At 42.0% G+C, this 265,871-nt stretch overlaps 15 protein-coding genes and 1 long non-coding RNA gene across 23 annotated transcripts; 10 read left to right on the top strand and 6 right to left on the bottom strand.

The window, feature by feature from the left end:
- Positions 1–25,090: 25,090 nt before the first annotated feature.
- Positions 25,091–54,579, bottom strand: tbc1d4 (TBC1 domain family, member 4). 3 transcript variants are annotated; one of them, XM_070837708.1, is made up of 23 exons: positions 53,510–54,579; positions 47,152–47,280; positions 46,829–47,066; positions 45,580–45,824; positions 44,605–44,694; positions 44,063–44,167; positions 43,777–43,909; positions 43,562–43,653; positions 43,289–43,399; positions 42,257–42,379; positions 41,622–41,681; positions 38,224–38,441; positions 37,616–37,768; positions 35,050–35,207; positions 34,459–34,671; positions 32,730–32,891; positions 32,436–32,594; positions 32,055–32,155; positions 31,796–31,939; positions 30,396–30,555; positions 30,059–30,228; positions 28,492–28,668; positions 25,091–27,771 (listed from the first exon to the last, which is right to left on the bottom strand). In XM_070837708.1, exons 1-23 carry the CDS (start codon positions 53,906–53,908, stop codon positions 27,541–27,543), a joined length of 3,771 nt encoding a protein of 1,256 aa, XP_070693809.1. In that variant the 5' UTR covers positions 53,909–54,579; the 3' UTR covers positions 25,091–27,540. The 3 variants fall into 3 exon arrangements, with proteins under 3 accessions (XP_070693809.1, XP_070693810.1, XP_070693811.1); XM_070837709.1 differs by having other exon boundaries at positions 38,224–38,438; XM_070837710.1 differs by lacking the exon at positions 37,616–37,768.
- A 1,040-nt stretch (positions 54,580–55,619) lies between these two features.
- Positions 55,620–59,956, bottom strand: commd6 (COMM domain containing 6). The gene is made up of 7 exons (XM_070838183.1): positions 59,924–59,956; positions 58,556–58,614; positions 57,690–57,755; positions 57,509–57,585; positions 57,054–57,222; positions 56,783–56,935; positions 55,620–56,690 (listed from the first exon to the last, which is right to left on the bottom strand). Exons 1-7 carry the CDS (start codon positions 59,946–59,948, stop codon positions 56,640–56,642), a joined length of 600 nt encoding a protein of 199 aa, XP_070694284.1. The 5' UTR covers positions 59,949–59,956; the 3' UTR covers positions 55,620–56,639.
- Positions 59,957–63,020: 3,064 nt separating this feature from the next.
- uchl3 (ubiquitin carboxyl-terminal esterase L3 (ubiquitin thiolesterase)) lies at positions 63,021–66,283 on the top strand. Its single transcript, XM_070838011.1, has 9 exons — positions 63,021–63,140; positions 63,328–63,339; positions 64,130–64,258; positions 64,408–64,564; positions 64,907–64,992; positions 65,571–65,618; positions 65,706–65,781; positions 65,941–65,999; positions 66,098–66,283. The coding sequence occupies exons 1-9, from the start codon at positions 63,099–63,101 to the stop codon at positions 66,179–66,181; spliced, it is 693 nt and encodes a 230-aa protein (XP_070694112.1). The 5' UTR covers positions 63,021–63,098; the 3' UTR covers positions 66,182–66,283.
- Positions 66,284–87,034: 20,751 nt separating this feature from the next.
- LOC139208005 (uncharacterized) lies at positions 87,035–93,261 on the top strand. Its single transcript, XR_011585176.1, has 3 exons — positions 87,035–87,291; positions 90,941–90,971; positions 93,205–93,261. It is a non-coding gene; the product is annotated as an uncharacterized lncRNA (long non-coding RNA).
- A 1,124-nt stretch (positions 93,262–94,385) lies between these two features.
- Positions 94,386–115,947, top strand: lmo7a (LIM domain 7a). 6 transcript variants are annotated; one of them, XM_070837539.1, is made up of 23 exons: positions 94,386–94,514; positions 95,342–95,591; positions 101,014–101,128; positions 101,950–102,089; positions 102,627–103,296; positions 103,791–104,072; positions 104,452–104,566; positions 105,563–105,724; positions 106,711–106,811; positions 106,905–106,965; positions 107,312–107,368; positions 108,599–108,624; positions 108,844–108,951; positions 110,150–110,236; positions 110,682–111,070; positions 111,310–111,366; positions 112,273–112,328; positions 112,550–112,708; positions 113,004–113,187; positions 113,437–113,763; positions 114,508–114,616; positions 115,040–115,142; positions 115,230–115,947. In XM_070837539.1, exons 2-23 carry the CDS (start codon positions 95,380–95,382, stop codon positions 115,250–115,252), a joined length of 3,543 nt encoding a protein of 1,180 aa, XP_070693640.1. In that variant the 5' UTR covers positions 94,386–94,514; positions 95,342–95,379; the 3' UTR covers positions 115,253–115,947. The 6 variants fall into 6 exon arrangements, with proteins under 6 accessions (XP_070693640.1, XP_070693638.1, XP_070693636.1 ...); XM_070837537.1 differs by having other exon boundaries at positions 106,627–106,811; positions 110,682–111,067; XM_070837535.1 differs by having other exon boundaries at positions 106,627–106,811.
- Positions 95,988–99,433, top strand: LOC139208567 (LIM domain only protein 7-like). The gene is made up of 4 exons (XM_070838286.1): positions 95,988–96,223; positions 96,613–96,978; positions 97,314–97,460; positions 97,927–99,433. The coding sequence occupies exons 1-4, from the start codon at positions 95,988–95,990 to the stop codon at positions 98,711–98,713; spliced, it is 1,536 nt and encodes a 511-aa protein (XP_070694387.1). The 3' UTR covers positions 98,714–99,433.
- Positions 115,948–140,970: 25,023 nt separating the features above from the next.
- Positions 140,971–142,413, bottom strand: kctd12.1 (potassium channel tetramerisation domain containing 12.1). Its single transcript, XM_070838173.1, has one exon. The coding sequence runs from the start codon at positions 142,386–142,388 to the stop codon at positions 141,522–141,524; it is 867 nt and encodes a 288-aa protein (XP_070694274.1). The 5' UTR covers positions 142,389–142,413; the 3' UTR covers positions 140,971–141,521.
- Positions 142,414–144,964: 2,551 nt separating this feature from the next.
- acod1 (aconitate decarboxylase 1) lies at positions 144,965–147,538 on the top strand. The gene is made up of 5 exons (XM_070838408.1): positions 144,965–144,976; positions 145,177–145,338; positions 145,818–145,907; positions 146,006–146,205; positions 146,572–147,538. Exons 1-5 carry the CDS (start codon positions 144,965–144,967, stop codon positions 147,536–147,538), a joined length of 1,431 nt encoding a protein of 476 aa, XP_070694509.1.
- A 376-nt stretch (positions 147,539–147,914) lies between these two features.
- Positions 147,915–151,925, bottom strand: LOC139208386 (glutamine amidotransferase-like class 1 domain-containing protein 3, mitochondrial). The gene is made up of 4 exons (XM_070838052.1): positions 151,713–151,925; positions 149,266–149,437; positions 148,967–149,165; positions 147,915–148,392 (listed from the first exon to the last, which is right to left on the bottom strand). The coding sequence occupies exons 1-4, from the start codon at positions 151,905–151,907 to the stop codon at positions 148,197–148,199; spliced, it is 762 nt and encodes a 253-aa protein (XP_070694153.1). The 5' UTR covers positions 151,908–151,925; the 3' UTR covers positions 147,915–148,196.
- Positions 151,926–153,068: 1,143 nt separating this feature from the next.
- cln5 (CLN5 intracellular trafficking protein) lies at positions 153,069–157,499 on the top strand. The gene is made up of 4 exons (XM_070837766.1): positions 153,069–153,228; positions 154,852–155,026; positions 155,239–155,464; positions 156,391–157,499. Exons 1-4 carry the CDS (start codon positions 153,125–153,127, stop codon positions 156,876–156,878), a joined length of 993 nt encoding a protein of 330 aa, XP_070693867.1. The 5' UTR covers positions 153,069–153,124; the 3' UTR covers positions 156,879–157,499.
- Positions 157,500–157,983: 484 nt separating this feature from the next.
- fbxl3a (F-box and leucine-rich repeat protein 3a) lies at positions 157,984–165,847 on the bottom strand. The gene is made up of 5 exons (XM_070837765.1): positions 165,615–165,847; positions 164,114–164,495; positions 163,840–163,962; positions 162,349–162,520; positions 157,984–161,832 (listed from the first exon to the last, which is right to left on the bottom strand). Exons 2-5 carry the CDS (start codon positions 164,492–164,494, stop codon positions 161,192–161,194), a joined length of 1,317 nt encoding a protein of 438 aa, XP_070693866.1. The 5' UTR covers position 164,495; positions 165,615–165,847; the 3' UTR covers positions 157,984–161,191.
- A 3,000-nt stretch (positions 165,848–168,847) lies between these two features.
- mycbp2 (MYC binding protein 2) lies at positions 168,848–231,488 on the bottom strand. The gene is made up of 81 exons (XM_070838266.1): positions 230,809–231,488; positions 228,517–228,592; positions 220,840–221,055; positions 218,850–219,003; positions 218,433–218,629; positions 216,969–217,211; positions 216,333–216,404; positions 215,862–215,958; positions 215,679–215,752; positions 213,397–213,535; positions 213,111–213,187; positions 211,431–211,635; positions 211,147–211,311; positions 210,805–210,963; positions 210,496–210,700; positions 210,134–210,279; positions 209,506–209,592; positions 209,077–209,181; positions 206,714–206,833; positions 206,493–206,574; positions 206,118–206,235; positions 205,648–206,006; positions 205,322–205,494; positions 204,718–204,843; positions 204,357–204,484; positions 203,980–204,071; positions 203,743–203,877; positions 203,531–203,614; positions 203,338–203,434; positions 203,031–203,223; positions 202,210–202,484; positions 201,491–201,712; positions 201,137–201,328; positions 199,856–200,062; positions 199,589–199,726; positions 199,275–199,453; positions 199,053–199,195; positions 198,835–198,935; positions 198,515–198,733; positions 198,182–198,404; positions 197,513–197,631; positions 197,250–197,337; positions 197,068–197,117; positions 196,788–196,960; positions 196,491–196,635; positions 196,151–196,357; positions 195,576–195,631; positions 195,385–195,500; positions 195,097–195,194; positions 193,770–193,886; positions 192,965–193,105; positions 188,370–188,502; positions 188,159–188,284; positions 179,700–181,337; positions 179,417–179,586; positions 179,072–179,319; positions 178,802–178,969; positions 178,122–178,279; positions 177,829–178,028; positions 177,457–177,606; positions 177,170–177,330; positions 176,825–176,981; positions 176,495–176,719; positions 176,258–176,323; positions 175,823–176,062; positions 175,616–175,705; positions 175,436–175,516; positions 175,089–175,355; positions 174,203–174,486; positions 173,964–174,060; positions 173,686–173,805; positions 173,486–173,587; positions 173,268–173,396; positions 173,024–173,156; positions 172,815–172,918; positions 171,978–172,166; positions 171,764–171,871; positions 171,318–171,527; positions 171,103–171,210; positions 170,302–170,467; positions 168,848–170,217 (listed from the first exon to the last, which is right to left on the bottom strand). Exons 1-81 carry the CDS (start codon positions 231,078–231,080, stop codon positions 170,102–170,104), a joined length of 13,749 nt encoding a protein of 4,582 aa, XP_070694367.1. The 5' UTR covers positions 231,081–231,488; the 3' UTR covers positions 168,848–170,101.
- Positions 231,489–234,938: 3,450 nt separating this feature from the next.
- On the top strand, positions 234,939–245,370 carry scel (sciellin). Its single transcript, XM_070838273.1, has 27 exons — positions 234,939–235,142; positions 236,490–236,521; positions 237,188–237,257; positions 237,407–237,469; positions 237,584–237,655; positions 237,754–237,786; positions 237,946–237,987; positions 238,076–238,111; positions 238,192–238,236; positions 238,323–238,394; positions 238,480–238,548; positions 239,264–239,335; positions 239,431–239,499; positions 239,600–239,656; positions 240,138–240,200; positions 240,632–240,685; positions 240,768–240,809; positions 240,899–240,967; positions 241,058–241,108; positions 241,196–241,246; positions 241,838–241,903; positions 242,023–242,076; positions 242,706–242,768; positions 242,855–242,929; positions 243,789–243,897; positions 244,609–244,711; positions 244,862–245,370. The coding sequence occupies exons 2-27, from the start codon at positions 236,503–236,505 to the stop codon at positions 244,876–244,878; spliced, it is 1,536 nt and encodes a 511-aa protein (XP_070694374.1). The 5' UTR covers positions 234,939–235,142; positions 236,490–236,502; the 3' UTR covers positions 244,879–245,370.
- A 1,613-nt stretch (positions 245,371–246,983) lies between these two features.
- slain1a (SLAIN motif family, member 1a) lies at positions 246,984–256,523 on the top strand. Its single transcript, XM_070838509.1, has 9 exons — positions 246,984–247,487; positions 249,087–249,223; positions 251,881–252,000; positions 252,996–253,106; positions 253,245–253,394; positions 253,925–254,260; positions 254,975–255,163; positions 255,334–255,667; positions 256,292–256,523. Exons 1-9 carry the CDS (start codon positions 247,057–247,059, stop codon positions 256,365–256,367), a joined length of 1,884 nt encoding a protein of 627 aa, XP_070694610.1. The 5' UTR covers positions 246,984–247,056; the 3' UTR covers positions 256,368–256,523.
- A 2,247-nt stretch (positions 256,524–258,770) lies between these two features.
- Positions 258,771–260,013, top strand: LOC139208091 (uncharacterized). The gene is made up of 4 exons (XM_070837653.1): positions 258,771–258,848; positions 258,943–259,013; positions 259,091–259,254; positions 259,701–260,013. The coding sequence occupies exons 2-4, from the start codon at positions 258,993–258,995 to the stop codon at positions 259,939–259,941; spliced, it is 426 nt and encodes a 141-aa protein (XP_070693754.1). The 5' UTR covers positions 258,771–258,848; positions 258,943–258,992; the 3' UTR covers positions 259,942–260,013.
- A 621-nt stretch (positions 260,014–260,634) lies between these two features.
- kbtbd7 (kelch repeat and BTB (POZ) domain containing 7) lies at positions 260,635–262,898 on the top strand. The gene has a single exon (XM_070837644.1). The coding sequence runs from the start codon at positions 260,952–260,954 to the stop codon at positions 262,821–262,823; it is 1,872 nt and encodes a 623-aa protein (XP_070693745.1). The 5' UTR covers positions 260,635–260,951; the 3' UTR covers positions 262,824–262,898.
- Positions 262,899–265,871: the final 2,973 nt, after the last annotated feature.

Genomic DNA, 265,871 nt, shown 5'->3' with positions numbered 1-265,871 from the left:
ATCATTTATTCATTTATACAGTTGAGAAATTTTGCCCCCAAATGTGACACTTCCAGCTTCCTAAACAGAGGATTTGCTGGCTCCCTCTTCATATTATGGTAAATTTAACATGTCACACAAACAAAGCATCACAAATGGGTTCTTGAAAAATGTGATGGGCATTTTCACCTGTTTTATAGACCAAACAATGAATCGATTAATCAATACAACAATTTGATGATTAAGCACTAATGAAAATATGAATACCCTCATTTTCATACTTCAGCTAATCACCTACACATATATGAAAAAAGTCATTTTAATATCACTCTATAAAGTATTTAGTTGATTATTGAAAGTTATTTTCTTGATTACTTGATTAATCACTTGCTCTATAAAACGTCAGCAAAATAGTACAAATAGTACTTCAGAGTTTGTATTTTCAATTAGCTTGTTTTGTTTGACCACAGTTCGACCAAAACCCAAAGATATTCAATTAAATTGTATAGTAGCCTAAGAAAAACAGCAAATACTCACATTAGAGAGTATTGTAGCCAGAAAATTTGGGGAATTTTCCTGAAAAATATTAATAATTAATCGATAATTGAAATTGATGCTGATAAATTTGAATCAACTTGGCTAATTGTTTGTATGAAATATGCATAAGTTTGTATCTTTTTTTTTTCTCTCTTGTCAGTTGGATTTTAGTTTTTCCTCCTACAGTTAAATGCCACATTTCTGCCTGCTGTTTAATATCCAGCCTTGAATAACACAGTGGAACATTTCCCCATAATGACATAATGCTTTTAAATTCTTTTCTGTATAGTGCCTGAGCCACCGAACCCACGTCAGTTTTCATCCTGGTGTTCTCTGGCTTGGTGAGAGGTATCTCTGTGGTATGGGAGGCTGCTGCTGATGCTGCTCGGCGCCCACAGTTTGTCCCCTGGGAGCTCTAATTAAGGTAAAGGAAGCAGGACTCATCTGCATGGCTGATGGAGCTCTTACTACTCTTTATCATGCCGCTAAGGAAGCATGATTGAGAGAGCCAGAGCTGACAGACAGAGAGGAAAAAAGGCGATTTACAGTAGTACAGTGAACCTGGTCCAAGTGCTACCCACTTAATATTCATTCTGTTTCACTCCGATACTGTATGTCTTCTGTTTGCAATGAATGGAGGATAAAATGGTTGGGTGGAGACGAGAGGATGGAACAGAAGGGATGGAGGACGAGATAGCCTGGATAAAGGAATGGTTGGGTGATTGTGTGCGGGTGAATTAAGAAGTGTATTTTATGGCTGCTTGGAAAGGCGGTGCTCTAGGTGTCCAATAGGGAGAGGGGTTGGTTGAATGAATGGATGAATGGATGGACAGAATAATGCAGAGGAGGAATGATCTGACCGAAGTGTGAATTCTAATGGAATATAATAGCTTACAACACCGTTGAGCTATAGAGGGGCTCCTAATGCTTTAAAAGCATTTTGATAAAGAGCTTAATAAGTACATCTTGAGTTTTATGATGGGCAATGATTTTACATATCATTATTAAAAGATTACATGTTTTAATATATTACATTAATAAAAACTATATTGTAGCTGTCACTGATACAATTGATAGTTTTACATCTGCTTCATCCCAGTATCATTGAAAAGGGGTGAAATAAGGCCCTGTTACACAATTTCTATTGTTGGTAATCCTCCAAAAAAGCTTTTTTGTGTGTGGTTTCCATGACACCTACTACAATACCCATAAGCGCAGCCACCTACCAACCGTAAGAACAGCTCTTTGGGTGGAAATAAAAACAGAACTGAACTGGAACAAAATTGAACTGCTGCTGAACAGCCAGTTAAATGATCACTGATTTCTTTTTTTGTCTGTTTTATAAGGACTACCGGAATGGTTAGTGCACAAATCCTTTCATAACAAGATCACAGGCAAACTTGTGTCTTCTTAGAAATGAGAAAAGGAACATGTTGCAAACAGAATAAGTCACGCATCAACGTGGTGAAAGAGATGCACTTATAGTGGAAAAAAAGTCAATAACGTGAAGTACTGCCGACCAACAAAAGGTGATGTGCAACTGAAGCTGTGTGAGAACATCAAGTCTGTGCACATTGTGGCAGTTGAAGCCGATGCAACATGTTGTATTGGTTGCGAAATTTCCTCCACTGTGAGTCTCTTCTCAGCATAATCGCACATACCTGCTTTCCTTAAGTGAACTTTAGTGTAAAGAAATCAGTGAATTTGTGCAGTGCGGTACACGTGCATGAGAGCTTCAGATATTTCAAATCATGAACATGTGGTTCATTTCATGGACTCAAGTGTGTTCATACACTCCATTGGTCAATTACAGATTAACATGACATTACTTAAGCTCAGAGAAAAATTCTGATTTGCGTGATGAGGGGCTGGCTAGTTAATAGGCGCTTCGAAGGCCCTGTATGTGATGGAACACTAATGTAACATCAGCCATGAGGCCCGTTGATGATCTTTATAATGACGTCCTGAGGAGCTCTTTCAAATGAAATCCTTGCTGTGTGACTGGTGCCCCAGGAGTCCTGGCATGTGTTGAAGGAAGGCAGGCAGAGTGGAGCGCAAACAGGCGCTTCGAGGGAGGTGGAGGAGGGAGGACTGTGGACGGAAAAGGGGGGGGGTGAGCTTCAAAGATCTGTTGAGGGGTGTATGAAGAGGAGGAAGAATGAGGGAGGATGATGGGAGATGGTCTGAGGGACATTGGGGAGGGGCCATGGGAGGGATGCTTGCGTCCGAGCTCCCAGCTTCATCCCAGCTTTAAGTGAGGCTTATTAAACACCTGAGACACAAGCACCTCTCCCAAGGCTACGCCAACTCAAGATAGGTTGCTAATGCGTCACCCCGAGGTGGGAGCAGTTCAAAGATGGTGTGGGTGTCTGGGGGGATCATTTGTGGAGTGGCATAATAAGATGTAAGACATCAAGAAGAGCATTATCATTACACACTTCTCCCTTGCATCATCTGACCCAATCTCATCAAATTATTGTAACACCATTCATCATTTAGTCACACACTACCAAATTTCGACACTGAGGGGGCGAGCATTCTTTGTGGAAAGGAAGCCTGTATTTGTCTTAGAAAAAATGCAACAAAAAAAAAAAAAACTGTGTGAGTGTTGTGAAATGCTGCAAGTGAGCGATGTGATGCTCGCTTCCTGTTGTCTCTGGCTGAACTTTACACTCTGGACTAAAAGAACAGACACACCAGTGCGAGGAAGAAGGGAGCAGAGACACTAAACACAACCTGTTACTGCACAGTCACGTGGGAGGGATTGAGTGGGAACAGGGGGAGAAAAAAAACAGAAACAAAAATGGAGGAGTTAGAGGATATCGTTATAATCGATATGTATGATAAAGCATATTAGAAACAGAGGAAATACTGTGAAATATACTTTCAAATGAGCATTGAAAGGATAAAAAACTCCTGATGTGACAAAAACACAACAAGTTATGTGGCTGTAAGAAAACTGCGAGTGAAGAATCAGCTTGAAACCTTGAATGTAGGATGGCCAAGTATTCATACTATTGGACAGACCTGGTGTCGAGGTAATACAACGCTCACCTCTGGAGCACCTGTTCCTGCTGTGAATGCCCAACACAATACGGCCACACAGACAAAATGACAAGCGCTTTTGCTCGCAGCTTCACAAGTCAAGGTTTTTTGTCATCCAGAATGAAATCTGAGAAGTGCAGTATTCCTCTGTCTGACCACCTGTTGTGCACAATATCTTTTATCTTTTGACAAAACTTTGGGGAGCCGCACATGGTCATGACTCTCCTCCTGTGACACAGCAGAACTCAACACAGAGAGCACAGAGAAAAGATTTCCCCCTTCGGTAAATGAGGCTGAAAACAGCCTTCTAGTGTCAAACTTTGCACGGTGAAGGTCAAACATTAGTAAGTAACAGTAAAAGTAAAATTTTTCGTGTAGAGTAACTTAAGAAGACCTTTGGGGACAAGCCAGAGGCTTCATCAACTTCATCAGGGAGTGAAAGAATTAATACAGTCAGCTAGTGGCTGCCTGTTTTTCGCATCATATAATATCTTAATCCTGCAATTATTTTATTGCATCTGCTTTATAACACTTTATTCCTCGCCAAAGCAGATTTTCCCTGACCTTACCGTATTATTAACGGAAAATGGACTGTATATACAGTGTACACAATGTACTATATGACTGAGAGCGATGTCCTGTCCTTCAACTCACTGATGAAGTTGTTATGAACTGAACATAAGGACTGCCTTTCAGTAAACTCCGGCTGTAAGGAGCAAATTATTGATCCATCCATACAGTTTTTCATCTATTCATTCGTGTGCATCTGTCTGATTCCAAGTTTGCAGTGGCGTAAGCTCTGGGACATCGGCTGGTTCATTAAACTGACAGAACAGATGCTCCAAAATATCTGATGTTGTGTTTAAAAATAATACGCGATATTGGACTGTAACACTGAATGTAACTGAATTAACTACTTTTCTGTGGACTTTTATTTCCCACCATGTACCATCGCAAAAAGTGTTGTAGAAACCAAAAATAAGACAAATGAAAAGCAGATAGAAAAGAAAATAAGAACCAGCAATGAGAAACAATTAAAATGGACAATAAAATGGAGATAAAAAAAGAGTGACCATAGAGAAATCCAGAAGAAAGGTAATACAGAAAAATAGAGCGTTAGGACATCTGCTTGCTCAGGGGGCCTCCTCTGGTCTACTGGTTATGCATGCATGCGTGTGTGCATGTGTGTGCATGTGTGTGCGTGTGTGTGTGTGTGTGTGTGTGTGTGTGTGTTTGTCCAGGCGTCAGTACACCTGCACAGACTGAGTGGGTTGGCTCAGTGGGCTGGCGTGGAGCTCCGTGGATCCCCCTCCAGGCCAGCTCTCTGTCAGGCCCTGCCAAGGTCAGCCTCATGCCAGGGGGGCGGTGGGGGCGGGGGCAGGGAAGGGAGGGGGGGGGTGGGCGCTTCAGCATGACCACCGGGGCCTCAGCATGCTGTGTCTTATAGCAACCGCAAAGCTCTTGCACACACACACACACAGACACACACACACTCGTAGGATGAACTTTACCACCAATACAGAGACACACACACAAAGTCACAAATAAGCAAACGCTGATAGACATAGGGACACATTCAAGGAAGGGGGGACCTGCAGCAAGCCTCTCACATTTTTTACTCCACAACTAAGATAAGACAAAAGAAAAGGCACAAAGAAACGGAAATTGTTTGGATTAGTTGACAAAGTAACTACAGCTCAAGAGCTAAGGAGGATGAAAGCGTAGCTAGGAAAGTAACAAGGGTACCTGTGTGTTTTAAAACTGCTAGCTCTGTATTATGTCCATTCCATAGCTATCCATTACCTGGATCATCTTACTGGGTGGCTAGACCCAGGTTGGAGCCTGCGACACTGAAGCCTTCCTGAAATACCTGAGCCCACTTATGTACACACAAGAGGAGCTGCAAAGAATACCATGAAAAGGTTGTAAGTGAAGTATCACGCATCAGCGAAACCACCGAGGGAAAATGTAACACCTTGGCACCAATGTGGGGAAGATTCACCACGGTATCAGCGGCAGCAACTTGAACCAAACCTGTAAAGGTGTGATGATGAGAATATCACAACTCTGGTTTACTTAACGTTGCTCTGAGCTTCAGCCAGAAGATGCAGAGAGCAGAGCCCAGAGAGAGCTAAGCCTCCACACACGGCAACGGAGACACCTGAATTGTATGGCAGCATTGAAGCAATTATCCACTGCCACTCCTCCACATCCCCCCACTGCTGTCAAGGCTGTCATCAGCACTGGTGTGAGTGTGTGTGTGTGTGTGTGTGTGTGTGTGTGTGTGTGGAGCAGGGGCTGATCAGCCACCAGAGCCTTCAGTGTTGCTCTTTTGTTGCTCTTTTCCCAGCCAGCAGCCCTTTGGTTTTGTGGCGGCGAGACCTCGTGTTGTTCCCCTTTGGCTGCTCGACCCCTCCCACACCCTCCCCCCCCCCACCTCACCTCCTTCCTCTCCTCACCTCCTTCTCCCTCACCTCCCTCCACTCCCTCCCAGGCGTTGGGTAGAGAGGGAACAGCCAGTGCTCTCCAAACACAAGGACAGAAGCTGCCAGCAGGTAGCCATGGCAACAGCTTCTCTCTCACCCGCCACTTCCCCGCTCGGTAAAAGGGAGTGTGGAAAATCGCAGGGCCCCTCTCCCCTCTCTACACTCTCACACAGCCCAAATTAGACGGGTCACAGTGTTTTTCTGGCACCTGTTTAAATAATCATAGAGATGGATGTGCGTAGAAGGAGAAGGAGGAAGAAAGAGAGGTGAGGCGGGGGCACGCCAAGGAAGTAGAATGGGGGTGCTAATCAAAAAGACGCAGATTGCTGCAACACAAATGATTTTTTTTTTCCAGACATAAGACTGTGGTGGGTGGAGACAAGGATGCTTGAGATATTTGTGAGCCACGGTGCAGAACTTATCTCGCTAATGCAAGCGCAGGAGGGAAGGCTCAAGTTGTAATAATTTCAATTGCTGCTTCTCAGTGAGAGGATGTGAATGTCTGGGAGACAAATCAATTCCTTGTTGCAAGCTCGGTCTTAATGTGATTTTGAAGGTTCGTTTCCAGATCCATCTCTGTAACTTGCAGTTTAGTGTCTGAAACATCAGCATAAAGTACGTGAACAGTAATGCTTATCCAGACTCTCATTTGCTCATACATATACTGTACAGCACACACTTTTTATGGTGCACGTGTCTACACACTTCTACAGCAGGCTGATATTCTTGGTACTCTTAGTGTCCTTCTGAAAGTGTATATATTACCAAGAGGTGCTGATATTAAGAACAAGAAACTGTGTGATGGAAAACCCAGAAATGTTTTCTTTTCATGAGCTGCGGCCACGGGCCTGCTCTGGCTTAATAGCATGCTGGCTTTTGAAAATAATTCAACCCTGCTTATTTTCTACTTGATTTACTCTGTGCAAGCCTTCGCTCATCAGGCCAGGGTTTTGATATAAAGCCAAAGTAAATCAGTTTCCCTCTTCAGCAATATGTTGAGCCTGCACCAGCAGCAGAAAGAAAACTTTAGAATACAGCCACAGGATTACATCACGTCCAAACAATGTCTATTTTTACCCGAGCTAAAGTTTTTCTTACATCCAGGAATTTCCAAAACAGGAGAAATCTGTAAGATTGACCACATTGCTGCAAAAATAAACTATACTGCAGTCATAAAAGCAGGGTCAGAACATGGATTTCATTAAACATTGTCCAGAGGTGTTTGGAATCACAACCTGAGGGAATTAGGAGTCCGTGTAAAGGCAACTAGTTCCAGGTTTCTGTCTCACAGGGTTTTCCTATTGAAGAAGCTGTAATACATTAATACATAAACATAATAATAAAAAGGGTTATTACTGGTCTTGATTTATAGTGTAGTTTGGTCCTTTGTAATATGTAAAAGTGTAAAAACATAAAACTTTGAATGTATACTGTCTGTAACATTTCAAAAGTTTGACTGTTTTATGGTTAGCATAAGAAGACGGATTATGCATAATTAAAAAAGGTCATGCACATTTACAAAAGCAAATGTTTTCCGTCATTACAAAGATATTTTCATCAAGTGGACATGAAATTTGCATTAGTCAAGCAACAGACAGCTGCATGCTCAGCGTATCTAAGTTGCATGGAGTTAAAGGTGACCCAGTGTCTCACTATTGGGAGAGAAGTCTTGTTTTGGTGACTCTGAACGAGAGATCGCTGACATGATGTTCAGGTGCTGCCCAGAATCTCTGAAAAATTCTGTTTTTTGTGTGTGTGTGTGTGTGTGTGTGTGTGTGTGTGTGTGAGTGTGAGTGTGAGTGGGTTTGGGGCTGAGGGGGTGGGGGGTGCTCTCACAAGCTTGCTTGACTTCCCCACATTGATACCAGATGGCCCTTCCCATCATGGCCAATGGAGGAATTCAGCTGGCAGGACCCCTTCTTGTTCATGGTCAGTGTGTGTGTGTGTGTGTGTGTGTGTGTGTGTGTGTGTGTGTCTCCCTGTGCCCCTCCTCTCCCACCACACACTGACCTATTTGTATTCTGGGCAGAGCAGATGAGGCTCCAGGCCCGCTGCCCTGCTCCCCTCTAGCCTGTCCCCCCGGGAGGGCATCTGTGGGTCTGCACTGGGCAGATAGGGCAGACCCATCATGGCAGCACTTTAAAGACCACCTCACTGGTCCGCAGAGAGGGAATGTGTTTGGATTTGGGTGTGTGGGCCTCTGTGTTGGCCTGCCGAGGTGTCCCTTCTTCCATTTCTTTGTCTCGAGTGATGTTGTTTCTTTTTCTGACCAGAATTCTGGTCACAAAAGAAATCACCTGCATCCAGTATGAACCTGAGAGGTAATGATCCTGCTTACAGGAAACCATGATGAGAACTTGTTATATGGTAACACATCTAGCGTAAGACTTTCCTGCAATAAAGTCAGGTTTTAAAATGAACTGATAATTGAAAGCCGGTGGGTGTTGTTGAGACTCTCCATCTCACACTGATTAGTCACTCAAAAGGGGCATGTCTCCATCCTCTCTCCTCCGAGATGATGCGTGGTCAGTCCATATGTGTTGTGTGAGTGTGTATTTCAAGTCAAACTTAGATAGGCTCATTTGAAATCACTCAAGCATCTCTGATAGTGATAGACCCCTATTTTTAACCCCCACCTCCTCTCCACATCCACTCACCCTACAAACATTATTTGTTGATTTGCAATAACACACGCACGCGCACGCACACACCCAGAGGCAGTGATAAGTGTGTACGTGCAGAGCACACAGACACATGCAAGTGCGCGCGTGCAAAGACAGAGGGTGCCGAGCCATAAAGGAATGCAGAGCGGTATAATCACAGCATCATCAGCTCTGTCCTCTGAGAGAGCGGGCCAATAATGCCCCTCTAATTGAATAACTTATCCACAGCTATTTCCCAGGGGGCCGAGCTGCAAGGCACAGTCGCAGAGAAAGAGGGGGGGGGGGCAGATGGCGCTGAACAGAGCAGATCAGCATCCTCCAAGTACCACAATGAAAGGTGGAGTTATACAAAGACACATGATCACTCAGTATCGTGCATTCGAGCTCACAGGCAACAACTTTTTTGTGCTTTTCATTTCAAATGTCCCAGAATTGACAAATAAATAACCACGGATGTTTACATGCACTTAAAATCAGTACTACTGTATGTGCCGAACAACCCTGCACTGAAACTTCTCTTTCTATTAAAAGCACATAGCCCTGTCTTTGTTTCTCTTTTCTCTTTCAGCATTGTTGAATCTCGCTGTGTATGTCAATGAGAGCAGAGCTCCTCTCTTATGTGAGGCTGAAAAGCCTGCTATATCCCCACGCCTGAGGGTGAGGATAATTCCCCTTAAGACCTCCCAAATTCTGGCTCCCTGTTCAGCCACCCTTGGGCTCACTACAGGGTGTAACTATACATTCTGTTTCCTTTTCTCCCATCAGACAGCATACCGCCCTGGGAGAGAACACACACATGCTGTATATAATACATTCCAAGTTAGCATGGCTGTGTTTCGATCATTACATCCTTCTGATACTCAGCGGATGTGGGGAGAAAATGTATCTGCAGACTGATGGGAAACGTATTGGCTGATCACACAGTTCTACAACCTTACAGTGTGTACTGTGAAGCTCAGCTCTGTAGGAACAATGTCATGTCGACACTTCATGGTTGGTGTTAGTTTGACTGAACAGAAATCTTGGGTCCTGATGATTCAGTATTTTTTTTTCTTTTGGCGGCTAACTAGCCGAACTCCTCTCTGGTGAGCTGTACCTCATCAGCACGCATGATGTCTACCCTGGTCGATACCTTTATGCCCACAAGCATAGTTGAAGTCAATGGAATTTTTATTAGGAAACAATAATGGCAGGAGGGTGTGAGGTGGAGAAAGAGAGAAAGCGAGGCGTAGGGAGAGGTAGTACATTGATTTACCCTTCATAGTTCGTTGCACTACATTTACCCAGCAGAGTGCTCAAATTAGTGCCCTCCAGCTCTCTCCCAATTAGTTTCCACAGAGACGAGGTGTAAAGCCAGTCACTGGCCTCATTACCTCTCCTCTCTCCCCCTCCCCTCCACCTCCCCTCTCTGTGTAAACCACCCTCCAACTCTCTATCTGTCTGTTTTTTAGTTTCCCCCTCTCCATCCACTTCAGCCTCTCTCTCATCTCCTCCACTTTTTTTTTTTTTTTTCCATTTTAGTACTCCACTGGCTTTATTTGTGCTCTCTCCCTCTCTGTCTCTGTCTTTCAACATTTGTGTGTTTCCTCTTCTTTAAAGTGCAGAGCAGACTGAGGAAAGTACATTCATGTTTCTCTTTTGTCACTGCGATTCTATTGAGTTCTGTAGTTCAGCACAGTCAAGAACAGAGATGTTCTTATAGCATTAGTTTTAACCATATCCAGACATACAACAAGTATTTATGATTTATGGTCAACAATGAGGCATGTACATGGATTCATAAAGTTTGGGTGTCAATTACACTTCTTTCTGTGTTATCCAACTACAGAATAGTTTTTATATTCTGACAGTGTGTCTTACTGATTACTCAAACAGTATCTCCAGATTTTCTGTTGGTGTTTGAATATGTATTGGTGGCTTGAAGCAGGTAACTGCCTCGGGGCCTCAGACCCTCACAGGCCCCAACTTCCCCAGATACACTGCCAATTATATTCCACTAATTTAACAAATTGCAAACTTGTTTGGGAATATATACTACGCAAATACAATATCAAGTGACATTGTGAGTGATCATGTAGTGTGGAGGGGCTCTGATGTGTCAGAACAGATGTAGATGTAGTGCACCTTGGGCAGGATAGTGGTCTGAAGAGACGTATGGTTTGATTTCCGTAGCTCTGAGCAAAGTAACACTGACCTTATTTTGGAAGTATTCAACGGGAAGCGACAAATACTGAATCAGTTTTACAACAAACTGCAACTTTCTTGAATCATTTTAGAAACTGACAAATTATTTATATGTAATTCATGGCACAAATTCCAATTTTTTTTGCTTAGGTTAATGTGTTTACTTTGTTCAGCTTTGCACAGTACACGAGAACAGTGGAAAAACTGAAGTCAAATTCCTTGTATATGTATATCAAACCTGATTCTGATTCAGATATTTTTGCTAAAATAATGTCCCATGGCGGTCCACTGGAAGGGGGCGGGACTTCAGCTCTCTGTACAACCAATATAATCACTTTGGTGATTTTCTTTAGCTTTAACTGACACTCCCAGCAGCCTAAGCTGTACTTTGTGTTTAGAGCTACTTTGCAAATGTTACCATGCTAACGCTCTTAGATTGTGAACATGCTAAACAATGCAGGCTCCCTCAGCATGTTTACTGTGAGCATGTTAGCGTGCTAGCATGGCTCTAGACTCTAGATTTCTGTTTTATGATTTGACAAAACATGATTATACCATTCTGTCCGAATTACAAATACGGAGAAATTATTATAAACACAGCACTTGAGCTAATTGAGGTGCATCACACTAGACGGTGTAGTGGGAGGTCAATCTGAAAATGTCACAGCTGAGACATTTTCAGATTGACCTCCCACTACACCGTCTAGTGTGATGGACCTCAATTAGATAACTTGACATCTGATATCCCACAGATTCTGCAGTTTGAAGCACTGATCATGTTGATATTAATTTGACATATCACACCAAGCCTAACAATAGTTGTTCTGAAACCGAATCCTTATTTGTTTATATTAGTTGAGAATTTCTACCTAAAAATAGAATCTGTTTTCTTTCAAATACTACGGTATGAGCACTCTAGTAATATATTCTTGGCCTTGGAACAGACAGATTTTGCCTGCAGAAAAGCAAACACCCTTCCCTTCCCGATCACACCCCCCCAGCAATTTCGGCTCCCCTCCTTCTCTCCCCACATGTAGAAACCCAGAGAGAATCTGGGTGAGGTGTCAGGCCAATGTACTGCCTGCAAACAAAAGCCGCCCTGTCCACCCCAGACCCAGATGTTCCTTATTGATCCCCCTGTGGAGTTGGCTGAATGTAACCGCTCCAATCTCTCTCTCTCTCTCTCTCTCTCTCTCTTTCTCTCTCTCTCCCTCACACACACTTTCTTTACATGCTTACCCTGCTCACAATGTGTGCATATGCATTTCTCTGTGTCTCTCTCTTATATGTATGTGTCCAGTCAAATCCGGACGTGATGTGTCCCCTCTGAAGTTTATATTACAACAACCAGCAGTTTGGGATGGTTACCTTACTGGTTCTCTCTGTCTTTTTCTGTTTATCTCTCTCTTCCCCTCTCACTCTCTCCCTCATGTCCACAATCCTGTCCTCGACAGCCCCTCTTGGCTGTTTCTGGTTAATAATGTATCATGCCTCACTGTCTGATGTTGCATTGGGTTGCTGTGGCACAACGGGGAGGCTGTCTACCTTTCTGGGAGACGCTGCAACTGGTTGCCAAGGAGTTGGTTACAGGGAGGAGGCGAGGGAGGAGGGGGAGCGTAAAGTAGAGGTCTGGCAGAGGCAGAGAAACAGCAAAGACAAAGAGAGTGAGAGGAAACAGACCAGGAGTGAGGCGGGGGGGGAGAAAGAGTAAAAGAGAGAAGGCACATAAGTTGGTTAAACAAAAAGGCAGACTGTGCAAGACGAGCCAGCCCAGCCCTGAACCGTTGCTCATCACGCTCAAATCTTGTTCATAAACATGAAAAAAAAAGACAAAGCAGGTGGAATATTTCTGAAGGCAGGCTTAGCGTAAGAGATACAGCACAGGAATGTTGGTGGTGTTTGTCAAATGTCCTTTGGTGTAATGTGGGTGGTACTGCGGAGTTGATAGGTGATAGGTGTAGATTACACCGACGCCATAAAAATGTGACTGAGCTAATTAAGTAGAATAAAATGCCCCTTGAATTACCTAGAGAGATATTCTAACTTTCTTGTAAATTCTTATGTCTTCACATAAGAATACAAAGACCGTAAAGTATTAAGATGTGTAGTTTGTAGACTGCACCGTGGGCGGAACATGTCATTCACGGGCATTTCATATTTATGTCATTACAAGCATAGACATGGTTCCTGAAAGAACTGATGGCTTGAGCTGCTTGTCGATGTTTCAGTTAAAGGTCTTTCCAACCACCAGGTTTATGGCCATGTGCACACATATTCATATATACTGATACACCATAACTGCTTGATATGTATGTAAAAGCTGACTCTACGCCTTCAAGCCATAGCACAATATTTTTGCGGTAGTTAATCTGATTCTGGAGCAAGGGTAACGCAAGCAAGGTTGTGTCAGAGATGTCTCTTTTTACCAGTGAGCTGCTCCTACATCAATGAGATTGTCTTTATCTGCCTGCTTGCAGCTTGGGCTCAGATTCTGCCCTCTATATACGGGCGCTGGGTCGTGGGAGGCATGTGGGCGAAGGTGCGTGGCATCCGGCCTAATGCTCAGCCTGAAGAGAAATACTAACACTTCATATTCACTGTGACTTCAACACCGCCACAGTTGAGGCTCTCACATTTGGATAGAGATTTTCAGTGAATGAGTCACAGGTTTGAAAGATATTCCATGGGACATGGTCTTCTAATTTGGTTGTAGTGTGAACTGAAAAGAGTCAAATGAAAACCGATTGCAGGCATCCATGTTGCGTTGTCAGCCACACAAGAGATTGGTGTGCTGGGTGTCGTTTATTTTAATATGAAAATGCAGTTTATAGAAGTCTTGCCACAAAGTGCTCCTCCTCAGACCCCAGGACCGCCTTGTGCTTGACTCAGGATATTCCCCGCTGTACCACATTCCACTGTTGTTCCGTTATTCTGGACTGGCTCCCTGCCTCTTCCTGCCAAAACGCTCCCATAAACACACATCCAACCCTGAAGTCCTCACTCTGCAGGGGGCATTCCAGAAGTGTTAGTTTTCTGAGCTTTCCTCCACATTCAAAGACACACAAGTACACATACTGTACATGAAGACACGCGGCGCTCTTACCCTTGCCCTAAAAATATAAGAAACTCACTTGTGCCTTTAACAGACCATACAATAGGAATCATACAGCATTATAACTGAAAGCTGGCTCATATTAGACACTTCTAGACCGTATATTATCCAACAGTGATACCCAGTGTTGTCTTATTTAGAGAAAAATGTCTTGCTCTGGGACAAATATATTATTTTGTGATCCTTCTGAGCCCACAATCTATTGAAAAAACTGACCAATAACAGATTCTTTATCACGTTGACCAGCAGTCGTCGTTTCCCCACTCATAAATGACTCCGTAAATGAGGCATGCTTCATTGACTCAGTTAAGCTACAGTGTTCACAGCCTTTATTGAGACCATTTGTGCGGTGGCTTTTGACTTTTTTTTTTTTTATCATAAAAGAGAGATATTGTGTTGAAACATTTCTTCACTTCATGTTACTGCCTCAGGTTTCTTGGCTGTTTTACGCTGTCAACTCCCATTACCCATGAGGTAATGGGAGGTACCCCAGCACTTGTTGCTTGACCCTATTAGTAGTATGCAACTGAGACACTTGCTGCCTCTTATCAGTCTCGGCAATAGGAATGATTTCACTCCTAACCACGTTGCTTACATTACAATTCTAACGTAATGCAAGGGTCTATTTGAAATTTAGTGATCGGTCACATTTTATAATGAGCAAACCTCTGTTTTTCAATTTCTATACAGGTTAGTTCAACAACTCTGCTCTGCAAAAGTTTTAACCCATATACCATCTTAGCATTTCCTATTTCAAATCTGTTTAGGAGCAAGTGCAAATATGGTGGTCAGCGTGTTCAGACAAACTCTTGAGGTGTTCCTGAGTGAACTCTGCACATCAATTATTCAGTTCGATCACCCAGCCTCCTTACTGTCTCCGTCTTAATCTTCGTTCTTGCTGCAGAAGGACCTGCTCTGCCGTACAGGCAGACGCAGCCGGGAAAGAGGGGGGCAGCCCTGTAGATAGCCTGACTGGAGCCAGAGGAGGGCTGGAGCAGGAGTATTCATTAAAGTCGCCCCAAGAGCACAGGCATAGGAGAGGATAACAAGACCCTAGGGTGGCTGGTGTGGGCCCTCACTCCTCAAAAACCATAAATGTATTCCTCTTCATCCAGATAAATCCACATTCTACTGTGTCAGCAAATATGTACACACACACACATCCACCTTTCTGGAACCCAGACTCTTCACTTTTTGTTTTACCTTAGACTTTGTTCACAACTTGAAATATAGGAAAAGGAAAAATTCATACTTCCTGGATCTTACTTTTTTAGTTTTGTTATACAATAATATTTTTTCTCTGGAATTGTTTTGACTTTTGCAAAACCATCAGACACGCTTTAAAAACCAAGTCCATATTATCCAAAACACTTATCACTTGTTTTTGCTGACCTCCAGTGGTGTAGCTTTCCACCTTCCTATAGTGATATGGAGTGAATGTCATTACACTGTGACATCACTCTTCAACCTTTGAATGAAATACTACTTTTCAGTCTGGAATTAAATTCAATATTTTGGGAAATACTGTTATTTGGTTTCTTATTGAGTTAGATAAGACAACTGAACAAGTAGCCATTTAGCTTAGCTTAGCATGAAGATGAAGAACAGGCGGAAACAGCTAGCCTGGCTCTGTCCAAGGGTGTTAAAATCCACATACTGGGCAGCATCGCAATTTTACAAACCTGTTATGGCTCTCTTGTTTAGTATGTACAAAAAACAAAATGTAAAAATGAAACTCACTGTCTCAAAGGTTTATTTGCTGTGCAATTCCTTGGATGAAACTAGTTGCCAAGCAACCAACAGGGACTTCAGGAAGTTATTGGTCCTGGCTAAGAAATCAAGGTGATGTTTGACAGATTTTGTCACCTTTGAACAGAGACCGCCAGCTGTTTCCCCATTTCTGGTCTTTATGCTAAACTGAGTCACACTGGCTCCAGCGGCAGATTTATACATAGAAGTTTAATCACTCCTCTAATCAACTTTTGGCAAGAATGAAAATAAGCATGTATGCCAAAATGTTAAACTATTCCTATAATGTAACTAAAAAATGTGTAGTATTAGTATTAATTAGTTATTAGTATACAAAATGCCAGAATCTCAGACCCTGCTCCTTGGCCAGGTCTCTCATCTGTTCTGTGCACAACCACTGACTGACAGACTTTCTCACCCTTTGTGCTACTGTGTTAGCTCAGTAGCTTACCACTGTATGTGGCTGGGCAGCAGTTCTGAACATAGACTATATAAAAGAGGTGGACGTTGTCACAGTGACATCACCCATTGCTTTGTGGACTGCGATTTTGAAAGTTTGAGTTCAGGTTTACAGTCGTCACCATCTTGTTTTTATGGAACCAGAAGTGGTTGGTTAGTCATAACGTAGTCCCGCCCTAAAGCACACCCTGCTTTATTGTCTATTTTCCTCTAAATGGGACCATGATTTACTAAATAACATCATGTGGTGTTGAAGAAGACTTTAAACTAGCGCCTGAGGCTATAAATTCATCAAGAAAATGTTTACTGAGGTAATAAATCAAGTGAGAAGTAAGGTCATTTTCCCATAGATTTCCATACAACTGAAAGTCTTTTTGCAATCAGCAAAGTTGCCCCCTGCTGGCCATTTGAAAGAGGCACTTCCACATTGGCTTCACTTTACAGACCCAGAAACTAAGTCCACTTCTATATACAGTCTATGGTTGTGAATAGTTTTTTTGGCTCAGTTTCACTGTGTCGTGGGTTTGCTTACTTAAAAAATCCTGATGACCAAAAGAAAGGACAGAGAAGCTATATACACACACAGAAGACTGTCACCTTTTACTTAAACTTGCAAAGCAACGACCTGGTTCACCTTTGACCCTAGACCCGGTCAGGAGTGCAACTAAGCAGTTTAACAATGCAGTTTAGGACAACAGATAGTTTTCGATTTTGTTAGAACACTGGTGTTACCTGAGCAATGCCAGGCAAAGGGTTTTGTCACATCCCCGTCATTACTATCACAAATAGTAATGCTCTATGACAACAGACCCAGGTCTCCATTTCAGTTCTATTACTATTACTTATATTATCATTTTTAGCTGCAGAACTCAGAACAGGGCAACCAAAAAAAATAAAAAATACCGCAGGTAAACCCGAAAAGATGTTGAGTCTTAAATAGGATTTTTTATCCAGCCGTTGCCTATTGGCTATCCACTAACTCTCACCTCCATGTATGAAGCAGAGGTGCAGAGAAGCATTTAAAAGAGCCATAACTAACTGAACGACTCCTTGGGGATGCTGCTCTGACTGACATATGTGTCTCTGGGGTCTCTGAGATCTCTGCACAGGGCTGTTGTTCTCCCTTGTCTGCCTGCCTGGCCTGTTGGGCCCCATACCACGGCTTTCCAGAAAGACCCCCAAGCGATGCTGCATTCAGCCAGTCTGAGCAGTAAGCTGAAATTAAAGCTGTTTCACTGCGGTTAGTTAAATAGTTGGACAGTGAGAGCATGGGGTGGCCCCGAGTCAAGGCTAAGGCTGTCTGGGTTAGTGAGTGGAAATCTCAAAGAAGGCTAAGGTTTGGGAGGGGAGAGTGGAACATGCAAAATAAAGGATTAAAAGAAACTCTCATAGTGACCTGGTTAGAAGGTTTCTGGGTTTTTGGTGAGGGACAGCTAGTAAATGGCTGTAGGTGTATTTTGCAGTACTGTAAATCTACTACGTTTACTGTCACTGCTATTTTGGCTGCTTGTACACTGCACACTGGGAAGGAATGCATTACATAAGATGATAAGACATTCACTCACTCAAGGCATGCACAGAGTTAGTGTCACCATGGTCATCTAAACGTGAACAGAGGAGGCTGAAATATATTTGCTAATGTTTTAAAAAGAAAATATATATATATACCCTCAGACCTATAGTATCCAGCTGACATATAAAAACATTGCAGCATCCATCATCCAAAATATGTAAGCTGCTTAATTGTTTCCAATTGCTCTACAATAAGTCGGTAGTAATACAGCTGAAAATGCTGATTGTGTGGTTATCTGAGGGCTAGATGGCCTGTGGCTGGACTTCAGCGACAGAGTTGGATGTGTTTATTGAATTATATAACCGTTTGGCATAAATCTAGGCTAAGGAGCAAGGGGTGGATCTACAAGGTCCTTCTACCCCCCATGACTCGCTGGGTTTGACCACAAGACCGGCCCACATTCTTCGGCCTCTGTTCACTGCGTTTTGAGGATATCTGCGCGCTTTTCACGGCCCATGCTCTGAAAGGAGCTCGATGCAAAAATGAATCAAACCACATCAAACTTGTCAGCAGCAAGTTTTCTGACAGATGGTTTCATCCCAGAGCCTCTGATCTCTCATCCAGAGCACACACTGAATGTATAATAGGTGAAGGTAGTCACAACTTTGCGTTTGCTTTTATTTTCTATTTTTATGCATGTTGGATGCCATACAAGAGAAACATTTTCCCAATGTTTCCAGGCTACAGTGAATTGGCCATATATAATGACTGGAATAGGGGAGAGTAAATTCGTCAGCCAAGTTCCTTTAAATCCACAGGGGTTCATGCAACGTATGGATCAGGCTTCCAAGAAGAACAGGAGCCAAGACATCTGTGTGACTAGCAGGGACTGATCCCCTCTACTAGAACACTGGGAATAGGAATACCAGGATTATGTGGTCACATTGCATATCACGGGCGTATATTCCCTGCACAGTAGTACATGTCCTGCCTTGCTGCTATCAACAAAGTGCTCTGTGTCATATTCATGATACAATTTGAATAATACACCCTGATTAGCATGCTCTGTTAGATGCATGCACGCACTTGTGAGGTGTAACTCTTTTGTGGACAAGCATTTATAATTGTATCTGAAATTGTGCAGCAAGGGAAACTCTCAGTGAGAATGTGTTTCCCTACACTAATCTACTCGGTGTGGAGGTTTTCATTATCCACTATCCACTGTGTTCCTGTTCAGTGGGGTCTCTGTGCCCAGTTAAGAGTCCCACTAGCCTGGGGGTAAAAGGATGGTAATGGGGATGACGGGAGAGACGGGCTTAACTATTTCACTGTATTATGTTCTACATTTGCAATATTGCAGTAAAAGTAGAAGATTATTTCATCACTACATGATTATTATATCCGCCATGCTTGTAATTTGACTTTGTAGGGTGAGTGAATCAAAGATTTTTGAAATGGCTGATGCCTTTTGGGAGACAAAGTAAATTCAGCTTGAAACAATGACATCAAGCAGTGCTGCTGCTGATTTAGAGCCGCGCTGAGATTTGTCAGTGGGCATGGACGTTTCATTTCATATTTTTGCACGCAGAATATCTACAGTAAATTTTTAAAGAACATGTACACATGACAGGAATCTGTGTTTGTACATGCTGGAGCGTACAGGAATGGAGGCTTGTGTTCTCACATATGTGACCTCCTGTGTCCTAGAATGCTGCCTCCACCCAACCACACCCCCTGGTACACACACACACACACACCATACACACGCACGCATGCAAACATCGTACACACACGCTCACACACACCGTACACACACACACACATGTATTCCACCCTAGACAGGCCAGGTTGCCAGAGCTACACAAACTCCCACCCATTAGCGGCAGGATTCCAGGATAACCATGGCAACCAGTCTCTCACCCCCGGGGAGACGAGCAGTAGAACTGAAAGGCTCCATTCAATTTCCACATCCCAGTACAGCACACACAAAAGGACACACATGCACACTTTTCACACTCCAACACACACTCACTGACAAGAACACACTCACAGATTCACATACACACACACACACACACACACATGCACATGCACATACGCATAGACACGCACAAGCACACTCACACAACACGCACAGACATGGACACGTCCAACGCAACCCACTTGCTCTAACAGCCTCGCAGTCACTCCAGCCTTCCCTGCCTGCCTCCACTGGGGTGAGTGGGAGCTTGTTAGAGAGACCGCACACTACATCCTCTCACCCACGGTCCTCGACTGCACATACACAGTGCACCAGTGAAACATTAATTACACCTCACTCATTGTGATTAAACACACTTTTAGAGGAAGTCGACAGACTCTAAATTCTATGCACAAAGATTATCTATTATTCTCTCTCCCCGGAGACGTGAAGCATCTTATGAACGACAAGGCGCTGCACTGGGTCATATCATCTGACTGCATCCACAGCAACAACATGGCATGTGCATTCTTGTCTACCGGGAGGTAATATTGGTGTCATGTAGAGTAATTTTCTTTGACATCTCTACAGTATCTCATCTGTGTGCAGATGTAAAAACAAAGGTTTGAAAGAAATTATGTAACACAGAGCAAGGCAGAAGGAAAAATTGGCATATGATGAGAGATAGAAGTGGCTCACAGTATCAATCCAGTGGCTAATAAGGATGTAGTTATGATCGCTAGTGAAACCCCCATCCCACTTGAGTGAGTGCAGCATGATCCCCAAGTCTCCTCCATCTCAAACAGCAGAGTGAACTCAGTGGGTTTAACCAAGAGGAGAGAGAAAAGGTTAATGACGCACAGTGGGAAATCAACCTCTTAGAATCACAGGAAGTGGGATAGAAAGCTATAGGGGTGGAGGAGAATGAGTTGACACGGCCTATATGAGAAGAAGAAAATTATGAGATCCTGAGAGAAAAATGAAGGAAGGCAATAAGAAGGTATGGGCAGGAAGAGACAGTCAGAGAACTATAAATGACTGACAAACAGAGGAGAGATGCAGGGTGTTGATTATCTCCCGTTCACATTAGAGCCCACACAGACCATTAGATGTGAGGCCAGCTTGAGTCCATTTGGCAATTATCTATTCAAGAAAATCTTAAGTGGCAAACACACAGCGTTCAGCCTTTTACCATCATAATGCTGTTGGCTGTTTTGTGTTGTCTTGGTGGCAGATAGTGGGGAGGTGAAGATGTGCGAGGGTGGACAGGTGGGAAGATCGGCAGAAATTAGGTCAGCAAATATTACGAAAGGGTGTGGTGTTGTTTTGGAGTCAATGTAGGAGCGAGAGAAGGAGGAAGGGAGAGCGATCTGGAACAAGGGAGGGATGGAGGAGGAGTGGAGTGAGGCTGGCACTAATGACGGGTGCGCCCAGGGCCACACAAGTACAGCTGTCTCCCCTCCCAACTTCAGCAATGTCAGATCAGCATAATAAAACCCAGTGTGTTAGTATGTGCTCGCAGGAACAGCTGGGTGGCTTGGTGAAAAGAAGAAAAAAAAAGTGAGCAAGGGAGAGAAGAATTGTGCATCGTCAAATCCTATCATCTCTGCCTTGAGCTTGGAGAGTTTCTCAGACAAATCCCAGTGATGCTCAGGGAGACAATGGTTAGAGAGGAGCTAGTGGTGGTGGTGGTGGACACTTAAACCTCGAGACAAATCACTTTGCTTTCATCGAGTTTCCAGAGGCTGACGTCAGAAGGTGTCCAGAGCGCACTGAGTCACACACATGCTGGCTCTGCTCACCACCTCGTCTTTGTGTTTGCGCCCTTAGTGGCCTTTTGAAAAGGATACGCACACACATTGCATGATGTCAGAAGTGCCTCACGCCCAGAATCCCTTATCACTGACATCATACACCCAGGTCTTATAAGGCTCAACCCTGACCACACAATTACATAAAGTCAACTCAAATGCTGTCCGTACTGGACTTAATATTACACAAATTATTTGCACTTTTATTGGATGGACCTACATGTAGGAGGATATGTGCCTGTCTGACTCACTCCTTGTCTGTCTGACCACCCCCTCCTTCTTGCCTGCCAGTACTCTCTTTGTGTCTCTCGCTGTCTCTTTCTCCTCCTCTCCCGCCTGTGTTTGTCTTAATCATTGCTGAGGTGATGTGGGCCAGGCAGAGTCACTGGATAATGTGATTAGAAGGGACTCAGGCGCAAAGTCTCTACTCTGATTGCCCCAGTCACCTGGGACTTCAGTCACATTTGTCGGGGATCTCCAGGTGGAAAGTGGCCTTGGGTGTTTGAGCCTCGCCTCACCTCTTTGTAGCCCCGTTTTTTTTAAAGGTGTCACTACGTATGCACCAGCCCTGGCAGAGATGTCTGTGAGCACAGCTGTGGCAGTTTAAAGTGCAGTTTAAAGTACACGTGTGTGTGTGTACATACATACATATTTGTAATCCCCATGTGTGCGTATGTCTAAGGATACTGAGTGTGTTTTTCAGGCCTCCAGAGGCTACACAGATGAATGAAGCATTGGATCAGGTAAGCCGGGCGATTCTCCCCAGCATGTGCAGCAGCTGGCCCAGGGGACTTTGAGTTGTGTGTCTGCCAGACCGCTGGGTTGGAGGGGGGGGTGATAGAGAGAAAGAGTGGCTCTTGTCAGGAAAAAGATGAAGAGGGTTTAGACATGACAGGCTTGTCATTAATCACAAGATTCTCCAGGCACTATTCGTGGATCTACCTGCTCTCGATGGAAAGAACCAAAGGAATGGACTAGACTAGTCAGGGGAATAGGAAGAGTGGGTGTATGTGTGTTTAGCTCTGTGTTTCTTCTGTGGCTTCATTATTGCCCAATTCCCTATTCCTTTTGCCGTTCCTGGCTCTGGCCATTTACCATAAGCCCCTCTGGCAGCTACATCCATGACAGGTACAGAGAGAGAAAGGCACTCTGTAGGAAGCAAATCTGTCACTGTGCTAACTAAAACATGTCAGTGTGGTGGTGCTGTGTGTCTAGGTGCAAACTTGTGCATGCCTGTGCAGTGTGGGTATTGATTGGAATCCAAGCTGCTATAGTGAGGAGTTTATTTCATAGCTTCAGAGAAGGTGGAGACAAGGGAGGCGTTTTGAAAGAGCTGGAGCAGCCGGTGCATGTGCAAAGTCGAGGGATAGAGGGGAAAGATGGGGAAAGAAATCAAGGCACAGCTAAAATGAGACGTGGTGAAATGTGTCTGTGCCTGTGTGTGTGTTCCTGGCCTCAGGGGAGCCAACTCCTCTCTCTGGACTAGACTGAGCCCACCTGAGTCTCTCCTCCACCCCTCCAGCTGTTTCCCTCTCCCCCTCCGAACCTTCCCCCATCACCCTTATCTCCATCCTCCAAATTCACTAATTCTCAATCTCTGTCTGCAGCCACAAGCCTGGTGCCGCTCAGACGAGCCCGTTTTTTGCTGTGCTGTACCGATGTATTTCTGCAGTAGTGTAATGTTTGTGTTATTGCCTTGGAACCACATTATTGATTTGAATTGTAGATAATCATGCTGCAAAGTAAAAAGTTGAGGATAGATTTTCCCTGACCTGTAATACTGTGTACTGACAGCTGTAGCCTAGTGTTTTCTACTGAAACAACTCCAGCTTTTAGACTGCGCCACAAGCGGAGCAGTATGAATTCCCATATAAGGCAGGAGGACCCTTTCTAACCCTCTCCTTCCTCCTCCTCCTCCTCCTCCACTCTCCCTCTCCTACCCCTTCACTCCTTCATTGCAACCAGCTCACACTGTCAGCTCACTCTTCCCTTTCTGCTGTTCCGTGGTCTAACGCCCTTAAGACACACACACACACAGGTAAATATGTTATAGAGGGCTGCCTAAGAACAACAATCCTGTTTGAACCACTGATGATTCTTTTAGTTTGAAAACAGATATTTATCGTGTAGTGTTCTGTCGTTCACTGAAATATCAGTCTGAGCGTCTGAGTTGATGCAATTTCTTCTTTTAAGTGCTACAATACAGCAAATATTATACCAAAGCTTCAGATCAAGCCTCACAATTCCAAGGGGAAGGATGAGGAGAGCGGGAAGCAGACCGGGAGGTAGAGATGGATGGGAAGATGAAGATAGTGAGGACGAAGAGGGAGAGAAAAAAAAACACAAACAGAGCCGATAAGACCTTCGGCAGAGGAAGTGTCGTTCTCAGTCAATCCCCAGTGGATTCCCAGCATCCCACTCTTCTCCTGCTGCAGGATGTAACCTCGTGTGGGAATACGTAAGGAATGTGGCCTCTTTTGTTTAGTGTGCGATAGGCTCCTGGTTGGCGGTCATTTGTGTGTCTTATGTGTGACAAGCTCCAGGCTTGGCAGAGGCACATCAGAGCAGCACTCAACAGTCCTTTCTGGGTAAGACCCTCCTAGGAAAACAATGACTGGTCGTACGGCTGCTATCTTTCACAGCCCCTCCTTGGCGGATGGCTCTCACTGTGGTTCATATTCATAGTTTACAACTGAACAAAGGCCTGAGAAGAAAACTACATCAGTGCTTCCCAGTGTTTTGTCCGATGTGCCCCTAAAGCTCTGTCAGATTACCCCTTCATGGACACCACTGGACCTAATCCAAGAGTTCGTCTTAACTGTTCTCCATTTAACACTATAATCTAAAGTGTTACATTAACCTTTTCATATAACTTTACTGTTAATATTTACATGGTTTAGTGCATTCGTACAACAAAGTGAGGACATCATCTGCCAGTTTACTTTTAGTTATCTATTGTAACCATTTGTCATTTCTCATCAGTTTAGTAATTTTAACATTAGCTAACTATCTCAACTGTTCATCCATTATTCTAGCTATTTTAATAATTCATCCATTACCATTTCGACTGTTTATCCAATTCTTTTACCTTATTATTTATATGATTAATCCATCACTTTTAGCTAACTGCTTCAACTTGCTAACTGTCTCGCTAACACACTGTCGCAACACAATACATAGTAGTCAAAAACACCTGCTTGGGACACTGCATTTTTCAGAATTTCTTTCTTGAGAGGTTAAGCATGTTTATTTCATTCAGTAAATTATGACTAATTCAGAAAAGTACACTTGCTTGAATGTTTCAGATCAGGGTGCAGTTTCACAGAGGATTTTTCCCTCACAGGAGACCTGTAGTTTTCTTTGCCCAAGGCGTTAACAGAAGTATAACTCATGAAGGGCCTTTAAATAGACCCTCTAAAACTGTCGAAGCCTACCTTGGCCTTTTACGCAATAATACGTCTACACACAGAGACCATTTCAGCTTTAGGCTACGTCCTGCACTTGAGGTGCTACCTTTAGAGCAGCAACAGAACACGATTTCTTTATGAAGGTTTACTGGGCAAGAAAGACATTTAGATATGAGTAGACAGAAAAGAAGGCAAGGTGAAGTTTATTGTAAGAATTCAAGACAGTTTCTTTGCTTTTGTGTAGCCCTCATGTTGACACAGAAACAATCCATCTGTTGTTATGTCTATGACAGTGATACAAGCACTATTTAGTAGTCAGGACTCCGAGCGCCTGGTGTAAAATAAAGACTCTTCACCGACCATGAGGATGTGCTTCACATTAGATATTGACAATATGGTCATATCTCCGATTAACGGAGAATAAAGGCCATCAGTAACTTTTTGGCACAAAGGAATAAGATGACAATGATAAGACTCTGCCAATGGTCTTTTTTTTTCAGTGCGTCAAGTTTTTACTGCCGTTATTTGGTATCTTTCCAAGCTTTTATCTCAGTACAAACTTAAAGATGCTGAAAAGGTGTAGTGACAAAAAGGTTATCACACATAAGATACAAAACATCACAGCATTTTGGATGAACTCATTCATTTTTCATTCATTCATTTTTGAAAAATAACCACATCTTTGGTTCAACGGTCAATTTATACGATGCACAAATAATGCAGATGAACAAAATACAGGCAGGAAGAGGCAGGAAAGCTGTGTAGGACCGTATCCTACGTATCCTTCGACAGATTTCAGAGTGAGTTCTTTGATATGTTTCACTTTTTGAAATGTTTAGAGAATCCCTGCTGTTATTTCTCTGTTATTTTGAGGTGTTTCGGTGCAAATGTTTACAAGATCACCTTAATTACCACAAGAACATTCCAACATGACAGGAAACGTCAGTTCAGATTTATCAAACTATTGAACTTTATGTGTATTACTGTAGCTCCTGTAACTTAGCAAAGGCAGGCAAGTGCTCTTGGTATATGCAGATACACAGGGTTGCTAAACATAAACATGTTGCATTGTATGCCAAAGGATATGTCCACATAGACTAAAGTTTGACAATATGAAACAGAAACAAATGTATCACCACAGCTTGTCACCAAGGACAAGAAAACTGATAGACACTTTTAGTAAGTACTTTTTTCATGACAGACATCACCTTGGTTTTGATGTAAAGGTGTTTTATGAAAGCAGAGTCAAGCCCAGGACTGTTTTGCTCTCAATCAGAACTAGTGATGGTGAGTCAGACACGGAGGTGGGATAATACAAAACTGAGGAGAGAGGCAGGGACGCTCTTTCAACTCATTTGAACTGTCTGCTCATACAGTCAGCCAGTTTACTGCACAGCTTGTGCGTACGTGAGTGTGTGTGCATATGCTCTATACATTATCCAGCCTGAGGAGAGACTCATCCCCACTCAAAAGGAAACAGACGTTTCACTGCAAACATAAAATTTGCTGCGCAACCAACAGCAAATGCAACTTCACTTATGTGTCGCCTTGAAATCTTGAGCAAAACAACACTAGCTACTTGTCGCCCCACCTTCAAGAACTACAGGAAGAGAGGAGGATGTTGCTAGTTTTGTTAAACCTTGGACTGACAAAAACAGAAATGTCATACAGAACAGAAGCATGTGGAGTACATTCAGTTCGCTCCTCCACCTTGGTCTGTTGTTTCAGTGCCTCCTGGGGAGTGTGAACCCTGCTTCAGTGTCTGAATGTGGTGCTAAGACGAGGCGACACCGCGGTCAGTCACACAGGAAACTGAGAAGGCAGACGACCTCACAGTCTGCCTGAGCTTTGGAGGAAACACTTCCTCCTTAAAAGCCTCAAGTGCAAGTTCTAAAGATCTGTCACGTGAAGGCAGTGGTGCTGCGCTGCGAGATGAGCAAGGAGATACTGTACTGTGTCTGCTGAAATTTAAAGCCTGACATGGCAGATGTGCACCCAGATGTCTCTGTTGTGAAAACAGAATGTTATCGCCGTCATCTTTGGAGGGAAATCACATTCACAGAAAGAGAAATTCAAGTGAATACAACAAGCAAAAACAATGGAGCATCAACTCCAGGATCATACACACTGGTAATGGCTATAAGTTGAACCTGAGGTCCAAAGGATTGTTTGCCAACAGGCACCTTCTGTTTGCTGCTTTTGTGGTGCTACTGAGACTGGAAGTAAATACATCAAGGCAGTGCTCAAAAATATTATGACACATTTTTCACTTGTGTCAATCTAGAAAATTCCCCTGTGATCACCAAAAAGATCTGAATAGGGAAAGATGTTATGCATCTGGATCTCACCTTCAAACTGGCAGTGAAGCAGATGAGACAGAAAAGCAGCTTTGATGCACTGAGGGAAGAGTCTGTTTGCTAATATAACTGAAACAATCCTCCCACCAAACATCACGTACTTATTTCCCATACGGTCGCAAGTCCAGACGTCACACATTTACAAAACGCTTCTACTGGTGTGCAGCAGCACAACAATAGCTGTGGGGCTCAGCAGCCTTCCACTAAAGCAGCCTCCACTTGTTCACTACAGTCTCTGCCTGTGCGCCTGCCCAGAGCAGCCAGCCCCCTGGTTGCCATCAGGGCTTCTTGGCTGCAGTTTTGGCTTTCCCGTTGGGTCCTGTTTTGATCTGGGTCATCTCCACATCTGTCAGGGCGTCAGGGGGAAGGCATGAGCGCATGCGTTCAATGGTCTTCTGGTAAGTTGCCCTCTCCTGCTCCAGAGAGCGAATCATGTGCTTCATTTTGCTCTCTCGAGAAAGGAAGTTCTCTATGCTCGTCTCCAGAGTCTGAATCTTCTGCCGTGAAGCCTGGAGGACACAGACATTGTAGCTTAAGTACATACAGTGTTCAACACAAATACACATAATGGGCAGAGGGTAAGCAAAACGCAGTAGCTAGTCAGGACTACTATGGCTTAATACCTGGACAACAGCTCACAATCTCAACAAAGGTGCAATCTTATATTGTAGTTCATACAAAATCCAGCATTCACATTTTCCAAGTGTAAATCACTTCTTAAATGTTGTAGGTCTGAGAGTCCACACATTTTTCTTTGTCGCATTGGATGTGAGAGAGCAGTTTAATACCTCTTTGACCCTCATTACTATGAGGACCATCAGGTGTGACAGTACCTTTCCTGCTGAACAGATTCACTAACTACTGATCAGAATGTTATTTGAACATATAGCGCTCCGTCCCTTTGTCTGACTACCATTTTCACTGTTTTTAACTTGTGCTACAGTGCCATCTACAGGTAGTTTGAGACACTATCAGAAATATCACAGAACTGTTCACCTGTCAATCAAAAGATGGAATTTTAAACTGATCAATGACCTAAACACCACAATAGAAGTTCACTCAGTGATTAAGCATCAAAATAATGAATATCATCATAACTAATATATATACACCGAGCATTTGCTTTTGTTTCCAAAACCATTCCCACTAATGTGGAAGTACAGTGCCAATGTGGGAGAGTGGTCTTGTTGCATTTCCAAATCCAAAAGTGTGACTCTATTTTTCCTTACCTGTAGTTTTTCCAGCAGGTCCATGTTCTGTTTCTTCAGCTGCACATTTGTCTTTTCTAGTTTGTCAAGCCGGTCAGAGTCATCAGGCAGTGGTCCGGCATCTAACATTTCATCCTGAAGGACGTGGTACTCCACCTCATACGCATGCAGCTGCTTGGAGATGTCCATCTCCATCACCTAGCAAACACCAGGTTACACAATGAGACAGATGACATCAACTTACAAGGTATTGTTGTTCCAAAACTAACGGTAGGATCCAATAGAATTAGCCTGTATAGAGAACTTCAAGAGTAAGTTGGTGGTTTCTTTTATTTTTTGTTACCATCATCAAATTCCTTGAAAAGGCCAAAACCAACGATGAATTGATCTTAATAACAACTATTGTCTGTGTGCTCACTGATATAGCTTATTCCTTTGTGCCATAGAGCTCCATTGTTGTACAAAAACATAGTTACTGAGCCCCAACATTGCACCGGGCGACATTGTCCTTCATTACAAGTAACATTAATGGGCACTGTAGGTTAGTCTAAGTCAGTCCCATGTACACTGTAACCTGAAAATACACCAAATGCACCAAATTTGCAGTTTACAATAGTCCTCAATAAATGATCTACTCACTCCTGGTTGAGTTACATTTGCTAAAAACTACAATGCCCATTTATTTTGGGTAATTAAAACAGACAAACATGTTGTTGGCTTCGGTATTTTCATGGGATTTTGTTGACAAAGTAACAGAAATATCACCAACCTCATCCTTTCATGTTAATTTGCTGGATTACATTTTCTCAATTCACTCACAGTCAAATCCTGAAAAACTGACCAATAGGTTACAGAGGTATTAAAAATCTGATTTTTGTGACTGGCTAGGCACATATATACATACATACTTTGGCCAGGAGATACTGTAACATGGTATGTACTAAAGGTATTATCAGTTCAGTGCTATCTGTTATCTAAGACTACAGACAACAAAAGTTATTCTTCTTCTGCATATAGTAAATACAGAATAAATCAATAAAGTTTTATTTGCAATAAATCTTAAAAGTCCTCTTTTTGTATGTGTCGTTTTGATCTGCTCCCTCTCCATATTTATTCAATTCTTTACTCAAACAGTCTTATTGGCATCACAGTCTCTTTTTCTAGTGAGACCTGTGTACAATAACAAACACATACAGTTCAAACATGAGCCGACACAGGTTTCAAAGCTTTTTGCAGCTCATTCCATTTGTGAGGAGCATAGCATTAGAAAATAGTTCTTCCAAGCTCAGTCTGAACACGTTGTGAGGCTAATATTAAAATATCCTGTGGCGGCCTGAGAATGTGAGTGCTGAATTTACTGTTTATGAGACTAGAGAGAAGAGGCACTTTTTGGGGAGCTGTACAGATAAATAGCATACAGTGCAGCTCCCTTCTATCGGGTAAGAAGGACCATCTCACCTCTTCATTTAAGATGCAATGGTGAGTGAGGAATACACTGTTAAGCACTAAGTTCACATGCATCATTTGTCTTTAATTATCTGGAAACCTGAGGCTGAATTTCATGCTATTTCAACTTCCCACTCGGTACCTTCGCAATGGTCTGCTCCATCTGTGTTGGAGTGAGGGTGGGAAGTGTAGTTTTTAGATAGTCCACAATGCTCTCAAAGCTGTCGCACTCCACTATCTCCCCCTCATGGCTGCTCAGAAGACAGAGGGCCACTTTAAAGATCACTTCTGTCCCTTGGGCAAATACAAAATCTGAAAATAAAAAGCAGAGCAATAAAAACACTGACGTCTTACACACTTTTCCTTTAAGTTGTAACGATTACAAGGCTATTTAAATGGCATCCACTTTCAAGAATAGCTTTGTGCTGATAAGCATTAGTGTGTGAGCAAACACAAGGGCTATTATTCTAAAAATATACCGAAGATGCGGGACACGAAGCTGAGGGGGAACTGTGAGGCAAAGAGGGTGAGGAACCACGGCGCTGCGTAGAGGCTCGGGCAGATCTCGTGCTCCTCAAAGTGATTGTACAACTCGCGGTGGTAGTCGTGCAACAGTCTGGAGAGCTGGTACATCTGAATCTGAGATAACAAGGACAGTGAGCACAGGCATTAGACACATCTTAACCGATAATACACAGACACAGATCAAATCATACCGTGTTAGGACAAACTGGTAAATCTGGATTTGAAGGAGAACATCACGGGGCAATCTAAGATTTACTAGTTGGCGAATGAACCTTTACGCAAACAGGGAACTTCTAAAGTATCACCAGTGTTGATTTAGAGGCTTGCTGAGACATGCATCATGAGCTCTACTAACTCTCTAACACTGTACTACAGTGATCCTGACACGAGCTGCAGTGAAAGGCGCAGCAGACAGAAAAGAGAAGCAGAAGTTAGCACAAGCTAAAATTAGAGTGTTATCACTCTTACAATTTCCTGACCGTTAAAAAGAAGACAAGTAATACCTTTACCTCCTCGCGCAGGAACCACAGCTCAGAGAAAAAAAAAGACAAATTCCTCTTTGATTTGCAACCTTTGGACAAGTCTAAAAAGAACAGAACTGCAGTGTGGAGAGAGCCGAGAGACCACTGCTGGGCTAAATGGTTACCTGATGTAGATTAAACATTACCACGCCTACTGATGTATTCACCCCGGTGAGGTCAGCTGGTGTTTAACTGGAGCTAACAGAGCAGGTGTGGTTTGTATGAGAGGTGGAGACACTTGACTAATGTTTGCTGTTACTAACTAATGAACCACACAAGGCCTCTCGCAGTACGCAGATGACAGCTAAGATGTAAATGTAAATCCGGGGCGCTTGTTATTCACTTAGTGTTTCTAATAGGTTGGAAATGCAGTAAGTCTTCATGTGATTATAGTTATTCTGTTGTTTATTTCTGTTTATTTGCTTCTCTCTAACTGAGAGAAAATGGTCAATGGACAATCCTGGTGTTTAGTCTCAGAGCCCGTTGGTCAGAGCAGCTGTTGGATGAGTACAGCTGTATTGGCATTCATTGCTGTCTCTCTGATAATACCTGTGGGGGGCATCAGAATTAAAAATTCTATTCACAGTGGTTTTTCTTTCCTGTAGAACCAAATGTACAGATGAACACTACTTTATAGGACCGCCAGGTCAAAGCTGTAATTTGCATCTAATTTGACCTTTTTGAAATTGAATGTTGGTGCAACACGTAATCATGTCTGATGCTGAACCCTGAATTATCTAGCAGGGCTGAAATGTATCTTACCGCACACTAATGAGATCCCTCATATCTTAATAACGTGTTCTAGTGACGCATCCGCCAGTTCATGCACTGACCTGCAGAGAGACCATGTCAGGTCTGTACTGCTGCCTGATGCCGAGGTCATACATGAGGAACTTCAGGATGTCAAAGGCCTGCCCTTCGCTCATGTGCAGGAGCAACACTCCGGCCACAAAGCTGATACCCTGGCAGTAGCCAACCTGAGCGGCACAAAAAGAGAGCGCACATTATGTGCTAACAACTTCATGACATTCACCACAGAGCGACCTTGCCTCATTGCACTGTAGGGAAAGTAAAATGGATTACTGTGTGTACCTCTGTATCCAGCAGAGAGTAGGCTTTCAGGAGGTTGTAGAGGGAGAGCTGCCCTGCACCCAGCTGGGCTGAGAAGTACTCGTGGGTGGGGAAGGTCCGGCCTGAGCAGGGAAACAGATATAATATAATATAATATAATATATAATATAATATAATATAATATAATATAATATAATATAATATAATATAATATAATATAATATAATATAATATAATATAATACAATATATGTTCCTAGTTTGTGTGACCAGAGTGAGAATTTTGTAACATGTATTGCAGACAGACGGACATGCATTATCCTGAATTATTTTCAGTCCAATTCTAGGATTTTCCTTTTTTCTCCATTACTATGGGAAGCACTTTTTACAACTGTGCTCTCACCTAGATCCACCAGAATAGAGTGCTGCTGTGCGGTGAGCTGCTTGAGCAGGTCATGGTAGGGGGTGTCCGGGGCCTGCTGACGTTGGGGCAGTCTGTGACGCAGCCGGTGCTGATGGGAAAGCAGCAACCAGACCTCCCCACGCCTGCTCTTGGGAACACCTGCACAGAAAGATTCAAAACTTCACAGGTGTACCGCTCTATGAAGAATTGTAGATACACAAAGACATGAGCAAGTCTTCACACTTGCTTACAGAAACACGCACACACCAACACACACACACACACAGCCCTAACCTTGGCAGAGTGCACGATAAATCTCTTCCTTGTCTTGTGGGACAGTTGTTCTGCCTGGAGCTGTCAATTTTCGCTCCCACAGTGCCTGTGCATCTTTGGAGCATTGGCCCACTTCCTGGTAGTTCAGCTTCATCTTGCGGATGTGCAGCTCATCTCTGCTTGCTGCAACACAATCACCAGAACAAAAAGAGATGTGGAGAACACATTTAACATTATTTTGCCAATGAAGATTCTCCTGTCGCACCAGAAAATCAAGTCCAAAGGCCAACAAAAGAGGACTTTAGCCTCTGTGTTCATGAAACAGTATGTAGCTGATTCAAAAATTCAAATTTCAGAGCAAGAGTGGACTCAGTCCCTCACACCTTTTGTCACCAGCGTCCTCGGAAAGCCTACCACGTAAACACAAGCCACAATACCCACAATAACACCAAAGATCCATCCGCATTATACTGCAGGCATGGAGGTAGTGGGGAGTGGTACAAAGGACAGAAGCAACACCAGAACACCATAAAGTACGACAGTACCTGAACATGCAAACAAAAGAAGCTGAACTGAATGAGTATAATGACAAACACCCAAAAGCATGCATTACATCTATCTGCCTTGATCCCAAGGGCTGCTTTAATAATCGCTTACCTTCTATTGATAAATGGTTATTCACAGTTAGGTCCTCAGACCAGCATTGATGTCATAACAAACAAAGGGAAAGAGATGTGTTGGTATAATATAATATAAAGGCTGGATATAGTAGGTACATCCCAAGGCCAAAAAAAAAACTCCCCTCTTTCACTCCATCTCCACCGCTCCCCTAAACACTAGCCATTAGTGTTACGTGCTGGTTTTGTCCTCTGTTTGAGCTTGGCGCACATAAAACTGACAAACATTATGGTCTGAGATTTTCATCATTTACAAGGCAGGGTTTACTTCATGCCACCTCACTGTAAAGATGCATTTTTGATAACAAAGTAGCTATTTAACTGTCCCACATGGCCTCTAACTTCCTCCTCACTCAATTCCTCCTCTTGCCTGTGAACTTCCTGTTAAGAGACGAGAGGCTGTGATGGGAGGAGAGGGGGAAAAAAACGGGGTGCAAAAAGAAACTGCTTTGGGATGCACTCTAAAAATGCTGGACCATTAGAGGGTGATCTTTCTAAATGCTGTATCCTGTTATTTCAGCTATTTCTATTAGATTTTCCCATATATGCACTTTAACCTCCTGACTGTTTGTATGAGTATGTTTGTCCACCTGCTTGTGTTCGCATGTGTGTGTATATGCAACACCAAAACATTTTGCTCTAAATATAGGTGTGCTCTAGAATCTCAGACCAAGACAGCAACATTTGACTTCTCAAAATAAATAGAAATGAGGAGCTAACTCTCTGTCCAAGCTCATAAAGTTTCAGTTAGGAACAACAACACTTTGAGTGTTAGAGCGTCTGGTGGGGACAGAGTGTGAAACCTTCATGATAGGTGAGGAAGAGGATGGATGGGAGAGGAAGTTAGTAATAAATATCCTAACAACCTTAACCCGGCACATTTCAGGAACAGCCCCATGACAACTTCTAAATATCACCAGTGTGCAGAGAAACAAACTCATTTAACGTCAAAGAATAGTGAATGATCTAACAGCTACGGACATCGTGTTCTTCAAATTTGCCATTCGTGTGAACAAAGGAAGGATTTGTTCCAGGGTGATTATCATGTGTGCACAGTAGTAAAGGCAAGTCACCCTCAAGTCTCTGGTTCTCCTTTTCCATGCGCAGCAGAAGGATCTGCTGGTGGATGGCAGTCTTCCAGAGGGCCTGATAGTCTGCCCCTGTCCTCTTAGGCCTCTCCCCGGACAGAGGGCCACCCGCCAGTGGCAGCAGATGCCCCAAAGGATCCAGACTTGAGTTCAAGGCACGAGGAGAGAGGGGCAACAGCTCCCTGCCATCTGAGTGGTCTGAAACACAGCATCATGTAGAAAATATATTCTGTAAGTCACAATTTTGTATATGAACAATTTTTTTTTTTTTCTTTCATATGAACAATATAATGACTATGAGTACTTCAATGGGGCTGTCACTAAAGTAAACCAAGAAACACTATGTGAAAGGAAAGAGAACTGGCCTTGAGAACTGGTAGGAGGATCACTTTAGCAAGCCCTTTTATAACTGTTTATCTGACAAGGATGAAGTGGCATGTAAGAATAGAAAGTTTCCACAAGAATCAAATGCTCTCCTTGCCGTGTACTCATTGTCTATGCACTAGTGGATTATTCAGAACATTTCATTGTTCATCATGTTGCACCATCCCTGAACTGCTTGAGGGATTGTGTTACCTGGTTGTTGCATGGATGCAGACGCCTTGTTCATTGGAGAAGCGACCCTCAGGAAGATCTTCTGTCTCCAGGAGACCCTGCGTGGGGGGGGAGGGAGACCTCCACTCACTGAGTCACTGCTGCAGCCAGACAGGGTCCTATTCCTGCCTTCCCCATTGCTACGAGAGAAGACAGCAGCGTCACAGACACCCGATAAATGAGACAGGTATCCTCTTACACAGACACCTTTCCAGTGACTTCTACAAATGCAGGCATACACACACATCTACGTGTAACCTCTTCACTCAGAAATGACACAGGAAACCTTATACAAACTTCTCATCAACAGAGTCTCTGAGCGGATGAGAAATGGTCGTGATGAACCTCAGAAATACTGATGAAAAACATGTACCAGGCATTGACTGATTCCCAGCGTCGTTAATAAAGCAGAGGGTAGTGTTGTAGGTCGCGATTAGTATGCAGATGAAATGACATCAGCCACAGCTGAGAGGCATGCCCGCTTGTCCGTTTTCTGTAAAAGTCGCTTTTGTTAGTAGAGATGAAAAATTGGTAACAGAGCCGTTGGATGTACTGAAAACAGGAATGTTCGCCGCTTCGTGTTACTCAGGTTTCACATTTATCATGTTATACTCAAGCCTTGAAAATCACACCTGGCAGCACAACAATGCAGACAATGTAGCAAACCTGGCAAGGAACCAAATCCTGAAAAGGACTCACATAAAACCAAAGCATCCAAAATGAAGTGTAGCTGCTATTTGTGTTAACGTATGCGCACAATACGGAGGGTGGACAGAGGGAGGAAAAGCCCTGCTGAGCCTCTCTGAGCAGCAAAGTTGTCTTTTTGTTAAATACATAATGATGTACCATGCAATTACTGCAACATATTAATGCAATGGCAACAGAATTAAAGAAAAGTACTATTTTTTGCAGGTTGGGTTGTTTTACTTAAGTAATTAGTGAGGTTGCATTTAACTAAATTTGATTATGTATCCATATCCCATGAATATCATAATGAAACACTGCAGTCGCTAAACCAATTTTATGGTTTTTGTTTCCTCTTGCAGTTCTCTCTCTTGCTATTCATAGGATTATTTTATGTCATTGCATTCTGCATTGCAGTTTATGAGCATTAGTGAAATTGGATGTTATAAAATTATTTTATGGTGTTGTATTCATGAAAATTAATTGAAATCCTGGCACCGATAGTTTGTTATAAGTGAAAGGTGCATTTTTATTTCAAGCTGTATACACAAATATAATACACCAGAGCTGTCGAACATGAAAACAAAAGTGCCGAAGAGATTTCATGAATGATTTACTTTAAATCTTTATAGTTCGAAAGACATTTCTCCTCCATTAAAGACACAAGCTTGTTATGTAGCTTGTAGAGGATGGCTTGATAGCCACAGTAGTTAACAAGCTTGGTCAGCACACAAGAGCCCGTCTGATCATGTGGAGACAGGAAAAACAGGAAGTGAGTTTTATTGAGACAAATGTCACTGAGACCTTTTTTTCCACTCTCACTGCTATTCATCATCGCCTCTTTAACACATAAATATCCTTCACTGGACATGTTATCAAGCTTTCCTGCCAGTAAAGACATAAAGAAAGTCACAGAAAAGACAGTGCTGGGGTTACGTTATCTCACAGTGCAACAGATAAAGCAAACCTGCCCGAAGACATGTTGGCATATACAGATTTTAACACCCAGCATGTCGATGCTTTTCAACAAGTTCAGCTATTATTCATCATCAGGAGAAACGAGCGCTGAAAAAGCTTTTCTTGCTCCTGCTGCTGCATTATCACTGCAAGTGCTAAGAGGACTGGCCTGTTGTCAGAGGAGAAAAAAAAAACATCCTGTGGAAATGCCATTTCACAAAGGTCTGCTCCGCTGAATCTCATTCATAATGGAAATGTTAACCTTTACTCTCTGCCATCCAGACACCTAGGAGAACCTGTCGAGGTGGTGCTGCCAGAGAGGATCTAGAGATATTTCTTTTCTTAAACATACTATATTAGCCAAATGATCAGTGCAGCAGAACATTAACAGCAACCTTTCAAGAGAAATGCGTCCCTAAACTGACTCAGCATGATGCTTAGAGTTCCAAAGGCACTGTGAACAGCACTGGTCAGGAAAGGTGATGGCACAGGTGTGAAGTGAAGTTAATGAAGGCCATAAATCGAGGTTAAATCCAGCTTTGACGTGCAAAACAGCTTCAAATTCACATGCAAAAACATCAAGAGGGGGGTGTATCAGTATCCCCTTCTACTTCTGAGCGAAACAGGAAGAGGGCGAGTCCAGCAGCAGAGACGGTGGGAAAATAAAGAAACAGCTGGAAAGTATTTTTTACCAATAAAACGTTGCTGTGAATAGACAGGAAAAGGGTACAAAGATACGAGGACAAAAAGCTGGGTGTTAAGAGGTTTGGACAGCCAACAGGTACATGGCTACTGCCATCCCAGCAAAGAGTTCATCTCTCTCTCTCCCACCCATCACATCCCCTCTATTCCTGGCCGATGCGTTTGGGTCTAACCGGGGGGGGTTTGTCCGGCCACCCCCTCTCACCTCTTGAGGCTCCCATTGTCTGTCAGGGAGCTCAGGGAGCCCAGGGAGCCCTGGTAAAAGCTTTTCAGGAAAGTGGGAGCGGAGAAGGAGGAGGGGAGGCTGAAGGAGGACTCGCTCTCCGAAACACTGCGCGTTCTCGTGACGGCCACGGGACTGGGCGAACCAAACATGAAATGCCCACAAATACAAAAACAAACACGTTACAAAAAAGAAAGAGCTTCTGGTGAGAGCACAGAAAACACTGAGGAAATCATGAGGGATCAAAACAGTGGCAGGAAACTTGTGATGCTATTGTTCGAGGACAGTGGAGCAGGAGGTGGAGAGATTTATCAAAGTGCTGCAAATAGATTACATTGTCTGTATATCAAAGGTTAACTAAACATTTAGTTTGTGTTAAACTGATTAAAAGAAAAGCAACAGATTCAGTTAGCATTAGCCATATCGTCAAACAAGCTCGCTCCTATGGAAACACTGAAGTGCAATTCACTCTGTGCAAAACATCCACTCCTCCAGCACTGCTAAACAGAAGCATTCTCTGCACTAGTCATTCCTTGCTCCCACACGTTCAAACTAGGAATGCAGTGATTGACAAGTGAAGTGGACGTTACCTGCTCTGCAGCAGTTCTGGGTTTACAGACTGTTGTCTGCGCAGTGGAGGCTGTTTGCTCTGGATGGCCGGCTGGCCCTCGAAGGAGATGCGTTTCTTCACAGGTGGATGGCTGAAGGTGTGGGCGCGCCGACGGAACTGCAGGCCGGCTTCCGGGTCGTCGTCGGGGAAAGCTGGAGGAGAACCTGGAGGGGAGTGACCAGGAGATTCCTCATCCTGCTGAGGAGATCAGAAAGTGAGAGGGAGAACGATGTCAGTGTATAAATCAAACCTTTTTACAGTAATGAGATTTTATATCAAAATTCTTTCACATGTTTGGATTTTCTGATGTATCTGGCCATAAAACTGACAGGGAATAACAATGAATGGTGAATAATGACACAGTAAACACATAATCCAATAACAAATCCCTCTAAAATATTCTGTTTAGCTACACAGGTCAATAATCTGGGCATGAGCAGGCAACATTCAAAGGGTAACTGTCACGCTAAATGTCTTTGGAAGTCAAACCAGCGTGTAACTCTATTCCAGAGGCACAGCCCAAAGACAAATAAAACACGCCTCGATTACTCAAGTTACAGGTCTGCACTCACCTAGGCAATGAAACCCCACAACAAGACTCGTTCCAGGTTCAACTTTCCACTCAACACTCTTGGGCTCAGCGTTGTCTCATGCCTGGCGGTACAACTCCCACATCTATTGTATTCTAATGGACAATGTCCTGTGACTCACAGCATCACACACTATTGGTGGGGAGGACCTCAATGGCTCAACTCCACATGAAAACCCACCAATCTCCTCCCATTGTGCTTTTAGAGACCGCCCTCTCCAAGACCTGACATGTCTGGAGAAATTCAGCAATATTCACGCTGCTGCTTTTCATATTCGTAGAAAGAAATAAAACATCTCGAAAGTCCTCACACTGCTAATCACATTGCAGACTGCAGAAGGTCTCTTTGGCGTTTCCACACATGTAAATCATGCTAGATATCACTGTCAGCTGGATGGCTTCAAAGTAATTTGGAGATTTTTGGGAACCCTGATAAGATAAAGTGGCTCAGAGAAGCGTGGAGTGCTATGGCAGGGCTAAGAGGAGGAAACCAGGACAGGCATGGCTCAGCAGACACACGACTGGACATCCTGACGCGAGTTTCCTGCTCGCTAGGACGATGGCATCCTGACACAATCCCCAGATGACCACTTATTCGTTTAATCGCAGGGCAAACAACATTCTTCTGACTGCCGCGAACATGACAAAGAGGGGCACAGGTGAGGCTTGAAAGTGAAGACACCACATTCTCCTCGTACATACAGACTAAAGAGAAACGCCATGACTTGATGTGTTTAGTTTTGCATAGAACAACAACAGGAGGACATCTTAATCATACACGAGTTGCTTATGAAAATGCCACCACTTGCTCCTCATAAGTAGGGCTGTCTGCGTCTTAGTGACTATGACTACTTGATTAGTATTTTTAAAAATATGCAACAGCCAGTAGCTGTGGATTTAGTGACAGCATATAGATATAGCAGCTTTATAAAATCCCCCGTCACACAGACCTGCCACTTGAAGGCTCATGTGAATAATTTTCCTTACTTGGCACTTTATATTGCTAATAATCTGACATGACATGATTGATGCAACAGGCATCATACGATAAGTCATATGACAGAGGCAAGAAGGGCCAATTTCATATCTCTTAATATTTAATACTATGAGCAACACATCCTTAAAGGGGAAGGCCAACGATTTTACACATCGAAGTCTGTTTACGGGCCTTGGGGAGCACTACTGCATATGTGAGAAAAGTTGTAGACAGTCTGACAGAGTGAGCTGCATGAAATCTGATAAATCGCCTGGAGTGATGTCACTTGAGTCAGGGTCAGTTTGGCCTCAAGTGTGAAAATGAGAAAAAAATCTGGGGGTTAGGATTCAGGAAGAGGTCATCTTACCAGACCTCTACAGCCCACTGTCTGCTTTTTTGCTTCATTAGCCATTACAGCCACAGACATCACCACCCAGGTGCCCACCAGACATGAGCCCGGCTCCACACCACTTCCTTTAACATACCAGTGATCTTACACAGCTGGTGGCCTGCGTCAGTAATCTGAAATTTGTTACTGTCAGCAACAGCCAGTCCCCTTTGCTGTTACAGAGTCCCTACAGCTGAAATGAGCCGTTTTTAATGGCTGATCTGATAACTGAAAATAATTTGCATTGTATGGTTTTTGGTTGAGACCTGGGATAAACAGCACTACCGGTATGATAATGGCTCGACCCGCAAACTTCAGTCAGTAAGACAGAACAAGAAAGCAGGAGGGATTGCAGCCATTTTATCTACACAGTTCGTGTGCAGTGACATTGATGAATTTACAACATTTGGATCTCTTGCTCTTGAGTTTAAAGCAGGATCATCAATGCTCATCGTTCCATTATAACAGCCACCAAATAGTCATCACTGTTTTTACAGGAATTCTCAGAGTTGATCTCACTTGTTATGAAACGATATGACACGTTGATCCTGAGTGGACACCTAAATATTCATATTAATAAAAACAATGGCTCCAAAGCCATGGAGCTTATGAATTTACTGGACAGCTCTGAACTCACCTAACATGTAAATGAAGCTCATCACTCACCAGCATGGAAACACTCCAGACACACTCATAACAACAGGGTTAAACATTAATAACTACCTATTTCTGAGCATCACTGTGTGTTGTTGATGCCAACCTAACCTCAATAAAGAGACAGAATCTCCCCATGGTTAAACGATCATGAGATCAGGAGAATCTTTCAAGCAGCTGAAAGAAAATGGAGGAAAACTATAGGTTCACTGCAATATGCACAACAAACTGCCTATAACAAAGCAATAGATCTGGCACATTAGAAGGCACACAGAATCAAAGAAAGGCAGTGCTGCATCAATTTTTTATCGTTTGTCTTTTAAAATGTCCATCGTGAGTTCGACAATATTACAGGACTGTGATGCTGAATCGTGCTCTTTAACTCTGTTATGACTGATGGGGAGTCATCACACACTCACTCTACATTCTGCACAGCTGTGACAAACTGGGGCCAACAACTCCATATGGTTCACTAATAGCTCTGTAAACACACTCCCTGCTGTAATGTCTTTTGGCCAAAGCAACTTCATCATGACACTGTGGGAATAATGCAGCGTAGAACCATGACTCCATGTGAGGAGAAAAGCGTCTGCAGCCTCCAACTACTGACATTGACGAAAGTGAAAGCATGCTTATCACATTTGTCCTTTACTGAGGAACAGAGCTGGGATATAACATCCTTTTAAAAGCCACTGGGTAAAAAGTAAGAATTCCCAGAGTCCCTCGAGTGAAGTTCTGGGAATTCTCGTGTTCCCCGTCAAGGACACTTACCCTTTCAAAACTGGTAATGCTTCCCATGCTTCCCAAACGGCCCCGCATCCGGCTGGCACCCTGGTGACAGAGATGATTACACATACATGACACAAATTCTGGCATTTAAAACCATAAGTGCAAAAAAAAAAACATGTTTTCACAATCTTTTTTGAACCAACTGTTCGTAACAAGAAGTGCAGCTGGTAATGTGAAGAAGATAGTAAAGCATCAAAAAGCAACGGACCTTAAAATCATAAATGACAAGAGGTAAAAAGGACAAATATTTTTTGACTTCATAATATTAACATTAAGTGTCATTGTTCAGCTAAGTCTCTGAGACAATAACAGATGGCAGCAGAGGTCTCAGATTGCCTGGATCCCTCTACTAAGGAATTATTGTGCTGTCTCACTGGCAGATATGGGTCAATCCAAATCCCCTGGATGACAATGACACAGAAAGAGAACTGATACAAAGAGAGAGCGGAGAGACGCATGACAGTACACAGCACGGTTACTATACTCTGTGGAGAAATAAGAGGCCGAAAGGGGGATAAACTAAGAAAAACAGAAGATAAAATAACAGGAAATTCAATAAAGATAAAGGCGGTGCAGAAAAGAAAATATGTCATAGAAAATCCCTTGCAAAGACACACCCTTGCAAAGATGTTCTCCAGAGAGCTGGTGAGAGAGGTGCGTGCTTTATTCTTGAGAATGTCAAGTTTGAAGCGGCTGCTGGTGGCCGTGCCGTCTCCTGCCGATGAGCTGTTTGTTGCATTCTGTCAAGACAATAACAATGGACGGAAAAAGATTAATCACAGACGTAATTAACAACACGTGACTGCAGAGTCTTTCACTGTGAACCTTTAGTGTACAAACTCAAGCATGCAGCAACAAACCGCATGGCCAAGATAATACCGGTTCTGTTGCTAGGGTCCTGCTACTTGAATGATAATCTTTAACATACAGTCCCTCAGGCTGCCAAAGTAATAATCAACCCTTTCATACTTTAATGTCATGTTTTTGCCCGATGGAATTAAACACTGATTCAGTTGATAACCAGCAGGGGTCCGATCCAGGAACATTATGCATCAACATGGAAGTGACTTTAAATAAACTTTAAATTTATGACTGCAGCAAAAAGCTGGAAAACTGAACTTTTAGCATCAACAGCAGCCATCACAAGGAGCTACGATTCTAAAACATCATTGACAGAATAGTTGCACCACCATCGGAAATCATAGTTTGGCTTGTTTGCCGAAATTCAAGGACGCAAACGATCTTTTCGCTTTTTTTACTCGACCTTTTCTGTGGCCTTGTCTATTTAAACCTGCTGATACATTATTACAAAAATCCCAAAGAAACCCTTAGGATAAGAGGTTCGTGTAGACAAAGAGACACTTCTGTGCTATTCTGTCTGCTAAGTCATTTCTTTCAGAAACCTTTATGGTGTAAAATTGACTTTTCTCAAATTTCAGGGACGTTAAAGACCCTTGGAAACTTTTAAAGCACAAACACTTTAACATTTGATTTTCATCATGAAAATGTTGTTTCTTTAGTTCGTTGGTGAAGTTAAAGTGAAACCACAGAAGTCAATCAATAACTGGGAGTCTGTGAAAGAGTTCATTTCCTTCCTTGCGACATAGCAACACAGTTTGATATTTTTACCATCATCTACAGATAGTTACCTGAGGAACCTCTCCGATGTGGAGGTGGGACTTTTGTTTGGTTTCACAGAGCTGTCTCAGATGGAGAATCACCAGCTCATTCTCCTCTTGGTCTGACCCAGGCTTCAGTCTCTGCAGACATGGATACACAGACACTCAAAACACAAGACTGAAAAAAAACCCACTGCTTTGAAGCAGACGCAGCATCTGTAGAAATGAATGTATTAACTACTAATATGTCAGTAATTTTGCAGATGACAAAGTGTGCTTTCTCTGAGCAGAGCCAAATCTTACCTGAACTCTCTCAAAGATCTCAACCTGCTCATTGTCATTTAGCTGAGAGAGATATTTTTGGATGGCTAACTTTGCTCTCGGTGGGTAGAGACCTGGGAGGACACAAAAACACTCTTTTATGCTGCTTTAACTTTGAGAAACAGAAGATGCATCAATACATTCATGAGTCAAGCCTGAGAGATATGCAGCAGTGTGACTGAGGTGGCGCGGCTTACCTTCAATCCGCTCGCAGAGCTTGTGCAGGTCATGCATGGGGCAAGCTTCACAAAGCTGGATCTGGGTCTTGTTGCTCTGTAAGGCTGCTGCTGTGGTGAAGGCCTGCTTCAGGGTCAGCATCACCTCTTCCACCTGACACACGCAGCCAAATGTGAAGAAAAGACAAACACGTGCGCGCACGCAGAACGACAACGCAGAAAGGTTTGTAGAGATTAAAATATAATAAGTATTGTGTTAGGAGCAAGAACTCCAGTAATTTAAATGTACATGTTCTGTGTGACTCACCAGGGACTCACTGGCACACTGGAAAACGAAGCACACATACAGACTGGGACCAGACTCTGACTGATCCCGACAGATGAATCCAAAATGGTCGGACTGCTTGATACCCTGTTTCAGACAAGACTTTTAGATCTTTGTATTCTGTCCAACAACACAAATGATAAAACTGCAAGTCAGAGCAGCACATCACTTAAGTAATGGCTCCTAACATTCTCCTTTTCCATTCAATTAGTAAAATGACCACTTTGCCCACATTCGACGGTGGATTGTCTTTATGCAGGGTGTCTATTTAAAGAGACGGGATCGCACCAGGCAGTAGAAAAGAACGCATTTCTACTACACTAAGAAAAGGTGCCAAATACCACCAAATTAATGATTGACATTAATGATTAAAAAAAGCCTGCTGTACTCTAAAGGCAGGAAGAAATCTATTAGATGTCTAAAAAAAGAAATGCATGAAATTAGTCTGAGCTTATGCTCTGGCTTGGACTGCAGCAGGGACAGAAGAGTAAGACTTAAAAAAGTAAAAGTAAAAATAAACTGACCTGACAGCAGGATGAGATATCTTTGAAGTTCTTCTCCAGCACCACTGTTTTACTGTCTGGACTTATGAGGTTTACTTCAAAACGTCCAACCTGTGAAACATAAAAATATTTTACGGTCGCACAAAAAAAAGCATCCTCCTACTGTTTGTATACCATGGATATAACCTAAGGCAAACAGATCTCTGTGGCAAGTATCTCATGACAAGGAATGTAACTATTCTGAGAGCCGGTCGATGACAAACATAAACACACTCACGCACTCTCAAAATCAAGGTCAACAAGTCTGCACCAATGATTTTTCCCCATAATTGACTGCTATGCGGGGTATCATATCGAGCGTTGTGCTCTCATTTTTAAAATTAGGCTCATGAGGAAATGGACATAGTGTGTGAGGAATGGCAGCTAGCCCACTCTGCCGGCGGTACGTTTTACCGGAGTAGCGCTACAGTCACAAATTCAACTCAAGAGTTACAGTCTTTAACTGCAAGTGCTAACACAGGGCTCAGCTAGACTGGACGTTATAACTGCCAGCCAGGTGCACATAAAAATGATTTACAGTAGCAAGAAGCTAAGAGGGTGGACTAAGAGAGGGGCTCGCTGACAACCAGCCTGAAGCAGCAAGCATTCCTGGTGTGACTGATGGAATCAAATTCTTCACCATCATATAATGACTTGGCGGTAGCAAGTGAAGAAAAACATCCATCCATCTTTTCGGCAAAGGGAGTATAATTTTAGTACTGCCACTACAATTTTGGAGTAAACCCAGAGAGTATAAAAAATTACTACGACTGAGTACAACATTACATTGCATGTTGTCCTGAGACTGCTGATATGATGTGTTCAACCATCAGACAGGCAGTTGGACAGAAAAGTAAGCTGCTAAGCTCATTCCGGAAACAATACGGCATCAGCGATGGCGATACACCATTAACTTTCATGGAAAGCAATGGCTTTTCTTTATCTAATTTCCTCTACCTGGAAGAGCATGGTGCGGTTCTTCTCTGCATCAGACGGCTGAACGTGGTTCGGTGCGCTGGAGTGTCTGCGGCGTGTGGGAACCATGATGATGCCTTCCCCCGGCTTCCTCTGCATGCCCCCTGCCAGGCTGCTGCAGCGAGTTCGAAACTGCTGAGGCTCCTCAAACCCAGAATCCTCCAGGATGCACTCGGGGAACGCTCCGCGCAGGCTGCTCTGACTGGCACTGCTAGAGAGGCCTTTAACTGAAACACAGAGGGCAAAGATACATTCAGCTGTTTATTTAGATTAACATACCGGGCACTTTTAGTCTCTATGCTTATTTGTGCACAGGGCAACCACATAACCATCAGACAAGTTTGTCCATGTTATCCAATTTAACCCTAGTATCACCTGGTCTCTCCCTTATAGCACTTAAAATATTATATGATGCAATTCTAATATGATACTACTACTAACAATAATAACATTAACAACAATAATAATAAGAAAATTATATATATACATAAGCAATAATAACATTTTAGAATTACATCTTCTGCATGAATGATGTTGATTTTTTTGGCTTCCATCTTGTAGCTCAACATCATATCATAGCAAGTGCATATTTAACATCCTTTTTACATGACTCAAACATGGAAACATTAAACCATTTTCATCATAATCATAGAGTTATCGTAAGTAGTTTGCCTTGTGGTCCAGCAGAGGATGCTCTTTTAAAATTCACTATTGGCTTGGCCTGTTGCATGACCTTCTGACATATCAGGAAACTGAACTGATAAGCAAAAATGGAGGAGGAGAACGGCAAAGCTGTGGTGATCACATTGAATCATGCATTATACTATATGGGTTGTGTTCAAATGTATTTGGTTACATCTCAGTTGAAACTTCAACCTGACTTTTTGAAAAAGTGACAGCTTTATTAGCTAGTGAGCTACAGCTAAACAGGAACGGTGACAGTTGTCATTTCAGTTGGCAAAATCAAGTCCTCAGCCATAAATGATAAACTTCCTTTTGTCTGCTTCTGTAGAAAATGAAATACCCATTGTTTCCTGGTTTTCTGCCACCATTACAAGAATGGGAAGCTGGATAAGACGAAGCAGTGGTAACTACGGGGTGTGCTGTAAAAGTCTGACTAAAGCTACTTGCTGGTTAAACTTTGACCTTTAGTGCTCACTGTAGTTGTGTGCGCATGCATTATTTCAATAAAACAATTAGTTCTCGCTCTCATTCTGCATGAGGCTCTTACCTCCACCTACGACCGTGTCCTCCACACCAGGGCTTTCGGGATCTTCTGTACTCTCGTTCAGAACAGAGGAGAGTGGGTCTCCTTCTCCCCCCACGAGGAACTCCACAGAGCCGCTCTCTGTAGACCCTCGCTGACCGTTCAGCAGTCGCAGGCGCTTGCGCTCGACTTCATGCTGATGAAACTTATCGATGCAGTCGTCGATGAGGGTGGGTGGAGCCTTTTTGTGCAGAACTGTCACCTGTTAAGTTTGAATTCAGCAGCATTAATTCAGTCGCCTCATCAAATGTAAACACTTCATGTCTGCTGAGTGCATTCATTTCTACCTTGCCACAATAAAGCACTTCAAACTTCTGGGAGTTGTAGAAGGCCTCGTCAGCTTCCTGTTTGGGCTTGGTATCTTCCTTTAGGGCTGATTTGGACACTTGGCGAATGCTGCTGATCACCTCAGGGACCTGAAAGAAAGAAGGGATGCGATGAATGGAGAGCAGGAAAACCATAACAAAAGAGAAAGGGAAGTGAACTGGAACCAAACGCTCCGGAAGCTCCTCTTACAACTGACCAACATGAGAATAACATATCTCCTCAAAAGACATAGTTTGTGACTCTGCAGCTTGCAGTAGTATCAGTGTTTTGGACATAAATGTGAATTTCTATAAACGATATCTGCATATGAATGCAGAACCTGTGGGCAGGTGACCAAATTTTGGTATCAGAAGGGTTCTGGTTACTATTTGTAGTCTGTTTGTAGTCCCAGTGGTATAGACCAATCACATTTGAGCAGGCTTTGTTTGCATCCAACTAAACAAAAAGGCCGATTGCATTATAATCTCGGAACCCACCAGCTACCACCTGACAATGATTTAGCTTTTCTTTTTTTATACCTTTCTAATCTGCATTCATATGGGTTAAACAAAGGCTGGTGCATAAAAAGACATTTTGGCCCAGATTTCCATTATCCGGATATCCACTGGCTACACAAGAGGCACTGGAACTTTGGCCTTTGCCTTCAGAGATTAAATAATTGTCAAACAACAGCTGCAATTGCATGAATGTGGACTCAATGTACAAGAGGAAGACAACACAGAACAAGTAAAACTAGGCTATATTTAGCCAATAGTAGCAGTTAACTTTGATTAACAAATAACATGAGCTGAAGTCATGCTGCAATTGTAAATAGCTCGCATAAGAACTGGCCTAACAAAGGACAGACCAAACATTAGACTGGTAACAGAAGTAGGCGGAGAACCAGGAAACACCCACACTCCATAAGACAGAACAGAAATCAGAGACTTGAAGGTCACTAAGCCTGTTTTTGCTACACTGTGTCAGGCACTTGTAGCTTGTTGCACACCTGCAGGAACAGTTAGTACCATCAAAGCAGGAAATCTGTCTTGGTAACTTGCATCCAGGAAAAAAAAACCCAACAAGTCAAGACATAAAATGCAAGTCTTTCAAAGCAAACTCTTAAGCAACACTTGGCACTCCATTTGTAGCCGCTCCATCCCAAGGTGTCATGAAACACTTTCGCAATATAAGATTGTCTGGGAGAACTAAATCACTGCAGCACAATACTTTTGACAAACACAACAGGACCGACAGCCTCAGAGTTCCAGGTCCCTCAAAAGTGAGAGTGCCTAGAACCAGCACCGCAGCCAAGGTCAGGCAAATACCATGTTTAAGACAGCAATGAGCGCTAAAACAAACAGTGGCTCCACACACTGCAAACATCTGCTATCGCATCTGATAAGAGCTGCACACCAACTGTTGAGCAAATATATATGTTATGTAGACAGGAGAGGGAAGTTATGTAACAAAACACATCAGTCTTTCTTCAGAGGTGTGACCAGAACAACAGAATAGAGGCGGGAGGGCAGACAAACAGGAAAGGAATGATTGTGAATAAAACAAAACATCCTGACAAAGTCCTTCCCTGCTTTTCATGGAGTCCCGTTTATGAACAAGACACAAAGATCAAATACTTGTCTGCCATACTGCCGTTGTGGCTACATGGGCTATTTTAAAGTCTGTTCTCCAAGTGCCTGCCTTCTCAGCGGTTGAGCTGTGTGTGGCTGGTGACAGAGGGCCGTGTTGAGACGAGGAAGAGGGCAGCTGGTGGGGGTGGTGGGCACATACATTCACAGTCATGTCTTCACATCCCAACAAAACTCTGACCTGTGGAACTGAATTTTCTGTTAGTCGGCTTATTTTTTGTAAAATCATTGAAAACTTTCAAAGCCAAGGTAACAGCAAACTTCAAGCTGCAGAGACTAATGTCTCCAAATAAATGTAGGCACAAAACATCCCAAACAGTATGTGGCATCTAAGTGCTGAGGGAGGAAGAGCAGTTGCGCATTGACACTACAAGGTCGAGGTAATTCAGAGGCCTTGGTGCCTGAGAATCACAGCTGCACTGTCTGGTCGTGCAAATAAGGCCCACATCCTGCACCACTTTGTCACAGAGGAAAAAATGACAGCACTGTCTTCACATTTAAAGAAAGTGCTGGAATATACATGAGTAAGATGACTCCACAGCACCATTTGATCTGATTAATTATTTGTAGTCAACCCAATACAGAGCCGGTAAAGGCTGCTCATTCCTTGGGTGGAGGCAGTCACAGACAGGCCGAGGGCTGTGAGGGAACACAGGGAAGCTGGAAATCTTTTCAAACATATCCTGACACTCCAAGCTGCTTTTTACATCTAACCTTCACCCATCATTGCCTGGCTTTATCAAACACTATCAGTGACACTGGTTGTGAGCTAAAGCCTGTCTACATAAACACCAGCAGCCAAGCGCAGCTTTAGAGCTTAGGAGAAAACAAACACGAGGATTGTCCCCTCTGAGCTGGTGGAGTCCTGTGCACTCCCAGTGCATGGCTCATGTAATGTCAAACCTCCCCACAATAGGCCCCAATATTATCTGATCAAACCGTAGCTGGCACACAGCTCAGTTGTCTGTATTGGCAACAATCAGTCAAACCAATGAGAAGAAGTGAGGACTTGCCCACAGCATCCAAATTTAGGCCAAACTTCATACGTCTTTTAGAGACACAAAGATTACCATTGTTTCAATACAATACAAGGATGGAAGTAGAGACAGGGGAATGAAAGATAAATCCCCATGTTAGAAGAGAAGCAATCCAAGTTTATTAATTATCTTTCTAAGTAAAGTCTGAGTAAGTTTCTGCAAAATTACTTAAAAATGAATAAAAGACAAAAAACTAATTAGAGGTTAACTTGAATCAGAAACCACTTTATGAAATTTAGGCAATTTTAAGAAAATATGTTGGTTATTCATATAATTTCAAGCATGAACCTGGATAAACAGTGTTGCCTTAATAAACGACTGTCTTTGTGTGGCTAAAGCTTTCCAAAAGATTGGTTCTACAGGCACCTCACTGTTGTCACGAGTTTTTAGCTTTGCTTCTGTGCGGCTATGATGTCCTCCCAGTGCTTTTCCATCTGCCTGAGAACAAGCTGGGCACCAAAGCTCATGTCCCATCTTAAAACAAGGCAAGGTGGGGCTCTTGCGTCATGGGCAAGAAGCTCATAATTAAAACTGACAATGTGTCAAGACGGCAGTGAAATATGAAAAGTAGCTTTTCCATTCCTGTTCCCTTTTTTTTTTTTTGTTGCCACAAACAACACAGGGTTTTTCCATTGAAGATCCATGTTGTTTGTCTTTAGTATGTCCCAACAAAACAATGTCAGACGACCAATTATATTGAAGATGTTAAGTTATCTGGGGCAGTCAGTTCTCTCTTAGTTTACTCTCACATTGTGCATACAATCAAAATTACTCAGTCCTGTGATTTGCACTGTCAAATGTACTGTCAGTGTACTACACAGTAAAAAGGGAGAATTGCCTTCAAATAACGGACAGTTGTCTGCAGCAGAGTTTAGAGATCATGTGGAGGTAAATCCAGGAAATATGTTCATGCATGCAAAGTTACATAAAATCTTTGAATCAGTTTGTGATACAAAGACACATGCTACACCTTTACTTGGGTGTAGCATGTGTCAGCAGGTGAATAAACTCCATTTGTTCCCAATGCACAGTGAACATAGCAGATTGATCATCTCATGGAAACCGGAGAAGAAATGTGATCATGTGAACACCTCGACTGGCCTGTCTGACCAAAGCTACCACAGGGCTGAACACCTCTTAATAGCAGAGAACGGAACAGAAAGTCATGTCTGTTGATAATAAGTAATAGACAACACAGATGTAAGTATAAAATGAATGAGTGAGAAATTAATCAGAGCTAGGATAATATAATAATACTAACAATACTAACTTTTCAATCTAAATTGAGTTTTATGACAGTCTGAAGTTTCCTAAATGCTTGTTTAGACTTTTAAAGAGTGTTAAGTCTGTCACTTGTCCAGCTTTGGCTCGTGTCCCCGGTCGCTACACGTCACTGAGTGATCAACAACGCCCACAGGACAGCAGAAGGTCACCCAGTCTACTATGCTCCAGTTCCAAGTCGGAGCAGAGGTGGAAACCACACAGGCCTGTGGTTTACACTGTGCAGACTCACACTGTCTATTGCAGACTTTACAGTGGCACAGTGGAGTTGGACTAAGTCAGTGCTAAACTGGAACATGCTGCCATGGGAGCCTCACTGGGGATGTAAATGAGCATCCCAGGCTCTGTGCCAAGTACAATTAAACTCCAAATTACAGTGTTTTGTCACTCTGTGTTTCATATCATTCTGGCAAAATATCATGCATAGCCTGTTGTCATGGGTACACCAGTCAAGAGTCAAGAGATGGCTAGGATGGCTCAAATGGCTAGGATGGCATAACCGGCTGCGGCTGGATCAAAAACTTTTATAATATGTACCCAACTTTTCAAACAAAGGAACACACACAATGGCACTTTCCATGTTTACACTTGGCGCTCCTTCATGTTCATGTTTTTTTTTCCATGCGTGTGAAATCTAATGAGCTGCACTTGAGCCAACTTATCTTCTCTGCTCTTCATGAGCGTCATTAGAGTTTAACCTTTCACATCAGATTGGTAGATGCCAGGGGGTGTTTCCTCACGCTTTGCACATTGTTCCCTTGTCATGTCCAAGAATAGATTTTAAAAACGTGGCTGTCACTCAAAAAAACAAACAAATACAGTTATGAAGTCTTCAAACTCAGTTGGGACAAATAAAAAAATCCACAGTTGCACAATAAGAGCACCTGTATTCTAAACAGGAAATACCTGGCAAAGGGAAAAATCATTAACAATGACCTTAACATGGTTTTACAAGAGGCAGCACTGTACTGGTAGAATACATTCCACATGGTCCACCTTGCACATGTTGCGAGCTTACTGGCTGCTAAACCAGTTTTAGTTGCGTAATAATGCTGAATGAGGTATGTTCAAGATGTCTCTCTGACTGCTGCAAACATTTGGATGCCAGTAGAGAGGCCAGATACCTTGAAAGTGCTCAAACTTGTTGCCCGTTTCACTCTCAGCTTTCACCGGCAGACAAACAGCCCGCTCGGTCTCTGCACATACCACAGGAAACACGATACAACGCAGACATATCTGAGATCAATGTGAAACGAGAGCATGAGTAGATTTCTGTTTGTGAACATTATTTGTGAAGGTTTCCCTGTTCATTGGGGAAACAGGAATAACATGGACAGCTGCAAGACCTCAGCTTGTCTTACAGCAGGTGGAGGAACATGTTGGCACCACCCCAAAAACCACATGATTCACATATAAACACAAAAAAAATATGTATTAAGCACTTGTTGTTATTCACTACTGCAAACTCTCACACACACACACACCCAAGCAAGCATACTGACACACACAGCAGTGCCACTGGGGTGAGCTCTCGAGCCCAGTGCCTGACACATGCAGTGTGGCCTAAACTGCATTGGACCAAAAAAACACGACTGCACATTGATTTTTCAACCTCTGACTACCACCTTCCTGATTTTGGACTGTTTACCACATTTCGGTTTATTACTCAAGAGTGGCATGCTGATCAGCATGTAAATGTGCTGACTCGATATTGTGCGTATTCAGTTGTTGTCACACCACAGGGACCAGAGAGAGGTCTGATCCCTTACAGAGGAAAGCGCAGGGATGGATTAACTTTGCCAAAAATCCACGGTGCTCTGTTTATCATTCGCCCTGACTGGTGGCCTAAATACTTAATACCAAAGCAAACATGTTTGGGCCATTGACTAATCTACTGTGTGTGTGTGTGTCTTGAGATTAAATGACATAGTTGTCACCTAAAGGTTTCAATTCTGGCTCTGCAAGACCAAGCCTTTTGTCTTGTGTTTACACTTAGAGCTAGATCCAGTCCATCATAACATTGTGATGAGTGGGCCACGCTGTAAATCCTGACATCATGGTGGATTTACAGATAAGGACTCTTTCATTTGAAACCCTTTTGAGTATTATGAAAACATTACAGTGAGAGTTTGATTTTGCATAAACTTTTTTGGGGTCACTGTAGACTGTAGACACTGTAGGTCATTTTAAGTGTCCACAGCAATGCTCCAGAAATAGTATTTACTATCTGACCGATGGCACCACTGATCCCATAAGAGCATGCGTTTCCTCAGTCCAGTGCTGTTGACATGAGGTGCGCTTCTCTCTTGCTCCAGGCGCATCTGCTGTTGTGTCGTGTGTTAAGGTGTTTGTTGACACCTGGGCAGGCCTACCTGGTTGGGGTCGCTGGCCTTAAAGACGTGACAGGACATCTCGGACTCGGGGTTGTCAGGCTGGCCCCGCAGGAGATAGGCAAAATAGGTGAGGTCATTGCTGTTGTGGATGAAGCGAGAGATGAGCTGCGCCTTGTGCTCGAATATAAAGACAGAGGAGTTGTTGCTGCTGGAGGGGACGCATCGGACGAAGGGGTTGTTGAGGACCAGCTGAACTTCTCTGGGCTGCACTGCGGGGCCGCAGTCGCCCCTCTCACTCCTCCTGCGGATCTCAGCCACCAGCCACGGCAGCATGGGCAGGGTGGTGCGCCTGTCGAGCGAGGACCAGCCGATGTAAGTCAGAGCGAACCTCCGGTCTGACTTCGGAGCACCGTTTTCCTTCTCATCCTGGCTCTCCATGTCGACCCAGCAGACTTTTGGCCGAGGCTCGCTGACAGCAATGTGGGACTACAGACGAAAAAGGCAAAAATAAAAATGATGCCACTGTACCATTCCCTGCAACCAAGGCCAGGCGTGTTTGTGGTTAACTTAGTTTGCAGCAGTCCACGTCCATAGTTAAAGTTCACACAACGAAGCGCTTAGCTACATGCACCACATGTGCTCGCCCTGTCGATCAGCTGCAACACGCACACATTTTAAACCCAAGTCTCTCGAAAATCTCTCCAATGGGCTGTTTTTCTTCAACGATTTCAAGTGAATTCACTTATATGGCCACTGCCTCCCTGGTCTGTCCCTCCACTGTTTGCATGGGCGGTGAGTCAAGCGCTGCACAGTTCTCTACTGTACTGTCCCAACCAGGCTTGCTTGCTAAAACGTGGCTCTGGATGGCTCCTGTGTAAACACAAGTAGCCCAGAGAAATCTGATTTCTTTGACGCGCTATATGTCGCTCCTGCGCGCTCGACGGAGCGGCGCGTTAAAACCGTCCCGGCCCTAAAACCCGGTTACGCACAAGCCAGGCTGGCGTGGTGGTATTTTTTCCTTCCCAGCCGCCTGTAAAATACATACATAAATGCTTGTTTATCGCCTCTTGATGCTGTCTCCACACTGTGATCCTTTCTTCCACAGCGCCGTGGAGGCGGAGCGGCTGTGCGCATTGACGACCCGCCCAACATCCCATGTGCTGGAGGAGTGGGCAGGGCCGCTGCGCGAAAACGTGACAGGGCGTAACTCCACCCTTCTCCAAGGAGCATAGCTGGAAAGCTTCTTCCATGGTAGTGCGGAAAGTGTTTGCAGCCCCCATGGCACGAGTCCTCCGGGCCCATAACTCTGTTAGTTGTAATCCAACCTCACAACTGCCTTCACCAGGTAAAATGAGCAGAGGCCATTAAGACCAAATACTAACATGTTTGCAGCACAATGAACCAAATGCAATAGACAGTTCACAGCTGAGCAGACTGCTGACTCAAATTCTTGGATAGCTGCAATCACATCTGATATGTTTTGAGCACTAGAGGAGTTCCCATCTACCAAATGCACTTTGGAGCACTCCGCCTATCCTAAAAATAGTACTTGTGCCATATATAACCTCATTGCTGAGGCAGGAGCCACTAGAGCTCTGCAGCCCACCAAACCCCAAACTGCTGGAGAGAAGTGTGTGTGTGTGTGTGTGTGTGTGTGTGTGTGTGTGTGTGTGTGTGTGTGTGTGCGCGTGCGTGTGTGTGTGTGTGTGTGTGTGTTCACATTTTAACTGCAGATGACTTCAACATAGTAGGGTAAGAAACACACTAGGCCACAGAACCCTGTTTGTCTATAATACATCATGTTGAAACTGGAAATGAATGAAAATCTGTGGTAAACACATGCAATCATACACAAGAATTGAATAATTGAAGTATTCCTAAATTTGCTATGATCTCTAGAGGCCTCCAGACACCTGGAACCACTTTTAGACTATAAACCTACCAAAAATAAGTCATAAATGACTCCATATTACATATACAGTACTGTTAGAGGGTAGACAGTGACACTAATTTACAGGATTCAACTGATTTAGTGTACAATTATCTGTACTTTGATTTTCTCTGAGCTTTTTAAAATTGGAATAAAATAAGCATGTAATGAGGGTTTATAGTTAATTATTATTTATTGCATCACTGATGTTTGGCATCAAAGAAATGGACCAAAGAGGAAAAAGGCAAAGGCCTCCTCAGAACCACACAGCGTGCATTAACAGGGAAAATAAACAACAAAAGTAAGTCTTCATAATTTAGACATTAGCAAAAAGCACGAGGACTGTACACAGTTCATGTGGACCATTTCAATTTTCAAACCAAAGACTGTACTGCAAAGTTTGAATGAAATTTTAGCTACTAACTAACTGCCACATCCAGGGTGCTGTACAGCGCACTAAATACAATCTCTTACCCTTGATACAAATAAAGCAACATAAGCGACAGTTGTGTTATTTTCATTCTGTACAGTCTAAAAGTACGAAACCAGAGGCAAACCAAGGTTTAGTGCAAACTATGATTAATCTAAAGCATATCGATGTTAGACATTTTGTAATAAATGAGGCACAACTTGAATATTAGCCGGGGTTTTGCAGTATTTGCAGTGTAAAACGACTGCGGTCTAATATAAGCTTTTTAGAGAGGCGCTGATTCTACTTTGGGGACATTTTGGAAAATGTAGTTTGTGATGTTTAAGTGTTTCCATTGTTTTGTCCACCCCAAATTTTAGAATTAGGCTAAATAACAGAGACTCTTCTCTCTATAATGCAATACAGTTGAATGGCACCACAAGCCTACATCCTCCAAGATGTTATGAAGTTGAATCAGCACCTCTCTTAAGCAGTTACAAACACTGAACATCATAACCTTCGTTAACATGGAAATTATTGCACATTAGTTTAAGGTAAGTGCACCTAAACTGATTGTATGGTACATGACTCCAACATTAAATTCATGAAACCCCAATAAGTTAATGGGAGAAAGTACTCTTACATCTTGGCATTCAACAATTTCAACAGACGTTGGTCCTAAGAGTAATTAGGAGCTGGTGCAGTCTGTGGTGCAGAGGTGCAAAGCTGCACAGCCAGCAGACAAACTCCTGTGTCAAGCTGTTCTTCCATTAGTTACGTGTAAACTGGAGTGTTATTGCAATAACACTTGCAAGGTGTGCTTGCAACCATCATACAGTCTCCATAACAGCTGCCATCTCCTTGAACTGCTTGTGAAAGTTCTGCAGAGGACACAAAAAAAAAAAAGAATCTCAGAATCAAACCGGTAATAAATGACAGTAAAAACACTCCAGTCACATCAACAAATACAGACCTGGAACTGTGGAATAGTCATCTCGAAAGACCTGTGACAAATCTGTCCAGAGGGCTCAACGGTCTTCAGCAGCAGAGAGACGTACGGGGAGTTGAGAGATCGGCAGGTGTCAGAGCTCACTGCCATGCCAAGCTTCCACTGCAGGTCCACTAACTAGAAAGATGCAGCAAAGCGACCAATAGGGCAAATCTCATCAGCTAGTTCTGTCTGAAGGTCATCAAAAATGGTTGAAATGAGTGAGTCTGCTTTGAGGAGTTCGATTAGGACATACCTGGCTGATGCTGAGCATGGCCTGGACCTCCTGCTGAGCATGGACTAAGGCACCATGTTCACTCCACAAGCTGTGCAACACCTGAAGGGAAGCTTTGGGCCACTTGTTACTGCCTTCTTCCAGCCTTGACACGAGGTCATCCCCAGAGAGGTTGCTCTTCCCAGCTGACCTGGTGACACAAATGTTAACTATCACACCTTACAATTCAAGTATGTGCTTCTTTTAGACAAATTCAGCCTTTTGGCAGACTTAGAACCAAGGATAAAAGCTGTTAAAGCTCCATTACACAATTAAAGCCAAAGCTATGGACACGTTTTTATCTAGATGTACAATCAATGTGCAAATAACTGGACAAGCATTTCAACATACTGGCCTTAGGAATAAGCATGGGCTACATGGGAGAAGACACATCGACCAGTTACCACATTTTAAAACACAATGTAGAATAAAGATACCTGAAAGTTAACAAGAGAAATCTGATAATGTTCTGTAGAACCTCATGGTCAAGTCTGACTCCAGCTCTCTGAAATCTCTGTCCAGGAGAAAAGAAAAGAAAAAAAAACAAGTAATGAAAGAGGAACTTGGGAGAATGGGTTACTATAAGTTAAAAAATATTCTAAGGAAATATTGACTCACATCAGAAATTTCAGCTGAATCTACTCCTCTCGTCTGCCCTTGAAGATAAATCAGAATGTGCTGACACTGTGGAGATTATAAGATTAGTTATCAGGACCACGGTATAACCTCTATGGCAGCAACAGCACCACATCCTGTGTGACTGGTGCAGAGTATGGCTGCTAATGACAGTGAACACTTTTACATTGTATTTATGTATCTACTTATTTATTAGTCAAAAAAAAATATATATATTCTAACGGGGTACAATACCTTGACACAGACGTGTTGCATATGTTTTCTAGGGTAAGTTGGGACCCCAGTTCTGGGTTTTCTACTTACAGAAGGTCATAATAATTTATTACACAGCTTTGTTGAATGCTTGATTCTAATTGGGCAATACAGCTTTCTGTGGTCTGTTATTTCTGTGTGGCCGACCACCGCTATGGATGCAGTTCTTATTGCAGAAGCAATTAAATCATCTTTAAACCAATAAAATCATTACAAAATAATTATTTTCTGTCAGATTGTTGATTTCTTCAGTAAGCAGCCATGTAATAAGAGGGATAATGTATCGCTTTGCATTATCCCTTAACAACCAGTTGTTAATCCCGCTGAGAGGTTTGCATCCAAACAACTTCATCCTGTTGCAAATCTTATAAGATCACGTGAAGAGACAGGTTGTTGTTGATTAAAATCAAACAGCTGCTTGAGGCCAAAAGTAGCAACACAATGTCTGACTTGTGCTGTTTTTCTTCCAAGCACTTCCGTATCACTGACCTAAATATTATATACAAGGTCTCTGCTGCCTGCGTAGTTACCTTTTTGTGAAAATATTAGTTGTTTTTCAGCTTGAATGGGAAAATGTACAGGTGAAATGTACTCACGGCTTCAGCCAACAGATCTGGAGAAAGCCTGCAGATGTTGTCCACAACTTTGTTGGCACCTGAAGCACAGAAGTGAGGCCATTCATTGATCACAGGGTTTTCCATATTTTTACTTCCCCTACAGGATCCATAAGCACGTCACTGCTCTCATGCCCACTAGTGTTCTTGTTTTTAGAGCAGGCAAGCAATTTCAACTGCAATTGTTATATAGATTTTAAATTCTACAATTATTATAAATATGGGTAAGTGTGTGTAACATTATCAGTTTCTTTGACCTGAAGAAATCTCAGTAGAAATGTTTTTTTTTCTCTCTTTATTCAGTCTACCGACATAATATAACACAGGTTTAGGGCAGGAATTAATAGAAGATGCCAGAGCACAATAAAAGACATAATTAAAAAAATGAATGATTAATTGATCCAAAAATGTAAGTTAAAGATAAATTATAATAGGAACAACACATTGATTGATAACACAGTAACGCTTGGTCTTAATTAGAGTACATCATTTATATGTGAAAACCAAACAGCACACGTTCAAAACAAGTTCAGGAAGGATATGATCAACAATAAAAAGCACAAATATCAGACAAAAACCATTAATTATAATTTAGAAGCATTAAGAGCAATCAAAAACCACATTATATCATTCATGTCACTTTTCAATCTCCTTTATTAAAAGACTAGTGGGGAAATATTAACATAGAAGCTTGAAAGAGTTTTCTTAAACTCAGTTAGATATTTCTAAAGAAAGCTTAAGCTAAAGCAGATCCTTTCTCAGTGATCACCGCAGGATAAAAACAGATTTTAACCTGTTTACAAGCTGCTTTCCAAACCAAAACAAAGATGGCGGCCGCCACAGGCTGGACTGGCAGGAAGAAGAGTCGCAGTTTGGCAAACGGGGTAAAAAGAAATCATGTTTCCTCGTGCAGCTGACGGGATATTTTACACCCAGGTGGTTAGAGGAGTCGTCGTCGGGTTCCTCTAAATGTTTTCGGTGTTTTTAAACGACCTCCTGGATGATTTTGAAACCACCGGTTAGAAAAAGCGCTGGTTAGCCCCGCATGCTAGCTCACGTTAACGGGCACAAACTGAGGCTGTGGTGGGTTTGGGGTAGATTTGGGGTCAGGTGAAGGGTCTCAGGGGAAATAGTTTGGTTCAAACATAACTGGATGATGAGAGGAAACAAACAACAAACAATATCGACAGGCAAAAACTCGAATAAGTTGCTAATATAACGTGATTTAGCTGTTGGTGTAAGACTATTGGTGAAAAGCACAGCTTATTCATCTCTCTAGGCAAACTACTAAAAACACCAAAAACTCTGCATGCAGGTAATATTTAACATATAAAGCAAGTTAAAACCCACCTTGTGAATCCTCTGCTGCGGGCATCTTCTCTCTCTGCAAGTCTGCAGTGTCCCCACTTTAGCGACTCTCAAACCTGGCAACTTTTAGGGCCCCGATAGCGACGTTTGTGGTGTATAATTATTATAATAATTGTTTTTGTTTTTTCTTTAGTAGTAATAGATGATGCAGACAGTCCTCCTGAAAAAGATTTGGCAGGTTTTCTTCTTCGTGTGTGTGTGTGTGTGTTGGCGGATTCTTCTTCTTCTTCTTTGTCGAGGTTTTATGGCTGTTGACATCCTTGATTTCTCATTACTGCCCCCTTCTGGATGTGTTCGTCCTTAACACCCTTTCGTTTTAAAGTCCAATTGCTCTTATATTTAAAAATATATATATATTTCACTCAATATGTATTTTTTGCACTGGCCTCTACTCGTCGTTTTTACATATAATTTTGCTTCTTTCCTCTTTGTTCCACTACTTCTTACCGTGGCCTGCCTACTTCATCTTGGATCGTGTGTAGTTGCATCATCACAGTACTGTTGCCACTGTTGATTTAGTGTAAGTTTGATATTTAACTATTTCTTTTTTTTTATTTGACTGGTTCTTATGACAATTTACCTGCTTTACCTGTAATATTTAAGACATTACCTCATTTGAATGTTCTTGCTCTTTTTACAATCTTAACAATAAAAATATTTATCTAAAATATCTCTATAAAAACCCCATTAGCTGCCTCTTGAACTATTATCATTTAATATCTCCCTCTCTGATTTTTTTTTACATTGTATAATGATGTGTTCAGTATCTTCTACTGTGTACTTTTTAAAGGGTTTTAAACATCCGTCTTTAGATAATTAAATTGATTAAATTATTAGCTGTGACTACAGTTCAACCTCCTGCCTGATCGGCTTCACATTAACACACAGATTTCTGTATTGTGTGATAATGTCTCCCACTGTGATCTGCATCCCATCTCTCTTGGTTTACAGTTTACTTCTCTAAAACCACATGTTGCACTTATGGTGTCATGATTCAGTGATTTTAGAAGTCTCTTTGGCACCCAAAGAGACCCGGCAGAACTGAAATGTTTTAATGATGCATCACAGCCACTGAGTATTCTGATTAACTAGAAGGTGCTGATTAATTTTTAGACCGTTAAACCTCCTGTTTCATTAAACATTTCCTGGCTGTGACTTTTTGGACTGAGTGTGTTCACTTGACCAATCATCAGCCAGACAGAAAGGCTACTGTGCCAATTCTCATGTGCCCTCTGTAACAACCGATCACATAACCCCTTTAAAATATTCCTTCGCCACGCGTTTCCAGTATAAGTGCTGAGCCAGGATGGACAACAGGGAGTAAAAACTGTTTCAATGCATGTGAAACAATGAGTTTATTTCACAGTATAGATCCTCTCTATTTGTGACATTATGGTAACATTTCTTTGACTGCAATACAATAATTGTCCAGCAGAGGAAGCAATTATTGTGATCCTTCAAACTGAATTGAAAGATGTATTAACACCAATAACCTCAGTAAGGAAATTCCCTCTCTTTGCTCACTTTTTGCTCTAGAAATATTCAATGCATGCTCACACAATATCTGATGACATTCTAATATGTATATAACATGTACGTTGATGTCACAATTGCAACAGTTGCAAGTATGATCAGCAGACGTAGATCCTCAGCAGTCGTGAAGAGAGAAGGCATCATGCTTGTTTTTAGTCATGACAGAGGAAGATTTCACCGCCTGTGGGATGAACAAAGCACTACTGTCAGGGGTTAGACCAAAAGGACCTAAACAAACAGAAGCAATAAAGTCTTTCCTGTAATGAAAACTCACCAGAAATGTTTCAGTAAAGGCTGCAAAGTGTATTAGACTATGTTATGAAAGAATTAATAAAAGTTTAATTATTATGTCCCCATCATCGTTGTTATTGTTCCATTTATAGAAAGATTTCTATAACTATTTTGAAGGCAACATCTTTGGTGTAAAATGTGTTAACCGCATGTTCATGAACTGAGTGTTTTAACTTTTGTGCATGTCTTGTTAAATTGGTGGAGATATTGGCGTTTTGTCTACTTGGATGTGTTTTTTTTTTTTTTAAAGTGCAGTGTGTTGAGCTCTCAGGGCCATTGTAGGGACTAACTAGAGTTACCACCTAGTCATTGTGTTCCTCCACCAAACAGTCAAGTTGTCGTTTACACCTCCATGGTTGCACGCATATCTATCCAAACTCATTTAATACTTTGAAGACTTTGAAGGAATTTAATAAAAGGTGCAATTTTTTTTTGGTGAAATGGAAGTCATCATTATATTGACATGTATGATTCCAGCGACGAACCATTTGCACGGAGGAGTACAGAGGACTGATGGAGAGCTTTGTCAGGCTCAATATCAGCAGAAACAATGAGCTTGTGGTGGACAGCCAGAGGAACAGGAGACCCTCTGCAATAGTTATCATCCAGGGAGAGGAAGTGAACAAAGAGGGTGGGAGGACTCGTACAAAAACCTTGGGGTCCAAATCAGTTTAACACTGACACCCTCCTCAGATCTGTACAGTCATCACAGTTTTAGGTGGGCACCCAACATTAGTATCACCAATTTAGTATCTGAACAAATATGATCACTTGGTCATGACCATATAAATTCTGTATGCTCACTAAGGCCCAAGAAATGCATTAAACCCAATTATACTTTTGTGTGATTGAAAAAAGAGTAGGCTACAGCCTCTGTACATTAAGTACAATATTTTTTAGAAATACTTTTCTGTCTTTTTTTATTTATTTACTGATTTATTTATTTAAGTTGTCATTATATAGTATTTCCAAATAAGAAAACCTGTGAAAGCGTCCCTCTGTAACACGCCTGTGACCCTGGAATAGTCCACTGTTGGGGTGGTGGTGGGGGTGGAGCATTCACAAATAATTCATTTTGCGAGCACAGAACGATTACATAACTATTCAGGGTAGAAAATACTATCTTTTACACTTTAGTATATTTAATTTGTCCGTCTTTGTGGTATGCATGTGGTGTTTTTTGATTTATAAAGAAGCAAGTACCCCTGCGAATTACCTGGACGTGAATGTGCACTCTCCAGAAGCGGAAGCGATTTCCAGCTGTCAAACAGATTTTAGAAAATCAGTTTCAGCTCTCGGTTGAAAGCGAAATAACGACTGACGTTACCTCAACATGGACTGTCCACGCTGGTTGCCTCTGGAGTCAAATCCAGAAGTATGTTTAGTTACGTTTCTTTTCACACTATATTGTTTTATCGTAGTCATTCATTCACAAGCATGTGGGGGCTAGCTAACCTGTAGCTAGCAGAGAGAACAAAAGCTGAAGCCGTTGTTGTTGCTGCTTTGTTTGAACCCCAAAAGCAATTTTATTAATATTTGTAATTTGTGTTTTTTCATTCCAGGTCATGACAAAGGTGAGTATTGTCTCCTGAGTGAATGTAACACCGGATGAGTGAACAATCAGCGGAGCAGCGACCTGTGGAGGTGTAAGGCCTACCCAGCAGCGGTGCTACACCCCATATAACGTTATCATTAACAATAAAAGTTAGCTGCAAAGTGCACTGATGTCTGATCAACATAAGAGAGGCGAACAGGCTGCGAGGAGTTTGACACAAGATTAACACGATCTGTTGCTAGTTGCCTGCTGTAATTGTAGGTCTGAGAATATATTTGACAAAGTTGACCTCATTTGACGAGCTTCATTAAAAAAAAATTTACATAGTCAGTTATAGTTTATGCTGCTGTACATGATGCTTTCTTCAACATCAACCTGACAAGTTAGCCTCTGATCTGCAGTAAAGACTCACAACTTGGAGAAGCTAAATCCACTGAGAAAAATGACTGATGAAACCTCAGATTAATAACACAAATAATCCCAGAGGACACACATTACACAACTTGGTAAAGCTCTGTGAACAATATTGAATAATTAATAATAATATAAAATACAAATGTATGAATGAATATTTGCAAAGATTATAATCAAATTTATAATTCCTAAATACATAATTTAAAGGACACTTCCTTGAAAATAAATGCCAGACCTGAAAAATAATGTGATCCCTTTTATTATGCTTTATTATCAGTGTCACTTGGATTCGGTAGGATTTACTTGTTTCTCCTGCTTTGGCTTGTCTGCCAGGTGTTGTTAGATTATCTTCATGTCTTTGCATGCACATACATTTACTCTCAGCTTTTGTGTAGTTTGTCAATTGTTTGGGCATGAGACCAACATGGCAATTCGGAGACGTATATGGATTGGACCCAGAGCTTCTCAGCATGGTACCGAGGCCAGTGTGTGCTGTGCTACTTCTCTTCCCGGTGACAGAGAAGGTAATTCTTACTTTTGTAACATCTTTGGTGTAAAATGCATTAACCACACATTCATGAATCGAGTGTTTTAACTTAAGAACTCTATACATGTCTTTGTGCAGACTTGTGTGCTTGCCGTAAGAAACAGTAAATATTTCTCTTGTGTCCAGTATGAGACATTCAAGCAAGAAGAGGAAGAGAAACTCAAGGATCAGCCACAGGAGCTCTCTCCTGGCGTCTACTTCATTAAGCAAACTATTGGGAACGCCTGTGGAACAATAGGATTAATTCATGCCGTGGCAAACAACAAGGCACACCTGGAGTTTGGTGAGTAGTTATTCCGTTCAAGTCATATGCGATCAGATATTAGAGATGTGAACGATTCCCACATTTACAATTTAAGAGCATCAATTCAAGACTGCTGTATGATTGAGAGAGCTGATCCTGTGTTGGGTTTTACTACGTTTAAAGAAGCTACATTAGCAAACAGTTAAAGGTATTAACTGTTCATTTTGTTCAGCTAGACCAGCTAAAGATCATCATTTATCATGATACCACAATACTTTACAGTATCTCCTATCACAGCATTGTATCGAACTCCAAATCCAAACACAGTTTTGCTTGCAGACATTTTTCTATAGATTTTACTATGTTGTCTTTTCTCCTCAGAGCCGGATTCTCCTCTAAAGAAATTTCTTGAACAAACCTCTAAAATGACCCCAGAGGAGAGGGCCACCTTCCTGGAAAAGGATGAGGTAATGTTGCAGTCACAATGATCCCTCTCCCCGTGTTGGGACATCGTTTTTTTCGACTCTGGTGTGTTCACAAGCTGGAAACAACATGAACGCTGCCAAAGAAGATGTGTTGTATTTCATTACCCAGAGAATCTAGACAACAATTCAACATTTGTAACTAATCTAGGTCACTCTACATAGACATTAACTAACGGTTACAACCTAATACCATGTTTCAAATTCTGTTTGAGCAAAAGATTGACATGCAATATGTAGATATGTAACATCAATCAGACATTTACTTTTGTCTACCATGTTTCTGTGTATATGACGTCAAAGTCATGCACCAAAATTATTTGCAGACTTTCAGACTGTTTGATCTTAAGGGGGCATTCATAAGAAATTTCCAGCCAGGAATTAATTTTTCAGATTATTCACACATCACATGAATGCCCCATAAGAACACCCTGAAAAGAAAGTCTTTACCAAAGGACCGGGGGGGGGGGGCAACTCTGTTTGATAATTAGAGTGGCCTTGTCTCATGTGTTGCATTTGTTTGAATGTGTTGAGTAAAAATGACTCCTTACTGTCTGTTTCAGAGTATACGTGTTACACATGAATCCAGTGCACAGGAGGGACAGACTGAGGTTTGTATTGGGGTCGGGTCGGGTCGGGTTTGTTTATCACACAATCACAAAGAGTTTGACTCAAAAGAACTTTGTTGTCTGTTGCAGGCCCCAAGTTTAGATGAGAAAGTGAATCTGCATTTTATAGCCTTTGTGAATGTCGGAGGACAGTTATATGAACTGGGTGAGTTTAGTGCTTAAGTAGTTCCTATATACTGTTTACCAAAATAAATATTCGATTTAATTTAATAAGTATTTGTCACTTTTGTTGATGGTAATAACTTAAGTTCAACAGTTAATGGTGACAGATTTGAAGGACAATGCTTTTTTTTTTAATACCTAGATGGCCGGAAGCCCTTCCCTATAGTCCACGGGAAAACCTCAGAGGACTCCTTCCTCGAGGTAAGACGCCACAGAATAAAACAGACAAACTGTCACGAAAAATATCTCAAGCTGGGTTGCAATTCATCATTCTCCTGATGTGTTTGATTGCCCTGCAGGATGCTGTAGAGGTTTGTAAGATCTTCATGGCTCGCGACCCTGAGGAGGTTCGGTTCACCATCATTGCTCTCTCCAAAGATTAATTCTGAAGAAACTTCCCTGTGACCCCAGAAAACAAAGAAAACATGACTGCCAAACATTCTCAAGTGCTGACCTAATAGGAAAATTAGATATTTTTTTTCCCCCCCCAAATAAAACTTTAGATGCTGATGTAGGGGAAATAACCAAATGTCAGGGATATCATGCTAAAGTATTTGTCATGCATCATTTGCGTTGAGTTTGAAATTCTGTGGGAATTAGAGTGCTGCTGTGCAACTAAATCTTCCAGTTCCCCACTGCTCAAACATCTCTAACTACACTGCACTTAAGTTGGTTTACATAGCGCATTTGGCTTTCAATTAAGAAAGAAGTGTAAGTAATTTTCCACCAAGGGAGCCCAACTTTGTACTTTACTCTGGGTTCAATGATCCACACTGTCTGTAGTGATTTGTTCTTGATCATATGTCAAACCACATGGTCAAAACCAGCTGAAGAAACATCTTTTGCAAGGCTTTCCTCGCAGTCGTATAGCTTTGAAGAAACGGATAGGCCTAATGCTGTTGTGTGCAGTAATGGTGTTATGAAAAGCTTATTTAAAAAAAAAAAAAGTCTCCTGTAAGTAAGAGAAAAAAGCAGACAATACAGCCGTGTGGAAGGTGCCTACGTTTTTGTAATAAGAATCAAAGATTCTGTCAAATAAAATGCAAATTTATTAAACACTTTGCTTGTGGATCTTCTCTGCAAAACAGACTTCTTAGTAGAAAACTACTTTTGAGTAAATTACATTTTGACAGGTTTATTGTGAGAGGATTTAAAACATTCTGGCGTAGCGGATTAGACTGTCAGGGACGATGGATGAAATGCCAGTAAAAAGTTCCTCCCCTGGAAATAAAAAAAGCCGGTGGTTTGAATGTAACCAGGAATCTGCTCTAAAAGGTCATCCAAAATTGACTCACTCTCATTTTCATTAGTATGCCACCCTATATAGAATACAAAAATACTCCAAATACCTGTCAGGAGTTTCTCTTGCTCAAAATCTAAAGTTCACAACTGTTCAAATTTGACTAAAACTAATCTTAAGGTGTCCATATGTACATTTAAACAGGATTTGTTTGCTGTAATCATTCCTTATGTCCATACGGGCCATCAAAAGAATACATTCCACAGTTTATATGAAGCCAGCAGCGTGAGGCTTCAGTAGTCTGAGTTAAACAAATAAAGTGGATGTCTTCCAAAGTTGCAGTGTTTTCAGTACAAATCTGCCCCATTTGTTTCCCCGGACAGTTTCCTTGCTGAGATGTGGTGGAAGGATAAGAAGACAAAGAGGGAATTTTCTACCAAAAAGACTGAAACTTTGCAGCTTAACAACTCGGTTTGTCCAACACAGACTGCTGAGGCCTCATGAGCTTCACTTTGGAATGTGTTTTCACACAAAACGAGGTCTGTGGATATTATTCCTCATCACTTACACTGAAATAGAGTTGGCAACCAGTCTCCTCAGGGCCAGTATGACACATATTTAATCTGTGATTCCTGCAAGTCTGCACTTGCAACTCATATGAAAGCAACTTTAAGTGAAACCGTGAAAAGCAGAAATTTTGTTCTCATGGTGGTATGACTCTAATTAAACTTGAAGATGATGTAGCTCTAAACAGGAGCAGGAATATTATTCACTATTTTAGATAAAAGCCTAGAAAACCCTGTGTTTAAACACTTGGTCTTTAACAGGAAAGTGACCCAAATTGGCCGCCCCATAGACCACGATTTGCCTCATTAAGTTTGCCTTAAAACGTTTATGTTTATGCACCAGAGGTAGACTTCTAGGAGGTTAGATTAGGTTGGATTATTCTGAGCAAAATATCATTAAAGTTATTAAATCACTCATTATGCAGCATGGCCCTATTATGTTCTATTAGTTTAAACAGTATATTAATGTTAACATGAAATCAGCATTTAAATGTTGCTGGGTAAACTAATTTTAACAACTCTATAATATCTTTTTATATTTTGTAAGATGATTGAAGCTTTTGTATGTAAAATTTGAATCTGTGACGTAGCTGCTCGTTAAGTAAATGTGGGAAACATACAGTGTTTAAAGAAGCACAGGCAAAGGAGCAGAAGATGGAAACACTCAAGTACAAGTTTAAAAAAAAAAAAGCACTCTAGTTACTTTCCAGTACTGTTTTTACAATTAAATTATCAGTTGATGGGAGCTTACTTTTGCAGCAAGTTGTTTCTCGGGCCCTGCAACGCGCACTAACCACCGCTGCGTGGCGCTCCAGGAAAGGGGTTTTCTTTAAAAGGAGACCCGAACTCCTTGAAGGAGGAGAGCTGAGCGCAAACATTTTGAGATGTATCTGTTTGGAGCTCAGCAGTGCACAGACTTTACAGTGATAAAAATGTGAGGACGCACAGTGTGAGAACATATTATCTTTGGAGAGCTCCACTATTACGCACCAACTAAACGGGCAGCAGTGAAAATCTGGGATCAAAAATAATCTCCCAGAGTGGGACATAACAGTGAACCCGAGTTTGTTTTCACCTGGAAACCGCTCAGGGACCCGTGGGTGGTCCACGGACCGCACTTGGGGAAACCCTCCAGCCACAGCCTCCACCTCATGCGGCTTAAAAGTGGATGGGGAGAACATATCTGCCGTCAGAGCCTCTCCCAGAGGAGGTGAAGACTCGTTTGATCGCCGCACAGGTGGAGCTGCGTAAAAACAGCCGAAAAGAAGCAGAGCGCAGGTGTGTCGGATGAAAGAACAGGTAAGCAGCAGCAGCAGAGACGAGCTGATGCGGAGGGAGCGCGTCACTGTTACACCTCACATTCACTCCCCGATCAGGTGCTGGAAACCAACAATAGGAGGCATGTTTGATGAATGAGCAGTGCGTTTACAAGTTCACCTGTGCGTTTCTAGACTGCCTGACCAGTTTGTGTCTGCTTGTTTGAACTGGCCCTCGTTTATGTCGCTGGACTCTTAAATGCGGGTCACTAGGAACCGATTTGGCCCGCCGGTGCAGCTCGGATAATAAGTTTTTTGTGATGGAGTGGCGAGAGCAGTCCGCTGTCAGCTGCGACGAAGCCTACTTGGAGGCGCAGAGATGGATTGAGGTGAGTAAAAACATTTAAAAGAAACTGTCTTTTCTTCACTGGTGACAAAAAAAAAGGTGAAAAGAAATAGGCTTGTAATCACCACATGGGAATTCAGGAAAGATGTGTTTTTTTTATTTTAGTTTTAAGACTTTACCCTCATGTGAAAGCATTAGGCTACTCTGGGTTAACAAGAGAGACAGATATGAGCTTATTAATGTGTAAAACTGGGGTTTACTCTCCAATACATCCCTGATTTAGAGGGATGTTGCTTGAGTTTATGGCTGAAAGATGATCTGCTGCCTCAAAGTTTCAGATAATAGTAACCTGGACCAACACATGCATGGAGGCATGAGTCCCCCTTGACCTCAGGTAGCTGGTGAGATCGGATCAGTCAAGTGTTTCAGCCACTAGAAATCATTTAGCCTGAAACTAGCCCAAGCATTAGACACCGTCTCTTCAGAATCCAGGTAGGCCTTGATTTGACCCCCATGCATCATTAATGTTTGTTGACTGCCTCCTTTGTCAGATGCCTAGACTTGCACATAATTTTGTAATGTTTCCCTTTAATGATACAGCTACAGACACATGTTGAGGAAATCAACAAAGCAATTAAGAGAAAAGAGAGAAAAAAAAAAGAGGTTTCAATACGGTTATGGTCATAATATACCAACTTTCCTATAATGCAGAAATCAAAAGCTGCACCCCCCCAAAAAAAAAAACTGTCCACCAGCACTTGCAAAAACATTCCCTTTTTATTTCCAATATGTCAGATTATCAAAAGTTTCATTCCAACCTCCAGCCAGACTCGTTTACGAGCTAGTAAAATCATGCTTCCTCATCCTCGCAAAATCTCTTCCCAGCAGGGTGGCGTGGAGCTGCTGCACGGCTGTAACTAAACAAATATTGTTCTAATTTCATGAGGGGGGGAATCTGAATGCTTGTGATGTGACATCAGTGTCTCTCACACTCGCACACTGGGCCATTGTGATGGCTTACCTCATGGTGGGGACATGATCTCAAACAGGGGCAGGAAGATTAGAGAACGGGGAGCTGAACAAATTGAATAGGTAAAGGTATAGGCCATGGGAGTATTATACCAACAGTGAAGGTATGAGAGGTTTGCCCTAATGGAAATATAGTAGTAATTAGAGACTAAGCACTGGCACGGGGCAAACAGTTCCCCTTCAAAGAGAAAGTTTTTTGGGCTATTGGATTGTGCCACTGAATGATTAACAAGCTGCTTGGCTTCACAGCACTTTAAACTGAGGCATGTGTGCATGGTAAGGTTGTGGCGGTATTGTTAAAAACTAGACTAAATGGTCTGGAGCCTGTCACATGGACACATTCCTGCATTAGCTGCCATGGCTGTGAACATAGCCCCCTCAGAGCTGGCCAGCTGTCAGCACAGGGCGCCGCGTCCTACAACCACAGGGCCTGGTGGAATAATAGAGGTCCTTGTTAATTGAATAGAAAGGCTGCAAGTGGGACTGTTATGACAAGTCATGAACAAGTGGCAGTGTTTAAGCTACTTACAGGTCAGGAGATCATGCATATGGCCGCCTGTAAACACAAACACAGTCCGTCATGAATAATACCTTAGTTGGTTTGCAGTTAGTGATTTTGTGACTAGATTTAGTCTATTTCACTGCTTTTTATGGTGTTAAGCAATTTTAGTTTGTTATATTAGTAAATCACAAGCGTAGGTGACAATGTCAGACACAGAATGTAAGTTCTTCCCTCCCTTTGTTTGTTTAGGTTGTAATGGGCAAGAATTTTCTGAAAGAGGTTCCTTGGAAGAGGAAGGTGTTGCCCACAATACTTGGAATGCCTCTTTAAACAGGTTTTCGGTAGCGGTTCGTTTCAGCTATTTATCTGGTTTGAGGTCATGCAACAACACAAGCTTTAATTGGTGTAAGATTTCAGCTCTGGTTTTGATATAACTCCCATGCATCTGTGTGTGGCTGGTTGAAAAGGGCCGTATTGTGTTCCTCACGTACTGTGAAAGGAAGCAGCCAGTCAAAGGTAACACAATCCTGTGGAGTTTAGCTACTTGTCCTGTTGCTGCTGTCATGCAACACTGAGCCTCTTCATGGTTTTGGTGTACGTCGTTGAGGTAATGATGTGACATAATGCTACATCTTTGGTGATTAATATTGTACATGCTCGGAGATACTGGAACGAGTCCAAGGTTAAATGTTCAGATTGTTCGTTTTGTTCGATCAACTGTCCATTGAAAGAAAATAGAGCACTGCAGTAAATCTATTTGGTTTAGAAGCTGGAACCAGACAAAGTTTGGCATTTGTGCTTTAAGCAATGAATCAGTTTCTGAGTAATTAAATGACTAATTGCTCTTCTGAATGTTAATTCCTTATATATGGCATATTTTCAAAGAGTTCACCCAGATTACAAACTAAAAGATATCCCCTCTGGTGTTATGAAACCCTGCAGATGGTTTTGGATCTATTTGCACATAACCTCTTTCCTTGAATTTCCTTTTCAAAACTTTTCTTCCCCTCATGAACTGCCTATCGTGACTTATGTCGCTGTGTTGCGTTTCATGCCAGGAGCTGTTTGACTGGACTGATCATTACTCACCTTGCTGTAGCACCATTCTGTGATTTTGACAGTCAGATGCAATTATGAGCCAGGACGCAGGCATTCAGATGGACTCGTGTGAAGCAGGTCCTGACGCAAGAAGTCATTCACACGCACGTACATGTTGATGTGGCTCTATTATTCTGATGTGTTGATGGTGTCGATGCTAATGGATTCCACACTCCGCTTTTCTTGAGACTGATCCCTGAAATATTTGGATAATGTCCCAGTTGCCCCCTGATGACCAATGGCCCCCGTCCTCTGCAGAGGGAACAAAGAATTTTAGGAACAATTAGTGGTGGGGGGCTGCATCCGCACAAACCTTGAATACTGATTTGCCTCAGTGCCCTGCATGAATAAACAATAGCTGTGGTCACGGACCCAGAGACTCCTCAATTCCTCTGATTATTTGTGTTCTACCAAGACACCATTCCTGGTTCGCTGCAATAATAATGACAAAACTTAATGTGACACACTTTGAGTCCCCGTCATTTACTCTGAGGACCACATTTCTGTCTTTTAATGTGGGGGGAAAGTCGTCATGAGACTCTTCGTTCTTCGACACGTTCAGCAGCACATTCTTGAGGGGAGCGAGGGTGGGTTTACAGGAAGGCAAGCTGTTTTTGAAATCTCTGCCGCTGCCTTAAATCTCCCTGTTAAATCAGGGTAACAGTATGTTGCTGCAGATTAGAGTTCTTATCCCACATGGCAGGTTGAACAGGAGAGAGAGGCCACAGCAGGCCAGGTCTAAGGGGAGTTAATACCTCTAATGATGACGATGGAGCAGAGAAAACTATTCTGCCGCAGCCAGCTTCTTGCCAGGTTCAGTGCCAGGGTGGGTGCCGCCTTCCACGCATGGTCTAGGAGATAGTATCTTAATTATTCCGTTCATTATGTTTGGCTGGTGCAGCTTTGATAAGAAAGTGTGTAATCTTAAGAGGAAAAAAACATCAAAATAACAAAGAACTAAAGTAAAAGAAGGAATCCAAATGAATACGCTGTTTCCACCTGTGTTGTTTGTTTGCTCTCATGGATCCAAGCCGCTTCCCCTGCTTACATAGAACAGTAGGGGTCAGGATTTCATATGCCAACTGCAGGGCCCGACTGATTATACACTCTACTGTAAACTTTGTTTGCTCTCTGCATCAGTGTGTGTGTGTGTGTGTGTGTGTGTGTGTGTGTGCATCTGCAGCTTTGCGTGTCTTGTCTATGTTTCTGTTTTGTGCTCTCAGCGTCTGGTTATGATTATGTTTTTGTCAGTGACGGAGGAGTAGGGCAATATCTCTCTCTGTTTTGTAAACACAACAAATATTTCCCAACAATAGCTTCATCACATTGTGCAAACACACAGAGAGGCTGCAGACAACTGCTGCGTCACATCTTTAATCTTATTCATTCTTCTTATTACAACACGGTGTAATTCTGGTGGAATGATGGGTATTTGAGGCCTTGGCTATCTCGAGGGTGTGGTCTGAGGTGTAACACCACTTTTTTTTGAAAATAATGATGGTGTCTGCCAGTCAATCTGTCTAATTGCCCCAGTTTGTCCTGCCCACCTCAGCACGACGGCCTGTACTTAGCTATGCCAGTAATTGTCGCAGCTATTGTCTCAGCTTTCCCTTGAAAGGAAAAGGGACAAAGGCACATCTGACCAATGTGGTTGGTGAGACTCGTTCAACTTGTTTTGCTGTGTGTGTGTGTGTGTGTGTGTGTGTGTGTGTGTGTGTGTGTGTGTGTGTGTGTGTGTGTGTGTGTGTGTGTGTGTGTGTGTGTGTGTGTGTGTGTGTGTGTGTGTGTGTGTGTGTGTGTGTGTGTGTGTGTGTGTGTGTGTGTGTGTGTGTGTGTGTGTGTGTGTGCACGCCAGCTATCTTATTTTTCTGTATACTTGCAGTGTAATGTGTGTGCTCATCTGTCCTATTGGTAATTGAGAGAAAGGAGGAATTTCTATGCAGACTTAAAATCAAACACTTTACAGTGTGTGAGGTTAGTGAAGCTAAACAAAACAGATATTTTATAACATATACACAGCAGGCAGTTTCTTAGGTGCACATAGATCCAACTAATGTAGCCTAATACAACAGTCCAGCGATATATCCAACCTGCATGAATTTCAACTTTTAGTGTTTTTGTTGAAACTGATAAAGACGGTGTTGATTTAACTTTTGATCATTGTGGAGGATGTCGTTTGCAGTGCTGTTAAACTGTATCGCATAGTACGGAGAGGTTTAACTGTTGTTAGCCAACTCTCGTTGATATAAAAGGGATTGACACAGACCACAAACTGCATCCTCCAAAATGGTCATACAGACATAAATGCCACATTGTACTATCAACAGCTAAAATAAGATGTGCAGACGGTGTGATGGAGCCATAACCTCATGGTGTTTGTGATGGCATTTTTGCTATTCACCCGTGAACCACTCAGGTAGCTGCTAAGATCAGATCAGTCAAGTGGCACTTGAATACTGACTAGAATACAAAAACTGTATGCATCCAAGTGCAATCGTCTATAAATGAGGATTTTAATGCACATCTATATGCATTATTAAAGAAAATTTTCTAAAATGATAAATAGAGAGGATTATGAATCTAATTGTTTTCTATGTAACTATTTGGGTTAGATTTAGTAGGTCAGGTACTGATTGGTCAGCTTGTTGATTGTGTGTTACTCTGTTAAGGAGTGGCCATCGCTGTGAATTTGATATCCCAAAACAAAGTTGCAGTTTCACATGATACTATTATTGCCTTTTAGACGAACTGCAGACTGAAAGGCTACATAAAACCTGTAAATGCGAGTGTTCTGTTTAAAATCAAGACTGGATGATGTTTGTTTCTGTGTGTGTACTGTAGATGTGCATGCGTTTAAATGTGTAAGGCTGCACATCATGCATGCAGTGTGTGTGTACGTTTGCCTGCATAATGACTCTTGGTGCTCCTGCAGTGGTGGTTTGAGATCATGGGAAAGGCATGAGGGTATAACACAGCACTCCAGATGCTCCCATAGCCTTGTGGCTTGGGCAGCCTGGCTCCAGCACACTCCCGCTTACCAGCAGCTTTTAGTGCTTACGTGAGAAGAACAGAGTCACCCGAGAGCTCCTGAGGAATACCTGAAGAACTGTGCTCAACTCTGTCCTAAAGACACTGTAGGAACTCAGGAGGAAATACCTCTGACTTCCTCTGCTACTGTTCTCAACATCCTACCTTTCTTCTCCAACCTCCCCACCCCTCCACACACACACACACACACACACACACACACACACAAACCCCCGCCTCCTCTCCTCACCCAACCCCTCTTGCTATTTTGCTCACTGTTTTTGTATCCTTTTTTCCAGGCGGTAACCAAGAAAAAATTTGGGAGCACCGACTTCCGATCAGCGCTGGAGAATGGCGTTCTGCTGTGTGAGTAAGTACTCTGCTTTTCCCAGGCGCCTCTCTTAAGCCACTCATTCATATGGAAGCCGTCTGCTCTCCTCCAGGTCTGCACTCCAACGCAAGTGTTACTGATATTTCCCAGGCAGACCCCCTGCCGCGTCACTGTTTGTTTGTCAGCCACATAAAGTGAGCCAGTGTTTGGGAGATGGCACAATAGAGGCTGCTTTATGAAGTAATTTGATGTTTCCAGTGTCAGATCTGCCCTGTGCTCTTGTTTGAGAATATGAGGTGTGATCTATTCCAAGAGGATCCGTGCTGCCTGTTTGACAGATGTTACAGATCTGTGGATGGGCAGAGTGCCATCCTTGCTTTAATGAGAGCTGTGAGAAGCTGTGTAGTGAATGGAAAGCATCCAGCTTAAACCACATCGGAGAGCCAGGGCACCCTGCTTTCTCATTAGCCCGGGCGCATCAAGAGTTTTGATGTGCTAGAGGAACCAATTTATCTACGCTGAATTGGCTTTTGCATTGATTCACCAACTGCTCTTCTAAGATTTGTGGAGTTGTGGCTTTTCCCAGATCAGGGTTTGTGTGTCTGGGCGTGTGTGTCATGTCCCTTTATACATGAGTATGTGGGCAGCACTGGTGGATGGACACAGTGATGTGATTTGCACGAATCAGCAGGAAGCCGTAATTACCAGCAGGCCATGCAGAATCTTCCAAACCTCCATTGGCATCGGTTCAGAGAAGAAGCCCTTCACTCTGCTGATTTGAGCCTGACTCCACTGTTTGCTCACTCTCACAGAACAACAGAGACACTTTCATTCGGGGAGCTGTCCATGTTTTCTCAGCCTGAAGAAGAGGAAGACGGAGATTAAATCGCTTTCACCTAGAAACTCAGCCTCCATTCCCATTGTGTTGTGGTTATCACAACTGCATGGAAAGGAATGTTTGGTGTGGGTCACACACATGATTGTATCCTACTTAGCCTACAGCCTTATCTGATGATCATTACAGCTTTCTATTGTTTCACTGCTAAATGACTGACTAACCCAAATGCTTTTTACATTCTTTCTATCCTAGTCTGTCTGTTAAGATGGCAGAAGATAAACGCTGCAAAACATCCACCTTAACAAGTCATTTAGTTGAGCTTTCAAGGTGTTTTTACTTTGGAAAAAAAGTCACAACCTTTCCTTGTTTTAAAATTTGCAGATTTTACGCACGAAACCTATGAACAATTTTTAAAACATGTTGCTTAGATTAAACTTCCCAGCAGTATGTAAAGTATTTAATTTGCATCTTTATTTTTAGAATTTTAGTGCATCTGCAATAACAATGCATATAACAATAATATAGGCGATAATATAACACTCTTGCCATGCTGCATATAAGTATTATTGATTTTGACGCTTTGAGCAAGAGTTGCAGTGATTAATTAGTCAATCTAGAGAAATTCAATCTGCAACTATTTTGATAATTGATGTCATTTTTCAAGCCAAAATGTCAAACATTTGACTGTTCCAGCTTCTCAAATGAGACTGTTTTGTCTCTATATTTAGGCTTTGGACTGTTGGATGGACAAAACAAGACTTTTGATGACATGTTCTTCACTGTTTTCTCGTGTTTTATCATCATGAAAACGATGAGTAGATTGAGTAATAATAAGAAAAGTGTTACTTGCAGTTCTATATACTTCACTGCTAATTGTTCTGTGGTTTTGACTTGCACCTGATTTGCAGCTTGACAGCACTTTTACTAAGTAGATGATATGAATAACATTTTTTATATGGCTTTACATTTGATCATTTTAAATAGTGCAAATGCGTTGTCATCCACCAAAAGCTAGAACAGTTTTCCTGAGCTCATATGTGGTGATGCCAGGCTTGTTTGGGGTTGTTTCGGTAGAAGAGGGTATGTTTTAGGAGCAGAGGACCCAGTGTGTTTACATCAGGGTGCAGCACTGGCCATTTACTAAACCGAAGCCAGGTGGCCACCATTAAACGAAGTCGTAAACACACAACACCGAGACTATGCAACGCTTTTTGTTCATTCCTTGCTAGTTAGACCAATCTAGCCAATGACCAAGTGCTTTCACTTACCCTTTTTCTTTCTCTGATGTTCTCTCTCTCCCTCTCTGTCGCTCTCACAGTCTGATCAACAAGATAAAACCTGGTATTATCAGGAGGCTTAACAGGCTGCCTACACCTATTGCTGGACTGGTAAGTCTTCTTCTCTTTTTATTCAGCTCAAATGTCAGATACAGGACATTGCAGGTCCACTGTGTTTAAAAGTTTCCTTAACATGTAGCTTCACGTGTACCATTGTCTCCTGCTATTGCTGCTTCTCATGCTGGGGTATCATCTGTTGTTGGAGAGTATGTGTTACGATGTGAGAAGAAGCAGAGCGAGATGCAGCAGCAGCAGCAGCAGTTGAGCTGACTGGTGACAGGTCTGAGGCACGGCTGCCAATGAGAGAGAGGAGTTTGCTTCAGTGACTTGTCGCTCCTCATATCCATCCACACTAATCAGTTCATTGAACGTGGAGCTGCTTGAAAGGCCACCGGCTGCATTTGAGCGCACTCTAAATATGATGTCTGCAATGCCTGAAGGCTGCTTTCAATCAAGACCATTTAAGACAAAAACTCTTTGTGCTGGTATGATAATTAGGTATTTTATTGAGTGACTGGAGGGAGAAGGGGGCAGAGTTTGGTTTACGCCATAACCTGCTATTAAATCAGTGTTTCTCAATCATTTCATTTTTTCAGTCCTTTCAGTTTCTTCAAATTTAAGCAGCGTGTGGCCTGAACCTTTTTCGGCCAGAGTGGCTCAGTTGAAATAAATGTTTTGGGAGTGTCTGCGCACAAGTGCTCGGGAAGTAGAGGGTAGAAAACCCTACCTTAAACCCATCCCTCACAAAGCTCTCTCTTGTGGGAGTAATTGAATCCAGCTGTCTAGAGGAATTATAGAGAACCCCAACCCTAACCCAGGCAGTCTGAGTGCATGTCGGTGGGCTCAGTAACACTCAACATGTTTGGCAAGACAATGACAAGTGTGCAGTAGAAGAAACAGACCGGTGCTCAGGCTGGATGTAAACAGTCAACATAGTATTTGCAGTACCAAACACTGAACCACCATATGTGCGTTATTCGATAAATCAAATTCCCTGCCAGTTTGTTTTGGACTGTTAGTAATATAACTGGCACCTGCTGAGGTAATGAGGTAATGCATCTCCTTCTCCATCAGTAGCACCGATGTGGTATTTCCGAGGCTTGGCCACAAACCTGAAACCATCTGATCATAAATTCTCCATAAATGTGATGACTCCTGGTTGGCCTGCGGCTATCAGTTACCGTCAACCATATGGAGACGAGCAGAGAGCCCTCTAAACAAACATTGCTAACTCCCACACTGCTGTGAGAATAGCTTTCCTCCCAAAGTAGTCATGTAGTTTTGTTAAGATTGCTCCTCTGTCGCTCATCTTTATGAACAATAGCGTATCTGTTCTTTAAGTGCTTGAATGAAGTGTCTGAAAATAGAGTTTAGCTGTGTTTAGCTCTGAAGTTGTGAAATCCTTTAAGCATTAAATGTACACGTTTAATTACTCATTGCCACATAGTGAGGATTACTGAATGTATGCTGTCTCCACTGAATGTTTTCAGAGTAAAGGAAACTTTATTTCCTAAATGATGTGGAAGAATATTGCAGTAGACGAAGAACAAGAGTAGTGTTGTGTGTGCTTTTTTTTTTTTAGTTTCTAATGTAGATTGGGCATCGACTTAAATCACTGCTGAACGAAAGGCTCTTTGCTAACACGCCTCATTAACACTCAAATATGAACATTTTCTATCATTATGGTCCATAACTGTCATTTTAGTTTTGTTATCTGAAAGACGTCGGCACTCAAATCGATACCAGGCTTCAGCTCTGGCAGAATAAAAAGCACAGGGAGGGAAAACTGGAAGAAACGGAAATCTCTGGTTTTGTGGAATATTTAGCAACATTGGCTCCAGATCTGGGCCTATTCTTTGGCTTCATTTGTGTCCAAGGGAATGTTTCCCATGTCAGCACACTTCTCCGCCTGCTGCAGAGCACTCAGTGAGCTGTGGCTTTGGGTCATGGCACCCTGGTTTGGGCCTGGTTCTGCTTTTACCAGGACTGGGCAGAGAGCCGACAGTTGTGTGGTGGGGCTGCCAGCTACATGAGCGGGGGCCCGCATTGAGGTCCGCTGGGCTGAATCCAGAGGGATGGAGTTAAAGATGATTCCATCGGCCACTGCCCACCGTAAATAGACTGTAATTGACATGGTGCTGGATGTTCCCGTACACCAACTCCTCAGTGAGTTGAGGGAGCAATGGGAGGAGGTAAACACACATTTTCAATGGGCCTGAGGGCGTCTTTACTCGTCTTAATGTATGTGTAATCATCTGTGCAATGGCAGGCATTTGACCGTGTTTTGTTACTGTGTTTGTGTTGTACGAGGACGTGTTATGACTGGATCTGACTATTAACAGGAAAGTTTTTTTTATTGGGCCCGTTTCAGGAAAGGCAACATTTCATGTATTCCATCTCCTCTTGGTTTATTGTCACAGGACTTGGAAATGTGTAGCCTGATATCTTAACCATAGCTTTGCTTGATGTTTGAAGCGCTGCCAGGGGTCAGTTGAGGGTAATTGTAGAGTATGCCCATCTTAGACAAAGAATGCCATGGAGGAAATAGAATGACCACAATGTGACCGGCAGAGAAGAAGATGTTTTTACACCAAATCGGACACCTTATGAGTCAAACCTTTCAGTTTCTTGGTGTGAAGTGCTTAAATCTGGGTCCTCAAGTCTGCATGAGAGGATTAGAGGCTGCTGGATGAGTACAGCATATTTAGCAGGATTATGTGCAGGCACAGGTCAGCAGAGCATTCCTTCTACATTATCTCTGCATGTTCTAGGGCTGACTGTTAAGAGGGCGTTTAATGTTTTGATCATTCTCTTTGAGGTTAGATAACCTTTTTACCTCAGTGATGTTATTTACCCTTTCATATAGGGCCAACATATCAGGCGCCATTAGCTTATTGCAGATATATCTACTCTGTATTTGTTGACTGTTAAGTACTGTACAGAACTTCCAACAACAATTTAGATAAGATATCAGTGTTGCAGTTGCACTATTTGTCCACCAGAGAGCACGACAATTTTATTGTTTATATTTATATATATATTTGATAGTTTATAAAACTCAGATATATATATATATATATCTGAGTTTTATAAACTATCAAATATTGCTGTTGATATCAGCCTAAAAATCTAGTGTCATGTGTTATCTTGAATCATATCTATGCAGAGTACCTGTGAAAGTATCATGTAATGACATTTGCATTCTTGTCCGCCAAAATGCTGAGGTGAGGCAAGGTAGGATGTCATGTACGCTCTGTTGTTCCGGACTGTACATGATGTACACACCGAATAACACGGTCATAAATTAAGTGTCACTGAAAAATGTACATGTGAACTATGTGTGTTGCACAGGCAAATGCTGAGAGACAAAAAGGTCGTGCTTGCTGTATGAGATCAAACTTACTGGCCAAAGCCCATGTAATTTACTCAACCCCTTTCTGTGCCAGTCTGGAAAATTAAATTTTCATGCCTATTACCAACACAAAGTAGAAGAAGAGAAAACCTCCTCTGTGTTATAATGAAATAAAGAGCGGCCCCACTGCCTGCAGATAGACTGGGGGGGGGCTGATCCTTGGCCTGTAGGGGTCCACAGTGACCTGTAGGGCCCAGCAAAATGCTGTTAAGGGACAAGCAAAGCTGTTAGCAGTGGATTCCTGCACAGAAAGGTCAGCTCTCTCCTACCATTTGCTAATAAGCATGTTTGCCATGTAAATATAGAACTAGCTACCCCTTAATTATTCTAGCCCATGTTGAATCCATGTGTCATTACATGAAACCCTCTTAAGCAGCACTGTCCCAATGGGAAGTGCAGACTTACAAACAAGACACTTGGGATTACAACTGGAAAAGTCATAACCCCGGGAAGGAATGGTGTTTTTGTGGTTGACGATTTGTTTGAAATGCACGAGATGTGTGTATATTTATAGAGCAAAATGCCCTTTTGGTATCTTGTATTACACTCACACATCTGCGCAAATCATGTGCACACAGATGAGCTTTATGCAATAAAAAAATGAGTGACATAGTGGAGGAGGAGAAGAAACCGCTCTTCCACTCCCATGTCCTCTTGAGTTGCTTCAGGAAAAATAGTTGCCAGTTTGTGTCACCCAACCTCATGTTTCATAGCAACCAAATGTCTCCAAAATACTCCACCGCCCCACAGATTTCACAGGTATTCACGCGTAAAGGGCTTGGCGGGGAGGGGAGGGGACAGTTTCAGGGTGTGAGAAGGAGACTGCAGCACGCATTGTGCTCCTGTGTGTGTCAGCTTTGCACTCGCATGGCCGGTTGGGTGGGACTTGTGCACAGCTCTGATGTCATCCTTCCTGGTTTTGACTTTGTCGCCACCCTAACCCAGCCCACAGGTAGCTTTGCTGCTGTCAGTCAGCTTCTGTCACGCAGCCTCCCCCCACTGCATGTGTGTTTGTGTGTGCTCTGCACTAGGTCGCTTCTTATTTGCTACACACATGCTCCTCCCAGTCCGTCTCTGTTCTCTGGTGATATGAACTTTGGAAGCAATGGGTTGTAGGCTGTGTCCCTGCCAGAGAATTCTTGAGTGATTATTCTTTCCCTCTGAAGGTGGACAACCCTCATCCCTGCTTTGTTCTTTGTCCAGGACAACCTAAACGTCTTCCTCAAGGCCTGTGGGAAGCTTGGACTAAAGGAAGCACAGCTCTTTCACCCCGGAGACCTTCAGGACTTATCTACAAGAGTTACAGTCAAGTAAGTTCTGATCTTGTGGGCTTTGTAAAATATTGGTACTGCTGTGACTTTCTGACATCAGTCCTTGCCATTTAGTGTAGAGTTCATGTTACTCCTGTAAGATGAGATCAACTTGTGTTTTTGTCTCTTCCTCAAGGGAATTCTCTGGTCCTGCTTATTCCTTTTTTAAATGCACAGAAAGGATGAATATTTAAATGTGATTTCACACTGTATACAGTATTTCAGAGCGCCCGTCGCATCATGTGAGGCATAATTCAAACTGCAGTTAAAAAAGGTCAGCGCTATTTTCAGTGTGTGTGTTCTTCCGTTCGTAAGCACCTGTTTAAGCACAGCTCTGTTTGGTTCTTTGAACACGTTTTTATGAAGGAGGGAACAATTGATGAACCTCCACAGGCAAGAAGAGCAAAACTGTGATGTGACTGAAACATACCTGATCACATTTTTTTCCTTTTTGGTGCGGATCTGGTAAATCATGACCTCAGACATGAAAATAAGTCATTAAAGTGCTTTTTTACTGTCAGGCTCAGGTTATACATATTAAAGAAATGATTTTTGGATAGTGTGAACAGAAAGAAGCTCAGCTTAGCTGGTGCATGAGTGAGGGAGCAGGACACAAACTTTAGGTGTACTGCCACAGTATTTATTATTTTCCAGTTGTTCTTGTCAGTTTCGTGTCTGGTATAGATGGATGCGGTATGTTGAACAACCTGTTCGGTTTTCGATACAGGTGCGCCTTCAAGAGGCAGCGAGGAAAGGCAGAGCACAGTCCATCCACCACTCTGACAAGCTCTCTGTGGCTAAACAGCACTGCTGTGCAAGCACAAAGAAAACTGCTTTATTAGCAATACCTGCAGGTTGTTAGATTGAAGTATACATCACTTTAGGTGGCAAAATAACGCATGGCGATATCATGGAGTTGTGGTCTTTTTTCAAAATCCTGCATATCCTGTTTGTCTGTATTGCTGCCATAACAAAGCAATTTCCTGTGAAGGATTAATAAAAAGAACTATTCATTCATACTATTCATATCAGCGGTGTTCTTGTTCCTTCTGCAAGTCTGTCACTTAATTGTGCAAATTAAGTGTTGCCACAACCTCTAGGAACATTTTTCCCATGCTCCGCCCAAGCCTCTGTCAGTCACTCTTTAATAACGTTGTCAAAACCACAGTCATCACAAAGACACACACAGAGGCAGATGTACTGTACATTCACTGGAATATGAACTCCACATAAACAAATCTGCCTGCCTTTTATCAAGACACACCCTCTCCCCACAGCAGAAGATATTCTGCCCTAAGATATGGCAATGTCATTTGCTAAATGTCTCATCCAGTGTCATAAATATAAAGATAATTCTTTCCTGCCTGTTTATCAGATTTTTTTCCCCTCTTCCATAAACTTCCATGATGCTGGCGGTGAATTTTATTTCAAAGTGACATTCACAAAGTGGAAAAAAATGGCACCTTGAATTTATTCAGTGAAAGTTGGCATGTGATTAAAACTAGCTGAAATATTAACAACTAAACTTTACTGAACCTTATTATAAAAATGGCATATTTAAGGATGCATTCCCATCATAATTTTTTTTTTTTGTCTGTGGATAAAACACTTGTGAACACGAGGGAGGGAGGGAGGGTGGGAGGGTGGGAGGGAGTGAAGTGTACTGCAGGTTTGCCTCCATGCCTGCCTGCATGCGGGGGTTTGGTCAGAGTGGGCTCGCTAATCTATTTTTAGGACCTGGGGGTCACTTTGACAAGCAGGACTGATTGGAATGGTATCAGGACTCAGAAGAAGAGCTTTTAATAGTGTGTTTTCTCCTCTCAGGACATTCTCCCTCGGCATGTGGTCTGGAGAGTACACCTGTGTGTGCATGCGTGTGAGTGTGTGTGTGTGTGTGTGTGTGTGTGTGTACATGTGGAAGTCTGGGTGCTGTTTGCAGTTTATTATTGTGTTTCATTTCACTGTATTCATTTATTTGTTTGTTTCACTTCAGAGGAAAACTTTTTTTGTGATTGCGGCTGCAGCACGCTGTTGCTCAACCGCTACAGATTCACATTTTTCAGATGAACCTGCAGCTGCCACGACTGTTTCAGTTTAAGTGTTTTGTGCATGAGTCAGTCTTGATGAATTATAGGAAGAGAAAATCTTCTTCAAATTCATTTCTTTGGGACTCTTTTTTCTTAAATGCCACATATTTTCTTTGGGATAAATGTTCCTGTTTGAGAAGAATTAATACAAGATGGGAAATGTGGAGGTATTTGTGTTTGTGGGCACATTTATGTGGTTCTTCAACTGGAGCACTTACAACTCTCTACAGAGAGAGATGGCACCCAGAGAGTAACATGAGGAGATCGGCCCAGACAAGCAACCAATGAATTTCACAGTTGCTTATCAGAGCCTAGGCAAATGAGCCGGAGAGAGCACAGCAAAGAGAGGGAGAGAAAGTTGTCTCTATCAGCTGTCTTTGCCGCTGGTGTGTGTCCAACGTCCTCTCACTCAAAGCCAGTCTGACAGGTGCTTTGCTCAGCTTCCCTGTTTCAGCAGCAGTGAGGTTGTTCTCCTGTTGGTGCTGTATGTTCCTTTTCACCCACTGTTTTTACTAACAAACCTGGCAACTAATACATTAAAAAAAAAGCTGCCTTTGGTGTTTTTATCTTTTTTTACAATCTTTAGTGTTTATATATTTGATATTTCAGTGTATTTAATTCTACTTCGTTTTGTTAACATTTTATAGAGAAATGTATAGTTGCACACGAGAGAAACTTCAACTTTTATGTGTGCACCAGTTTGTCGATAGTTTTGCATCCTTGCTAGATCAGCGATGATTTGCTGATTAGTTGACTGAACTATTGATAATTACATTTTATTACATCTATTACATTTTTACTGATGCTTGGGCTAAACAGGGCATTTGAAGATGCCACCATGGACCTTTTGAATATTGTGATGTGTAGTTTAATTCAACTGTTTTTCAAGAAGACCTAACGATCAATGGATTAGTTCAGAAAACAATCATTAATCTCATTGATCAGCACCTACATGAGAGATGCTGAATTACACACATTGAAAGTTTGTTCTTGAAATATAGTTATTGGAAAGGCCAGTGTCTTTACTCTGGCGTGAAGCCGGGGCGAGGTATTGGCTGAAGCAACGTGTGCTGAGAAAGCTCACAGTTTAATTCATATTGGTCTGTGTTGTCACGACAACCACAAAAGACGATTGGATGTCCGTTTTGACCTTTGAGCTCTGCCGTTGCTGTAGTATCGGCCTTACTACCATCTAGAGTGCATGTTGCTCTATTGCTTTTGTGTTGTGAAACTCGCTCTCTGATAAAGACATCCATCAGTTACAAAAACATTAGCAATCCACTATCTACATTGTCAAATAGCACGACACACTGTTGTAACAGAGATAGAGGCTGATAAGAGGAGACAGTGTGCTGCTGGGTGGGATGGGATATTCTCTCACGTCATCCACGTGTCGCTGAACTATAACCACGCTGAACAGAATTGTTATACAGACCGGACCAAATCTGATTCATGATTGGAAGCTATGATTCACTGCCTCCTTTGGACCAACTCTGTCAGTTTTCTAACAGCTGCCCAGGAAATGAGGGCATTAGACTGCTGCAGATGAATCATGGCATCTGAAACTGCTCCATTTAACTTTAGACCCTTAGCTGCAACATGGAAATTCAGCAGCATGGAGTCAGTAGGACCACAACTCTGACTTGACATGAAGGAAAAGACTCGACCATGCTGGGTTTTCCTCGTTTACACTAAATGTCAGCTTATTGCTCGACACCTAACCTCTAAAACTGTTGTAACAAGTGCCATTTGTCACATTTGTCTTAAACAGGATATCTGGTCTTGAGGGTTTGAATTGCAGCGTGTGGAACCGAGGATGTCATGATACTGTATACTATACCATAGTTTATTTCAGTGTTTAGACTGTATGAACCTCAGTTTTACCCTCCTTCTTACTTACTTCATACTTTATGAAGTATTGTACTTTTTACTACATACACTACATTTATTTGACAGCTACTAGTTGTGAATAATAAAAGTTGCATTCAAAATGTATCATTATCTCAGAAAATATAATACAACCTCTTTAAAGTATATTTTACTGATACTACTTCTCTACTGAGTACTTTCACACTGTAGGATTACTACCTTTACTGAAGCTATGAATCTATGGCTGTGAGTCAAGATTTTCCTGTGTGACCTCCAATAACTGCCAGAACAAACCCCCTGCTGAGTGGGGTCCAAAGTCTCACTCGTTGCCGCCATTTGATTAGGCAAATTATTGACAAGAGTTGACTGCTGTCTAAACCAAAAATAGGAAATTGGCAGGTACATCTAAATCCATTGTCGTTTGAGGAATGTCAATGACCCTTGCTAAACAATGGATAAAGAGGAGTGGCTGTGCGGTGAGATTACATGATTTGGATTATGCAATGGCATCCCTGGCCATAGATCAAACCAAATGTTTGAACTACTTGAAGGAATGTGTTATTTTCCCCCCCGACAAATTTGGACTGGCCACACAGCTTGTTATCAGAATTTATTCAACACTAACATACATTGAACCTCGTGCCGTGTGTGTGCTGTTATTTATGGAGTTTAAAGCTCAGTTTGACAAGTCTGATTGTTCCCAAGTGAAGTGCAAAGGAGACAAACCAAGTGCACCGTGTGTTAGTATTGCGGGTGTGGTTCAGTGACTTGGCACTGCTCCTTCTGGTTTCGTGGTTTAATATACAGCACTGTTGTCACTTCTTGTCGCAGTGTTGTGTGAACTGTGGGCAGATTGTGAAACCTAACAAGTGATGATGGTGAACAGCCAATAAAGTTTCTGCACCAACGACTCAGCCCTGGCTGTAAAAGGCCAACACAAGGGCTATATTTGTGTTCTGTAGTTGACTTGGAGAGAGAAATGCCAGCCTCACCCTGTTCCCTTGCTCACAGAGGCTGCAGTGTCTCTGATAAGGACGACACAATCATGCCCAACACTGTCTCACCCACAGCTGATTCCTCTGTTCTAACTCCCCCTGTGTCTAAGTCTTTCAGGACTGCTGATGCATGAGAGCATCTGGGTGTGTATTTAAATCCAAAGTATTTTGTTAGAATGAAGGAACAAAGATGAAGGATGTTGCGTGCGTTGGTGTTGAATACTGCAGAGCAAGTGAGATCATTGTAGAGGTATGCTGCTGATCACACCTGAATAGCCATTCATTTAAGGGTATGGTACTGTTTTGTAGATGTTATCGTCTGAAAGAAGCAGAGCTGTGTCGGTCTCACTAGTGGCTGTGTATGAATTGAGATGCGCGCCTTGGTCTTGTCTCGGTGCAGCTTTCACTTGTAGATTTTTGTCGAAGCATAATTTTGCCTTGGCTGCTGATTGTTTAATTTGGCTCATAGTAAGAAGTTATTTGTCTAATGTTTGAAAAGTGGCTCATGTTTCTCCGGTTGTGTGTGTTTCTATTTGTCTCTGGTTTGTTTTGGCAGAAACACACCCCTCAGTTCATGTTTTGTCACAAAAGTATGACGCAATTCTGCTGCAATTTGACTTGACTGAACTAAATCAGTGTGATAAAACAGCATCAAGTAGACAACTAATGATATATATTATGGTTTTGATTAATCTGTAATGATTGATATATGTATTCCAGGATATCACTAAATGTTGATTGAATGCATAGCTTGTGTTTTGAAATTGTCCACCTGTGTTGCATTGTGTGGTTGTGTGAAGATTGTTTAGTAACTGGCACAAATATAGCAGTTTTGTGTCTTTGCGTTTTCACTGGAAGTTAAAAGAAGGAGGGTGTCCCAGGGTGGCGGAGGATTGGTTCTCACCCTTTGACCTCGGCAGGCGAGTGATGATGTGAAAGTCTGTGTAAACATGTAGAGGTTGAGGCTTATGACTGAGATGACTGGCTGGTGGGAAGTGATGAGAGGGTGCTGTTAATTTGTCAAGCTGCAGGGTTTGCTGTCGGACCTCTGTAGACTTACTGTGCTATACTGTGTAGCAAGTACACAATTTATATTTGGTGGGGCTGCCTGATCTAAAGACACTGAACCATCCTATTTCACTCCCTAAACCAGAAAAAGTTCTGTAAGAAAAGAAACAAATGTCTAAGAAAAGATCTCATCTTCACAAAACAAATAGACAAAAGCTATGTGTTTGACATGATGTATATCAGATTAAATTTTAGTGGAACGTGGTGTTCAGGATATTCAGGATACCTTCATTGCTGAATGGCTTCCTTCTCCTCGCAGCACAGTGAAGACCCAAAACCCAATGAGATTATTTTAACTGATCATACTACTTCACAGGAGCTATTCCTAGCCTTTACTGTCTGTGCAGAGCTTGTGAGTGTCAGAGTCTGATGACGTTCTGTCGATGATTGTGCTCAATCATATGATCACTCAGCTGATTCTAACAGACCACAGCAAAGTCCTGAGGCGCTGGAGACCTGAAAATAACCCTGTCTTCTCTTCTGTTCAGCTATTACCACTGCCCATAAATGAGCATTATGAGAGACGTTGTGGTGGTAGTTTTGGTATATCGCTCATTTTTTCTCAATCTGGCTACCGCTGCTATAATCTAAGATTTTGTGACTGTGTTCCAAGCCACACAAGAGAGGCCTTTTTTTTTCTTTCTCCTGCCTCTTTTATTGGGCCTATAAATCTGGAATATGCCAAACTGGTAAACATCCATTTCAGTTTTCACTGTTGGCAAATTAGCATGATGACGCATACTGGTGAGAGAGTTTTCTTCCCATCCAGTCAAAGTGCTCAGAGCCTTTCCTTATGTAAATGTACCAGTACAGCAATGTAATAATACACCATTACAAGTAAAAGTCTTGCACTTAAAATTTTACTGAAGTACAGAAGAATTATCAGCAAAATATACTTAAAGCAGCTATGAGCGGTGTTTTTATGATAATTATTTATTGATCAAAGTGTTGAACCCACAGAGAATAATCACTTGAATCTGCAGCTCCTCTCAGTTTTATGGAGCTTTATAGTGAGTTTCATTTTATTGTTAAACTGTCCAGCCAGCAGCTTTACTGGTTTGGTCCATGCTCATCTCTCTGTTTTCAATTAAAAAGGCTCTATAAACCCGCTGTCCCATTGTACACTACCTGCTCAGCATCAAACAGCAGGGACAGTTAGCCACTTGTCAGTGAACACTAAGCAGCTAAAGGGCCTGGTATTTCCCTTTAGGTGGTAGAGACCAAAAACAGAGCTAAAAGACAGTGGATATAGGACTTTGATTCATCTGATGGTTATTAACTCAATTCCAAATGAATGATAATGTTACTATATCCTTGCTGGATCTCTAAATAGACAACCATAACTACTTAAAAAGTGATGATATGCCAGTGTTGTGTTCACAACTTGTGTCTGTCCCCTAGTGGCCAAAAATCAAAAATACATACTGTACTCATTCCACAAGAAAATTGTCCCAGTGAATCTATTGAATTATGACTGTTTATATAGAATATACTAATTTGCATCCATATTTAGTTCAGTCATTGAGTATAGTGGTTCCAAGTGGGTCACAAGTCTGAGAGGTCATGAAATGATTATAAAAACAAAACAAAGTCCACCAATGTACATTTGAACTCACTTGTGGGCGTGTCTGTAATCTTAGCTTTTTATGTGAAATGATGGATAATACAAGTTTACCTCTTTGGGTTACGTAACTGATGCAACTCTGACTGTTTTCTAATATAATCCAATGTTTTAAAGCAAAATGTCAATCTGACAAGTAACTGTAGCTGTCAGATAAATACAGTGGAGTTGAAGATGCTTCCATAAATAAATATTCCTTGACTGAAAGGTGAATGCAGAAATAGACTGTCAGGTAACAGAAATGGAAATGCTGAAGTTAAGGAAATGCTTCAAATTGGCTTTGCATCCTTGCTTCGCCCCCGAACCAAGCAACCAATAGGAACCCGAACATGTTTGATTGACAGGCAGCCATCTCAGGTGTCGACGCCGTACGCACATTGCATTGTCAGTGGGTGTATTATATTGCATGCTGGGAAGTGGCTGTAAGAGACCCAAGTGTTTGTGTGTAAAGAGGCATGTGTGACTATTGTATTACCACATGATAGCAGGAATGTGTAGCATGCACAGGGGATGTGAAGCAGACTGCATATCATCCTCTGTCACCTCTATGGTTACTGTTAGCACTGTAACTATTTCTGACTGTTTATTATCCTCTCTAAATAGACGCCACAATCAACTCAGAGGACAGGTACGCAATGTACATAAGAAACAGGTAATATCAGGCTTGCAGGTTAAGAATGTGAACTTTGTTTGGTTTCACAGGAGCAAGAATGAGCTGACATTTTGCTGGGAAAGTGATTTACTGACTGCCAGGTTAACAGTCAAGCCCCAGAAATATGACTGAAATTCTGTGTGACCTCGGTAGCGTGCTAAGAGCTCTGTTGTTCCAACAGTGGAACCTTGTTTGGTATTCAGATGTTAAATCAGCACTTATTACTTGAAACAAAAACCCCCTTTCTGCACCTAAACTTTAATTAAATGTTTTTTTTTTTACAGCTGCTTGATTTTGTGATTAGTGTAAAAGTAGACACACACACACACTCATAACACTTTATGACTTGCAATGATCCTTTCCTGAAATGTGTGTTTGTTTTTCTCTCTGCCTTTGTGTTGCTGTGAGTGAGTGAAGGGCTGGCAGTAGTCTGGATTGTGCTCTCACTTTCCAGCTCTTTCACTGCCCGACACAGAGACCCAACAAGCATGCCCTCTGTTCTTTTATTGTCATTTTCTCTCACACATACACCTCTGCTTTCTGCTCTTTCCCTCGCAGGCATCAAGAGACCAACAGGAGGCTGAAAAATGTGAGTGGAAAAATATAAGCGATGTTGTTTTTTTGTTTCTGAGAACTTGATTTGTTGGCCTGTAATTCAGAAGTAATAAAACATAATTTAGCCTCAGTCAGAGTCCTGTTTAGGTGGCACTGGAGCATAGAATAGCTTAAAGGGGAACCCTGCTGATTTTTACACATCAAGGTCTGTTTACAGGTGTTTTACTTCTACATTTGAGGGGGAAAAAGTTGTATAAAGCCTGTTGTGGCTCCAGAGGGAGCGGCGCAAAATCTGATAAATGTCCTCAAGTGATGTCACTTGAGTCAGCATTAGTTCGGTCTGAAGTCTACAAGTTTAGAAATCAAAGAAATTTGGGGGTGTGGAGTTAAAAAGAAGTGAGTTCACCAAACCTCTGTCGCCCGCTCCTCATCTTTACCAAAGTCTAGCAGCTACATTAGCCGCTGCTAGCGTTACCCACCCAAATCTCAGGCTAGTTGCATTGTGGGTAATGTAGGTGGCATGTTTTGACAAGGAAGAAGAAGAATGTATGAACATTACATGGAGTTACTCATTTTTTAAACTGTTCATTGTGAGTCCAACAATGCTATAGAGGTATAATTTAATAAAAATAAATAAATAAAATAAAAATAATTGGTTGAGTACCCGAGGACGCCAAGAATTTGGTCCACCATCACTAAAAAACAAAACCCTAAAATGTAGTAACTTGACCAATAATTCGATAAAATCTTCAGGTGGGTCCGTTTTATTTCTCCAACACTGACAATGTAATAATTTTGATGGATAATGTAATGAAAATAATACCAACAAACACTGATTTCATGTTTGGAAATGTAAACTCTTGAAGTTGAACAAAACAAACCTGCCTTAGGAAACCTTAGGAATGAGTAAATGAGAGTAAAGAGTTTGCATATAAAGGTCTTCATGGTGTGCACACATTTCACACTTAGAGAATATGCACATTGTGTTTAAACCGTCCCCCACTAGACAATGAATCCAGTTGTTTAATCTATTCTCTTTCTCCCACTCTTTTTTTTTTTTGTGTTTTCAGCCACTTGCATTGTTACTGAATTAGCTGAAGAAACTCCATCAGTTATGAGACTTTGATCACATCTTTGGTTTCACTAACTGTCACCTTTGTGAAACGAGGTGGAACAGAGTTGTGGGCTAACCCTGCAACAGGACAAACTATTATGCATTTAAAAAACATATAGAAAACATCTGCTAAGCATTTTTCATATTCAGTTTTTTATGGCCTTTTTGGCTTTATTAGACAGGTATAGTGGAGACTGAAAGAGGCAGGAGACATATTGAGAGCAAGCCCAAATAAGTAACTACACTTTAGATACAAGCCCTAAAAATTGCAACCCATGACCCAATATTTCTAAACGACTTTACAGAAAAATCATCGCAAAGTCACTTGTAATGAGTGAACGTGGCAAGTGTGACCCCTGTCGATTTCTTTCCTGAGTAGGCAAAGTTAGCATCACTTTGCATTGAGAGCGGTACTGACAAATTCTGCACAGCCTGATTGTTTTAGCAAGAACGGGAAAATAACACAACTGCCAAGCACCTGTCAAGACAGTAAGGCTGACTTACTAAGTAGTAATTGTGGAGCAGGTGACCTACCAGCTGCCACCTACTGGAGGCAAATAGCAATTGCCTATGCCACAATTACACCAGGTGGAGCAAACATTTACGACTAGTTATGCATGTTTATATGTAGGTGTTATGAAAGCTGACTTTCTTACTTGCGACATGGTCTTAATATGTTAATTTTGATTTTAATTTATAAGTGTAGGCAAAAGCATAGAATTTCTTCATCATGTTTGATCATCCAGCGTTATTTACCCACAGTGTACACTTCAACTGCGATAATGACATTTTTTATTTTTTTATTTTTTGATGTTGTGAAACCAAAGAGCTGACATGTGGATTTGAACCGCATCCCGTTGATGTAGCAGTGATTGTTTGCTTTAGTGCAGCACATTTACCTGTCCAGCCTATTAATGCACACACAAACAGCAACAGAGTGTTCTGGATGAGCCTGGAAACAGGAGCATGGCAGCGGCTGATATCACCTTGTGTCAGAGTAGGGCTCCAACTATCATAACAATCACCTGCTTCAGCACAGCACAGAACATTCATCAGTTAGGGTAAACATATAGCTATTTTGTCTGGTAATGATAATCAGTTTCCACATAAAGGCAAGTATGATTTGTGAAGTAAGCTGTTTTCTTCCCTCCAGGTATTGATCACCATTTACTGGCTGGGTAGAAGAGCTCAGTGTGACCATTTCTATGATGGACCTTACCTGAATTTCAAGGCATTTGAAGGATTATTGGGCACAGCACTATACAAGGTAAAACTCTCCAAGTGGGTCATTATCCCCTTATCCCACTCTGTGCGATCTTTTCTGTGCTGTCGTGAAATAAAAGCTTAACTTTCTTGTGGAAACCAAGAGCGACGTGAATGAAATCCTCTTTTACAGCCACGACCCATTACGTTTCTGTATCCTCCCTGGTATGTGGACTATGTGCGGGAGAATGACTGTTAAAGTCCGAGGGGCCACTAAAACCAAAGCTGCGTTATTCCATAAATGACCCGATCCCTTGACTCAGCTATTTTAATCTCGTTTACAACGCAGCACACAGTTCACGTATGTGTCTGCATGTGAAAATAGCTGCTTCTTTTCTTGAAGAAGCCCGTTTCCTCCCCCTTGCTCATTCTCGTGTTGAATTTGGCTCCTTGTTTTCACATAGATTTATAGGTGGTGGTGTGCAGGGACTCTATAATTCAACCGGCTGCAGGGATTTTCAGTAATAGCAGTCGGTTAGCACACATCTTGTACATTTAGCTATGATAATCCAAGTTCACTGGCGTGGGGTTAGGCTGGGTTTAGTTTGTGGACTTGTATTGTCTGGAAGGATTCAGTGGATTACAGATCTGAAAATAATTTTCTTTTTAAAGTGGCTGACAAGTTTTTGCTTGTCTGTAGCCATACTGGTTAAAGTGGCTCCAAGGCTTTCGTATGCGTTTATATGCAATAACAATTTCTTGTTATGTAAACACAGTAATCAAGGGTACATGAAACATGGCACTGTTTGTTTTGACAGAGATGACAGTGAACAGAAAACAATGAGGTTGTTCCAGTTAAATTGCACCATGCATCGCCCCTTATAGACAGTATAGAAGCATGTGTTTACAGTCACTGCAAGCTCGAGAGGCCAGACAGTACAGACTTCACACTCTTCCTGGGAGATCTCTCACACACCACACACATAGTGGAGCTAAGGATTGTAATTGGCACCCTATTATCTGACTGTGTGTGTTTTTCGTGTGTTTGAAAGGCTCTGCAGGAATCGTCTAGCCAGAAAGGCAGCAACGTCAGAGACAGCGGTTTTGGGGATAACTGGTACTCGGATCGAGAGGAACTCTACCAACTGAGAAGAGGAGGAGGCAGACACAGGAGAGACGACTCCCTGGACAGCTTGGACTCTTTGGGCTCTCGACCCCACAGCATCTCATCTGACACCACTCTTAAAGGCAGCAGCGAGGGTAGGAGACAACATGTCATTTTCATCTAGACACAAACACACACACACTCCTAATCAGACACATCTGCTATTCTTACAAAACCTGTAACCTTTCTGTTCTGGATCTTTGACTTTTTATTCTTCTGGAGCTGACTTTTTGGAGTCATTTAAGAGGGAAGAGCATGTTTTCTTTTATTTTTGTGATTTGTTTTTTGTGTTATTCGAGGTGGCCTCACACACCCTATCAGTAGATTAGCATTGAATTGTATCTCTGCATGAATATTTATAATGAAGTTAATCTATCTAGAACTTCAAATATTTGTGAACAGGGAAGATATTCAGCGTCAGAGCCAGAAAGTTGCCTCCCATTTGTGAAAACAAATACCTATTGCCATCTAGTGGTTGGCCTTTGAAAGTGAATATTTTCGGTAAAAATTCACTCAAGTCTCCAGAGAAGTAGATCTCATATATCAATGCCAAAGCCCGTCTGTGATCTTGTTTCATGACAAAACTGTAGTATGTTTTGGGAGAGGGAAGAGCTGGTGAGTGATCACACAGTGGTTGTCCCCCCTTTAGGAGAGGGCAGTGAGACATTCCACAGCCTTCCACACTGGCTTGTAAATGAGGAGGCCTCCGTTCCCCACCCTGCTCCCCTCTGTTACTCTTCCAAAGTTACGCCAGAACACACAACACACTCCCCTCACTCTTCTCTATCCTCACCTCGTTTGTCCTTTTTGCCACTTCATTACCCTTATCGGACTCATTCTTCTTCTCTCTGTCTTTGCATATCCCATAATCGGCCTCACACCCGTTTGTCCTCCCTGTCCTCCTGCTGTGCCGATGTTCCAGGTTGTTGCAGTGACACTGAGGCAGACTCTGTCTTCAGGATGGCTGAGAACAAGGACAGTTTCAGTTACCGCCGGTCGTTAACCATCACACCCAAGGCCAGCAGCCAGTTTAACCAGTTCCTGCCCACTAAAGACAAATCATCAGGCTATGTGCCTGCTCCACTAAGGAAGAAACGGGCCGAACGCAATGAGGACAATCGGCGCAGCTGGGCCAACCCCACATACACCGAGGATGAAGGCACACTCACCAGGTACTGTTAGAATACTCCCAACAGTCAACACTTTGATCTGTCTGAAGGTGCTGTTTCTCGTCTCGGCTGATTAATAAGGAGTTATTATTCCTTATTTCATATCCCTTGTTTTTTTTTTTTTAAAGCAACGTAACACAAAGTGATCTAGAAGAGTTGTGTTCATACCAAAATCGTTGGTTTGTGCTTCAAATGCCTGAAGTTTACATTGTCTCTTCTCCCATCACTGTTGGTGTTTGCCGTGTTGTCTGCGAATGGTCGATGGTTGTGTGTGTTCGGGTGTTGTTTCATTTTGCTTTGCTCTGGAATGATGATCTCAGCGATGCAAGGCTTTCCTCTGACTACTGTGGCGTCAGTCAAGTATCCCAGAGTGCCTTGCCTGAGACTCATTTACAGTGGATGTACGAGTATGAAAGTGGCAGCGACTCTGACGTAGATCGACCGGACCCTGATCTCGTTCTGGACGACCTGGCCAGTAGACGCTTCCACAGCCCCTCGCCGGCTCCTCCCACCAACTTTGCCGTGCCCATCAGTCCCATGGCATCGGCAAGAGCGTCCGGGGGTAGAGGGGGCCCCTGGCCTAAGGTCACTATGACTCCCAATGTTGCCCCTCAACAGAGTGTGACCTGCCTCAGGTCAGATAACATGAAGCAACCGTGTGACTTTGTGTGCCTGATGACAGCAAAATAGTAGAGCGCTTGTCTTATCCTCAGTTTGCATGGTTAATTGCAACCATGAGCAGCATCTTTGGTTGTAGTATGCTGCTTCTAACAGTGTTTCAGTTTGGACAGTTTTGAGATTTTAGCTGCAGCACGTCTTTATTTGCTGTTTATGAATTTTATGAGCTTGGAGGAGTTATTTGAGTTGGCAACGTAACAGTTCAAATCAATTTCTGCCTCCTTTACAGTTTGGTTTTGAGCTTGCATTGGTTTGCTAATCCTTGCATCATCTCATTTGAGGTTGATGTGCTTGAGGAGAATGTTCCTCTTAGCGTGACTGGCGTGCTGTGCTGCTGCTAAAAAAAAATTCTTTTTGACACATGTGATTGGCTGTCTCTTTTGAGCAGCAGCGGCATCGGCACTGGGGATCGGCATCAGTCCCCCCAGCACGGCTCCGTGAGGGTGGACCACCACCAGGCCGTGTCCACTCACAGCCTGTTCAGGGAGATATACGATGACTCTGAGGATGAAGACGATGAGGTGGGCTATGCTGACCCCATCCAAGATGATCTCTACGCCCGCAAGATGGGCATCAAACCCCAGCCTGCTGGCAATGAATCGCATGATAAGTTCTTACCAAAGTTATGGACGCCTGACGAAGACATTCACATACAGAAGATCAAACTGGGCTCTCAGAGGAGACCCTGGTACAAGAAGATGCAAGGCTTCAGGTGTGTGAGGGCAATGAAATCCAGAATAATATGGAATTCTCTCATATAAACACATACTTTAAATCACTGTACTATGTTTTACAGAGTAGTAGTATCATAGATACCCTGCTTCTTGCTCAATCTTTTCTTACTTTTCTACCAGACACATTAGATTTTGCTAATAATCACTACATGCTAATTTAACCTTTTTAAATTTGGTGTTCACTGCATTTTCTGTGTAGAATCCTCCCACTTACTTCTCTTTCTGTCCCTATCATTGCCTCCTATCTTTCTCTTTTACCCTCTCTCTGCTACCGTCCCCTCTCCTCCGTCCACCCCGCCGTCCTGGGCTGTAGCCATAAGAAGTCGGGCTCTTCGTCAGATGATTCAGACTGTGACACCAGCCCTTGGCTCTCCTCTGCCCCCTCTCCCTCCAGCACCTCTCCCCCTCTCTCCCACACACACGAGGCCTCAGCTCGCACCACCGTTGTTGTGGGGAAAAGGTTGATACAGCTTCATGATTGTGACAATGAAGGAATGTTTTAGAGCATTCAGATTTCATTGGAGAAATATGATGGGGCTATTGGGGCTGAATTTCTGATGAGCTGCTTTCTAATATACTAATGATTTAGATATAGTGTCAAGCTACTGAAGGTTGCCTTAACATGCTTTATAAAGCAGTTTGCCTGCACTGACCTTAGTAGAAAATAGGCTGTGTCTCAGCATTATCCTATTTTTATAACAGTCTGTTCTAGCAATGACTTTCCTTTTTTAAAGCAACTAGCATTGCACTTTTATTTTGTAGCTGAGTGATTGTAGAATCCTGATTTGATCAACATCTGTTTGAATCAAATACCACCACTATGGCTGCTTGAAGTATTTCTTCCTCCTTTTCTTGCTCTTTGACCCAGTTCACATGCATGCACTCATCACCTCTCTGTCCTTTTCTCTTCTTTGCCCACCCTGCAGTCATATCCAACCACACACTCCCACACAGCTCCCCAAGATACAGCCCCCACTGTTAGAGACCCCTCCTCTGGTGTTCGCCCCAGCGGACCCCACCGCAGGTCCCAAATTGGTCAAATGTGAGAAGTGGCCCCTCCTGGGGCGCCAAGACCCCCGGGAGCCCCCAGACCCCATTGATTATGAGAGCATTTTCCCTGACTTGGAGAACGATGACATGTTTGCTAGACGAACTCTGGCCTTCCAGTCCAACAACGACTTGGCCATGATGAAGACTCGGCTGTCCACCAACCGTCGTCTCTACTCGTCTGAGCCGCAACTTAACATCGTCACTCAACAGCGACACGGCCATGGCAGCACAGAGGAGGACGATTTCCCCGATATTGAGCAGGACGATGTTGTTTATCGTAAGGAGAAAACCCAGCAGGCTCAGCAACAGCGGCCACTCTCAGGAGCTCCCGACAACTATGCCCCTATGCCCATCCCGGAGCCGTGGACTCTGCCTCCTGATCTCAAGGCCAGACTCCTGTGCCCCCCATGTCCTCTGTCCCAGGAAGCAGCAGAAAATAAAAAGAATCAGGTTGAGAACGAGACGCATGATATAAGAGATGACATGCTTGTCCGCAAACTCGGAGGTTGTTTTAATCAGAGCCAGGGCTCACTGTCGATGCCCTCGGTACCTTCTTCCTGTAGCACAGATGACCTGCAGAGATGGCAGGCTATCAGGGAAGCCAGTCAGCTGAGATATAAGAAGAGGCTTATGGTGGAGAGGTTGGCTGCTCTGAAGTTGTAAAAACAGTTTGCTGTTACAGTGCCTGTTAGTTTCTCCATCCTTTGTAGACTTTTTCTTCCCTGCTTTTCTGATTTTATTGTTCTGTGACATTTCAGTCTTGAAATATTTTCTGTTTGATGGTGAGGTCGTCTAGACTGCACGTTGATCCGACCAGTCGCATATGGGAGTTCTATCCAATTAAGCTCTTTATTTTATGAAAGCTTATAAGGTGTCCTCAGCATTTATTGGATCAGTCATGAGTGTTTTAACACACACAGCAATGAAAAAGAAGCAGCAGCTCAAAACTTGTTAGCTGTTATCTCAAAATTGAAAGAGGAGTCTTTTCCAGCAAGAAAACACTTCAGTGAAAGCCCCCCCTGACATTGCCATTGGGCTGTTGGTTTTCTGCATGATGGCACTGTGGTTAAATTTACCGTAGCAGCGCGTGGTATGTAAATGCTGAGTGGATGGTCAGACTGTACATTGAACCTACTGCTACTGGATTTTTTTCTTGAAGTGTGATTTTTGAACAAAACTTGAACATCATTAAGCAAATTGTTTGGTACAACATGAACACTGTTAAACAGACCCGAATCCTGCATTTTATCTTTGGTTTTGGTTTCCTATCAGACCGGGTTTGCCTGTGAATGGAAAAAAATATTCAAGCTCAATAAAGAGAATGAGACTTAATGACCTTGTGATGTAATGCATTGAATTGGCCATTTGTTGACCTCAGCTAACACCTGCCAGTGACATGGATCTGACCAGAGCACAATGTTGTTTTCCTCAGCAGAAGGAACTTCACACCGACATGTTAAGCTCAAAGTGCAGCAGCATGGGAGTGTGGAAAGATTCAAGGCTGAGTAATATCCAAACATAACAGCCCCGAACACACCGACAGCACCAAGCAGAGCAATTAAATGTAGTCCTGTCCGTTGAGCCGACATGAAAGCCTGTAGAAATTCCTCACAGCTCTGAAAGGAGATGCAGCTTGTGGACTCCATAGTAACCTGATCACAAATCTGTTCTGTGGTGTTTGCACATGAGCAGACACACACACAAGCGTGCACAAAGCAACCATTTAACCTGAGTCAAGGCCATCTGGATTTACTTCTCCTCCATACGTGAAGCCATGTTTCCAGTGACTTCATGGTGGAGTCTCCAGAAAGGCAGCATTGTTTAGAGAGAGATACATGTTTGCACACCTTGCCAGCCAAATGTCAGGGAAAGGAAAGGCAATTCTGAGCTGTAAGCCTAACGTATACAGACCATAAGCTCTAATTTCTTCAGTATATAGAGCAGAAATCAGCAGTCATGTCTTAACTGGGTCTACATACATCTGAAGCCCGTCGCCTGGGGATAAGCTGGTTGGAGAGTCGTCAGTTGACCTCAAGTTCTTAATTAGACCACTATCAGACTCACTGTCCAGGGCTCTTCTGCAGAAATGTGACTTTGTTGTCTGTGGTTCTCTCTGGTTTCCTAGACAGCGCCAAATGCGAGAGAGTATCGACGGGTGAGTTGATACGGGCTCCCAGGAATGTGGCACGTTTGCATTTGCTCTGGCCTCTTACAGTCGCACCTCGCTGCCCCCTGCTTTTGTGCTGCTCTTCTCACTCTCTGGCCGCTAAACGCTGACACACAACATAGAGTATTGTATGGCACAGGGCCAAGTTCAGGGTGGGGGTGGAGGGAGGTGCGTTGGTCCACAAAGCTCTATTGACGAAGCAACGAATTGAAAAGATGCATGCAATACCAATATGCCGGGTCATCTACCTAAATTGTGTTGTGTCCCAGTGAGAGTTATGACTGAGCACTGGCCTGATAGCAATATGAGACGTGTAAATTGTGACAGGTAAGTAAAAACAAAGTGCATTCTTCTAAAGGCTGTGAGCTTTGATGTGACTTTGCTCTTTTGCATGACTGGGAGGGCTGTGATACATGTTACTAACCCACTCCGCAGTGTTTTGTGGTTGACCCATGTGCTGTTTTTGCAAACTAACGTGTGGTTACAGGTCAAAAGTCTGATCCAGTTTATTTTCAGCATCAGTGCCAAATATATGGATTGGAGGATCAAGGTGTGATTTATTTTGACCACTTGAATTTATTTCTACAGCCTATCAGATACACTGGTAAGAGATGGTGCATGCATCCTTGGAGTGGAATACATTTTTTAATTCTTAACCCTTTTTAACCTTTTTAAAGCTTCTGCCAGAGTATTAAAACTAAAGGTCCCCTCAACTTCTCACTTGCGCTCTCACTCAACTTCTTGCTGCTTATGCCCAGAATATTTTTAAGATTTCTTCGTACTTTTTTTTCTACAGGAGTAAATCAACAAATGATATCCAGGTTGACCCCAACGTCATCCGCCAGGCTCGCTTTGAAGGTCTGCAGACCTATCGCCAACAGATAAAGGAGAGTGACGATAAATGGCAGGATGTGAGTATGACTGGTACTTGGACTGCACACTAACGCTCAACGATATCTGTTTCTGTCTCTGTTTGTCCTCAACACGCAAGCGAAAGGTGAGCACATGATCGTTCGGGTCTGTGCAGCAATTAGGAGAGCAGGTGTCGGGGTGCAGTTTGTGGCCGCAGGGTGAAAAAAGAGCTGTTTAGATAGAAGCCAGACACTGAGGCAGACGCTGATTGGTGCAGCACTGCCCTCTGGCTATGGACTGTCCTCATTTCCAAATCAGTGTTTGTGACAGGAAACGCAACGAACTGCTCATACTAATAATGTAATTAATGTGAAATGGTGTTATGACGCAATATAGACATGTAACTAGACTTAATCCATATAAAATGGACTTGGGGTTGCAAGAAATTCCTTTAAAGTGATTTTCCAAGGGCAGTGGTGCTCCAGTGTTAAATGCCGGAGATCCATTACAAGTGCTCATTCTTGAGTAAAAAAATTCAGTAATGAATGAATAAAAAGTTTTCCACATGTATTTAACTGGCTGTGACAGTCTATCAGCAGTCTGATTGGTGTCATGGCAAAATAATGGAGTCTTAAAGCAGCATTTAGGTCACACAGTCCCCAATACGCAGGGGAGGTGAGCCGGGAGGAGCCTAAAGTACACAAATAGAACACCTTCAAATGTAGTCCTTTCTTTTTTTTTGTCTTTCTCTCTCCTTCTCAACTTCACTCCCTTCAGCTGTGCAGTTAGCCATGCAACACAACCTGTCTGTCTTACCTCAGCCTAAGCTGAATAGTTAAGAAATGGTGCATGAGGTGATCTGGGGTTAATTTTGCCGCAGGACCTGAGCAAATGGAAGAACCGGCGCCGGAGTGTCAACTCTGACATAGTGAAGAAAAAAGAGGAAAGGGAGAAGATAGAGCAGATCACATACAGCGACAACAGAAGGTCCAAGACCTTCAAGGAGATGCAAGAGGAGAGGTAAGGGAAAGAAGACCCCAGCAGGTACTTTTGATTGTGCAAGGCATTGTGGTATTGGTAGATTTAATGCCATAGAATTTCTAGTTTGATTTTCTACCAAGACGCAACACACACTGAATTTATTCCTCCTTTCACCTTTTTACCCTCGGAGGGGGATCCGTTGCTAAGGTAATAACAGAAAAGGCGTGTAAGAGAAGTTTTGTGTTAAACACAGAGACTGCAGGATTATTTGTGCTGGAGTGAATGAGGAGTCTGTCTGTAATTGTACCTTCAGTCAGTGTGAAAGTGTAATCTAATCATGGCTTACAACCTGCCTCCCCTTTTTTTGCCCCACCCCTCTCTACCCTCCTCTTTTCAACCTGTGTTCTTCTTTTTATTTTCCTCACTGTCACATGCTCGCCTTCCTGTCACTTGTCCCCTTTATCTCCCTAAACTGCTTCCCTCTCCGTCCTCGTCTTTAATTTTAACTGTCACTGTCCACTTTTTCCTATTCACCTCTTTATCCCATGCCCCTCTCCTCCTCTGCCTGGTCTACAGAGAAACCAGAGGAACGAACAGCATTGGTAGTCGTCTCAAATCTCTCTCTTACCTGGATGACGACGAGGACGTATTTGAGAAACCTATCGTTTCCCCACGCACCCGAACCCTTCCTGCCAGGAGCTACACTATCGATACTCCTTACTATTCCTCTGAACCCTCTGAGCCGTCTTTGAAAGAGGACGAACCCCCTGCTGCTTCCTCACCTACTGGCAGGGCGGCCTCTCCTCCCACCTCAAAGGAAGCTGACATTGTGGAAAGTCCTGCAGGCAGCGACACCACGACGGCCATCACTCCCACCAGCCACAGCTCCCAGTGTCCAGCACCTGCACCTTTACAGAGTCCAGTCTCAGAGCACACTAGCACAGTCAAGACAGAGGAGACCACGAGCATTGTCTCCTCAGTGAGCTCCAGTCAAAAAGTGCCCGAGCCAAGGCACCCATTGTCAGGCACACAGACTAAGGTGGAGGCCCCTTCCTCTCGTTCTCTGTACAAACAACAACCACAGCTCAGCTCAATGGAACACAAGCCTCCCGGGGTGTCTCGGGTTTCCGCCTCCCTCCCCAGGAGCTACCAGAGATCGGATAGCGCACGTCTAACCTCAGTTGTCACGCCAAGGCCCTTCGGGACCCAGCCGTCCCGCATCACCTCATTTCCCCGAGCCTTTACAGTGAGTACTGGATAATTCTTCCACTAAATTCAAACTACCAATGGAGCACAATGAGTTGGAGGATATCTAGAGGGGGAAGGAGGGACGGTGTTTGTTTGGCACTAAGAAATCTTTGCCCTGTTGGTCAAGTTCAGTGTCATTTGTTTTGAGTACATCAGTGTTACCCAGGAGTCCGATCTGATTACTGGGTGAATAATGGATGAAGCTTTTTCTAATGCTAACTCGGCTACCAGAGCTGCTATTTTCAGCCTCATTCACATTCATTACTGTTACAGTAAGTAAGTTTGATGAGATCAGTTATTGACTGTCAGGTGCAAATAGTGAACTTTTGAAACAGTTTCACATTTTAAGAGTTGACGACACATTCATCAGCTGACTTTTTTCCCCCATATTCAAAGATCTTTTACAGATTAAAATGAATTTGTAATCAACAGTCCTGTGTTATTCAAGCTCGCTTGCTTTTAAGACTCAAACTCTGCATCTATCCTGGACAGATGGACGACGCTCAAAAGCGTATCAACGGCGACTCCAGTGTTTCCAAGAAGTCGTCTGTGCCAAGCCGATATCACCAGTTCATGACCTCTGAGGACGAGGCGCGCTCTCAGTCCAGCTCTGCCCACAGCAGTGACGACGAGAAGGAGGAGGAGGAGGAGGAGGAGGCCAAGACCGCGACCAGGAACCCGACCAGGGCCGCAATGAGGAGTGTCTCACCCGTCCCTCCTAATTTCAAGAATGATCCCCCCGTCAGTCCTGCTCCAGCTAAAGAAACCAGCCAGGTACTCACATTAAGTACTGTCGACAAAACAGATCAGCTTGTTTATCGAAGACATCGAAAAAAGGCATATTTTATTTAAAACTGATAATGTGGGCAGCCACTGAAAGTATTTTCTTCAGCCTCTTTTCTCATGTTGCTTAAAAAAGAGTGCTGCACTGCAGAAATTAAAGAATAGGTTGGCATTTAATCAACAACCGTAAATAATTAATACAAGGCTTCTTGCCAAAGCAGGTATGTGTACACACAGGCACTCAAGCTGACATGCTGATCTCGATAGTGATGAAGAGTCACAGAGTTGGCCACATTTCTGAACTTGAACAACATTTATTCACACAAAACGGCTTCATCTCTGCTCACCGGTTTTGTTGTTTGGTTTCTAGGAGGACTCCTGTGAGATGCGGATCAGCCTGAACCAGAAGCCCAACAGCAGCAGAGACTTTGGCTTCCAGGCAGCCTGGGACTCAACAGGAGCTCGTGTCACATCCATCCAGCCAGGTAACAACAACACCAACGTTTGAGAGAAATACCTCCAAACAAAAGGATTTAAATTGTATGGGTAGAGCTTTATCCACCCTCCAGTATAATGTGTGCTCATCAGCCAAACTGGCAACTGGCACTCCCAGTGAGTAAACCCAGGGGAGAAAGATCAAACAGGCTCTGGCGTATCACTAACGCTGACTGACGTATTCACAGATCCAGTACAGTGGTAATCTCGGAAACCAGTGCTCAGGCTCTGTTATATTTTACAGCCAGGCACTGCTGGTTAGTTGTCAGCAGGTTTTCGGTCCATTGCAGTGGCGGTGCCAGACCTATGTAGGGCAGCATCTATCTGGGTCAGATCTGCTGGGCCACAGCCTCTCTTTCTACTGAGGTTTTCTCATGTAATTTACAGTGTTTCAGTAATACTTGTAGCACACAGCATGAATGAGCAATACTGTCATTAGCCACATATTGCACACATTAGCCACGCAGAGCCATGAGACATTAAGGAAAATGATCTTATTGGATGTTTATAGAAATAGTTTAAAGGCTGAAATAGTAATATCAAAAATATATGAATATATGAATACTTCATTGTTAGTAAAATACTATTAACTGTGCAGTCTTATTTTACTTATGAGTAAAGATGTAAGAAGAGTTAGTTTGTCTTTCTGTAGGTTTCAGCATAGTTTAGTATCTGTCCCACAAAATATAGCATAAAAACCCGTTTATACATTTCTATCTTAAAAAGTTACTCTTCTTCTTTTTTTTTTTTTTTTACACCAGTAAACCTCAAATCATTCAGGCCTAAGATCATGGGAAGATATTAACTGTATTAACTTAACATGTGAATATGTGAAGAGTTATACTGATGAGAATGAAAAGTCTAATTTAAAGTTCTCATATCATGACAATTTCTTCAACTTGGATGAAATTACTAAAACATCCATTGATTCATGCAAGAATAGTAGCTCTTATTAGTTGAAGACTTCGCTGCGCTGTCTCATGCAGGCAGCCAGGCGGAGATGTGCCAGCTTCAGGTGGGAGACGAGGTGCTGACGGTGAACAGGCAGCAGGTGGCAGAGATGAGCTACACAGACTGGAAGTCCTGCATGGAGGAGGCTCTGCAGGAGGGCAGTCTGATCATGGATATACGTCGCCATGGCAAGAATAGTGAGTCATCTGAACTTTGTGTGTGTGTTTGTTTGGTGGAGACTGAATTAAACCACCTTAAGGTGTGTTGCATTCCTGGACTGACAGCACTGCTTCTGTTGCTTGCGTTGCTAAACAGTTCTGACACTTTAAATTAGTCCGTAAACCATTGTGAAATCATCCATGAATGATCTCATGACAGCCGGTGAACGGCCTGTAACTTTTTTTTTTTTTTCTTGTCTGATGTGGGAAGACTATTATTGTGTTTGACCTCAGTAGCTTTTATTTCTACTTTTTTATTTTTTTCTGTGTCCTGTTTTTCCATTTCCTCTCATTTCTCTCTCTTACTTCTACTGTTCTTATTCTTCTTTCTGTTCTGTTTCTACATTTTAATGCCTTTTCTCCTCATCAGCATTCCTCTCTGTATCCATCTGGTGTTTTCCTTGTGGAGAACTAACCCAGCTCAGGTCCAGCTCGAGTCCGTGGTCCTCTGAGTTTGCTGTTTTCACAGTGGTAGTATAACAGGCTTACTTATTCCAACTATGTCAGCGTCACCTTACAAAAATAATAAACCTCCCAGAGTAGCTCACTTGAACTAACACACGGTACTTGTTGAAGTAATGTAGTGATGCCCAGTGGTTGTGAGCCTGTTAGAAACACTGTGTGGGTTTGTGAAAGCTTTAATGGGCTGCATGGCTGGGGAAGGTGGTTTCTCTGTCACCCCCTGCTGCTCTCTATAATAACAACATAACAGCAACTTTATCTCTTGCTTTATAGTGTTCATTATGTAAATGGACAATTCTGTGTCAAATGTTGGGCTTCACAAACAGACCGACTGCTTCATACACACAGGCACATAAAAACATGTGGTTCTGTGCATAAACACACGTCCTATTTTTTGCCATTGCATTGTCTGCATGCAGACTGGGACAGAGATCAACCTTCCCTGCCATTTAAAAGCCATAAGACCATCAATCTGACCAGTACGGATCACCCAATACTTCTAGGTTCCCATGAGACAAACATTGTCAGCTCCAGCCTGGATTTCACGTCACGCATTTCCACAGAAGCCCTGCCACCCAAAGAGGCCCCCGCCCACCCCGTCATCGTAAGTGACCCAGAATAACTCAGGTTGACTCCAGGTTTGATCAAGTTTTCGTCCCTCTTTAAGGAGCGTACACCCTGTCATGTCTCCCTGCAGGATGTGGCTTCAAATGGAGTTAATGGAGGTTTCAGTGAGTCGGTGACCATGAGGAACAAAGGTAAAGAGCAGAGCACACAATCAGAAAGGTTATGGAATTGATCCTCATGACTATATCCGTACTGAATACAAAAACACGCCCTCAGGGGATGTCATTTGTTGACTTAGTTTTGGGAGAAACATATTTGCAAACACTGGACTATTGTGGGTATTACTGATGGACATTTACTGTGTTATGTAACAAAGTGATGTAACAAAGTGAAACGTCACCTGAAACATATGATTATGATACAACTCAAACAACATGTACTGTATGTGTATTCATGTATTGGTGATATAAGGTGGTTTATCTCATGGTTAAACTTGTTTCTCTCCTCACTGTATCCTGTTTTCCATTTCTCATGTAGAGTCAGAACCCATATCTTTGAAAAACTTAAAACGGAGGTCAGAGTTTTTTGAAAAAGGTAAAAAAAAATTAAATTAAAAAAACCACCGACCCAATTGGAGTGGGTTAGCTCTCAAAAGTGATGACTTCTGTGTAATGTGGTGGCTGGGTTCTCTGTGCTTTTGTCTCACCGAATTCCTCAGACTCCCACGGGATGTTGCATGTCTCTTATCAGTCACAGCCTCATGTTCAATTGATAAGTCACTCACTATCAATTGATTATGAGCTGTGAGGATTAAAGTCGATTCCTCCGTGGCTCAAGCTTAACCCCTGTGCTGTGCCCCTTCCCTCCTTCAGGTGGCTCAGGGTCCAGTGTCAGTGCGCTGGTCTACCTCTGTGGTAAACAGGGTTGAGTGTGCAGTGACATCCTCACCTTTGCTTGGTACCTCAGCCTGGGACAGTGACATGCTTTTCAAACCAAGAGAGCCTAATCAATATTTTGGGGCAAATTAAGGAATTGTGTACTCACAAATCTACATAAACTAAAAGAAATCATTATTTTTAAGATACGGTCAGAAATGATCAGTTCACTCCCACAAAATTTCCACAGCGGATCATTTTTGTTAGTGAAGAAGAGACCCACAGACTATGAAAGATGGAAAAAAATGAATCAGTCTGTGTATAAAAGCAACACATCAGCTCTGAAGGCTGGACAGCATGTCAGACACTACGCCAGTGTACCAACCACAAATACAAATCTTTGAATTCAGTTGTGTTTGTGGTATTTTTCGAGTGGTTTAACACTTGGTTGCACTTTTCACTTTGCTGTGCATGAAGTTAAAAGCATTCCTGTTGTTCTCTTGGCATGCATGTATTGAATCCTATCTTAGCCTCTCAGAATAGCTGCGCTGCACTTGTGAGCATCTTATGCATGCCGCTGAAATGTGTGTTTTTCTTTTCGGTTTGTTTGATCTTGTTGTCCTCGCAATCGGTTTATTGATTTTTTTCCCATTCAGAACCATTGGGCTGCTATCCAAAGTAAATGTCAGCGAGTGGGTAATCTTGAATTGAGAGAATCAATAAGTCCTAGTGGGTGAAATCTGACCTTTGAGGCTTGTTGAAAACATCAATTACTGTTGTGGTTTTAAATGTCATTTTCAATGATGAATTGGTACTTGACTTAAAAATGAAGGTGAAACTTTAATAAGCCTGTCAAGTTTGTGTTGCTACAGTATATGGCCTCGAGGTTAACTTCTTTTCTGTTCTCTGCCTGTGCATATTGACTGGATGATTTTCTTTTCTTTTCAAGGAGGATCAGAGTCTGCAATGCCAGATGTGAGTATTATTATCAGTACTTAAGGCAGTGTTCTGTCTCTGTTTGCTCTTATGGCATAAAAAAACATATTTGAAAGCAGATACCACATTTATTATGAGGCCCAGATTCATTAGAAAGAATCTCACATAAACTCCGACACGAAAAATACTCAAGAGCGTTAAGTTAAAATGTGTTTTCTGTTGAAGTGAATGTAGAAATGTGTGCATCTGTGTCTGCAGATACCTGTTCCTTCAATCACTCCGTCCTCCAGCCGCTGGTCTTGGGACCCAGAAGAGGAGCGCAGAAGACAAGAGAAATGGCAGAAGGAGCAGGAGCGCCTCCTACAGGTGCACAAAGGCACACACGTGTAGCAGTGACGTTGTGTTAGAATATTACACCTGTGACACCTTTCACACCTGTATTGTGCTCATAAATCTGCGTTTCAATGATTTTTAACTTCATGAAGGTTACAGTCTTGATTTTTAGTTTGTGGTGCTGGTAAATCTTTTGTTGTATAGAGAGAATTTTCTCTTACAGCAGCAATTTAGATAAATTAAAAAAAGAAATGGACGTAACAATTGACAGTCAAATAGAATAAAAAGCCTGTCAATAGAAGCCTTTTTTTAAAATGCTATGTGTATGTTTTAGCTTTTTGTTTCTATTGTGTGTGTATCTGTGTGAGTCATGTCAATGACAAATTAGCACATAACTGCCAAAATCCACGAGCACAGAAAGGAGATACATGAGCGTCGATATAGAGCCCACCAACATGATCATGATGTGAAACTGACACCTCCCTAAATCTGTTTCAACAAGAACTGGATAAAGAAACCTTCACGAGAGGAGCATTTGTTGAAGGGTTTGTTGTATTAAACTGCATCCGACAGCAACTAAACAGAGTGTTTAGTCCGTCAATAAAATTGAAAATACCAAATGAAGCAACCTCACGATCCATTTGATCTAAAATACCCATCTGGAAATCTGGTGCGTGACTCATCTGACAATGAGACGAAGAACAGAGCGTGTAATGACTCGCCAGGAAGACCTCACAGTCAACGCAGACTGTTCCCTGTAGGTTCAAAACAGAAAACTCAACAGAGCGCTCTGGCAGCTGAGAGTAAAGCATCCATCGAGTATCCAGCTTAAATGTAGTAGAATCCTGTCAAAACATTTTTCCGAGGGTCTATTTCTGGACGGAGATCAAAGGTGTCCGAGCAGAGCTCTGATGTAGCCGGGAAGGCTTGTTACTCCTCCAGTCTTAGTCCCTGCTGGATACACGGCCTGATTTTATGATGTGCCAGGGAGACTTCCTGCCCTGGGCAAGCTTCTCTAGGTTTATCAACTTTCAGGGTGGTTAGATAACGTGTAGGTGAGCTTGAATTATCTGAGAATAATACAACTATGTTACCAATTCATGCTTTAATACTTATTCTTCCCACTGTATTGTACATTCTGGTCAAGTAGTTCATAAGTTATAATTTTTAATGGCTTGTGTTCCATTTAAATGGGTTGACCTTTGACCTCTCTCAATGCATTTTCAACCAGGAGAAATACAAGCGTGACCAGGAGAAGCTGCAGGAGGAGTGGCTGAAGGCTCAGCAGGAGATTATCAGGAGTGAAGATCAACAAGAGGTAACAAAAATATTTTAATTTGAATAAATTCTTATAACGGAAGCAGCTGGAGATCACTAAAAGATTGATTGATGGGACGTGTTCAAATTACTTTGATGGTGTTGTTGATTGAAATTGCTGTAATTATATAGCAGTTGTGTGGCCACTTACAGGTAAATCTGACATTTAAACGCAGGTGTATTTCTCATAAAAGGCAGTGAAAGTGAGAGCAGAACAATGTCTAATCATGTGGTTATGTACTGTAATGGTAGATGTCTTTCCAGCCCATAGTTTTGTAACAAACCCCCTTTGAATAGAATTTCAAAACAACTGCTTGCTTGTCACCCCTGACGTGAGTTTCTCCACTCTTGTTGCAGTTCCTTCTTTTGGCCCACAAAGATCAGATTACTTAATGCCCTCATGTGTTAAATGCTTCCTCTTTTCTGTCTTTCCTTCTCTTCAGCAGCCTGAGAGCCTGGAGGTGAACAGCCACAGCATCAGCCCACACTCCCCTCTGTCTCCCATCGACCACCAAACCTCTCCTCTGTGGGAGGAGGAAGAGAAGGAGAGGAAGGAGGAGCAGGAGCGCGAAAGACAGGTGGAAGAGAGGAGGAAGCGGGAAGAGGAGGAGCGGGAGCTGCAGCGTCTCCAGGAGGAGAGAGAGAGGGAGGAGGAGAGGAAGCGGAGGGAGGAGGAGAAGGAGGAGGAGAGGAAGCGGAGGGAGGAGGAGGAGCTGAGATGGCAGAGAAGGAGAGAGCAGGAGAGGGAGGAGGAGAGGAGGCGGCAGGAAGCCGCAGAGCAACAGCGCAGAGAGCGGGAGAGAGCCTTGGAGCAGCAGCAGCAGCAGCAGCAGTGGTCAGTAGAGCCACAGTAGAGCCACTGCTCCACCCACTATCCTGTTCTGTCCTCACCCTTTACTCACACCGTCCACCTCACCTGCCCACCGTGTTGATAATAACACACCTGAATGTAAAACATAACCGGCTTTACTGTCTGTGCATTAACATGAGTGCAACTAATGTTTTTGCATGTGCTTTGTCCTCCACCTTTGTGTTGTAACCCCACCTCTCTCTACTCACTAACCTTCACAAAAGGGCTGGGGGCTCCCGTGGCTTTGCCAATGTCCAGCCTCCACTGTCCTTTACAGACAGGTTAGTACAGCAGGGGTTGTGTGTGCATTTGTCAAACCACATCTGCGGTCATACATAACAAAATAATGCTTCTCTCTGAATGGAGCTACTCAGCTATTGCCACTAATAACCTGTTCTTACGTGTACTTTCTATGTGATATACCTCATTTTGATGAGTAATAATACATAACAATGATCACATTTTATTTAAGAATAATTAATTGAACACTATAATATTGATATATGTTTTTATTTTAACAGCCGTAACTCTTCCTATGGGCAGACTGGTGTATAAAACATAAGACAGTATAATAAAGCACAGTTGTAGTAACATAGAATATTAATATAGCTTTTTCACATTTTCAGCTACAAGTTCTTTATATTCTCTTTAAATTCTCTTTCTCCAACCAGGAGTTATCTTGGCAACACAATTTGTTCTTGCCTGAAACTGTCAAAACGGTGTCTCACAAGCATTATAATCATGCCAAACACCAACACCCGATTCTAACAAACAAGAACAGTTTGTCACTCCTGTGCTGCTGTAACCTAAAATAAAACATTACAGCAGATACAGTTTAGTTTAACATCATGTTTGGCTTTGAAGCAGTAAATCTTTTGTTTGTTTCTTTGGACACATTTCTCAGTAGAAAACAATACTGGCACATCTTTAGTGTATAGCCCAAAGATGGCTGTATGTGTCCAGGTATTCGTTGTTTCCTGCCAGCTTCATTTGAACCAAATCATTCAAACAATGTCTCCTCATATTGATGGTCATAAAACTGAAAGCTGTCTTAGGCCTCCAGCTGAGATGTGAATTACCAGTGGCTGAGCTGCAGCTTCTCCTTTGTAACGATTCAAAAAATTAGGTTTTTCCGCTCTTGTATTTTAAGATGGTAACACTAAAAGTTATTTTGTTTTGTTTGATAGGGTCAAGTCCAAATCATCTCCCCAGCTTGATGAAGAGGAAAAGCCACAGAGGAAAGGTCAGTGTTCTCGATTCACTGTTTTCTCTCTTAGTTTTATTCTAGTTTATCTTTAATAAAAAAAAAGGCAGTGACTGGCTTGTGAATGCAGCAGCGACCTGAGACCAGCAACAGTAGAATATTCAGTTATTGGCCTATGTTTTTCTCCACACTGGTTGTTTTATAAGTGACTCCATGTATGGATGTTGTTGCACATATATGTGGGTTGTACTCTACTGTAGGTGTGACTATGCAGCCGGGGGGTATGGCTCACTGGCTGCTGGAAGAGCAGTGGTGGAGCGCACATGACAAACAGGCCCAGAGTCAGAGCGCTGCATCAGAGCTGGAGATGGAGAGGAGAAACATCCTCAATGCCATGAGATACAGAGAGCCAGAGAGAGGTGGTGAAACCCAGTCAGTCGGCCCTCATTGAGACCCCTTTGATAAGCCAATCGTGATATTTCACCACATCAAAACTTACAGCTATTTGATTGACAGCTGCTGAATCAAATGGTAAATCAATCAGTCAGCCAACCAGAAAATTACATGCAGCTTCCATAACTTTGATTGGTCCAATCAAACCACTCTGGGGAATCACCATATCTACATCACCACAGCCTCATTCTTTCATGATCTAGGTACCAGAAACTTTTAATTTCCCCCAGCATAATGTTCATGTTTCCTCTCTGGGTGCAGTGACGGGCAGTGTAGTGGGTGAGAAAAAGGTTCTGCAGACCTCAACGCAGGCAGAGATGGATCGGCAGCAGATCCTTAACGAGATGAAGAAGAAGACTCCGCTGCTGACGGACAGCAGCTGGATCCGACAGCGTTCCTCCAACGCCGTCACCAACAAGGAGGCCGACATGCCACCCATGCGCAGGTACAGTCTGCCCAGCATATACAGGAGTGAATAAATCCCATCTCTGTTGTGTAAAGGTGGTGGCTTGTTTTTACACCCACTAATATCCTGTTTACTTGTGTGCTGGCTACCACTCTGACTTTTGGTTGGACCATTAGTGAATAATGTAACACAAAGACAATCGCCTAAGGTACAGTTGGTAGCCAGACAGTTTGAATGCTTCTGCTAACCAGCTAACGTGGGTGGGTGTGGCGTGGGTTGGCTTTGCAGAGGCGAGTCTCTTGACAACTTGGACGCCTCCTCCAACTCCTGGCGCTCATCATGGACCCCCAAGAGCAACTCTTATATCCAAAACTACACTCGGCCTCACTCTGCCCTCTCTGGCAGCACTTCTTTTTATGGTGGCGGGCCGGGTTCCCAGCGGCCGGGCTCCTCCACTCTGCCTTCCTCCTACTCCATGGGCTCCCTGCGAGGTGGGGCAGGAACCCCCTCGTCCCCTTGGTCCCGGCAGTCTACTTCCCCCTTACCTTCCTCTCCGTCACCCTCTGCCTCTCCTGAGCCCACTTCTGACAGAGGCGCCCCTCAGCAACAGAGCAGGTAAACTCAACAAGGTGGCTTCGCTTAACAGCCCCAGCAAGCTGCCTCTAACCTCTCACTGGTATACTGGGTTGACCAATCATAATCCAGGTGGTGTTAAACCATGACTTTGGATGGGGAGTTGTGGTAAAGAGCAACTGAACCTAAATTGTTTTCACTCTTATGCTGTTGCACATTGTATGACATTGTTTTATGTGACATTTTCCATCCATTCAACCTCCATTTCACACCTGACAGGTCATACTCACTATACTGCACAGTCCTTTTTTTTTTTTTTTTTTTTTTTGCAGAGTCCCTGTTTTATTTCATCAACACATACAGTACTGTGTCATAGCAGCTGTTTTTTAAAAGCTAAAATGATACTACCCCATTGTTTCCATGTAAAAATCTAAAATTATCATCATTTCCTCATCATCTCATTCAGGTCAGGAATGAAAAAAAGAGGCTTTACACATAAAATACATTATAAAATAAATTATTCCAGTTGAATCAATGAAAATCATGAAATATTATATATATTATGGAGCTGCAGTCATTCAGGAGCTTCTGTTTTATTTTAGTGAAAGACACAATTGGTTCTCATCCAAGAATGAATATTTAACAAAAGGCAAATATTGGCCAAACTTGTTTCCAAACAAATGATTCATCAGTTTAACCCTGTTGTATACTGGTGGTATGCATACACACATGCATCATTCGTGTGTGCTGGGCTCACAAATCACAGCTGTTCGTTCTGTAATCCAGGTCAGTGAGTGGCAAGAAAATCTGTACGTTCTGTGACACCCCGCTGGGAAAGGGAGCAGCCATGATCATCGAGTCCCTTGGGCTCTGTTATCATTTGGGCTGTTTTAAGGTGAGAGCTTGGCTCCCGTCGGCCCTGGAGCACATCATCGGTACACCTCGACCGATCCTCAAAAACTAACTTCACTTCTAACTTCACTTCTCTTTTCTCACTAACCTGGCAAATCCTGTTACAGCTGAGCAACATAGATTGTCTGAGTGCCAAAACCTGCAAGGAAAACTAATCAACCCCTCCTGTGTTTAACTGTTGATCCTTCCTGGAACTTTGGTCTTCACTTGAGTTTGGTCTCCTCCTGCACAGCGATCCGTCCTGCCAATCTTTGTCATTTGACTCTCATGTTCCTTTTTCTTTCTGTACGTACAATCAATAAGCTTCCGTCTGTCCTCATCCCTCCACCTTTGGACTCAAGCACTTTTGTTGAGCTTTAATCGGTCGAGGAGCTCTTTAACTCTTCCCTTTCCTAAACTCCCTCAGTGTATCGACTGTAAGTCCGACCTCGGAGGATCGCAAGCCGGGGCTGAAGTCAGAATACGACACAAACAGCTCTACTGTAACTTCTGCTACATGCGACTCAAAAGTGAGTACACGATCGATGTGGTCAGCATGATGACGTGTCGCTTTGGGCTTTTTCTTTAAGTCTAATGTTGCTGTTTGTTTTCTGTAGCTGGCCAGCCAACCACTATGTGATATGACTGTACTCCAGCAGATTGATGAAGAAACTACTTGTGACAACAACCCATGAACATTAAAGTGAACACTGAGGCCGTTGCAAAAAGCTGGGACGGCTGGTTTGGACGTACAATATTTTACCATTTATAACTCAAAAATCTCAGTTGGCTTGCTGATGAGAATTATATTTGTTTTTCAGAGGGGAAGCTTGCAAAGAAGTCATCTACTTTAATGTGTTTATATCATATTAAGTATTACAGTTGTACAAAGCGTAAGGGTTCTGCATGCACCAGAGTTTTTAAATGTTTTAGCCACAACACTACTCGAAACGTTAAAATGTCTATATGATTGTTGAGGCGGATCTTTGTAATGACCTTCACTGAGACAGATTTTAGAGATGCTGAGTTCACCGGGATCATCTCCTCTTCTTTAATGCTTTATTCTTTTTCGACTCAGTCTTGTGGTATTAACACGTTTGTTGACCAAGTATTCTTATCATGTCTATGTGCCTTTTTCGTTTGTAACAGGGAGAAGTAATTACGATTATTAGAATTCGTTCAAAATATATTTAAAACCGTCTGCTTGGATAGCACTTGCCTGGAGTTTTCACTGATAGATGGAGGATTGTACACATAAGCAGGTAACCGTGTGAAGAATATATCATATTGAATGGCGCTGAATAGTAACATTTGTAAATAAAATTACTAAATGCTCATCTCACGGTGAAATTGCATAATTCTTTGTAATGGTATTCCAGTATATGATGCAAAGCTTTTCCTGCCTCTGTAATCAGAAATCATTATTCTCTTCTCTCTCTGTCTGTCCCTCTCTTTCTGTTTCTCTGTGGTGCCACAGTCATAATGAAAGGAATTTCAATGAGCTTTTGTGCAAGGGTTCAGAGGACCTGGCTGCTCTGTGTTCTCCAAAGCCAATTTGTCATGCATATTTCATTCAGTGTGCATGCATTACATTTGATTACACTTTGATAAGCTATTTTCTTAATGTATTCTGTCATTTTCACTGTTCACATCATATCTGCATAAACATTTATTGAATATTCATTCGAATAGGGATGCTCCAGATTGCTCAGTACTCAGCTCCCAAATGCATTTAAATGGAAAGGTAAGAAATTGTCCTCATTTCCCATAAATGGAAATAAGCGCAATTGAAGCAATATATGTAAATAAGTTGGACTGAGCATAAATTGGCTCTGTATTCTTGAGGTGAAGCACAAACAGCCCCTGGAGGCAAACATCTCAAATTCTCAGATTCCTTTTTTAGATGTTTCCTGGCGCTCTGGTGAGGGAGAGAGATTTTAATCCTTATGCTTAAAAAACAAGCACGGTCTGAATGGCGCCGAGCAGAGTCGAGTGGCTGAGAAATATAAAACCTTCCAGGATAAGTAGCCCATCTTTTTCTCCCCAAAGCCAAGGCCACAATCAGTCTTTATGGAAGGCTTTGACCCGGGGAATCGAAGTGTGTGTGTGTGTGTGTGTGTGACAGTACGCTTGGCTGCTCAGAAGAATACGGTCTGTAAAGAGATGGAACACAGATGGGAGAGCTTAGATATGCTTGCTCTACCCTCCATCAAAAAGTAATTCCTAACTCTAACACACACTGTAACCCTCCTCTTAATGCTCTCCTGCTGGAAGGAAAGATATCGCTTTTTTTTTTTTCTTTAAGCTTTGGTGAAGCTGGGGCTCACCAGAGGGGGGCACTGTGATCTAAGATTTCCACCAAGAAAGGCTGAACCGATTTTTCAGCTGTAGCTGGAACAGTTGTTGCTTGCACTATGAAGCATGTCATTTTACATTACATACTTATTGAGGAGTCAAGGCGCTGTGTCCTTGGAATTTATTTAGAATCATTTATACTCATAGAGCAATATGGAATATGTCATAAGACTGTGGTTCAGTTTGTAAATTAATCATAAGTGACAGTTAATTTTAGCTCTGAGTACTATCAGTAGCTTGGCTGTCTGACTGTGACAATCTGTGCCTTCTTAATTAAGTTTCATTTTTTAGTAAAACCCACATGATTGACTCACTTTTGACCTGCAAGTAGACACTGTTTGATTTTTAAGACATCTTAGACAAACAGCAGCTCCTGCCATTTACCACTGAGAGGGGATGCTTTTCACACTTAAGAGAAGCCACCAGGCACTAATTCACCTGCAGCTTGAACTGATGCTATAATTAGTCGTGTAATTGCGGATACTCTTTCACCAGACCTGTTGCCATGGCTTGCAGGCACCGTGCGCACGACTCAAGATGCTGACATGAGTTCAATTAACTTCAGGGATTAAATAAAATAGACTCGAGGTAAACCTGTGAATTTACAGAACATCGGGATGAATCTCTCCATTATCGAACACATTCACAGATGTAAGAGACGTTTTTACGAGACAGTGAAAATACAGGCTTTTGCTGTAGTTGTAATGTGTTCATGTAAGCTGTAATTATTTAGGCAATTACAGCTCTCCAGGCTAAATGATGACTGTGCTCAGTTGATTTAATTACAACAAATGTCTGCAGCTATTATTTCAAAATGTTAATAGGTGAAGCTGAATATGGTTTGAATGTAAATTTTGGTGAATGTTCAATATCTTGCGAGGCTAACGTGGCTATTAAGAAGTGTATGGCATGTAATCCATTTTGTCAAAAGTGTTAATCATGTGTAATAAGTTACATACAGCGCTTGCCCCTCATAGGTGGCACAGGTGGCTATCAATTGTTAATTATCAACAGGTAATCACCTCTCATCTGCAGACATGCAGACATGCTTGTGCAAAGATATTGATCTGTGACCTTTTTGTTCGATGAGGAAATGAAGCCCCTAGATCCCTACTTGTCCTCATTGTGAATGCTGACTCTAATCCCTGGCTCACAAAAGGGCAAAGCCCAAAGGATTCAACCTCAGCATGTAGGTATGTTTTTTTTGTTTATTTTAATAAGACATCTGAGGTAAAGATGACACATTCACAAAGAGCAGGTTAGCTCTCTGTAGATGACTCATCACGAGTAAGGCTATATACTCTAATCTCAACATTTATAACAAGGAGGAAGTATTCCCTCCAATGTTTTCTGAACAGCGTCTCTCCAGGGAAACGGTCCCAACAACCAAAAGAATTATTCATCCAAATGCAGAAAAAGAGACACAAAAGAAAGCTTTTCTTTATCTTTAGTCTTGTGCATGCCAGAGGACTCCATGCAGCCATGCTACAATCACGAACAAGAACATCTGTGATTTCTCTCCGTGACCTTAAAGAGCACTGCGATTTTATTTTCGTTCCTCTACTTAGTGGCTGAGGAGGAAAAAAGTATCACTGGCAACAACATGCATAGGAGTTGTTTTTCCAGTTGGCAGGGAACGGCAAAGGAGTGTAGAAAGTGTTACATGGCTCTGAAACGATAAGAGTGCGTGGTCACAGCTGGGGCACCCTGATATGCTTGAGACGGCATTATGCCTGGGGTGACAAGGGACCACGTTTTCTGTCCTCGTATTAATTCATCCTGTTTTAGTCATATAGCTGAGCATGAGCTGGAATACTGATTCTCAGTTAAGCATTTCCCACTCTTTATCTGGGGTTTTTTTTTGTGTGTGTGTGTGTTTCAACCAGGGGAAGATGCACGGAGGAGAGGAATAATTTGCTGAGACTGAGCACTACCAAATTTATTCACATGCCTGATCTGAAAGCTTCAGCGCTACCCATTCATTAAAGCAGCACTACCTCAGTCTGCTGCATCTGTTCAAACACTATCCCGACAGAAAGACAGATGTGTGATGGAAGTGGATGCAGTATATTTGTTTGCATGTCACTTACAGTCCAACTCAGTCACACTGAACAAAGTAGAATTTTCTTAATGAGCTGCAGTAGCAAGCACACTGATTGATTTGAAAAGGTGTTTGAGTCAACAGATGGGAACTGCAATGCTTGTCTGTCACAAACTGACAGAGACATCATGCTGAAGTTCATCAGACACCCTTTACTCCGCCTCTGCTTCCAGTCCCTCGCACAGTCCTCACTTGTCACCCAGGATTGAAGTTAATTAGAATTTTATCAGAGGAAAACTTAAAAGAGAGGGTGACACACTCTAAAATCTGCCCTTCATTTGATGTCAGGAGATTCATTTTGGTGTTTGCACTGCACACATTGCTACACAGATAGACATGGTGGTGTGATGGAAGTCCTCTTTGTACCCGCAAACCACAACATCAAGCGCACTGTCGTACTCGCATTAGCTGACGCAGACGTGTCTTTTGCCACTTAAATGTCATTTTATAGCCGTCACTGTGGCTATTTACAACATTTACCCCCAGTGCAATGAAAACATTAGTATCAGAGACAAGTGACGTGACCAGAATAAAAGAACAATCATCGTCATGCACCTCAACTGTCGCATTATACAGGTAATTACAGGTGTCTTGTAGCACAGATTTAAAATATCAAAGTTTGCAAGACTTTCTGATAATTGTGACATAAGAGATTTGGCTGCATCCAGCATCCAGGCTTCAAAGTAAACAGATATGAGAGTGATATAAATCTTCTCACCTAACTCTGGACATGAAAGCAAACAAGCATGTGTGTAAACTATTCCCTTAAATGCCCTGCACAGGTGTTTTCAGTGGCTGCGGCTGATTAGAGCTCTACTCAGGTTGAAGCTGAGTGAAACTACGCTTGGAATTATGTGAAATCAGAAAACTTAACTGGCCAGTAACAATGATAACAGGGCGAGTTTTCCCGCAAATGTCAATCAAGTCAGGTCTGCAGATCCACACAGTCCTGAGAAGGGGTAAAACGTGTGTGTGTGTGTGTGTGTGTGTGTGGGGTTAGGGTTATCCTTCAGGGTTGCGGGTGGTCTAGAGCCAATCCCAGCTGACTTTAGGCAAGAGGCACACAGTCACACCTATGGGCAACTTAGAGTCACCAGTTACCCTAACCTGCATGTCTTTGGACTGAGCCGGAGTACCTGGAGAAAACACATACAAGCATGCAAGCACGGGGAGACTCCACACAGAAAGACCCAGGTTCAAACCTGGATTCGAACTTGCTATGAGGCAACAGTGCTAATGCAAATGCTCAGGCAAATCTTAAACTGGATATCATAATAAAATGATTATCATTTTTAAAGAATTAATTGTTCACAATTAATAGACTGATGGAAACACATGTTGTATTTGTTATTCCTAACATAAATAATGCTACAGGAGGAAACTGGTGTCCTGATTAATCAATGGACACTGAAGTATAACACGCTGCAGCCTGAGGAGTGGAGCATTAACTGTGAACAAATCAAAATATTCGCTCTTGTTAAAAAAGACTCTTGTCAAAGTTCTTGTCAAAGTTACTTTATAGAAAAAAAAAATGCAGTCTTGCAAATGATTTATTATTGAGCTGTGGTTAAATTGAGCTCACTATTAATCTAAATGCGCAGCTCCAGGACCCATTTAACATCTGTATAATATGCACAAGGCAAGGGCAAATGAGGTAGGAATAACAGTGGGTTATTTTGTGTGTGTGAGTGAGGCTCTGCAGAGGAGCAGAGTAGACAAAAGAGAAGCAGAGCTGTTAAATTCATCCCTGGCAGGACAGTGTCACACTCTACGTGCCTTAGGGAGCTATGGAGAGTGTTTGTGACTGTGCATGAGTGCCGCTCATTCACCACTGGATGTATTAATGCCAGGATCCAGCTTTGTTCCTCTCTCTTTTTTGTCTCTCTCTGTTTTTGAGTAGCCATATGGGCAACTCTGTAATCCGCTGAATAGCCTAAAGCCAACTTGAGGCTGTAACAGCACGATTAATGCACTCTGACAGCAAAACCACTTACTATATGTTGTTTTGCTAATTTAGAATGTGCTGTACGTTAAACAATATATAGTTTTTGCAACCCGTTAAGAGCCTTTCAATAAGTTGTGAAGAGGTTTACAAAAAAAAAGGCTGTTCTAAATGTTCTCTGAACAGTGCATTTGTGGGTCCATCTGGTTCATTCTAATCCTTCATATTATTTGGCCTAAAATAGGACCTTTTTGTGGAACTCTAACCACTTTAGGCAGTCTGTTATGCAGATTATGTAATGGCAAATGTTGAGTTCAGTGTAACAGACAATTTGGTTGCCACGCATTTTAACGGAGATGCACAGAGACTGAGGAAAACAGTCAGCTTTTTAACATCCACACCATAAAGCAGCTATAGGCAATATAGTCATTATTATTGTTAACATAACAATGTGAAAGAGGTGGCTTGCAATGATAACAATTATCACTCCGATCTGCAGCTCCCCTCAGATTTATGGAGTTTTCTGCTTACTATTCAGCTGTGTAGCCTCTAACTTCACTATTTTGCTTCACTCTCAGGCAGATGTTTCCAGATAAAACTCTCTCACTGGTGAATATATGCAAGACGAGGCAAATGTATTCATATAGTACCTTTCAGACACAAGGCAAAGTGCTTTACAGGGACATGAAACACAATAAAAACAAGATACAGAAATATTAAATTGCATGTAAAAGATATAATAAAAGCACAAGAAAATAAATAGTTAATGTAAAGTACAGTCAAGCATTTAGCAGCTAAAGAGCCAGTAGTTTGGTAGAGACCAAAACAGAGCTAAAAGAGAGTCTGACTTTAGCGTCGTGAATGATAATGACAACTTAAAAGGAGATGATATGTCAGTGTTGAGTTCACAACTTGTTTCCAGTGGAAAAGTTTAGCATGCAGCCATATTTGTTCACATAGGAACAACCCAAACTTCCCCTCTGACGTGTCTTTCTGTTTAAAAGAAGTCCCAGTCATGACTGAAAAACCTTTCATCAATGGCTCAGTCAGACTTGCTCTTAGGATTATCACCACCGCTGTGCTCAGTGAAAGATAATGCCATACAGTGGATGAGATAAGGAAAATAGAAGGGTTCTTTTGGGGGATTTGCTGTTGAAACACAATATATATCAGATTGTATTTCTTCCTTTTTCTTGCCTAAAAAGCTCAAACCAGATTCTCAGTAAGATGAAGTTGCTCCATGTCAGAATTTGAGGTTTTTTTTTAAGCTTCTGGTTTTTGTGGACCGTCCCTTTGATGCCGTGTAAAAACCAAACTGATGACACATGACTTTGAAGCATATTTTTGTCAGTGTGCATTTTCTCAGAGCTGCACACGTCACTTAGACAAAGCAGCATTTTATGTACCTGACAGTGACTCCGCTGCCTGGCACAGATGAGTCGTCTTCATATTCGTGTACATTTTTAGTCAGCAATACAAAAGTGTGTTCTCTCCTACACTATTGTGCAGCACGGAGAGTGTCGGGGTTTGTCAAGCATCTGTCTTTTTATGTCAGACATTTTGTTGCTCATATTGATGCTCTGTATGCTTCGGCCCATGGTCGGTCATGCTGTATGTCATTTTTACTTTTTGAAGCTGCTGCTGCCCTCCTGGGGCAAAAAAGCTCTCTTGCTTTGACAAACAACTCTTTCTTTTTTATGTTGCTGTCTAACTTGTGGAAAGATATCTGACTTGTGTGTATATGACTAGTGGTGTCTCAGTGACTGCCCTGAGTGTATGGAAATCAGTGATATCTAATCTTATCAAGCATAATCAGTCAAAAAAACAGGAAAGATAAGTGCTGTAATTAGTGCTATGTGAATTACGAACATAATCAGTCATGATATTTTATGATGACAACAATTGACAAATGTGAAATTCATTTAAAATGCGTCAGTGTAGATAAATGCACATATTCTTCCTCATCCTCTGTCTTGTGACTTGGTGAATTTACGTCTCATTGCCCTGGCTTTGTGTCTCCACCAAGAAACATGAGACTGTGCTGTGAATAGATTCCTGAAAAGACGACAGGCCAGTCGAGGGGACTTTGTTGTCGCCACTGCAGCAAGCAAGCAATATTTCATCTGAAAAGCACCACTAGAACGTGAAGCCGTAGTCCAGTCTTTTGTCTGTGGACCATTCAACATCATTATCTCCCTTGCAGACCTGTAATTACTGTATGGTGAATAGCTTTCCAGAACCCATCATTTCCTGCACTGTAAGCTTCTTGTTTTGTTCATGCTACAACAGAGGAGCTGGAGCTATTGTGTATATATTGATATTAACAATTTTCATGACAGCAACACTGGAGAAGGTTTTGTGTGACTGTGCTACGTATATGCAAAGAATGAAAATGGACATCAGTGACAGCTTTAGGGATAAAATAGCTCCAATGGTCTCTGACGTGGTGCAGAATTGACCTCAGCTGCACTCGATGTGAAGAAAAGACTGTAAGAGAGCTTGAGATCAGCTGTGCATCCATGGGGGTTGATGTAAGGCTGATGTAACACTTGTTTTATTTAAGGGGAAGTCAGAGAGCACAGACCTCTGCCAAGGCTAATAGACAGATTTGAAAGTCTGCAAGAGCAACAACTATAGATGTCTGGATAGATTTCCCAAACTATATGATTTATGTTTAAAGATGTGTTGTTGTATGTTTAGTCATCACTCACTTTGCCAGTCTTACAGTTTGGTCAATATCATCACTTGTTCATGAGTCCTTCCTTTTTCCAATGCTACAACCTTCCACCAGGTTTCATGAAAATCAGGCCAGCAGTTTTTCCTAAATCCTACTGACATAACATAACCACCTTGGCGGAGGTAAGAAATTATTCTTCAGATTTTTTACTATCAGACTTTGAGTGTTTTAATCTGGACCTTAAGTCTGAAAATGGGTGAGTTCAACTTTCTACGGCTTTTGCCCTGAAGTCCCAGGCGTACAGGACGTTGATACGCCAGCTGCTATCTTCTTCATAGTCGACTGCAGGCCCGGGGGGAATGAAGCTGGGGCTAGAACTGGAACAGGGCGCCCCTTAGGGATTCCTCCAGAGTCCTGGCTCTTAAATCACTGTTGGACAATTTGTTTGTTTTGGATGATTGCTCATCATTCATATTCATGTTTTGAAAACTGTCTGTGAGATAGGAAATTAATTCCTCTCATACTGTTAAGTTAATATAAACACAAAACCTTTGCCATTGCTCCACTGTAAGCAAAGCTGATTAAGATTCTTTCCACCATGGGGACGAAGGTAAATCCTACGCTTTCTGGTGTGTTTTATGAGCCAGCATTCCTTGTCTCATTTTTCTCTCAATTAAAATCTGACCGTGCATATATGCAGTCCAGAATCTCTGATGAATTCATGTCCCTGAGGTGATGTTATTGTAGTTAAACACAAATCTCTCTACCAGGTTCCCTCAGTATGCGTTCCTGTTGATAGACCTGACCACAAATTCCATGGTTGGGAAACAAAGTGATGTTCTCAGACCACCAGTTGCCCCCTGGCTGTATGTCCTGTTTTCCATCCAGCCATTGCCTCTGTTCATCATTAAACCCTGTAAGTGCTCCGAAGTTGTACACAAAGCAAAGAGAGAAAAGCTGAGCTTATTAGAGTGTTTGGCTTGTTAACTTGCTAATGGCCGGGGTGTTTGCTCTAGGTTATCATGAAAACATCACTCACTCCCATTTGTCCTTAAACTCAATTTCATGCTCTCCTGAGCTGATACTCCATGTCCTTAGGAGGAGAAGATGTGAAGCGGTTTGAGCATAGGGGATCATCCCTGTGTCACACACCAAACATATGCCCAGACTGTGTCTGTGAAGGAAAAATACTTTCAGGAACCTGGAAACCTAGACCAGTGGAAAACTTGACTTTTAGGTTTTAAAGCCTTTTGATCCTCAAGAGTTCAGCTGCTGTGATATAAATTACACCTCGTCCACTTCTTCCACTATATATATGTATATTTATAGCTGTGCACATCATGTACTCTATTTATAAGCTCTTGCCCACCTTTACGAATGGGAATTAAAGTGGAGATCAATACAAATTTGTTTGAGTGACATTTTATGGCTGATCTTTATTTTGTATTGAGTGGGAAGCTGAGAGTTTACTCTTGTTTCATTTGTTGATTTAATAAGCCGATCTCTCCATAAAGGCTCACTTAGAATAATAAATGCATATTCACATTCCCCTTCAGCTTGTATTTGGCATCATGTTACTTTATGTAATTAGATGTAAGTTACAACACAAATGTTACATATTTAGCAAAAATTTCTGATTATTGTGTATATTGCAGGCATTGAATTGCCCTTTTCCCCGTCTGCAATGATGACAACTACATTAAATTTCACACGTACTGTATGATTTATCTCAAGTGACACACTATTCATTATGAAATGTGGAGTTTTCTTTCTGACAGTGGCCTAATGGTTGTGATTTTATACCTGTCAATATATGTGTCTATGGGGCTTCAAAACTCATTTCACACAGTAAGCCTTTATAGTCCTCAGAGCCTCTATATTGTTGCCATGGTTACCATAGATGCAACGTTTCAGTCTTGGAAGCGGCTTTGTTTTTCCATCTTTGGTAAGATATTAATGAGTCAGATAACCCCCCCCCCCTCTAACTCCATCGCGTCTCTCCACTAACACCATCTACAGCATTTACAACCTCAGCTTTCTGACAATCAGCAAACCAAATCTTCTTGTGATATTAGTCTCTGTTGAGCAACATTTCAAGAGCTCAGTTCAAATTATTTTGGAGAATAATCCCTTTTTTAAAAAACAACACCACTAATCCGGGCAGTTTTTCGATAAACAACCGCCTCTCATTGTAATGCAAACCACTTGAGAATGTTTCTCTAAATCACTGATTGATTTCCAAGTGGTTTGGCTCGTTATTGCTTCACATGAATCAGAGCGGCTATTTCCAGCTCTCTCATTGGTGGTGGAAATAACTTGAGTTATAGTTCTACCAGCCAAGAATAAACACTAAACTGTAATTCACAGATCACAAGTATTTTTCAGCTTAACTTTTTGGGTTCTGTTAAAGGAATTGTTCAACATTTTTGGAAAAAGGCTTATTCACCTTGACTCTGTCTGAAATCTCACTAATTATTATGCATCACTTGCAATGTTTTAAAAAATGTCAAAACAATTTCTTACTTGGGTGCGAGAACTTCCTGAATTCTACGCTGGTTGGTCATCCTCCTACTGACAGCAGGACTCAATTAACTGTTGCGAGCCAAGAAAAAGTCCACCATAATCGCCTTCTAAACCCACAATTTGACTTTTTAGACATTTTTTTATACGCACAGGAAAAAAGTGTGAGCTTTAGAGGTGCTGGTGGTTGTATTTTGTCACTATTGGCAGAGCCAGATTGACTGTTTCCCCTCTTTCCAGTCTTTATGCTAAGCTAAGCTAAGCGATAGCTGACTGTGGCCTCACTGAGCACACAGACAGGACAGTGGAATCAATATTCTCATCTTACTTTCGGCAAAAAGTACTTTTTCCAAAATGTCAAACTATTCCTTTAAACCACTAACGCAAAACCCTAAAAAGTCATGTCATTTAGAGTTTATTGATTAGATTTACAGTTACGATCAAACCAAGTTATTACGGTGAATTTTCTTCATTAAAAACTGTGTGAATGTTTTGAAGCACATCAGGGAACTTCAAAGGTGGATCAGTTGATGGTGTATTGTTGTGTTTCTATATTGTTTCATCTCACATCTTTTTTGTGCTCATTAATCCTCCTGTGCCCTTCAGTAATCTCTCCTAGCCAGCCTGATTTCCTGACTGAGGAGTGGCAGCTGTTGACCTCTGCTATGGAGAAAGGTTTTTTGATTTACGAGGGTTGATTTCTTTTCTTTTTTTTTTTTTTCCAACTGTAGGCCACGCTGAAGCAGTTATCTGCTGATTCACCAGCTGGAACACAGCTGCTGTAGGATGCATTTCCTCCAAAACACCTCCCTCGGTCTTCCTGACAAACCCTCTCCAATCTAATAAGTAATCAATACCTCTAATGCTATCCCATCTGGCCTTATCCTGCCTACAGAATGTCTTGCGCTGGGTCAATGGTTGCCCAGGTAGGGGGAGATTAGCTGGCTAAGTGAGCAGGATGAGCCAGAAGATCTAGCCTCTGCGAGGTTGGTTGCTTACCTCAGTCCCGTATGGGGCGGTTGGGAGGCCGATAAGAAAACCTGCTGTGCTGCTCTTCTCCTACCCTTGCAGATCAGTGCACAGCTGGGGTTTGAGTTAACACATCTGCTCTCTGCTAAGAATGAAAAAGTGGGAATAAAATGCAGGACAGCAAAATGTTTTCCTCTTCCATCTTAAAAAGGGTTTTGCTGCCGTCGATACTTTGATCTGTCATGTTTAAAACAGGCTGTGTAAATCAATCTACAATATTTAGTACCAAACTGTACTCGAGGTGATAATGAGTGTGTCAATTGCTTTCCTCATTTTCTGGCACTACCATTAAGCCATTACATAATTTCTTTATTATATAATTGTTCTTGTTCCCCAGTGGCATTACAGGGGAGGCCGCCAAGATGACAGCAAGTACCTTTCAGCTCTTATTATACCTGTAACTTTACAATTAGTTTAAATGTCCCATCATGACCCAATGAAAAGGTCGACTGCAGAACACGATATCATTGCACATTGCTGATAATCATGCCGCTGCAGCGAAGATTTTGTCCTGGGTGACTCACTGTAATGAATCTTCACCCACCTCTGCATTTCAAAGTCATATCTGTGACTTATTACTCTGCCGTTTTTAATCAATATTTTATAGCTAAATGTATGAAGGATCAAAACTTTCTCCAGTTGAAACTATTCCTCGTAACTACTAAAAGATATCCTGGGAGGCATGCTCAGATATAGGAAAAGTGATTTTTTACTCCTTACAAGAAGGGCTGTTGCATTAGAAACCCGCTGTGTTTCATAAGATGACTTACAGATTCACTTGACCCTTTTAAAAGAAAAAAAGGCACATGCAAGACTGCTGAACTGACTTTTAATTGCAGCGGCAATGCTAACCAAACATGGCTGGTGGAAATATTTGCCATAAAGCTAACAGTAATAATTTAGAGCAGAAATATGATCTTAATATGGTCGTTTAAAAAAAAAAAAAAAAAAAAATGTAAAAAATGAAACATCATGACAATTGTACCAGGAAACAGAGGCCGGTAATTAGGTTCCTGTAAATTCAATTGACTTCCTCATCAATGCAAGAAAGCATTAATTGTAAGGGTTGAACTGCACAGCACATGGGCGGCTAGACTTGGATGTTGATTTGGGTTAAATCACCAATTATCCCCTCTAGTTGCAATGTTTATAGCATTTAAGCAATGCCAGGGAGCAGAGCGGACAGTACCTTGTACTGAGGGCCGCTAATCCTCCAGGAGAACACATCACTGGAGTAGAACAGAAGTATCTGCATAGTTAGCCATAGAGAAGGTGAAAAATAGCTTTTTGTGATTTGGGGTAGAGCGTTCCATATAGAAATACAGTTACAGTGAGAGCAGTGCTTAAGATTTCTACTTCTTTCTCATTGAGATGCAACATCAAGCACAGCTATCTATCTCACCTTGAAGTGTAATATATACGCTAAGTGAATGTTTCCTTTAATTACATGCACACTGATGATGCTAACTGAATCCACATGAGAGCTGTCTGTGTGTCTCCCACAGGACCTTGATGATGCTTTTCTACGACCTCTCTGTCCGTTAGTGTGGCTGGTGCTTTTGATCAGAGTGGAACGTGAACTCGAACACTTCAAGGCTCACTTGGGTGAGTGGAGAACAACAAAGGCACGAACGCACACCAGATGTAAGTGATGAAGAAAAGAACACGTTGGTGTCTCATTAGTAATTCATTGTGTGATGTGGAATATTAAAACCGGATCTCGTAGCGTTTCTTCTAATGACCTATTGGGCCTGAAAACAGTGGCAGCTGACAGATGCAATTGATTCCCAACAAGTGTTAAAGACACTGCGCAGAGAGAGGAGCTTGCCAAGGACTGTCGTTCCTAATATTTTTATACTTGTGATCTTTTAAAGTGAAGTTGTCTACTGACGGCCCCTTGTCACAGCTCGCATTTGTTATATAATTAGATTGAAACATAGAAAGATGAATAAGATTGATCTCCTTTACTTTACAGTCAGTTGAGAGAATAAATCAAAATTTAATATGTTTTACTCCTCTATTTATCTTTTACTTTCTCATTTAATTTTTCAGCTCCTTAGTTTTCCTATTTTTGGGTCTGAGCACACATTTAATAATTAATCTTTTCCCTATTCACTATGAATTCCAGTAACAGTTATATAGCCAGCAGAACTATATTTCATTTTTATTACTTTCTGTGTTCATATTCATATTATGGCCGCTCACATTTATCTTGAAACCTTTTGAGTACTCCTGACCCCTTGGTTGGGAACCACTGATCCAGGAGATGATCTAATGTGTATTATTTATGTGTGAGCATGAGGAGAAATCAAGGTTAGAAATTACACTTTTCAGTCCTATTTTTATTAACAAGACCTTTGACAGTGAAACTAAGATAATTTAAACTCACATTCAAACAAATAAAACTCAAAACACCCACTGAGGTCATCGCTACCCCCCTGAAAAAACAAGCAGCTGGCATATTGTTGGTATCTTCTGCCACCCTGGCACCATGTGACCTTTACATTTCCAGAAAAATCTCCCTGAACGACAGAGGTGTCGTTTAAATGTCATCTGTCTCGGTGTGATCTCTGCTTCATGGTAAAAAAGGAATGTACTGAGTGCAACACTTTAAGACCACCTGTCGCACTGTCGTCATCCACAACGTGATCAGTGGGAAACAATTATTTACAGCCAGGCAACGTCTTCATGGGTCATTAAAGCTCGTGTCAGTAAACCTGCATTCCAGCTAATTAATGCACTGAGCAAAAGAAGAGTCTGTACAGTACAAGACATAGTCAACAAGCACATTCACAGATAAAAGAATTTAGCATGGCGCTCAGCACAGCAGCGCCTTACGTAAGGAGCGGAATCAAAACTGGCAACGTTTTGCCAGTGCTCTTAAATCTTTCACTTCCCACCATCTCATCTAATCCACCACTTGAATTTGATCCAGTTGAAATGATGGAGATGCTGTCACATCAATAGTCAACCCTCTAAACTTACTACCATTTTCACAAAGGTGTTTTTCATCCTAATACAAGATTCTCTCTTTCTTCCACTTCACCTTATAATGAGCTCTTAGCAGAGATTAAAGTTATGACACCACAGGTTTGACTGCTGGTAAAAGCCATTCATGCATTAGTGGTGGCTTCAGTGGGGATTTGCAGTGATCAATGTTTTAACAGCACTTTATCGTAGTCAGACAGTTCACTGATTTCCCCTAAAAGGCCATATGACTATCTGACAGAGGCAAACTGCTTTTCTGACGCACTGTGGGGGATTCAATGAAAGACCTTTTGTGAATAGGAAAAAATATGGAATCAGTCAATGCACAAGAGTTATTTGATTGCTGCCTGCTGAGCCTTCTGCATTACAGCCAAGATTGGTGCACAGTGTGAGAGTCCAGTCAATGCTCCGTTTGAGAATAACAAACAGCACATCGTCTGCTGGATGACAAATAATATGAGGAAACCCTCTGAAGTCTTGACTGAGTGGCACTGCTTTCATACAGCATAATAGGTAGGGCTTGACAATTTAATTAAGTTTCAAATTGAATGATTTTCGTTCAGTGTAATTAGATTTTGGAATGCGTAATTCTAATTTTAAAAAAGTGTCAACATTTTTCAAAAGAGAAACAAAGAAAAGGCCAAAACCAAAGGTGTTCAGTCTCTTTAATTAAAATTAGCCAGAAGCATTGATTTTATTCTGTTTTATTAAGTTGTCCTGTTTCTTATCTGTTGGAAATGTTGATAAAATGCAACAGGTATAGCAGCAGTAAATCAATGTAGGGACAAACTATCCAGGCACATAAAATGTGGCTTATAGATAAAATAAAACATAAACAAATAAAAAAAAAAAAACTGATGAGGATTAACAAAATGAGGCATTTTATCATTATTTATGTTTTTGATCGTTTTTAGTCAGCAATGGAGTATTTAAGTTATCATTTTCCTGGTCACAATCCCATTTACAGGTGTTCAAAGGCCTGGCCATGTATTTTTGACCATGTTATACCTCAACCAATGAGCTTGAAAAACGATTGAATGTTGATATAGACACTGAAAAGGTGGAACTGCGTGTTCACATGCCTCTTGCAGAACTGCAGCTGTTCTATGTAGCATGCCATCCAAATATATTTTAGAGATATGATGCTTTTCTAGCATCAAAATAACTCCATCATTGCTTGCCAGAACATGCAGTCTAAGCTTTGCCTCGAGGTTGAAGCTCCAGTGGCAGAACATTTTATTTGGATTTCCTGTCAAACTGAAACTCGTCACTCTGCTTCTGTATCAAAAAGTGCTGATGAGTTGAGTGAGATGAGTTCTTGCTTAAGCCTATATGATATTTTAAGACAGATTATAAGACAATTTGACCAGTTGGAGTCTTGTCATATATGTTAATTCCCAGAACAAGAGAAGATTTGTATGTGCTTTTGCATGTATGTCATGTTTGAAAATTAAAAGCTGTTCGCGGTAGAGGAAGCTTATTCGACCTAGTTATCTAATCAAGCTGTAACCTGTAAACAAGTTCTGCAGAGGATGCGGACATCTGTCAGAAAAGAGTTGAGCAGATGTTAGATTTTTGGTGTTTGTTAAGCCAGTGTTTCTATAGCTCTCCACATCACTGTGCTCGTTCCTGAACATGGGAACAGTCATTGCTGTGATCACACATATCACACCATGGACTTCCTGCACAGCTCATGTTTGACTTCTCTGCTGCTGACAACATTTCCCTCTGCTAATGCTGGCTTTGATGGATATCTCCTGCCCATTTGTTAGGCTGTCAGGCTACTGCAGCTCCTTGGGCAGAACTGTTCTTTCTCCCTTGATATAGGTGCAAAAATTAAAGGGATAAACCACCCAACAGAAGCAAAATGCACCTGTATTGTGTCCCTGTCGGCTGATATTGATTCAGCGTGTTACATAATATCTGCAGGGGCTTCCATCAACTCCTCCGATGTTTATTCTCCTGCCACAAATAGAGGATTGTCAGACAGCCAGTGTGCAGATGAGCAATGAAGCAAAGCTCAAAGCAAGCTGGATGAAATCACCTGTGAAATGCTGTGTACAGAATGCTTTTCTTCCACCAGTTCTTGCTTTGAATCAGATATGACAGATGCAGACATTTATTCCTTTTTATCTGTACACCACAGCTGTCTCTGTGAGAGTGCTGTTGTGATTTGTAGCCTTGAGACTCATATCCTCTTACTGTTTCCTCGTTTTTTTTATCTTTTATAGTTTGCAGAACATGCAACACCAGCACCTTTATGTTTGGGATTTTGACGATTGCAAATTCAAGATGATGTTAGAGGGAGTTAAGAGAGGGAAATTGATATGATCCTAACTAGTCTACCCATGTACATTTCAACTACGTGTTTTATATATTTTATATTTTCGTTTTTCATTTAGAAGCACACGGTAGAATGGTTATCCAATAAAAACAAAAGAGAGAAGAGAAATAAAAGGCGTGCACTGAGAATTGTACAACAAATTCAACTCTGTCTGACAGATTTGAATTGCTCACTGGGTTTGGATGCAAGTCAACAGTGCATGGTTTTCTATGAATGACAACTCTCTTGCAGCTCTGTGGTTTCTGTATTTTTATTGGAAAGGTCACTGATCACAGCGGTCCTCCCAGAGAAGAAAAAACTTTTAAGTTTGCGGAAAAATGGAAGTACAGTAGATGGAGACAGGGTTTTTTTTTAAGGGTAGACCTTACATGTGCAAATACAAATAATGTCCTCCGAGTGTTTTAGACTAAATTGTTGTTGGACTGTATTTATTTTAGACCGCAAATAATCAGTTTGAATCTGCTGGCTTTTGAGGAACTTTCTGTCCTCAGCAGTCTGCCCAAAAGAAATGTGCAAACTCAAACAAAACTAGAAAAATGATTGTGCTTAATCACATAATAATAATAATGTGCCATTCTTTCCATGAAAACCAAACCTACTTTTGAAAGTCGGATGTACTTCGGAAGGAAGTAGGAAGACCTTGGCCATGTAACATGTTTGTTATCAATACCAAAAGAAGGATTTGAGCACCCTATATAATATCAGTGGGCAATTTTTTATATGCATGTCTTTTTTTTATATTTTCCAGAAGGTTTTTCTCCATAAAATCATCTCTAAATGTCCTTATTTGCAGTGTAGTGTGTGAGCTCAACACATAGGCTACCCAGTGACTGATGAGTTTGCTCTAAAGGAACAGTTTGGCATATTTGAGACATACAGTTACCCTGGCTCTGTCCAAAATGAACAAAATTCACCTACCAACAGCCTTAAAGCTTACTTATCAACACTTTTTTAAATTTATTTTGTACGTAGTAGAGTAAAAACAACAGTATGCATGTTTTATGGGCAGGTATGTGCCAAACTATTTCTTAGCAAAGAAGTAACAGCAGAAATAACCTGTATCAAGTCATTAGGCTAGGCTAGGCTAAGCTAATTAGCTAATTAACACATTTTCTGAAATGTTGAATGGTTCTTTTAAATAGTTCAGTTACATGTCATTATTCTGCACAAGAACTGGGGCACATTGTTACAAATACTAAACTAAACAAATTGTATTTTATATATTCTTTTCAAAAGAAAGACTGACCCTTGAGGAAAAGGTTTAGTGTAAAAAAATACAGCATGAACAAGGTGAGAGCTCTCATGTAAGTTCATATCACTCAAACTTGAGTGCACTTCCGTGAGTCCTTGGTGCACTGTGAATACAAATAGGTCAATAGGAATAGGTCAACTTGGCTAAAGAGGAAACTGTAAGGCATACACAAGATGCTGTGGTTCATGTGCAAGGCTATAATTTAAATTATTCCTGCCATGTCTTACATAAGTACAGCTATTCTTTAATTGGCACCAATACTGTTGAAAGTACATTTGAGAGAAGCTGTGAAAGGCTAAATTGGACCATCTGAGGTGGAAAAAGAACTGCTAAGAATTGATTGCCTTTTCCCTGGGAGCACAGCACAGAACAGTAATTACCCTGTATTGTACTGTATCAGTGCAGACAGAGGCATTGCTGCAGTTATTCCTACATCTGTACCTTATTCTGCTTTACACTTTTGTCCCGAGTTATACGTCCCTACATTAATCAAACCTAGTTCTAAATTCAAATGGAAACATCTAATTTGACAGCTTCAGAGTTATTTACGCTACTGCACCCTGTAATTCGGTGTCCTATACGCAGAAAGGCGTCTTCTCAGGCAAACCAGATGTGGAAAACCTGAAACTAGACCCCTGGTTAAAAAACAAATCCTCTGAATTCATGCAAATACCACTGGAATGGGAACCACATTCGTGCAGACGTCATTGTGGACTAAGTCTACTCCCACACAGTGATTCAGACATTTTGTAACAACCTCTCAGATTCAGCAAGAAAAGAGAACACTTCAGACATTATGCTATACAATATATTGCATTATATTACATCAAAAAAATCTAAGCACTTTTGTATGATCAGAGATGCACCGATTACAAAATTCTGTGCCGATACCAATGACTGATTTGGCTGATAGGTTGTTTATTTTTTTCTTTTCTGCCAGTGGAACAAAGAAATCCTCATCATAAACAAATACGTCAACTGTTTAAAAGTCATAATAATCATAATTCTACATTTGCAAAAGCAAAAATCATCATAAATTTTGTTTTCACATACAAAAAAATCTAACTATCCTTGTTGATCCCTGTAGCTTTGGTGCAGTCTGTGGGGCTACTGGTGGTTTGTGCTTTCTTGGTGTCGAGTTCATCTCCCCGTTTTTTTAATCAGCTTTCAGGTAAACGTTCTCTACTTCTGTTTTTTAAATGGGTGGTGAGATCTGATGTGATAACATTCATGCTTGTAGTAGCTCTTCTTAAAATGTCACTGGAACATGTCTTACAAGCTGCATGTCGCTGATCTTTCTCCAAAACAGTGTAACTCTTCTTCGAATCAGTGGCTGGGTATGTTAGCTACAGAAGTCTGAGCCCAACCGTGAATATCAAACACAACATTTAGCCAGTGCAGAACTGATGCAACACAAAAGATAAATATCAGCCACTGCCATCGGTGAATGCGCTCTTATTTGTTTATCTGCTGCTGAATCAACAAGGTGAATATCAGCCGACACATCAGTGCATTTCTACATATGATGCCTCCCCATGAAAAAGAGAAGAGACACTTTGCTTTGGAAACACAACCATGCAAAGGAAAAAAAATAGGTCAAGTACTCTCTTGTCCCAGACAACCACAGTTTGACAAATAAACATCTTAACTCAAGATTCACTCAAAAGCAGTTTGTGAAGCTTTCAGTGCAATTTGCTGCCCAAGGCTGAGAAATCCAGAGAAAGCTTATATTGAGATTATTTTGTGAAATGTACAAAAAGTTGACCAGTCTTTGGTGCAGGAATCAAATAGAGAAAGGCATGAAGGGTTTCTGGAATCGATCAGGTACAGCCATACAAAAATTAAAACTACTCAGAGAATCAAGCAGATAACAAATGCCTTGGTTGATTAGAATTACATCAGATTTGCAATAACCTAAGAACGCTCAAATGAAAGGCCTCCATGTGAGGCGAGTCATGCCTGTATATACGCCAGCTTTTATAGAGGTGGAAAGAGCATTTTCTATTTGATGACTGTAATTTTCAAAGAAACTCAGCTGGCATGAAAGGTGGGAGGCTTAATGGCCACGTGGAGGGATAGAGCCTCTCAGCTCAGGTGAACAGGTCACATTGTATTAGTCTGGATGCTGCTGATCACAAATGATGGCATTTACAATCGACTAAAACAAAGGGAGTACGGTAATAAGAGCGCAATGTACATTCGAAACTCTTGTGGAGATCAATTTTCTGTGCAATTTACTGTCTGAGACATCATTTGCCGTATGTTGGATGTGTTTAGTCTGATGTTACTGGTGTTATAACAATTTCAGCAGAAGCTCTAGTGGCAGAGACATCACACTTAAGGCTCAGCAGGGCATAGTGTTTTCCTGTCTCATATGTTGTCTCACATTTTTGTTTCTGTCTTGTATTTGTAATTCAGATCTTCCATCTAAATGCAGGAACATGTACACATACTGTCTCTATGGGGCTGCTGCCCCTTTGCTGTCTTTTTTGGCTGAAGTGTCCCTCTGGACCACCTGGAGAAAGCTACCCATAATACAAGCTGTGAGGTTATCATCTCCAGTGTTGATGTTCATCCCTCGGTGAGTTCAGAAGGAACTTTTTCTCTCTGTGCCTTTGCTTTATTTAGGTGTGGATGAACAGGAGATGCGCTTTTCTTCATACTGTAGTTGCTCTGGAGTGTTTGTGTTCAGTTGCGGGTGGACATACATGATCACATTGTGGTTCTCCTTTACCTTCTTAATGATAAAGTCCATTGACCAGAGCATCCCTCTCTCACCTGGTTCTCTGACAGTAATCCTGTTCCTGTCACACGTCTGCTGACCCATTATTTAGAGACTAGTAGTAAACTACGCTGATTTCCTACAGTTCTGGAACAAGAACAGTGATTGGGGCAACTGCAGATATCTTTTCTTAACATCAAGGCCAGTGAAACTTCACCAAGCCAAAAAAAAGAAGTATTCTATGCTGATAAACTGCTAAAGTTTTATATTTGTGATGGTTTAATATAAACTTCTGCAGCCCACATGAAGGCCTGCACGTTCTGTCTAATTACAGAGCGTGCCATTAGCAAGGGTTATGTGACCGAGTGGTTGGTACATGTGTGTGATCCCATGTGATTTCCTGTGACCCCCTTGTGATTTCACCAGGGCACATCTGTTGCATGTCACCCCCCCGACAAAAATATCAAAATAAATAATGCACTACGAAGCTAGTATTTTAAGAAAGCAAGCGTTGGATAAAGCATGTGGGGAATAAAGGTGCAGGGAGTGGGTTATAAAATTATTAAATCATCAAATGTGCACATTCCTGATTGCATGTATTTGTTTCCATGTGCTCACATTAAAGAGAACATAAACACAATTAAATGATTTAGTTTTCTAATAAGTGATTCTCAGATGCGCTGTTTGTTTTTATTACAGAAGGTTAAGCGCTGCACATGCTACAGTAAAAGTAGATTGTGGTTAAAACTTAAAGGAGATGGTCAATATTTTTGATAGATCATCTAACACCTCACTCACTAATGGCTTTACTTGTTACTCATTGGCTCTGTTAACACTATGAGCATCTTTACCCACTGTAATACAATAATGTTATGCTTTCACATTGCAGCGAGAACTATCCTCTTATGAACACTGACGGATTCATATCCCCTGTTGTGAAGTCAAGTATTTCTGACTCAGAATTTAATTAGAATAATGAAGCCTTTGGTCTGGAGTTACTGTTGTGATGTGCTAATGAAACCGACTTTGATCTAAAATAACTCAGGAAGCTGAAACTCATCCTGGACCCATGCATGGAATTCAAACAGTCCTGATGTCCTGAGGTTCATGACAAGGAGCTCAACTTGGAGCATGCGCACTGAGGGGAAAAGGCGAAATATTACAAATATAGATAAGCATGTGAGAGAGGAAAGGGCACCGACACTGTCAGGAAATCAAAAGTCATTTTTCTCTTAGTTTTGCCATTTTCTTCCAGTCCTTCTCTCTCTCTGTCTCACAGCTTCCGTCTTTTGTTCTTTTGTTATCCCACAATCACTTGCACTGAAAAAAACCTGTCGACCCAATTAATTGCATTTCCATTTTACTGAAAGGTAACACAGTCATGGGAATTTTAAGTAACTGTCAGTAACTCATTCATGTTCACTGTACCGTCCCATATCATATCCACCAATTCAGTGCCAAAAAAGAATCATAACTCTTGTTCTGTTCTGTTGTTGTCTATCTACAATCACTCTCTTGTATTCGTCAAACAGCACTTTGCAAAACAAATGGTCATAAGTCAGTTAAGTTTATGGTTAATTACCCATTAAATGTCTGCAACCAAACACTGAAGCTCACAGCTGAAGTCTAGCCTGAATGTAGAGTTATCAGAATGTAAAGATACATGGAAAAAATTGTAGTGGAGACCAGAAAAGAAAAAACAGAATTTCCTTTAATCAAACTGGACTCTCCTTTGTGATTCCTTATCATTTAATTCAAATTACAGATAATAAGCATCCCTAGGGAGGAACATCTTGGCTGGAATGTATTAATTTCTACAAGCGCACAATGCGATTGCATCTGCATGTGTTGCAATATTGTGAGCAATTTGCTCAGCAATAAATGACAGCCCATGCTGAACATGTTTGAGTGGGTTTCCTCCCACAGTGCAGAGATGTGCAAGTGTTGTGAAGACTCTAAATCGCTCATACTGTACTGTGTGTAAATGTGGGTGTGAGTCAGGGATTGTTTGTAGGCTGATATCTGTGATTGACTGATGACTGATGATCGGTGTTTTCCTGCTTTTGGTCCAAATGAAAGCTTCCGCAGACAACGAGAGTAATTATCACTGTCTGATGTGTTTCTGCATTTACCAAAAAAAACATCAAAGGTATTTGATATAAGCTCTTAAGCCTATTTACATATTTCGATATGATCAATGTCTTAAGAGAACTGGACCATGAAAGGTTTTTCCTGACGGTTATTCAAAATCTTAATCATGATCACAACATGTGTTTTCTTCCTTTGAACACCACAAGGAACTAAATCCATTAATATTGGGATTGTGAGGACATATTTTATGGGACATCTTGTTTTTGTCCAGATTGTTTTGTCTTAGGTTTCTGAGATTTGTCTCTTCACCAAGGATATGACACATTTATTTAAAGCTAAAGATCAGCTTGTTGAAAAGGCACATTCCTCTTTGACAAAGAGTAATTTACATACATGAAGGCGTTTCACAACATCTTGGCTTTCGATGTAAAGCGCCAAGAGTAAAGACTCCATCAAGGTTGATATTACCGCAGAAGTCTGCGAAGAGCTGTTTCATCTACTGCTTCTGTGGTGCGTCACCCTGCTGGATGATGTACAGTAAACCTACATAATCATTTAGACTGACGCATGTCGGCGTGTGTCTCTTTTAGTGCGTCCAACTCAAAGGATCCACTGGTATTTATTTGTTGATTATATTATATCATCAATGTGATTCTGCGAAGTAACTAGTAACTAAAGTCGTCAAATAAATAAGTGTGATAAAAAGTGCAAACATTTGTCTCTGAAATGTACAGGAGTTCAAGTACAATGCAAAAATTGTACTGAAATGCAGTACTTGTAAATGTACTTACATTCCACCAGTGAAATCCAGACTGGTATTAGACAAATATTTTTATGTGACATTGTCAGTAAGTCACAGCGTGAACACTTGTTTATAAAAAACAAACATTATCTGGATCTTTTTCTTCTTCATCCGTTGATTTATTATTATCAAATTAACTTTTTTTCTCCAAGAGAGTTGCACATGCTTACATTTGCAGTGGTTTTACTTGGCTGCAAATGCGGCTATATTTCCAGACTCAGTCCATCATGTCCATGTTTTTAATTTATTTGCTACCGTACCATTAATGTGCATGTAAATGGACTCAGGCTGTTCTTCACGCTTAAGAAATTTCTAAGGAGAAGAAGCTAACCAGTTAGACCTTATTCACACCACATATTTTGACTTTTAATAGAAGGGAAAGCACAGCTGTTACTAATAACATTAACAGTGTCCCAGTAAGCCATGACAGTGTGACTGTGAAGCAGCGTGCACAATACCAGGACCCTGAAACTGGAGCAGCCAAATAGAATTCAGCCATTATTCTTTTTCTTTTTTACACCTGCGCTTTTTCTGCTGCGAGAGGACAAGTTTGCCTTCAATGAAATACCCAGTTAAACTTAATTTGAGTCGGTTATTTATCCAAAATGATCCCTAAACAGATCACTATCCAAAATCTATTTTTGTTCCTGACCAAACGGAACATTTACCAACTTTTTAAGGCCAAACTGAAGCAGACTGGTATATTTAGCACATGACACTCGAAGATGTTCCCTCTGGGAGGATGTCCCCAAACCCCTACAGAGGTTACGTCACTGCCTCGGCTTTATAAACCCCTGATGTTCTATAATCCAACCCATGGCTGTGACTGTAAGGCCATTTTTACAAACACATAATCCAGGGCTGGCCGTACGCTAGGCAGTAAAATAATTTTGCTCTTGCAGCAGAGGTGCACCAATAGACTCTCCATTCAGCCAGTCCCTGGCAGCCTGGACCCTCCTATTTGTGTGCAGCTGGACCCTTTCATTATTTACACTTGAAATGATAATGACATCATGTGTGCACAGCTGCACTATTTGCATCGAGGCGGCATGCAGCTGAATTTGTGTGACAAAATGAATGGGAGGAAGCAGAATATTTACAAGCTAACTATATTCAGATGCAAAGGTTTTCTGATTTAATTGCAGGTCAAAGTTGAATAGAAAGCAGATTCTGTGCCTTGAAAACGGCAGTTTATAAAGAGTTATAGACTCCAATAGAGCCAAGAAAAGTTCATGGTCGGGATTTTGTGAGCCAGCCGCAAACACGAGGACTCCTCGGGGTTAAAACAGTGTGACAGATTTTGTTGAGCTGGAAGCTGCAGTGCCGTGATGGGCTGAGGTCTCTGGGTAGGCCATCTCTCTTTGAGGCTGACTCTTTGATTCCCCACAGAGTAAAGTTTAAAAGGTTGAAGGGAGATGAATGCCAGCACTGTGTTTCTGTTACTCTGTACGGTTTGTGAGGATGTTTAGAAGAAGATAGGATGATTGGAAAAGGGCTGAGAATAGCCGAGTATAAGATTTTATTTCATCTGAACAGGTTTAAACAAATACAACTCTACCAAGCAAGCACATACACTTACAATCATGTCAGTGATAGAACTGCTATACGAGCCTATTAAATGATACAAAACTTGGCCAAACATGTCGTCAAGCAAGCCTAGATATTACAATGACATCGAATGCTAATTGCTGCTTGTCTGCTCTTGGGTGCCACTCAGTTCACACAACACTGAGTCAGATGTGACTGAAACATTGTCATGCACTTCTGTGAGATGGAGATGATGACATTTTTGTTGTTGTTTTCCAGGCAACAGGGCTTCGGATGGGTGTGTCAGCTACTAATTGTGTAATCTTCTCTGTCAAACTCGCTCGTGTAGGATCTATTTCAGGGCATCTTGTGTCTCTGGTTTAACCACTGAAGTAATAATACTGCTGTTTGGTTTCTCTTAGAATAATGGAGCAATATTTTTTGCAGTCACTCGCTCTTGACAAACGTTACCATTCAACACAGCAAATGCAATACTTTTTAAAGACATTCCCCCTCTAGATTATGTCTGTTTACATCAACATGACAGGTTTACTGTTGGTTATTCCCGACAGAAGACGTATTCAGTGTAGCTTGTCCAAATTTTGTCCTCGTTGGGATCATTGCTGGTGTAGGCGCAGGTGCCTGTGGAGCTGCAGGCCACCATGTGGAAGCCCGCCTCTGTCAGCTTGTCAAACGCCTGCTCTAGAAAATTATACTTCAGGTAGTACCGGGATGTGTATCTCTCCGGGGGCCTGTCCGGGTCTCTGCTCTCATTCAGCGTGTCCCCAAACACCTCTTTGGCCAGAGACGTCTTCCCGCAAACCGTGATGCGCGCCACTCTCCTAAATTTGGCATCGGTTTGGATATCTCTGCCGATCGTGTACGAGCCGCGGTATCCTACCGTGATATAGCCCGACTTTCGGGAATCCAGGGACGGGGAGCGCATGGCCCCGCTGACCGACATGGTGCGTAAAGTCTCCATGCCGCCGGAGGAGCCGCACTGCAGCGCACCTTCCTCCGTGTCGCTCTGGCTGATCTCCTCGCTGATTGAATTGTCCTTACTAACCCGGGGGCTGAGGCGCTTGGCAAGGTCCCGCAGCTGGAAAAAGTCCGCCTCCCTCTGCAGTCGACTTTTCTCTGGGAAGTAGTCCGGGAGGACCAAGTTCAGGTCTCGGAGATAATCTAGGATGTAGCGGAACAAGAAGCCGTCCCTGTCCAGGAAGAAGCGCCCTTTGCTGTCTCTCGCCAGCTCCTTGGGTGACTTCTGGCTGAACATGTTCCACAGCAGCGATTCTGGGACGGCGATGAGTGTTTTGTGTCTGGTCACATAAACCTGTCCGCCGACATTCAGCTCGATGATCTCTGAAAACGGGGAGCTCGAGTCGCCGCATTTGGACACTGCGCGCTCAGTGTCGGCCAGTGCCATCTTCTCTGCGCCGCTGCTGTGATGTGGGATCAGTGGAAACACTGAGCAACTAAGTGGCAGCGGCTTGTTTATGAAGCCTGGGCTTGCCTTACCACGTGCGTGATGGAGGGGAGAGGGAGGGTGGGGGCGCTAAATTAACATTTAACTATAACACGACTGTCTCGCCAAAAAAATAAGTGGTCCCTTGTGTGAGCGCAATATTTGATTATGCATCATTTGTTTTTTTTCCCCCTTCCCTTTCTGGCATGAATATAAATATAACCTACCCTCTGATTAGCTGAACAATTAAATAAATCGTTGAGATTTTAACGTGTAAAAATACAAATCCACGCTCTAGATTATATTCCCATGAACATCTATGTAAGATTTCAGACATGAGCCTCCAACCTTACATGGCACACACATGTTCACGTGAGTGTAATCTATTGTGTAATTCTGTCCAGCACCTAAGGCTCATTGCATATGGGTATGCATGCTTTGACACACTTTTATTTTTCACAAATCCCACTGGAGCACAGAGAACCAGAAGCCATTCAGTTATTCCACCCTTGAAATCAAGACATGGTTGGAAAATATGGAAAGAGTGACACCCATTGCAGCTCTGATGGAAATGCAGCCACACACACACACACACACACACACACACACACAAAGAGAGAGAGGGAGAGTCTTCACCCTCCAGCAGGCCTTTGAAGAAGGATGGACTGACAAAAATGGTCATTCTCATGGTTTATAGTCCAACATTTGACAAGCAGGAGCAGAAACACTCAGTAAGGAACTGTGCATCTGTGTGACATCTATTTCCTGAAGATGCACTCAATTTAAAACATAAACCACTACATGCTTCACCCCTACCCTTTATTTAACCCTCACTTAACCCTAGACCTCCACCAAAAGCTGAGTCTTAACCCTCAAATCTAATGGTTAACCTTGTGAGGACCTGCTTTTGGCCCATAAATAGGAGATCGGCATGAATAGTTAGCCCTAATCCCTGAGAACTGGGACAAAACAGGTTGTTAATTATATATATTTACATTTATTTGAAATACATAGATCAGTCACTATGTCCCCACAATGTGACTAATACAAATTATACCCAGTCACACACAGTCACACCATCTAAATGACTGAGTTTATACTACATTTTTAATTGGTTTGTCAGAGTATGTTGATATAACCAGGGCAGCTCTCGAAAGGGTAACTTCAAAATATTGTGTTCATTTGGTTAAAAGGGAGAAATACTGTTTGGAAATTGTCTCATAAATAAAACAAAGGCATTGACACTCGTGCTTTATGTGCGAGCCAAAATAAAATAACACATAGACCTCTGGAAAGAAAGCAGTGCGACAATATCTATTAGAGCTTGTGAGGCACTTAAATTAACAGAGAAGAAAATCACAAAAGGCACTAATAAGGGGCTGCGAGTGTTTTTTTTCTCTACTGTATTTTTGGAGGGCCGGTTTTCCCACCATTGAGAACAAATCAGTGAATAATACTTGTGTGTGCTGGTTGTTCAGATCTAAGTATTGGAGGAGTCGTAAAGCTCGACCTACTAACTCTTCTCAACTCAACAGAAAGTAGAAATTATGATTTAATTAAAAAAAATATATGACCATTTTTGTGTTAAGTAGGAAAATGAATCTTGATTATTAGTGAATTTACCATAATCATTAAGTCTCCTGTCAGTCAGTCAGCTGTGACTACATGCTACTGGTTTACAGTGCAAATCTGTCAGGAGACGAGCAGAGAAGTTGAGATAGTTAGAAAAAAGTACTGGATAAACAATTTAAATTGTTAAACACTTGAAACAGGCTAAATAATAAATTACCTAAAATTGACGTGTATTCAAATATTGTAACAATAAATACCTTCAGTGATGAATAATATCTATATCTATAATCCATTAGTACTAGGGAGGTAATTCCTCCTGTGTTTGCATACTTTTTGTGACATCAAAACAGAGGTCAAGCACTACCCATGGTTTATAATTATTTTCCCAATGGAGCTCAGCATCCCTTGTCATGTGATTGCCAGTGAGGGATTTGAGACTTGTGTCATTTCCCTATTTAAAACTTCCCATTGCAGAGAGCTGAATTTCCATTGTCAAAAAGACACAGATTGTGAAATACAGCAGATAAATTCTTTGTCTAAGTTAGTTTATTTGACCCTAAATGAAGCTGTAGCGACACTTTTGTCTTTATATTCTCACAGGCTTAAAAACAGCAACAACAAAAACACAGCATGGGTACAGTGTGATGATTTTCATTTTCACTTCCCCAAATAAGACACAGATCTATTTTTTTTGTCTCAAAGATAACCATCATAGGATGACAGGTGAACCTGCACTTAGCATTTCTAATTAAAACAAAGCGAAAACAAGAGATTTAGTTGATTTGCCAATTTGGCCTCAAGTCAGATTCCAGGATGCAGTCATTGTGAAAGTTCCTACTTCCCATTATTGTGGCTTTTAGCCACTTTGGAAATTTGGTAGGGCAGCCTTCATGTTGTGTAATTACCTATAAAAAGTGGCTGCACTTGGATGTTTTGTCACTTGAGCACATCGTTGAGGTACAACAATGCTACGGAAGGTATTGCTGTTTTCTTTAATACTTTAATACTGACATTTTTCAGCATTTGACTATAAGAGATTCAATGTAGGCACCTTATGGAGAAATAGAGGCAGAGTATTTTAACTTCTTAGCCTGGTTGGATCTTCAACAAGAGAAGTGCCTGTGGGGAGGTTTGCATGCAGAGTTTTGGACTGACTGGCTGTGTTTCATCTTTCTAGGGTATTACAGAGAGCTTTGGAGCTGCTATTCATGCCCTCAGCACCACTCAGCTGACAGATGGTGTGATTAACAGGAGCAAAAGGATGATGCTGGACACCCTCGGTGTTGGGCTGTTAGGAACCAGGACAGCTGTCTTCAACAGGGCTCTCAAGTACAGCCAGGTACAGTACACTGCTTCACTGGAGTGGAGGCGAACTGTACCTGCTAAAATATACCATATGACAACAGCATATAAAGAATTTTTTACATAAAGCAGCCGACAACACTCCACAAAGATGGCTTTTATTAATTAGCAATATTTACCATCATATCTCCTTTATTTAGTGTCTTTTCATTAATGTTCCTCAACTCTTTCTTTATTTGACCTCATCAGACATTGTCTGAAATCAAAATGCTGATTGCCAAGCTTCTTATACAGCTGACAAATACTACTAATTAAACTAGTATTACCTACCATTCACTGTTTGTGGTTGATTTTCTTTTCTATGAGATGTTTACATCCTAAGTCTGCTTTGTTTCAATATGCCAATTAGGTCATATAATCGCTTTTATGCTAGTGTTTGCTCATCATTTTGTTTGTTAGAAATGACATCCATATTTAATTGCACACTTATCCGTACATTAATTTGTCTGATTGCAGATGTTCACATCTGATGAGAGGAGCAGTGTTTGGGGTAATCCAGGCATTAATCTTCCTCCACATTATGCTGCATTTGTCAATGGCATTGCGGTAAGTTTGATCAATAAATGATTCATACTCTATAAAAAACATGATATGGTGATGGCTGGACCTCTGATTAAACGCTCTGTCCTATCGTTTGGTTATAGGTTCATTCCATGGATTTTGATGACACTTGGCACCCTGCCACTCACCCCTCAGGAGCTGTGCTGCCACCTCTGCTGGCCTTGGCAGAGACGCTGCCCAGTCAGCCGTCTGGTCTGGACCTGCTGCTGGCCTTCAGTGTTGGCATTGAGGTGCAGGGCAGACTCATGAGGTTCTCCACAGAGGCCTACAACATCCCTGAAAGGTGAGGTGTTTAGTATTATTAACCAAAAGTTCAGGAATATGTTTAAAGGTGGATAATGGATTTTGGATTGTGGTACTCACAGCATTGAAAAATTACATTTAAGGAATTCAGCAGTAATATCAGAGTGTCAGTGGCCCTGACTTGATAATCAATACACATGGGTTGTTCAAAAAAAGACAAGCTGCTGTTAAGATTTTAGCCGAAGTATGTGAAAAATGGGGAAAAAAAGATTTTGTTTAACCTGAACCCCTTTAATATCCATCGATTAATCGTTTGATCTACAAAGGCTAGAGCAAAAGATAGATTCGATAGCTTAAATAGATCCTAATGTTTTGCTCATCTTTCTTCCTCTTTCCCAACACTCAGATTCCACCCTCCCAGTGTTGTTGGGGTCATGGGTAGTGCTGCAGCCTCAGCTAAGCTTCTGGGTCTGTCCCCTGCACAGTGTTGTCATGCTCTGGCTATCACAGCCTCCTCAGCTGGGGCTCCATTAGCCAACGCTGCCACACAAACCAAACCTCTCCATATAGGAAATGCTGCTCGGAGAGGCTTGGAAGCTGCCCGGCTGGCCCAAATGGGACTGGAGGGGAATCCAGCCATCTTGGATATGGACTGTGGGTTTGGGGTTTACTACAAGGACTACAGTCCTTCAGCAATGTCTCATCCTGCTTCTAATGACTTTAAATGGATTCTGGAAGATCAGGATGTGGCCTTCAAGCGCATTCCTGCTCATCTGGGGATGCACTGGGTTGTGGATGCAGCCCTGGCAGCCCGTGCAAAGCTTGAAAATACAGTCAGGAACTCAGGAACTGACCTCAGCCAGATCAGGTGCATCACGCTTCGAGTGCCTCTATCCAAATACATTAACTGCCCCATACCAGCCACAGAGCACCAGGCCAGGCACTCATTTCAGTTCAGCGCCTGCTCTGCCCTGCTGGATAACAAAGTGACAGTGTCGTCCTTCAGTGAAGCTCAAATTAACCGGCCTGCACTGAGGGAGCTCTTGTCCAAAGTCAACGTGGAGACCCCTGAAGATAACCAGCCCAGCTTTGACAAGATGTACTGCCAGGTTGAGATAGAAACAAATCAGGGGCAGAGGTTTGCGGCCAGATGTGATACCTTTTATGGCCACTGGAGGAAGCCACTTAGTCAGGAGGACCTGGTGGAGAAGTTCAGCGTTAATGCTTCTTCAGTGTTGTGCACGGAGGGGGTGGAGGGCGTGATTGATGTGATAGGAAACATTGAGAAAGTGAGAGAATGCTCGATCTTGGGTTCATATCTGAGAATGACAGGTAGTCAGCACGAGCCGCTATACAGCACAAGGGTTTCATGATTGTACAGTATATGTGCTGAAGAGTGGCACGATGGTTCAGAGTTCAAACCTGCCGCCTTTGTCTGTGGAGGTGGCATGGCTTCCTCCCACACTCCACAGGTTCGGTTAATGTGAGCGTGAATGGCTGTTTGTCTCTATATGTCCTGTGACTGACGTGTAACCAGTCCAGGGTGAACTCTGCCTCTTACCCAATGTCAGCTGGGACGACAAGCAGTATAAATAACAGATGGATGATGAAGCCGGTGTTGTAAGTGTGTTAAATACGTGTGAAATCATTTAATGTTCTAAACTTTTCCACATAACATGAATAATAATGAAATATATTGTGTATATTATATATTAATCATTTTAGGTCTGAAATAAAGTGAACTGAAAGTGAAGTTTCATATTTTATTGCATTTTTTTGCACAATAACTTAAACTTTCCATCATGAGACTCATCCACTGATCCATCAAAATACAACAATATTTGCAAAAATAAATCTGAGCACGTAGTCACTATTACAAACGTATATTTCAAGAGTAATTGGAAGTGCTTCTGATCAGGTTACTGTAACATGATTCTATTATTATCTCAGTTTAGCCAGCAGCTATTATTAGGCTCATTAAAACATTACTTTCTTTCATTTCATTTCCATTTCTTTTGAGCATTATTAGAATCAAGCAAGTTTCAGCACGTCCTGCACCATCACTCCGATTCCATCAAAGATCTCGTGTATTGGAGCGTTGCACATAAATGCACTGGTAGTGACCAGCTTGTTCTTCTCGTCCACGTGGCTCTCGCCGACACTCTTACTCATGTGCTTGCAGCCCAACTGGTTAATGGCCGCGGCAGTGTCAGTGGTGTCTGGGTACCTGAGAAGAAGAGAGACACCACGGTGTTTCAGCTCCTTAAAATGATTCACAGGTTTATTCGTCACATACACAAACAATATGTGTGGTGAAATTACATTTGGCACGCTTTTGGGGCTGCGCTACAAGACTAGTGTGAAAATTAAGAATTAAGAAAAGAAATAATGATAAAAATATAAATGTATGATGGAAAATTTTAAGGTAAACAACACTATAATAAAATTATGGACACGCTTGAGTCTAAATATGCAAATGCGCAAGCAGTTTCTGATTCAGTAAACACTGAAAAGGATAATTCCAGTTATAATTACAAATATTTCTCAGCTGTCAAGCCACGAAAATTAGACAAGCCAGCAGTTTATACAGATTACTCCACTTTATCTGAAGGGAAAATATAGTAAGAAAGTAGCCAAGAAAGCACACCTGGAATGTCAGTAATGATCCTGTATTACACCAGCATTGCATTGCAAGTCATACTCCCCAAGACCTAGCTGTAAACAGATTTTGATGCGTAAAAAACCATCAAAGTCTGCTGGATTTAAGACTTATCTGTTGTGCTCAGGCGAGTTCGACTCACTTGTCATCCTTCTCGAGGCCGACGGTGACCTCACAGCCCGGAAACACCTTGGCAGCCAGAACAGGTGAGATGCAGCAGAGGCCAATGGGTTTACCCTCGCCGTGGAACGCCTGCAGCACGGATTTAACTTCGTCATTAACAGAGCAGTCCTTCCCCTGCACTGCCCATGTGCAGAGGTTCTTTGCTGCCCCAAAACCACCTAGAAGACATTGCAAAAATTCATTTATACACTAATCACCTGGAAAGAAATGTATTTGACTGAAATGTGAATCTCATTTATCATGTTGTTGTGAAATAACCTGGGAATATAATAGCGTCATGGTCTTTGACACTGAGTTTAGACAGGTCCTGGATGTTTCCACGGGCCAGTCTGGCGCTCTCCACCAGCACATTTCTCTTCTCCTGAGACGGTTCGCCTTTCAGGTGATTCACCACATGCATCTGGTCGATGTCGGGGGCAAACATGTTCACCTGCAGTGGACAAAGCAAACATATAATAAACATGTTTATTTATACCTGTTGATATTTTTTTCAAATTGAAATCCAGGCTGTCGTCAGCTAATTGCTTGTTTTGTCAGACCAACGTTTTATAACCCAAAAATATTCAATTTCTAATGATGTAAAAGTGAAAAAAAGCAGCTGATCCTCTCTTTACAGAAGCTGTAACCACAGAGTGTTCTGCATCTTTGGATTAATCAACTGAGAAAATATTGTTGATTAAGTGACAATACTGATTAATTGATAAATCACCTAATTATGTGAGCTCTAGACCCAAGAACTCTGCTCAATGCACACATAGCGCCATTTTATTCATAATTCATATTATCCATTAATAAATAAATGTATCTCATAAGGCCATATGTACACAGAAAAAAGTTTGTTGCTTCAATCATTCCTCTTCTCTATACTGGACATGAAAAAAATCCCTTCCCGAGACAAAAATCTGCAGTCTTACGTATTCATTTAATCAATTAGTCAACTCGAGTGGCTGTTTTTGCAAAGTTGCAGTCTTTTTTGTATAAATCCCTCCTTTTTGTTTTCAAGGTCATTCAAAAAAGGCTGAAACTTTAGAAGATGCTTAATATTACCTTAAGCTGAATGTCTTTTTTTATTATGTTGCTGAAATTGTTCTGATAGCAAAATGTTAGAATTAAGGACTGACAATTTACCGTGACTCTAAAAATGTGCATGTGGGCATGTAAATATAATAATATATAATAATAAGATGTGTGTCAAACAAATAAGGTTGACAGTTTCCAAGGTACCATAGAGGAAGGTTTACATGGTATGCAACACTTTCAGAGTAAAGCAGCGAATGTCCTCATCAATATCTGCATTATAAAAGGAGACACTGGAGGATCAAGGAGTCCAGACAGGTGCTTCTATTGTAACACACACATATACTCCATGTGTTTCTATCTTAGTGGGTAGTCAACACTGAGACAACATAGATGCATTTAGAATTTAACTAAAGTTAAAGTACATTGGATTATGATAATTGATGCATGCTTGTGTACATTAGTTAAGCAGTGCAGCTGATTGACGTCATTTTTTAATACATACACAGAAAACACACACACACACACACACACACACACAAAGGTAGGGATATTCGACTTTCAGGTGAAATATATGGAAAATGTAAAAAGTTAATGCGACAGTGATATTATATCATGAAAGTAGGGCATTTAAGTAGAAGCATGCAATGGTAATTTTATTCATCTTAAACAATTTATTTGAAGAAAATCTAACAACAGTGGTAGGTATACCACAACAAAACATGTTCAGTGTCTCACTAAATTGGGATGTGGCCAAAGGACGTCCACTCCTCTCCTTTCTGTGACTCTTCCAGTCTCTGTATCACTGTTCCAACCTCCTGATGACACTCTGTGACCCTCTAAGCTCAGTGAACACCTCCGTCTGAGGACTTCCTGTTTGAAGCCTCCAGTGTTGAGGTGCTGCTGATCAACTGTTAGGTGTCGTCTTGGTCTCGTGATGTCAGAATGTGAACAGCAGGATGAGGAGGACTGTTTAAATACCAATTCTAACTGAAGCAGGAAATGTATTGGTGGATTCATGGATCAAACCTGTTGTGAATGTTGCTGTTAAGCTTCTTGTTAGAGAACAGCAACTGGTGCAGAAAGTACTGAAACACTGAACAGTTGGACATGTGCATTCAAAGGTTTAGAGAAGGTCACATTAAGTTCACCTGGAAAGGTTAGAATGCATTTTAGGTGAAATTTCACCTGAAAGCCGAATATCCCTAACTTTTTGTGAGTAGTGTATATTTATATTCTGCTGGACAGCTTGTTCCTCAGCGATCAAGTCTTACTGATATAGTAATATCATTTATTAGTATATGTACAAATATGTGTTGCATTATTAATGTGAATCTGCAGCGTGAATAGTAACTACAAATAAATGCAGTGGAGAAAAAAGTACAATATTTGCCTGTGAAATAATGTGTGGAGTAGAAATATCAAGTAGCAGAAACTGGAAATACTAAAGGACGTTAAAAGTGCCCTGAAGTAAAGTGTGTTTCTATCTTAGTGGGTAGTCAACACTGAGACAACATATGCTCTAACTTAATAATGTAATAATATGGTTTAGAATAACGTTTTGTCCTCATATGAACTTCAATATTCTTGTCCCGCTAAGTACGTTACACACACACACACACACACACACACACACACACACACACACACACTACAGTATCCACACTTGGATCACTTATCAGACTTACACTTGCACCTCCTCTGCTCAGGTGGACCAACACAGCGGAGGCCTCGTGGATCTCACTGCCATCATAAACGCCACAGCCCGCCAACACCACAGCCACGCGCTTCCCCATCTCGGTGCTGTAGAAACTTCTACTGATTGTCTGAGTCGCCCTGAATGTCAGCAGGTTTCGGCCACAGAGCTGCAGCAGGGTGAGCATGGCGGACCGTCAGCTGAGAGGACTCCTCCCCTTTTCCCTCTGCGTCCTCTTCCTCTGCACCAGTGGGGGTTTGAATCCAGGTCTGTCGGTGCTTTAGCGCCACCTTGTGTTCACAGCGGAGCACTGCTGCTACAATCAGAATCAGAATCAGAATCAGAATTCTTTTATTGTCATTGTGCAAAGAAGCACAACGACATTGAAATAAAAAAAAAACAGCAGCTCTCATGGAGAGTGCAAATAACGGAAGGTGCAAAATACAGAATAGTGCAAAAGAACGACGGAATAAACTTTAGTGCAAAAACTGTACTGTATTAACATTGGATTTTTTGAAGAATAAAAAAGATATGTACAAAGAAAATATATACAAAAATATAAATAGGTGAAAGAACGTTCCTGTTTTCACATTAGATAGATAGATAGAAACACAGGTATTAAAAACAGACGTCATAAGAAGCAAAATGTATCAATAAATAAAAGTAATTAAACAATAAAATAGATGAATACAATGATGTTTAATAAGGAGATGAAACTCAATAATTCCTGAATTCCTGCTTCTTCAGGCTATCAGACAATGATATGAATAAAATAAAATGATGTAAAACTGATTCAAAGCGATAACATAAAAATGAGACTGGAGCTGTTTCTTAAAACTATCAACAGAAGCTGCTTGTCTGGTACAATAGTACAGTTACTCCTCTTAGTAGATGTCAGTTTCTCTCATGTTTTTATTTCACGTTTCCTCTGATTTTAAGAATAATTTCCTCTAGGGACATAATTTGTTTTTTAGATTCTTAAAATTTGTATTATTTTTTGTTTCTAATAATAATAATAATGAATATATAATATATAAAAAGCAAGAAAATAAGTAAGTAAATGAATAAATAAAATGAAAAATGGGCAAAAACTAAATAAAACATATTTCTGTTTATTGGTGTTGTTGTGTATTTACTTCTATATTTAACTTAACCCACATATATTAACACACGTATCATCTATATCTATATATTTTGTAACTGCATATATTTTGTTTTTATAAACTTATTTTCACATTTTGCACGATGTTACTCTCACGTGATCTTCTTCTCTTCTTCCTGTCATGTGATTTCATCAACAAAACCATGTGACCAGTAATGAGGAAGTCAGTGCTGAGGGGAAGGATCATGGGAAAGCTGCCCCCTTAACTTCTGCGTCGTTCTGCCCTTGCTGGAGGCTTTAACATGACCCAGACGGAGGCTGCGGTGAGTCTGAAGCCGCTCCTGCTGCTTCTTGTGGCGGCTGAGCTGAGCAGCAGCGGACGGCAGCAGTGGCCGGTTCCCTACAGGTATGATGAAGTCATGTGACACACACAAAATCAGGAAGTTTAGCCTGCAGGAGACTCTCTCTCGTCTTAAAACCAGATAATTTAGTTTGTTATAGTTAGATTTTCTGTTCCGCAGTGGTGTTAGAAGAATTTAGATCTTTTACTTCAGTTAAAATAGCAGAAACACTCAAGTAAACTAAGTCATGCATTTAGAATTTAACTAAAGTTAAAGTACATTAGTGTTAGTATCAAAATACACTTGAAGTACTCATTATGCAAAAAGGAAAATAATCAGAATAATGTGTTATTGGATTATGATAATTGATGCATGCTTGTGTACATTAGTTAAGCAGTGCAGCTGATTGACCTAATTTTTTAATATATATATTCTATATATATATATATTTGTATTCTGCTGGACAGCTTGTTCCCCAGCGATCAAGTCTTACTGATATAGTAATATCATGTGTTGTATTATTAATGTGAATCTGCAGCGTGAATAGTAACTACAAATAAATGCAGTGGAGAAAAAAAGTACAATATTTGCCTGTGAAATAATAATAATAATAATAATGTGTGGAGTAGAAATATCAAGTAGCAGAAACTGGAAATACTAAAGGACGTTAAAAGTGCCCTGAAGTAAAGTTCTTGAATAAAGAAATTCTACTGGTTTCTTTCTCCAGCTCTGCCAAATGTAGATTTTATGCATTTCCTCAGCTGTCAGATAGACTTTATCTGAGTGTGGAAGAATCTGTGTGCTGCTACATTCAGGTATGAAGCAACAGTGGATCTTTATCTGATCACTTAAAGTTATGGCTGCTGCGTTCATGTGACTTTATTGAGTTTGGAATCTGGAGCGTCTCGCTGCATGACCGCATGAGAAATCTCATTTTAGAGACGTGTGACACAACAAGTTTTGAGTTTGTGCTTCAACAATAGTACAATTGTACGTGTAGTTTATGTTTTTTTCATGAGCTTGGTGATTATTGATTGACTTATTAATTGATTGATTGAAAGCAGGCTTTATTGAACAACACAATCAAAGACTTTCCCTACTCTACAAAATAAATGTTAAATGTCGTTGGTGTCTGGGGTTCCTGTTTCACCAGAGCTGTTCATTAACAGAAAATGTGCACAATCAATGTGAGAAAATCTCCAAGATACTTCTTACAAAACATCACAGCAAAATATAAAAAGATGTAAAGTGTGTTGGTGCATAAAAAGATCATAGTCTGATTATATAAATAAATTGGGTCATATTTAGGAAAATCTTTCATTATTTGTGAAAACAAAAGTAACACATTTTTATAAAGTCCCACCTAAAATAATAAAGATTATAAAATTATAAGATCTATAAAAATAGAAAAACAACATCCGACATAAAATAGAATGAAGGCAATCAAAGGTGTTTATACAGTCAGTGATAATATTTATGGTCCAGATCAGGTCAGAGTGTATTGATAACTGTTCTGCTGGGACCGATCAAACATGGTATTGATCGACCGTCACTTTTCTTGTCTGTTCTTTTCATATTTGAAGACCTGCTTGGACGTGGTCTAGATAGTCAGTGTACCAGAGGTGTCCGATCCGACCTGAAGAAGCTCCCAATGACTTAATGCCGTCTCTTGACTTTCTCATCGACAGGCGCTTTGACAGCCGGCCTGCGGTGGACGCCTACTGTGACGCTCTGTACCCGTTCTGTCCCACCGGCGACCGGGACGGACGGATCCCCTACGTGAGGGACAGCGACGCCGTCTCAGTTTATCGACTACAAACTCCTGTGTGGGAATTCAAGTATGGAGATTTGCTGGGGAAGTTTGTGAGTACATGAGTCCTGTTGTCATCAGTTTGAACACTTTCTACACGACCGTATTCACATCAGACTTTGGGTCTCACAGACAGGAAATTAAATATAGTCAGGCTGAGAAAATGGAAGTGCAACTCACGACTTTATTGATAGAAACACAGCTGTACCAGCCTCCCCCTTGTCCGCTCTCAGAGCCCTTACACTGCTTTCTGCCTGCCTCACAGCACATCATGCATGATGCCATTGGGTTCAGCAGTTCAGAGACGGGGGCCAACTACACCATGGAGTGGTATGAGCTGTTTCAGCTGGGTAACTGCACCTTCCCGCACCTCAGGCCCGAGGTGTTCGCGCCTTTCTGGTGCAACCAGGGAGCGGCCTGCTTCTTCGAGGGCATCGATGACTTACACTGGTCGCAAAACGGCACCTTGGAGAAAATCGGAGAACTCACAGGTGGGACGTCACATGTTGGATCTTTGCTCATAGAGACCAAAAGAAAATTGAAGCACCGTATGAGTGGGTTTGTTTTTTGGAACTCTGACATCCAGCATCATTTAAAGATAACCTACTTTTTTTAATTACTGCCAAATAATCCCATTTATTGACCAAAACAATCAATTGACCCTGCTAACTAGTGTTTTCTGTGTAGTTTAAGCCTCATGTAGCCAGTCCCACATACACTAGATACCAAATGTGTATGAATCTGGAGCTGAAAATAGTCCCTGCACTGCACTGTTCACTCTTATATAACAGGATAGTTATAGAACTACAGTGCTTTTATAGGAAATAACATTTTAATGTTTAAATGAAACTAAATTTGTTTTTAAAGATTTACGTCTTTAATTGTCTCTGGGTAGTTCACTGTAGACAGAGAAGTCATGAAGAGTGTTAAGAGACTGATGGACACATTGAAATGGAAAGTCCTTTTTTCTGTTGCCATGACTCCACAGGTGGGTTGAGAACGGTTCTTTGTAGTTTATTAAGGAGGTTCACCAGAGACATGAACAAACTGGGTTTTCCTCAGCGTGCAGCTTAGTTCCTGTCGGTCTGTCTGTCCACCTGTCTGCTCTCCCTCTTCCTGTCACCTTTTGAGTGCCACCTAGTGTCCAAAATAGTCATGAAAGATGTCAACAATTAAACAGAAATGGCTCCCACAGGTGTTTTTGGTCTTTTCACAAGATTGGTTGATAATTAGCATCATCCTTTTGAAGGCTCCAGCTGCAGGTGTGAATTTAATTGTCAGTGTAGATTAATTTCATTCATCCAGGCAACGTACGTACTTGTAGAGTTGGAAAACATCTCACCACTCAGAGCTAATGAATGTCAAGCCTGCCATCCCGGCTTCAGAGGCTGAAAATGTTTTTGCTTTCTGTCTCCAGGGACCCAGTTCAACGACATGGCCCAGTGGGTCCAGGACGACAACGAGACTGGGATCTACTACGAGACGTGGACGGTTCGCTCTGACCCCAGCCCGAACGCCACAGTGTGGTTTGAGTCTTACGACTGCTCCCAGTTTGTCCACCGCACGTACAGGAAACTGAGCGAGCTGGGAGCCAGGCTGTCCAGCAGGTCCCAGACCAACTACACTAAGATCTACCTGTTCAGCGGAGAGCCCACCTACCTCGGGAACGACAGCGCCATATTCGGACAGCCCGCCCTGAAGAATCTGGCGATGGACATCCGTACATTTTACCACACGTTCAGACCACACCAGTCGTTCACAGACTTTGCCTTCAGTCTGCTGGAGGCTTATAAAAAGGTCGTTGTGGACAAGAGCTTCTACCTCTACTACAACTTCGAGTACTGGCATCTGCCGATGAAGCCTCCCTACGTGCAGATTACATATGAAGAGGTGCCTTTGCCGTAATAGAGAACTCTCTTACCGCAGTGCGTTAATCCAGTGCAAGAATAGTTTTCATTGATAATTCAGCAGTTTTTTGTTTTGTATTTTTTTTTGGAATAATTGATCATCCAAAAGATCCTAACAATAATAATGAAAAACAGAAAAGCAGCATAAGTTTGGCCTTTTTGCTTGATAGATGACTTAAACAATCAAAATAATTGTCGAGGTTCAAAGTTCATTTTCAACCCTGAAGGCAGCAGCAGAGAAAATCTCACCACAAAGTCCATTTAGTACCTGTTCTAGAGCTTTCAGTCATGATCTTCGTAAGTAGACAGTTAAAGGTTAAAGCCCTGCGGAGTTTTCTTGTAAATAAAGTTTTGTTTACAGTTCAGTGTTTCTCACCATCTATCCTTGATACACACATTTCCTTCCTCATAAAACTTTTACTCATCATTTTGTAATAATTTTAAAAATCCATCTTTGTTTACTTGCAGTCTTCCTCCTCGGTGCATTTGTTGGTTCATTGCTTGGTTTAAAGCCGACATGGACGAGACGTCCTTTGAGTGCTCGCTGCTCTTTTCTGTGCTGCTGTTTATCAGGAATGTGATACAAATCTAGATTTTTCAAACGTCTCAGAGAAGAAAATCAACACAAAGCAGACCGTTATTCTTTATATGAATGGGACGGGCTAAGAATATAAGATATATATAAGATATAAGTTACCATTTCTGCAGTTCAGCAGAGCTCAAATGCTTTCCTAAGGCGCCTAAATACTGAAAACTACACAGATATTTAGACACAATGGAGCTTTTAAAAAAAAAAAAAAATGAATCGAAGAAAAACATTTTGCAAATAATAAATAAAGATTGTTCCAAATACTGAAAGCATCTAAAATTTACAGTAATAGGACTTAAGATTATTTCATTCATTTGAATGTTTTGCAGTGTTTTCCCAGATTTGTTGTTTTTCTTCTTGTTTCCAATATAAAGACTAAAAATATCACTTTTTGATAAATTAATATTTTTGATTTAAATGTGTACAGTTTAACTATAGATACACTTGTTTTGACTTTTTTTCTTTTCAGTTGTTTGGAAAATAATGAAAACGACAGAAGCAAAGAGTACATTCACAAAGTTTTATTACCGGTATGAGATCACATGTCCGAAACAATCATTTTAAATTTCAAGACAGGCGACCAGTAAAGCAAAGTAGACAAAGCATTTGCCGTACAGAAGCCAAACTAAAGGACAGCATTGTCAACACCAGTTTACTCCTCATAAAACTCGCTGGAGGACTCTGAACAAAGTTTGTAAGTGAAACCGGTTTAAACTAAATCATCTGAATTTTCCAGTAAAAACAACGAGGTTTGATTAAAGTATTACAAAACGGTATTGAGACACAACCGTCACTTTAAAGAGCTGCTGTCGTCACGGCAACCGTTTACTGCGCTGCACAGATTATGAAAAGTAAATCTGAGGAGATATGTTACTGTACCATTGAGATGCTAGACGATCAGCACGTTTATCTACTTCAGTGTTAGAGACCAGAACCACCGACGGACTAGTTTAACTCGACCCAATAATACGAAGAAGCGCCTGCAGAAAGAAGCGTGTCGGTTTTAGGCTGTTTTACTGTCTGACTACGTGAAAGACTCGGATTAAAGGCAGAAAAAAAAATCCCCAAAATGTCCAAAGTTGTGCAGCGTTGTCCAATAGCTTTTTATTCCCTACTGATAACCTGTTTAACTTTTTAGGAAAATATGGATTTAGTTAAATTATATTTCTTTATGACACGATCATGTAACCTTTGACACACTGAGATAAGTCACAGGGTTTGATTGTGATTTTACTGGCGATGTCTCATTACTTGGTTCACCTTCTACCCGTTTCTGCAGATTTACACAATCTGATTTCTCTATTTTTAAGTTTCTTTCTTCTTTTTTTTTTTTAATAAAGCAGATCTCAGTTAAAAGTGATGCTGATGAACATTTTCCTTTTTTTTTTTCTCTCCATTCCAGAAACATGATACGTAGGATTCAGATCTGGTGACAGTGGAGAGAAAGCCATGCAGTTCTATTATTCCCCTGATATTTAAGCAGGTGCAGGAACAACCTCTTTGTGTTTTTCGTGTCATTGTCCTGCTGGAAATCGAACCATCTTTTCTATTTTAAGACAAAAACGATGGTATTTCTCTCCTTAAAGAGTGCACGGTACGATTCACTGACTGGAATGTAACTTTAAGCCCAATTTTGTTTTGGATTAGATTTCTTATTAAAGTCTCTCCTGTGTGCTGATAAATGATTATAAGTTTGCAGCAGTGGCATCTGCATGAAACAAAATCCTATTTGACAGAAATGAATGTGTCAAAACCCCCCCAAAAAAAACTAATGTTACTGCTGGTATCCTTGCTGGTTATAGCGATTGATTCTTTTGTATAACTGAAATTCACAAATGACAAAAGCAGCATCCATATCAATAAATTACACAGCTTACTTTCTCTAGTGACTACAGTATGAAAAAGCTCCAACTAGTAAAGCATAACTCGCACTCTGGTTTTATAAAAGACAAGCTGTTGGCTAAGGAAACATCAAACCCTGACAGGGTGAAATAAACAAGTACATTTCTATTTGTAATAATCAAACACACAGCGTTTTATATACAGATCCATTGGACTTCCTTCTTAAAGGAAAAAATTTTGTTTCACTCATCTGACTTGCCAAATCTCTTTCAACTGAAGTGAATGGATGTTGTGGACAGAAGCGCTAGCGAATAAAGGTGTTCGTACCGACGGGACGAACACGACGTCCTCTCCTGAATGTACGACGTGGTGACACAGGCTTGATAGGAGGGCAGATATTCACAACAGGTTTAGAGCTTGATCAAGCAAATAGAAGATTCGACTGAAACCTATAGAAGAAATATCATTTAATGCACCTGAGAGACACAAGGGGTCAGTTCCCAGCATGCATTTTGAGCCGCAGAGACTAGTCTACAAAATTATTACAAAGCAATCTGACCATGAAGGTTAAAGACTAACCCGTATCTACCTCATTTCTGCAGACCATCTATATTTACATAGAGTTATTTAGCTATTGCTATAGCTTTATTACTTAATATACTGTCCTTGGTATCTGATTCAACAGACCACCAGCACAGTGTAAATAATCATCGTTAGACTTTGGGTCCAACTTAGAAAAATTGGAGTACTACAAAGATTGTTTCCATGCTTTCATTAGGGCGGAAGGACTTTGTTTGTCCTGACTATCATTTGGTATTCATCTAAAGTGCTTAGAAAACCTACAGCTGTACAGAATCCGAGACATTAATTTGTTAAGCCAATTGATGTGCAATGCAGGAAAAAGAAAAAAAAATCATCTGCATAAATTGGAGAGAATAAAAATCCATGACATCAACACTGTACACCTTCACGTGACAAAAGACAGAGACCTATATACAGACATGTCTGTCTCTCTCCTGGCCAGCTTCTAACATTCTCAACAATCTTTCCTTTTCTTTCCTGGTGCGTGACTGAGCTGAGGCGAGGAGGAAAAAGCAAGCCGTCGTCAACACTACTGCTGCTCTCTCTGTTTTTGATTTAGTTTAAAATTAGGTGTAGGACCCTGCCACTCCTCTGCAAGATTAAGTGGCCGTGGTGGTCTTGCCGACACCTGACAAAACACCTTCTGTCAAACATACTATGTACAAACACCATCGCAGCCATTTGGAAACGTCCAACGCCGTGTGTTACAGAGTGCAGAGCCGCTATTTCAGACTGGATTTACCTAGGCCTAGTGGTAGTGTTACAACATGCAATTGTGCATCTAATCATCCCAAATTACTCCACAAATGTTTAAAAAAAAACCCCATTAAAACACACACATTTGCATACACACTCACTCACACACACACACACACACACCTCATAGCCAGGCTACAACGTCCGTATAAGTTACAACTCAATTTGAAGTTATAAAAACAAGGTTTTTCTAGTCAAATATTCCCACCTGCACTGGTCAGTGTGCTGATTGTTAATTATGTGAAGAGGCTGCCTGGCGAATTCAGTCTCTGGACGAGGCAAAACAAGATTCCACAGTCCATTTAGAAGCTAACAAGTAGGGATGTTTACGGTGTTTGTATGTCAGATTAACATTGGGTCGTAGTCAGGTGCTGCATCACATCCCTGCCCGGCACTCAACACAAGAGTTCAGCATCTTTATGCTCTCCATGTTGGCACTACAGCTGAGCATTTAAAGGCTTTTCAATGCAAACATGGAGGCCATGGATGTTCCACACCACAAACCTGATGTACTGAGCTCTTTGTGCCTCTTTGGCTTCACTTTACCAGGTTGGCATCATGTCTGGGAACCAGACTCGGCCCAGGTGCTTAGAAACCTCCCAGTGGATCTCGTCCAGGGAGTATTTGTGATCTGGAATCAGCACTTCCTCCATAATGGACAGCTGGGAGAGCCTCCGGCCACACATCTTGACAAACTCCACAAACGCGCTACAGGAAACCTCGCACTCGCCGAGGCCGATGGCTGACAGCTGGGTGCAGTGCTTCGCGATACGGATCAGCTCCTCGTCCAGGGGGCGCAGGCCGTTGGCGCACACCACCAGCTCCACCAGACGGGGGCAGTGGAGGCCAACGCGGCCCAGCACCTCCTTACTGACTGAGCGGCCGAAGTAGAGGTGAGTGACGGGGATCTCCTCGTTAAAGAAAGGGCCGAACTCGTCCTCATAGAGGAAGAAGTACATGACCAGGTTGAATTTAGGCGAGTGTCGCACCATGGCGTCCCAGCTGCTCTTCTTGATGGTGTGGAAGTGCTGGCCGGGGTTCTCACTCACCACGTCGATCCGCAAGTGTTCCAGGTGGACGTGTTTCTCCGAGGAGAGGGCCAGCAGGAGCTCATCGCTCAGGAGGTGGTAGTTCAGTGCTAGCTCTCTCAGCCCGTGACACTGGTCTGCCACACACAGGATCCCTGCAAACACGGACAGATTGTTCTTTTAGACATCCAGTTTTTAATTTTCCAAAAGGGATAAAGAATTCCTGAAAAGATGGCAGCTAAGAGGAGAAAACATTGCTCCTAAAAAGGTCTCCTTTATTTGCCAACTAAGTTGCAGTTAAATTAGCATTAATATCAGAGCTACAAGGACAGTTCCAGGAAAATGTGCGCAAGAGGGAGAAACAGGATAAAAGTGTATTCATACTGTATCATGTGACGTCTGCCACTCCCCCCACATGAGATGACAACACTTCATGAGTGCGGTCAATAAAATTACAGGCTCTAAATAAACCACTGGATGGGAAAACCTCAAAGCCTTGTGACTCAAAACAGGAAATCAAAATCATTTGACTGTGTAAGATTGGCACGGCTTGAAAATATTTTGCTCTGAATATTATCAACCAACTGCAATTAAATAAACCAAGAAATCAAAGCTGCCTCCTCTTAGCTTCAGCGCCGAAACAACTACAGGACTCTATGCGCCCGCTGTACCTGCTGGGGAGACGTGAGGGCAGCTGCTCATCTTCAGTAGTTTCAAAGTGTCACTGTTGTTGGCCACCAACACCTTCAGAGATGGATCATCCACTGGTGTGTCATCAATCTTCAGCGAAGACAACGATTTAGAGTTGACAAATACCACCGTCAGAGCTGAGATGAAATGAGACTGTGGAAGGGCAAAAATGGCACAATGAATTATAACGCGGTCAGAGCGTGGCTTCTTTTGAAGTGGCTACCAAAATGTCAGGTCTCAGCTTTTGGTGGCCATATTTGAATCATTCATACTTGGAATGACGGTGGATAAAGAGTGCTGTGATCAATCAGCGACCAATCATTAACTGCTGATATTCTCTCTAAATCATTTGATCACTGGTCTCTACAAAAAGACGATCAGCAGAGCCCATCCCGTGACTCAAAACAGCTCTAATTTGACAGGCTGCGCACAATTTAGTGCCAAGGTTGGCTACAAACAGACAGCCGTTGCATCCCGGTGGAAAAGTGAGCAGAGCACGGGGCTAGTTAGCACACAGTGTCTAAAGTCCAGAGCGGTAAAAACAGAGGATTTTACCAGATAAATCCCAAAATCCGACAAACAAGCAGAGAATCCAGAGAAAGAGATCATTTAGTTCAGCAAAAAGACGTATCTGGCCATTATTCAACGTCATAACTTTCACATTTGGTCAGATACTGAATTTGTGACTCTAATCCTGGGTCTGGACGTGGATGTAAACCCTAAACTGGGGGGTGGTTAATCAGACAGTTGATTAGCTATTGGCTTTTTCTTGCTCAAAACAATAGTTACTGTATCTTATTATATCTTTACCATTATCGGTCGACCTCTATAACACACACTTAGTTTCCAGTTTTTAATGCACATAACGAAACCAAAATATCTTTGGGAACAGCCAGGTGCATCACTTTCATTGGCTCCGTTTCCCAGAGACAGAAATAACTTCAGCATGCAAAGGATAACTGATCCTTATAAATAGTCTCCTAAAGCCTGGGATATGGAGAGGGTGGAGAGACAAAGCCTCTACGTGTGTGTGTGTGTGTGTGTGTGTGAAAGTTTCAAGTTTCAATGATGATAATGCTTCACGTCATTAACCGACTGGCTTAACTGGCTTCCCATGGCCGTATCATTCAAAAACTCAGAGAGACTCTCAGAGTGCATCAAGACAGACAAAATAAAAGCTGCAAAAAAATAACACCCTGTGTCCCAGAGGTCTTGGAAGTAATTACATCCTTGTCCTTGTCCATGAAGACGCAGCTTTTCAGCCCCGTCCTCAGATAAGAAAACTAAAACTATCCCGTCAACCAACTATTAACAAGCTCAGCCACAGCTGTAAGAATACCATCATGGGAAGGCAATGTATAATAAAATCAAACTGTTGACTGGACCGACACCAGCCCCTCTGATCTTCCTTGTAAATCTGAAGAACAGGATACTATAAAGACCCAGAGTGCTCGTGTTTCTGTTAGTTATACCTTTGGAACCTCCATGAAACTGGGTCTGGCTGTAGAGATGAGCCCCAAGGTCTTCAGCGAGCAATTCACCAACTGTGAAAGAATGTCGCACGCCGCCTCTGCTGACTCTGTGCTGCTGTCCACCTGGCAAGCACAAACAAAGACTGAATGTCATTTCAGGAACATGAAAACACAACATTTGTGTACCAGATGGTGCTCACAAATTGTAAACACTTTTAAGCCCAGAATCAGGACGCAGATTTTGACAGAGACACAACAGCTTTTGCACCCTTACCTTGAAGCTGACGTACTGCAAGTGGTTGGAGTGCCTCTTTATGATCTGCTTGATGAGGTCTGGATGTGTGGCTTTCAGGTAAGAGCTGGCGGGCTGGTTAAGCTCAAACTCAAAGCATCTCCACAGCTCGGGCATGTGGAAAGCCTGGTTCCACCCGCGGCACACCTGAGAGGCGTAAGCCCGATCCAGCAGAGGAAGGTACTGGAAGACGTGTAGCAGGAGTTCCTGTGGCAGCCGTGACCAGTTACTGTCCGGTGACTGATTGGCCACAGCTGCCTCGGGCTCCTCACCCATCTGCTTACGCACCTTCTTGCAAGCCTCCGGCGGGCTCTCACTGGGGGAGCTGTTGCTGCCCTCCTCTCCTCCTTTCATCCGCTTCATTCTGAAAAATGGACACAATGTGCTTGTTACAGCCCTGCAAGGCACAGAGATGTTTACCTTCACAGCAAAATTACACTGATTAAAAAGTTAATTTAGTTTAACCACAACTTTGTTTTAGGCTGCCTGTTCTAAACACCACTCTAAACACTCAATTTGCAATTAATTAATTCTCTCCAGAATAGATACACATAATCTCATCCTGGCAGAAGATTTGAATTGACTGATTGATCGCCACCTTGTTAGATCTAACACATCAGTTAAACCTCCTGGAACATCCATTTGATTTTTCAGGCTTCAGCTGAACAATATTGTTGTTGCTCACGGTGCACCAGTCTTTCCCACAGATAGATTTGTTTTTTTTTTTTAATTACTTTTCTATTTATTTGCAGTCTTTGCACATTTAAAAACAACATTAAATAAAGGGTTGCTTTCTTATGAGAATAAACTCTCCTACCTACAGTTTTTGGTATTTTAAAACAAATATATGTGTGCTTTCATTTGTAACTCCTTCACTGCACTCTTAGTTTTTATAATGGTGTTTACTTTTTAAAATCAATATTCAGCTGTATATTGCATAAGTATATGACAATCATTCTTCAATCAGTCTTTTGCTTATGTTTTATATGTATTTCTGTCTTTATTGAATATGTGAGAAAAATGAACTCACGATCAATATAAGAGATGCAAAACTGTTTAAATTTGTTGTATCATCTCAATAAAATACAGATTTTAATCTACACAGTAAACGTGTCTGTTATATGATATGGCGTTACGCTACATTAGCCGGAGGCCATGCTTAAGCAGGTAATCGTCAACACATTGATGTTGTACGTAGAATTAAAACATCCAAATCAATTTTAAATAGCTGCAATCGATGCTCGGATTAAATTGAGTTAACGAGAAATAGCTTAGCGCTACATTAGCTAAAGCAGCGACAGCGTCAGTTAGCTTGATTTAACGATACAGGAGAAACGTCGCTTTTAACGCTATTTAAAACAAAATTCCAGGACAAACAAGCCTCTAAAATAACCCACACATATAATAATCAAGGCTTCATCTACAGCTCATTTCATGCTGAGATATTTGATAGATGTAACTGCAGCTCGGCCACCCATCCTACCTTGTTGTTTACACTCAGCTAGCTTACTAGCTGTTAGCAGCGAAATCCGACAACCGACTTGACAACTTCAGCCCGGACTCACGCAGGAAAAACTCATTCGCATCCGCCAACAAACACGCATCTGAACAAAATAACGAAGCCGTCTGACGATGGAGAGGAAACAGCCACAGTCTGGCACCTTCGCTGGGTTGATTGACCTAATTCTTCGCGGGAGTTTCGGCCCCCCTGCATCTGAAATGGCGAAGTGTTGTTGTGACAGCAGCGGTGCATCATGGGAGATTCAGTGTAAAATGGCTGTTGGAAAAGATCGTCTGTTTTGGTGTGATGACTCACTCGACACTAATAAAATAAAATAAAATACATACACTCCACTTTTGAGGCTTTTGTTATGACAAAAGTACTTTGTGTTTGCCGAACGAGTCGAGTCTTTTGAATCTTATTGATTATGCATTCACATTTGTATCATGTCTTAATTTTTATTCTAGTTTTATTTATATTATTTAATATATATTCTTATTTATCATTTTCATATTTTTTCTGTATTGTTAAAATGTTCATGTGTGGAAAATTTCACGCTAAAGTTATTTTGCATGGAAGTTATCTGTAGCCTGCGTAGTTTTTATTGTGCCACAAAGTTTTTTAGATGAAGGGAAAATTCAAAATAGTGATCTCACTGTCAAAGCATGTTGGTACGGCACAATCTCATGGAATGATTACACTGAAAACACAAGCCAAATGAAATTATAATCAATATTTCAGAATAAATATGTATAAGTTTGAATCATTCTGAACCAAATCTTATTTTACAACTGCTACCAGTGATTGTTTCCTTGATGAAAAGTCATTAAAACGGCTCTTTTGAACGGCTCTTTGAAAGGAACGGCTCCCTTCAAACAGCCATAAATCCCGTCTCTACTCAACACTGTTGGACAGTGTAACAGTAACAGTAACAGCATTGTTGCCTCATGAGCGAGGGGGTCACTGAACCAACTCCCCCATCCTCCAGGTTCACACCTTGAAACAACTCCAGGTTGAGATAGCTGTCAACAGTAAATGCTTCAAGCAAGGGATCATGTTTGTGGTTTTTCTCAGTGTTGTCACCTTGGAGCAAAATATTTCTGTCTGCTTATCATTGGTCTACTCCAGGCTTTTGTACATTTCAGTGTAAGGAGATTGATAGACCTGAGCAGGTGAAGCCCTCAGAGCTAAAATGGATCTGTTTGACAGTTACAAAGATAGCGGTTTGATGACTTTTCTTTCTTGTTTACTTTGTACTGATTGCTTTTCTTATCACTCTTACCTATCCCCTCTTTGCATTTGCCCTTTCTCTTGCTTTCTCTCTCCATCTCCATCTCTCTTCGCTGACAGAAGACACCTACAGCGTATCAAAATTAGTTTGTTCTTGGTTTTCAGTATTGTTGAAGTCACTGCCAGTGGCGATGGCAGTTTGTCAGTTCTCCATGGATTTCGTCTACTGCGGTTTGTGAGGCTGATTCACTACTTTCCCTACCTGAAGGCTCAGCTGTCCACACTGAAGAGGACTATGGAAGAGGCGACCTCACTCTGCATGCTACTGCTGAAAGGGCCGAGGGTCATCCCTTGAGGGTCATCGGAGTTTCCCTTCCCTTCCCTCCGCACTGCACACTGTCAGGGACCCCTCACACCCTCTCCACGAACTGCTGCCATCAGGCAAACACATCCGGAGCATAAAAGGCAGAACCACCAGACTGATCGACAGCTTTCTCCCACAAGATGTTACAATGCTGAACTGCTGACCTGGAATAGGCTCACTATTGCACTTTAGTTCACATCTGCTGCTTACGGACATTTTAAACAATTCACTGATAATATTGCTGCAATACGTCTCAGGGATGTGTGCGTGTGTGTGTTTTTTGTTTTTTCGTTCTTGGAATCCGAGAGAAGCGCTGTTTCATTTTGCCTGCACTTCCGTTGTGTTCATTTAGAATTTTAGTATTACATAAAATGTCTAAGATCTGCTCAAGAATAGTGACTCTCATTGTGAGAGTGGATAGATAAAGACGGGACGTGCAGGTCACTCTGACTTCACAGAATAGTGTCTCCTCCATTGTCGTGAGAAGCAGATAGATAAAGATAGAATGTATTAGACTGTTTTGTTTGGAGGAACCAAACTTGCTTGTGTTGTGCAAAACATATTCCATACATGACTATTAGATACACGCCTACGCAACCAACACTCACAACTGATAGAATATCATAAGTATCACTTTAGGGACGTGCTACCTGTGACGCACGAACCCTAACGGCCGATTAGACACGATTACGTACAGTACTCTGTCTGAGAAACACTTAAAAGCAGACGAGGCTCACTGACTGAGATCCACGAGGCCTCTGTCACTGAGCCCAAAATCCTTCAGCTAGCTATCAATGTGGTAATTTTGGTAGTAATTATTAAATTAATTATAAAACATAATTCCAAATTGATAGTTTATTATATTATGAGACTAAATCAATCAAAACGTCTATCTTTTTCCTCGTCTATCGAGGTGGTGCCCCAATCGAGGTGGACTTTATATAAAGTTCCATTCATTTTAATAATTATTAATTATCTTTGATAATTATTTGACACTTTATGCAAAATACTGGACGCCCTGTTCATTTCCCGGTATGGGTCCTTGAGACTTTTTTGTGCGTCTGGATGTCATACACATGCTCACCAAATTGCATGTTTCTAGCTCAAAGTAGTGTCAGGGGCTGTCGTTTGGGGGGGCGCTATAGAGCCATTTCTGCACGCCCATATGTGACACCCATAAAATATCGAATTTTTCGCCACTCCTGAAATGTTTGCACATTTTGGTGAGTTTTCGACTATCCCTTGTGCCCCGTTTCCCCCTGCAAAGATTGCAAATTAAAAAAAATAAAATAAATAATAATAATAATATGGTGAAGTACAATAGGTCCTCGCCACTCGGGCCCTAATTAAAATTTTCCACCACTCAGTGACATCCGACTGAATCAGTTTTGCAGTTTGGCACCAGAGTGATGCATCTTAACATTTCACTAGTCTCTGCTGAGTTAAACAAGGTTCAGCCATTTAATTTCTGTATTTACTGAGATGATGTGCACATGAATCTTCTCAGTCTTGACTTACATTTGGAAAATTATATCTTCAATACAAATCAATCAAAGACCAGCAGTTACAGTAGGTCATTTAATGGAAATGTCACCACTAATTTAAAAAATGACACAGTGTATACTTTGCGAAACAGAGAACCTGGTTTATTACCATTCAACTCCATCCACCACAGATATTACAGAGCAGATTCACAAGTATTAAGCTTTTTTTTTTTTTATATAACAGCAGCTGCTTTTTTTCCACACTCTGTTCCCCTGACCCCCAATCCCATTGCCTCCTACTAGGGAAAAGCATTACAGGTGCACAATTTTATTTGGTGTGAAGACTGGCCCCTCAAATCGTTCAGCTGTAATCAGTCTCACTGTGAGGTCTTTGTTTTCGTATTACGGTAGGGTTTTGGTACTTTTTTTTTTTTGTTTTGTTTTTTTGACAGAGCTGCTGATAGGATTCCCACCCACCATCGTTCACTGCAAGCGCCAGGCTCCTCCATCTCATTTTCCAGACAACAGAAGAGATCTGACATTTAGAAGAGGGGGAATTACGACTGTCTACTGTATAAAAATGTACAGTGGCTTTATTGACATACATTCCATAGGTTAAACAGCTGCAAAATAGGAGGCACACCCAGTATTGCACTTCATTAAAAGTTCTGGCTCAAAACATAACCCAGAATATCAAACAAAACTGAAGTGAAGAGTAGCAACTTCGGAATACAGCTATTTTGAATAGTATCATTATATACAAGATTAGATAAATCGTACACTATTTTCCTCCCAAACATAATATTCTTAACAGTCTTATCCACCAACTTATCTTTTTTTGTCCGTCAACCCATGATGCACTTGACAGTGGAGAATACTGTACAAGATTACGAAAAAAGTTTACATACAACAATATTTTAAATTTATAGTTAGGAAGCTGGAAATACGGCCTGTTCCTTTATTTTTTTTTTTAAACCCACGCTGATCCACAGTTGCCTTTAAGCAAATTTATTTCATCTTCAATGTATTGTTACACTTCATTGATCAGGAGGTGTGCAACGTCTATAGAAGCCGAGGGAATACAACGGCCGCATGCAAACACGTCACAAGTTATTTTCTTTTTTTTCTTCTTTTTTTAAATTTCTATTGTTCTTTTTTTTCAGTCAGGTTACTCTGAATCCAAAGGAGACACAGCTCGTGTTTTGGGGGCAGAGCCTGGACACTGGTGTTGGTAGGAGAGCAGACCTGAGGACTCTTGGCGCAGAGCAGAAACCTGGTCCGGTGTCCAGGTCCGGACTTGACGATGCAAGAGCCAAACGTTACTGCTGAGCTTCAGCAGCAGCCAGAAATCACAGTAGACGAACTGGTTTTCAGTAAAAGTTTTGTGTTGTTTAGAAGGTGTGGGCATTTCTGCACACCCCACAGCCCAGGGCGAACTCCTCCCCTGTTGGTGGGTGAACTACATGCAAAGGGCACTCGGTGCCCTCCAGCTGCTTGCCTTTGGGCCCTGTGACAGAGAGGATAAGATCTTACAGTTATTTATACTGTCAGTATGTACACTGTGCATATAGTACATAGAGTCATTAAGCACCTGCAGGACAGTGGGGCAGTTCCTCCTTGGGGACACTGGTCATCCTCTGGAAGTCGTCATGACAGGCGTTGCAGAAGTGTGTGGTGCCAAAGCAGAAGAAAACAGCCACGGAGCAGCAGTACCGGCATTTATACTCCAGGAAGTCTGTGCCATGCTTGGAGCACATCTGGTGAAAAGTAAGCAAGAATCATCAGGACTGGAGTTACATCTTTGTGTAGATAAGCAACATTTTAAAAGGAATTATTAACACTTTTATAGGAGGCGGCTGTGGCCAAGAGGTAGAGTGGATCAGCAACCAATCAGAAGATTGGCGGATCAATCCCCCCACTCCTCATTCCTCAAGAAACTGAACACCAAACTGAATGATGTTTGGAATGATACGTTTCTTGATGGACTGATTGGCAAACTGCCATCAGTGTGTAAAGGCCAACTGTGGTGTTAAAGCACTCTGAGTAGAAAGACTAGAAAGGCGCTTTAGTATTACAGCTACTTTTTGGGAAATATTCCGATTGATTTTCTTGCAAAAATTGAGACAATTATCTGTGGAGTCTCCACTGATTTTCTGATAACCATGTAGTGATGACAAAACAAAAAATTGTCTATAAATTGTCTATAAAGCTTATAAAGTCTATAAAGTGTTTGGTTTTTGAACAGATTAAACTAACATGCATGTTAATTAGTTGACTTCTGAGGTGTTGGTAGGTGGGCCATTCTTCTCATCTAACTCTTGGCAAGAGAGAGAATAACTATATTTCCCACATTTTTCAAACTAATCCTTTAAATTGACCAGCATTTACCCACCTGAGCCCTGGACACATCTGAGCATGCTCCGCAGATCAGCTCACTGGGGTCGTAGTCATCTCCCTGTCCTGCCTCTGCATCACAGCGAGCCTCTCCCCCAAAATAGGCCTGGAAATAAGAGCATCAATTTATTCTCAATAACAAAATTTTTTTTTTTTTAAAGCGTCATTTAAATGAAAAATGATTTGAGAGTTGATGATGAGTTTATATGGCACCTTCTTGCACTTGTAGCAGACATAGTATGCGTATCTGTTCATGGCAAAGCCTGCAGGGTCGTTGTGGAAACGTGCTCCTGGTGTAGTTATTGCTTCGCTCTTATGTAAGCCTTCATACTCCAGCCTCATCAGAGCCTTTCTCCTCACATCCTCATAGAGCTCCTTGATGGGGTCGAGCAGGTCCTTGATCACAGAGTGATTGATTTTGTTCTGGAAGCCAACAATGAAGGAATGTTTACTGCACATGTCACCTGCATTTCACAAAAATGTCAGCGAACAAAGCAGCCATAGTCTGCGAGGGAAGGCAACGCCTGAGGCCGAGCTGGTTCAACAAAGCATTTAAGTAAACTGAGCTCGATCCACTGCCAGGCGTGGTGGAAAGTGTTTCCACCCTCTTTGTTGCTGGGTTAATCTCCTCAGCCGGAGAGGCTCAGGTAACATCTCACCTTGCAAATGGGACACAACATGAACCCAAACGTGATTCGGGGCCCGAGCCAGCGATTTTCAAGAACACGGCGCGTACACTGAAGGTGGAACACATGAGTGCAGTCCAGCTGAGAACAGACAAGAAAAAAAAAACATTAAATAAGACAAAATTTAACCCACCAGAAGTGAACCTGTTCCACGTCGTGCAACACATGCAGTCATATTCAGAGCTACCTGTACTGCAGGAGCAGCAGAGAGGGCCTCTGTGAAGCAGATCATACACATGTCATCTGCGTCCTGTTTCAGACAGCCGGTGTTCTTGTCACAGCCGTGCAGACATGGAAGGCAGCTCTCCTCGTTCTTCACTCCTCCGCAGGGGTGTCCACAAGGATGAGTTTTACTGCAGGCCAGTTTAGCGTACTCCTGAGGGAGGCAGCACGAGACAAACTGGTGAGGCTTCGGAACTACAGCACTTTACTACAACTGTAACTTTAAGACAGAGGAAGTGTTAAAATAGAAACAATGTAATAGACATATATCATAGTAGTATTATTAGTATTAGTATTATTATTACAGTATTGTTTATATTCTACAACAGTATTTTCACTCTGCAAAATCTCAAATTTCTCTCCTCAGGAAAAATATTTCAGTTAACACCAAAATCCTGAGGGTTTGGGAAAAGTATCCTTGCATCTCCCTCTGAATTTTGAATTAGAAAAATAACCTGGACCAGTTTTGTTAAAACATTGCGTCTATGTATTTATATGATTATATGGAACAACAAAAAGAGGTCAAAATAAAATTACAATTCTGGTATTTTCTTGTTTGTTTTTCTACTTATACATTTTTTTTCTTTATTTTACTTCATTATTTTTGGTCTTATTGTTTTTGTATACATGCATATCTATGATGTATGTATTTTGTGAAATAAAAGCAAACCAATCTGGAGCTTAAACTTCTCTACCTAACAGAAAGGGGCTGAGTGGTCACAGTTTTAATGGACTAAACAGATTACAAGACATCCAGATCATAAGGGACTAAGTCTTCTTGTTAACAGTTGACGTTAAGTACCTGACAGTCTGGGTCTGAGCAGACGCTGCCCACTGCAGACAGCTCGGTCCCATTCCTCGTACCACAGAACCTGCAGGCGTCTGAGCTGCTGGAGGCTGGTTTACCTGCAAAATGAACAGAGTAGAAATACTGTAGATGCACGAAGGGAAGTCATGGAGCTCATGGTCCAAAAAAACAAAGTGGTACGCTCCGTTTCTATGTTTTGTTACCTGTGTGCTCTCTGAACTCCACCATAGCCTTCATAGTCTTAGAGTCCGCCAGAGCCATGAGCCAGAAGAGCTTGGTCCTCCCACAGCCTTCATGGAGATCCACCTTTATGGCCTCCTCTTCCTCCTTGAACACCTGAAAGCAGCCATGAAGATACGATTAAACACCAGTTCGTAGTTTTTAAAACTGTCTTCATGTTACCCACCTAATCAGTTTTAGCCCGTTGGCGTGTCGACCAACACTAACCTGTCTCTGGTGAGAGCGCGTGCGTCGGTGCAGGTGGAGGAAGCGGTCGCAGTCGGTGCAGAGGTTGCCACACATGTTACACAGGATGATGGCTGCCGTCTCTCCATCATCATGGTTGTCGCACATGGGCTGTGGACAGAAGGAGGAAATCAACTTGTCATTCCTCTGATTATCTGTCAGTTACTTTCATACAGTGTAGACTTTCACATCGCTCTCACCATCTGCTTCTGCTGTCCATCTTTGCCCATCCAGCGACCTGAGGACAGCCGGTCGACATGGTCCTGGTCCAGCACACACAGTGAGGCCAACGCCAGCCAAAGCTAATACACATAACAGGATATAACATATGATTATTTAATGCCCAGTATTTTTAAACACAGTTGACATGCTTTGTGTATGACGACGTCTGAGTCCATACCCTTGTGGTGGCGATACAGCGCACAGGAGACCGATGCTCCTCCTCCATTTTGGTCAAGGCTATGATGGTCTCAGCTATTGCATTTTTGGTGACTCTGGACCAAGCATCTGAAAGGTGGCCCTAAAAACAGCAAATGACTGTCTCAGAGGTGTTTTCATCAGTGCATTACCACACAAGAAAGCATGAAACGCATGACAAGGAAGACGAATGAGGTTTCGTATCAAATCAGATTTGCAGAGAGTTAAAAGTAAAGATAGATGTAAATAACAGGAACTCACAGCTGCCATGTCTTTAACCAGCTTTATGATGATCTCTGCGATCTGTGGAGGAGTAGAGCCTTTCATCCACCAGTGGCTCTCCCCTCTGCGGATGTAGCTGAAAATGACAGAAAGGGGTAATAAGCATAACATCATTCGATTTACAACAAGCTGTAGCCATGAGATGTGTTTTACATCTCACATAAAAACATCTCAGCGATTGTCCTAATTTTGACAACGCCTCGCGGAAACTAACTCACCTGGAGTTGAAGATCATGGGCAGCGTGACGGTGGTGACCCCTTTGCCCGCAGCCATGCCGGCCGTGCCAGAGATGGTGGTGCCTTTGGCTTTCAGCTGCACAGTGAGTGCTTTTGCGATGCAGCCCAGGAACATGTCAAGGATGCAGAGCTTGTTCCAGTCACCCTTTTCTGTGGAGTGGATGATGTCACTGATGTCGGCTGGGGGCAGAGCCTTCACCCCGATGATACTGGCGAGTCGCACTGGAGTGACCTCTGGCAGGACGCGTCTAAGCAGCGATGTGACCTGGGATGAGGTAAGATCAGATGGCAAATAAGAAGACAATTTAAGTACAGTGTCATAAAGTATTTACCTTTTTTTTTTTTTTAAACATAAAAAACATTATGTGTTATACCTGCAAACAAACTTCAACCCACACATTTATTTAAATGAGCAAATGTCATCGTCCCACCAGGCAAAAAACTGTTCAACATATATGTATACACAAATAATTTGATACACCCTATAACTGCAGGTGTTACTATTTTTATCTACTTTTAAATAAGCCTGCATATGTCACAGCTATAAAAGATTAAACATTATTTGCCAGTATACAGACAACACGCTAATGAAATGACTGATGGTTGGTGGCGGTAAAGTACAAAAAACATAGCAACAGGACAGGAAATGCAGGAAAGAAGACCAGGTTTTAAAATGTTAACTTTTTGTAAATGTTTTACAAGGACGGAAATGTCTTCAACATGTTTGTTAGGCCTGAAGGATACACACAAGGCATTTTGTGGAGAAACAGCTAACTCCTAATTTGTTTGTTTATAGGAAAACTCAACAGGGTTCCTTTAAACTGCCTGTGACTAAAACTCTAGTTGTGTATGAGTGCCCTTGCCCACCTGTCTCTGTACTCTCGGGGAAGCCGTGTGCAGTAGAGAAAACAGGTCTTGCATGAGTGTTAGCTGCTGAGCCAGGTACTGGCGGCCGACATTGGAGCCGCTCAGAGCCAGGACCATGGACAGGAGCTCAAAGCAGTAGGCATCTGAGGAGGCGTCATCGTCACTGGGCTGGGAGTTAGCGTTCTCTTTGCTGGAGATGGCGTGCTCCCACTCCTCCCTCACACGCGTGGCCTCCATACGGATGGCCTGGACTATGTGCGCACACACCTGGAAATGAAAGCACACATTAGGTGAGAGGGATTGTAATAACTAATCCTGTGGAATAGTTCAAGGATCTGACTATTTACCTGCTTCTGGAGGTTGGTCAGCTTGCTCCTGCTGAAAATGATTCCCACCATGTGCTCTTTAAGGTCTGCGTCAGATGGTACCTATTCGTGAAAACGTAAAAAGTGTAAAACATTCAGCTGAACATCATTAATATTTTAGTCAGTGCAACAGCAAATTTGACACAATGTCACAGTGCAGACCTTGTCTTCTCCCTCGGGTGATGAAAGCAGGTTTTTCTCCTCCTGCTCTGGAGTCGGCTCTGCATCTCCACAGATAAGTTTTCCAAAGACCTAAATGTAAACAACGAAGTACAAAAAACAATGTTTCAAAGAGACAGTAGAGTACGTTAACAGAGAAATAACTTGTCAGGAGATCATAAGGCATTCGGATGAAGCAGTTAAACAGACCTGTGAGGTGATGAGCCGAAACACTCGGAGAGTCTCAGCCTCACAGTTCTTCTGCTGCGCCATGCTGGCTGAGATCTGTCCTGGAATCTTGATGCTCTCGCCCTCTTTCCAGCCGAGGACCTTCACCTGGCGCACCCTCAGGGTGTTCTCCGGACCTTTCAGTTCCACCTTGATCACATGATGATCCCCTCCAGGAAGCTCACTCGTCACCCAGCCCATGTGCCGCGAGTCAAGGTCAACCTTGGACAAAAGGCACGAGGGTGTTCATTGTTCTGCCACATGTGTGTGTAAATCTGTAGTGTGCTGATAGTGACATTGGTAATGATAGATCATAAAGGTGTGCAGATTTGGCTGTATTTCAAAGAATCAAGACCTGGTGTAAGTATCCTTTAAATGATACTGGTTATACTGTATTACCTGTGTATACTGTAATACCTGTTTGATTCTGCAGAGGTCCTCTATTGCTTTTCCACATAGGAATGTCACTGATGTGACTTTGTTCTGTGGATATGACAAAGAAAAAAATTCACTGAATTACATCAGACAAGCCTTACAAAAACATTATCACTGTCAACCTCCATAGGCTTAATATTGCATTTATACCATAACAAGCAGTGCTTGCAGTTTCCTACCAGACACCAGTAAATGTCTGGTTTGTGGTTGCCCCCTTACCCCGATGTCTCTGGAGTTGTCCACATGAACAGACACATTGGAGGCGTTTATGCCTTTCACACAGCTGATGGTGATACTCTTAGTTTTGTTCTTGTCTTCATCTCCAGATTCCCAGAAGGTCTCTGTGGAGCCGTCTGTTAGGCTGCCAATCATGGCGGGGCGACTGGATGTCTTGATGTCTACCACGCTGGTCAGATCCTTCAGACAGGTCACCAGGCAGAGATCCTATCATCACATGCATATGTCAGCAACAAGTTTGTGCGTGTCATAAACACAGAAGCATAAAAAGACAAAGCTCAAGTATAAATGAGTAGGTGGTTGTTGTCTTGCCTGGCTCATTGCTTCATAGCCTGACTGCACGCTGATGTTGAAGCTCTCCTCGCTGTCTCCGTCATCTGACTTAGACAAGATGTTGTTGATGTGATGGAAAACGTTGCTCTGGTGGAGGAACTGGTGGTCGGACTGCTTGAACTTAAGACTCCAGCACCTAGAAGAATAAGTCACAAAGATATTGTCTCATGAACGTAAACATATCAACCCTACTCCCTAAAATTTACTAAGATGCAGAAGTTTAGGACACTGCCCCTAAATTGGTGTAATCTGAAATCAATCCATCGTGACTGAATATGTTGGTTTGTGGGCTGGTATAATTTTTCAGTCATTCAGAAACCGTACCTAAGTGCCATCTGCTGAAGTGAGCTACCACTAGGAAGCGACATCATGAGGTCAGAGATGGTCTGAAGGAGGCGGTGGAAGGTGTGGGGGAGAGGATGAGCTGCCTCCCCAGCGATAACGATGTCTGACAAAGGGTGTTCACAAACCCCAAGGTCTCTCTCCTGTGGGGTGCAGAGTGGAGATATTGCAGCAACAAGATGCAACTAAGCAAAAAGAAACAAACAAAGCAAAACTGAGGCTTTTTGCACAAATTACAAAACTAATTGCACATTTAAATACTAAGTTACCTGTTCCACGATTTCTTTGTTCCCCTTGTTCTCATCGTCTTCCTCGTCCTCTGGTTCAAAGGGCGACGGGGTCAGAGATGCTACAAAATGCCAAAGGATGTCGTGCAGGGAGGTCGTCTGGATCACATTGCACAGCAGCCAGTTGAATGCCTGAGAGGGACATACAAAAAAATCATATCCATTAGTCTTCTGGCTATGCACAAACGATACCAGACTCAAACTTAAGTCTGTTAGCTAACCAAGTACGCACATCTGATGAACTAACAATATCTAGTCAACTAATTGCCTGAAAAACCCTGAGTCACTAATAGCAATTTTTAAAGCAGGACTGAGCTGAGATTCAGAGAGGTATTGCATCCTAAAGAGCTGTACCTCCATGGCAAACACCCTGCAGGCTGACTTCCTCAGTGCATGCCTCATGGCCACCTCCAGGCCCTCCAGGTCATGGTGCTGGATGACAAAAGCCAGGACAGGCCACTGGAAGTTCCTCTCCCCCTTACTGAGGGAGCCGTGGGCTGAGATCAGCCTGGATAGCTCAGGAGACGGGTGCCGTAGCAGGGACGATCCCACCTCTGCATGGGACGACAGAGCGAGTTGATGTTACAAATGATGATACTTATCCTTCAGCGTTACTAGTCGCTTCTCTAATGATTACGTGTCATTACCTGCATCACCACTATGGACCCTGCGTCTGGGCACGGCTTTGACCCGGGCTGGAGAGGGTGAGTGCTGCTTGTCATACTCAGATGCAACAACTGAGTAAGACCTCTGAAACACTGTACGCTTAGCTGTATCGCTGTCTGTGATTGGACTGGTCTCAAGACTAAAAGAGAGCATAGAACCACACATGCAGTTTAGCCTGTAACACAAAACTCAAAAATACCATCATCAACCCTTCAGAGTTTAAATATATGACTAGAATAGGCATGTATGTGTGCTCATTTGAGGCAGCTACTGAGGGAACTTTTTATCAAACAGCAAAGGAGATACAGTCGACCACTTAGAAAGCTTTACATCAGTTTTCTTTGCTTACATTTACAATGGATTTTTTGGATCTTTTGTTCTGTATAAGATGAGTCTGGTCATGATAATGTGGCATAACAATTAAGGCACATTCTCTGAACAAAAGGCTGTCAAATTATGTAGGAGGCAGGGGAGAGCGGCAGAACTACTTATTGTATATATGCATGACAAAATAGCATTTTGCATCTGCTAGTCTATAACTTATTGAATAACTTTAATATTGCAGAAAGCGGGTGTATGAGAAAATCTGTTTGATCATTTTGTAATCACGCTAAAATAGGAAAGTGGAGGTAATTAATAACACAGCACTAAGATATTTTACCTGGGGGGCATTGATTTCATGTTGCTCTCTGGTTCCTCAAACACATTGGGGCAGGCGTCAGGGGTGACTGAAATGTAGGGCGCAGGAACAGACGTTGAGCGCAAATACCTCATCTCATCTTGGAAGAGGTTATCATCTTGGTATGATCCAAAATTCTCAGTGTGTTGCCTGAGGGATGAGAGGAGAGTGAGAGAGACTCAAACCATTATGTTACTGTGGGGTTTTCTTGTCTATAAAAGACAACCTGTTATCAACTGAGCTGTTAGATACCTAGCTAGCGTCTGCAGGTACAGACAGCCCATTTTGTTGGGGAGATCGTCTGACACGCCCTCCTTGAGGCTGGGAAGCAGCTGGGAGTGCAGGGGCCGGGGAGGGTGGTGGCACAGCATGCTGGGCTCAGCAGCACTGCTGAGGGACAGCAGGAACAAAGCGTTGGCCCGAATCACCTGGTGGGCCTCCATAGTGGGCAGCGCCCTGGGAGTCTTCACCTGTAGAGGTTTCTTCCTGGATTGCTTCACCTGGCAAAGGGCGTGCGAGGGGTCAGTAAGATGGAAAAAGCTGACAGCGCTTCGTATATCCACGTTTAAGCACTTAAGTCTTGCAGCAGTTAGTTACCTTTTCCCTGGCTGCAGTCTGTTTCTCTCTCAAGTATTTTTCCCGACAGCGATCACATACCAGGTACCAGGTGCTGCCTCCAATGCCTCCATCTCCACAGTTCCCAGCCCAGCCACCACAGAAGTGGCCAATGCTGTTGTAGCCCTGTCCTCCAGCATAGCGGCCACAACCTGCCATAGAAACACCAAGGAGGGATAGTAAAGATATTGACTATTTGAATGATATATGTCCTTATTCATAATTCATAATTAATAATTGTATGCAGAACGTCATGTATTCTTACCTGGGTGAGCCTGTCTCATATGGTAGGTGACAGGATATGGGTGAGATTCACCGCACAGCTCACATATGGTGTCTTTCTCTGGTCCACCCATGGCGAGCTGAGCCATCTCTCCAAACAGATTCCCTCTTGGACGCACCTCTGCCTTCTCCCTTTTCTTCTTCTCTTTCTTTGCCTTTTTACTGTCTTTCTCATGTTCCTTCTTTTTTAGGATGGCACTTGACCCCGGGCTGGGGAAGATCATGTTCTGAGTGGCTGCCTTGATGGTGGCCATAGAGATGTCCTCCCAGAACGCCACCAGATGTTGCAACGTTAACGGTAAGATTGACTTTGCCCTCATAGAGGGATTAGAAGTCATCTCATAGGAAATCCCCTCTCCCTTCCCGTCCTCACACTTCTCAGGCAGTGGAGGTTCTTTCAGCATGGACAGCACTTTATTCTTATTGATGCTTCCCATTTTGGAGATGTCTGGGCCATGTGGAGCAATATTAAACATGTTTAGTGCAGAGGAAATCTCTAAGGAGTGGCGGTTCTTTAACTTGCTCTCCTTCTCCTCAGCGCCCTGCCCTCCCAGGGAACTGCGGATGGGGGCGTGCTCTTTGGTCAAGTCTGGGTTGAACTTGAGGAAGGAGGAGCAAGCCATGGCATCGTGGACAATACCTTCGTGCCACAGGAATGCTGCAAAGACTGCTCGCGCACATTCAGCCACAGAGGGTGACATGGCCTGTTTGGCTGGCTCTGCGTTCCTTGATGTACTCTCACCTTTAAACAGAGGCCCCGATTTGTCCTTCTTGGGGCGTGTGTGTCGACTGGAGGTTTTGCGACTGACTTTGGGTGAAGAGCGGCTCTCCGATTCCTCTTTGACGGGAGCTTTGCCGATGCTAAAGTGCACCTTGCATGATCCCTCTTCAGCATTACGGACCTCCACATTCTCATCATTGGCATCCTCATTGGTGAGGAGTGCACTAGAGGTGCACACCTCCACCACTTCGCTGTGGAGGTTCTCTTGCGTCACATGCGGAGAAGGAACGCGGTTCTCGGCATTATTGATCACTCCTTTATTTGGATCTTTAGGAGACAGTTTAGGTTTGGGAGAGGTGGACCTGCCTCTAAGTGGCTCCGTCAGTGGAATCTTCTTCTTCCTAAGAGTGTCTGGGTCCAGAGTGTATGAATCTGATTTGGACCTCTCTCTGGGAGGGTCCAGCCGGGCCTTAGAGGAGGGGCTGACTTTAGGAGGAAGGTTTTTGTCAAGGTGAGTTGATGAGGGGTGCTGAGAGGAGGTGCTGGAGGGACTGGACCTGCCTGAGGAGGATACGACTTTCTGTTTGGGAGAGGAGGAGCGAGAGCCAGGGTTCGGAGACTCAGCCCGAAGTCCAGAGTTTCTCCCATCTGCCTTGAGGGCCTGCAGCGTGTTGTGATTGGGTGAGTGAGAGCGACTGTGAGAGTCGGACCTCAGTTTGGCCGTGTCTGACCGCAGGATGAGGGCTTCACTGGCTGACAGCCCACCTTCCCCTGCCTTGATCCTGCTCTGTTCAGATGTGCGGCTGCCCCGACCCTCCTGTTTGGGCGAGCGGTTCTCCTGACGATGTTTGGAGGCTGGAGACATGGGCCGTGCACCGGACATCAGGTTCCCTCGCTCACCTAAATGTTAATAATTCAAACATAGTTACAAGACTTAAGACGACTAAGAGTGTCACCATTTAACTACGCAACACTCAAGACCTGAGTGAAAAAAAAAGAACTGTTAAAAAGAAAGGTAAAATGAAATGAAGGGCAGACAAACACACAAAGGAAGTCCCAAAGGTGAATGATGTTATACCTTGAAACAAAATGACAACAGTGAGAGACATATATCCTTAAAACCTAACTTTGATTAGGGCTGTCACAATTATAAAAATTTACATGATGGTTAATTGTCATAGAAATAACTGCAGTTATCAATTCAATTGTCTTTTTTGTTTTGCCACACAGCGGCACTGTTGTTTTTGGCTTTGCAACTGCAACAAAATCCATGTTGTTAATTTCAGTGGCTGCTCACCACAATTATATGGCTGTTGGCAAAGGAAAGTCACTTAATCCTGTAATGCTTTCTTTAACAATGTTTCACGTCTCACTCTGCTGCACACAGATTTATCTTGGCTGGTTTGTTCTAAAACTGCTATATAGGCCAACCTAATGTAATGAAAATTTGATTCAAGACACTTGAAGAGGGATGCTTGATTTTATTTTCAAAAGTTAATATGCAACAGGCAAGCATAAAGCCATAGTTAACCATTCGTGCTACAGCTTCAAATCTGAGGTCAGGAGGCAGAGACGAGACTTTGATTTGGCTCCAAGGAGGACGATGATGCTCACTTGCTAAAGCAGGAGATGGAAACTTTCTTGGGGGTAGATTGAAGTGTTTATTCAGAGAAACTGAAGCCTAAATGGTACATTTACTACACCTGGACAACTTTACTGCTGTTACTGTTAACTTCCTCTCTTTTCCGATCGTCAGCACCTTTATGCTCTGAGTTACTGTCACTCTCGTTTTCGCCCGCTCAACCACAAAGTCGCTAACCTGAAGCTATGCACTGAGCTACTACTTGAAGGAGCCACACTACTGTACAGTAACCGTATCTTTCCATTCAAGCACAACATTTCTTTTTTTTTGGCATTTTTGCCTTCATTGGACAAATCAGTGGAAAGCAGACACGAAATGGGGGAAAGAGAGAGAAAGAGGGTGATGTGACATGTAGCAAAGCACCCCGACTGGATTCAAATGTGTTTTGAAGGACTGTGCCTTGTGGTACATCAGTTGACCTACTGGGGCCCTTTATCCAACATTTCTAACATTGGACTACAGTTCTACCGACTGTGAAGTCTAAGGATTATACAATATAAAATCGGTCAGCAAAAATGGTCTTGATCTGGTGATTATGTAATAATTGTGACAGTCCTAAATTTGATGACTTTTACTTTACTAGCTTGGTATTTCTCCTGTAACTTTGTTAGTCCTTTATGGTACCAGACAAACTGATATGGATGAAGATGGCCAGTGGACCATGGAGGAGCTGATGAAAAATGGATTCCAGCCCAGTCCTGGGACCTCATCAAGTAATGCTGGATTTAATCTTAGTTTTGACTTGGAAGTGGAAGTTTTTATTTGCCATTTATATAGTATAGTAACCAATAGCATTTAAAGGTCCACCTACAACTGAACTTTACATTGAAACTTGTCTATGTTTATCATCAGTTTTTCCACTTTATTATAATATTGTGTTTAGCCATGTCCTACTTTAAGGCCACAGTTTTTAAGGTTGTCACTAACACAAGATACCCAAAATGTTTTTCACTGCCTAACATACAAAACGTTTCCTTCATCACAAAACAGATTGGTTTTTTTCTTGAGTTCCTACCCACCCTCTGTTCAGTCTGAGGGAGGCATGCATGCTGTGATTACCCACCCTTTTGCCTTAGAGCGACAGATGAGCGAGCAGTACCATGCCCAGCCACGGACACACTGCTTTTGTGCACACGCTCACGAGAAGCAAGGCTGCGTGATGAACCATCTACAGCGGAAAACAGTGGAGCAGGTAAACAAAGAAGGCATGGGAATGCAAGGGGGCCACCACAGAGAGAAAGAAAGCACAAAGAGGCAATGAGGTCAAGTCCAGAAGGTGGAAGAGAAAGAGGTTTAAGGACTACACTTTAAAGTTATGGGAAGATCAACAGATAGGCAGAGAAAATTATAGATATGACGAGAAAAACAATTATGTAAGAGGAAACGATAAATCACAGAGCCCCAGAGATAGTATTTTGTGCTCTTAATTTAACATCATACATGTTTTGCCTTCTCCTGTCTTGTGGAGGGCAGAAAACACCTTTGGCATGCAACATTCAGTCAGCTGGAAGTTTGAAGACGACAAATTTATTAAGCGCTCCAGAATCTTCCGTATCATCATGTTTTTATGGCAAAACCATCCATTATCCTGTAACACAGGTTCGGGATCTCAAAGATAGCACAGTCAAATTCAAAAGTATATCGACCCATCTCTGTCACAGATCAAAAAGAAACTGTATCAAATTGTATTAAAGTTATCCATACTTGTACCGTACGCACATGACAGGAGCGATGGCATGAAGCTGATAAGTTACTTGTATGCTAAATCCAGAGCACAAATGATTCATGTAAGCACACAAATGAGGTTTCTTTTGTTCCAGGGCTCCGTAAAATGGACAACCAGGTGAAAAAACAAAACAAAAACAAAGATCACCAAAAGTAGAGAGAAAGTAGAAAGACAGAAGAAAACACTAAGAGGAAGAATGGGAGCTATACAGACTGAAAAAGAAAAACAAATATTTTGTTTGTATATCCTGTTTTAAGAAAATCTAAAAGAAAGTTATATTGTGGTATTTTGTATTTGTATTGTGAAGTTAACGACTAAGCTGACATTTCTAGGAGATCATTGGAGGCTATTTAGACAACCATTTACACTTGCAGTGAAGCCCTGGGCTGGTTGAGGCAGAATATGAAACAAGTTGTCAATAAAGGGTGAAAATGCAGATCTGAAGTTAAAGCAGCAACACAGATGATGAGGAAAAGAAGAAGAAGCTGATTAAACATGAAGGCAAGCAGAAAAATAAGCAACTCAGCCTATTACTTAGGCACATGGCAAAAATATCCCCTTCAACAAGATGCTTTGACTAGTATTCAAGTTTGAAATCTTGTTCTCAAAAACAAGTGACAACATCTGTCAGAGCATATTTATTTGAAGGTAGTGTCACCTGACTTGTTTTTTAGAAACAAGACTTAAACATTGAATAATAGACATGTTGGCTTGTTAAGGATATTTCTGCGCTGCAGAACATAACCGCACTGTTATGTGTCACACATCAGTCCTGTCCTCCCCAGAAAATACATAAAATAGAATGAATAAGAGCAATTTAGGTAAACAAAAAGCTGGGAGGAAGAGGATCAACACCTGTGCAAGCAAGCGCTGTCAGAGAGCAGGACAGACTTACTCAGAAGCTGTGGTTGTGGCTGAGACAGTTGGGAGGGGGATTGTCCAAACACAAATGGGCTGTGGACAAGGGAGGAGGAGGGAGGAGGTTGGGCGGCTTGCTCAAATACGGAGGAGGAGGGAGCTGCTGAGAGGAAGGGCCCAGACTGAATGGAATTCAGTATGGCACTCAGCCGGTCACCTGCAAACATGGAGACAGAGGATGGGGAAAAACTACAGCTTATACTACGGTTTGAGGTTTACAAAAGGGGGGTGGGGATCAATCAGAGTTTATTTCCTATCAGTCATTCAGTCGTCTCCCACTATGCAACGCATGCGCAAAACGGGAGGAGCTATTTTGCGTTTTGGATGGACATCCAAGAGATGAGTAACTGAGCCAGGACTAAAAATGACTTAAAAATATAATTAAAAAGTCAAAAAGGTAAAATCTGTGTGGTTATAACATAAGGGGAGAAGTGAAGTACAGCTCCCACGATACATTTGGTATTGTACCATTTACAGGCATTTGCCATAACAAGCTTAGAGAAAAAAAAAAAAAAAACTTGACAAAACCTTAGTTGACAGTGATCGCCTTAAAGTCCAACTGAAACCACATTAAGTCCTCACTTTTTGTAGCTAAAAATAATGTCCATTTTTAAAAATATATAATTTATCATTTTTTATTATCAAAAAGGAAGAAAAATGGTCTTTGTAGGTCTATAAGAGATGCTCCTTTTTGTGTCAGTATTGCACTTTAGTGAACGAGAGACATAGTAAATACTTTAGCCTACATGACATGGGCAGACAGCGTGTCGTTAGCGATATTGAAGATTAAGAGCCACAGCGGCATCTAACCAGACTGATGTGACATTTTAATGTGCTGCAGCTAAGCCGCTATTTAGCTCATTCAACAAGCTACGGTGCAGGAGAAGACATGTGACAGTTAGATAAGGAGGACTGTTTAGTGTGAAAGCTGATATGGTTGTTGTTTAAAGTCTCTGGCTCTTGTGTTGTGTAGCAGGACAACGTGTGTGACCATCTGTTCTGCCTATGATAAAACACCATGCAAGTTTTGATCGGCTGTATAAAATTAGGTCTAAATCTACAACGAATTAATGCAAAACTCCGGGGTACCATCATGAGACCAAAAGATATAAAACCTAAATTTCTCCGTTTTGGTTTTTTTATTTCACAGAATAAGTGATTTACAGAGCAGATGTGTATGCAAACTAATTTCAGTTGGACTTTAACAACCTATATTATTGTTATTATATCTAGGAAACTAGATGTTTTTATGGTGTGGCACATTGATGATACCACAAAAGGGTGTTAAAAAATCTTCCAGATCGAGCAGCTCCTCCCATTTCGCGACTGTACTTGGGGAAAGGATATACTGAGGGGGGGGGGCAGAGAGGGAGAGGGGTCTTGTCTTGTGCAGTAATTAAAAAAAAAAAAGACTGTGTGTCTTCAGAGGTTCCAAAAAGATGAGTTGGGAGAAACTGGACCTTTCTTTCTGTATATTGAGCTGACAGAGGTGACTAGTTGTGAACAAGACACAACACCAAGTCACGATGTAGTTTTTTTGAGCACAGACTCAAGGAAATATTGACTCAGAGGCTGCAATGTGGGTTTCTTAAGAGACATTTTGAAGTATTGAGTTTGCATCTGTTGCCATTTCATCAACGGCTGGAGGCAGAAATACGAGGCTGCCTAGATCGAGTCAAGATGGGGAGATCAACCACCACGGCTGAATATTGAATTCTGAGAGAACTGGAAAGAGTTTTCTTTCAAAAGGCAAAGAGTTTTGCCACAGACTGGCACATCAAGCTGACCAGTCTGAAGGTGATCTGTTGATAATGCTGCCTCACAGCATGATGGATCCATTTCACCGGTGACTAGTGATTCAAACCAGCAAGGTTTATCACCTGGACTTAGAGCTGCGAGGGCCTGCAGCCTCTAAACTGCCTGCACAAACATTCAACATGATTGTGGCAGTTTGTAGTTCATGTGCTGTCCCAGAAACACTAATGAAGTCTCAACATTGAATGCCACAGCACTGTTTTGGCTTATTCTGCACTGCTGGGTCTGCAGTCAAAAGACAGCTCATCTCGAAAACAGAGTAGAGTGGAGCCTATTTCATTTATGCCTTTTACACTTTGCCAGTTTATGCATTCTGGGGCCGACTGCTTATCTGGTAGCAAAGAAGTCGAGCATGAATGCAGCCAAGAAGAAATTGAGACGGATTGCTATATGATTGCTAAAATTACCCCAGGAGATGATGCTGAAAAGTTATAAATGCATCCATCTCTCCTTGTGACATATAAAGTCTACGTCTCCCAAGTGTAGGAACATGATGACAAAGTCTGTGCAGGGAGCCACTAACTGGGTCTCGCCTGTGCTAATTCGAGCCAAAGTGACACGGAAATTTGTCATCTTTCTACTTGTCATATTAGAGTAATAGAAACATTTGCAGTCGGATTTATGATCCGCCTAACAAAAAAAAACACATGTGGCCATGTGTAAAACTGCATCTGGCTTTCTATCCAGACACCCGAGATCACAACTGTAAATTGAGCCTTTATTGTACAGTAAGAGCGTGCACAGTTACTGTAAAATAACGACTGATTAGCGAGGCCAAGTGTCTCAACACATCACCCTCCTTTGTCAAGCAGTGAGGAAGAGGTAAGCTGTTTGAAAGACAATTCACACAGCGTCAGCGTGATATTCAGGCAGAAAGATACACAGACACACTTGGGGCCAGCCAATCTTGGATGATGTAGCAGAATTGATGAGTTCATTCAGGAGATATTTTCAGTCCTCAACCATATTTCTAGGAAAACAATGATTATGAAAATGATCAAATGATTAAATCAAGGCAAGAAAGGGTAAAGGGTGAAATCACAGACACGTGTTCAGGGCCAGTTATCGGTGCTGGGCTAGCCCCCCAGTATCCAACTAAACGGACTACCACGGCAGTCCAACTAAACAAAAGCACATTGACTGGCCCATGCAAACAGTCACAGTCATATGCCTGACACTGCAGAGATGTTAGGCATGAAATAACAACAGTAGACACAATAAAATGCATGCATAAATAAAAAGAGATGATAGATCAGTGACAGATGGCAGCTGTGAGAAAGAGATTGACTGACCCATACTGGATCACATATACTCTGTGAATGCACTACTGTAAATCGTGATAGAGTGACTTGCTACTGTGATACAACTACACAACCAAAGATGGTGAAAAAGTAGCCTCACCACACTTCCTCAACTGAAATGGTCTAACACATCAAACAACTTGAGAAGAAAAGTCTCAGTTCAAAGCGTGAGGAGAGATCTTAAAATAAAGCATGAAATAATAAAGTCATGGGTGCAGAGTGAAGTTAAAAGGTGAGGTATATATCAGTGAGTGGTGGTAAAACATCACTCAAAACATCTTCGACTCTTAAAACCAACTCTACACCGAGCTGACCTCACCTTTGTTGTTGGAGATGCCATAGTCGAAGCCCTGTGCTCCGTTTGAAGTTGTGGCTCTGTTGAAGGCCTGCACAGAGAAAGGGCTGGGTGGTGGGGTCTGGGCCCCGTGCTCAAGCAGCGCTTGTTCTATAAGAGTAAATTAAGTTATGTCATCTTACAATTAATCAAATTTGGAAGTTCAAAAAATTTCCCCCAACTGAGTGCGGCTTACCATCATCGTGGCGAAGGTACTGGTTTCCACCGCGGTCTCTGGCCAATGACCAGGCCTCTCCTTCATCACTCTCACAGAACTCCACTACACTGTTCTTATCCAGCTGTACCCAGGTCCCCTCTGAGTTGACCACCTGATACACAAACGACACTCTTTATCCATACTCTCACACAACCCTTATCCATCAAACAAACAGTCAAAACCGTTTTCCCCACATCGACCCCAATCCATCAATGTTATTACTGCACAGACGAAACCGTGACACAAACTGCAGTATATCAATAACATGCAGGTATTCAGTTCATCTGATTGACACATACAAAATCCACAGCAGATCACATGAATTTGATTTTCAGCAGACACTGCGGGACAAAACTGATATAGCTACAGTTTAAAAGAAAAACAAAAAAAAACTTACTCTAAGAAAGGGGTAGCTTATTGAAAGGTAAATGCATGAGGTTGTTTTTTCTCAATTGCCTGAAATATTATCATTTTGAAAAGATATAGATGAAAGTATTAGTATGTGCAGGCTGCACCTCTCAGATCCAGACAGGGCATTCCAGTACAGGCTCAGAGAGGAAACTATTGAACAGCATGACACACCACAGCAGCCAATGACGGCTCATATCCAAAAGAGGGGAGGCTCCACTCATCACCAGGCCAAAGACAATTTAGAAAGTACCAAGTTATTGACAGGATTGTTAAAAGTGCAAGAAAGACACAGTCAAGGCACAGGAAGGCTCCAGCATTTTGTGATCAGACTGAATATGACGCCCTGAAACTGCAATGGATTTGTAAAACTGGAATTAGTAAGTCAGGAAGGAAGCACGCGAAAAAATTGCAGCCACAGGAGTTGATAACGAGTGGAAAGATACAAATCACACACCCACACCCAGAAAGACCTGATGTATTCCCGTTAGAAAGAGAGATTACATCTTATGCATTCAAAGTTAATTCAGTTTAGGAAAAAAGGAGGGAACTCTAACTTCTGAGAATTAAGGCCAAAATCTACTGACATACGCTATATTACATTACATGATGTAAACAGACTGATTTATTCAACTCCAGCCACAAAAAACACATTGCATTATTTGGGGTGAGTGCGTACCTCGCCTATGGCCTTGACCTTGTTGCCAAGAACTAACATTCCAATGGGGATACCCCTAAGGTTTGGGCAGCTTCTGATGTTGTGACCAGAGGGGCCGGTCTTCACTACCTTATAAAGCCCCGGGCCGCCGCCCTGCCCTGCCCTGTTCTGCACCCGAATGGGGGCCTCGTGGGAAGGGCAGCTGCTCACCTCCTTAACGTTCTCCTCCGACTGGCCCCTGACCTCCTGTAAGAGGTAAGAGCATGGATTAGAGCCAAAGCAGAGCAACACAACGACAGGCTGAAAAACTGTAGACGATTAGGATAAGGTTCAGACTACTGAGTCCTGAAATGTTATGGTGAAGAGCCACTGTTAGCAGTCTAACAAGGAGTCGTTAAAATAGTATGTGTACTCAGCCAACATACCCAGTGCAAATAAAATTATAAGTTACATGTTTCTCAGATGGAGCAGTTAGACGTCAAGAGCACCTACACGTCTCTCATTTATGTCCATTAAATATGAAGCTACAGCCAGCAGCCAGTTACCTTAACTCAGCACAGATCGCAAACTATATATAAGAAGTGGACTTAGTCACCATGACGTCACCCACTGGGTTGTGGACTGGCATTTTGAGGCCTTGAGTTTGGCATTTTGGGGCGTCGCCGTCTTCTGATTTCAGAACCAGAAGTGACACTCATTTGGCGAAGACCTCCACATCTGATTGGTAGGTCACGTGGTCGTCCTGCCCTTAAGCTTATCCTGCTTTATCTTTGATTTTACTCTAAATGGGACCATAATTTACAAAACGAACATCATGCTGTATTGACAAAGACTTGAAAGTTGAGACCATTAACTCAGTAGGAAAATGTTAACTGAGGTAATAAATGAAGTGAGAATTGTTGTCATTTTCTCATAGACTCCCACACAATTGGAAGTCTATGGCCATTAGAAAGAAGGTTTAAGGCACTTTTGCTTCACTTTTGAGACGCTGAAGCTACATTCGCCTCTTTTATACAGTTTATGGCAAAGACTAGAATCTGAAGCCTGTTGTAACTTGGTTATTTAATCCGTACATGAACTTAAGTGTAAAAATTACATGGTGCAGTTTTACGTGGGGGTCATGAGTGGATCCATTTCTTGGCTGGAAGCAAATTCCAGGAATTTTGTCAATACGCGGTAAATAAATAGTCCAGCACATAACCCCCATAAAACCACGACTTTTTACACTTCAGTTTTTGTGTGGATTAAACAAACCAGATATATATGTGTTATTTATTGAACTTTAGAGGTGCTGGTAGGTGGATTTTGTTACAGAACAGGGTCAGGGCAGCTGTCTGGCCCTGTTTCCGGTCTTTATGCTAAGCTGCAAAGCGTAGCATCATATTAACTGGACAGATATTTGTCAAGCTTGTCTAAATACTGGCAGAACGCAAATAGGCAAGTTCCCAAAATGTCAAACTATTCCTTTAAAACTACTTTGAAAGACTGTCACGCTCAGATGAGATACTTTTGTTTTACAATTACTAGATATCACATGACATGGATAACTAAAACCTTTTCTAGACTTCCATCGGCAGTGCGTGATATTCCTAACCTGGTATTTAAAAAAGCATTTACTGTACACACAGTTTTAAAGTTTCAATATAACTGAAGATCCAAGACTTGCAGCAGATACAGCGTCAAAATTTAACATTCCATTCAATATTGTAATGATGCAGTTAAATGACCAAAAGACAATGGACCTACTCAAATTAAGCTTATTTTCACAGTCTAAAGGGAGGCATGCTATGACAGACAGGGATACAGGAATGTATATAACAAGTCTTTCAAACAAGACCTCATGCAACAGACTGGACATTAGTATCTTCAACCCCATGCAACATACGAGCTTGAACAGTTACTTCAAAAAAATCCCAAATGTGACCTCTGTAGGAGTCTGTGGGACATTAGCCGCTGACGTACTGTTTCATCACTCTATCGTCAAAATGAAACAAAACAGACAACCATGCAACTGTGGTTCGACCTCTTATGTCTGACTGTAACACTGTGGGGGGACTTCACAGTCACAAGGGGTTCAAGAGGACAAGTGGAGTAACAGATAGATGATAAGCTATGGGGCAGTCAGGCTGATTATCTCCTCTTTATACAACTCACCTGTGGCGGGAATATAGTTAATGGGGTCCACGACAAAAAGCCGATATCCCTGACTCCTTGGCTAGCGTTAAAGACATTCTGAGCAACAGATCGTAAGACAGTCAAGAAACAGTGGACGACTCGAAAGAGGAGAGAAAAAAAAAGGTGGGGGAAGACGACCGTGTATTTTTTTGGAAGAAAAAAAAAAAAAGGTTTTTGGCTTGGCTCCTCTGGAGTTTGCAGCGTCAGAGGTTATTTGAGAAGGTGAAGAAGAGACGACAGAATCTGGCTGGTGTCAGATAGGCCGGTTGGTGAAATCGTGGAGCACTGATAAAAGGGGCCGCGAGGCCAGTCAAATGTTTGAACACTTTACAATAATTATAGGATCAATAGCATAAAAAAGATACAAAACCCAGTAGCAAGGGGCAGAACTCCAAACACCACAGGGTCATTATTTCCAAATCCATGACCAAATGAAATGCATATAAAGAAGAAACTTCCAAAAAAATTCCCCACTTGGATGATGTGTCATGCTGTTCAGACAGAGACCTTACATGGAAGCCACCTAGCACCTAAAGCATCCCAATGCACAGGTGGAATTGTAAAGCAGTAGAGGTACAATTTCCGATGCAGAAACTTTCTGCAGACCAGTGACTGCTTCATGACAAAAAAACCACCTGGATATTAACAGGTATTTTCCTGTTACTGTCTTAAATGATACCCCGTCGCATTCCTTATTTGATTCAGTTGCAAATTAAAGGCGGTTTTTGTGGCATGGAGCAAAATGTGAGCGAAACCCTCGTTATCACATGCTGTGGTGTGCAAGTGTTCATGAATTGTGAGTCAGAGGCAATGAGGTAGAGAAGACTGAACAGTGGAGACTAACCAGCTTCACCACAAGATGAAATTGCTCCTTTACTAACTTTTTTTTTTTACTGTCTGGCAATTCCTGCATTGGGGTTCACTGGCACTAAACATATACTACCTAGGCATGTGACCATTTACAAGTGTGGTGTCCAACTAAACACGATGGCAACGTTATGGTAAACTTTTTGCCTTCAAACATGAGTTAATGCATGCATGCTCCCAGCTGCTGTTCCTTTGCAGTGTGTTAGTCAAAGTTTCATAGTCAAGTGTTGCTCAAATAGATGTTTCATGCAAGAGAACGCCCCAGCAGTTATACTCTGATGAAGTTCTCCATTTACCATGCTTCGAGTACATTTGGGGACTGGGTGCCAAACACTACAGTCATTGAAAAACCATTAGCGTTAAACAACAAGGATGATCTCTGAGCTTTTCCCCCAAACGAACAGCGCAGAAGCCTCTGTCATTATCATTCTGAGACAGACTGCTCAGCGGGCCTTCTTCTACTTACGTCGGCGGGGACCAGTAGGCTCCTGCCCAGGTGCTGGTTAAAAGAGAGGCACCAGGCTTCAGTGTACCCATTCATGCTGGGAACATACTTCTTTACTGTTTCATCATTGAGCCTGAGCCACACACCATCATCATTGTGGATCTACGGGAAAACAAGCAACAGAGCAGAGCCATGTCGTCCTGTTACTATGGAAACAGGATGGACAGCGCCCTCACTCACACACACACACACACACACACACAAACAACACTTCTGAGGCTGCAGGAAAGTCTCACATCAAATTAGAGGACAACAGATTGAGCAAGCCCAGGTTAGACATGTAGGAAATGTCACTAGTGCTGTTACCAAAAGGTGGAGCGCAGATATTGTGCAGGACTCTCAAATACATACTTAATATGTCTTGCATTACAGTGTTATCGTTACGTAAATGCTTTGAGTGCCTCAATTTTAATTCTGGACTTAATACATCACATCCTCTGAATTTATGGTGCTGGCGTTCAAGCCTTTCATGAAGCCTCAGAGTGCCTTGCAAGAGTATGAAGCAAATCAAAGTAAGAGCAACAAATTAATAAGCCAAATTAAGAAAGTAGTAATAATTCTATAGAGGTAATAACACATAATACATAGAAGCCACCAAAGAGGAAAACTACTTCAAATTATTAATCTTGACAAAAAAAAAAAAAGAATTACAGTATTTATTCTATCCTTACTGATTTTAAGAAAAGACAAGGAAATAGAATAAAAGTGGATAGTGCTCCAGCTAGTATACTTATGCAGCATTATTTATATTCTGCCTGTCAATTACCTCGTCAATGAAAGTGATGGTGCCATTGACATGCACTATGCCTATCTGTTCGCTCTGCAGGGAGGGGTGACTACGCACACGCAGGCCTGCGCTGTCCTTGGACACAAATTTGCGGACCTGAGAGAAGCAGAGGGGAGATGGAGACTGTGAGCGGCAGGAGCAAAGAATAGAAAGGAAAAAAAGTCAAGAGGTGCGGCAGGAGGAGAAGAGGAAGCTCCACAAGTTGACGGTGGGAGATTGCATGCATTTACCCACACAGAGCCTGCTTCCAAGTACACGCATAGAAACAGCAGAAGATGAGGAAACTAGGAGCTTTATTTCCAGCAGCGCCCGTCAGATTAAGTTTGTTTTAATCCTGCTTTCCTCATCTTGTTCCCAGGGAAGATACACAGTGCTGATTTATGGTGCATACTTTTGCTTGTTTCCCCATTAGGTATTGTAAGATCAAAGTACGACAAGGTTCACAAAATGATGATGATCTCGACATGCCAAAAATCTGTTTTATGCAATATCTGCATTTGAAGTAATTTCCAATTGCTCTTGTTATAACTTATTTGCCAAAATATGAGTAATAATCAATAACTGAAGCATGAATAGATGACAAGGCTATGAGACAGTACCAGCAGTCAGTATGTCCACATTCACAGTATAACCTGAGTACTGTGAGTAACCATAATAAATCTACATCAAGTGACTTTCTGGCTACTAAGCTGCAAAAAACACTTGATAACAAACTCACTTGGATCAGCCTTAATACAGAATAGGACATCATGATATTATGTGCAACGTATTAGCAAGTAGTCGCTTATTTGCACATTCAACAAAGTAAAGCAACGTCACACTGAAATCCTCGTCATCCTAATGAATGTGAAGGAGGTCCAAGTCTGGTAGTCTTTGTTTTGTCTGCTGATAAAAATATCTGCCTCTCTTTGCCTCACTAAATGTCTGAATTCCTTTACTCATATATTCTGGACCTTCATCATCTTGCCCAGGAAAAATGGCTTACAGTTTTGTGCTCATTGCTTTCAATGGACCGACGTTTGTTTTGTTTGTCAGACCAGCAAACCAAAACAAGGAGGTGAAAACAGCTAAAGCTGTGCAGAGGTGGGGTTCCTAGTTTCAGTGTTCATATAAAAATATGACTTTTAAGGTAGGAGTTTAGTTACAGCGATTAAAGTTGCAGATCCGTGTTGACAGGCACACAAGTTGTTGTTTCTGGCCTCGGCTGGCTTTTATTTGATTGGTGATTGCATTCATGCAAGCAGTTCGTAGGTGTGTTTCTGTGCATGTTCATGCCCCTGTTGGTTTATCAAAAGGAAAAGCTCACCTTGCTAGGCTGAGGTTCAGCCTTTGGTTTGACCATCTGAGTGCCAGGTGGTATCATGCCTTTGGGAGGGTCTTTGACTTCTACCTCCAAACCAGCATCTGAGAGAAAAGACCTTTTACAGCTCAAACTTATATAAGACGGTAGTTCACTGCCAATACTGAAGGCTCTCTAGCGGAAGCATTACATTATATCACTTATGGTTAGAGTATTGGTGATGGTCGTCTGAGCATACGTTTTATTCACTTAACACATCAGAGGCTGTTCTAACAGACGTTTACGTGGATGTACCTATTTCAATGCCATCAATGGTGACGTGGATTGTATAGAGGCCCACTGCTCCTGGAGTCCAGTTGGCGCTGTAGGTTCCATCAGTGTTGGCTCGAATCAGCATGTTCTCACTGGGTCTGTGTGGGAAATGATCAATAAATTGACTGCATCTCATTGGAAAATGTGTTTTACTCCCGCATTGCTTCACATACCTCTTTGGGGTGGGGGAAGCAAAGCGCAGCTCTTCAAATGAGTAGTTTTCATATGCCTAAAAAGACAAATTATGAAGATAAGTACAAAGAAAATGCTGCTCTACCATAATATTTACGGACAAAGTAACAATTCTGATGTTCCCTTAATCAAAACTGGACTTATCAACAGATGTATTATATTTATCTCAGTCCTGTGAAACTCTGTGAATAAAGTTTTTACATGAATCACTTTGCTGGATTTGATTACTTTATGTATTGTGTTTTATTTTGTGTTGCTTCCTCTATGTTACCTCTCTGTAGTTTCACATTAAACACTTGTTATTCATATAAAATTAACCTTCATGGAAAAAGAGGAGGAAAGAAGAAAGAAATTGACTGAGTAAAACCATCAATGTGGTAAAAAATGTGGCATCACTGACATGTCTTCATCTGCAGGTCTAAACTGCATTTCCTGTAAGGGCGTGTAATCAACGGCTGTGACAAAGGCCAAACAGCTCCCCCTTGTGGGACATCTGCAGCCTTTTAAAAGTAAACGGGTTTGAGAGTGAGTTATGAGCCAGTCACAAGAGGCTGACCTTCATCATGGTAATGGCGATGTATCGAGCCTCTTTCACAATCATGGGCTCGTACGTGGCCTCCAGCTTGGGCATCGGCAAACCTCCAAAGGTTAGGTCAGGGCCAGAAGACGAGGGCGAGGAGCTTCCTGGTAGCCGCTGCAGCTTCTTCACGTTGTCAGGCTGCATCGACTTCTTCTGTGAAACAGGTACAGCCTTCACCTCCACCTGAACATGTGGCAGACAGGAAATACAAGTCAGAGATGTGTGACATTGGAAGAATAACGTTAGAGATTTCTCATTTCTATTCTATAAAATATTTATCTTTTGGAAGCAGAAAAGCCAAAGCAATCATCCTGACCTTCATGTTAGGAACATGCACCACATCTCCATACTGGTCTTTGGTCTGTACGACCACGGTAGCTGGCCATCCACAGCGTATGTCATCTTTGTTCAGGATCAGAGATGTCTTCTGGGGGTCTGCATAAGAGTCTGGCTGCAGCCACCTGGATGGAAGAAAGGAACAGATGGAGAAAGGCAGGGTACAAGGTAAATTGGAGGGCTAGAACTGAAATTACCACAAACACATATTTCAAAATGGAAAATGCACAGTTCATATTTTGCGCTTGTCAAGACTGGCAGCCTCCACAAACATTACCTGGCCAGTCGTCCTCCACTTGAAGTCTGTACACAGGTGATGAAGTCCTCAAGGAAAGAGTGCTCATTGGTTTGGAGGTGCAGGGGCAGATTTCCCTCCAGGGCCTCCAGGATGGTGGGGGAGTGAGACAAAGCCAGACCTTTCCCCAGGATCCCTGAGTGGGACTTACAAACCTGGGTGAGGTCAAAGCAAATAAAAATCAAGCAAAGAAGAGTGCTGAGGAGATATAAAATCCTAACATGACTGCAATAAGTCTGAAAGAATTTAAGAAATGACATACCTGGAGAGATGCTTCCTCAAGAATTTCAAGATCCTCCTCCAATTCATTACCTCAAATTTAAAAAAAAGATTAGAATAATAGATGAATGATTTGCTCAACACTGATTTGCTCCCAGCAGTCGCACAAAACTTGCATCAGGGATTAATATAAAACCAGGTTCTTACATCCACTGTTTTCCATACCTATAGGGAGAGCCAGATCTTTCTTCATCAGAGCTGCAGCACATACACTTCCCAGGTAGGCTAACTCTTTCTCAAGCAGGATGGTGCCCTGAAATGTCCATAATGCTTTGTCAGGAAGGCATTGTAACATTCAACATTTTCTCTGCCTGGACCGATGTACAAACACACAGAATTCAGCAAAGTCTTTCTCAGACACAATTTATAAAGAAGGATGGAAGACCAGCCCACTACACAACTGAAAGAGGAATATGAGAGTACTGCACCTCATCAGGACCAGGGCTGAACTCATATCCCACAGCCACGCACTTAAAGCCATAAAAGCAGGCCTTTTCATCTTTCACGTAGTCCGACGCTGTTTCCAGTGAGAAGAGAACTTCATTTCCTGACAGAAAAGAAGACAAAGAATATAAGATTAAAAAAAGAGACAGGTGGGCTGAGTTCTGCGGTTAATCTCTGATCAACTAGAGGCTGCCTGCTGTGGCAGGTGGCTCAGTAAAGCATAATTAGGAGAGATTAAAGCACATATGAGAATTAAGATTAACAAAGTCTGGTTTAGAATGGTATTCACTGCTCACCCCCCTCTTATTTATGATATCCATAATATTTATTTATCATAAACATTGCAGGTGGTGTCACAGTTAACACCGTTATGCATTTGCTTAACAGGTTTGACTGCTTTTATTGCATAGAACAGAGGCTGCCTTTCATGGATTTTTAGTCAACTCAGTACAGGCAACATGAGAATTTTCTGCCCTCAGTTTCCCCTTGAACGTATGTAGCACATCATCCCAGGCAGGTCATACAATACATGCTAGGCTACCATTTAATGATCTTAAATGAATGAATTTAATGAAGACAAACACTTTCTTTGTTGCACAACTATGACTTAGCGTCCACTGTAAATAAATGTTCAGCTACTTGTCCTCTGTTACCTGGCAGCACGAGGACAGTGGTGGGCCAGCCTGTGGAGCCCGAGAACTTCTTAAGCTCAGTCCAGGTGTTGATGGTATCATGGATCAAGGGTTTGCCCCCCAGGCTGGACAGGTGGAGGGTGCGGCTGGGGATGAGCAGGCGTAGGACATCCTCTGGCTGCGCAGTGCCACACTGTGGATCAAACTCAATGGTGGTCCAGTGGACACAGTCTGGGAATGATACCTGAGGCAAGGTGAGACAGAGAAAAATTAGTTGAGACTTAATGATATTTTTGTTGCTTTTTCAGATGTAACTCACTTGCTAAGCAGTTAGCGTGCTAATGGATACATTACCCTGTACTGTGTGACGCCAGCTTGTTTGTACGGGTGGTCACTCTCAATTACTGAGTAGTGGTTGGAGGTGGTGCAAGCTGACAGGCCCTGTTCAGGCTGGTTGCCAGTCGTGCTGTCGGTTGACTGGTTGGGATTGAAGGTGGGTGGAGCGTATTTTTGGTTGAGGGCAGAGACAGCAGGTAACAGCTCCTGGACAAGTCCAAAGACCTCAACAGCAGCCTGGACGAGGAAGAGGAGGCATGTCACTACAATGCCACATCAGAGAAAGACAAGTTATTGATTCAAAGTGAAGGGCTTTCAATCCTGGTTTGACTTCCTACCTTAGGCACAGACGCAGCCACAGGGCCGATGTAGGCCAGGATAAGAGGCAGGAGCATGGAGAACAGGCTGGAGGAACTTAACAGCTCAGGAATATCATCCACTGGAGATAATAAAGCACACAGATTAATTGAATTTGGAGCATATCTGTTCATTTTAAAGTGATCCTGCAGCAGTTACCGCTGTTTTGTTAATACAATTCCAAGATTGTTATGCTTACCATCAACAGCAAAAGCTCTGTGAAGCAGGTCCTTTGCAGCTCTGACCACTGCACTGACCACAGACAGAGCTCTGCTACAGTTCTTGTCCTCTTCATTGGCTTTGCTCAGCAGCTGAGACTGGAGATCACCATCGTACTCACTCCTGCAGCCACGCGAAAAACAAGTCAGAAGGACAAATACTGCAGAGGTGAGCTATTACAGCATGCTGGCTTTGTGTTCACCTGTAGTAGAGAATCTGTGGGATCTGTCCTCTGGTCTGGTTGGTCCCATTGCTACTCAAGCTGCAGGTACTGAAGGTGAAGGACACGCTATCAGAGCACTGCACTGTGGTCATACCTCCGTCCCCATTGGCTGTCCGACTGCCGTAGTTTCGCAATCGGACGGCATACTTTACTCCCTCCTGCAACAGAATAAATTCATCAGAGACTATAGAAATTTTACCTAAAACCAACACACAACTGTATGAAGTCAACAATGTCAACAGGTTTATCTCAACAGCAAGTCATGTGCATTTATTATTTTCTTCAGATCTTGCCTTGAGTGGCACAGCCTTGTCCAGGCGAATTTCAGCGATATCACTGGGAGAATCATCAGTGCTGTAGGTGCCCTTCACCAGCTCAAGGGATGTCCACCTGTGAGAGTGTGCTGAGTCCCCTGGATGCTCCGTCTGCGCCTGAAGGGCGAGGGAACAAAAATTGTAAAAAAAAATTACAAATAGCAAGATGCAAACGTAGAGCAACACCAGAAAAGGCATAACATATAATAATAAAATACAAGCAGATAATGATCTCTAGTCACTTACGTCATCAGCCAGCACCTCTAATTCATACTCATGGATGCCCCCGCCTCCGTAGACACAGACGCCAACCAGCACAACGCCTGGTTTGTCCACTGTCAGACATATGGCATCCGGGGAGCCATTGCCTGTATTCCAACTCCGGCCCTGACTCGTTTTGGTGAAACGGTTCGGAGAAGCTTTCACAGAGTGGAGCGAGTTCAGCCCATCAACCTAATAAGAAGGGCACCATAAGAGATGCAGCCAAACGTATACAACCTCTAACATAACTACATAGGCCCAATTAACACATTTGAGGAGGAATACCAAATTTTTAGGGCAAGTATTAGCAAACAATGAAATCCTGATTAAAAACCACATTCTACGTCCTCTGCATAAAAGACGAGAAGGGAGAATGCACATCTCCGGTGGCAAAATTGAGACAAAGCATAAAAATAGCAATTACATTGCTGTACAGGTAATTGATATCACGTAAATCTGAAGGTCAACAATATCTTTCATTTAAAGACAAAAATAGAAATTGGATGGTCTCTAAAACTATATTGTTAATAACATTAATAATTAATAATAACATCTCATGTTTGGTGTGTGTAAAGTAATACAGCCTATTGCCCTTTAAATCAGGCTTCTGGCTACAGAGAACCAGTCACAAATGCAGAAGGACCTATTCAGGTGATCTGGGGAGGAAGAGTTGTTTCCCTGACAACAGACAGGGGGGAAAAAAAAAAACAGTGGTGTCAAGGTCTGCCGTCAAATGATGGTAACTATGGCGACAAGAGCTTAAGAGTCCTGACTGCAGTACGTGGGTATGCGTGTGGACAGAGAGAGTGGCGATAATTAAATGAAGAGGGAGAGCCACAGACATCTGTGTCCCACCCACTTAATGACTCAGCAAATCGAACTCCCTCTTGGCTGTTACTGTTTTTTTTAGCGACAGTACAAACACCTTGTTCCAAGCACAACTCGTTCTTTTGAAAAGTTAATTTGATGACAATAGAGCTTTAAGTGAAAGGAGGTGGCATGAGGAAGAAGGGAAGAAAAACATAAGGAAAGACATGCAGTCTTGTTGACCGATTCTATCTACAACTCGTGCGGTGACGATTCAACTTTAACACAATTTGGAGCAGCTGCTTGAAAAATGAATGTGAGAGAGGGCAATGGTGGAGACAAATGAGGTAAGCAAAACTAGACTTGGGTCTGTGTTTGCCAAGCTCTGTGACCCTACATACATGCCTCCTGTGTGCGTTTGTGCGGGAGCATGTGAGTATCAGTGTGAGTTAAGGGTACCTCGGAGCCCAGGGCAGAGGCAGTGAGCTCGGAGACGATAGAGGCCAGCAGACCACAGGTGTTGGACACCAGGTGTGGAGAGAACAGCTCCACCTCCTTCCTCAAACTCTTCCTCACTGGCAGTACTACAATCACCAGCATCTTCTCCAGCACCTCCCTGAAGCTGGTCATGCCCATCAGATTCTCCTCCGTCTAAAGGAGCAAAATACAAAACATATTACTCTTTATAGTTACCTCTAGTTACCTTTATAGACGAGAGCGGGGTGTGGTAATGATCAAATGCCGCCATGTTCTCCATCTATCAAATACTTCCAATGTCCACAATTTTGAAGTATATCACTAGCCAAAACTCACATGGCTTAGTTTCTCCATGTGTGCCACCAGCAGGGGGAAGCGGTGAGCGAGGGCCGAGTCATTCTCTGTGCTGACTTGCTTGACCAGTGAACGTAGCAGCACTTCTCCGTCATATGCAATGGGCAGGATGGATGTCAGCTTTACTGAAGTGTTGCACAGAGCTGACATTACGGCCGCCAGCAGACGGCTGCTGGATGTGCGAAAGTTGGCCTCAGCAATGTCCTAAAAAACAGGGAGGACAGGAATGAATCTCTGATTTCACCATCTCTTCAATTTTATTTCTAGTGTTCAGTATAGCAGCGTGCCTGCTGAGTTTTAATCAGAATCAGAATCAGAATTACTTTAATAATCCCCAGGGGGAAATTGCTTTTTGTTACACAGCTCCAAAAGAATAAGAATAAACTTCAAACACAAACGTAATAATAATAATAATAATAATAATAATACAAATAAAACCACTACTACTAATAATAATATATAACAACATGTACATTCAGATTGAGGAGATGATCTTGATCATCTTTATAGCTTAAATAATTGGTCTGGGGAGATGAATCAACTATTTTGATAATCATTTCTTACGACAATAATAAAAAATGGCAAACATTCACTGGCTTCAGGTTCTCAAATTTGCTGATTTTCTTTGTTTACTGACTCTATTATAACTATTGTATCTATTGTATTGGAAATCTACAATGGCACGGTCTCCGGTCACTGACCTGGTCGAGGCAGTTGAGCAGGTCACAGAGGCAAGCCCACTGCAGAGCTGGGGTTGGGTAGAAAGAGTGGAAGCAGGCAGTGAAGGTGTTGTGGCACTCCTGCAGCACAGCTTCCAGCAGGGTTAAAGGCTGAGATAAGTAGCCCTGGGGGTCGTTGTCCAGCTTGGTCAGGCAGTTGTCCATGCCTTCTGACAAGATCTTCTTCAGCAGGCTGCGTGTCTTTCCCACGCACTCTGCCAGCTTGCTCGACTCCTCCACCACAGCTTTGGTGCTGGCTGGAAATCAAATAAAACATAGAAAAAGAAAAGGACGTCAGATCTTATCAAAAGCTACAATCTAAACAAAGAGTTCAACTGAAATGTACTTTTTGAAATAAAAACTTCCTGAAATTCAATATTTGTGAAGAACAAACACAATCTACGTGGATTTAAGCAAGAAATATGTGCGAGCCTGGAAAGCTGAATATGAGTTGTTTTTTTTTATCTCTGGGTCTGAAATCAGGCACATTGCCAGAACTTTAAGCCCTGAACGTAGTCTCTAAGAGTTTTTAATGTTTTCCAGGCCACACACATATAAACATGAAATGACACTAACAATATTTCATTCCAAAATGTATATAAAGGTTGATGTACTTCAATGACAATTGTATTTCATTCAAAAAGGCATTCATAACTAAATAGGAAAAATCTTGGTCTCTGCTTGTTCGTAATTCAAATTTCAAGTCAAGTAATATTAACTAATAATTTGCACTGTGGTTTTCATCAAGAATGAACCATTAAATATTCATGACTAACGTGCTGTTACGTTCTCACTGGTCCTACCAGCAATGGGGAAGATCTCACAGATGTAGACCCTGAGCAGTCGAAGGCAGCACGTGCCAACAAAGCGCAGTCTCTCCAGGTCCAGCAGGGTGGCTGTGTACTGGAAGCCCTTCAGGCCTCGCAGCTCCTCCACACCCAAAACCAAGGTGGTCCAGCTCCAGTGAAGGATACTCAGCAGAGACTCAAAGCACTCCTGTAGTGAGATAGACAGTCACACACACTGCTGTGAAAAATACCTGTTAACACACTTCGGCAGGAAGAAACAGAGGAGGCAACATACTATTAAAACCACAGAGGCAGTACTCACCACTGAGACTGTACGAGCAAATGAGCGTTTCAGGATATGGACTGGTTCGCTGGTCTGCTGTTTCCCTTTAGATGCATTGCCATCATTTGAAGGAAGCCTGATGTATAAAGCAACAAAAGAAAAATGACTTGACAAGCCTGTAGATGAACTAAGCTTGTATCACTGTTGACAAAACGGGAGGAATTGTACTTGCCTGTAAAGAAGCTGAGGTATTTGACCTGCATTAACATCTGTACCGTTATTTGACTTCTTAGAGCTTTTGAACTGAAAGACCACACTAAAGGAAAGACAAAAAAGTCTGTGAACAACATTCAAATTCAAACATTACATAAGATAAGATGTGACTAAATGATACACAAGGAGCACTTGTAAGATTTATATTCTATATAATAAAATGAGTTTTACCCATCATCAGTAGTAATGGTAGCCTGTCCATGAGACCCACAGTCGCTGCTGGGACCAGACACCCGGGCCCACGCCACATACCACCAGCCAAGCTGCAGGAGCACCGGCTCGTCAAACATCATGGCATATTTCTCCCTAAAAAAAAAAAAAAAGAGACCAACATTAGCGTCTAACAAATATGGAGATCACGTCATTCCATAAGATCGATGGGAAACAGAAGGAATCCATTGACTTTACCTGGCAGCACAGTCATAGGCCAGCACGTCAGTCTCTGCCAGCAGATCACCGTCTGTCTCGTGGTCACCCCCGTCAGGTCCCAGCTCAAAAAGCTGCACAACAACAGGACGGGGTTAACATACTGAAACACCTGTAATTTGAGTCCAGGATCCAACTTAATCCATTGAGAGTATTATCCTCCAGTGGTAGTAGTATCTGTTTTATGAAGTTCATCAATTACAATACAATTATTCTAGGCTTATGTTGATTAGTCACATTTTTGACCACTTTTTACCTGCATAACAATTTGTAGCAACATAAACTACGTTCAAAGTGTCATTGTTGTTGCTGAAAGTATAGCCATGACAAAAAAGCTTAAGTCTCACAGGACAGCTCACCTTGATCTTGGCAGTGTACTCCCCTCGTCCACCGAACAGGCCCAGCCCACCCAGCAGGATGTCAGCATCGGCACAGAAGCGGATGGCCTCCACAGAGTGAGCCGAGTAGCCCCAACCACCACCGTGACCTACAGCACCACACATGGGGTCAGTGAGGCTGTTCATCCACTTTTGGTTGTTTAATGAGGATGCTAAAGTAATCTGAACTGAATTTTAGGTAATTCACATTCAGCTGCTCTGAATTAAAAAAGGTAGAATGTTTGCCTGGTTAGATATAATCACAACATCAAACTGTGTGCATCTCTCAGTGTGTTGCATCATACATCATTTACCATGTATCCTGCACTAAAACCCCACTTACTCTCAAAGCGGTTGACCACACTGTAGTCTTCCTTGGAGTAGACCTTCATCACGGCCTGGGTTTCTTCCTCTGTGCTGGCCACACCCATCTTCAGCTCTTGCATGGCTGCCAGTGTGTCCAGGCAACCTGAGTGAACAACCCATTGTACTTAAACGTAAATTGATAACCTAAGGATTCCTGTAAACATTTAATCGCATGTTTGGCTACAATCTGAGAGCTAATCCGTATGTCTTGAAAGAATTGAACGCGAGATGACGGGAGAAAGGAGAGCACATCAGGTTTCACTGCCCCCTTTGCAATGGAATGCAAAATGAGCAAGTTCATAAAACTATATGTGTACAACAAGTTTTAAAATAAGATCCTCCTTCAAAAAGGGCTCAGCTCCTGCTGTGTGAAGTGAAAGGTCATAACATGAAAAATATGACTACACTACAGCCAGAGGAGTGGGGTTTAAACACTGGAAAGTTCTGCTTTCAAGAAACACAAACTGTCCGTAATCATTTGTAGCTTTCATACACTGTGCATATTCATTAGACTGTAAGACACTGATAAAAGATTCATACGACCAAAGACACTTCTCGAAGCGGCTAGAGTAGAGGTTTACCAAGGATGTGTAGGGCTCCGTGAGAGCGAGTAGTGGTGGCGTGTGATCCTGAGGGCAATGCAAGCTCTGGACTAAGGATGCTACAGCGAGCCTGTAGATCTGTAGCAGAGGGCATCCTGGCATCAGCTATTACTGCGTTGTAGCAGAGCATCTCTCTTGAGACTGGCAGGAACCTAAAAGCATTCAGAGGACCATGGACAAGTTAAGCTTTTCTGTAGTGTTTTGACTACACCTTACAACTTGGGATAAACAGAACACAACATGGTACATACAGCTTAACCAACATCTAATCAAAGTGTTTGTTTGTCTTATTGCTCTGAACTGACCTCCATATGACATCATACACTGGGTCCAGACAAAGACCGAATCCCTGCAGGTCCTCCTGCTCAGAGTCGTTGAAGGTCCTGCAGCTTCCATCCATTTTGTTGATGAGCAAACATTTAAATGGAGGAGGCTCAGACGCAGAGGAGGGCACGAGGCCAATTATGTGTTTGCTGGCAAAGATCTCAGAAGTTGCTAGGACATGGGAGTTGATAAGAGCCTCATCGATCCGTAGGAACGTCTGGTCTCCGCTGGCGCCGATCCAGGTAGCCTTTCGTCCATATTTGGCACCAATGTTGGGCATGGGAGATGGCTTGGCATTCCAGTAGGGCATGTCTAGGATGGGCCGGCCCAGCTGCCCTTTCTGAAAAAAAAAAAACAGAGATACACAGTATATTAACTCTCTGGAGCAGTTTAACTTCAATTAAAGACAGTAGTTGGTTACACATTGCATCCGGGACAGTGTTTTTCTTACCGAGAAGCTTCCAAATGTAAAGACCTGCCCATCCATGAGGAGAACAGCTGTGTGGTTACTGCCTGCTGTCACCTGTACACTGGGACCTGGAAGAGCCTGCACCAGAGTTGGAGAACCCCTGGCAGGTAGAAACACCTTGTTTAGGTTTTGTGTCATGAGTGTAGTTTGTTAATTTATGCTTGTGATGCAAGTCAAAATACTTCAGATGACAGAGCAGGACTCAAAACTTTTCTCAATCTTTACTAGAACAAGTGGGCTGAAATGTTTTCCAAAAACAACAAACTTTATGTTCCATCTTCCAGGTCTCTAGAATTATGCATAATGTAGTATTTCATTTAGTCTACTCAATTCAAAACAACTAAACACAAGCTGTACCTGGAGTTGACATCTCCGTGTCCAAGCTGCCCATGTTGGCCGTAACCAAATGTGTAGACATCTCCGTTCTCCATCAGCACCACTGTGGAGCAACAAAATCCTCACTGTTATTTTCTCTCCTTCTTTACTTCAAGGTCAGACACTTTTTAAAAATGTTCTTATACGCAGACAAATAAGCCCTGGTGTCTGACCAGAAGCAGCCATGAGGGAAGTAAACGTACCTGAGTGGTGAAAGCCGCAGCTGACCTGCACAGCTCGCAGCTCGCAGTCAAATCTCACTGCCCCTGGGGGATATGTGGTGATTTTGCTGGCATCCTTCTCTCCGCGCTCACTGCTACCATCTACAAGGCAAACATAGAAGTCAGCACGTTTGAGCAGAGAACGGGGAGAGGAGGTTTAGTGGCAACTTCAGACCGCAGAGGTAGGCATCTCTGCACAGTCCTGGAAAACGGAGCTAGAGGGGGAAAAGGATTCAAAAGAAAACAGGGAGAAAAGGGAAAAGCATGCCGAAATAGAAACAGGGGAACGATACCTCTGTAACAGAAAGGCTTTTGGCAACCAGTCCCATTATAGAAGGGCAGATGGTTTGATTAGCAAATAATTAGATTTTTCTTTTTAACGTCTGTCTGTGTTCAATGAAGAACAGGAAGTCTGGTTTGCCCTGAGCCCTGTGTAAGAGGTCACAGCTGAAGTGTGCAAGGGGAAAAAGCTGGACAGAGATCCATGCATTACAGTAAATACAATGACTGTCTATACCTTTTTGGACCAGGAACCAGCTCATTGTGGTTTACCTTTATAACTGAAGCCAGTCTGATGAGATAACAGCCTTAGGTTTCAGTAGTTGAATACTTCACATGTATGTACTTCACATGTACTATGTGAAGCAAAATAAACATGGACTTGCTCATGGCCCAAATATTCACAAAGTAGGGTTGAAAGTTTAGCTCATGGACACAACTCTCAATGTCAGTGAAAAAACAGAGGTGCTCTTAGGACATTTAAAGCACATTTGGAGCTTAATGGGAGGTCACAAATGGAAACACCAGTCTTGTCAGCCGGGGGGGGATTTGGTGCACCCATTCCTCTTCATGAATGTGAAACCACAAAGAAGGATGATTAGGGGAGGTACCCCAAATAACCTTGCCTTACAACTGTGTCTCAACCACTATGAATGGTTCAGAAAAAAAGAAAGTTAATCCGCAAAGTAGAAAAGCATCAATTTCTTAACTGACATTAAAGAGGAAACCGCTGCTACTCTGAAATAGAAAACACTGTGGTGTCATTGTTTCCATGTGTAACAACGGGACACTTAAACAAGCCAATTATCCTAAACAATGAGTTTCTATTGGGAAGATTTTTTGAATTGTACATGTTAAACGGATGCTTAAAATGTACAAGGACAACAAAAGTCAGCCTAGCAAATATCATCCAATGAGCTGTTTTAGACCCACAGCTCCACTCCAAGTTGCAGCACCTATGAGCAGGAAAAACAACAGAAGCAGCAGCTGGGACAACGGATACCGACTTGCTGATATACACAATCTACATACCTGCTGGTTTTTAGATTTGTGCAGGCAATGAGTGATTTTCTCATTTTTACTTTCTTATTAGCAATTGTTTGCGTGTTTTTGACGCATTTTACATTTTTGATTTGATTTTGTTCTGAAAACTGTACATAGTTCAGAGGGTTTTAATTGACATCATGTATCCTCTGTCCTCCTTGTGGTTACTTTAGAAAGGAGAGAACGATGGTGTTTTTCCGAAGAAAAAAAAAAACACTTCAGGGCAGAGATCCAGAGGACAAAACAAAGGGAAAAAACCAAGATAACCGACTGTGTTCTGTCGTTGCTGAATCATAAATGTGGGTCTTACTAATATCACTTCAGTTGCTCATTGGTTGAATATTCATTCAGCTTCCGAAAAGTAACTCTTCATAGAAGTTCCCAGATGGCTGTGAGTGATGCCCAAGCCATTTCCATGGCATGATTCAACTCTAAAACATATATTTTTAAAACTAATAACAATCGTGCCTCCTTCCTTCTGTGTCACATCTGTCAACTTGTCAATCATTAAAGCTTGCTCTCCACAGTGCATGCAGTTTTGTCTGCTTGTAATGCTGTGGTTGTACCCACAAAATGACAAATCAGCTGCTACGGGAGTGATGGTAAATCCAGTTAGACAGGGACGTTTCTATTTGGGTCTAAACAACAGCAGTGGGCAGAGCAGGCATCCTACTCCGAGGATTAGAACTGATAAAGCAGATGATGAATTAGCAGAACAGACCAAATCCTTATTGTAGCTCGGCCATTTCCAATGTTAATATCAAAATTAATCAAATTCAAAAGGGAACCAGCCTGTTGAGATTGGCCTTTAACCCGGTCTAAAGGCTTCACAGTCATTTCTCCACTGTGAGTCACAGTGAGTCTTTGTTGCCAGCAGGCTACATTGTTTGTTACCATGAGACCTGGTGAAGACATAAGAGTCTTGCTGTCAGAGAGTGAGAGAGGAGGTGGGCGGGACAGCCAGATTGGGAGATGAGTCAAAGAGGTGTCTCTGCACCCTGAGTTAGTGAAGACCGTAGTACCTTTGTGCTTGTCCCGTTTATGCCTTAGTGCCTGAAGGGGTCTTATTCTGGCTAGGGCCTGCTCACGCTGGTTCATAAAAATGGGACCAGGAAAAACAAGGGGGCCTGGGGGAGAAAGAAACTTTCACATGCATGCACAATGCTCACAAATGGGAAAGAACATATGATAATACTACACCACAACAATACACACACACACTGAAAAAATTATAGACACAAGCAAGGGGGAAGTCACCGAGGCACGACACCCAAGCTCACAAAGCAGCTGAAAGTTATTCCAAACTTCACCCTGTTCATTAGCCTCCACTCCCACCTTCTCACTCTCCCTGAGCCAATGTTTAATTCTCTATCATAGAAATCTTACACACACAAGCCAACCAAAAGCCCTTCCCCAAACATAATCCCATTCTGTGCAGCTCTGACCCATACCTCTGCCCTCCTCCAGCCTGTGCCGGCGGTTGATCCTCTGTCGTTTCTCCTCCTGACGGATCTGAATGTGCTCCTCGATGTTCACTCCTGGAGGGGGAGGGACAGGCACAGCTGAAAAAAAACAAAAGCCCCCAGGTACAGGCAGCCCAGACAGGATGCAGGAGGAAGAGGAAGAAGCGGGAGGTGGGGGGGGACAGAGCAGAGCAGAACAGAACAAGACACACATCAATGAATGATGGAGCGACGCGATGGAGAAGCAATGACTCTGCACAACACAAGAATAAAACAAAGGATGAGCAACGACAAGTGCGCAAAATACTACATCCAAGCGAATGCAACAGACAGTGTGATACATGTGGCAGAAGCAGCACGCTGGCAAAGCTTAGAATGACACACAGCTTGGACCCCATTTAATTTATTCTGATCAGCTATGGAGGACCCAACATAGTGCAAACCACTGAAAATAGGAGTATCACATCACAAATGTATGTCTATGAGATTCAAACATGCATATGATTTATCAGACTTTGTGGCTTTAAGTGAAATGCAAACAATGTGAGCCGTATTGTATGTATGACAGAGCAAAACAGGGGGGACATGAAGTCATATAAGATATTAGTTGGTATACCTAGCAGCAGGTCCAGTGGAATCATCTCCTTCACAGCATCAAAGATGCCTCTCTGCCTGGCCTCTTGACCATCCAGCTCTCTGGCGCAGGCCTTGCAACAGCCACATGCTGAGCAGCCAGACTCTCCAGACCCACAGCCACAGATACTGGTTGGTGGACATATACACAGATAGAAAAAAATAGTGCCATTATGATAAACAATTTAGCTTGAAAGGTTGATAAAAAGATCACCCACCCCCCCCAGCCCACACTAAGATTAGTACTTATTGGCTCTCGACGGTACTTACTAATTGATAGACACAAGTGCTGTACAGATACTGTAATGACCACCTTCACCCAGTCTGGTTTTTGTGTCTTCTTACCCTCCTGGTACTCTGTCTGGCCGTCCACTGCTGACACAGCTGGCACCATAGCCTGTGCAGTCTCCACAAACCGTGCACACCATGCACTGGTCCAACTTCCACTTGTGCATGCCTGGCTGGCACATCATGCTCTTCTCTTCCTTCTCTTCTAGCTCGTCCTCCAGGTCTTCATCCATGGCTGTGGCCATGCTCTCTACGCCAAATGCTACAACAAACACAGACAGGAAAGCCACAAGATTGAGCATAGAAGAAATACGGAAATGTATCGCACAGCATACAATATGTTGTTGTGTGCGTGCATCTGCTCACCTTTTCCTGCTTGGCTCATGGCTCCCGTGTCTCTGCCACACTGGCCCTTGTTATTCACCCCAAATGTCCACACTTCACCACTCTTTGTCAGAACGCACGTATGGGCCTTACCCATAGCAACCTGAGTTACAAAGTGACCTTTCAGGTCTGTCACCTGGCCTGTGGAGGAGAGAGGAGTGATTATGATTAAAAGTATAGTAGAATATTTCTAGACAAATAAACGTTTATTCCTAAAAACTCTTTTAACTGTCTTTATCAAAGCAATGTAGACAATGACAAGAATCTAGTGAAACATCTCAAAAAAATTCCACGGTGTTGAAAACGCTGTCCCAGTTCACTCACAGGTGCTGTCACTGTAAATAGCATCTTTGCCAAACATGTAGAGCTCTCCATCCTTGGTGACAATGCTGCTGCTTCCATTGTTACACGCTGTATACACTGCTGTCTTGGTCTCTAATTTGATCATCTTCTTGGGCTTGTATGGCTTGGGCTGCCTGCGACTTTTGGCTGCGAAGGATAATAACAGACGTCACTTTCAGAGCTGAGATGGTTTTGACTCTATCTTTAACAAAGGCTGAATGGAACGAGTTGTTGGAACGTTTGCAGATAGTTTGAAATCGTCTTACTGGACTCTCCATCCTCTCCCTTGCTGGCAGAGCCTGTAAAGAACACACTTCCGTCTTCGGCTACTAGCAGTGCGTGAGAACCATCATGACCGACTGAGAACTGAGCGATCTTGGGAGACTTTGTGACGGGCAATTCCACCCATTTCCCTGCTGACGGGCCACCCTGCTTGATTCCCAGACTCTGGTACTTTCCTGTGTAGTAAATCTGTAAGGGGAAGATGAAAGATCAAGAATGAGAACAAAGAGCGGGAATGAGAAACTGTTTTCTCATAATGAACATTTTTAAACGATTAGCCAGCCCTGCATCCTTTGCCGCAGCCCAGTGCAGCAGCAAACATCCCCGCTGCACCAACAGTGTTCTTAATGAAATAAATAAGGCCCCTGCATTTTTTCATTATTATTATTAGTCTAACCACGCATAGCCTTAACCCATGTGTATAACAATTCAAACAGCAGGAGTAACTTGTGATGATACATGAGCAAAGGTTGCTAGTGGAGAAGAATGACTTGATTCATCAAATACTGACTTTGCAAATGATGCAATGTTAACAGTGCTGTATGAACAGTCGGCTTTTGACACTTCTCAAAATCACATGTCTGGCATAATGTCCAGTCCAAGCGATGAGTGAACTTTGAAGCCAAGAGGCAGGTCAGCTGCTCCTATTTTTACCTATCCAGCTGGTCTGGGTTAGGGTAATCTGCAGATAAAGTGTGCTGTGAGATTAGGCCTCTACACAGACACACAAATTTACAACTGCTCTGGCCGGCTATCTACAGAAGAGGCACATTGCACCACACCTACCGTACAGATACACACAACCACACCCTCCACACACCCCTGTGAACTACATAGTTGGCATTCTCGTCTTACCAAGACAGTCTGAATAAAAAATGTGAAACACCTTCTTCAACAAAGCTCTGCCTCCCTACAGTGAGCAGGCCTATGATTTACAAAGGCCTTGTAGTCTAACTCTGAGTCATGTAGTACACTCAGTCGATTGTCGCAACAGCCTCTGTACACAGATACAAAAACACTTACTATACTTTACTTTAATTAGAACTTATATCTTAATAATTATATTCATGATTGGCTACCTACTCTTATATAAGATCACAGACACAGAAAGCTTCTCTTGAACCGTGCCCTGGTGTGTAAGCCACTGCTTAGCTGGGTGAAATACTCTAATCACTTCCAGTTAGTAGAGCACGGGCTTCACTTTATGAGCTCAGGGTGCATATAACCGCTAACAAGAGTGGTGCCATGAGACATCCCAAAAAAAAAAAAAAAAGAAATACAGCTCCCTCAGTCTGTATTATTAATAGGTAATTTAGCTCAGAGGGCCTCCAAACATTACCAAAACAAGAAAACATGTCTTATTGTTAGATTTTAGTAAAGCACAGTCATAGGGAAATGTGACTATGGCTAATAGCTGCTATAAACTAAGGGATTGTTAATTTTGTACAATAGGCTTCATGTGGCCAGGGTGACACAGAATGAATAAAATGCACGCAGACTCCATAAATTTAGAGCTTTTTTTCCCCCCCAGGCTCACCTTCTAAAGTATCTTGCCTGTCATTAGCAAGACAAAAGCTGTTAGTGCTCAGCAGCTGAATCTGTTCCAACGTTCATTTTTCTTAAAACATTTTAGGCACAAAACTGGAGAAGATTTTCACTCTCACCTTTCCAGTGGCAGTTTTCATCAGAGCAAACTCCCTGCCCGCTCCAAGCAACGCTGCCTCTTCATCAAAGCCTGTGCCTGAGAGAACAACGTACTATTTAGAGCCAAATACACAACAGGACATGGTTGGAGAGTATGTTTTTTTTTTTTTTTATATCCTTTTGTGTTTTGAACCATTTCTGACGAATTTGCATACGGTATGAAATTCTTGTTGCAGGTCTACGTATAAATATGAATACCACTACCCACAGCCTCATACAGATATGGCTATGTTTGGTATCACTCACTGATGATGTGTAGATCCTTCTCTAGGTCAAAAAGAGAAATGCCGCAGGCGTGTAGACATTTCCTTGCCAGCTTCAGCTGCAGTTCCTGCTGCAGGGCCGGATCTGAACTCATTGTATAGATCCGCACCACAAAACCATCCTACGGGGAGTCAAGGCCAAGAGGAGGAAACACTGTTTAGATTCATGACTCAACATTGCTATAGTGGCATTTAGAGACGATTCAATGAAAACATATCCCTGCCTCACCTGACTGAATGTGAGAATCAAAATGAATCAGGCTCTTAAAGGAACAGTTCCAATTTTAGAGGCGTGCACTTATTTGACATCTTGCTGAGATTGAGATGGTCGCGAATGCGCAATAAATATGAGCACTCAGTGTACATGAGAGTGATAGACAAATATGGATATTTAGAGTACAAACATGGCAGGATGTGACAAATCAAATAGGTATATTTAAAAAAATGTTAAAATATTGGCAGTGATTTGTTTTTGTGGACAGCAAAACATTTGACAGCACATGTTTGTGTTTTGGTACAGTGGGAACTGGGGTAGGTCATTACAAATGGGCCTCACACACTCATAGCTGAAGTGGTGGATGCGGTCTCAATTAACATATGGATTATAACCTTGCTGGAGTCATGGATAAGTGTATCAACTGTAGCTGCAGTACGTTTGGGTCTACAGTCTACTGAGGGTATTGATGGCGTTAATCTGTTCATACATTTTTTAATGTTAATGGCTATACTGTAGCAACTTCAAACCCCAGCCATGTCAGAGTTAATAGCATATCCATTTATCTTAACAACACCATGAAGGGTGTGACACCTATCCTCAACTCACACACTTTGACTCGATGGAGAGCGCATAACGGATGATACAACTGCCAGAGATGTGGGTTAGTCAGACAGCGGGGGATGTGGCTGAAAGGGACAATTTACAGGGGAGGAAGAGAGGGAAAAAAAGAGGAACACAGCAAGGAAATGATTGGGCAACAACATGGATATAAGAAGGGCTGACGGGTAGCGTGGGCAAGGGCTGGTTTCCACTGTGTGGTAATGATAGACTCATCTATTGTGATTTGATTTCTGCAGAGCAGGGCAAATGTGCCACTCAAATTATTAAATAAGCACTTCTATTCTCTGGCCAGGGATACCTTTCACCCCCTGACTTTCCCTCCCTCCATATTACTTTCTTCCTCTGACTATCCCCTTGATCTCCTATAGTTCACCCACATCATCCTCCTCTTCTTCCCAGCACCTGAAACCCCATCACTGTGTATCTCACGTGGATCACCTAAGCCGTTAACTTGTCAGTGCAGTCGTTGCACTTGCTGGCTGCTCACTAAAAAAAAAGCATAAAGCTTCAGAGGACTCCCCTATCCTCCCCCCATACAGTATCCCACCCCCTTGATCAGCCAGCTATTGCTGCTATTCGGGAGCTGCGATGGCAGATATATGAAATTCGCATCTTCCCCTCCCCCACTCAGAGTGCTTATGCAGATAACTGCTTGAGAGATTAAGCTCTCTGGAGAAATACCCACATCTGGTGCCACAGCCCTCACTGCCACGCCCACAAATACACACACACACACACACACACACACACACACACATATAAACACAGGCAGAGCTAAACCCTCCTCTGTAGCACAGCTGGTGATCAGCTGAGGGTCTGTCAAAGTGAGGCCAGAGCCTCCACAGCAGGGGAAGGGACAGATGCTTCACAGGGCAATTCAAGAAGAACAACTAGCCTCATTTTAACTGACAAAAGATTTTCATGAGGGAAACAACACACATTGAATGAGAGCTTACTCAGTTGCACTAGATAAAAAGAGATGAGAAATGATGAGCAGGAGAGGGTTTGATTGACTAGTGTGTGTTTAAACAACTGAAGACCATGTACTAACATTATCTGCTCACAAAACCTGCCAAAAACACCCCTCTTTGACACTGGGATGGACTCCATCAGGCTCTAGTTTAACTGCTGTGATGTAGTTCAGGCCTAGTCAATGATTTTTTTTAATCTCCACTCACACACTGGAGATTGCCTGCAGGGAATTTAACAGCATTGCGATCTTAAACGACTATAAATTCACATAAGTGCATAATAAAGTCAGCTCTCTCCACCATGTTTGCAGCAGACATAGGCAGTACAGCGGAGTTACAGTTAGAGTTTTTTTCTGGGTTCAATTAAAGTGGAAATGTAGTGGAACAGCCTGAAAACACTGAAGACTTGAACATTTCAATGTTCATATTAAAAGTTAGCAGGAACATTAGGCTTACATCTTTGCAAGCTGCGATCTGGTTGATGTACTCTCCATCTGTGAAGATGATGTTCTGTCCATCTGAGTGTTGACCTGCAAAGACAGGAAAAAAGACCCAATTATTATTTTAGCTGGAAATTTGAGGACTTACCTCCCGTTTGGCTTTTTATAAACAAGCCGATACAAAGTGTTTTCTTAGTACCTGGCATGGTGACAGCCCCCTCATGCTCCAGAGTCTCAGGGTTGATCTTGATGGCCGACATAGAGTGGTTACTTGTGTCCCGATACAACAGGTACCCCTGTCGACACAGCACAGACATCATTAAGCACTATCCCTAGCATAAGCCTTACAGCATACTTTGACACATTGTCGATAATTATAAATGATGACTGTGTATTTAAAGAAGCTATTAATATTCTATTATTAATACTAACCCTGGCACACAACCCATCAGCAGTTTAAAAAAAAAAAAGAGGTTACAGCTGTTCAGACTCACGGGTCCTGCACCAAACTGCAAAGTGCAGACTACAAATAACCAACACCACTGAAGTCACATGGAGGTCAACTCTAAGTTTAAATATGACCTGAACTTTTAACGCTCTCAAAGCCTTATCAAAGCTGCTTCACTGAAATGTATGTGAGGAGCATTGTGATGAAAGCTCCGCCACCTACCTGAGCAAAGCCCAGCCATGATCTCTTTTCCTTTCGATTCCTGATACGAGACGTGGAGTTGTACACGTGGCCCTGTGAAGCATTGGTGACGCATGAGCCGACAAACTCATACACTGACAAAAATGGCATTTAATGTTGGCAGGACACACAAATATTGTTTCATTTAAACACATAGAAAAGGTCCTCGATCTCTTTAAGGTAACAGTTCGAAAAGAGGATTATGGCTCTCTAGTAGCATGGTTCTCTATTTTTGGAGGATGTAGATTGTGGTGATGTTGAACTGTGCTGCAGTATAGAGAAGTGTTTCTATTAATTAGCCTAACCTTACTGATATAAATGGGTTGGACAAAATAATAGAAACATCTGTGGGTAAAACGCATGTATCAGATTTAGCCTACCTCGTCGGCCTACCTAATAAAATGTCCTGTAAATGCTATGTATCTCTAATATGTAAACTTTCCCTGAGCCAAGAAAACATGCCCTCCTTTAAGCTTTGTGACAGTTTAACAGAGAATTTTTCTCAACCCATAAAGCAGCATGTAAAACTTCAGTTCATCTAAACAAAATTCTAAATCCCTGACTTGGGAGGAGATGTGTGTTTATCTCTGACAAAGTGCAACTTTGAGTGTTGCATACCCTGACAGTGCCACTGTATCCAGAGCCCACTTTGTAGAGTCCATCCTTGCAGAGCAAGTACAGGAAGGAACCGTCAGTCTGTAGAAGACAACGCTCGTCTTCGTCAATGGCCACCTCTTTCAGGAGCCACTTGTTCATCAGGGCTGCGCGTTTGATGCCGTTCCCAAACCAATCTTGGATTTGTATCTTTCCCACCAGGACAGCCTGCACACTCCTTTGTAGCGCGTTCAGTATGGTGGGCACCTGGGGAGATTTAGAAGAGAGGCAGGGTGTTGGAGGATTACAAGACTGCAAACCTTTAATGTGACATAATGGGGTGTATCTTGTGCACCAAGTGGGAATTGGCCAGTGAGCATCGTTTTTTTGCTGATGGAGTAAAATCCTCATTGCAATAACTGAGACTGTAGTTATTGTTACTGTACCCACTTATTTGCCCTCTTCACATTCTCCCTCAATGCATTTTCACACACATATTTCTCACATCATTTCCCGGGCAGGTATAACACACCGCTGATCTCACAGGTCACACACATGCAAACAAAACACACAGGCGCGAACACCATGTAAGCCCACACTTCCCAAGAGCCAGACTGCCATTGTGATGATTCACAGTCCAGTCAATGCCTAAAAGATGAGAAACCAAGAAAAAAAAAACCACACACACACAGTCCAACATCTGTGGAGGATAAATGTGTGAGGCTCCAGTGGTGTGGGAATTTCATCGGTATGCGGGTAAAGGTACATTATTGTTGTCATGAAGCCTGCCCGCAAAATAAATAAAGTTTGTACTACTGAGTTACACCCAAGATTTTTCAAGAGCAGTTCTATATAAAGCAGAAGCAATAAAAAAAAACAGAGAGAAAGAAACAGAAAGAGAGGACGAGCTAGAGGCTGAAGCAAACAGAGGACCAGCTAATTGGCACAAGAATGCAGGCAGGCTAACATAATCAAACAGAAGAATCAGAGTGGCTTGACATTTTCCGAAACTCAATTTGTGCCGTCCAGACACTGCCCTGTGTCTCTTCGCTCAAAAGAAAAGCACGGAACAGCCAAAGGTTACTTTACCCTTCTAAAATCTAAAGCATTATGAAGGAAATGAAGGATAACAGAAAGATACAAACTTCCTGATGGAGATGGTTTAGAAAACTTAACAAATTGTAATTTAATTGGGTATGTAAGAAAAATGTCATTCCAAGAATCAACTGGATTTCCCTCTTTCTTCAGTTTGATAGAGATAAGATAGTGATCTGAACAGGTGATCAGTGCAAAGGTAAGATGCTGACATGTGATTACTTGTAGTTACTTGTGCCAGCATAATAAGCATAGTTTGGACTAAGTGACTCGTACTTTATTTGATCATGTGTTTTTCATATGAATGCCAGAGATGCAAAACAAAGATGAACACAGACAATTGTGCAGTCGAACTGTCAAATGTAAACTGATGTGTTGAAACTGGTTAATTACCTGTATCGTCTGGCAGGCGTGGCTGCCGTTGTTGGTGAGGATGGCAGAGACGGCCTGTAGGATTTTGCCAGTGTCTCCCCAGGCCACCACCAGACTGAAGAGGCAGGCGCAGGACAGAGCAGTGATGGCCTGTCCTGTCGGGTCGTTGGGTCCTGTGCTGCGAACCGTGGTCTCCAGCAATAGCTGGAAGAGAGACTCTGAGGAAAGATGTAAGTCATGGGTCTGATTAGACATTTGTGAAGACAGAAATGGAAGTGCTGTATGTAAGTCAAAATTAATAAAATACTAGTAACAAACACAGCAACTAACCACATTTAAAGATACAAAAAATTTGTTGCAGGGCTATAGCATTGGAATGCATCAGATTGTTACACATGCAGCTAATAACCTCTGATGTGTGCACATTTTTAGCCTTACCTAGCACATCAGGAGGCTCAGTCTGAAAGCCCTCAGGCTGTTGTCCCTGCAGCATGTCCAACAAGGCCTGCAGGCTACGCAGGCACAGTGAGGGGTGAGAGAACCGGGTCTCTTTTATCAGCTCGAAAACCCCACACAGGCCGATACCAATGATCTGCACACACACAAACACATACGCAGAAAGAAGCACATTTTTGTGAGCTAATGAACACGCTGTCATGCCACAGCCCAGCTGGACTAGCTGTGCTAACACTGTATACAGCAAATGATGAAACATACAGACATTGTGCATAGATGGTAGTCTTCAATCAACATCTTCCTTAGGTTTACCTTTCATTGCCTTGTTGATATTGTTTATGAGAAATATCTTTCTTTTAATAAGTATTTCAAATGAAACACTACTGATAAACAGGAGCTCGGAGTGGATGTTTTATTTTCATAGCATGGCCGCATCATTCCACGGTAAAACAACCCACATTTAGCTGGGAGTCCGCATTTTGTAGAGTTACTACCACTGACTTCAAAATGCACCATTAATATTTTGTATAATGACAGACCCACTTGAGTGCATGGGGAAGTGATGCAAGAAAATAAGGTTGGCCTAGAAAAGGCTGCCGTTCTCTCCCCCTCTCTCTTTGTACGGCTTGTTAGTGAATCAAATAATGCCCTCGTGTTCCTTCATATCTCAGCGAAGAACTTGAAGAAATTAAATCATGAAAAATAAAATAAAAATGTACAACAGAACAGATAAACAGCAGCTAAAGTGATGCCAACTGGAAAATATATAACAAGACGTGCAATACTGTGCACACTGAATAAATCTAGATTAAGATTGTTTGTTACTGGCAGAACACTTATTAAGGCTTGTACCTATTTAAAAACACACACACACAGCATAGATTTAATCTGTTATTAGACTGAAATTAAAACTTAATCACCCGAAAATTTTACATAAGTGGTAACCAATTTAATTTGTCTTAAATAGAATAAAATGAATACAGCCTTCCCAGTATAACACAATGACTACTTAAAATTTAAACCTATTCATTTGAGACAGTATCCAGTATTTTCCTGATAACAAATATGTACAGTGAGCACACAACACATCTTTATGTTAAAATACAACTCTCTAAGTAGACATACTGATCGCAAGTGCGTGTAATTTTTCAATAACTGAGAGGTTTGGCTTGTTGCAGTGAGCCTTTTAAAGCAGCGACACAGACAGCCGAGAGATAAAGAAAAGTAGGGTCTAATCCACGTAATTTGAAGGCACTCTGTAGCCTAATCCTAAATTATGTTGTACAATTGATGTTCAGCTCATTTATGGCGCCTCTGCTGCCTCAGTTGGATGGCAAGCTAACCGGTGACTCCACAGATTTGTTATTGTGTTGAACACCCAACACCTTATTTCTTTATTCTGCCATTTATGGCATAGAATCCAAAATAATCCCCTGACACATTGCCTCTCAGATGCTTGGGTGTTTTAATTATCTGTTCAGCATGGCTTGCTTGTTTTCTTGTATTTTACGTTATCAAAAAGAACAGTAACAGCCTACTTTACCAACAAGGCAATAGGGCAAGCTGTAAATCCAGGTGACAGTGCATTTTAGTGACACGTTACTTGACTACAAAGCAAACTAATTAAATCAATCCACTGTGCCAGACGGTGAATTAGAATATTTTTTACAGATGAAATAATTAAAAATTTGTTCCCACGGATGAGCAATAGTTTATATTTCAAATAAAAACAGCTCATACAGAGTAAGACTGATGAAGCGGTAGGCAGGAAACAGAGCACAGGCTGTATTACTAACAGGAGAAAGTGATGCCAATTACCACAACAATAATAACGTAGGATGAGTCCTTCATACAAGCCCAGGGAGATAAAGAATTGTCGCATCCCTAAGATAAAAAGCGCAAGCTGGCTCTCGCCTTGATACCAAGCACAGCTTCCACCACATGAGCAGCCAGTGCTACCCCCTGTCCGTACCTTTGGCAGCTTCACGGCTGGCTCGCGGTACTCTTCCTCCTCCTCACTGTCTGAGTCGCCGCTCTGCACGGAGCTCCTGGAAGCCAGCGCCAGGGAGGCCTCTCTCTGCTGCCAGTCCAGCACACAGTGCCGCACGTTGCAGTAGACATTGAATGCAGATGGGTTGCTGTGCAGCTTGATGTCCGGCACGCAGAGGGCTCCATCCAGACTCTCGGCCTGTGGAAGAGAGTGGAGGTGGTTAAGCAAGCTCAGCAAAACCTAGTGTTTTTAGTTTGCCACCCTTAGTCCGCTAAAAAAATGTACCTTAGTTTTAGCCTCAACTTACTTTAAAAGAAATGTTAATTCAAAAATAGATGAAACAGGATGACTGGGACTGAGAACGTAATTTCTTGTAGACAAAAACAGCAACTGCATATTGAGAGAGCAGCAAGCAAGTTTTAATTATGTCTCTAAGGAGCTGATAATTTCTTGTACAAATCATGGTGTTCAGCTTTTGGTCATGTTAGTGGATTAAAGTTAAAAGTGACATTTCTGCTTTTTGCTTCCTGTCTCTTTCTGTCTTATTTATATCACGAGTTGTAAACATATCACTTGGACAGGCAGCTAATTCATCCATTTTGGTTTGTGTCTCTGGACTGAATGTACACGAAAAGTGCTTCCCAAGCAAATGCATGAGTCATGAGCACTCTTGACTCGCCGAACCAAAGCCAAGTGCCCACTGCCCACAATAACAGGGGTAATTTCTCCTCTGGCTTTACGAGGAAAGTCACATTTGAGGATCCCTCGAGGCAAAGACTCTCAAATATAAACCTGAGGGACTCTAGGCAGACGTTAGCTGTTACATTTACTTAAACCAAATTATAAAACTACAATATGTTGTTAGTGTAAACCTCCGTTGAACACAGTCTTTATACAATCGATTATGTCACTGTCCTCGTGCTTACTTAGTGACACAACTGTGACATGAAATGACTCCTCCTTTAGCTCCGACTCCTCGGGAAGCTGACTTTTGTACACATTGGGCTTGGCAAGTGTTTACCCATTTCAAGATCAGCTCAACACAGCTATTACTGTTACAACATGGCTTACCCAACATTTTACATAACCGATGCAAAAAAGAAAGCTGTGTTGAGGTTAGATTTAAGGGAAATCAATCAGTCAGTTTTCAACACAGTCACATGAGAAATGAGAAATGAGCGTAGTAAATGAGTTGTTCCTTATCTGAAATAAAGATCTTAAGACAGAGGGTAAAGCACAGAAATGCTAAAGGTACACAGGTAATTTAGAAACTGCTTTACTGTCGTAGCAACTGAAAAATCAGTTGTTGTCTCGCTAGTGCTGATGATGTTCTGATTTTCAGTAGATCTTTATTGCTTCCAAGCGAGACACATCATCACATTAAACGACTGAAGAGGAGTCTCACAACAACTGTACAACAGGATGAGCATGCTGAGTACTTGGTCACAACATTGTCTTGGCTCGAAACACATTGTTCTTCTATCATCCTTCACACGTCACAACCGGTGTTGGATATGTACTTTTTTCTCCACCTGCACCTCCAAGCAGTTCTGAGAGTGGAATCAATAAAATCATTTATGAATCCATATTTTCTGTCAAGTTATTGGTTTCTCCAGTATGAAGCCATGTGGAATAATGTACAGCGTCAGGGTCCTGCATCATCCTGTTGGAATCTGTTTTGAATAATGAGCGGCTCACTGCACATTAGTCATGAAGTTAACTGCCACCGCCACAAATCGCAAGTTTCTTTAGTTTCACTTTTCATTGAAACTGAGGTAGAAAGGTGTTGATTCAACTTAAACCTGCAACATTTTTTGGCATCATTTGGCTACTTGGGTGCAGTGAGCATAGCATCAACATATCACCTTTTAAAGTTTATACAGCGACCTTGTTAGCAAACACTTGCTTATTTATACATCCAGCAGTAACAGAGCAACAACACGATTCCTCTATGCAGTGGTCTGCTGGGGAGGAGGGAGCACAGAGAGGGACAGAAAGAGACTGAACAGGCTGGTCAGGAGGGCCGCTTCTGTCCTGGACTGCTCCCTGGACTCCATAGAGGAGGTGGGTGAGAGGAGGACACTAACAAAACTCAAGTCCATCATGGACAACCCCTCTCACCCCCTGCATGAGACTGTGGGGGCCCTCAGCAGCTCTTTCAGCAGCAGGCTGAGGCACCCACCCTGCAAAAAGGAACGCTACCGCAGGTCATTTCTCCCATCAGCCATCAGACTCTTTAACACCAGCATCACTGGCTGATGTTAATATACTGCCTACCATCCATGCCATTCCATTCCTGTAAATATCCTATGGTGTAAATATTTATTTCATTTCATCACAATCCATATATTTATATCTATATTTATATTTATATTTATATTTGCTATTTTTTGTCTTTTTCTATTGCTTTGTTTCTTTCACTGTCCCTGTTTATATTGTTGCTGCTGTAACAAGAAAATTTCCCCCTATGGGGGATAAAATAAAGAAGTCTAAAGTCTAAAGTCTAAAGTCTAAAGTTTCATTTGGAGTTGTGTTTCTGGCCACCTTGTGCATGGAAGTCCAATATTCACTCTCCTTTAGCTCTGTTTATTCGTCTCTTCTAAGGGAAATATCTGGATCTTTAGCTGCCAATAGCTGTAAGCTGCCAATTGTGTCGTTTGACGCTGGGAAGGTGGTGTACCGTGGGTTTTTTGAGCTTTTTCGCTAACAGCAGCTGTCTGCTGAGGCCAAACAGAACGTTATGAGAACAGTAAGCGTGGACCAAAACATTATATTGCAAGACTGGACAGCACAAAACGCTTGTAAAGCTGAGCAGAGCTGCAAATTTGGTGGGTAATTCTCTGTAGGTTCATCACTACGGGTGCACATCTGACATTGTTATTCTAAAAAAATCATCACAGCTGCTTTAATTGTGATTTGGGGGGCTGAAGATAGTGATGTTGTTTTGTATTGCTTCATATTAAACAGTGGGTGTACCCTCATTGATAAGAATGATTTGAACAATCCAAAAGGGGAACATTTACAATTACGGCAAAGCTTAAGAACTCACACCCAAATAATCATTATGATAAGAGAACCTACAGTTCACAGAGTAACTTGATAAGCTAACTAATTGATAAGCTTCCTCCATCCCACCAAGCAAGGCATTTTTAACTACAGTCCTGAGGCAACCTCTAGGGGATCGTATTGATCGATTGTGCCTCTCTTGCAGTGTTGCGCTTTTGGCATCACAATCACAGAGGGTGATGTCATCTATTTGGGGAGAGAGGTCATTCATTCTCAGCTCAAACCAGGGGGGAGGATATTATCTCCCCTCTCTTCTAACACTACTGTCTAATGCTCTCCTGCCTTGTTGCCAGAGTAGCATTTGTGGCAAAGTGACAAAGGGGTGTATTGCCTGGAAGGATTATTCAAAACGTACAGAAGAGATGCGAGAATAACTTAAATCCATAACGAAAGGGAGAGAAATGGGTTTCTTGGGAGATGACAGCAAAACAAAAGGGCAGAGTAGAGATCAAAATACTCCATGTTTGTTCATTTGAGATAAGAAGCTCACTGGGTCCCTGTTATGATTTTGTTGGCCGATTTCTCTAATATACTTGCAAACATGCACTATTTTGATTGTTGCCATGGTTTGGTTGATAAGTTGATTGTCCCTTTGATTTAAAATGTGGCTCAAATGTGATATTATTCAAATAACAGTGGTTGTTGCTATGTAATATAAGGGAGTAGTACTACTAAATTTGGAAATTTAGTACCACAATCTGATACACAGAACTAAAACACATAATTGGAACCCACAAAAATAAATACTATGTAATATACCTATAATCTACAAGGCCATAATTTAAAAGTTAAATAAAAGCTGCACTACCTCTAATAATTGTGCGACCTGTGAGAAATGATTGAGGGCTCCATTTGTAACACATATCACTACAGGTGGTGGAAGCGTTAAAACTGGAGCAGCCATTAGTTTCTGGGCTGTAAATGGCATATATCTGCATGTGTATATATCAAGCCAGCAAGAACAGCACAGGGCAGTTAGGTAAGCATGGTGTGGTGGCCACACGCAGTATTGCAGGGTTGCTGTAAAATAGAGAATAAAGGTTTGTAAAGGTTGCAGGGGCCTGGAGCCATTCCCAGCTGACGTTGGGTGAGAGGCGGGGTGCACCCTGGACTGATCACCAGTCGATCACAGGGCCGGCACATAGAGACAGACGATTTAGAGTCACCAATTAACCTAACCTGCATGCTTTGGACTGTGGAGGGGTGCCAGAGTACCTGCAGAGAACCCACACAAGCACGGACAGAACATGCAAACTCCCCACAGAAAAGCCCAAAGCTCAAACCTTGCTGTGAGCCAACAGTGCTAACCACGGCACCACCGTGCTGCCCACCTCATAAACATGTCCTAGTATTTTATGCTGTTTGCACTTTAAAATGGTATTCCACTTCCACAATGGCAAGGGACCTGTGAGTTGCACATTTAAAATAGTCAAAATTGATGCAGCTGAAACCAAGATATCCTGACATTTAGTCCCTTGCTCTAAAAATTATATATCTTGCAACTTCACGGCATCTTTCGATAGACCCTCCCTGTCTGCTTCACACCCACAAATTTCCAACTCGATGCCTCCAGTCTGTTTGTGATTGATGTTTGTGATTAGGGAGAAATGACCTTTTCTCTCTCCCTTTACTCTCAACAGCTTCAGATATGTCACACTACATCTGATAGGTTCAATCTTGCAAACAGTACACGAAGCAGCTGAAACTTGGTCCTCAGGCTGCAGGTGAAAATAGACTGGTTTCACTAGAGCTGACAGTTCCCAATTTTAAACTGGACAAATCATCAGAGACTACAAAATTTCAAGCTATGTCGCGATGCACATAAGCAAAAGTAGACACAAATGTGCAAGGCCCAATGACTTGCTAATGTTTTGTGGTTTCTTCTCACTTGGTAACAGCACCAACCCATAACCCAAACACACTGCTCATGTGATGTTTTCCTCTGCGTTTCTGTCTGCATTTCACTCATGATTTAATGGCCGTCTAAAAGCTTTGGAGAAGGCTGGTATGGAGCCTCTGACAGCACTTACAGTAGACAGCTTCACATTTCAGATTGCTGGCTTTATGGAAAAATAGGAAAAAAAAGAATAAGGGGTGTTTTCCAAAACAGAGGCTCAGGCTGAGCGGCTGATAGTTTACATGCTACATCTGATGAGTAAATAAGCAATTAAACAGCAGGACAATATTTAAATCAGTAAAAGTGATTTAATAATCACTTGTGATGTTTCAGGGAGACCATGCCTCTCTTTACTCTGGCCGTCTGTCCGCGTACCCAACAATGGAAAGTAATTTAGATTCCACAATCAATACTTTAAATAGTTATTCTGTCTATAATTTATCAATTATTTAAAAAGTGAGTTGCTGTACAATTTTATTTGAATTGATCGATACATTTATTTACATTTATTATTACCTACTTATTATTCACTATCCATTTCAGTTCACCCAGACGTAGCGTTTTGTGCATAACAGGTTGCTGTATTATGTCCAAATGTTTAAATTGTCTTCATATGCAGCTATTCTGCATTAGCAATTAGTGTTAATATAGTGTTAATATTCTCTCTGAATGCAGAAAGTAGCGTATAATATACTAAAAAGATAAGGATATGTCAGTCAAGGTGGTGGATGGGAATACTTAACTTCAAAATGTCTGATTTAGACATTTATATTTTTTATGTTATGACCACAGTCTTGCTGGATTACCACTTCAAAAAAGATCAAAGTTCTGTAGATATTACTATATTAGTATTCAGATACATTAAAGAGAACTTATTCTAAAGTGTGTCTTGCTAATTCAGAAGAGTTGTGTGTGACTGAAATTTGAACACTGTCGATTATTCAGGCTGTTTTGTAAGACAGCATCAGTACGATAAATGTAGCGTACACACGCATATCCAAGTAAACGTTTCATTTCTTCCTGTGCACAAGTGTAAAGTGCATCGTGACAGCATGTGCTACATGCTAAGCTCATCTGTGAGCGGTGGGGGCTAGGCAGAAGAGAAAGAGCAACCCAGAATCGTGGTTTCATGGTTTCGTGCTAGGATGACAACAGTATGACTAATTTATTAAGTAGATACTTGTTATCTGACTATCCACTTTGCGAAGTGTCTCATACTCAAGTTTGTTTCTGAAAGGAAATAGCACAAGTCCACTATGTAGATTTTATAGATTATATAGATATCATAGCTTTTTGATGTTATTTTGTTTAATTAATCATTTTCTGCCCCTCCGTTGTTATTGTAATTACACAGCTTTTGACACAAGACGTTACATCACCCTCTTCATTAGGGTGATAAGCGTTTATGCTCTTCTTTTGTTGTGATTCCACTCTCACATGTTTATAAGTACAAAGGCAGACAAAAGGGGGGGGTGAAGAGGCCCTTTCAAGCCACACTCTTGTCTGACTGTGTCGGCGTGACAGAGCAAGAGTGAGCAAAACACATACAAATACAGCATGCCTGCCCGTGTAACTACCCACGTTTGTACGCCTGCCTGCCACTCCATTCTCTGTCTCTAAAGATCTGCCAACAAGCCAACATGAAGACATTGAATTTCCTGTCCGGCATAGCTTTGAGGTGAAAGATGACAAAGTAGTAGAGCCTCAGTTCTTCTCAGCTACTATCATATCAATATCTCTTGCCTTTGAATGCTGGGGGGAAAAAATGTATAATTAAGTTAAATCCAAGCACTGACAAACAAAATTACAGACCAACCACCAGACTACTCTCTCACTCTCTGAGAAAAACAGCTGGGATATGAGTCAACACACCCTGAGTGGATTGTGTTTGTTGTCATAACACCAGGGTCAGCTAGTTAACCTACGTTGTCCATGCAAAGTCTAGAGCAGAAATAAAAACACAGCCACATCCACCGATACAGACTAGGTTCCCTCTTTGGATGAAGGAGATGGAGGCAGGCAACTGTTGCCGTGGTGATGTGGAACACATTAGGTCGCTCGGCAACAGGCCATCATGCACAAGCCAGAGCCACTCCCATGTGGCGCCCGTCCTGCCGATCCACCTCTCCAGCTTCATGTGTGCACGGGCTTCCTGGCACCTGACCAGCCCCGAATCTAACCTTATCTTTAATCTCCTCCCTCCTCCTCCTCCTCCTCCTCCTCCTCCTTCAGCCAGTCTGTTAAATTAATTCGGTAGAGACTAAAACCGGCTGTAAAGACTTATCAGCGCATACCTAAGGCTGTGACAGTCGCAAATTAAAACTGTCGGTCATGTTGCTCTTATTAATATAAAGAGAATATGCAAAATATGACATGTAGATAATCAATTATGTCTATGAAGTTCTTTAACAGTACGGAGAAAGTTAGAGGTGAATATTATGAATATAATATTGCACCTACTTGTGATTCAACACTGCAATTATTAACATTGTGCGGTTGTATATATTGTGTGCTTATCAAGGTGCATCAACAATTTTTGTAATTTCATAAATTTAATGCTTTGAGGGATTCTTTAATGTAGTTTTGTCCTTACAACACCTCTGAACGTGACTATTAATGACATCCAAATATAAACACAGCAGTAGCAACATTACACAGAGGGGAAAGTGTGTAACAATTGGTTATTGGTCTCTTACCTTTGTTCTTGATTTGACTTTTGACTTGACCTTCTGTCGCCTTTTCAGCTTCTTCTTACTCAAAGCCTTCTTTCCCCTGAAAGTATAAAGTCATCACTCGGTATTGCAAAATATACTGTACGCTTGAGTAATTGTTACACTCAAGCACACTGCAGAACATTTAAGACATTTTGTTTTGACAGTCTTCTTCAAGTCAGACATGATGTTGCAAAAAAAAAATCATCTATCCTTTCATTTGTTTAGAATAGCCTGAATTCATTCCAGTTGTCTTTAATCTCTAACACTTTTTTCGTCATTGCAAAGTAGGTCTACATCTTATGCAAAGTGCATGTTGTTTGAAGTACAGCAAACTCTACGTCACTGTCAGAGGTGTAGCAGGCACCAGATTCTGTGTTACTCATCTTGACAAAGCTCCAAAACAAGCAGAAGTTTGGTTCTGTAGAAATTCCTTTTTGATGCTTTTGAACTCTCTCTGAAATTTGTGCTCTGCCTTTGCTGTTTGTGATCAATTTCACTTAAAAATAAGGGTCTGAATGACAAATGCAAGAGACCACAAATAGAATCATTGCTAAAAACGGAAAGGTAGTGCATTAGTGAATCTGTTATCATTATTACTCACTACTACATACAGAATAGCAGTGCATTTCAAGCCCGTTGTTGATCAGCTGCCTTAAAAATCTTGATATACTATTTTTGTACACATCTTGCTTGACAGGCTCCTGTTTGTTTTTTTGGTGTCAACACTGATCTGTACAGATCAGACAGACGGTTTGCTGTCAGAAAAATGTGCGGGTTTAGACTATCATAATGTTATTACTCAATTCTGAGTATTGATTTGTAACAGCTTGCCACCATACAGAAGTAGTTTCAAATTCTTCTTGAACGCACAAGCACACAGCAGATCAGTCTTACTCATCAAAATACCAAATCAAAATCAGACGTCTATCTGGTGTTTACGTTAACGGTAGATATCGACAAATCAGTAGGAAAAATAAGACTAGCTGGCATTTGCTTGAAGGTGCTCTGAGAATAATCGGTCTTCTGTTTGAGCAAGATATTGGAGTGTGAGATAAACAATGAGAAATTGGAGTCAGATAAGATGGTGGTTAGACAACAACATGATAAATCTAGACAGACTGAAGCACTGGCTGGTTTCTTCTCTTCTTGCTCGACTGTGCAGACCTTTGAATTCAGGTGCTGGTTATGAATACAGAGGTGCACTGGGACTAAAAGTTGACACCACACAGGAGTGTGTGTTAGCCCATGCTTGGAGCAGGCACTGTAAATGGGAGGATAACACTTGATTTGGTGAAGGATGCTGCTGCAATGGTCCACAGACCCAGTCTACAACCTGACTGACTGACTACAATGACGTAACTGTATTATGCCAGTAAAGCAAATGAGTTCATCCAGCTCCCAACACACCCTCACCCATTACAGGTCTAACACCGTGCTTGCATGTATCACGCATTTAAATGGATAAATGGTCAGTGTCAGCTCCGTGGGTCTTGCAGAATAAATCGCTGGTTCATGTTGAGATAACCTGGGGAAGGGCTGATGCTCCTCGGCGGCTGTAAAGGTTAGCTAGCTACCGAGACAGTGACGCCGTTTGGGCCTAAAAACACACAGCTCACTACATCAAACTATATTAAATGACTAGATTTGGTGAAATGTGGTGACAGCCTATGCGGTGATTGTTCACCAAAAACATCTAAGTATCACAGGAGCTGTGCGTTTGTTTACGTTTAGCTGAGTAACAGCTTTAACGTTATGGCTCAAAACAAATTAACAGACTGCTGTCCTGACAGTTAGCCGGCTAGCTTGTTTTGGATAAAACCTCAACACAGACAGAGCACTTTTGCCGAGTCCCTGTGGGCCAAGAGGGTAAAGTTAGTGATTTTATTTCATTGACATGTGTCAAGGTTTGCTGAAAACGGGATGTCCAGAGTGCAAACCACAAGAGCGCAGGAGTGAACTGTCGTTACCGTTAGCTTAGCTGGCTCTATCAAGCTAGGGAAGTCAAAACCAAAATGCTACCTAGCAGGCACCCCCGTAGGAGTGCAACCAAATTATTGACTTCCTGGCACATTGTTTGAAGATAAAACAATAGTTTATATGATAAAAGTCCAACCAGCTCAATGGCTGTAGATAATTAAATTAGGTGTAGCTGATGTCAGCCGCTCAGCAAGGGTTAACGTTAGCTTACGGTCGTTAGCCCAGTTAGCCTCACAAATGACAGACCAGCCCCTAGTCTGGATAACCGCATCTTTATTTTTAACATTAGCCGCTCACCTTCCTTGATTTATCCCTTGCTCTTTATCGTTGATAGCGGTGGTATAAATCCGTCTGTATCTTTCGGCCAGAGCTCGCCCTGAGAGTAAAAGCTGGTACCGAGTCCGACAATCCGACTGGGCTCCGGGTGCCGGACAAGAACCCATTCCCGAACCGATGGTGGTGAGCTCGGCTCCTGCTCCAGAAATGACCCTGACACCCAGCCCCATCGACGGCGATGAGGAGGGCAGAATCCCTCCACCGGCGGCCGCTGCCGCAGCAGCACACATCATCGTTTTGGAGAACAATGCATATATCACACAAAAGATATCACAGCTAGAAAATATCTAGCCATCGGATGCAATCCACTTGTCATTAAATCCGCCGCATGTCACATTATTTGTCCATTCGGAGCTGCAGATGTACCACAATTAGCATCCACGGTCCCCAGTTATTATAAGCGCAAATTGAAGCCAATCTGGTGGTGCAACTACAGCGTACAGTCCTCCGATCCGGCCACACCGTCAACACGGTGCTCGTCTCCCGAAAAATTATCTTCTCAAGCCATAACAGACTTCCTGGTCAAACAAACGCTGCAGCATTAATTTCCAAAACTCGCCCTGTCGTGTTTCGGTTTCATTCGTTCCCGGAATATTTCTTGACCCCAGAGAGGCAGCACCCTCAGTTGGGCTGCCATCTTAGCTCCATCATCCCTCCCCTCCCTGGCTGAGTGTTGCGTCGCTAGCATGCCGGGATATTTTCATACGACTGAAACCAGGCGATGCTATCATTGATTTATTTGTGCAATCACCTCCATGTACGCAATTATTCTAATGCGTGGCTCGTTTTTCAAATAATCGTGGAAGTGACACGCAGCACGATAGTAAGCAGATAGATCCGTGTAAGTTGGGCTGTTTTGCAGACTGTGCACTGTTGGGATCTGGACATTTAATTTGCAGAGGTCCATCCAGGGCCCCTCCCAGTTTGATCTAAAATTGGCACACTGAGGTACTTCTACGAGCCATTAAATTCTTTGTTGTCCTGCAAAAACACTGAAGCTACGGTTTGACCTTTAAAAAAAACAGTGTTGCATTATGTCACACTGCTTTGATTTAAAAATGTCTTCACTGCCACTATGATTTACAATTCATTTATGACTGTTCCCCAAACTGCAGCTGGGATCATGTTCAGTGTTAGTATTGTACTTCCCTCTCCAGTGACCACTGTGTAAGTGTGAAATGTTGCCAATGTGCCTCCCTACACAGCATTGGTTTGCACAAGTATTGCAGCCAAATCTTAGTGGTACAGTGTTCCTCTTCACTGAGCAGGCCCTCTCCGAGGCCCACATAGCTCTGCAGACCAACAGCAAAAATATTCACCTTTTTTATGAATAACTATAGATGATGCAGCTCAAACTAGCATATGCACCATATGAGAATGGATGTCTACAAATCAAAATGCATGGGAATGCTCAAGTGATGCAACTCGCAGATTACGATGACAATAATATTTGCATTTTCACTGTCTGACAGGCGCGACACGGGGGAGCAGGAGGAGCAAGACTGCTGCACAGGGGAAACTGGGAGACACTGTGTGTTGACATCAGTGGAAGTGGCAGCAAAGGCCAAAACACTGCAGTGTGCAAAAGTGGGTACAGAAAAACAGGCACAGGCAGTGCATATTGTCAGCTATGCAGGTATGTCTGACTGAGTGCATGTGTGAACATGTTTTTAGCAAGTGCACTTCAAAAATACCACATTTGAAAGAATCTCCCCTGTGTCAAAGATACATTTGATGTCATCTCTTCTAGAAAGGTGGTATACATGTATGAGGGTTTGGATGTGCATGCACATTTATTGGGGGAGAGAGTGAGAGAGAGAGAAATCGAGGAAGAGATTTACACAAGCTCTAGTGGAGCTTTATTGGCTGCGAGGCATTGCAATGGCCCAATGACAGGAGAGAGGTCGGTCTACAGTCTCTTCTCATAGCAACCCAAGAAGCATTCAGAGATTATCATGCACAGTATCAGAGTGCCTGCGTGTGTCAGCGATTACAACAGGCTCTAAACAGAAGAAGTTAATAAAACGGGGATTTTCCTATTAGGATTTCAATATGAAAAATTGGAAAGTAGTTGAAGTGTATTGCAAAAGTCTATTGTAGATGCAGGATCGCAAACTGCTGAGATTCATCCTTTCCTATCAGTTTTTAGATAGAAGAGAATATATAAAAATGACAGATCATTGTTCTTTGAGAATGATTTAGCTTTGAATTGTGCATCCTGAAGATGCAGCCACATCCAGAGGCTGCACATTTAACCCCTGGTTGTCTCAGCTCCGTCCTGTTAGGACAAATGGAGGCAGGAGGGCAGGATATCTGGGCCAAGATGATGCCATAGGTCAAGCGAGAGTGTCACAAGCATGAGCCGAGTTGGTAGAGATGAAATCCATTTGGTGTACACACACCCAGACTGGGATAAAAACTCTAGGTACGTAGTTGAAATAATAAGAGTGTGTCAGCATCAGTGGCTGTCCTCACACAATACCTCCTAATGTGCTTTAGTTAATAATATTGTTCATATCTAAGGGCATAATTATTGTGTCAGTTTGTAGACTCTATGTCTTGACGTCCATCCCCTCCACTATGTCTTTCAGTCACCATAATAGCACAGGTTACAGTCGTTTCTGCTGTTTTGACTAGCTGAGTGTAAAATGATCAGGACATGCATCGCCCTGGGCAACGTGCTATATTTATTTATTTAAATAGAGTTGCACAACCAGTATTGTCGTTATAGCTCTGGTGCCACCCAGTGTCAGCCGTTTACACATGAATACATGCAGCCGTAAGCGAGGGGGAATTATTGTTGACTGCAAGAATTCATTTTAAGACTTCTCAGCTGTTTGTTGACGACAACAAATATCAAAATGCTAGATTTTAGTCCTATTGTACTTATTTTGTTAACTTTTTGTTAAATTTTGTTCATTTCTATGAGTTAAATCAGCCGAACATGTCGCCAGCTCAGTCACAGTGACGTGAATATGGTTGATTTTATTGTGTTTCCTTTAAAATGTGTTTACTGATGCAGATTTATTTAAAAATTTTCCTCAGCTGGGTTGGCAGTCAGCCCAGTAGTTTACCCATTGTGGTGTAGTCTGCATTCCTTCATGCTGTCATTGTGACTAGGAGGGGTTCACCTGTTAGCGTAACACTGTCACACCCCTGCACGCTATGCACCTTTCATACCTCTGATAACACAAAACATGGCACTCCCAGTAATGAAGCACGCAGTCACAGACGAGATGGCATTTATAGTATGTCTGATTGATCGGATAGGTTTTATGTGCACTCCTGATGATTTAAATATCTCCTGTAACTGTTATAACTGTCTCCTGTAACAGGCACCTCCCCTGTGGATGACTCTCCAGATGGCGTGGTCTTAATTCAGTGGACATTTCCATTTAAACTTTCAGTGCTTTAGGCTGTGGCAAGACCTGCTCGTGTGTCAGTGGCCATTTGTGTGATAAGTGCCCATGTTGTAACTGGTTTTTTCTCTCCTTTGCTCTCTATGTAAAGCGTCCTTGGGTTTCTTGAAAGGTGCTATAGAAATCCAAGTTATTATTATTATTATCTTTAAGTTCCTTTGAACTCTTAAATCTTACATATTATGACATTTAGATCAGCCCTCAGCAAGCGATGATTAATCCGATAACCTGAGACTGAAACTCAAGTTGTACCGTCCTGTACTTTTATTAGCAGGAATGTGTAAAGTGCAAAGTCCACTGGCATTCAGGTCTTATGCAGTCATAATGCAGGATATTACATTGGAGTGGAAGTACTTCTCATATTAAGTTGAAAGTGGTAAGTCAGTCATGTTTCCAGACCAAAGATCAATATATATTATAGTTCTACTTGCATTATGTCACAGTTTATGTTGATAAGATGTTTCAAATAGGAAATTACTGTTAAAGTGTCTCCATTCAATCATATTCCATTAAGCCAAAGGCTATTGTAGGTTAAAGAGGCACAAATTCCCACACCCACTTCGCAGCGCTGCTTCCTTCACACCTAAGTTGAATTGCAGGTCCTTCAGCACTCCACCCAATTCCATTTCTCTCATCCTGCAAACAGAGAGAAGAACAATTGATGAGGCGCAATTGTGACGACGGAAAGAGAAAAATGTAGAGTCAAGGGGACAGTATTTGATTGTTGTCAGATGCCACGCCCTTGGGTGGCCTTGGAATCTCCTCCCTTAAGGTTAAAAGCAGAAGGAATGACATGGGTGTGATTACAAACTGCAGAGTAATAGTCCTGTGTTAAGATCCATATCTGTCCAGCGAGTCACAGAGGCTTCTGTGGAGGTACGTACCCAGTCTCTTTGCAAGTTATTCGTCAATTTCCAGTTTATTCTCATATTTTTGTGTAATTATATGTTTCAGAATTAGATATTGTATGTATATGCTTAGGAAAAAATGTAATGATTGTAATGATTGAGGATGTGATAGTGAGTTCTTTGGGACAAGATGTTTTGTACTTTGTGGTGCAAGGGTCCTGAAAAGATAGAAGCACGCTGTGTAAGCAAACATATTATGTAATTATGTACTTTTTAAGTAACTTAACACTAAGGTTTCATGTCCAAGCTTGCTGTCAACTCTTTTTTTCTTAACGCAAACCTTATACCTCCAAACATTTAGGATGCATAGACAAAATTAATGATTTTTTAAGTGCTTACCTGTGCAGTAGAAACAGTACTTTCTGCCTTTATAGTGTTCCAACCATCCAGGCTGTCAAAGCACATTAACGTCACTAATCTGATGATATCGTATAGTAATACAATTATTCAAAGCTTCCTGTAGAAATACAAAAGGAACTGATTTTAGAAGCAGTGTGTTATATTCAGTATGTTTAGATTATTACTGTCTAATCCATAAAAGAACATTTTTAAATGTTCCAGTTTTACTAGCCTTAAAAATGTGTAGTTTACTAGTTTACTATCTACACTACTTTATTTTTGACAATGTTCAATAATCTAAACTGTTCAGAAAGCTCCATGTTTTGTTTTAACTCTTTACGTTAGATCTGTCACACGGACCTGTTGAGCCAGACAAATAAAGACAAACCAAACCAAACACTGACTGTTGTTGGACTAGTAACGCTCATCAGACAGCAGATTGTGTGACTGATTGTTGGACAAATGCTGCATTTGCAGTTTTAACTTCCCTCACAGCTGTAAATATCTGCCTTAAGGTTTCTGATATGAAAGTGCTTGTGTGCACGTCGTGGAAAGGGCATGTTCTTTATCATTAGCAGTTAATGGTATGTTAGCGGTACACTCCTCTGTTTTGCTGACAAAGGTGTGTTTGGAGAAGGTGTGTTAGGGTGGGTGGGTGTGTCTTGTCAGCACAGATCAAGACAAACCAGTTCAGGCCTTCGTCAGTGAGTCTGGCGTCCATCAGAACATGTTTATACTCTTCTAACAATGACAAATCCAGCACCACCTGTTTACAAAACCAACCTAATGTGGACAAATAACTGTAGATGAAGATTCCTGAGATTTTTGAGCTGAGTTTCCTTGTGACCTGATCTCTGGTTAAACTTTAACACAGAACATGCAGCGTCTATGAAATGTCCACAGTACCACCTAGTGGCTACTGGACTGTAGTTTCATCATGTGATGAATTCAACCTTTTGTTCTCTCATTCTTACAGGTGAAGTTACAAAATGAGCAGACATTTGAGTTGTGAGTATTGAGAAATATCAATAATTAAAATGTGAAGTGCTGATGCTTTAGAAATAAGATTGAAAGTTAAATTTGTCACATGACGTTCATACAGTTAAGTATTTACATAAGACTGCAGATTTTTCAGTTTTGAGATTTTATCTCCTATATTTCTTTTTTTTTACCTCTAAATGTTGTCGTATTATTTATTGCACAAAAGTCTTTTAGCCCAGCCTTGAGCGTATTCCATCCAGCTTTCCACGGTAAAAATTAAATAACACGAAGCAAATAAAATAAATGAAAATAGATTTAAAAACTGTGAAATAGATAAATGACAATAACAAATAATAGCATACTCCTGAAGCTGTGCTGATAAGGCTTCTGTACAATGGAGAATATTAAAATAGACCGCTAATAATGCATAACTAAATAAAATTATTAATAATTAATAAAATAGATAAATGAAATTAGTAATGTAAAAGACTGAAATCCAAAAGAAAAAATATAAGTATAAGTAATGCAATTAATAAGCTGTTCTTATTTTCCACAAATGTTAAGATAATTGTAGACACAGAGCCACTAATTAGTACATATTTATTAGGCTCTATTGTATTAAATTAAGTCTATATAAATAATTTACCTGCATAAAAGATGTGTAACTGCTTTGAATTTCCCTCATGTTTGCAGCTAAGAACGCGACTCTCCTGAAAGACAACAGCTGGATCAGAAGAGCAGATGAGGAGGATGAAGACGTTGAGTAAGTCACGTGGAGACAAAGGCTGAAACACAGATACGATATTGCAAACTATTCTGGTTTGCCTTCATCTTAAAAAATAAGCCTCCACAGTGATCAGTCATCTCTGGCAGCGTGAGTGAATTCATTCAGTATCTTTTTTCCCCCTTCAGCCGAGACCCAAACTTTGGAAAGACTGTCCTAAGCCGGTACAGATCCAGTGAAACTCTTGGGAGGTAAAACAAATGTCTCAATATTATTTGCTGTGGTGACTGAGAGTAATGCAAACAATTATTCAAGTCATTATTGAGCCTTTTACTTAATTGTAATTCAATGTCTTTTGCTCTTAGTTCAGAGGCTGAAGATCCAAAACCCACCAAAACTAGAAATACGTCAACATCAGTGCAGGCGCTCACCAAGAGGTATCATTTTTATACAGATTCTCTAAAAAGACTCTTTATTTATAAAATACAAAAAAAATTGTGACAAGAACCTTTGAATGTGATTTCCTTTACTGCAGATTCAGTGGAAGCCAGGATGAGCTGAGGAGCAGGTTGGTACAGTATTGTAGTTTTTTCCTCTGCAGACACACAGTACAGCACTCTAACTATTGTCCCTGTTCACTTTTGCCACAATCCCACATCTAAGTCAAGACACTTTCAGTAACTTTAACCAGAACTGTGGCTTAATAATGCTTCTCTTCTCGTGGCAGGACCCTCCCTTCTGACAAGTCAACATCCTCCTACACCAAAAGGTACGTAATAGCACATCTATCGTTTTTTTTGTAGGTTTGTTCATTTGTTTTTAGGAAAGCATCTGAATAATTTGCCTCTTTGCTGCAGGACATATTCAAGCGTGAAGTCGGATTATCCCAACACGTATGTAGAACTCCATCTATCTATCACACATTATTACAACTATTATAATGTGTAATTTTCTATTCATTGTGCCACTACAGCACCGCCACATCCAAGACTACAGTCATAGAGGAACCTAAGACAAGGTACACAACAAATACTTACAGCAAACTATCAAGTAAAAATACGACACATTAGGATTTTATAACGTTTTGTATTTCTCCTCCTTCAGCACCACAACTACCACAATCACCAAGGATGGCACAACCACTGAGACCACCATCACCACCACTCAGAGTGTTGGGTAAGAACAATACAGCGTTAATATGAATCATCTTATCGTATACTAAGCCCGTGTCCGTTTAATGACAACCAAGTTTTCCTTGCAGATCCCCTGTGATTAAAACTCCCACCAAGACCGAGACTTTCACCGAGCGGGTCAAGGCTTCAAGCAAAGAGTAAAAATACACAACTATAACATTCACTGGTGGAGGAAGTGGTCCATTAATTAACTAAACACATCATTATCAACATGTACTTTAAATATCAAAAGCAAAACTGTGCGTCCTGCATGTTATATCATACATATTACACATTGTTAGGCTGTAGTGCATTTACAGTTCCACTTCTGAACAGTGACTTTGAGTCGTTATACGCCAAACAACTGATCAGTTTATAAAATATGATGCATTGTTATGGGTCAAACTACCCAACCGTGAGTTAGAATTAGCTCCAATCTGTCCAACATTTAAGATCTGCTTACACATAAATACATCAATTAAAATGATCCAGTAACACATGCGGACATCACAGTGAGTGGTCTGAACTTTGATACTTCAACACATTTACCAAAGTCCAAAGGTATGACTTAAATCATCGGAAAACTTCTTCCACCCCTTACTGTATCATGATTTTTGCTTTGTTTGTTAAATGGTTAAATAGCTCTTTGGGAACCACTGGGTTAATCATTGATAATTCATTGTCTTTTATAAATGAATCCACTGTTTTAATGTAAAGTCTGAATCTGAAAAGTACAACATTTTTACTCTGAAATATAGAGAAGTAGAAGTATATAGTATGTAATAGCAGAAAATGGAAATACAAGTACTTACTGCAGTATTTCAGTGAATGAACTAAACGGATCTGTTATTAAAGTAGCGTCTGCTCACACAGGCCTCAGTACACGACCTACTCACCTACCAGAACAACCAGAGTGACTGAGACAACTGTCAACGGCAATAAGGAGTGAGATCTTGTCAGATTATTGAAAAAATGTTATTAAATCACAGTAGAGTTTAAATCTGTACATCACCTACAATTTAACCTCTCTTTCTGTGCAGCACGGAGGACAAACTTTATGACAAACTCATCCTCTCATCTAACGGGGGCGACGTCTCACCCACAGACAGGTGATATTTTCATTCATCTAGCCTAAATGAAATGTATTGATCATGATTCAAGGCAATCTGTGATCATATGCTGTAATAAGGTATATTTTCTTCTTCACAGCAAAACAACCGTCACCACGACTGAGACTGTGACCATTAAAAGCAACACTGACACTACGTGAGTTTCCCCCAATAGTGGGTTTTATGCAGGAGAGGCTGAGTATTATCTAGTTGACATTATATTTAAGTCAGCCACATTCTTCATGAACAACATTAAGGGATAAGGCTGGTGATATTCTATAGTTTTTATATCAAAATATCCCTTAAAAACATTTTAAAAAACCCAGACAATGAAATGATCCCTCTAACATGTGTTTGTATATCTGTACACTGTCCACATCAGCGAGCATGCTCCGTTATTACAAAGAACATGGGCACTGTAGTTTGTTTTCAGTCAGTCCAACCAACAGAATCCTGCTGCTGTAAATACTCAGCAGAGAACCAAATGTGTATCAGTCCTCACTGAAAATAGTCCCCAACAAAACACACCTCACACTTTATCTTTTAAAACTTCAACAAGGATATCCTCCACACACTGTGATGTCCCTGAGCCCTTACATCATGAATTTTAAAACTTTGTTGAAATCATTTCTCTGCAGACCTGAGGACCATCTCTATGATACATTAATCCCCAAGTCTATCAAAGACGATTTCAATGACAGGTAAAAACTGACAAAAATGGTCTTAATCTCACTTAATCTCAACACTTTATTTTAAATCCCTCTGTTCAGCATTTATATTGGGTTTATAAACATTCAATAAATGGCCTATAACACACTGTAATGTAATGGTAAGCATATGTAAGTCTTTATTAATGCATTTGTTAACAACTATTACTTCAGGAAAGTATAGTGTTGAATAACAATATAATGTTATAAGAACTATAAGAGCTATAAGAATTTACGATGTCCTTATAGCTGTGTACAACTGCATTATAATCTGTTAAACACCATTTATTATATGTTCATATACTTCTTATAAATATAAATGCTACATAGGAGGATTTAAAGTTAAGTGTTACAATCTCATTTAATACTAGAATCACTGATTATTATCAATCACCATGTAATATGCAATATTCTCATCATTACAGCAAAACAGCAGTCTCCAGTTCTGAGGCTGTGACGGTGAGAAGCAGCACCAATGGGTGAGTCACTGCGTGGACACACTGACAGTGACATTAAATATTCAGACAGTCAGATAAAAATATTCTGTTTTGATTTTTTCAGAGACAACATCAAAACTACAACCACGACGAGGACGTCCTCTACGTAAGATAAACCTTTATCGGTATTTTTCTTAATTCTCTCAGAAAGAAAGGATCACACATATAATCGCCATAATGTTGTTGTCCGTGCAGGGCTGAGGACGAGCTGTATGACACCCTTCTGCCTCGATCCATTACATCTAATCTGTCTTCGCCTGTCAGGTGAGACGGCTCATTGAACAACCTTTAAATGAACACGCAACTGTTCTTAACTATCCCGTCAATGAAACAGCACATTGTCACTTTTCTCAGCAGCACCGGCGTCACGAGGAGAGAGACCGTCACAGTGGAGAGCAGCAAAGGGTGAGTGCTGGACAGGAATGTCTGAGACTGTGTGTGCACGGTAAAGTTATCAAAGCTTCTCCTGACTTTGTCTTTTGGGCCATTTAGAGGAGAAAGTCCAACGCTGACGTCACCATCCTTCACCCGCAGACTCACCAGGTAAACACTGATACCGTAGAAACCCAACAACACAGGACTTTTAAAGGGTCGAGTGGGTCTTTTAAAGGGTTGAGTGGGTCTTTTCATTTCCTGATTATGTTCCTGCCTTTCTAAATGACATTAAGTTTTGTGCTGGCAAAGTATTTTACTCTATTGATCTATCATTTTGATAATAGGTCACTGTGTGTAGCTACTCATCGAGGAGGACAGCCCTCAGTTTATTCAGCCTTTAACTGATTGAATCAGATCACCTTCTGTTGTCATTCAGACATCTTGATTAGTCTTATCCACAACCTATTGTCTTAGTCTGCCTTTGCTGGAATGGTAAATAAAACTTAAGTAAATATTCCTTGTATACAATCTGGCACCGGGAGGAAGTTTTCCACTACTTTAATGATGTCTCGCTTTGAAAGGTTTCAGCCTCAAACAAAACAAAATAACAATATTTCAATCCTTTTCAAATGTTTTAGATTTTAAAGATTTATTCTTCACTGTTTTCATTTATTCCAAATGCCAAACGTAGTTTGAATCCAGGTTTTCATGCCGGCAAATAATTTATAACGCAAATTTTTATGCCTCTTTGACAAACAGCTACAGCTCGTACAGTGATGACAGTCCCACCCGCACCACCTCTTACACCATCAGCACCATACCGAGGTAATCACTGACCATTATCAATACCCACTCGCACACTCAAGCTCGGCCTGAACAACCAGAGGAAAATGTTGCTTCAGTCTGTCTATTATCGCTAATCTGTTCTGTGTTTGTGCACACAGTGATGACCACAGCAGCGACTATAAAACCTACTCTTACTCCAGACCAGACTCCAGGTAGGAACCAAACTAAAAACAATTAAAAAAAAAAGCTGTAACCATGAAACTTCCACAGTTTCATTAAGGCAATTATTTTTTGTAGTACAAGTTTTCTGAAATTCTACATTCAAATATGTAATAAAACTAATAAAATATCCCCTAATTTGCATACATTTTTAGAATTTCTAGAGCCAAGGGTTTATATATTATCACCCCACAACTCAACAAATACTGTCAACAGCCACTAAAACAATTTTAACCATGTTTTTAGGAATTACATGTTATGTAAATCAGGCTCTGAATGATACATGAACAAACCTTCAGAATACAGATATGAATAAAATTGGAAGGTTTGGTGTATGTAAGTGCTTTTGATTTCTGGCTCAGAGTTTCATTTTGAGAAAAAGGACTTCAAAGATATGAATTTGGGAGAAAGCTACAGACGCAACCAGACAAAATGTAGTAAAATAAATATGTAAAGGTGTAGTTTGGATTTGTTTTTTTCCACAAGTTTGCAAGAAGACATGTTATTGAATAAAAATAGGCCAAAATCTCAAAACTGACCAATGCATGAAGAACAGTTTTTGCCCGTAGCGTGACTTAATGACTTAAGAGTTCTATCTATGCTTCATTTCGTCTTTGAATAGTTACGAGTACAGCAGTATCACCAGTCCCACTGCCTACACCTCATCATCGTACAGGAGCAGCAGGTATTTGATGATGTTAAATATGTCTCAGTTAAGTTTTAGTGTATAAACATCATATAAAGACACTGATAAGTGTGTAACTCTCACAGCAGGTCAGATGACGTTCTCGGAGATCCAATCTACTCTAAATCCTCCATGAAGAGTGTGTATGCATCTCCAGAGAGGTAAGAAAAAGTGTGTCGGCATCCTTTCCTGACCTTAGAAACAGTAGAGGAGAGCAGGGTGTGTTGTCACACTTTTTTACTCTCGTGTGAATTGCTCATCAACAACACATCTCAGTAGTCATTCCTATATCCCTTTCATTCTTAAAGCTGATCTTAACAGCAAGTTATCAAAGATAGATTTCAGGGAAAAATGTGATTTCAAAAACAGTTTGTAACGTTTAGGTTTTAAAATGAACAGAATCACATCTACAGTTTAAACAATTAGACAAATACAGTGAGTATTATCACTGTATTTGTGTAATTGTTTAAACTGTGAATTTGAATTATTCTCTATGATGAGAAGTAAAATGAACAAATTTACAGTATTGACAAAATTCTAGCTTTTATTAAACTTTCAAAACAACTTATTATGAATGTAACGCCTAATGCACGTCACAGGTGAGACAACCAGCCCCATCTGAGCTCCTGACAAAGGTTTTATGCTAACTACCACACGTCTGGAGACTGAAATGTAGACTAAAATTAAGGCTATCACCTTCCTCTCATTAATAAATGTTTGATTTTGACAATCAAATGTTGACAATAACATGAAAAATTACTCTGAGCCATAAAGAATCACCTGAATGTTTTGTGCGTCTTACACAAAATGGCCAGATAGAAATGAGTATGACGTCACGCCGAATGTTTGATATCAACACAATGAAAGTAGTTTGACACTGTGACAACCAACCCGTGAGACAACTAAGCCCCTATTACAAAAAAAACCCAACTGTTTCCCAGATCAAGAATGAAGCCATAACATACAATTATGTCCATTTAACATACCGTAAATCACGTTATCAACCTCTGTCCCACACAGGACGGTGCTTGAGAAAGACCTGTGCACCTCCTGCCGTAAACCCTTCACTGCTGATGCCAAGATGGTCCTGGATGACATGAAGATCAATTGCCACGCTTCTTGCTTTAAAGTGAGCCGATAAGTGTTTTGTCTCCCCTTTCATTCATCCAGGTGTTTTTAACGTTTGCTCATATGTTGTTTGAAAGAAGAGATCTTGTGATCTCACCTGGTTAAATAAAGGTTTAGTAAAATAATATTAATAATCAAAATTCAGTGGTGTCAAAATTATCTCAATAAGAAGTTACTTCATGTTGGAAATTGCAGCTTGCACGCCACAAATCTGTTGAAACAGGCCCATAAATGAAAGCAGCTAAATGAAATTGAGCCATTTAATATCATAATATCTATGTGAATCTATGTAATCTATATAAATGTAAATGTAATCTATGTGAATCTATGTATGAAATCCTTATTAGTTCCTCCAAACTTACACCTGGCCAGAAGTTTAATCAGCTGCAGTAACTGAAAACACGTGTGCGAGTGTTCAGAGCCTTTAGTTTGCAAAGTAACAAGTAACTACAGCTGCCACATTTACAGTATATTGGAGGGTAAAAGGCACATTTTCCTTCAGAAAAGGAGGGAAAAAGAATTATAACTGCATAAATAAAAAGAAACACTTAAGTACAAGTATCTTAAAATTGTCCGTAACTACAGTACTTGAGTATATGGGCTTAGTTTTATTCCACCACTGACAACCAGATGTTTTGAGGAACTGTGCTTTTGACTGCACAGCGTGTATCTTCTTCCTCATGTGACCGTTTGTTTGTGTTTTTCTGTGCAGTGCCAAGTGTGTAACGCCTCTCTGGGTCATCTGAAAGCTGGAGACAGCATGTGGATCTACAGATCCATGGTGCACTGTGAGAACTGCTTTGTGATCACCAGAGGTAAAAGGAACAAATGAATAAATAAAAATGAAAATAAAACTTTAGCTTCAGCTCTTCACCTTTATGAAAGTCCAATAAATCTATGTTTAAAAAAAACCCACAACAAATTAAACACATAATGCATATATATGTTCTTTCTTTTTCCTGCAGAAAAATGGCGGCACTGAGTTTCTCCCAAGCCTTCAGTGGAGAAATAGGCACATGTGGTTAAAGAGAAAATGGATCATTTATATGTTTGGGGTGACATTATGTACTTATGTCTTTACAAGCTCACAGAGTTTTATCCTGGTGTTCTAACAGATGATGGGTACATTATTAATATAACTTTTCTAGTGACATGCACACACTGTTGCAGCCGAGTATAACTGTGTTATTGACATCATGACCTTTTGAGATAGCATATTGTTTTTAGTCTGCAGCCGTTAGAGGGACTATTTAGGGCCGGGGGCTTTTTCTGTGTGCAATAAAGGCAATCAGTAAAACAATAAAGGCTTCTTTAGCCTTAGCAGTAAAAATGTGTCAGTTCTCTTGGTGTTTAGTTGCAGAGTTCTTTGTTCATATCATTGTTTATTCTTTAATTGTCAGGATGTATGTAAAATGGTGTTCTGAAGTGTATTTTTTTTGCTCTTTGCCATTAAAAGATTAAGCATGTGAAATACAGGAGACTAAAACTGAATAAAGATGAAAAATAAAAGAATGTGTTTTCTTGAGGTAATTTAAACCCAAATTGATAATTACTATATATTAATCAAATCAAATGTAAAAATATTCTTATTTAAACAGCCTGTTGTGTATCTTGTACAGACTAGTGTGTAAACAGAGTCACTGTAGCATCGCTAACTGTAGCATAATGGCTTTAGCAGGTCAATCCAGAAGTTAAACTTATAAATTAAACTATGCCAGTGTTTTATGAATATAGGTTTAAGTTTATTTCATTCATGAATACATGTGCAGAGAAATATGTGTTTCAAAAAGATCAAACTATCTGATCATGTTGTCCTAGCTGATTGTTAGCATAGCGGTTTGTGATTTAATGTGTTATTTTTATGAAATGTAATTTAACATTTTTAGTTTAGATCATTATTAAACAGCATTTAGGTCATTTTAGTGTCAGGTTAGACAGTCGTGTATTTCCTAACACCTGCTTTACTCTTCAACCTAAACAGGTCACATGTTCACAAGCTAACGTTAGCTTTGTCAGTTAGCAACAGTTAGCTACGCCTTGCAGATAATAGGTGTAAATATTTAGTATAAGCTCATTTATATGTAACATTTGTTATTTGTTGTTTAGACTCAATATATGCATCTAACTTTGTCTATCTGTCAGCTAGTTAAATAGCGAAATATCAAATAATTTATCATTTATATATGATTTGATATTCCTGACAGAGTGGAGAAGTGTTTGGAAGTATTTCAGACTTTCATTATGGAAGAAAACATAGAAAATACAATTAAACATCTTTTTAAATAAACAAGTATTAAATATTCCACTACTAGAAATGTATTCCTAACCGTATGGAGGGATATTTGAAAGTGTTTCAGGCTTTCATTTAGCAGGAAAATATACAATAAAACAATTAAGATAATTAATAAATATATAAAACAAATTTGGATATCTGTTAAAAATATATAGAAATACATAATATATTAATGGGAGGGGGGCTGATGATATGTTTAAAATAAATGCTGTGAATTAAAACTGTAAACGGAGATAAGATAAGATATTCCTATATTAGTCCCATGAGAGAAAGTATAAAAGTACAAACAATATAATATACATAGGGGGGAAATAAAAAAAAAAAGGGGGGAGATATTTAAAAAAAAAAAGTATTACACATTGTGAAGTGGGGTAAAAGATGAACATGTACATTATAGTGCTGTTATTGTCAGTTTTGGTGCATGTGTGGTCTACTGGGAGCAGTGCTGGTTACACACTAATATATAAATGTGGTAAACTTAAATACATACAAATACTCCCCACAGGGACAGTATGCATGTGTGTGTGTGTGTGTGTGTGTGTGTGTGTGTGTGTGTGTGTGTGTGTGTGTGTGTGTGTGTGTGTAAAGCGCCATAATAAACACTTCCTCAGCAGTGGTGTGATGGGAGTTGAACTCCAAGCTGCTGACCAATGAGAAGGAGGCTGTGCAATCATCCCAGCAGCAGCAGCAGCAGCATCAGTGTGTGTATCTGAGTGTGTGTGTGTGTGTGTGTAAGAGAGTGTGTGTGTGTGTGCGTGTGTGTGTGGCAGCTTTAAACGGGGGAATCTGGACACCCTCTCTGAATTGAATAGGACCCTCTGCAGGCAGGCCGTGCTTTCTTGCCCCTCTCAATGTGCTTTTTACCAAATGGAAGCAGAGGTGTTGAACCCCCAGATGATGGCAGACGTGAATGGCAACAATAAAATCTCCAACGCGGAGCTGGAGGTGCTGAAGCTTCAGGAATTGGTCCGAAAATTGGAGAAGCAAAACGAACAATTGCGGACTCGAGCGAACGCTGTAAACAATTGCTCCATCGGCCCTCATCTCCAGACCGCGCTGTCGTGTCTGCACGGATCGGGTGACAATTTCTCCTCCAAATATGGCATTTCGAGTCCGACACAGGCGCATCCGTGTGCCGCCGGACCTCGAGGTTTGACCGAGGAGCCGTTCGCTTATTTCCAGCCGAGCTCGGTGTCTCCTGACGCCGCTGGGGAGGACAGCGGCGCCACAACAGTTTTGGATGAGGTTGATGTTTTGGACCTGAGCACCGTGCTCCCTGTCGGAGAGCCCGATAGCTGGTAACTACCCCTGCTTGTCTCAGCCACCTTATTGCCTCCCACACACAGTGCATGTGAATTTACAGTGGAAAACAAGCGTCTCTTGTGTGTCTCTGACCCCTAAATAGATGCTTCATAGGCCACAAGATTGTGAAGCAGCCACAGTTTTGTGTCATTATGTGTAATGCCACCCTTCCTCTTATTGATTGTGTTATTGATTCCTCTCCTGGTGGAGTAGACTTGCAGAAACAGAAGGACGGAGGGACTTTTTTAACAGGAGGAGAAAAGAAGAAAAACAGATTTGACACAAGCATTGGGCATCCCAGAATGCACCGTGCGTGCACCCTAGGTATCTATTCAGAGTAAGACAGCTCTGGGATGAAATTAGAAACAATGACCCCCTTCAGCCTGTGATCAAACAGCTCGGCTTTGTGTGTGTAGCTGTGCCCCAGGCTGAACTACTTTGAAGGGCTGTATCTGCTGACTCCGGTAGCTCACACACACACTGACTACTGAAGCGTTTCCAGCTTTATGTATCTGATGTGATGATGTGGAAAATGTAGCACGCAGCCAAATGCAATGCAGCACCGAAGGGATCCAGCGTATATCACTCGCTCCATTTGACACGACTAATTGACCCCCAAGTCGGTGTAACATCGTGGCCTAGTTGCTGCAGAAAAAGCCCAGTTCTCGGTTTGTATTCCACTTTGACACAGAGGTGACACATCAGTTCTCACAACCCAGTTTGGATCATTTTTAGGGATCTATGGATGCAGTGCAGCACGGCCACGCTCACCTACACGTTTGGTTTGCTGGTTTATTCTGTAATGTTCGTTGTAAGTAAAATTCAGGATCAGATAGATCAGATAGATCTTTATTCAGCGGTCAGATACGTTTCAGTGACAGCAAACAGCCCATAAAAGGGGGATCCAGTTTCCAGAGGTGATATACTTCATTTTTGTTTTGGTGTTTGTCTGGACGAGGCACAAATATCTGATTATTTTCTTGATTCATTTTTTCTTCATCTAGTGTTATGAAATGTCAGAAAATAGTGCTATAATTCCCAAAACCCAAGCTGGCATTTTCAAATAGTTTTTTCATACGACCAACAGACCAAAAACTGACGAATTAATGACAAAGAAAAGCAGCAGATCTTCAATTTGTAGAAGCTGAAACCAGAGAATATTTGTCATATGGTTGAAAAATGATTATTAATCAAGCATCCACCCATAATAAGGAGAGATAACATCACGAACCCGCCTTGTGTCTCGTACTCAAATCCTATACATCACTGCACTGAATGAAGCTGTCAAGTCTTGAATTTTAATTTTACACGGTTGGTTTCATTGTGTGTGTTGTCACCAGCAAAAATGTCATTTACTTGGTAGAAATGTTGAACTTTTAGGGCGCATCGGCTTTTGGATTTTCCGAGAATGACTCCCTGTACGCAGCCACGGGTTGACCGTTGCTAAATGTCCTCATACGTCACTGAGAAATATTGCCGTTGTAAAATGCATGCCTCTGTGAGACATACAGTGAAGCAAACACCCTGTAAAGCAACACGATGGCTGTGCTGTAAAGCCGTCAGGACTGAACTGTGGCGTCTGCTGTGTGTTCCAGGCTGTACGTGAGCCCCAAAGCCAAGCTGCAGGGTGAGAGCATCCTCAGCCCTCTCCAGTGGTGCAGGCAGGTCCTGGACCACCCGGGGCCCGAGGTGGAGCTGGCTAAGATGACCCTCTGCCACAGACTGGACCAAGGTACGGTGTATTCACCAGTCAGATTAATGGCCTTCATGTGGACATCTGTCTCTCTGACTGCTGACATGTGATCATAAGCTTCACGTACAAAATGTCTCCGCGTGCAACAGGATTTCAGCTGCGATTTCTGAGCCATGGGAGCGTTTCTCTGCTCACAGCTCAGTCTTTTCTAAGCATCTGACCGATTTTAATCAGCCTTTTTAGATTTATTGGTTTTAAAGTACCCCGGCCAACTTCCCACCGTGTGATTATCTCAGTGGGAGCAGAGTTGGAGGGACTCCCGTTTACACCTACCACTATCTCCAGTGAACGTGTAAGATCAGTTGGAGGGATTTGCTTCTCTGCTTATATAAAGCAACAACTCCATTTGGAGGAGCTCTCACCGTTAGATGACGTTACGCTGTGTTGAGTGGAAAACAGTGCGGAGAGGATTAAGCTGCAGTAACTTTTTAAAAGAAATATTCTAAATTCAAATTAATGTTTTCTGAAATATTAAAGGGATATATTTTTGGAAATATCCTTATTCTCTTTCTTGCCAAGAATTCTGAAGATTGATACTGTCTTTATTTCTTACCTATTACACTATGCAATCAACATTTAATTTATCATGACAAATTATACTTCCACCGAGGGGTTGCAGAGACGAGGCAGTAACTGACTGTTGACTGTGTTGACACGTGTCTAGTGAAATAAACACAGTCCAGACACTCATTTGTCTGGCTTCCAAGTAGTATATTTATCTCAGAAAGCACAATGATCTTCAATTTGCCATCACAGCGATCCACAAAGTCCATAAAGTCCTTCTGTCTAGCACCACCGTACACCTGGTCGTTCCTACCTATATCCTCTATTGAGCACAGCCCTTCTACAACTTAGTAAACTACAAATATTACACTGACCTCTGCTCTACAGAGAAGATTGTCATTTCTACAGAGTATGTTTTCATGATTACATGTAGAATATGCTGGAACATTTAGGAGCATATTAAAACCTGGTTATTGTGCTCTCTGAATACATTATTATAACATTATTCAGACTGCTGATGGCTCATAGTGATGCAGTCTTTTCCTCCACCGACTGAGTCACTCCACCAGCTGAAGATAACCTTGTTACTTTCACTTTGGTTCTAGCTGGATTTTGCTTCTCCATCATGCATTACTCCTGTCAGACTTTCAGTTTCACTTCAGCATGTAGACTTTTACATCATTTATCATAATATTTTTAGTTTTTTCTGGTTAAAAACTACAAGTCGAGGACGCACCTGCTCTCATGGCAGACCTGCACTGTGTATAATGCTACATTATCCCAGTTTCTTGGCATATTGGGGTTTCTACAACAAGGTTGTGATGTTTTTTAAGCACTAACACATGGTCAGGATCCTCCAAAAACCCTTCATAAGGATACTAGTGTGCTGCTAAGTGACATTTGCTGCCGGACCCAGTTTTAGGTTTGGTGCTTTACAGTTTCTACACTCATGCGCAGGGATATAGTTGCCATAGAAACCATGCTTACATTAACTGGGTTTTTGAGGCAGATTTGCCCACTACTCGCTGCTCAAACAGCCTGTCCAAGAGACTCATGCACTGCGGCATGCATGGGCATATACTGTATATATGTGCCTGTGTGTGCTTTGATTTTGAAATGTACAAACAGTTTCCTGACCCTGTGATTTGATTATATGTGTTTGTTAGTGTTTCTTTGGATGTTCATTAGTGAGTGTGTGTGTGTGTGTGTGTACGGTTCAAGGTCCATTTCTGTTTCTAAGGCCGTATTCAGGGGAGGTTGGCTCTCCTCCTCCGGGTCATGAATACATCCTTGTCTCTGAGCTCCAGTAGCTGTTGTTAGTGGAACTCTTGCTGTGAATGCTAGTTTTATCCAGTAGTGGTTGAGCCTAATTGTGTCACGAATGCCAAACCGTTCCCCGTCGGTCAGGTGTGTGCCTCTCTGACTACCAATCAGTGAGGGGAGATCTCAGTGTTTACACATTAAACACAAATTATCTAATGTCAGTCATGTCATTCCAAGGCAAACGTACTCACCGCTAGTCATCATTGATTAGAGAAAAAGAGTAGTGGCCTTGTCTAACAAGGCTTACTTTATTCATACAGTTTATAAGATGTAACTAATTGCTTTAATTGTCTTTTATTCACATCAGTGGTTACGACTGATTTATAATTAATTATGGTTTACGCATTATTAAAGCCATTAATCACAACGAATAAAGATTTGATAACATTGTATGTATGTTATGACAGTGTTTTACCATGAAATTAATACAGCAGGAAAATCAAATTTAAGCACTATGAATGTATCCTCCACTCCCCAAAGTGGAGCATAGTGGGTCTAATTCTGATTTTGGGAATGGGATGTAGCCTACATGCACAATCCCGGCTTATCCTAAGATCCCTCCAGAAAAATCTGTAGTTTAGCCCAATAAGCTTCAGTGATAAGCTAAACCTCGTCTTACTGTATCAGCCTCTTCTGCCCGAGCTGTGACCCAATCATTTAAAACATCAATACTGATCTGTGAAAAGCAGATTAGTCAGTGGCCAGAGTGCGGTAAAATATAATCAATGTGTTGTATGCATGCGGGTGTGTATGTGTTACGTGGTAAAGCAATCAGACTAACGTGTCCTTCGCTACAATCTTGTGTCCAGCTAAGCGGAGGCGAGGAGTCTCCTCCGTCCGTCCATACAGCTGCATAGAGGGCCTCAGCTCCACCCTCAGCTGCCCCATCCTGCCTTACACTAAATCTGCTGCACTAACCGAGTCCCCAGGTAACGACAACATATGCTGCACACGCATACAACCCCTGCTAACCACTAAAGAGTCACTCTAACTCTAACTCAACTCTAACTTAACCAGTGCAGCTGGTTTTGTTTGTAATTGAGTCCATGATGTAGTTAATTGACTATTTCATTACAACTGATGGATCATTTTAGTCATTCACAATGCATACAGCAATTTTTTTAATCAATAATAGTAAACTTTCATTTTGTTTTTTTATGGGGTTTTTTTACATTATGATCATCCAAACTGACACATTTTGCACAGATAGTCCCACTAAGATGAATCTATGACATGATAAAGATTTAATATATAAAGATAATAATGGCTTAGGTGTTGCTCTGATTGTTTTTTCTTGGGCCATCACTGTAAAATATCTCCACATCTAGCACGTGGATTGGCTCAAAATTGTGTACAGACATTCACGTTTTTTCATTTTCCTAACCCAGTGTGGAGACTCAAATCTGCTTTTCTAACCTTCTCATTCCAACAAACCAACAAATAACAAAATACCACCACAAAACGTGCAAATTAGGACTAATTGGCTTACATTTTGGGCAGACATGAAAAGGCTATTAAACACCAGACATAATGATCTCAAATAAAGCCTAGACTTTCCTTTCACGTCATAGTCATTACCCCATTTCAAACCCAAATTAATAAGAACACGTTGCCAAAAGCATCTGTTGCTTCCAAAATACTTTGGGAGCTCACTGTATAAGCATAATCCAGATTCTTAAACAACCTGTTACTTGCAGTTTACAATCAGATTACAGCAAATTCCAGGGAAGAGATTAAAAGGTCGTACCCTCGGACAGATGGAGACAAGGAGGCTCAATCTCCACTAGGAAAAAAAAAAAAACTCCCGTCTGTTCATCCATATTTTATGAAAACACAAATGTCACTGAGTGCAGGTTGAGCTTTGATTTGTCAGGCATCAGTGATTAAATCTTCACTCTCTTGCTTCGTCTCTCCTCTTTTCAAGCCCCGTCGCCGTCATCTGGTCCATCTTTTCTCCAGCCGACGCTCCCACTCAGGCCCAGCTGCAGCCTCAGCGACAGAGCGCCCACCTTCCTGTCAAACTCCACTCTCCACAGTAAGACCTCACTGACACTATACATGAACATCACATCTGTTACGGAAATGTCAGTGCAGTCGCCCCTGTTTCTCCTCGCCTGTAGAAAGTGAACTCTCTTGGTGAGATAGATGTGGATCTCCTGTGTGTGTTTTGCAGACGTGGGTCGCCGACACGCAGCGATCAGCCCCCAGTCTTCCCTGGACAGCGAGGTGGGCGTCTCCGAGCTGGAGGACGACTCCATCTCTATGAGCTACAAACTGCAGGACATGACAGATGTGGAGGTCATGGCACGACTACAGGAAGAGAGTAAGTCGACTTTTGGTCTCTTTTGTTGCCCAGTCTGTCAAACCCACTGTGTGGGTTCTCAGTAGGCCTCAGTGTTCCTGTGAAACTAAACTAATCGGACTGCAGACACTTGTTTGCAATGACTGATGTTGTCTAAGTTTGCAGGATTGTTTGTTATCTGTTTAAATGTTGTTCAGTTTATTATCTTCTTACTTATTACTACTTTTATTACTTGGTCCCAGGTTCTAAAATGTGCATATTTTCTAGTTTCCACACTCTTCTACATCAGAAAAGGGAATAAACTAAGCAATCAGAACATCATGCACTAGTATATTTAGTGGACACATTTATTTACATGTAACCTATTATGACCCACACCTGCAGCAGTGATTCATTTACTTCCAACTCCTTTTTCATGAAACATATGTTTTGTTTAGTCACCTCCTGTAGCCAGACACCTTTAGATTTTTGATTCGATTTCACTTTATATACTGTATGAGGACCAGGCTCATGTATTCCACACATAAAAGCATTGATCTGTCACCCGGTAGGTCTCCGACAGGACTATGCCTCTACCTCAGCCACAGCCACAGCGAGCCGTCGCAGCTCCAGCTTCTCCTTACACTCCCTCAGACGCAACGAGATGGATCTGGAGGAGGAGGACGAGGAGGACGAGGGGTATGACCAGCTCCCTCCTCCCCAGCCTCGACTGTTCCGCACAGGGTCTATGCAGCGGGGTAACCTGCCCCACTCTCACACCTTCTCCAGTATCAGAGACTGCAGACGCAGCTCGCCCGCCCCTCAGTTTTCCCTCAGTGGACTCTCCCAGTACTCGGGATCCTCCGGCCTGACCACAGAAACACACATGGCATACAGGAATAGCACAGGTGAGTGTTAATCAATCATTTCACTTATTAACCTCCTGAACAACAACATAATATTAAGGATTACGATTTTTTTCAGCAGAATCAATTTTAACATCCCAATTCAGACTGAAAGCATCTTGACCGAATTATCCACATTCAAGACGTCCCTAATTTCTTACCAGACACCTTCTGTATGTGCCAAGAAGGATTTAAAAAGTGGTTTTGATTACAGGATTTAAAAAATCATCCTCAGTTGGGGTCAGTATGTCAGCGCCCTCTGCTCTATCAGTTGCTTGACTGACTGACACTGTAGTCTAAAACAGATCTGAGTCACAGTCACAGTGAGTCACATGAAGTTTTGCTATGTAAAATACATTTCATTTGCTTTCTTTAGGGTTAGCTGAGAAGATTCATATCATTCATGTCTGTGCAGTAACTATGAAGCTACTAGCAGCAGCCGGTTAGTTTAGCTCAGCAGAAAGACTGAAGAGGGAAGCAGCTAGCATGGCTCTGTCGAGCAAATCCACCACATCCAGCATCTTCAAAGCTTGATAATTAACACATTATATCTTGATCGTTTTATTCAAATAAAACCAAAAATGATATTGAATATGTGCAGGATTATTTGCAGTGACTTTTGTATTCCAAAAAATGTCAAATTGTTCCTTTGATTAGAACTTTAATGTTGCAAATGTGAGTGAAAAACTCATTGAGCTCGTTGATATGGTTGCATAGACAAGCTACGGCGAAGCATGCCCAACCTCATCCGAGCTCCCAGCATGTCCAGTGTTCCCAGTATACCGTGTTTGGCCTCCCCTGTCTACCCACCCTCCCAAGGCCCTTCCTCCTTGCCAGCGATATCTTCCCTCCGGAGCAGCCAGAGTTTTGACTCATCCAATGGACTTGCACGACTCCAGTCCTCCAGTAAGACTCTTTTCCTCCAGCCTGTGAATAAATCAGCCATACGCAGCATATTTTTATTCTTCAGTGAATGTAGAGCAATGTTCTCTGAAGGCATCGCAAATGCAGCTATTGCACTTCTGTCACTGATGTTAGACCTACTTTCATCTAACTGTTCTCTTGCTGCGTCTCAGTTCCCTCCCCAGGACAACTCAGTCAGCGAGTCCAGAGCGTGGGGAACTTCCCCACCACTACCCGACACCCAATAAAAGCCACAGCCTATGTAAGCCCCACGGTGCAGCAGGGTCCCACCTCCGCCTCCCTGTCCACCTCCACCAGTCTACACTCAATCCCCAGCAGTGTGGCACTGCCTCAGCCCCTCAAACCCTCCAACAGTTTGGTCCCACAGCCGCTAAAAGTCAGCATCAACCAGCCGGCTGTCCCCCGCAGCTCCCTCCCTCGCCCGGCCTCCTTTGTGGGAACAAGCGGAGTGCCGCGACCGAGCAAACTCTCCCAACCCACACGCAGGTAAGAGCAGCTGAGACTGAGTTAGTTTACAGATTGTGTCCATCAGTTTGGTATATCTCAGTCTAAACTGTAAAACTTGGAGGTATGATGGGTTTTGAAATGTCCTAAATCCATACTGCATTCTGATTTTAAGCAGGTTTTGAGCTTGAAATGTTGTCACAGTGGAAAGATGACAAAATATACTCAGAACAGTATCTTTTAGTCTGCTTCTAAAAGATAATAACTTATCTTTTAAGTCATTTTTCAAGCAAAAATGCCAAATTAATTAGTGAGAATTCCCTAAATCTCTTGCTCTTATTTTAAAGTAAATTTAATATTCAGAGATTTGGAGCTTAACAAGACATTTAGTGATATTGTCACTTCATTGGCATTTTCATTCTTTACTGATGCTTTATTGACTGAATGATGATTCGATTAATCGTAAAAATAATTGGCAGATTAATTGATAATGAAAATAATTATATACAGTATACAGTAAATATGTAGTTTGGGACGCAGCGCAGGTGTTTAAACATTTACACTGATGATGCTATAGTTTAATGTCAGACATTAAAAGGCGAACCAAATCAGTTTGTCTGTGATTCTTGAGGGGATTTTTTGAATTTTATTTCATTAAATCTGCAGTTTGCTGACTCCTCCAAAGAGCCTGGCTGCCCTGAGCGCCCTGAGGGACGGCAGCTGGAAAGACGGCTGCTACTAGAGCCCAAATAAACTGAAGTTCAAGAGGTGCAACAGGGTAACGCTGCACGGGACCCAACTGATTTCACATCTTGCCGTCAGGAGGGGCCCAGTCTTGGGCTGTGACCCAAGAGAGAGCGACTGTTAACGTTTCTAAAAGGCCCTACTTGTCAGTGAAGGACGACGTAGAGGCTGAGAACAGTACGGGTCCAGCAGGCTGGATCTTTACCTTACTACAAACACAGACTGACACAGTATGAAACAACCTGGCAATATTCTGATAATCAGTTATTAAATGTGACCTGGATCTTCTTTGATATGTGTTTTTTTGGTTTGTCATTGTGGATAGATAAGGCTTTCATTCAGCAGAATGAAAATTTCTCTCCCGTTGAAGGCTTAGAAAAAAAAAAACCCACGCTTTTGTACATGCTTTTAATGATTTCATATAGCTAATTTTGCAAATCTTATTTTTTGTCAGACTGTGGTGTCAGATTTGAAGTTGAACCTGAAGTTTTGTTACATCCTGTGCCTGTTAAAGAGTAGTGTAATTCATGTCAGTTACATTTATTGGCTGGACCTCGCAGCACTTTTGATCAAAATTATGATTAATACATTTTTAAAAATGACCTGCTTTGTTTCTTAAGTAAAGTACGACATTTGTTAAAGTAAGTATTCACACATTGTCCTTTGGCCACTTTCTTTTCATTATTGTTTACATAAGAGCTGAGATTTTTAACGTTCTTTGATAAACATAATCGCTGCAATGATATTGCACATAGAGCCCTGATGCTTTTTATGGAGGATGAGAATCTGAAGAGGAGGTGAATTTTTAAAAGTGAATAAAAGCCTTTCAAAATATGTTTGTGTTCTTCCTGTCTGTCTTGAATATAGTTCACTGTGTTGTTTAAAGAATCAAGAACTTTTTGAATGATTAAGTGAGACGGGATACAAGGGAACAATTGATGTAAAAAGACACTGGTGTTTTAAAAAAGCATTGCAGTAATATGATTAGTGATGATTTTGGCAAACAGTCTGACTGAATTGAAAACACTTCCCACGCACAACTGAAGACCATCCAATCTTGTAAATCTCTTGTACGAGTCAAAGTATGTCCACTGAAAGTGCTTGTTTTTGCCACTAACAGGCTCAGATTGTTATTCAACTCTGAATCTGACAACATTATGGAAAGGATCCCTACAGAGATAGATCTGTTTTTGTTATATCGCTCAATCCAAAGGGACCAGACTCCATTGACAAAAACAGTCATTTTACTGTACAGAACACAGGAGTTTCTAGTCTACTTCTGCCTCGATCAGGTTACTTTAGATCCGTACTAATGTGTTCAAACACCAAAGTCACGGCGAGTAGACTAGCAACTCTGAAGTTCTGTATGGTAAAATTACTATTCTTGTCAATGGAGTCTGGTGGATTTGATAAGATACTGACATAACAGCTGCCTCTGGTTAAACAAAACAGATCCAACAGATCTGTCTCTGTAGGGATCCATTGTGCAATGTTGTCACTTAAGATAATGATTTGAGCATGTCAGGGCACTTCAATTGGATGTACTTTGACTGGCAATGCTTGGCAGCTTCCAACTGGATCAATTCCAAAACGTTTTGCACCTACCACTCATTTCTAACCCAAAATGTGTAAAAAATGAGTACCCAAGTTTAAGAATAACAGATTCATCCTTTAATGATACCTCCTCTTTGGAGCTAACTACAAATAAATGATAGGCACCGTTTGTTCCACAGCTTGTAGCTTGTCATTTTCCGACAGGGACACTGCAGAGCTGGAGCTTTCTGCAGCATGGTTACAATATGCCAAAACACATACTAGTATCTACTGGCTAAAGCTACTAGAAAAACAGTATATTACTATAAATACTTGTAGTTAACTGTCTTTTGCAGCTGTGTTTTCTGGCCTGTTAACTTGTTAAATGTATGAGACATACAGTACTATACGTCTCCTTTGTGTCTGAATCTTAAGGATGTTGTTCATGTTTGTTTATGTTTTGATTCGCACTCCCTTGGTTCATCGTGTTAGGGGTCAGAAAGTGGGGGAGGAGCAGGCTGGTGGGAGGAAAACAAGGGCAGTGGGAGGAATCTGCTGTAATACATCTTGCTTTGTTTGCCTGCTGTCACTTTTGAGACTGTGATGGTGCCCAACCTTTCTTATGCACTCACGAAATGATTGATCAAAGCAAAACAAAACAAAATGATAACAACATAAATCACCTCCAACACCCTGCACACATCCATTCCTATACAAACGAGTCCAATTACTGATGATCTGGAGTTCTCTTGTGCGGTCTGTAATGGTGAGGATTTCACTCTAATTTTAGCAGAGTACATTTGTTGACATGTGTGGTAGCAGCTGAGGATGGCTGTTAGCTCGACAAGGGACCCTGGAGCTAACGTGACTAATGTTTAACACATTAGTATGTTGACAACAAATCTCCCCAGTAACACTCAAACCACGCTCAGTTTTGTACCTCAGGGTAAGTGAAGATGCAATCTCTGCCTAAAGGCATGTATATTATCACTGATATCTGTGCAGAGAAACCTTTTCCATCAGCTCTTTTGCTACATTAGGTTTATGAAGACAGTTACTTAGACCTGCTGATCTTTTGGAATTTGAGATAATGCCCAACAAAGCCCAAGAGGTACGTGTAATCTGTTTTCATTTTCACTTCAATGTGTCTGATGTGTGACTGATTTTGCATGTCATTTTGTTTTTTAGGATGCTGTAATTAACCTGAAGACACTGCAGGAGATTTCCAGGCAGCTTGGATTTGAGTGGACAGTTTTGGCGTATGAGCTTGGCTTCAGCAGAACTGAGATTGGACGATTCAACTGCAAATCTCCAGAGAAGAGTGTCCAGGCCAGGACCATGCTGGAGAGCTGGTACAGTGTGTGTGTGTGTGTGTGTGTGTGTGTGTGTCTGTATCTTGATGTAGTGTAAGATTTAATCACTGTCACTGTGCAGATACTGTACGTTTAAGTGCCGAACTTCACCAGTGTGCATGCAGAGGTGTTTCCTGAATTAACAGCAGAATATTACCTGGATGTCCCATCATTCTGTCTAATGTTTGCTGCAAATTTGACTTTTTAAACCCACAAGAATGGATCATGGAGAATAATTTCATTCTTTATATATTCAAATAGGTTCTCAGGACTTTTTGTAATAATAAGTTTAGTTATTTGTGTTTTCCTGTGGTCTTCCGGGCTTTGACTTTTGGCCCCTCTACACACAGCTTCACTCTGATTCAACTCCATTTCACTATCATTTACTCTCTCCTGTTCCCTTCCTGGGTCTAAAATATGTCTTAGATGTCTATCTTTATCCACAGGTACGAGAAGTCATGGGACAAGCCCAATAAGACCAAGCTGCTGCAAGACGGACTGGAGCGAGCCGGCAGACGGGACCTGGCCGAGAGGCTGCGCTGCCTCCACTGGGGCCACCAGAAGCTGAGCCGCAGGGTGGAGCTGCCGTCCGCCTTCCCCTTCCTCATCACAGTCCACAAGACCATTCGCAACCAAGATGCACTAAGCAGGATCAACGACCTCAACTGTAGATACAAAACTGCGTAAAAAGGAACTTACTTTACTGGCATATAGTAGGCTGTGCTGCATAAAAATAAATGTACTGAATGTCATTGAACAAAAAACTGTGAAACATGGACTGTGCATATGGTCGTGCTACTTTTTGTCTTGTTAGAAATGAAAACTTTGCAATAAAGATGAAAAAAAAGACTCTATTTAATAGAATCTATGCCCAAATTAAAGATAATTCCAGATTAGAAGATAAAAGTACATTGTGATAATAAAGTTTAATATTGGCATCCACTGATCATCATATTTAATTTTAAAGTAATAGATTAGTAATTATTCAAATCCCATCAATCAAACAAAACCCAGGTACTCAAACCAATCAGAGAGCTGCAGCCTTTATTATCAAGGTTGTGTGAGCGAGCAGTGAGCCTGAGCGGAAGCCAGGCTAGATTACTTTCAAAGTAAGAGACTATATTTGTTTCTTTTTGGCTTAAAACAACTATTTTGGGTAGTGAGCAGTGGAAAACATTTAGAAATGGTTTTAAAATCCCTTCAGGTTTTATTAAGTTGGATATGAAGTAAAACAAACAAAAATCCGTGCAGCACTTGTGTATGGCATAGAGCTTTATTTTGGTAACTTTGTCCCGGAAGCTGTAGTTCCGACCCCGTCCATCTGACTCTGTTATTTTGTGAGAGCTCCGTCTGCTACAGTCAAAACAGATGACAGCAGGAAGATCAAAGGAAAGCAGCGCGACTGTTACGGCGACTCTGGGGGTCAAAATTGTGGATCTTTCCTGATTAAAAATCGATATTATGATCATTTGGAGACCGAGAGCTGTCGGCTTTGGCACACACGGGCGACCCTTCAGCTGTTAACCCGCTGGTAATGTGTTTTCCACTGCATATGTTTGGTTTTTCCCCCATAAACGGATGTGTCATTATCAGCGCACTGAGCCTTTGGCGTTACTGAGCATGTTCGCCGCGTGACAGCGGGTCAATTGAAGCCTTCGCCGACGTAAAATAGCGGATTTCCCGCAGAAGTGGCAGCAATGGCTTCGGCGCTGAGTAGCTTCAGTGGTCCCGAGGTGCTGGAGGACGTGGACCACGCTCGGGATTTGATGAAAGAGCTGAAGCGGCTGTACGACTGCCGGCTGCTCGGGGACGTTACCATCGGCGTGGAGTGCGAGGAGGGGTCGCTGGAGCCCAGCGGGGAGCCACCCGGGGGGGACATCGGCCAACTTTTCCTGTGCAGCCGCAACGTCCTCGCCGGTGCCAGCCCGTACTTCAAGAGCATGTTCACCGGGGGGTTGAATGAGAGCATGCAGGAGAGGGTGGTCATCCGGGGGGTGGACGCCGAGTCCATGTCTGTCATCATCGACTATTGTTACACAGGCAGGGTGACCATCACGGAGAGCAACGCCCAGAGGCTGTACGCTGCAGCCAATATGCTTCAGCTTGAGTACATCAGAAAAGCTTGCTCCAGTTTCATGACAAGGAGGCTGGACCTCTCCAACTGTGTGGGGATACTGAAATTTGCAGACACCTATGACAACCCTGAGTTGAAGAAGAATGCACAAGCTTTCATTGCCAGGAACTTCAGCCAGGTGTGCGGCGGAGGGGAGCTGTGCGAGCTGGATTTGATGCAGCTGCAGGAGTTGTTGTCTCTGGACACTTTGGACGTGGACTGTGAAAGGAAGGTCTGCTCAGCCGCCTTGCAGTGGATAGAGGCCAATGCACCCCAGAAAAGGGAGGACGCTTTGCACGCGCTGGGGTGTGTGCGCTGGAATTTGTTCACAGAGAAGGACAAGTGTTACCTGGAGGGCCTCATGGCAAGGCCTTTATTTGAGAAATACCTTGCGTCTTTCTTTAACGGCTCTGCAGTGGACGGCTGTGGAATATCTCCAACTCAGGATGCACCAAAACACAGAATAGGTGTGAGTGCGAAAGAAATGATTCTCTTCTTCGGTCTCCCCAATGACAACATCATGTGCTGCGACCCTTACTCGGAGGACCTGTACTTCATGGCTCCTCCTTTAGAAGACCTCAGCAGTCAGGATTACAAACGTTCCACCATGGAGTCCTTAATCGCGTGTGCCACACCTGAAAACAACTTGTACCTTGCCTCCCACCTCTCGAAACACTTCTGGCTGTACAACCCTGTGCTCAACAGCTGGCAGGAGCTGGCGGAGAGACCACTGGGGAGGATACACTCTGGGATGGGCTACCTCAACGGCCACGTGTACCTTCTGGGAGGAAGAAATCCAGTGACGGATGCCAGACTGAAGGAGGTCGAGTGTTACAGCGTCCAGAGGAACCAGTGGACGTTCGTGGCTCCTCTGCCTCATTCTTTGGGTAAAATGCAGGTGGTGGCGCTAAATGACCACTTGTATGTGGTGAACAAAAGGAGAATGCTCTGCTATGATCCCAAGAGGAACCGCTGGCGCCACTGTGGGTCACTGAGGAGAGACAAGCTTCACAAGGCCTGCGTGTTTCAGGACCAGATCATCTGCGTGTGTGACATCCCTGTGGTGAAAGCCTACAGCCCCACCAGGGGGGAATGGAGGAGGTTGGGTGACATTCCCATTGACAGCCGCGCTCTAAACTACCAGGTGATCCAGCATAACAACAAGCTGCTCCTCCTCACTCAGACTCTACTGCAGCACAACAAAAACAGGGTCCTCATCCACGAATACGACCCAGCCAGGGACACGTGGAAGAACGTCATGGCGGTGTATGTGTCCACCCTGGGGCCCGTGTGTGTTTCAACGCGGGTGTACCCGTCATGCCTGGGCTCTGCTCACAGCTTCTCCACAGAGGAGGACGATGACAGCGGCTCCAGTGCCGACTGGGACTTCGACGGGTTGACAGACCCGGACTCTGACTCCGGCAGCTCTAGCTCTTTCTCAGATGAGAACTGGTAGTGGAACGTGTTACTGTGTCAAAGAAAAATGTAAATTATTTATAATTTAATGGATTTTTACAGGGTTCTGTATGCCAGGAGATCCAGCTTGAATTTAGTGTTAAAGGAAGTCATTTACATTAGAAGCACAAGTCCATCAAAATCTTCACGTGGACTCTTTCCTGGTCTGGCTAATGATTATTAAGCAGAGTTAGTTTCAGTGATTCTTTTCAACCTTTTTCACACAGTGAGAACAAACGCCAAGAGACGAGGTCTCTGTTAGTATTTGAATTGTGTCCTGGCAGCATGAAGGACAGTTCGGTGGGGTTTTACAGTAAGTCAAGACGAGTGCGTGTTCTTCTTTATGGAGTCGACAATCTGCCTTGTTAATGTAGCACATTAATCAGGGCAGTATCAGGGTGAATCCTTCAGAGATATAGCATCTCACTTCCATAGCATAAGGGGAACTGGGAAGGGACAGATAAACAAAGAACACTGATATATCTTGATATTTTGTCTTAAGGGTCATGCCTACAAAACACTGACTCCTACACTTCCCATAATGCAGTGGTTTCCAAACTGACTCTTTACATGTATGGTGCCTTCAAATGGGGTTGTGGCTAAGAGGCCATGCGAACGCCCCCTATTGAAGTATTTATGACTTGAAGTGGACATTTTCTGAAAGCTCCAAGTTCACCAGTTGTGACGTGTTGTTAATTATTTGGTGGATGATAAGTTAATAAACTGTACTTTTAGTTGTATAGTTTTTCTTAGTAATTTCATGTGTGAGGAAAACATTTATTTCCAACAGCCTGAAGCAGAGTAGTTATACGCACGTCTCATAGGTGCAGGGCTAGCTTTATTTCCAACAGCCTCACATTTCCTGCATTAACGTTATATTACCCGCATGCTAGCAAGCTAAATTGTTAGCCTGGGCAGCCTCCCTCCAGAAGCTGAGGCTTCTGTGTTGCCTAGCAACGGTGCTCTCGCGACACAACCACTCGAATGCCTTTCACACCGCGTACGTCACTTCCCATCGTCGTAACCACAAGCTCACGAGTTCCATTTAAAGGCAGCAAGGTGCACAAAACCAGGAGAAAAATTTGGAATGAACATCATTGTTAATATTATCATTTATAGCTGTGCCAGGTCAAGATGTCTGCTGTGGGGGAAAAAAGGCCCATGTAGGGAAATGACATTTAAAAGATTAAGACACTTTTCACAGGGTGGAAAAGAGAAACTGGTGATCCTGAAATCCAAAATACAAAGACATATTTTGCTCTGGAGTTCTCTGTTAATATAGCAGTGTAATACAGTTTCCTAAGGGAGGCATGTAAAAAAAATAAATAAATAAAAAAAAGGTTTGGAAGCCACTGCCGTTCTATCGTTAGACTCTTTTTGTGTGGACACCCACGTTCTTCCCACTCCTAGTTTGCAAAGCAGGCTGTCTCTTAAGTAATTATACACTCCAAACCTAAGATAAGATACAGGGGTGAAGTCACTTGAGAAATTCTGTTTGGCTTGACAGTGCTCCTCCAGAGCTGCAAGACATTAAAGGTAAAAGTGTTTGCACAGGCCGAGTGGTGTCCCCCCCCCCACTACCGGTGACTTTACTTTGACATGTTAAGATCAGTGGAGGGCCCCTTTAGTGCTCCTTAGTGCTTGTGTTGTGTTATATAAAGACAAATGTGTGTGTGACAGAAATATTTGCAGATAGTATTTTATTTAGCTTGAATAAATGAGCACACCTGCTTATGACTGACATGAAATCATGACTGTGGCTTTTTGAACATCAGTGCCTCATGTTTATGACTTCAGACACAACTAACCGGTCATTGACAGGGCTTTAACACTTGCTGTCCTTTTTTTTTAATGCACACCAAGAGGCCACACACAGCCGGTGTTGTGAAAACTACAGTATGAAATGTAGAAGCCAATGCACTGAACACTCACTCAGGTTTAGGCTTTAGCTAAAGCCCATATGCCATGATTGACTTTTATTTTTATTTAGTAAAATTAGGTGGTTTTTGGTGATTAATGACACATTTTATGAAGTTTATTTGAAAATATTTTATTGAGTGCATGGATTTGTTTTCTTATCTATGATTTTTTTTTTTAAGTGTTACGATCAGCAATCAAAAGGTTTTGGTTTTTTCTTTTTTTAAATATTGTTTGGTCCTGATGAGTTGTTTTAATTGAATAACATTTTGTCTGCATGTAATAAAGGAGCCATTGTCCTCCCTAAACGCCTCATACACTCAGTTACCAGTTTATTAGCTAACTTGAAACCCATAGAAGTGTATTTATTCTGCTCTCGTTAATAAAAATGTAGACAGAATGTCAGACACTCTATATCCTATTAGTATATAATGCAATATGACAAACTACATGCTCCAAAATGACCATTAAGTTCAACACCTCTGTGAATTATAACTTTGATGAAGGAAGGATATATTACAGGGCTGTATTTTATAAACTGGTAAATGAGTGTAGATCTCATTGTTGTCTGTCTGTACGATGGATATTTGAAGTGTTATTAGTTTTTTGGATGTGTGTGTGTCTGGGGTCCTCCCTGTGCTCACACACGTGGTCTGGATTATAAAGCTTTTGGTGTAAGTGTCAAATAAACATCCGTTTCTGTTGCAGATGAATATTTGTCTGTACTTCTGTTTTTTTTTTCCCCCAAACCTTTATTCAAAAAATGAGTGTAAACAGCACATGGAGCACAAAGCAAGTAAATTCTGATTCCATTTTCGTTTATATCATCACTAAATGTTGACACTAAAGGTTACGGGAAGATGGATGAAGATGAGAGCATCTGTAGATATTGTGATCTTAATTGGGTGGAAAACAATACGTAGGTACCACTGTTTTAATCTAATACCTTTTTAACAAAATTTTCTTTGTTTTCTGAAGATCTGAAGAATAGCAAGAGTAAAAAGGAGTTGCCGTAGATTAAAAAAGCCTAATTATGTGCATTACAGACTATATTTTACATGAACTGAACAACACAGAATGTGTTAAACTGGTGTAAATTGGAGCATAAATGTGTATTTAGTTTACATTTGCA

Source organism: Pempheris klunzingeri, chromosome 10 (genome assembly GCF_042242105.1).
Source record: "Pempheris klunzingeri isolate RE-2024b chromosome 10, fPemKlu1.hap1, whole genome shotgun sequence".
Classification (NCBI taxonomy): Eukaryota; Metazoa; Chordata; class Actinopteri; order Acropomatiformes; family Pempheridae; genus Pempheris; species Pempheris klunzingeri.
This window is presented reverse-complemented; position numbering and strand designations above follow the sequence as displayed.

Coding starts and splice junctions, on each gene's coding strand:
- LOC139208091 (XM_070837653.1), top strand. CDS start 258,993: ATGCCCAACAAAGCCCAAGAG. Junction 259,014..259,090: donor TGCCCAACAAAGCCCAAGAG/GTACGTGTAATC, acceptor TTTGTTTTTTAG/GATGCTGTAATTAACCTGAA. Junction 259,255..259,700: donor AGGACCATGCTGGAGAGCTG/GTACAGTGTGTG, acceptor CTTTATCCACAG/GTACGAGAAGTCATGGGACA.
- kctd12.1 (XM_070838173.1), bottom strand. CDS start 142,388: ATGGCACTGGCCGACACTGAGCGCGCAGTGTCCAAATGCGGCGACTCG.
- LOC139208386 (XM_070838052.1), bottom strand. CDS start 151,907: ATGCTCACCCTGCTGCAGCTCTGTGGCCGAAACCTGCTGACATTCAGG. Junction 149,166..149,265: donor TGACGCTATTATATTCCCAG/GTTATTTCACAA, acceptor AATGTCTTCTAG/GTGGTTTTGGGGCAGCAAAG. Junction 148,393..148,966: donor GGCCTCGAGAAGGATGACAA/GTGAGTCGAACT, acceptor TCTTCTTCTCAG/GTACCCAGACACCACTGACA.
- uchl3 (XM_070838011.1), top strand. CDS start 63,099: ATGGACTGTCCACGCTGGTTGCCTCTGGAGTCAAATCCAGAA. Junction 64,565..64,906: donor CAAGGCACACCTGGAGTTTG/GTGAGTAGTTAT, acceptor TTTTCTCCTCAG/AGCCGGATTCTCCTCTAAAG. Junction 65,782..65,940: donor AGGACAGTTATATGAACTGG/GTGAGTTTAGTG, acceptor TTTAATACCTAG/ATGGCCGGAAGCCCTTCCCT.
- scel (XM_070838273.1), top strand. Junction 238,237..238,322: donor ATAGAGGAACCTAAGACAAG/GTACACAACAAA, acceptor CTCCTCCTTCAG/CACCACAACTACCACAATCA. Junction 240,686..240,767: donor GTGAGAAGCAGCACCAATGG/GTGAGTCACTGC, acceptor TGATTTTTTCAG/AGACAACATCAAAACTACAA.
- fbxl3a (XM_070837765.1), bottom strand. CDS start 164,494: ATGAAGCGGATGAAAGGAGGAGAGGAGGGCAGCAACAGCTCCCCCAGT. Junction 163,963..164,113: donor TGCAGTACGTCAGCTTCAAG/GTAAGGGTGCAA, acceptor TGTGCTTGCCAG/GTGGACAGCAGCACAGAGTC. Junction 161,833..162,348: donor CCCTCACGTCTCCCCAGCAG/GTACAGCGGGCG, acceptor CCGTGTTTGCAG/GGATCCTGTGTGTGGCAGAC.
- acod1 (XM_070838408.1), top strand. Junction 145,339..145,817: donor GGGCTCTCAAGTACAGCCAG/GTACAGTACACT, acceptor GTCTGATTGCAG/ATGTTCACATCTGATGAGAG. Junction 145,908..146,005: donor CATTTGTCAATGGCATTGCG/GTAAGTTTGATC, acceptor GTTTGGTTATAG/GTTCATTCCATGGATTTTGA.
- slain1a (XM_070838509.1), top strand. CDS start 247,057: ATGGAAGCAGAGGTGTTGAACCCCCAGATGATGGCAGACGTGAATGGC. Junction 252,001..252,995: donor TGCACTAACCGAGTCCCCAG/GTAACGACAACA, acceptor CCTCTTTTCAAG/CCCCGTCGCCGTCATCTGGT. Junction 254,261..254,974: donor GGCATACAGGAATAGCACAG/GTGAGTGTTAAT, acceptor ATGGTTGCATAG/ACAAGCTACGGCGAAGCATG.
- cln5 (XM_070837766.1), top strand. CDS start 153,125: ATGACCCAGACGGAGGCTGCGGTGAGTCTGAAGCCGCTCCTGCTGCTT. Junction 153,229..154,851: donor CAGTGGCCGGTTCCCTACAG/GTATGATGAAGT, acceptor TCTCATCGACAG/GCGCTTTGACAGCCGGCCTG. Junction 155,465..156,390: donor GAAAATCGGAGAACTCACAG/GTGGGACGTCAC, acceptor TTCTGTCTCCAG/GGACCCAGTTCAACGACATG.
- lmo7a (XM_070837535.1), top strand. CDS start 95,380: ATGGCTGAGAACAAGGACAGTTTCAGTTACCGCCGGTCGTTAACCATC. Junction 105,725..106,626: donor ACGTCGCCATGGCAAGAATA/GTGAGTCATCTG, acceptor GTCTGCATGCAG/ACTGGGACAGAGATCAACCT. Junction 110,237..110,681: donor GGAGTGAAGATCAACAAGAG/GTAACAAAAATA, acceptor TCTCTTCAGCAG/CCTGAGAGCCTGGAGGTGAA.
- commd6 (XM_070838183.1), bottom strand. CDS start 59,948: ATGCCCGCAGCAGAGGATTCACAAG. Junction 57,756..58,555: donor CAGATCTGTTGGCTGAAGCC/GTGAGTACATTT, acceptor TAATCTCCACAG/TGTCAGCACATTCTGATTTA. Junction 57,586..57,689: donor ATTCAGCTGAAATTTCTGAT/GTGAGTCAATAT, acceptor TCTCCTGGACAG/AGATTTCAGAGAGCTGGAGT.
- LOC139208567 (XM_070838286.1), top strand. CDS start 95,988: ATGTACGAGTATGAAAGTGGCAGCGACTCTGACGTAGATCGACCGGAC. Junction 96,979..97,313: donor AAGAAGATGCAAGGCTTCAG/GTGTGTGAGGGC, acceptor CCTGGGCTGTAG/CCATAAGAAGTCGGGCTCTT. Junction 97,461..97,926: donor ACCGTTGTTGTGGGGAAAAG/GTTGATACAGCT, acceptor CCCACCCTGCAG/TCATATCCAACCACACACTC.
- kbtbd7 (XM_070837644.1), top strand. CDS start 260,952: ATGGCTTCGGCGCTGAGTAGCTTCAGTGGTCCCGAGGTGCTGGAGGAC.
- mycbp2 (XM_070838266.1), bottom strand. CDS start 231,080: ATGATGTGTGCTGCTGCGGCAGCGGCCGCCGGTGGAGGGATTCTGCCC. Junction 201,713..202,209: donor TGCTCAACTGCCTCGACCAG/GTCAGTGACCGG, acceptor CCTGTTTTTTAG/GACATTGCTGAGGCCAACTT. Junction 172,167..172,814: donor GCTCAGACCCAGACTGTCAG/GTACTTAACGTC, acceptor TGCCTCCCTCAG/GAGTACGCTAAACTGGCCTG.
- tbc1d4 (XM_070837708.1), bottom strand. CDS start 53,908: ATGGAGAGCCAGGATGAGAAGGAAAACGGTGCTCCGAAGTCAGACCGG. Junction 47,067..47,151: donor AAGTGCTTTATTGTGGCAAG/GTAGAAATGAAT, acceptor CAAACTTAACAG/GTGACAGTTCTGCACAAAAA. Junction 37,769..38,223: donor CCAGAACTGCTGCAGAGCAG/GTAACGTCCACT, acceptor TGGTTCGCCCAG/TCCCGTGGCCGTCACGAGAA.